This window comes from Lampetra fluviatilis, chromosome 7 (assembly GCF_964198595.1).
Source record: "Lampetra fluviatilis chromosome 7, kcLamFluv1.1, whole genome shotgun sequence".
Lineage (NCBI taxonomy): Eukaryota > Metazoa > Chordata > Hyperoartia > Petromyzontiformes > Petromyzontidae > Lampetra > Lampetra fluviatilis.
The window spans coordinates 14,408,081-14,624,051 of record NC_136281.1 but is presented as its reverse complement, the minus strand read 5'-3'; the positions used below and the strand labels follow the sequence as shown (position 1 = coordinate 14,624,051).

The 215,971-nt window shown below is 45.8% G+C and overlaps 2 protein-coding genes and 3 non-coding genes across 5 annotated transcripts; 3 read left to right on the top strand and 2 right to left on the bottom strand.

Annotated features, from left to right (window-relative positions):
• Positions 1 to 22,789: 22,789 nt before the first annotated feature.
• On the bottom strand, positions 22,790 to 144,378 carry SLC24A3 (solute carrier family 24 member 3). The gene is made up of 17 exons (XM_078858625.1): positions 143,625 to 144,378; positions 137,068 to 137,220; positions 68,307 to 68,383; positions 67,279 to 67,353; positions 65,337 to 65,421; positions 57,900 to 58,003; positions 49,830 to 49,904; positions 44,409 to 44,434; positions 44,091 to 44,144; positions 42,815 to 42,951; positions 39,445 to 39,605; positions 37,784 to 37,988; positions 34,334 to 34,500; positions 30,640 to 30,754; positions 29,643 to 29,755; positions 27,658 to 27,723; positions 22,790 to 23,377 (listed from the first exon to the last, which is right to left on the bottom strand). The coding sequence occupies exons 1-17, from the start codon at positions 143,773 to 143,775 to the stop codon at positions 23,228 to 23,230; spliced, it is 1,914 nt and encodes a 637-aa protein (XP_078714751.1). The 5' UTR covers positions 143,776 to 144,378; the 3' UTR covers positions 22,790 to 23,227.
• A 5,255-nt stretch (positions 144,379 to 149,633) lies between these two features.
• Positions 149,634 to 149,732, bottom strand: TRNAI-UAU (transfer RNA isoleucine (anticodon UAU)). The gene is made up of 2 exons: positions 149,695 to 149,732; positions 149,634 to 149,669 (listed from the first exon to the last, which is right to left on the bottom strand). It is a non-coding gene; the product is annotated as a tRNA-Ile (tRNA).
• Positions 149,733 to 150,124: 392 nt separating this feature from the next.
• TRNAI-UAU (transfer RNA isoleucine (anticodon UAU)) lies at positions 150,125 to 150,223 on the top strand. Its single transcript has 2 exons — positions 150,125 to 150,162; positions 150,188 to 150,223. It is a non-coding gene; the product is annotated as a tRNA-Ile (tRNA).
• Positions 150,224 to 150,922: 699 nt separating this feature from the next.
• TRNAI-UAU (transfer RNA isoleucine (anticodon UAU)) lies at positions 150,923 to 151,021 on the top strand. The gene is made up of 2 exons: positions 150,923 to 150,960; positions 150,986 to 151,021. It is a non-coding gene; the product is annotated as a tRNA-Ile (tRNA).
• A 50,349-nt stretch (positions 151,022 to 201,370) lies between these two features.
• Positions 201,371 to 202,485, top strand: LOC144933306 (S-geranylgeranyl-glutathione receptor P2RY8-like). Its single transcript, XM_078857992.1, has one exon. It carries the CDS (start codon positions 201,373 to 201,375, stop codon positions 202,483 to 202,485), a length of 1,113 nt encoding a protein of 370 aa, XP_078714118.1. The 5' UTR covers positions 201,371 to 201,372.
• The last annotated feature ends 13,486 nt before the right edge of the window (positions 202,486 to 215,971 follow it).

The following is a 215,971-nucleotide window of genomic DNA, read 5'->3' as shown; positions in this document are numbered from 1 at the left end:
TACATTTAAAAAAAAAATCATGGCGATTTAAGGTTTTGTTCTATTAGATGATATAGCAATTCCTGCAAGTAATACGTTATACTCTCAGGGAGATATACAATGTCATAATTTTCTAAACCGTGGCCCTATTACCCACGACTCATATTATCCATGTCAGCTGTAGGGTTAGTGAAGTCTCCTGTTATCCACAGCCCTATTACTATTACATGCGGGGTTATCCCCACATGTTTACCCCGTGGTTAAGAGGAGTAAAATCGTGGATAACCCTGCAGATAATAGGATCCGAGTTATTGGACCCCCCATATCATTGTGGATAAGAGGAGTTCTGTAAATTGTGTGCCACTGGGAACGTAATGCAGGGATTTAAATGTTGTGAAATATATTTTTTTGTCATAGGGAGAGGCTGAAAAACAAACCTTGAATATATTTGTAATAGAGTGTATAAATACTATTAGAATCCACTGTACAAAAGTAAATAAGGTGCTCCACACGAAAAAAAAACTTTTTCAAAATGCCATTTATTAAATTGTTTTTATTGTATTTACAAAAGAAATAAAAATAGACGTACTTTTCAATTTCAAGCTGTTCGTCATTATTATCTTAGGATATTTCGCTTTTTTTCAGCAGAAAGGCTTCCTTGGGAATTTAAAATGTTAAAAACAGGAAATACCTCCAAATTAAAATTGGAAGTTACAAGATGAGTCTGCAAAAAATGTACACAAATTTAGAAAGTAAAAAATGAGACTGCAACCCAGCAACACGTGGTCAAACACGTGGCTTGATTGAAGGTAGTTTCAGCTTCAATGCACATTCATATTCACGAAGCCTACTGGGGCTGAAATCAGCTGAGCCTTGCCCTTCGCCCTGAGCGACTAAACATATTTTTGTATTTCAGGATTATTCTAAATCAGTAAAGGAACTGCTTATCGAGGAATGCGTCGCAGTGCCATCACAGGAGTTACTGTGTATCGCTTCTGTTATGTTACAACCGATGATCAAATGTCCACGAAGCTTCAGAGTTGGCAGGTCCCCCTTGGCTTAATTTGGAGAGAACAATGTCCAATTGCCATCTATTTAGTAGGCACGCAAAAATCTGTCAAAACTTGACCACTGCCCCCTCCCTGTACACACGCGAACTTTTTACACCCCCCCCACCTGCGTACGTACGCCTGACGCACCCCCCCCCCCCCCCGAATCCTATAGAACAGCCGATATTTAATCCACGCAGAAACGATCAAGGATTAATAATAACGTGTTTAAGCAAACAGATCGTCCACCGCCGGACTATCTAACTCATTTGAAGGCCAATGCAGACAAATTATTATCGAGGCTTCACCTTCCCCCCCACCCGTTTCCTATGCGTACATTGTCAGTAGACCCCCCATACGCAAGCGTTCGCATTTGGGTTAACCCCCCCCTCCTCCCCCTCCATGGGTTCGTACTGAATGCATGGCCCCTCGGCGCGGATGTCGATGGAGCTGGCCGACGATTGGCTTCACCCCTCCGCGGAAGCAGGCAAGGCGTCATCCTTCCCGGGAGAGGCACCGCTGAAATGTTCGGAGCAGATGCTGTTGATCTCTTCCATGGCCACCAAACGCAGAGACTGTGGGATGTCCGCTTCAGAGTTGACGGTGCTGTTCGATTTCTGGGCGAGCAATTAGAGGAGGGAAAACGAGCGATTGTGTGTGTGAGAGAGAGAGAGACGGTGAGTTCTAGATTTGAAGCTTTTGTGGCTGCAAGGATTCATATTCTTAGGTTTTTTCGGTAAAGTCACGTAGGTAAAAGATTCAAATTAATAAAAGTAAAATAAAATAAAAATCACGATAGCTATCGTGCTGTGACGGTTCCACCTGAAGACGGAAGCTTGTGTTGCCTCCGAAACGTCGTGATTTTTATTTTATTTTTATAAATTTTTATTTTTTACCTACGTGACTTTACCGAAAAAACCTAAGAATATGAATAAGAGACGGTGAGTGTTAATCGCATTACCTGGAAAGTCCATTCACGGCAAAATTATAATACGACTCAAGATAATCTTTTGCACTGATAAATTCCTCAACTCAAAGCGCCATACATCACATCTCATCTCAAGCATTCGAAGGGCGCCCCCAGTGGCAATTGTCCCTGTGGGGCACAAGGTGACTGACTCCTAACTGGCCCGCAAGTGGGCATTAGTCTGCTAGTAGGTCGATGATTGCTATGTGTAATCCCAATTAAGAAACTTACAGGTACCATTTTGAATTTAAAAACATTTGGACCGTGATGCCGGCACAAAATAACCTACGAATTCCAAATTACGTCTGGGGCTGTTTAACGTCCACTGTGAAGTATTATGTATTAATGTCATCGGCGATTCCCTATCAGTGTGATGCATGCATGCGGGAGTGAGATGAATTACAACTGAACAAGAGAAGAGTCAATTGCATTAATGTAAATAAACTGCATCTAGGCATGATCATAATGCATCCCAAGTAAAGGAAGTAGTACGTCTACATGCGCACAGGCACATGTATTTATGAGAAAAGTAAGTAGGCGTGGGCAGGATATTGTCGCGAGAATGAATAATGGTGAATGGTCAAGGATAATGACAGAGTGGCGGGCAAGGAATGACACGTGTCTGAATATAAAATCCACCGCGGAGATGGAATGATGAAATCGCTGTTGGGCAAGTGACAGGTTGATTATCTGGCAGGATCGCGAGATTGCAGCGGATTGGGGGAGGGATTCAACCAGCAGTGGATTGACCATGGCTGCTGATGGTTGAACTCGATGTGTAGGCGCATAGCTCGAAGCTATGTTATATTATTCTACAATCATTTGAAGATGAAAACATGCGTAAACGGTTTAGCACGTGACTTTAAATAAACAAGACTCATATTTTCTGCATTAACAATCGAAGCATTACAACGCTGCACATCATTGTCGGTGTTTTAAACACCCACATTGTGGAAAAATAATAATTCCGGACAAGGAACATGGCTTATAACAAGGTCCCTAGAAACATAAAATAGAGTCCACTCTGGCAATTTCCCAGAGTAAAACATGGCACGCTGTCATCTTTCACAATCCCAGAGGCAAATCTCTACACACACAGACACGTGCACACGTGCAACTAGGGATCCAGACACCATCTTTGGATGTCCCGATCAAGTTCTGCAGTCTGAAACATGGAAAATGTGTTTTAATGCCTCATTTAAGTCATGGCACGCTGCCACAGTCATGGTGTCATGGTTAGCAGTGCACAATCGAGTGCTCGCCAGTTCGATATTCTGGTGCAGCAGTTGAAATGACAGTGTATATTTCCTAAATAAACTCCCAACCACCACCACTTCTCCCCACCCAGCAGCGTACGTGGGTTCCGCAGTCAGCTTATTCACAGATGGCGTGTTTCTTGGGTAAAGTGTGGGCACTTCCACCTCCTCCGAGATGTCTGTATGTATGTTGAACTTCTCTCGCGCCGTACGTAACCAACCGTGATAATCGGAGGTGTGTGGGAAGGACAACGACAAAAAATATCTGGCAGGCATAGAAAAGTAAAACTAAACCAAAACTATTTTTTTTTACTTAACCAGGTAAGGCCCATTGAGCTATGTAGCTCTTTTTCAAAAGCGACCTGGCCACAAATGATAGCTCAACAAAGTGGCATATCATATGGAAACTTATAGCAGCCAAATACTCTAAACGCGTGTTTCTAAATGTGTAGAGAAAAACCGGAGGATCCGGAGACAACATGCAAACTCCAAATATACTGGTGTCAGGGTGGGGATCGAACCCACAATCTCCTGTGGACCAGGCGAGGCAGTTAACATCTTTCCACCATGGTGCCCATGACCTTGGGAAAACCGGGTCAGGTGTCACACGCTCACCTGCGAGTGGCGGTCGTGGCCCAGGGAGGCCTTGGAGCGCACGGACACACGGTGCTGCCACTGGCCCAGCGAGCCCGAGCGGAAGAGCTTGCTGCAGCGTTCCGTCTCCACGTGCTCCAGCAGGTAGAGCACCCCCTGAATGCTGATCAGGTAGTACTGCCCTGTTTTGGAGAGTGAAGGAAGGTTTGGGGGGCGGACCAAGGCAGGTATGGATTTCGTTTTAGGGGGCGTGGGTGCCCTCTGAATTTGTAAGTTCTCCACCTTTTTAGAACTTTGTAACTTATCCATTGTCTTTGGTTCTTTCGGTAAAGTCACGTAGGTTTTATTTTATACCTACGTGATTTTACCGAAAGAACCGAAGAGTATGGATTCCTGCAGTCACGAAAGCTTCAAATCAACGTATCCATTGTCTACTGGACATCTGTGAAACTACCGGACAATCTGTGAAAAAGAGAATTATAGTGCATCGGATTCTTCCAGTATCAATATATATTCTGATTCATATAAGTTCTTGCAAAATTCAACTTTAACCGGCAACTACTGTGAAGCATCCAATGAGTTTCTGCATGTATTTATTTGTGTACGTGCTCGACTGGGTGTGTGGTGTTTATCGAATACACGCGTACTGTGGGTTAGAGAGATGAAAATGTCGGTACACGAATGATTACGTGTTTGCTATGTGCATGTCAATGATGCCCTTTAGAACCATTATGAACGTGACGTTCCATCTCGAGGAATTATCCAGGTGAAATGGCACTGAATGAAATAAAGTACAAGCATGTACAGTATCACAATGTATGCATATTGAACTTCCTTCACACCGTACGTGCTAATCGGAGGTTGCGGGGGAAAGACAACAAAGTGAACAGGAAAAACAGTTCTAAAGAAATTAATTTTCATTCTAGACGATTTAAAAGTGTACAGCTCCAGTGGCTTCCTAATATCGGGAGGAAGTGCGTTCCAGACGGCCCCAGTGGCACATCTTTGTGGCGACGTTGCTAACCGTTAAAGTTAGAACAACACTGCTCTACAGCACACAGAATGTTCTCAAGCAAATGAAGTGGAGAGTACACACATTGCTTTCATTATTTGCATTTCAATTATTTCAGTGGAAGAAACCCATTAACGCAAAACGGAGGCACATTAGCAGATTCAGTTTAATGGGGGCCCAAGGCTGTTTATAGTTTTGCGAGCCCTTATTTGTATATTCAGTTCCTTCATTTGTTTTACCACCACGATCACCCACGCCCGCTGCCGAATACTCCATTGTTATCTACCATCGTTATTTCAGTTAGTTTTTTTAATGTGAAATACGAATTGCAAAGCTTAATCTAATTACTCTTTGGTTTTCTTGGTTCTTTCGGTAAAGTCACGTAGGTAGAAAAATACAATAAAAAATTATATATTTTATATATTTTATTATATTTATTTTTTACCTACGTGACTTTACCGAAAGAACCAAAGAGTATGGATCCCTTCAGTCACGAAAGCATCAAATCAAGACTAAATCTAATTCATAGTTAAAACGAATAAAACAACTTTAATTTTGGCACATAACTCGTAGTAATACGCACAGTGATGCTATGGCTTTAATTACCAAATTACCCATAGCATTTATCATAGTGAGATGGTATATGCGTACCCACCATTATAATGCGGTATATATACACATACTCTTTTTGTTTGGGCGGGGCTTCTCAAAAATCCAAGGCCTTGGGCTGCAGCCCAAAAATAATTAACCTTTTCAAGGAAGTCACCAAAAGATCTGCATATTGGAATGACTGGAAAGGCGACGTGGAGGCGTTACTGTTGCACTGCAGGGGCACTGTGACGATGTCGCAGATGCAAGACGACGCAGCCTCCCAAGTGGCTTCTTGTTTGATGATCCCACGGCACGTGGAACGTCGTGAAATTTCGTGAGCGCGGAAATTCGATTTCGTTAATCGACAAGTGGCCTTAATTTGCCAATTTAGGTGAACGCGAACATTTCGTAAACGGAATGTTCGTAAATTGAGTGATATCTGTACAGCGCAAAACAGTGAAGCACATAAATTGCGCACTGCTGTAATGCGGAAGGTTCAATTCAAGGCAAATTGTGTATTCTCAGACCTTCTCCGTGTATCATGCATGGCTCCATGAGCTCCGTCATGTAGTCCATATCTTGCTTCAGTGTGGCAATGTCGCATCTCACCAGCACGTACGTCAGCACTGGCATGAATTCATCAGCTCCAAGCTGTCGACCTGCACGATCCAAACAAAATGTGATCAACATTTTCTCCATCTCTGTATAAAAAAATCTACTTAATTGAAATATTACGTCGCATGCCAATATGTCTGAATAAGGCTTTCAATCGGTGCGCATGGCCAGCCTACGCTCTATGGATCAGACACATGGACAATGAGAAAGATAATGGAAAGCTGAACATTGGACAAAGACGTGTGAAGCAGTGCATGCGTGGGATTGTGCCGATGTAGAGAGAGGAACACATGAAGCAGGACACGTTTGCAATTCAGAGCCATCCTATTGCCTTAAACCAGTGAGATTGGCGGAAGGATGGTGATGGTGGATGGTTGAGACTGGCAATGGAATGCAAGCGAAATGGGGAAACTAATCCTTGGGGCGGACCAACACAAAGATGGAGAGCGATCAAGTTGGCTCCTTTGCACGAGATGGATTGGTGCCCTTTGGGATCACGATGACGCCAGCGTGGACTAGGCTTTCGCCCAGCAGTGGATAGACATTGACTGGTGATGCGTGAGCAGCGTCGTACCTGAACCGTCTTCCATTGACTTATATATTACTTTGCAGATTTTCAGGAGGCATTTAATCTTGCGTAGGGGCAAGTAGTCTTGCTGTATGCTGGCAAATGCCTGCCTTATCCCTTCCAAGGTGTCCTCATTTGGGACTTTTGCTGTCACTCCCAGCTCCTCCAGGGTCTTGTTTTGTGTGGCCTCACAGCTGCAGCGTAGCTGCTTAATGGAGCCGTCCCTGAGATGGTAGTCCCCGATGCTCTGATCCAGTTGGCCCTTGAGTGACTTCAATATGCACTTACATATGGCCTTTTCCACAATTACATCTGCGGGTGAATATCAAGTGAGAACCGATGCTCAGAAGCCGTATGGTGCGTACGTGGACGGTTAGCAACTTACAGAAGCCATTCTGTACAGTGTTGTTCTGTAGTTGTAACGTGTAGCTACATAAAAACACTCCACGCGCTGTAACTGGCGTTGGGCCAAACATCCCAGTGCTGAAAAAATGACCGCAAATGACTCAATCGTAGGGATGTATTAAGAGATTGCAGCCGGCAAGATGTGCTCTACTTGAGCATATTGGCACAAGACAGAGGAAAGTGGAAACAAATGACGAAATGGACGCATTGATGGTACACCGGTCCTCATAAAACAAGTCTAAAATCAACATTTTAAACTGACATTCGTCTTCAGACTGTTTCGACATCACGAGAAATGATTTTGTCTTACCTCCCCGCAAGATGTTCTGACCGGGGTTGCGAATATCGGGAAGATAAATAATTGTTCCAAAAAATGCGGTTTTAAAAAAAAATACCGCGCACCGTTGTGCTGTACCGCCGATACGTTCAAATGTGCAGCAGACAGATATTGCCTATCTTGCCCATGGTTCATTTTGATGTTATGTTTGTCGAACTTATTTCGCACCGTAAGTAGCCAAACGTGCTAATCGGAGGTGCACGGTGGGGGGGGGGGATAGGACAACAAGCTAAACACAATAACAAAGCATTTCACACACAGCGGCAGCAGCAACGTCGTTATCCCCACTGAGAACACTGGGCAGGAACCCTCTGCAGAGAGGCTTGAGACTCAGCGAGGTTTGCCTGGGTAAACACGTGTCGTATTAATAATCATAGTTGCGATGTCGATCTATTGTGGCTCGCAATACGGTAACATTGCGCGTCTGAATCGCTGTGGACTGAGGTATATTCTTAGGTTTTTTCGGTAAAGTCACGTAGATAAAAAATAAAATTAATAAAAGTAAAATTAAAATAAAAAAAATAAAAAAAATTCGTACGTGACTTTACCGAAAAAACCCCAAAAATTTGAATCCTTGCAGTCACGAAAGCTTCAAATCTAGACTGAGGTATAGGCAGATATATGAAAAGGTCAGATATATTATTTGGGTCTTTCGGTAAAGCCACGTAGATGGAAAAAAAAATCAAAAAAAATCACGACGTTTCGATCGCAACACAAGCAGTCGTCATCAGGTGTTGTGTTGCGATCGAAACGTCGTGATATTTTTTTTAATAATTGTTTCTATCTACGTGGCTTTACCGAAAGACCCAAAGAATGTGAATTCCTGCAGTAACGAAAGCTTTAAGTCAAGATTTAAGGTCAGATATGTTAATATCCCTAGAAAAGTACTGTTACACCGTGTGCAAATACTTTACTTGCAGTGGGTGGTGGTCGGTTAATTGGCCTTGATTAATATGTAGGGGTCGTTAAATATCGTGTATCAGAATTAATGTCTTTCAATGGATGCAAATGATATGCTCGCACGACAGTGAAGATAACAAAAGCTGGACTAATGAGACAGACAGAATAAGAACTCTGCAAGCTCATGAGTTGCACCAACTCGTCGTCTGGTGGAATTTAGCAAAGTGGCTGAATTGAAAGTCCCCTTGGCCATTATTCTGAGGTTATAAATTATTAAAATAAAATAAAAACAATAAAATACAACACACGCATTCACATCGATTTTTAATTGTCTCTTTTTGGTAACCACTAGATTATCTTGAGGTGTAATTTGCATAAGATGCATCTATAAAGGGCATTTGTGTTGTTCACATGAGCAAATTAATGAATTAGCAAATCATTAACTAAGCATGAAGTACGCATTACTTTGGGTCACAATGGATGATGATCAATCCTCCTCGTGATGCTCTTAGATTACAAGCCACCAACATCTATATAGACCGTAGACCTACACGCATTCACCGCCAGCATCTGTATAGACCTACAATACACCAACGAAAACATGTAGGTGGGAGAATACATTCTGAGGTTGTCAATTTCTGTTTGTTAAGAACCCCACACCACCCATGTGGTCAACGTACCTTTCTCATGAATAGGCATTGATGCAGACAAAATAGGGTCAAGTTCAGATGACTGCAGCACGTAGTTTTTGAGCTGTGTCATGATGGCTCTCACAGTCGCCAGCATGGCGACAGCCGAGTCGTGAGTGTTCAAGTGTTTCTCGATGTGCGACAAGTTGCTCCGCATGAGCACGCCGAAGTAAGAGTCGTTGCCGTGCACGAGGTTCGTGATCTTCTTGATGACTTTGTTGCCCTCGGCCTTGCGCGCGAGGTGCTGGCTGAAGGTGCCGCCGATCTTGTTGACGCCCGCGTTGATGCCTTTCATGAAATTCTGCTTGATCTTCGACTTGGACACGATGTGTCTGATGGACTGCGTGAAGGCGCCGTCGAGCGAGAAGTCGAACTCGGGGAAAATGCTGAAACGGCTTCCCGACGACGCGTGGCTGCTGACGGAGGCCAGGGTGGACACGGAACTGGAGAGGCCCAGCTTCCTCACGAAGGCAGCGCCGTCGAAGTCGCAGGACGCCTGTGAACTTGCGTCGTCCACGTGATCGCAATGTTGGTGCACGTCCTTGTCCGGCGAGCAGCCTCGGCGTGCGTCTGCGTTGCGCAAGTGTGCGGTCGGACTCGTCAAGGGCGCGCTTTGCGTGCGGCCGTGCTTATGTTTGGCGCTCTGTAAGAGCAACCTAGCCGGTTCGGCCAAAGTCACATCTGCACGAACGTCGCCGCGTCCTCCGTCTGGACGAGCGTCGTCCTCGTGGTGGCCGCTGCTGCGTCGCGGGGTGTCCTCGCCGGCGACGAGAAAAGCGGCCGCCACGACGTTTGCTCTTGCCGCGTCGACGGTCACAGTCGGCACGTGCCGCCTCGTCTCCGTGGCGGTCAATTGTGCACCGATGTCCACCGCTGGGTCGCCGGCGACAAGCGGCCCATCCAGTTGAGGAGATTCGCGTCCGTCTGAAGCGGCCGAGTCTCGCGAGGATTGAGCTGGGCCATGGTGGAGTTCATAAAGAGGGTTGATGAAATGGAGGGCTCCATTGGCAACACGGGCTTGAGATGGCATGTTGACAGCGCAAGTCGGGGTGGTGCATGGTTGCACCTTGAGGCGAGATTCTAAAGAGAGAGTGGAAGTGTGAACGTTAACTCGTGTTGGAATGGAGTTGCCGAGGCTTTTCTGTATAGTCCTTGGTTTAACAGTTCTAGAGGGATAGGTTGGCCTCTAAAATGTATCCTGCCTCTGCACAGCCTTCAAATTATGTGGGCTCATTACAGCTTTTGACAGATTTTTGTAGAGAATGCCCTCTTATGTATCAGCCAGCTGTAGCAATTTAAAGTAAAGTTTCTGTGCACGATACGCACTGGGGCTCTCTGTGCTTGTAAAGTTTCCTCATACTATACGTAATTAATGCGTAACGTTTATTCAGGATATAAATAGAACAGTACTGTATCTCGAAACACTCAATGTTGCTGGATAGAGTATACAGGTGAAGAGATGGTGTATACAAATGCCCCACCACTTTTTCACAATATTAATCTCAATTGTTTTTTTTTTTTAAAGCAAGTTTTTCTTGATATTTCAGTGTACATGAACGAATGAAACATTTAAATTTGAGCATACTCACCAATGTTGACATCCTCGCGCAACGATGCGTTATCGTCCATGCGTGATGTGTCCAGTAGGGTTTTTTTGCATGTGTAAAACTGAAATTAAAATAACAGCGTACATTTATATGCTCTTTGATTAAACAATAATTTCACGATCTACCAAGTTGAGGAAGGAATATTTTCACCGTGGAATTTGTAACTGGATCCAGCAATTCAGAGTTTATCTCTATCGTGATGACAGTTGACCATTTTCTTAAATAAGATTCTTATCAAGGTCAACATTGTTTTTACAAACTTTGACCATCAAAGAGAATTGGCGTACAAACTACAGCGTTGTCTAATTATTATCACCGTTTACTGACGCAACATACAACTTCTTATAAACAATATATTTCTATAGCATTTCCACCACTGTATGTTTTTCATGTTCAAAGCACACACGTTGGAACATTTTTAATCTGTTGCAAACTCCTTCACGTGCTTTCATGTTACGTTGAGAAATGTCAAATTCTATAATGCAATTTGCCGTGTCAAGCCCGTGTCTCGAGACTTATTTTTCCAGGAGGCTCTGGAATTGGGATGTTTGGCTAATTCCATTCGTGAGTGGTTTGCTTGTGGGAGAAAAAAACCTGTGGGGTAACTCAAAGCACCGCACCGATAGATTCAAGAATCCACCACTGCACTTGCCACCTTATAGTCCAAGATTGCAGCAAATGGTATTATCATATATGAACCTTATGGTGGGACCCCGGGGTCCCATAAGCCCCCGTCGCTCGCATAAACTGCATTGGGACGTCATTTTTTGTCTGTTGAAGGTGAACGACACGGCAATCTATCCCTCGAGACGAGCTCTACACGATGCGCTAATCAAAGTGTCAAAGTTTTGTTTCTTCTAGTCCTTGCTGCTGCACTTGGACGACGCGACAACAGAACGATCCGCTCCAGGTGGGTCGCGGCGTTCATGTGCGCGGTGGGACGGAGTCGCCGAAAATAAATAAATTAATTACGATTTTGGCTTCCTTTTATTCGGGACCCGGGGTCCCGCCATAAGGTTCATATATCAAAAACAAATCATTATCATGACAGGGTGTATAGGTAAAGGTGCAGCCCTGAAATTACTTGCCCACGCTACTAGTGGCAGAAATGTCTCCACTGGGTGGGGGGGGGGTGCTCTGGAGAGCCCCTTCACATGGCTACTTGGGCCTACTCTTCCACGCTGACCAGAGGTCTTAGAAGAGGTGGGAGTACACACACTTTACCCCACTGCATTCCACCTGCTCATCGACTGTGGTAGACCCATTTATACTGCTGTGTGGACAGAGGCAGGCAAATATATGAAAACAAAAACGTGCCCATTATTTCAATAGCCTTGTGGGAGATTTAACCGATGAGCTCCTAATTTGTATGTCCACTGTACTAATAATTACACCATGGCAACATCTATGGTTGCCACGAGTCTGGGTTTGACCCGGACATTCCTGGAATTGGCATGTTTTTGGGTGGCAGGAATTGAATTGTACTCAGATCTGGTACTGGTATCTTGTTGAACTTTTGTACGATTGACTACAAAGATTTCATTGACCTCGGCTCAGAAATATGTCTGGGTTTGGGCTGTGGGAATTATAGCAGCACCACTCACATATACAATAGATCTTTACATTTAAAGACAACCCACAAAATAGAAAGAGATCGGTACTATACATCCGGGCTAATATGTGGAGTGCTGTACCACACGTGCACTTGCTATGGCCTAGTGAGCAGGCTATGTGAGGGCATCACAGCATGGCTTATTTGTTCTGAAATTGTCTGCAAATGACTCTTGCACTTACTCATGTGCAACTGCTTCTTGGTAACGGGAAGTGTTCAATAATGTTGAGCGTTAAGTCGAGTCATTCGACGTTTTCGTTTACACTTTGGACAACAAAAATCAGTCTGAAGAATAGTTCGATTTTAAAATTTCGATTTAAAGCTTTCGTGACTGTAGGGATTCATATTCTTGGTTCTTTCGGTAAAGTCACGTAGAAGGGAAATAATAAAATAATAAAAATATCAAACAATAAAATTCTCACGACGTTTCGACTGCAACACAAGCAATCATCATCAGGTGTGAAATCCCTGAGGATGATTGCTTGTGTTGCAGTCGAAACGTCGTGAAATGTTATTGTTTTATATTTTTATAATTGTATTATTTCCCTTCTACGTGACTTTATCGAAAGAACCAAGAATAGTTTGATTTTTGTTGTTGCTTCATATTGTCTATTCTACATTATTTCTTAAACATTGAGCAAACAATCACTACCTTGCTGACTTTCCCTTGTTATTACCCCAGACACCGCTATGTTCTGGCGCCTCGAGATCTTCTGCACGCACGTACGTACATTGAACTCCCTTCGCACCGTACGTAGCCAAACGTACTCATCGGAGGTGCGGGGGAAGAACAACACCAGAACATTTATAGCCAGCATAGAAGAGTAAAACTAAACCAAAACTAAACTAGTTTTATTTCTCTTGCCATTGTAGAAAGCAGCGTTAACAATTAATATTCGTCTGAAAAAAATACAACAACAAAAAAATCTCTGAATAAAATATAGGATTGAGGCTTTCGTGACTGCAGGAATTTCTATACTCATTGGTTCTTTCGGTAAAGTCACGTATGTAGAAATTAAATAAATAATTTTAATTTGATTTTATTTCTACATACGTTTTAATTTTAAATTATTATTATTTTATTCCTACATACGTGACTTTACTGAAAGAACCAATGAGTATGGTAATCTCTACCGTACGTAGCCAACCGTGCGAATCAGAGGTGCGGGGGAAGGAAACAAACTAAACACAAAGAACGGTTCGACTGCATGGGAGGCGTGCTATGGGAGAACACAACACGATGAGCCACAATGTCAACCCTCTTTCGAGCCCCCTTAAACAAATATTTTTGTTGAGATCTTCATGCCAACAACGCCTGTTGCTTTCCTGCACAGATGAAACTTTAAAAAGTGCTTTAAAATGACTCGTTCTTTCCAAACCCATAATACTATTTTAACTAAAATCTTGACATAATTTACTCCACAACGGTGTATTTTAGTGGTAAAGCACTTGTTTTTTTTTACTACGTTTACTTTATGAATTAGATATCGTTGGCAACACATGGAGACATCGAGCGTGGCCTTAATACGAAAAAAAGTCTCACCAAAATGTACGGATAAATGTGACAGCTGCCACCAAAGGTCACTCTCACTGGTCGCGTGCCCCTTACCTTTTGATGATGCTTATTTTCTGTCTTCTTTTTGTTTCACAAGTACGTCTCTTGTTCAGCAAGTCAATATGCGAGACACTCTCACACCACTTCAATTGTTGACGTTCACTTAAGGATGGTGTCGACGTAGAGTAGCGCTCTGGAACTTCTCATTTTTTGTTTTGGTTTGGGAGTTAAAACAGCCTCTTCCGCTTTCAGAGGATGTGGCTTCCAACGCCACAGAATGTGTGACATCCCTGCATTCACATCGCCTATCCAATTATGACACTTTACTGGCCTCTGCCGTGGAACATCGCTATTATTTTAAACAAAATCGCGATGTAACAATGCACCTTGAGACATTAGTGGAAGGCGCCTTACAAATAAATGTAAATTCTTATCAATGAATTACCATGGTGACGTTCCTTACTGGTGCGTGAGAACCCTGCCTCCACGTGCGTTGTTGCGTTGTTTGTTCCAGAGTATTTTTTTTCGTGTCAAGCACACATTACTGACGGGTATGCGTGTGACAATTATTTCTAAGGATGAACCATGTTAACTCAAAAACATGGGCATATTGATGTTTTCTTTAAGAAAAGTATTATCATTACATGCAAACCCAGGGGTCAAGTCAGATATTTGCACACGTTGACTCCCGTTAAAATTCCACTCCCGCTTGTCATTGGGAGATTGTACGACTGAGTACGCTTTTGTAGTTGTCTTCTACAGCTCGTACGGGTACGGGTACCCGTTTGCGACCCTGGTGCGGCCGGGTACGGGTACGGGTAGACCGTGAGTCACTGGTGAGTAACTGTTTGTCACTCATTTCCCAACGTCTTGTCTCTTCTCACAATTCAAGTTCTTAGAATCAACCCACCCACGCCTGCAACATGGCTTCATCCCAGAGGTCGCAATCAGGTACCCGATACCCGTACCCGGCCGTACCCGGCCGGGTACGGGTACCCGTTTGCGACCCTGGTGCGGCCGGGGTACGGGTACGGGTAAGGAATCAAAATCCGTTTGCGACCTCTGCAACAGACGTACAAGGGACGATGTGGAGGCTTTCATCCACCAGTGAGATTGATTATGGCGACGGCCTCTGCTGCTGATGATGATGATTGTGATGACTGCTTGCGTGCTGCCACGAACGTGAGAGTCAGCCAAAATTATGTCACGCGTCTTTCGAAGCGCAAATGCAGTGCACCTGCGCTCAGCATGATGTCACGGAGAGATGATGTAAATGTTGTGGGTTTCACGCTTCAACACACGGGTGGGCTAAAGTCTTTTGTCAACGTAACACTTTTTTCCTGATTGGCCGTGGCGGGTGGTGGAGGGTTACGACACATTTATGAATAACGCGATCTAACCCAAATACGTTTATTATGAATAAAATTGGTCGCGAAAGCCTACGTGTTAAAATTATGTTCTGAGTTTAGCTGGGGACTCGTCGCGAACGGGAGGCAGATGTGACAATCTCGTTCTGGCTGATATCTCAACCTCGCCGAGACGATAAACACGGCCACTCTTGTGAAAATAAAAGCAAATAATCATGAAAGCCAATGTGTTAGAAACCATTTACTCTTTATTCATGCGTTCAATTTCAGCTCCGGTATACATCATTTCAAGTTGTCAATGGAACTCGAATATGGAAACATATGCGTTTGTTCCTGTTGTTATACGTTACGCCAATGTCGCTATGCAGTGGTTGGAATTCATACAGTAGTGTTAATATAATAACCCCAAGAGAATACAAACCTCACAGAAGCACTCTAAACACGGCAATAATTCAAAAATAACTTACTTAAAGCACCAAACCACATTGAGCAGCTGGCTTGATTGATACATCTATATAATTTGCAGCAACCCTCCACGACGTCTGTTCATTTCGCAGCGCATACTCTCCACACTGTGGCCAGGCACAGTCCTGATTGGCTACCAATCCTCTCACATGGCTCGAGCTTCATCACAATCTGGCATCAAACTCGAGTCTGCCCAAGTGGACTCTTGCGGCAGGCAAGCACTCTGATTGAGCGCCTATTAACAAGGTCCGAATGCACAAAGACGCACGCACGCGCGCTCATGCATTAACACACAAAATTAATGTCCGAAAGATACACATCCGATTCTGTAGCTGCCCGATGCAATTTGTGGGTTGTGCCGCGTCTTGTTCGGCACGATGTCCGACGTTTCGCGCCACGTCCTGGCTGATCATTGGAACATCGTGCCGAGCAACGCGCGTTACGACTCGAAAACAACGTTGACGAACTTACACAGCACGCCCGCGAAAACCGACGCAGATACAAACCACGAGCAGATCGATTGGCTACTTTAGTCGGGCAAAAATAAATTATTGGTAAATATCTGAATGATGGGAGTTTTGAAGTATGCCACACACTAGATTTGAAGCTTTCGTGACTGCAAGGATTCATATTCTTAGTTCTTTCGGTAAAGTCACGTAGGTAAAAAATGAAATAAAAATTAAGAAAAATAAAATAAAAACCACGACGTTTCGGAGGCAACACAAGTCTCCGTCATCAGGCTTGTGTTGCCTCCGAAACGTCGTGATTTTTATTTTTATAAATTTTAATTTCATTTTTTACCTACGTGACTTTACCGAAAGAACTAAGAGTATGCCACACACTGGTTGTGTGGGAATTCGTCAAAAAATATCCCAATGAAGGACCCTCCTTCAAACAAAAAAAGTGTCTTGAGACTCACACTGAGACTTTCCCGGGGCAAATTATTATTGGCAGATTATTTGGGCTTAAACTTCCTCGAGAAGACATTCACCACACGGATCATTCCCCACAGTTAGAAATACTGCATACACTGCAATATATATTCTTTTTAAATACCAGCTCCGCCCCCCCCCACCCTTTCCCACCATACCGCAGATAACTCGGTCAGACACATTGATTTCGTAAAATGTTCAAGCGTGTAATACTAACAAACGATTGTGCATGGTATTCCGCCTCGCGATACCCATCACTGAACAGACTGTGAGCCTCTTACGGCTCCGAGATTGTGAACACAGCGATCATTGCAACACAGGGAGAGCCGCAAAAACCAAACCAGCCCTCACACACCCACCCCTTCCAGATCATACTGCATTGACAAATTCACGCACGCACACAGCAGTTATTAATGTACAGTACTTACTTAACAACGACACAAACAAGCTGCAGTGGTGAGAACAAACCCTCAAAGCGGAATCTCATAACCCAAAACCACCCGTCACTTGTTTTTTTTTCGAACGTGAAGCTTAGGAAGCGGTGGTGGTGGAGGAGGAGGAGGGGGGGAAACACGCTAGGGCTGAGCAGCGCAAAATCGATCATGCCCAAGCAGACACGGAGCGCCTCCTCGGATAGCAAACAAACCTCCCGGCCACAGACAAACAAACATTGCAACTCGCCACGGGCTTCTGAGTAAATGCAACAACAACAACAACTCGACACGTTTGTGAAGAACACTGCCTTAAAAAAACGTGTGTGACGTTTCAGGCAATGGTCCTTCTTCATAGCACATTCTACTTTCGCTACAAAGAAGGGCCGTCACCCAAAACGTCACCTATTATATATATTTTTTACCCTTTCAGGCCACAGTGTTATTGATGAATGCGTTGAGTGTTGTTTTGGTAATTTCTGCTTTTCCCACCACTGCTAACAACGTAGCAGTATCACCAAATAATTCGTTTCATTTCGAAGTAAATCGACGGGTCACTGGCACATAACACACAGTCGTGTGAGGTGCATGCGAGCACGTTACATGGTGGTGAGTTGTGTTTTTGCGTGCATCGCCAAACCGATGCAAGTGCGATCATCCCGGGTCGGCTGCGTGTTCAGCGAATTTTTCGTCGAGATTTCGATACAAAATCTTCAACACGTGAAGAATGGGAAACTGTATTTTCCGGGAGAAATCCGTTCAGCCGTGGAGCTCTCACTCTTTTTTTTTAAACAGATGGTCCAGTTAGAAAACCATAACGTGGAGAGCCACAGTTGCGTTACAATCGGCCTGCGAAAACTTTCTGCATGTGTTAAACCAACGCTGATTAATTTGAGTGCGTTCTGCAAAAGGAAAGCAGAATGATTATTTTTTTCATCTCTTAAATAACTCGAGGTCATGCAATGGCTTCACCCGTCCTGTGCCAGTCGTTTACGGCGATTTTGGCTTAAAAGCAATTGAATATATTTTCAGAGCAAAATATATTGGATTACAAAAACGCATGTCAACACGTTACTTTTTAAGTTTATTGAATACATTCAATGCCAGTCCACAAACGAAATAAAAAATATAACTTTGTTTTCAACTTTTGGATAAAACATTGCACTCGAAATAAAACTGTAACTTTTGATATAATCTATGCATCCTTTCTGTCAGAGGCAGTGCTTATAGACAATGTGGGGAGATGGTAAATAACAGTGAACCATTCATCGTACCCAGTTGTGCATTTTACCAGCTAAGCTATATTTGAATGACAAATCGCTTTACATTATTTCAACTCATCCACCTCGACACACTCTAATGAAAGATTATGCAATTTAGCATAATTATTAAACATACATTATGGTTAAGTTTGAACCAAAGCGTAATGCTTTATGTGCAAAACGAATGCTCCATCGGGAATGAATTTGATGACAATAGCTGAGTTGAAGAAAACAGGAAAGCATTCTTTATGGAAAAAAAAAGAATAGTACTCGTTTATTCTCTAGTTTATCGTTATTAGTATGAGGGTAAGGATGCACGTGTTACTAAAATCCTCCAGAGGCTAAGGGGAGGCGAGACCAATAGTTTGGGCATGTAATGAGAAAAGGCAAAGAAGATGCACGTACAATGGCTTTGGAGATGAGAGAACCCACAGACTCACACAGAGAACCCACAGACCCGCACAGAGATGCATAGCCTCACATAAGAGACCCATAAATTAGAAGAGCCACAGAAACATCACCAGTGCAGGCCAGAGGGAGTAGAGGGTGAGATGGGAGAATGCGTTGGATCAAGATACGAGCACAGTGCACGCGTCTCGTGCAGAGGTGCAGAATAGACGCACGTGACGAAATAACTCCGAGGCCAACGCAGTTACGAGACTTCAAGCTGAAAAGAGAGGTAACGATACATCGATTCGTCTATTGATATTGATTCTCACGCACACGATACGGGCGTCGAATCGTGTGCTGCGGGAACTGATTGGTTTAGATTTGGTATATGTTGCATGTAGCTAATACATGTGATCTGCACGCAATGTAAGTGCTGTAATGAACCACAATACAAAAAAAAGGAATTAATTATTTGATTGCTATCCCATGGGTTTTTAGAGGTTGCGTGACATACCACAGCCGTGAAAAAGCAGCATTCATTATTGAGTTGAATCGTGAGCCAAATTGCGATGAATTGGATCGGAGTGGGACGCGGTTGAGTTGGTGGAGGGGATTAATTTAATTGCAGGCCTGATATTTAATTACGCATCTTTACTTCGGCATCCCAAAATAAAGTAACACTTGCCCTAATTGGGTGTTTAAAATGCGTTGATTGCAAAATGTTAAATCAAGTCCCAATTTGTCAAGAACTGCACCGTAGCAAACATTAATTCGTCGCCTACAATAAAAAAAACGGTGCCTTTCCCCAAAAACTGTCACCAAAATACAAACCAAATGCTACGGTGTTTAGATAACGGCTTCTAAAGTGCTGGCCAGCCAATTCAAAATTGCAGCTGGTCGTGGCATGTGCAAGGCTGTTTGTTGAGTGAAGTCTGATGTTTGTTCCCCCCACCCCACCATCAACCGATACTGACTGATTCAACAAGAGAATATTGTAACAATTACAGTGCTAGTGCTCAACAGACAAATAATATCCCCCAATTTAATACCGATGCTGTCATCAGCATCATGTCGTGAGACAAAGTATTCATGCAGATCTCTCGAGCAGTGCTACCCTTCGTGGTAGAGAAAAAACCACGGAAGTGGATATTACAGAGCTACCTCTGAGATCACATCAAGGGACCTACTTCACAAAGTATAGGGCAGCACTTTCCCACCCGCTCTGTCCATGAGAGTTACGTTTGTCATGTAACAGCAAAAAACCAATATTTTAATTCTCAAGCACTGGAATTTTGCCAAATTAACTGCAGAACCAAATGTGATGGGTTTATCTGTGCGCAGTCATTGGTCACGAGGCTGAGACGATCGCACTCGTTACACTCGAGAACACAGTTGAATCGCAGGCAGCTTGCCTGTGTTCAAACCAAGGACCTCAGCCGTGCCCCGACTCGGTCCATCTGAGCCCCTGGGCTACTTGGCCACCTCGACCGTGACTGAGTTGTACCGAACACCATTAGCTGCACAAAAGCTGCATGACATACACCATACAATGACAAAGCCTCTCCCCCCCGTATTGCCTTAAGAAGCCGTCCGTTGGGGCAAGTGCTGTTCGCGAGCACCTATGAAGGCCGACACAGCACACGAGGGGGTGGCCAGCACCACGCCCGGCCGCCTTTGTCTCCCGAGTTTACACACTGCACCAGGTACTCATTTGAGGCTGAGTCGACCTAGGGGAGGCCCAGGACCGATTTAGATAATCGTCACTGGTGTTGGCCGTGAGCGGGAATCGAACTCGGTTCGCCGGGTTCGTAGCGCAGCGCGCTAACCGCAAACACCACCGCTCCCCATACCCCATATGTACACACACACACATTGCATGGATATGAACACGACGTATTAACAACACAACGGCGGACTGCACCACCGAGTACCTGCACCTGAAAGACGTTCGGCAACGACACTGGGTTAGGTGCGCATGACAATGTCCTAATTGCACTTACGGGACACTCAAACGGGTCCTTTCGAGGGCAGCGTTCACACGCGAGATGCCGTTGCGCCCGATCACAATGACGCTCCGCGCGGCGTCTCGTGCAAAGTAACATCGTGACCCTTGGTCGTTGTGAGAAGGAGAAAAAAATAGAAATAAAACCTGCAAAAAAAATGGGAACGGATACGAGGGTGTGCGAGATAATGACCAGCGGCGCATGAATGGATGTGTAATTCATCTTCCGTGCAATTAAATAGCCTTGCCTGGGAAGCCTTCTTCACCGTGAAGCTTTGTGCGTTCAGGAATCGAACTTCAGAATTTATGAATAGCGCTCATATTTGAGAGAGAAAAAATAATTACTTGTAAATGTAATTTTATCACAAACACATCGTTACCATATTATAATTACTTGGGGTATTTTTTTTTGTATTCGATCATACGCTGATACGTTTCGACGACTTAAACGTGCCCGCATGCATGCCGAGCTGAAAGGGGAGTGTGGCGATATCTCGCACCGTTACGACTCCAGCAACCGCAGCTTTGATTCCAGTTGATGCACAACACCGTTGGACACGTTGTACCCTGTCCCTGGCAGAGTGTTTGTGATGTGGTCAGCATGAGCCCGTGGGTGGGCCAGGCATGGTGATACACTTGCCCGGTGTGCACTGCGCTGGCATTAACTGGTGCTCACTGAACTGCACTTGACCTCAGATGGCAAAAGGCTTATTATTTTGGACTCACGCAGAATGCTATACAGTACCAATGGCCACCTTTCGAAACCTCGACATCGCGTATCTCTTTGGCCATTACAAAATGGGAGAGAAAACAAAGCAATTGCCAGGAATGTTTAAGTGTTCCAATCATTCAATATGAAACATTAGACGTGTTGCAAATGTCAAATGTTGATACACAACCTTTCAACCGATGGCTACACTAATTCAATACAGAATAATTGTGAGTGGGGGGGTGTCCACACGAACGTATCAATCCAAATCAGAAGAGCAAAAAAACGGATTTACGAATTTCTATATTCTTCCTTAACAGTGTCAGCCATCAGTATGCACACAGCAAGCGAGCCCTCCAGAGGCTATCTGGACCATTGTCGATGTTAGTTTAGACAACAAAAACAACAACACTAACTTCGCGACGACGATGACGACGGTGCAATGGGCGCCCGCCGGTGACTGCGCTCCTGCGTCCCACCTGTCACGCCGACGGTGGCGGAAACGACGGCGACGACGCTTTGACCAAAACACACAAAAAAAAGTCCTCCACGTGCTCTGATAGACCGGCTCATTTAGCACGATAAACTCCATCCCGCGTTCCTCCCTTGCCAAGCTGCACGGACATCAAATCGTGCTCGTAAGCAGTAGACATTATTTTCTTTTTAAATAATGTCCATGAAAATATCCTTGTTTTTAAATGAGAGACACAGCACTGTTTTGCCACTAATCAGCTTTTGGCCTTTCAGTTTTGGTCTCCATTCTAATGCCCTTAGCCAGTGGCAAGAAGGCACAGGCCTCAATCATTGCCGTAGAAACACCCTGAACTATTGCACAACAGAACAACTAATCAAAGTGTTTATGTACAGATGCACATTCCCAGCTGATGCTACAGAACTCGGTGCTTGCCTAGTGATAGTCCTATTTACACGCTAATTCTCACGTTTTGTGTGGTCACTTTACTTGAATATTTGATTTCGGCAATAATACTATTTACATAATTCTTAATATATATACCAGGAATTAATGAAAATAACTTTTTTTATTCCACTTTCAACCCATAGACTATTGTAAAGTGTTTAGATTCTAAATAGAGCAATATAGTTATTCTTTGATTAAATATAGAATTGAATAAAATTCCACAATGTACACAACAACTTGTAACCTAAACATGCCACTCATTGCTGTATTATTATATAATTTACATTCTTCACACAATCAATACATGTTTCCTGTGCAAATAAATACCTTCCGCATTACATCCGGGCTAACACCGCAACAACAACGCAACTCTTCAAAAAAATCTCGTCATTTTTTTTTCATCGGTCCCGTTTATAAATAAACCCTCCACGCGTCCAAATTCGCCGGCGCGTCAGCGAAACGGTTCTTTCTCTTCCGACGTCGCTGTCTCTGAGCAATCTGCAGGGCACAGCGCTCTTCAGCTTCACGCAGACAGCCACAGCAGCAGTCACCCCCGCACCCACCCACCCACCCCGTGGTGCGTCACAATCATCTGCTCCATTCATTTTGATGCGTCACTTCAAAAAGTTATTCGCGCGCGCGCGCGCCCGTGCGCGTCTGCGCTCTTGCGTGTGTTTGTACGTATATATGAGCGTGATTTAATTAGCGCCCAAAAGCAGAAAAAAGAGCTGTAATGGAAAGGGAGGGGGTGGGAAAATACACATTCCGACGATGAACCTGCCATCCCAAAGTGTTGTGGGGTGAAGGGAGGACAGACACTCAGATATGTCACAATTGTAGCAGCAGTCGCAGAGGCTTCCTGATAAATTGTCGTCTGGGGGGGGCGGGGGGGGAGAAAAAAAGAGCCAAAATAAAAAAAAATATGGAACTTGTTTGTCTAGCGGTTGTGAAATATGACAACGTGAGCAGCTCTCGTGCGATGCCTCCTGCCGTTGTTCGTTGAGCAGGAACGTCTCAGTCTTTACGGCACATCGGCAGGTTGACAAAAGTGAAAACGTTGAACTCGATCATGATGGAGAAGCAGAGGAACACGGCGTAGACGAACAGGCATGCGAGACCGAGCTTGCGGTCCAGCTTCCAGTTGTTCAGGTAGATGCCCAGCACCTGCAACACAGAGGGTCAGATCTCGACAGGTCAGTTGTTCTACATTACCCCTGGATGTCAAAACCATACAACTCCATACTATTTAAACTATAAACTTTTTATTTTACCAGGAAAGGGCCACTGAGCTATGTAGCTCTTTTTCAGACGTGACCTGGCCACAAATGAGAGTTCAACGAAGTGGCTTATCGTGTGGAAGTTTCTAGCAGCAGTTTCTAAATGTGGAGGGGAAAAACCGGAGGACCCGGAGAAAAATCCACGTGATCACGGGGAGAGAGACACGCAAACTCAAAATATACAGCAGGCGTCAGGGTCGGGGGTTGGTATCGAACCCACGACCTCCTGTATACCAGGCGAGGTAGTTAACATCTCGCCACCGTGGCGCCCTCTTGCAGCTTCCCCCAACGAACCGTTGGCCAGTGCTTGTGGCGTGCGTGAATGGAACATCAACGAAATATGCCAAATTCCTCTTGATATGCAAATTCTTTTGTCAAGGCGCTCTTCCCCTTCCAACCCAGCTTAAATATACGCTCCAAGCGTGGTGGTGTTTCATTCAGACTCTGTCTCCCCGACAGACCTGGTCTTCACCTGAGGACGGCTGCTTGCGTTGTGGCCGAAACGTCGTGAGAATTATTTTATTATGTTTTAATTTTATTATTTTATTATTTCCCTTCTACGTGACTTTACCGAAAGAACCAAGAAGATCAACGAAATAGTTATCTCAAATGGTTCTCTCAAATACAAATGTCGAGGCTTGGCGGTGGCTGGTTGGCTCGGAGGGATTATGCTCAACTTAACTCGTAGGATCTCGATTTGAAGCTTTCGTGACTGCAGGAATCCATACTCTTTGGTTCTTTCGGTAAAGTCACGTCATTAGAAATAAAATAAAATTAGACAAATCACGACGTTTCGATCGCAACACAGGCGGTCGTCGCCTGATGACGGACGCTTGTGTTGCGATCGAAGCGCCGTGATTTGTTTTATTTTATTTCTAACTACGTGACTTTACCGAAAGAACCAAAGAGTATTAACACGTAGGCTTTCGCGGCCAATATAATTCATAATAAAGGTTTTTTTTGGGTTACATCGCGTAAATATAATATATATCATGAGGGATAATGCATCAGCAACATTAAGCCAGCAGCACTGATATCAAATGTGGCACTCACGCGTGATTCGATCAGTAACTCGTTGAGCGAGCTCCTGGTCTCAGCTCAGTCACCAATGGCTGCACAAAAATCCTCATCGTCTGAAATCTACTTTTCACTTAATCTGGAATATTGCCAGTTGTGAAGAATACAAAGAGCTCACTTTCATTGCCAACTCATGAACATCTCTGCGCCAGGACAAGCCCCGTGCCCCTAGCGTGCAGAAGAGGTAATCGAAGTGATCTCAGACGTAGTTCTTTGATATCGCCTTCCCAGAGGCTGTTCTTTGGTGATGCACTGCGCTCTGTGAGAGTCCTGAATGACGATGTCTTTGTCCCTTGACATGATGGCGATACGCGCAATTGGAATGTGCTTGGAAAGACATTCTTAAGAAAAACCCAAGGCTTAGCAATAATGCGATTGTTTATGGAATGTGACAATCGGTGAGGTTTTTGGACGTTTGCGTGTGTATGAAAGTGCTATGTTATTCGTCTTTGTTAAACACGTAGGCTTTCGCGACCAATATCATCCATAATATAGTTTTTTGGGTTAGATCGCGTAAATATAAATACGTTGTTAAACCCGCCACCACCCGATACAACCAATTAGTAAGGTTTGTCACGTAAGCATAACGTGCCAATTCGTTACATTCGTTACTAGCACAGCACATCGGTGTGTTGGAGAGCAAATCCACAACATTAACAATCGTAATGTTGTGGATTGTAAATGTTGTGGATTCGCTCTTCAACACACCGGTGTGCTGTACCAATGTTGTGATATAAATGATGTCATTCCTGTGTTGCGACAATACCAATTTGGGGTGCCTCTCGTTGGCACCGGCGTGAGCATGGCACACGGCATGACTCGCTAGAGGGCAGGGTCCGGGTGTCACTGAGGTCGGGTCAAGGCGTGATACCCTGGGTGAACCCGAGAGGACACGTGACAGGACGAGGGGGGGGGGGGCCAGGGGGTGCGAGGGTCACGTGAGGAGGGTCACGTGAGGAGGGACCCGGGCCTTCACCGAATGATCTGGGTCCTCGATCTTCGGTCTTCGCACACGTGGACCAGGCAGCGTGTTAGCTGTCCTGGTCCAATTGTAGTCATCCCGTCCAATGTGTACATAGTCAAACGTGGTGGTCACCACCCTAAGTTGTAAGTGTTCACAGTTACTCAGTGGTGTTAATTAATAAACGTGTTGCCTCCGAGATCAAGTGTGCGCCTGATTGAACACACTACACTAGTAACGAATTGCTTTGATCTGTTTACGTGACAAACCTTACTAATTGGCCGTGTCGGGTGGTGGCGGGTTTAACAACGCATTTATATTTACGCGATCTAACTCAAAAAATCATGGATTACTCGTGTTTGTAATTGTCCATCTGCAAACAGGTGGCAGCGTTTGTATTTTCTCGGTACAATGTTTCAATTACTTACACTGTTCCTTTCAGCCACTAGCTGTCACTGTAACCTCACTCAGTTTGTCCGTTCGGAAATATTAAAAAATTAACCCGTAAAAACACAGTTTTTCACTATAAATCCTTTATATGCGTGGCGGCTAGAGTCCTCTCGTCCTCTGGCTTGAGATGGCTGCCACCTATGGGTCAAATGATTGCCTGCCACCATTAAGCAATTGGTAATTAAATATTAAAAAAAATTTCCTAAAAAGTGTAACATTTTGGAAAAATATTTCACGAAAATTAATTGTCACGCACAACGAGTCTGTGTGCAAAATGTCAGCTCAATTGGATCACGGGAAGTGGGTTAAAAAATGACCGAAAGATTTGCACGGTCGTAAGCGCGCAAGCAAGCAAGTGAACTTAATATAAAGGATTTAAAAAGGTGCATCTCTCGCTTATGCGTGTGTGTGTGTCGTGTTTACACGCTATTGTTTTGTTTATGGATCGCCGCTGTGTCGTTGCGCAGTTGCTGGTGCTGTGTTCCGAGGGCGAATTTTGTGACAGAACGAACGTTGTTGGGCCAGAAACACCGGAATCCTGGGTTCATTTTGCAAAGAAGCCGCATGGAATTATCATCTATAAAATATTACAAAATCGCACGGTCTTGAAGGTGTCACGAATGAAAGAGGGGAATGAATGATTCATTAAGAGATTATTTATGCATTGAGATTATTTAAATTATTTCGCCGCTATAAAGGTCCAACTGATGATACACATTGTTGAGCTGTCATTTGTGGCCAGGTTGCTTCTGAAAAATAAGTTAATACCTCAGTGGGCTTTGCCTGGTAGGATGGGGATGGAGATTCGTCTTATTTGTGTGTGTTTGGGTGATTTGTTTACCTTTCTTGTACTTTGCACTACTTTAATATTTTGTACCGTTTGTTGTTGTAACGTCCTTACCTGCCCCGACTGGACATCTGTGAAAAAGAGCTTCATAGCTCAACAGATTCCTCAAGTATAAATACAAGAGTTTGATTCCGATTAAATATTTGCTTGAATCTAAACAAATTGTATGCCATCTATAAAGGTGTCTTGTCCAGAATTAATGGTTGTGAGAAGAAGGAAAAAGTTGTATATTATGTGAATCAATGCTTTCCATGTTACTCTGCACAGAAATCTAATTCATGGATGAGATATGTACAGTCCTGTGAATTCTCATTTACAGCTCTGTGCCGATTCTCTTTCTGCGTGACGGACTCCCGCGTGCAGCGGTGTTCTTGGGGGTGGTTTGACCATACTTAACCACACCGGTCAATGATGTAATGTTTTTAGAAAATTGGTTAAGGCAAAAACAAATCAATTATGAACGTGTAGATTTCTGACTTAAAACTTTCGTGACTGCAGGAATTCATAATGTTTGGTTCTTCTAAAAATAAAAGTAAATAAAATGAAATTCATTGTAATGACTTTTTTTTATCTGTGACTACCGACAGAACGAAAGTATATGTGTAGATTTCTGTACACCACAGCAATTAAAAGACATCACACTTACGTGCACGTATAAACAATGCACATTCTGTAAAAAAAGCTTTCCGTGTGGCAAGGCCTCCCACTAAACAAGATTGGATATTCAATTACATTTTGCTCCTCAGTTATTTCGCACACACCATACTTTTTTGAAGCAACAAAAAGCCAGCGCTCTCTCTCCGTCAAGGTCTTGCTCTGCTGGCAGACTTACCGTGATGCCGACTGAAGCCAAGAGCAGCACCACCGAGTATATGAGACCTCGGCTGTTGATTTCCACCTGAAGTGACAGCAAACATGCGGTTTTTTTTTTACGCCGGTGTATTTGTACGCAAAAGACATCGACCTCCCATTCATCCTCACGGGATGTTGCTGGGACCAAAATTCTGTCAGCGACCGCCTTTTTAGGCTCGCGCTGATCACTACGGGGGCGGTGTGGCGGGCCAGGAAACAACACATGGTCGCCAACGTCTTCCCAGTGTTGAGTGCTCAACACATCATGACAGGTTTCACATTGTAGGCTGAGTTGACCTTGAGGCGGCCCAAGACAGGGCCGTATACCAGGGTTTCCAGGATTGTATCAAGTACAGCGCTCACTAAGGCACTTCTCCCCACACATGCATATCATCGACTAAACTCCAATCGTAAGTTCGCGCACGGTACGTGCATCAAATCGTGCGTGTAGGCGTCAATTACACAATTATTTAAATGTTGCATTAAATCTAGGGGAATATACGAGACTGTGCAAACGAGACACTAATGTATGAGAAACACTCCGAACAGGCCATCGGATAAAAAAAGAGACAAACAAAAACGTGTGTTAACTCGAACCGTGATCCAGAATTGTAACAATTCATTAAAATTCAGAATCATAATATTTATACTGGAGGAATCCGATGAGCTCTACAGCTCTTTTTCACAGATGTCCAGTCGTGGTTTGGGTAGTCGGCGGTGGCCAATTGTTGCATGCCTCGTAAATGTACAGCATTTGCTCAATCCACTGCTGGCTGAAAGTCATCCCCACACACACCACGTCGGCCGTGGAGATTGTTTGTCCACACTTCAGCGCGCTGGTCATCGTGGTCTTGTGAAGAGGCGGTGGGTGGGAGTGGGGACGGAGCGGAGTGGCACGACCGACTCGACCTCGGATATGCCAGGTTTACAGTACAGTGCGCAATCAATCACTGCACCACAACTCCCCCCCATGCTTGTGAAAATTAGACGAGAAATCTCCCTGCCGGTAATAAGCCACCACACGAACTGCGGTCATCCTCGCAGAAGCAGCAGCAGCGGATTTTGGCAAACCATCGAACAAAGACGGCCACCGCATCGCGGGCTTTCGGATGCGCTTCTGCAGCCGTCTGGAACGCTCTTCCTTCCGATATGAGGAAGCCACTGGAGCAATGCACTTTAAAATCTAAATTGGGGAAAACGAATTTTTTACAACTGCTTTTTCACGTTAATTTTGTTGTCCTTCCCCCACACCTCCGATTAGGGGCCATCCATTTAGTATGTACGCATGGAGGCGGGAGGGGGGGTTAACCCAGATGCATACGCTTGCATACAATGTGCGTACGCATAGGAAACGGGGGGGGGGGGTGAAGCTTCGATAATAATTTGTCCACATTGGCCTTCAAATGAGTTAGATAGTCCGGCGGTGGACTATCTGTTTGCTTAAACACGTTAATATTATTAATCCTTGATCGAATCTGCGTGGATTAAATATCGTCCGTTCTATAGGATTCGGGGGGGTGGGGGTGCGTCAGGTGTACGTACGCAGGTGGGAGGGGGGTGTACAAAGCAGAGGTGGGACAAAGTCATTGTTATGCAAGTCCAAGTCGAGTCGCAAGTCATCAAATTCATGACTCGAGTCTGACTCGAGTCCAAGTCACATGACTCGAGTCCACATCTCATAGGTGGGACAAAGTCATTGTTATGCAAGTCCAAGTCGAGTCGCAAGTCATCAAATTCATGACTCGAGTCTGACTCGAGTCCAAGTCACATGACTCGAGTCCACACCTCTGGTACAAAGTACTCGTGGGTACAGGGAGGGGTCAAGTTTCGACAGATTTTTGCATACCTACTAATTGGATGGCCCCTTAGCATACGGTATGAAAGAAGCTCAACAAACATCCATAATGCCATTGTAGTGAGGCTGGGTGCTTGTGCTTGTGTGTGTGTGTGTGTGCGTGCACATACGTGGGATCCGTAATCCACGAGCAGCGTCTGCAGGGCCCAAGGGAGGCCCAGGCCCACGAGAATGTCAAACACGTTGCTGCCGATCGAGTTGGAGACAGCCATGTCGCCCATGCCTAGGGGTTGCCGATGGGAGTGGGAACGTGGCCAGCAACATTGCAGGTGAGAATATTTTCCAGCCGTCTTTCCGCTGCAGCGTACAGTTGTCACGGGAAGCGCGTTGTGAAATGCAAATGGGGTTTGTTTTTAATTACCACTCAAGAACCACTGCGTCTTCTGGCCGCACGAAGGTTTGTGATGTGTTTGTTGCAGAGCAGTGTTCTGGGATTCGTGATAAAGTGGCGTGCGACTCACTGACGTGATGATATTTGGAAGTTGAAGATCAGCGATTTGGTGCGCGGTGTTTAATTTTAAACTCAAAATGGAAATTGAGATGTACAGCCCTGCAATTGCTTGCCCACGTCACTGCTGGCAGAAAGGCCTCCACTAGGCGGAATTATAGAGGGCCCCTCGGGAGGGTATTTGGCCTATTCTTTCACGCTGGCCAGACGTCTTGAGAGAGAAATGGTCGTACCCACACTTTTCCGTACCACATTCGGACCTTCCGATTGACTAACCGTCATATACCCATTTATACTGCCGGGTGGACAGACGCTTTGGTGATTAGTAATGTGCCCATTGCTTCAACTGGCGTGCTGGGAGAATGAACTTGCGATCTCTGGATTGCAAGTCCGGGTGTGCTAACCAAGGCAGCATCACCAAAATAAACGTGGAACACTTAAATGCATGAAACACTTGGCAATGCTGTCACGTCATCAGAAATAAGGCCCCATGGTAAAAAGACTACTAAATGTGGGGTATAATATGATGTTACTCGGGAACTTGTGATGAAGCTGTTCAATCTTTTAAACTTCATATTCTGGAATTTGGCCTCTGAGAGCAATTGAAATCAATGTGCGCCGCATTCCACGGAGAAATCGCCTTCAGCGAGGAGCCTTACCCTGCCGTGCCACGATGAGGCTGGCCATGCAGTCGGGCACACTGGTGCCAGCCGCCAGGAAGGTGATTCCCATGATCACATCGGGAATGCCCAGCGTGTATCCAATCACGGTCACCTACAGATGGCACAGATTGTCAATGCTGCACGCACATACTTCCCCCAAGGTCAAGTATCATCATCGTCGTCATCGTCGTAGTTAACATCATTACGAACGTCATCATCCTCATCATGCCATCCATCATCATGGCACGCATCGTGTTTGTTCCGTGGCTGTCCGATCGACAGAAATCTCCAGCGCAATACGAGGTCATCTATCCACAGACAAGTATTTGGGAAGAGACAATTCAACTCTGTCTTAATAACTGCGGGTGTTTTTATAAATGTGCAACAAACCGTTAATGCAAACCGACGAAGACCAAACTCGGGATGCCTCCGTACCAACGACTTAATTAACCAGAGGGCCCTTCACCTTTTCAATTTTGTTCCGCAAAAATAATTGGCAGCCACAGAGGGAGTAAACAAAAAAAGGGCTACTGGGCAGTCCAGGGTGCCAACTTATGAATAGTAAATGCACATCACTAATGATGACTTGGGATTTGGTTCAATTGTTTTAAGTGCCAACGAAACATAACGGAACGGATGAGGCTCGAGCTAAAATCAATCGCCGGTGTGAGACTGCATAAGTGGAGGTCAAGTGAAGGTGGCGAGTCATTTCTGCCGGACACGCAGCGATGTGGCCTGAATACAGCCACTCGCCTGATTGGATAAACGTGCTGCCTCGGTCTCCCACACCCCCCAACGTTCTCATCAGTAGCATTGTCGCATTTTGTGGAAAAGTGTATTAAACTGGCACCATATTCTTTGGGTCTTTCGGTAAAGTCACGTAGATAGGTTGAAAGAAAATAACAAAAAACTACGACTTTTTTTTCCTCCTGAAGATGACCGCTTGTGTTGTGATCAAAACGTCGTAGTTTTTTGTTCTTTTCTTTCAACCTATCTACGTGACTTTACCGAAAGACCCAAAGAATATGAATTGCTGCAGTCACGAAAGCTTCAAGTCAATATTTTAACTGGCATCAGGCATTGCATAAGTTGTTCACGCGCCTGTACGTATGCACGCAGACCCTTTGTCGATTCTACTGTTGGATGAGAACCTCTACCAAGCCCTGAAGGTCGTGGGGATTATGTGACCATACTTCGTGAGGCTGATCAAAGTGAGTACCACAGTGTGGGGAAGTAATTAGTTCCTATACTATGGGAACCTCATTTGCCAGTAAAAATATGATAATTGGTTCTTTACCCTTCTATCTGGCAACAATGACTGCAGGTATTGCGGTCTATGCAAACATGACTCCTTGTAAAAAGGTGTCAGTTTTGTTGCCAGATAGAAGGGTAAAGAACCAATTATCATAATTAGTTCCTGTTCTGTGGATAGCCAGCATTGCCATCATCACAGTAATGTGGAATTTCCGCCAACGGGCTTAGGGCTGTAAACGGAAGATTAGCATCGCCCCGTGATTATTCGAGCAGAAAGGAAGCACATGTGATAATTTGACGTTTGACCCTTGATGAGATACATTTCGAAATCAATGCCACTGCAAAACAACAGCAGGTTATTGCCCAACAGTTCACAGAGCTAAGGTAACATTGTAGAGGTAAAGGCGCGGCCCTGCAGTTGCTTGCGCATGGGCTTCCACTGGAGGCCCTTAAGAGGCTATGTTTGGCCTACTCTTGCCGATTGACTCAGTGTGGTGTCCCCATTTGTACTTCTGGATGGGCAGGTGGGGGAAGGACGGGAGGAAGGGAGGGAGGGGGGTGAGTGGCGGCGGGGGGCGGAGGTTAAGAAATGTGGCTTTATCGGTCCCACTCGACACGCTCCGTCAATTTGTGTTTGCGCTGCCGCACCGAGAGGGATCGAACCAGCGACGTCTGGGTTGCAAGCTGAGTTTTGCTGACTATTCTGGCCAACCGTGACAGCATCCTGAGCCAAGTGTTTGTCCTCGTGAACTTGAGAACGCGTACACATTACGCAACCTGGTAAACCCGCCTTCGGGTGGTCTGTTGAAAATGCAGCAGTTCTCTTTTTTGATATCGCTGTCAAAGCCACGCTTTAATGAATATGGATAGTTAGCGAAATGTAAATCGTTCCGTAATTACATTATCGCTCCGTTTTAAGGCAAGCATCGTCGGTTTGTACGCAACACGGAAACAGGCTCTATTGCATCAGAGTGTGTTGACGATGGTAATGCCTTTCGTCATGAATACTTTGTATAATTATCTAAAAGCATGAAACAAATTTACACAAATTACTCAAAAAGCAAATGCATGTCCAATTAACAGTAAAACACTCATTAAAAGTACATTATAAATCGTTATTGTGCAGCATTTCTCTCCTCGCTATTCAACAGTCATGATTTATTAAAGCTTTGGTCACATTCACTCGAAGACATCGCTGCGACTTGAAACAATGCCTTGACGTGGTGGACCTCACTCGAAGTAAAATTACAAGACGATTTTTCTTTTAAAAAACAAACTCTTCCTTAACAGGGCAACACGATACATCAGTGGTGAGCTCGTGTAATAATCATCATCATCAGCCACAGTCACTCCACTGCTGTATTACAGCCTCCCCAAGTCGCTGCCATTCGTCACGGTCCCGTGATGCAACAGAATTAGCACGTCGATGAAATGTTAACTACCTTGCCTCGTATGCAGCTCACGGCTTCGATGCCAACCCCGACGCCTGTATATTTGCAGTTTGCGTGTCTTTCTTCCCATGGTTGCATGGATTTTTCTCCGGGTATTCCGGGTTTCCCCTCCACATTTAGAAACATCCGTTTAGAGTATTTGGCTGCTTTAAATATCCACATGACAGGTGGCTTCGTTAAGCGATCGTTTATGGCCAGGTGGCTTCTGAAAAAGAGCTATATAGCGAAGTGGTAAAATAAAAATAGTTTTTGTTTAGTATTAGTAATTACTGTGTACAAATATATCCACGTGTGTGTATTTACTTGGCGTAAACCCATGTACCGATTAATTAGTCCGAAATCAATTGCTATGCTCATGATTACTTGCATAAAATTGCAGGTGTTAAAATTGGTTATTTATGACACGTGGAATGTTACACGGGAGTGTCGCACGTACGCTGATGGTGCAAACCACATTGTAAAGGCGCCGAAACAAACTACTTAGTCAATAAAAAAACGAGGCGGTGGCAACTAGAGGCGAAAAAATTTAACCCGTAAAAACAAAGTTTTTCACTATAAATCCTTTATATGCGTGGCGGCTAGAGTCCTCTCGTCCTCTGGCTTGAGATGGCTGCCACCTATGGGTCAGATGATTGCCTGCCACCATTAAGCAATTGGTAATTAAATATAAAAAACAAATTCCTAAAAAGTGTAAAGTTATGGAAAAAAAAATTCACGAAAATAAATTGTCACGCACAACGAGTCTGTGTGCAAAATGTCCGCTCGATTGGATCACGGGAAGTGGGTTAAAAAACGACCGAAAGATTTGCACGGTCGTAAGCGCGCAAGCGCGCAAGCAAGTGAACTTAATATAAAGGATAAAAAAAAAAAGAGGATCGATTCCTGAAAAAAAAAATCCTGACGATTCGCTCGGCGCATCACGCAGGGTGCCACCACCGCACCACCGCCGCACGGCACCGCCGCTGCCGCCGTGCCCGGGAACCCACCATCCAGACCATGACGTAGGAGAAGACAGCGATCCAGATGGTGGAGATCACGAAGGACGCCATGAACCAGTTCTCCCAGCGCGCTTTGGCGCAATTGGGCACCGTGAAATAGAGAAGGAGCCCCAGGGGCCACGCGAACATCCACTTGAGCTTGTTGCACACCCCATCTGGAATTCGCAAACGTGCAACGTGATCTTAGAATATGAAAAATGAGAATACCGATCAAATTCGCATTAACCACACGTGTACATTGATTGTTTGATCCATTAATGCAATGCATACTGCCTGCTGTGACATAGGGATCAGAAAACGTGGACATTAACAAAGATAGTAGAACATCTGAAAGGTGTGCACAAAGACTCACTCTTGCAATTACACTGAGAGACAGAGAAGGGAGTACGTGGATTAGAGAATATGTGCAGGTTACTGACATCATTCAAACTGTTATAACGAGTTTAATGTATGGATGAATGTTGAACTTCTCTCATAGTCATCGGAGGTGCGGGAATTTAACCATTGCGGCTTATGTTGATGATGACAATGAATATTCCATACATGCACTTGTATTATGATCATATTTGTTAATGGGGGGAGACACTCAATGGAGCTTGTCAATGACATTCACAATTTTTTTTAAACAAGAGCAATCCGTTTAAATTAAAATATTCGCTGTTGATAAGTGTCATTTGTATATATTCTTAAAGGAACGGGATCTAAATGCTGACAATAAAAATGCAAGTTCAGAAATTCCAATTTCTGCAACAGCTGGCTGAACGAACGCCATCGTAGAACCCGAGAAAAAAAGCTACGATACAATCAGTTCCAATTACATGGCGGCGAACTGATTGACTCTGCACATCCCGAAATGACTTTGAAATAGGGCGACGCACCTTCCTTACGTTCTACAGCGATTTTGCCACGGAGAAACGCCTTGTTTGGGAAAACCGTTCCTGCTGATGCAAAACTGGGGGCCATACACAAAGGTGATTATGTAACTCAAGAGCCAGAGAGACATGAGGGAAGGCCAAATATCGTGGAAACTGAGTGCTTTCGGGGACCTTGGTGGAAGAACGGTGCCAACGGTTATGTAAATGCAGCACGATAGAGACATTGCGAAGAGGGAGTTGATGGGATATCGTAGTGATTTAGCGCAATTGAATTGCTATACAACCCGACAAGCTGCGTTTGATTCCTGACCATGGCTAACATCAGTGGTGAGTGCTTTCCAAACGGGTCCTGGGACTCTCCCCCCCCCATCATCAACCCGCACCGATCGGCATGTGGTGAAGTATGGGCAAACGACCACGTGACTGACAAGGAATTTTTTCATTTTTTGTAATGCATATTATAATTATAATTATTAAAGTAATACACCTTGCTGTGAGAGGTTAGATTGTGTGAAAAGGCGAAAGAGTTGATGAATTACCACGATACATATACACTTTCGCATTCTAAGGCCTGCTATGTGTATATATATTTATTTAAGGTAATGCACCCCGATTTTTAAATAAGTGTATGCAGCAAAACATTCATAATTCAAGACACAAATTACAAAGATCCTGCATATAGTATCATACACTATTGAGATAAATGCTGTTAGTGAGCACTTCGCATTATTTACCATAATTGTGTATGTTTTTCTTAACTATCTATCTAATTGCTTTTTAAACTTCTGTATTGCTATTTTTGTTTCACACAATTGTTTATTCATCGACTCACACGATCGACGATCACCGAGTGTGCAGATTTTGCTTGCAATGGGTGAAAACTCGGTGCAAACCACTCCAAGCGCAGTCGACGTTGAGCCCAATAGTTACGCATTATCAACCTTCCACGGTGCAGTGACGGTTCGTCACACTTGACCTTTAACCCAGGGGTGGCCGGTTAAATCTCGCGGCGAGGGGGTTGAAACAACGGTGCAAGTTTTTAAAAACCCCCACCGCATCTACCCACCCAGCAGCATTGCTTTGGTACACCGCAGCCGGTGGGGTATAGCGTGGGTCACTGCCACCTCTTCCAAGGAAATTTTGCCCAGCGTGTACGAGTAGTCCACCCTCTCATCGGGGCTTCTCTGCAGCTCGCTCTCTCTCTCTCTCGTAGAGGCCACTTTTAACCTTTTGGACATGAAATCACGGTATGTTGATTCTTGTCCGTCAGCCGCCGCAGTTTTTCTTTGTGTCCAAACCACCATCCCCCACCCCCCGTCAAGTGCTGCATATTAAGCATCCGCAGTCAATGCGCTTCGGCATTTAAATGAGTGGAAAACTGCACGCGATGGAACCGCATGCACATGGTCAAGCTGCAGTCATTAACAAATGCAATTACGCAGCTGCAAGCGCGGTGCATTTACCCAAAGCGCCTGAAACTCTGGGCAACTGCCATTCAAAAGAACACACACATCGGTCCTTGTGCTCAGCGTCGCTCACTTTACGTCATTCGCGAACCGAAACACGCGCGCGTTACCATGCGCACGTCCTTGCACAAAGCACAAACGCACACGTGCACAATCACGACGGCAGGACACGTCGCGGGGAGGGATGATGGCCAATGATTAAGACTAATTGTGGAGTGGCGGCCGAACGAACAGAGAGGACATCCACTGAAGGAATGGGGCAATGAAATCGGCTCGTGTGCGCAGGTGCTGGGTGAGAAAATGGCGGCGAATTTGGAAGGCGTCTATCCAGCAGTGGATTGACCGTGGCCAATGGCGACGATGTTTTACAACGTCCTGAGACACGGTCACGTTTAGGACGCTGTGTAAATCTGAGCTGCGTGGTGCATTGCATTGCCGGTGCGTTGTGTGAGCCACAATTCCAATTACGATATGCTAATGTGATCTCATATGCCTTAATGAATTCACACTCACCATTAAAGCAGTGTTCATAAGGATGATATTGACAGTATTTTAAATGAGCAAAACACAATATACTTAACAAGCCACATGATACAAAATTAAATGGCACCATTCCGGCACTTTTGAATAACCCCTTGCCCGTCACAAGTACCTGCGCAATCAGCTGCGACTGAGTTACGTTAACGACAAAAACATCCATTCCTCTAGCCCTTCCATATATGACGCACAACAGTTTAAAGAAATAAACCAGGATATAAAGTGCAAAAATGTTTCATAAACAAGTGATTTCACCTGTTCACATTTTTCCAGCAATATAATTCTGCCGCGCCATACTTTTATAAACCCCCGACCGAAACGTTCGAGGCACGCACGACCACACGTACGTACGTACGCTTGAACTTCTTCCGTGCCGTACGTAGCCAACCGTGCTAATCGGTGGTGCGGCATCACGCCGAACACAACATGCAGCACAGCACGAAAACCACGTCGGGGGGAGCGGGCGAGAGAGCCGGAGAGAGAGCGGGCGAGAGAGCCAGAGAGAGCGAGCGAGGGCTTTGCCCGTGTCCCTCTGCCGTGTCTGCTGGGGTGGCGCTAACCGGGAGGGGAGATAGGCGAGAACACCTCCACGTCGTCGTTCCCGTCAGCGTCATCTTCCTTCTCCTCCTGCTGCGCTTCGCCCGGCTCGCCCTTCTCCAGCAGCAGAACGCCACCGCCGTTCTCCAGCCCGTTCTTGCTCGGCACCTTGACCGCCGCGTCCGCCTCCGTGCCGTTCGGCTCGTTGCCCTGCAACACTCGCTGCCTCTGCAACGACAACAACATCAACAACATCAACAACAACAACATCAACAACATCAACAACAACAGAAAAGGACCCCACGACGTCAAACGCGCCGCGAGGGGTTCAGCAACTAGCAGGGGAAAGTTGCTTTACTTTTGCATTTGTATTTTTGTGTGTGTATATATTGGGAATTAACACGAGCCCGGTACAAAGCACCAATCACAATACAGGAGGAGAGCAGGAACTTCGCGAATAAAAAAAAACCGGGATCAGCGCGCCAGAAGTGACCTGGTGACAAATGATAGCCCAATGAAGTGGCTTATCATGTAGACATTTATAGCAGCCAAACACTCTAAACGCATGTTGATACTCAATGCGGAGGGAAAAACCAGAGGACCCAGAGAGAAATCCACGCAACCACGTGGAGAGAGACATGCGAACTCCAAATATATAAGCATCGGGTTCGAACCCACGACCCCCTGTATATCAGGCGAGGGAGTTAACATCTCGCCAGTCAATCTGGTAGACAACATGGGTGGAGGTTAATATATATATCAGAACTGTGCTTATATAGGCTGTGCTTATATTCAGCTTCTACTTATTAAGGAATCTAATCCTAAGTACAAGATGTGTTTATTTTTTTGGAGTATTGTTGAGTAAAAATAGACCTATTTGTACTCATCATACTACAGCATAATTTAATCTGAACCTTTTGAATAAGCCACACATTTGAATGAAGAAAAATTGCATTTTCACTTTGAAGCAACAACTCTCGTATCATGTTCGCCGAACCTAAACCATGTAGGAACATTCTACAGGTGTGCTTCTTTGTTTGCCCCCAACGTAATATATATTTATGAGAAATCTAAAACAACAAATTATGCAAAATTGAAATGTTCGTGGGAAAATAATCAATGCGGCCAGTTTTTTTGTTGAATTTTAATCATAAGTTATACCTCTTGTAGATGATTGCATTATTAATTCAAAACAATGTTCCAGCATATACAGGAATAGCTACACACTGCCGCAAAGAAAGTCTGTGCCAGATTAATTACTCTCCATGTAATTTATATTTCTTCACGTCAGGGTAGATTTATGAATCTATTCCCACAACCTCATCGCTACTGCCCTGTATCCCCACTACCTCATCACTACTGAATAAAAAGAACGTTTCTCGTTGTGAGTCAAACGACCTGAGATACCACCGAAGATTCGTGTGTTGCAGAGAAGCAGTTTGACTTATTTATGAGGAGCATGAAAGGGGATGGAAAGATCAGTCAGTAGAAAACCTCTGATGTGTACCACCCCGATGTCCGAAGTTTCTCTCCACATGCTCGGAGCTTCTGCAGGAACTGAACTGACAAACCGTTTTTTTCACCTTTGTGCTGGAGGCTGAATTGAATCGTCCGAGCGCTGAAACGGACTTGTTCCTGGAGAAGCCACACAGAGTTCTCCTTATGCAACACGCGTTAGCCCCACCTCCAGGATGAGCATGCGGCTGGCCATTCGTAGGCGAGTGCGCGGCCCGAAGTGGCTGGTGATCATCATGCGCAGGCCGGCCTCCGAAAAGCTCAGCTTGTGGGGCTGACTGCAGAGGATTTCGTCCACCATGATGACGGAGGAGCACGGGGCGGAACTGCCTGCCGTCGCACGGCAAACACCGCCAGCCCGTTAACACAGTGCACGGACTCCTGCACCGCCGCTCCTCACAATGCACGCGCATGACACGCGCACATTACAGCGCAAAGTTAAACTACTCTTGTAAACCGCACTCCAGATAAGCTGCATACGGACAATTCATGCTTTCAACAAATATGAATTACAGACGATATTAAAAATGTAGAGCGTGATTAATTGGAATAGAAATGTTTCTGGACAGCTTGAGTTCGGCCTCGCAGTCTTTCAAAGTACCGTTACCGGTTTAAACGTAAGGCACTAGTTAATGCACACCCCATAAGTTAGCATTAAAGATTTACGGTATTTCTCAAAATTATTCATGGTTTTCAAGGTTAAGGTGCAGCCCTGCATTTCCTGCTCACGCCACTGCTAGCAGAAGGGCATCCACTACAGGTAGGCCTAAGAAGGTATCTTGGCCTTCTCTTCCACGATGACCAGATGCATTGGAAGAGGTGGGAGTTACCACATTTGACTGCAATTAACTCTGTGCTGTGCGCGATGACACTGTGGGGTGAACAGACCGGAAGGGGGGGGGGGCATTTTTGGATTGCAAGTCCACCACAATACACCACGACAGCACTAACCAAGAATTCGTGTAATATATTTAAATTGAGTTCATAACAACGTGCATAATCAATCGCATGACACGAGTTCAGAGTAATATTGCGGTTCAAATATAGGGCTCTATTTGATGTACTCGTGACTTCAAGGTGATGTTTCATTTAAACTGCCGGGAAATACCATTTCACTCGCATGTTGTCAAAATCAGGGGGTAAATTACTCGATCAAAAAATCTCATGTGGAGCGGCGCTTGACAATGTTACAATGCAAAATCATTCGTTGAAAAAGGTTGGCCTGTTAATTGTGATTTGATGTGAACAGCGATAATATTCCAATATCGCAACGCGTCAAGGTCATTGTGCCGTAATGGTGTCCATAGAGAAAATTCAGTGTAAGGCTTAGCACAACTAAATCTTGCGTTACAAACAAAGGCCATGGCTTTTGATTGGCAAATCACGTAGACGTTGTTTCATTGTAGCTTAAAGTGCTTTGAGAAACCAATTCGAATCGTGTACACAAGCTACATTAAAACTAAACTTTTTTTTTTTACCAGATAAGCTCCATAGCTCTCTGTCAGAAGCGACCTGGCCACAAATGACAGCTCAACCAAGTGGCTTTATCACGTGGAAATGCATCGCAGCCAAATACTCTAAATGCATGACTCTGAATGTGGAGGAAAAAACCACAGGACCCAGAGAAAATTCCACGCAACCACGGGGAGAACACGCAAACTCTTAAATATACAGGCGTCGCACCCACGACCTCCTGCATACCAGGCGAGGGAGTTAACTTCTCGCCACCGTGGCGCCCCATAATACACGTGTCCTCCATTTGATATGATATAGTGTTGCAATGTCACAAAGCTCATGTGGTTGGTGTGTACACAACCAGGCATGTTACTAAGGTGTGGCCACCAGTGGTCACGTAAATCATTCATAGAATAAAGAACGGGGGACCGTAGGACGCAACATTTATAGAACAACTCAAGGAAACGTGACGCAAACATTGGGCAAATATTCATTTCCATGGAAGCACAAATTGTTTACGTTAGGTCCCCTCCATATTTCTGCACAGTTGAATCACGCGCGGATAAACAATGGAAATCAGCGGAGGCATCGGGCAATCGTCACAACGTTTCCTTCATTTTTTGGCGGCTGCCGAGCATTCGCTTTCCAATTGCCGAACCGCGATTCGAATTGACGAATTGGATGGCTCACGCGACACACGTTTGGAGATGCCGGCTTCGTCCTAATGCACATTCTGCAGGTGCCTCTTTTAGAGTGCGCAAGCACGCGCGAGCGCGCTCGTGACGCACCAGTGCCCCCGCCGGGCCCCAGCGCATACGCCAGTCGAGCACTCTGCGGCGTCTTTGCAATGTTAGCGCCAAACATATATAGAAATAAATAAATATATAGGAAAAGCGTTTGTTACGTGCTGTGAGAGCAGCACTGTTTAATTCACGGCAATAGATGCAGGTGCAATAAAAAGCCAGAACCCCAGTAAGATTATAATTGTAAGAAGTTTCACGACTTGCGCTGTTATAATTTTTCAAAAGCTCACGGTTACAAAAAAAGAAAGCAAAGCATATTATATATGTGCAAGTAACATTCCCTTTCAGTTTGCTCCTTCGAACTTTTAGCTACATTTTCACCCGTTTCACTTGGCATCGTATCGTTAAGAGGAGCCCCAATTTACAGAACAGCTGGTCATGTTTGTGGTTATCCGCCAAAATAATCCCCGTATCACGGCAACGCGATGATCGTAGAGTATCTATCGTACGATCCCGGGAAACATGCCAACTATAGGGCCACTGTAGGATGTGATTGGAAACGTTGGACCTACCTTGGCCCAATGTTCCATTTTAACTGGGATATCATTATATTGTGATTATCAATGCAAATTTTATTTAAATATCTATTTTATTTCCTGACATAGTATTTATTGTTTAATAACAATTACGGTGATTACATTCGCAAAACAAATAGCTATTACCCATTTAATTTGGTGCGTTAGAAAACGTTTTGCGGATTAATTAACAGAGCGGCTGGTTCTATGACATCATTATTTTTGTAGCTTTTTTCATAACTTAATTATTCCTCATGTAGCATTAAACAATGCACTATAGATTGCAAGTAGCAAAGGTTGACTACAGCGCGGGGACCGAGGAAAGACGAAAGAAACGGAGGAAAACAGCGGAAAAGATGATCCAGGAGTTCAAAGGTCACTCCTGGATCGGCATTGTGTTGCCTTATTTAAAAAACAATCCTTCGTGGTTTTGCCGAGTGGCATAAACGTTGCCATAGCGATACTGTGAGGTGCGCTGCAATGGCACGTGCGTCGCAGCACATGAGCATGATGATGCTCCTTGTAAAGCAAAAACATTCATTTTACCAGGTAAGGCCCACTGAGCTCTATAGCGCTTTTTCAGAAGCTCAACGAAGTCGAAAATTCCAAAAACTCCGAAAACTGCGCAAACTACGCAAACTCTGAAAACTCCGAAAACTACGCAAACTACGCAGCAGGCGTCAAGGGTCGGGATCGAACCCACGAGGCAGTTAACATCTCGCCACGGGGAGATTCAGCGATGGGGACGGGAGGGTCGTAGTCTCACCTTTGCTGAGCAGAACCATGGTGGGGTCGTAGCTGTTACTGTCGTCCACATCGACGCCATGCGTGGTACCGTTGGCCATGGCAACGGCGCAGGGCTTCCGCTTGCTGCCCAAGAACGTCTGGATCTTCATATTAAACCTTTGCGGGGGAAGGAAAAAGGGAAGGAAAAAAAAGGAGCGAACGCGCAAAGGTAGAATGCACGATTGGGGGGGGGGGGGGGGGGGGGCGGGGATGGTGACGGGGGGGGGAATTGGACGATGTAGAGATTAACAAAATCACCGTACCCCCAAACTCTCAAACTCTGTACCCTGTGGGCCACCTCCGAGGTACAACCATCTCACAGCCCCTGCTCCCTCCCCACACACACAAGGCCTACCCTTGATCAACTTCCAATCCTTCCTTCTCTCATTTGTGCCTGTCCAGTAACTATTGGACATAAACATCTATGTCGAACTTCTGTGGCTTGCCTAGTTCCACCCACACGCATTGGGCATTTACGATCTCCACCCCCCACCAACCACCCCCCCCTCCCCCCACCCTCGTCATCATGCGTAATGCCATTGATGCTGGCCAGGCATACTCATTCTGAACGTTCAATCACTCTGCCAGCTACATTCATTTCAACGTAAACAATAGCATCTTTGCCTGTATTTGGATGTTGGTTATTCGACAAATATTTTTCCTTTGTAGCAATACGGTACACGAAGATGAATTGTCATCTTCGTGTACCGTATTGTTTTATCGCGATTGAATACGACACTTGAATTAACAAAATGTGCAGTACTTTTGTTTATCACTTACGACTGACGAAAGTCATGGTTATTTTTTTTTTTTAAACGACGACGTTTCGATCGCAACACAAGCGTTTGTCATCAGGGAAGAAAACTTAACAAATAGTTTAGTTTTCTATATTCTTGGTTCTTTCGGTAAAGTCACGTAGAAGGGAAATAATAAAATAATGATAATAAAACATAATAAGATTAAATTCTCACGACGTTTCGGCTACAACGCAAGCAGCTGTCGTGAGACAGCCCTGTTCTTCACCTGAGGACGGCTGCTTGCGTTGTGGCCGAAACGTCGTGAGAATTGTATCATATTATGTTTTATTTTTATTATTTCGTGACTTTACCGAAAGAACCAAGAATATGAATTCCATGCAGTCACGAAAGCTTTAAATCGAAATTTAGTTTTCTATAGTTTACGAAAATATTTGTTGTTGTTTGGCAACAGATAGCAAGACCACCCCCTCCCCACCCCCCCCCCCCCCGTGTACTTACTTCATCACTAATATGTACACAGCGTAGAGCATGACGAGAATCACTGACTCCCACCTATCGTTCACAGTAACAGGGATCAACAGGGTCACAGCAACAGGGGCACAGTTTTAGACAAATGGGGTCCGTAAGCCCGTGATCAGTGCTGCTTATACAACGAGATCACCACCAATGACAGCTCACGACACAGGGTCCGCGAAATTTCGGACAACGCGCCGAACAACACGCTGCACAAGCAGAAAACACACCGTCAGGGCCAAACGGAATACAACCATTCGAAAAAGCGAGTGAATATATCCCCAGAAATGTAATTCAACTTACCATGATACAATTTCATCGCAAATGAACTAAAAAAAAGAACAAACAGAAACGTTTAGCGAGGCATTCGACAACAAACCTATGCTACATGATCTACAATCCACTGAAAATGCTACGCTTACGGAGCAGAGTTTATCCTCTGTGGAGTATTACATTGCTTTTTAAATGGGCCGTGCCGCTATACACCCCCATCAAGTATCATAAATGGGTACACCACGTCACGTTGTGCGTCTCTTTGTTGCACAGAAGCAAGTCATCGTTGCTTTGCGGGAGAGAATGCACTCCGAGCAATTCAAAGCTCAATTTTCTGCACTTCAGAGGAACTGCTGGAAGGCTTTCTAACAAGCGGATGTTTCCTGCTGCCATGGGTTAGTGACGTTGCCTTGTTATCCATATTTTCCTTTTCTTTCCGTTTTATTTTTTACATTGTATCTACACAACAGCACAACAAGATAGAGTGAGTGAAAATGAAAAGGGGAATGACAGCGCGTGAGTGAGCGAGCGAGCGAGCACAAGGAGGATTTATTTCAAACCATTACATGAAATGTTTTCTCCTGAGGTGTGCTGTCAGACCGGTCATCTCTGGCTTCTCTGGTGTTAAGCATCCAACAAAAACTCTCCTTGAGTTTGGCGTGAGAAAATTGTTGGACACTGCTGCAGAGAGATGTATGCAGACACCACGCTAAAGCCCTCTGCGGTGCAACAACAGGTTATTGCAATCTTCATCCAGGAAATTAGGCCGTTGGCTTTGTTGGCTTCACAAAACGTTTCCGTATTTTTTTGCGCAAGTTTTACGACGCGTGCACAAGCAGTACGACTGCGCCTGTTTGTTTTATGAAGTGTAATTTTGTGATATTTTCTTGGGACAATATATTTTTGACAACTGAACAGCGCTCAACGTGGCATACCGTCAGACTTGGATTACTCATTCCGTGAAACGGCCATAAAGTGCTTAAAGAACACCAGAACGATGGTGATTTGCCGGTTCTGACTCTGGCTCGACATCATAATCAGTATATAATATACAAAATGTATGTCAGCTGTCTTATTCGCATATTAATGAAAATTAACTCATTATGTATTGTGATGGAGCATTATATAAATCACAAATAGTGTTGAAGCTAATCAAGAAGATGGGTTTTCCAGACAATATTATCTTCTTATGGGACGAAGACACATGTTTGACACATGTGGAGACATGAAACGTAATTCTGTCTAGTTTGCTTGTTACCAATCATGCTCCACCGTAACACATCACGCTATTGCTTGTTGCGTTGAATCGGGGGGGGGGGGGGGGTCCCATGGTTTATATGCAGTGCCCTCACCAATAACATCTGAAAATCCAGCAGCGTTTTTTTTTTTTGCAAAGCCTCACTGATGATGAGATGCAAGAAAGTCACAACCGGTGGTACCAGAGTTTGCTCCGTAAGAGGTTTTTGTTGGGTTAGATCGTGTAAATATATAAATGTGTCATTAAAACCTGCCACCAACTGGCACAGCCAACTAGTAAGGGTTGTCACGTAAACAGAACGTGGCCAATTCGTCACTAGAAGAGCACGCCGGTGTGTTGGAGAGCCAAGCCACAACATTTACAATCTGAGGACGACGTTTCGCCAGTAATTACAACCAGCTTCATCAGGCGACAGCCAGATTTGTGGAGAAGTCTAACCGTTTCATTCCTTAAATAGAGGCGGAGATCTTGCAAAAAGTGGGGGGAAGGGGGGGGGGATTAATGAGCGATCGTACATTATAACGACACATTTATATATTTATGCGATCTAACCCAAAAAAAACTCTATTATGGATGATATTGGTCGCGCAAGCCTGCGTCGTAAACAGAGTTTGCTCCCTTAAACAAATGCTGTTTGTTAATATTGTTTGTGGGGAGCCAACAGGCCACTGGAATAAACATATATTTTAATTTGTATGTGGAGACAAAGACTGGAGTTCTGATTATATTTTGTCTTCACGAAATAGAGGCCAATTAGTGAGGATGGATAGGCGATGTCACAATGTAATTTTCATCGAAATACCTGAGCGGGTTAAGCCACGTGAGCAGCTTCATGATAACGAGCTGCACGTTTACAATGCCCCTGCTAATGTGTAAACATTTAGCATTGTTGTGCCGCAGTTTACAAAGAAGTCTGCCTTTCCGTAATGGATGGCAAACAAATTTCGGTGCGTAATTTTTCCCTTGCACAAAGCGGATCCTGGAATACATCAACAGGGGCCTTGCTAAAATCATCATGAATTAGAAAGAACGCGATGCGTTCGTAATTTCGCTCATACCGCTATTGAACACGGCAAAGTAACTAATTGAGTGGCACGCGAATATTTAGCTTTCATTGGCAATTTGTCGTCAATGACGAACACTTGACGTGGCTAGGAGAGATTGTGTGGCGTTTTGAGCGTTATCTCCCGTTGGTCACCCTGGTTTCCTCCCACGCAAATTCAGACACTCGTTCAATGTACAATACCAAACGTCCAAATTCGGCATCCTCCTGAGCAACAGCCTTGAGACTCTTGTTGGATAAATTGGTGTACTTTTTCATCTTCTTCACAACACTTTTTTGGACCACCCCCCCCCCCTGATATGTATATATATTTACACACTTTTTTTACGTGAAGAATTGTGCATGCCGCTTTTGCTGGCGCAAATTGTTAATGAGCAAACCCCACAGGGTTATTTCAAATGAGGTTGGAACTATATTGTCAGCTGTCTTTACGCTGCAGGGTTAGAACATTACTTTTAATCCACGCACAGAATTAAAGTTGGGGGGGGGTGGGAAGGAAGACGTATTAAAAATAATTGCAAATGTTACTAATTACAGTTCACTTCACGACTTGCTAATTTGTTTCCCTGCGTTATCAAACAGAAGCCAGCATGAGTCACTTTCCCCCCCGAGGGAAAAAGGGGACCAGTTAAACACGGAGGTGGAATTTCAGAGTTATTCAACTCTCAGCCATCGACTGCATTTCATTTCCAGCGCTTTGTGAATCCCCTGCGGGGTGTTGGCTCCCACACACCGCCACGGTCACATGGGGGGTTGCTGCACCATATTTCACCACTTCGGTGCGAGCCACCGATGTTAGCCGTCGCCAGGAATCGGACTCAAGCTCCTCACGGGTTCACGGCGCAGGGCGCAAACCAACGCGCCACCATTCCCAAGGATACATGTTTTCATTTTCAGGTTTCAAAGTGAGTGAGGTACGTCAGTTGGTTGCAGTTCATTTTGTGGCATGTAAATATGTTTAAGTGATTACAAACTCGTTGTCCTTTTATTGTTGTTTTACGTACAAGTGTCACCAGAGCTCAGATTATTTAATGCTCAATATCTTCACGGGATAATTGCCTCAATGTCTTCAGTGAGTCGAGATTAATGCTTTTGATCGTTTCATTTTTCTAGCACCGAGCGGCCATGTATGAAATATCGTTCCAGTGCACAGATTAATAGGGAACATTTTTAATCCCACGATTTTCAAGGATGCATTAATTGAGCAAATAAGAGTGACACTGGGATGAGAAGCACGTCTGAAAATATCCTCATCAAAGAGAACGTGTGTCAGAGAGCGGAAGTGAGACTGTTTGTTAATCTAGCATTAATCCAGAGAGCTAATTTAAACAGAATGTTCACTAAAAATCTCTGAGAAAATGGTAATGAGTCTCTTCAGCAACAGTGAGTCAAAAGACACCCAGGAAAATGTAACATTTTAAAAACGCTTACGGGCAAATATGTCAGGGGCTGCGATTTAAAGCAACGTCAAGTAAAAATGTCATATCAGTACACTCTATAGAAGTCAGATCAGATGCACCACAGCATGAAGAGAAATGTAAGATAATATTCCGTAGATAAAACAAGGTAAAGGTGTGGACCAGAATATCCTTGCACACAGAACTCCACTCGAGGGAGCTCTGGAGGCCCCCTCTTGAAGTTATTTGGCCTACTCTTCCACACACACTCGTCAGATGCCCCACCACACGCGCGACCTGCCGACCGGCTAACTGTGGCGTCGATATTCATTCCGCAGGGGAGGTGAAATAAACTTGCACCGTTGTTTCAACTGCAGTGCCCAGAGATCTAACTGGCGCCCTGTGCACTTGCAAGTCCACTGTGCCAACCATTGCGGCAGTTTCCAAGATTATATAAGATAGCCAGCGCTTATTTCTTTCACAGTTCAATCTATAAAGCAGCCCAACATTTAAAATTGTATACGTGCGGTATTCATATATGTAGAGAGAGGTTCATTCCATATGTTTCTAGAGGTGGTGATATGGTGATCGCCACACTGCTGAAATTATACTGACTGAAGTTTGACTCCTGAACTTGTACATTAAAAACAAGACCAGCTTCTCTTCTGGTAAAAACAAGGCTGGCCAAGAATGGTTCTGGTACCATCACTGCCTCGTGTCGTTAATGCTCACCCCCCTGATCTACAACAGATGAACATTAACAGCACGAACACAGAGAGTCTGGACAACCCATATTGGATGTGCATTGCATGTCCCTGTATGTACAAAACAATATATACAGATTCCCGAATAGCCTTTTCAGAAAGTTGGAACAGGCACTGTGAGGGCTCCCTCACATCGAGGCTGGTACAGCACACAAGGTGGTCGTGTGTGGTCAGGACCATGCCCAGCTTCCTTTGGCTCGCCAGTGCTGATGTTTGCACAGTGCACCAGGTACTAATTTAATGCTGCGTTGACCTCGGTGAGTCCCTGGACAGGTTCTGATTTTATTCACCGCTGGTGTTAGCTGAGAAAGGGAATTGAACCCGGGTAACCAGTTTTGTAGCAGAGTGCACTGACCACTAAGCCACCACTCACCATGAATATAAAAAGATATATAAATGTGAAGGATGAGTTTCAGATTAAACATTTCCACGATTGTATTTTCAGATATGTGTGTCTAATTTAGGAGTATGTGCGTACTGACGTACATTATATTTAATGTCAGCATTTTTTATGTTTTTAATAATTTAATTCAATTATTTAACATAAAGTCTCATCGATAAAATCATTTTAATGTTTTCTAAATTAATAAATCAGGCAAAAGTGGCGTGATGTACCGTCAGCAGGAAAAGCACGGAATTGTCACCATGACAATGACATCACATTATTGGATCCATCCGAAATTTCATATCTGGGCCAGATTTTTGGATTGTTCAGATTAAATCCTAAATTAGAAACACATCCCTCACATATAATAGCACAGCATACACAGGAAGTGGAAGACTGCCAGACAAGGCACAGGGCCTGACTGATTGACAAATAATTCACTGTACATGCAGCAAGACACGTTGTGTTGTTGTTGAGCATTAGAGTTCCTCCCAGAGCCCGAGTGTCGAATGAGTTATTTGCACAGATGATGCAACAGAAACCCTGGGGGCCTTTGTCTTCCCCACGGTGTTGCTGCCACTCACCAAAATCAATGCAATGATGGAGATGGTGTAGAAGACGGAATCTCGGAAGAGCGACCACCAGGTGAGACGCACGATCTGTAACAAGCCACACAAAAGGGGATCGACTCGATGCCAAACCGCGACTTTTCACTTTGTCCGCTTTGCGTTGTCGCTTTGGAGACCGGGGAGATCGTTGGTCGATGTTCGGTCGCCGCGTCGACGGCGTTCTTCGTGATTTTTCACTGAACAGAGCGGGGCCTGCGCGAAGGCTGCCATCCTCCCCGACGAGACCGTGCGACTTATAACGACACAATGTCCGATCCGCCAATACGAAGCTGGTATCGCAGTGATACACAACTCCGCTGCTCGCAACGTGGTTGTCTAGCTTGCCCACCTGAATGTGAAATTGTAGATTGTTGCATCTACATCAGTCATTCGAAAGAACAATACTTCATCCGCACTGTTGTTTTTTTACACACGAACCTGCTGCTTGGCTCTTCCGAGGGCTCGGTGTGAGCATCGGAAGCCGGGACCGAACGCGACCGAATCGAGAGCAAAACTACTTACAAAATTCCCAGGATTTACCAGATGCGTGTAAAGGACAACATTCCCATGCATGTGTGTACGTAAAACTTCTTTCGCACCGTACGTAGCCAGCCGTGCTAAATGGAGGGGTAGGAACATCGCATACGCACGCACACACGCCGTTTCCACGATTTGACGAACAAAATGGTGGAGGCATTTGTAATAGTGGTCATTTTGCTAAAAGATACAGAGTTGAAGGTTGTCAATAAATGTGTTTGCAAAAATACTGCCTGTCACGATGGCGAGCTTCTATTACACACATCATGCACATGCTCTCAACAGCTCTTGGCTGCGTCATCGTTTGAACTCAATAATTCACAAAAATCCGTAATCATACGGCATGGGGTTTCTGGACATACCACTTGAAATGGGGACAATAGAAAATCTGAAATCGCACAGTGTCCGTGCGTATACTCAGGACATTTTGTCCGAACCCGCACAAACCAGCCCTGCAGGCAATTTGCGGGTAATGTTTCAAATTTAGCAAAATTTGGACCATGACGTCAGCACGCAATGGCCTATTCTTGTGAATGAAGTCACGAGACCTTTAGGGTCAACTGAGTATCAAAAAGGGCTTAAGCACGTTTTACGGTTAATACACCACCGCAATATTAACCAGGGCGGCTGCTGGATCCGAACCGTGAACTTCTGCGACGAACGACAAACATCCTACCGCTTGGCCACGTCACCGCCTCAATGCATCAAGGGCAAAGCGACAAACATCGCTGTATTTTTGCATGCCTGGTGCCTGCACGTGGTGCATGCCCCTAGCATAGCACGTGTATTGATCTGTGGCCTTGTCTACTCCATGTACATGTGGCAAAGAGGCTGGAGCACACTCGTAATATCACGTGCATGGACGTAATGAGCTACCACGTGTTAAACACCCGTGATATACATAGCACATTGCTCATGAATACTGCGACATATATTAACTTGACAAGACATGGTTTAATTTTTTTTTTCACAAGCCCTGCGAGCTCTCTTAGTGTAGAAAATGTTTCAAATCCATCATCAAAGACTGTTTATTTCCCCATACCCTCAAAATCCTGTGGCCAACACATGCCCCTTTTGGGAAATATGACATACACAGTTGCAATTGATGTAACAATCCCATTTCATGCAATGCTTGCATCGTTACAGAAAAGCATAGGCAGTGAGAAGCAGTGTTGATTTAGCATTTGAAAAACTAATTTCGTCAGTCTTGGTCTCATCACGCAATATATGAAAAGGACGTCAAGTGCTAAAATGGCTCGCGTGTCATACAACACCTCAGCAGATTTATTTTACACAACTACCGTGATATATGGGCAGTCAATATTTACCATCGTGATCTGCAGAATTTAATTCTGCACTTAAAAAAATGCTTATGACTGTAAGGATCCAGCTGTGCATCCAATGGAGACACAAAATGGAATTTTGACGTAAAATAATCTCCAAATTACGCACTAATTCATCTCAGTTTGATGTTTCAAAAGTATTATTCCTCTCCAGACTGCAAAGCCTTCGCTTTTTTGTTTTCATTTTTGCAACAACAGTAACGGTAGTAACGAAACAATCGCCGTAAAAAGTTAGTCGATTAAAGAGCGCACTTTGAAGTGCAATCACAAACTCCCACTGGGCCAAGAGTCCATACATTTTCAGATGACAGCAAAACCATGAGAGCCGACGTTACCACAGTGACCAGACAACACGGGGTCCAAGCCACGTAGAAATCGGTTTGAAGCATTTCGCACAATTCCGCCACACGGGGGTTAGAAATTGGGCAACAGTGACCGCGCCCAAAAGCCACGCACGGCACGACGTCGCGTATCACCCGGTCGGCTTGGGCAATTGAGGCGTCGGCGGATATGTGAAGAGGTTCGGATTTGTGAAACTCTTCTAGCAAATTACAGTTCCTCCACGCACGCCGTCTGCGGTGGTTGGAGGGTGCAGGAGAAACAATGAGTGGCGCTCAAGCGATGCGCGCAAAATCCTTTCCTCATGCACACACCGAGCAGAATGCACGATAGAAAAGAGCCCCCTTCCCCCCTCCCAAACCCTCCGCCCCCCTGCCCCCCCCGCCCCCACCTTAAGTTTTGTATGCCCCCCAACCCCACCGCTTTGCACAAGGTCACGTTATGGATATGGGTGTCCCTCAGCCTGAAGTTGAAATTTCACCTCCGTCTGACGTGGACTAGTCACTCCACAGGACAACCGCGATTGATTTCCCGCAAGGTTGTACTTTACTTGATCAAACTTGACAAGGTGAATGGTCTCGGCCTTACCTGACCAGGATTTGAACTTCTGCACACTGTGATTTTGAGTTGGTCACTATTGTACCACAATGCCACTCACATGGATTTACAATCAAGATTAATGTCGGAAATTATGATGATGATGATATTTACAAAAGGTTCGAGGTGCTTTTTGTAATACATTTACATGGGCCAGATCACATTTAATAATAATGTTTTTATTACAATAAATTTTGATTGTAGCAATGTTCAGCCGGTCTCCTGAATTGACAGATCGGATGTGCCAGAGGGTATCCGACTCGATCCGACGGTGCACCCTTCCTGCGGACGATCTTGCTCTTCAAAAATCTCCCGTTGATGTAATCTGCTTCACATCTTTCACCTATCTCCACGTGCACGAGGCTGTGTAAAGCCAGGATCATGTTCTACTCCTGTTCCACTTTCATAGGTTCTCCACTGGTCCCGGGTTTGACCCGAACATTCTGGGAATTGGTATTTGCATTCGAGTAGCAGCAGGAATTGATTTGTGCCGAAATCTAGTCCCGGTGTTATTGTGTCGAACATTATTACGCTCTATAGCAAGTATAAAAGACCTAGGCTGAATCACGTCCGGGTTTGGTCTTGGGAAGAGGTGACAACCCTATACAATCCCCACCCCCACCCCAGCCTCTCAACCCTCTTTCCTCCTTGAACCTGAACCGACTCACATCCATGTACACCCCTAACAATGGACTGCCTACGCAGAATGCACCACTCACGTCCGGGAGGTTCAAGGGTTACGTCAATGCGTCTGTTATTTAGCCTCACGGGAGCGTTGTGAGATTCGTGATGGCTTTTGAAATTGAGACGTGAAGTAGCTGCATCTGGCGTGATCTTGAAGCTCGATGCAGACCCCCTTTGGCGAGAGGAAAGTAAATATTAATCGATGAAACCTTTCATCATGACGTTGCTGTCAGCGCAGATCTGTACAGGTTTTTAAGGATTATGAAGATTGATGATCATTTCTTTCGTCTTTCCTCTCCCCAATATTGTTACAATTGCACTCTTGGCGCCGTGTCGTAAAACAAAACGGAAACATCTTCTTGGTTATTTCGGTAAAGTCTCGTAGAAGGGAAGTAATACAATAATAAAAATAAAACATAAAACATTATGTTTTATTTTATTATTTAAAAAAAAAACATTATGTTTTATTTTTATTATTTTATTAATTCCCTTCTACGTGACTTTACCGAAAGAACCAAGAAGATGAATCCCTGCAGTCACGAAAGCTTTAAATCGAAAAACAAAAACAGCGTATCCCTACTCTGAACTCTCACAGAGGAGGGCATCGCTGTGAGAGGACAGTCCACGGCAGGAAATATCACGGAAGGACTTCTGAGATTCCATCGTGAGACCTCTTAGGGGCCGTCCATAAATGACGTCACGCGATTTTGGAAGATTTTTGACCCCCCCCCCCATCGTCGCACAGCGTCACAAAAAGTCAGACCCCCCCCCCCCGCAAATATGACGTCACAAAGCTCTGCCCCCCCCCCCAAAAAAAAAAACATGCTTCAAATCGCTATAAACTATTGTCATTGTAGTGCGTATTTAACGTGGCGCTGCACTTTGATGTTGTAGGAGAAAATATTTATCAAAAAGTCTATTTAATTAAGTGGAACGTGTTGCCTATCTATATATATAAAATCGCAAATCTGTCTGTCTGTCTGTGTGTCTCTGTGTCGCCGGACCATAAGCAGTTTCATTGGACGGCGGTTGCCCCTGGCAACGGGTAGCGACGCATTCGCTGCGGGGTGGACACCATTTTTAATTCCCGTTAAAAATATGCGCACGCATTCACATGCGACTCTGAGGTAAATTCATCAAAGTTTCACGTCCTCTTCACTCCCCTCCCACCCCAATGTGTGCAATTACTATTATAGGGTCGATAGATAATAAAATTATAGCGATTACACAGTATTATTGTAGCGCGGGGGGGGGGGGGGGAACGACACCCGTACCCAGCCTCAGCCGGGTGGGCAATTTAGGCGAGGCCGGAGGCTCTGCACGGTACTAGGCCTCGACACCCACCACGCGACTCTGAGGTAAATTCATCAAAGTTTCACGTCCTCTTCACTCCCCCCCCCCCACCACAATGTGTGCAATTACTATTATAGGGTCGGTAGATAATAAAATTATAGCGATTACACAGTATTATTGTAGCGCGGGGGGGGGGGGGGGGGTCACGGCCCCGGTACCCAGCCTCAGCCAGGTGGGCAATCTAGGCGAGGCCGGAGGCTCTGCACGGTACTAGGCCTCGACACCCTACACGTGTCAAGCGACGACTTTGTGGTATAAACTCGATATACCCAGCGTTGCCCAGGGGGAAAATACATTTAAAATCTTATGAAAACTTTCAAACATTACATACCAATGAAAAAACAACTGTGTAATTACTTTTAAACCCGACGCGCCAAGAATCGATTCTCTGAATCGCGCAAAGGAATCGAAGGTTGTAGATTCCTTTAGATTCGGACGAATCCCGTTTACTATAAGTTGGTTAAAGTCCATATAAACTGCTATGAACGGGAAATATCCGGCGTTGACCGGGGCAAAAATGTAATTAAAAACTCCTGAAAAAATAAAAAAATAAAATGACAATGAAAATGAAACTCTATAATTCAAAATGTAAACCCCCAACATGCCAGGAATCGATTCTTTGAATCGCACAAAGGACTAATCGATGGTTGTAAATTACTTTAGGATCGCGCTTCCTGTTTAATATAAGTTGGTTATAGAGTTGATATAAACTGCTACGAATGGGAAATATCCGGCGTTGACTGGGGCAAAAATATAATGGTGAGGGCGGTTGTGAGTGGCGATTGTGAGTGGTGATTAGTGAGTGATGAGGGGAGGTTGAGTGGTGAGGGTGAGTGGTGAGGGTGAGTGGTGAGGGTCAGTGTTGAGGGTGAGTGGTGATTGGTGAGGGTGTGATTGGTGAGGATGAGTGGTGAGGGAGAGTGGTGAGGGAGAGTGGTGAGGGTGAATGGTGAGGGTGAGTGGTGAGTGTTGAGGGTGAGTGGTGAGTGGTGATTGGTGAGGGTGTGATTGGTGAGGATGAGTGGTGAGGGAGAGTGGTGAGGGAGAGTGGTGAGGGTGAATGGCAGAGGTGTGGACTCGAGTCATGCGACTTGGACTCGAGTCAGACTCGAGTCATGATTTTGATGACTTCAGACTCGACTTGGACTTGCCTCATCTTTGACTCGACTTGACTCGGGACTCGAGAGCAAAGACTTGAGACTTACTTGTGACTTGCATAACAATGACTTTGTCCCACCTCTGGTGAATGGTGAGGGTGAGTGGTGAGGGTGAGTGTTGAGGGTGAGTGGTGAGTGGTGATTGGTGAGGGTGTGATTGGTGAGGATGAGTGGTGAGGGAGAGTGGTGAGGGAGAGTGGTGAGGGTGTGATTGGTGAGGATGAGTGGTGAGGGAGAGTGGTGAGGGTGAATGGTGAGGGTGAGTGGTGAGTGGTGAGGGTGAGTGTTGAGGGTGAGTGGTGAGTGGTGATTGGTGAGGGTGTGATTGGTGAGGATGAGTGGTGAGGGAGAGTGGTGAGGGAGAGTGGTGAGGGTGAATGGTGAGGGTGAGTGGTGAGTGGTGAGGGTGAGTGTTGAGGGTGAGTGGTGAGTGGTGATTGGTGAGGGTGTGATTGGTGAGGATGAGTGGTGAGGGAGAGTGGTGAGGGAGAGTGGTGAGGGTGAATGGTGAGGGTGAGTGGTGAGGGTGAGTGTTGAGGGTGAGTGGTGAGTGGTGATTGGTGAGGGTGTGATTGGTGAGGATGAGTGGTGAGGGAGAGTGGTGAGGGAGAGTGGTGAGGGTGTGATTGGTGAGGATGAGTGGTGAGGGAGAGTGGTGAGGGTGAATGGTGAGGGTGAGTGGTGAGTGGTGAGGGTGAGTGTTGAGGGTGAGTGGTGATTGGTGAGGGTGTGATTGGTGAGGATGAGTGGTGAGGGAGAGTGGTGAGGGAGAGTGGTGAGGGTGAATGGTGAGGGTGAGTGGTGAGGGTGTGTATATATGTAAGGTTATTAAGAAATATTTTTTTCACCCAGGCAACGCCAGGTACTACTGCTAGTATTTATTTAAAGTTGCGCATTTTGATGTGACATCACGTTTCTCACACCCCCCCCCCCCCCATCGTCACACATCGTCACAAATGTCTGACCCCCCCCCCCCTAGGTGCGTGACGTCATTTATGGACGGCCCCTTAGTCACACGAGGGGCGCTTGCTCTACTTTCTCACGCACCCTGCCACGGAGGTTTCTATCACCCGGCAGTCACTCCGAAATGTTTCATTCTCATCGCTGGAATTGTAGCCAAATGAAGTCGGTCACAAAGCTCGGCGCGGTTAAATTTCGATTTCAAGCTTTCGTGACTGCAGGGATTCATCTTCTTGGTTCTTTCGGTAAAGTCACGTAGAAGGGAAGTGATAAAATAATACAAATAAAACATTATAAAATAATTCTCACGACGTTTCGGCCACAACACAAGCAGCCGTCCTCAGGTGAAGACCCGACAGACCTGGTCTTCACCTGAGGACGGCTGCTTGCGTTGTGGCCGAAACGTCGTGAGAATTATTTTATTATGTTTTATTTTTATAATGTTATTACTTCCCTTCTACGTGACTTTACCGAAAGAACCAAGAAGATGACTCAACGCGGTTTTTCGCGTGCACAGGCATCGGCGACTGGGCTGAGACCGTCAAATCCTCGCGCTTTCGAACCTCGTTTTAATCGACGGTGGCTAAAACCCGAGATTCACACCCAAGATCTCAGCGAAACCAGCTCAGTGCTCGGAGCCACCCGGCCACCTCGCGTTGCCTTTGTTAATGCCCACTGAATAGTTGGTATGAGCAAAGTGAAGACAAAATAGCCCGCAAACTTCAATCACTGACTCCTGCAAACCACGTTGAGGGACCGTGTCTACCAGACTGTTTCATCTCCTCCGCATCACGTTCGCTCACCACGCTGCAAGTCACCACACCTCAGTTTACACTTCTTCCCTCGCACCCCTCCACTTTGACCCCCCCCCCCCCCTCCAATGTCCTTATAACCTGATCATTGCTCAATTGAGAAAGAAAAAAAACCGTATCAACTCCCATCGATTAAGCCATCGACAGCGCTGGTTGTTGCCGCTTGGCGTTATTGAGGACTTTGGGCCCCATGCTCAGTAACCGTGATACAACCGAAGAGGCTGGCTGGCTCCACCTCGACCCTCACCGCGTCTCTCTGCTCACCTGACCGGCGAAGAGGCCGCACACCCCGATGATGCAGAGGATGTTGAAAACCGCCGAGCCAACGATCGTCCCGACGCCCACGTCGCCCTTGGTGACGAACACACCTTCGCACCAGATCGCAAAGACAAAGGTCCCCCGTGTAGCCTTAATAGGCTGTAGGGCCAAGTGCCGTAAGCGAACACCTGTGAAGGCCGGCACGGCACACGAGGGGGTGGGTGGCCAGCACCGCGCACGGCCGTCTTTGTCTCCCCAGTGGCGATGTTCACACACCGCCCGTGGCCGGTGCAGATAATCGTCACCGGTGTTGGCCGTGAGCGGGAATCGCACTCGGGTCGCCGGGTTCGTTGCGCAGCGTAGCGATAACCGCAATGCTACAGCACCAGACACACACACACACTGACACACACCTACACAAGTTCCACGTACAACGAGGCCTCGAAGGTACCGTCAGTCGTGATGGATCTATCGCGAGACAGCGGTTGCAGCTATGTCGATGCATTCGTGCAAACTCAAACACCTTGGCGATAAAGGTTAAATAAGGTACAGCCCTGCAATTGCTTGTTTGAAGGCTCTCCACTCGTGGGAGCTTTAGAGAGCATCTCTCGAGGGTAATTGGCCTAATCCCATGCTGGCCAGATGTCTTGAAAGAGGGAGCGAAGGGGGGGGGGATTACCTACACCTTACCCCATCACATAAGAGCTGCCAATTCACTCACTTTGATGGCACTCTTTTCTACTGCCGGGTGGATAGAGGCAGTGGGCGGATTGAAGAAACTTGTCACCGTTGTTTCAACCGCCGCGCCGCGAGATCGAATTGGCGACCTGTGGATTGCACATCCGGTGTGCCAACCGTCACTCCCCGGCAGCGTCTCAAGCACGTGGTGGAATGAAGGTTTTTTTGTATCGTGCTTGCATCAGTCTCCTTCTAAACGTCCACGTGGCTGCGATGGCGTTGACAACTCACGTCACCGCATCGCACATGCTTCTGCGGCTGTCTGGAACGCTCTTCCTTCCGATATAAGGAAGCTCTTGGCGCTATGCACTTGAACTGAAAACTAATTTCTTTAGAGCTGCTTTCTTGTGCGTAGTTTGTTGTCCCTTCTGCCGCACCTCCGTATAGTGCGGTTGGCTGCGCACGGTGCGAAATAAGTTCATCGTACGTACGTACGATGAACTTATTTGTTTGTACGTACATACGTACGCATCGTATCGAGCTTACGGAGAGCGACAGGCGTTTTTCTCTACCACTCATTTAAAAATAAAAATGTAAATATACATTGAGAAGTTGCATTCCAGCGCTTCAATCGTACGGTTAAACTGCTGTCTAATTACATTTGTGATGGGTACATTACAGGTGTATTTGATCGGTGAGTAATTGCGTGTGACTACTCTCACCCCTTCCGCAGACCTTCTGCCCTGTGTTGAGGAGATGGGCCAATGTCCTCTGGAGAGGGAACTCTCTAGAGGTGACCTCTAATGGAGGCCCTCACGCCAGCAGGGGGCGTGAGGAAGCAAATGCAGGGCTGCACCTTTACCTTTCTCTATCTTTACCCTCAACGAATTGGGCACCCTGCACATTTTGCCCCATGTGTTCCTAACGTATAGAGTTAAATGCAATAAGCAATAAGGTATGCCACCACTACCGTAAATACACGGCAGCGTATTTAGTGAGAATGCGATGATATTCAATGTAATATTTACTCGACAACCACATGCCAGAAGAGGCTGCCAATGACAATAATGGTCCATCCTGTCTGTATCAGTGTCAGCAAATTACCGGTACAGTTCACGTGGCACACGGAATGACAGTCCCAAAGCCTACTTGTCTTCTGAAATGCACACGACCCTGCAAGCTAAGCAGCACTTTAGCCTGGCGGGCACTTGGATGGATAGCTGCTAGAGATTGCCAGGTGTTGTAGTCAAGGAGAGGTGAGGTGGCCAGGAGCTGGCAGTGCCGAGTGCCATCCACCCCGACGCGGGGTTTAGTATTTGTTTGGGGAACTGTCGCATGCTTGGGCAGAAATGTAGCCTTGAATCTATCCGTGCGGAGTTCTGAGTGTTACCACCCTCAAATGCCATTGGGGGGTTTCTCTCTGCGCACTCCACTTTCTCTCTACGTGAAGCTTCACCATGAATTCATGGAAGTGGTTAAATATCCCAATGCATGACTCCAGTGCAGACAAAAAACATTATTAAGACTTGAGTGATGCTTTCCTAAATACAGGACATTATTAATACGACTATTTTACAACCACATCTACAATTCCTGTGTTTTCGCATCCACCAGCCTTCCTTTTGGTCTCCCTCAAATGGTCCGTATTTAGCAGACAAAGCAAGAATAAAAAAAAGCTGTAATGTCAACAGCAAGGAATTACATAACGCCAGCACAAAATATGGTCAGCCCAGGAAGGCTTCAACGTTACACTTGCATTCCGTGAACAGTGAATCCAGACGCTACATTAGTTCCATGGCATGATTTTCCATTCTAATGCATACCACAAAAATGCACACTTTGGATATTACATCTAAGTGCAACTATCCAGTGAGGTTGTCTGAGGCGGTAGAGCAGAAGGTTTCGAGTTCAAATTCTGGCTGGTGGGAGGTGGGGGGGGGTTAACTCAGCCCATCATCCACCTGGGGTTGATCAAATGAGTCGCGCTTTGCGGGGATATCAAGACCGCTCTCGTGCTCTGGCCAGACCCGCCCCCGCCATAGGAATGTGGAAATGCTACCACTGGATCAAGGCCTGTGAAGAAGTAGATGAGCATCACCGCAGTGCTCATTTGAGCGGGTAACCACTTTGCGCGAAACAGTAGAACATGTTCATCGAGGTGAACAAGGATGCCCGTGTATAATTTAGGCGCACGGCTTCGCCATTAAGAGGCAAATATGGTCACATTTGTGAAGTGCGACGAACTGGAATACGAAGAAGTCGAATAAAGTAATTTCCCGCGTCTTCTTGGTTCTTTCGGTAAAGTCACGTAGAAGGAAAATAATAAAATAATAAAAATAAAACATAATAAAATAATTCTCACGACGTTCCGGCCACAACACAAGCAGCCGTCTTCAGGTGGAGAACAGGTCTGCGTTGTGGCCGAAACGTCGTGAGAATTATTTTATTATGTTTTATGTTTATTATTTTATTATTTTCCTTCTACGTGACTTTACCGAAAGAACCAAGAAGATGAGTCCCTGGAAGACTTGCAGGTTCCCGGGACAGCAGGAGCAGCCGCCTCAAAAAGAGAAAGGGAATGTTTTTATTTATCTTTTTTAAACAATGCTTCGGTGCTAGTGAGGTATAGGCAGAAATAACAACAAATGACGAAAAACACGTTAATCAATTCCACTGCCCTGACAGGAAACCCAATAAATAACAGGTGACAATTGTAGATCAGAATTCTATTAAGAAGAGCCATTGCCCGAAACACTGCCGACTTTATATTTATTTATTCCCTTTTATAGGGCCGCGTCATCGTCGAACGTGCTGAACTTGAACAACAACAAAAAGAGGATCCTGGGAAAACCAGGACGGGTGGCAACCCTCTCGGACCGGGAAACGCGACAGGAGAAAAAAAACTGAAATAAAAAAATTAACCCGTAAAAACAAAGTTTTTCACTATAAATCCTTTATATGCGTGGCATCGGTTTTATTTTATTATTCATTTCTGTTTTTCTTGAGTAAGAGTTTCATTTTTATCACATTGGTATTTTAAATTAATTATGAAATTTTTTTTCTCCTAAAAAGTGAAAAATTTGGAAATTTTTTCTCACGAAAATAAATTGTCACGCACAACGAGTCTGTGTGCAAGATGTCAGCTCGATTGGATCACGGGAAGTGGGTTAAAAAACGACCGAAAGATTTGCACGGTCGTAAGCGCGCAAGCAAGCAAGCAAGTGAACTTAAAATAAAGGATTTTAAAAAAAAGAGGATCCTGGGAAAACCAGGACGGGTGGCAACCCTCTCGGACAGGGAAACGCGGCGGGAGAAAAAAAAACTGAAATAAAAACACACAAACCCCGTAGAGTTGCTCTCTCTCGCGCGCGCGCCTCGAGGCAGCAGCGAGGGGGTGTTGGCAGGGTGCTGCTATGGTAACCGTCCATGCAGAGCCCTCGCAATGAAGCACTAAGGGCTGAACGATTTGGGGAAAATATCTAATTGCGATTTTTTTCTGACGAGATATTGCGAAGTCAAGCTTCAGTTCAATATTCACTGTGTAATAGATTTTAAGCATGTGATGGAGCGTTACCACATGATACCATCAAAATATGAACTGCTCTATATATTCTAATACCAGGATTAGAACTTAAAAGATATGAATTGCTTCCAACATATATTTATTAAAATGTTTTAAATGAAATAGAACAGTAGTAGTAGGTTTTCACCCTTTTTAACTGGTACAAAACTGACATCTTTATACAAGGCATCATGTTTGCAATAACCGCAACACAAGCAGTCAAAATGCAAACAAAAAGAAACAACTCTGATAATGGTAATGATATGCACTGTCCTTGAAGTTGATTGGTCTACACCCGAGACAGCTTTCCTTAGAGCCTAGTGTCCATTCGTGTTGGACCAGATGACGCCAAAAGACGTACAACTCAAAAACAGTGCACTATCAGAGTAGTAGAACAATCAAACATAGAACAATGGTTAAGTTAAATAAGTAAAGTTATACTAATAAAAAAGAAAACAATTCCAATAATAAAGTAACATGACTTTTCAAATCGCAAAAAATCGCAGCCTTTGCGATTTGCTAATCGCATTGTTTCAAATTGCGATTTCCATTTGAAATCGATTCATCGTTCAGCCCTACAAAGCACTGACGGCGTAGCCGGCTTGCGCGCAGCGCGGTGGTGCACCACCGGAGTCGAGACGACGGGACAGACCTTGACCTGAGGCGTTATTTATTTATTTATTGAGACAAATTTTACCAAAACGCGTTCTCGCGGTTTCCCTTTCATTCTTTCCCCACGCACCCCCACGCCCGCCCACTGCGCTGCTCAGCAGTAGAATCTTTACCATTTGAACTGAGATTAGCCAGCAGCAGCATGCGCTAACTTACCGGCGTGTTTTGCACTGGATATTTTCTTTTTCAAACGACGCGGTCAGTGCGGTTTGAACAAAGGGCAAAATTACCCGCGTAACAAAGTGTGCACACGTCCCATTGTACACGTTACACGCACAGTATGCACACGCATACCGTGCCACGGAAAAATGCACGCGTGGAGAACCCAAAAATAGCCGTACAATATTATATTACGTTATTGATACAATGTTTAGATATGTAATAGTGTCGCTACATTAACCTATAAAGTGGTAAGCGGAATGGGAGGGATCCATCAGAGCCAAGACAAATCGCAACCATGAGCTGAACTTCCCCAATCTGAAACCAAATCTTGAATTAAATTCAACCCTTCGTTACTTGAGCTTGAAGTACAGCGCTCAATAAATAAAAACGAATTACAATGCGCCATTATTTGTAAGCGTTGCAAATGCGGCCGGGAGTAGGCACCGACCGTGCAGATTTGGCATCGGATTATGGCGATTCGGCGCACGGAATCGGATTCGTAGTAAAAAAAAACTAAATTCCTAAATCCTGGTTGGGATTCTTCCATTTTATTCCATTCTCAAAATAAATATTCCGTGTCCAGAAAATGTCACTCATCCTTCATTTACTCGATACGCACAAAGGGAGTGCATTGCGCACGGTATTGTGAGTTATCTGTCCATGTTAGGTCTCTGTGTTTGGAAATCGGGAATTGTGCCTTCTTTTGATCACATCTTTATAATCCATTAAATTTCCTGGAATCATGGAACAAATCGATGCTTAAAAATTACCCACGGAATGTGCTTTTGTAAAGACACCCTAAATGCGCTTGGATATTGTCAGATGTCAGAAGCGAAGCAGATTTCGAGCCAAGTTAGTGCTTGGATACGTCACCACTGGGGCTTGCCAGGTGTTGTAGGTACGGGCTGCTGGTAGTATTTCAATTATTGTATGTATTGTACGAAAATTCCTTAAAAGGTAAGTCGTTTTTTTTCTACGCTTGGATACATAAAGGATATACCGTAATATTAAAGGACAAAAAAACTGACTTCAATGACCTTCAAAAATGCATTACGTTTGGTTCAACGCAAAGCTATAGCAGATAATAATTATGCAAACACAAAAGTAAATGTCAAAATTAAATTATATTCCTAAACATATAAATTGCGGCTGATGGTATCAATCTGGTGCAATTACATTAAAGTTTACACGGCTTCTCATTAAACATGGGTCATTCTGCTATGGGGACCACACATTTAATTCCGCATTTCACGGGAACCCAGATACATGTATTATAATTTTTTTCCTTTCCTGGGCAGAGCGGCGAGCAATATTTGTTACAAGCGTGCAATTTTCACTGTACTTCGCAAGGGATTTTGTGTCAGTCTGGATTAATTTACATATTTATTTCGAACCGTTCAACTGCAATGGGTCAAAAGTGGATTTAAAAAAAAATTCTACCCTTCTTAACCCCGTCACCTCCCATTTAAACAAACACCGACCCTGCTAACGAAAGGTGGAACATAATGCTCCTTTGGTATTTCAAGGTGGAACTATTCAGCAACTGTTAATATTTGTTACGACTCTTCTTGAATGTTTGGTTAAAAAATTATTTTTGGTGAAAAAAAATACTCCAAGAATATGCGGTGGACTGGGGCAATAGAGGGACACGGTGCTCACCGATTGCGTCCGTCTGCCAGGGGTTCGTGCCTGTTTGCCACGGGTTCACCGGTTGAATCCATCTGCCACGAGTTTACCGATTGAATCCATCTGCCACAGGTTCACCGATTGCGTCCATCAGCCACGGTTTCATCAATTGCATCCGTCTGCCACGGGTTGGCGATTGCGTCCATCTGCCACGGGTTCAGCGATTGGTCGCCATGCGAAAACCCAAACTTGGTTTAAATTCCTTCCGTGTAACGGGCCCTTATCTCTGGGAAAACCGAGCGAAAAATGATTTTCGCATAAAAAGCTTATCATCCTTGTCCGAACTTAAATCATTTTTTGGATCTCAGATTTTCTTTTAAGTGTACGTGCAATTGGTCGCTCTCTTTTGCAGACGTTAATTTATACTTTTGTTTGTAAAATGTGATGCGTTGTGCTGCTGGTACCGTGTTGATGGACGACCTTGCAATTCGGAACGTGACCATGCGTTCAGTCGTTATTGAATTGTTTTGTTCGCGTTTTTTGTTGTTGCTGTCACTGTTACCAGGTTTCTAGAATGTAACCAAGTGTCCGTGTCGAAAATGAGCATATATCGCCCAATGGGTTTTACCCGTGCCAAAATCAAACATTAACCTAAAAACCTAAATCCCATGCCCTCTCTCAGTGTCGCACGTTATATTACGTGAAGAAATGGAACGACCCGAGCGGAGGAGGAGACACTTTACCGATGACGGACGTGAACAGCTCTGGAGCCGAGCTGCCTGCCGCCATGAAGGTGGCTCCAGCCACATCCTCGCTGAGCTGCAGGCGCTGCGATGGACACGCGGGAGGAGACACGCGGGAGAAACACACGCACACACGTGTTGAGGCACGGCAGTATCTCGTGCGGCGTTTCGTTGTGGAAAAACACAGACAAGGTGACAGGCAAATCTTCTCAACTCGTCATTTTGTTTTTACCTACACGTATATACGGGAACAAATGACCACGAAATGCATTACGCAGGTATTCGCGGTTGTGCTGTAACACTCTGCATGATGTCTGACGTTTCGCTCCACCTGCAGGGAGCTTCTTCAGTTCCCGAAGAATGTCCATGAAGGACCTCCCAGCACGGTGGAGGGAAAACATCGGACATCGCACCAAACAACCCGAAAGAAATAATCACAGAGTAAAAAAAAATGTAAACCATGCTGTGAGTTTTCGCATTTTAGCCCGTTTATGTCTGCAATATTTGCCACTGTACACGTGCAGTAAGCCTCGTGAGAGGTGCGTATCTTGGACAATCGCCACTGACCGGCGTGTGTAGAAATATGGTCACACATTTTTTTCCCCCTCAGTTGGTTTTTGGGGAGATCTTCATCCAGCATTTGATAGATCATGGCTGGGAATGAGGATGATGATGTAGTCACTAGATCTTAATCATCGTTTTGAATTACTCCCATGTGCATCAACATGTTGTTCAGGCCTGCGATTTGTAAGAACACGTGTCTTCAACAGACAACAGCTGTGATGACGATTTCCGATGATTGGATTTCTGATTTACGTGATCACATGACGCGCATTGATTTTTGGCTTTGTTATCGGATTATATCGCTGGACATTTATTGCATGCTGTAAATTTGAAGTAAATAGTAATAACCACGTGAACCATATATTACATGTATTTATAATTACTGCAAGAACACAATTACATAGCGAGCACTTATCAAGGCTGATGGGTTGGAATAACCAGCTTCTATCGCCTTTTATGTCTATAAACCTCAACAGCGATTCATCTTAGGCGAAACTAACTTCGAAAAGGCACACGACAGAATCAGAATATGCATTTTCTAGCATTAATACTCATCACAATACAACTCTATAGAATATTGGGGCGAGGGCTGTTAGCAAAGCACCTATGAACCCCGGCAAAGCACACAAGGCGTGGTTTGGTCAGCACCACGCTGAGCCACCTTTGTTTCCCCAGTGCTGATGGTCAAACGCCGCAAAATAGTCACCACTGATGTGAGCCGTGGTCCGGAATCGCACTCAGGTTGTAGGGTTTGTAACGGTGTGCTAACCACTATGCCACCACTCCTCCACCCACCCACCCCTCCCCGACCGGCGCCCCCCCCTCCCCCACTGTCAATCAACTTCTAGATGAGGGGGGTTCCTCGCGCCGTATTGGACATGGGCGTTGCTTGAAGAAGCTTCACCGCCTGATGAAGACCGCTTGTGTTGCGATCAAAACGTCGTGGGTTTTTTTCCTTTTATTATTTTCAATGTATTTAAAAAAAATCATTTTTTATTGTGGTTTTTTGCTTTTATTATTTTCAATTTCTTATTTAGATTTTTCATTATTTTTAAAATTTTTGTTTTATATCTAAGTGACTTTACCGAAAGAACCAAGAATATGAGCTTCACCATGATGTTTTACCGTCGGCTTGTGACGGAAAAGGGTGTCCCCAGATCCAACTTGAGACGTCTCTCGCCGCCGATATCGGCCGTGGCCGCCGAATCAAGCTCAGGCCACGCCTCTAGTCCAGTGCTTTTCACTGATTTCACATTTTGTGTATTGTCGGGGGCCGCACGTCAGGTGCCTCCAGTGGCCTCGCGATGAAGAGCACTGCTCTAACCACTGCACCACCGCTCCGTACGCGACGTAACCAGCATAACGTTCGCGGCAGTACCTCGGAGATTTTTTCCAGCGATGGGACGAAGAAGTCGTCGCACACCAAGGCCAGCGCGTAAAACATGTACATCGTCTGCGGGAAGGAGGCACGGATAGAGAATACACCGGGAAAAGATCACGGTGACGAATATGATTCATTAGAGTTTCAGTATTGAGGTGAGGTCACCGTTACACCGCTGCTGTGCCTGCGTTTCATAAGCTTGATCATGACTTTGAATACACTTGGATTTTTTTTTACAGCGCTCATTTCGATATTGGCGTTGTAAACTTTCAGGCAATAAAACAAAGATAAGCGCTCAAACAACTCATTAGCCGCTTCTGACGAGATTAAATGAATCTTGGGAACGTTTTATGTTCTTCACAGACAAGGATATTACCTAAATGCCTTTTTATCTGAAGTTGACTGGGATGAAATTAAATTGAAGTGAGGTTCATTTCATTTTAACTGCCGTAGTTACCTCAAACTCATTTGAGCGGTATGTCGCACTACCGTATTGCGCGGCATATTGCCACCTTTAATTAACTTGTTTGATTCTTTTATTGCAAAGGGGACAGAGTCAGCGCCTTAAATATTGACAGAGTAAAAATAAAATGAACCCACATATGAGGTGGATGGGTGGCTCAGAGGTCAGAGCAATAATCTGGTACCAGAAATAAATAGGTTCGCATCCAGGCAGCTGCCTAGGAATAAACCTCAGGAAGGTCACCGATGACAGAACACACGAACAAACACGAATGTTACGTGAAATTGTGTTCTGCCCTTAATTTGGAAAACATTTCAGCTCGGAGAATTAAATATCGGTTCGAGTGTCATTCAACGAGCATCGCTGCAATGTGCAGAGTTGGTGAAAAGGTCACGTGAAGGCAGAACTAGCTCCATAATAGCCGCTTCCAATGGGCCATGCTCTTACAAGGGCCGAATGGACACCGCATTTTGTCTCATGACATGACACCGATATCGCAAACTGAATACAATTACAACAATATTTTTTGAACCCCCAAGCAATTATCGCATTGTGTACTCACACAGAAGACGTGAAGAAGCAAGCCTCCATGCTTCCGCTCGTCGTTGGTGAAGATGTCCGTCGGGAATTCATGAATCGCTGCCACAACACAAAGGAACAACAGGAGGGGGGGGGGGTCACACACGTGATTCAATACATTTACATGCTTAGCTTCATTGTCACGTGGTGTCAAACATGAATGAATCTTGGTAATGCTGGCATGAGCATTACTGAAAGAACCAATAATATGAATCCCTGCAGTCACGAAAGCTTTCAATCGAAAGATAACAACATTTTAATATTTTAATGTCAGTGAAGTAAAAGTAACCCTATGTGTCCAGACCTTTGGGTCACCCCTGTACTACAGGTTCAATGGTATTGTTTGATGCCGGCCACTTGGAATTTGGGGCCTTTTGGGCCCTGTGCTCAACAATCGTCATCAAAAGAGAGCGATTACGCAATATTCCTTCATTATTAGAATATTGATGCTGTTCATGAAATCATAATTTACGAATACTGAATGAGGTTATTTGTTTGATGCATGATCATTCATGAACAAATTACTCACACTGTACCAGCGATGTACCTTTTTAAAAGTGTATAATTCCAGAAATTAAGAAAAATAATGGCCCAAGCATCTATTAAAGTCCAATTAATCATTCTGAAAAGCTCACATTTCCTAAAGAAATTGAATTCCTAAAATTTGCAAACATTGCACAAATAACGTTATACCAAAAAAGGTAAAGGCGCTGCCGTGCAATTTCTTGCCCATGCACGCTGCTGGCCGTAGGGCATCTACTCGAGGGATCTCCAGAGAGCCCCCAGATATCTTTGGAGAGGGTGGGAGTAACAACACACTGCCCCACCCCATGGGACCTGCCAATCACTTAACTGTACTTGTTCCATACACGCATAAAGCAAAGATAGCATATGTGTATGCATTGTTGAATCACAGGGAAATCTCTTAACAAAATCTAAACACCATCAAGACGACCTTATTTGAATAAACTGCCCTGGGGAAAGGAGTAGCATAAAAGGCTGCCCTATTGACATTCAACTTTATGACGTGCTTTAAAATTGTCTTTAATTAAATTTTCTTTCGTACTAAAAAGGTTAGTGTGCCTGTTGTTTGGATCTTGATTAGTCACGGCTGACTTTTACGTGTCTTATTGGCCGTACACAGTCTTCCATCTGGTATTATGAACACCTTGCTCAAATTCGTGATAAAAAAAACATGGCTCAGGGATCAGAGCATTTGGCCAGGCGCTGTTGAAAGTCTGGGTTAAAATCCAGGCAGCCGCGTGCACTTAAAATTGAGTTCTCAAGTGTACTCAGTTGATGTTCTCAGCCTGGCCACCAATGACTGCACTTAATTTGGTAAAAAAAAAAAATCCAGCTCGAAGAACTACATATCAGGGTTGACTGTCACGTGACAAACCTCACTTTCATATGCAGAGTGAGTGTGAAGTGTCGCCCTCTACTGTGTGCGCACCAGAGGCAACTCGAAGAAGGGATCTCAGAGGAAGGTATGTGGGCCGTTCTCTGACATGAAGGGTTTGAACCGCTCTGCAAAAGGTCTGAAAGGATACTTCATCTCCCCGCACCTCCGATTGGCATGGTTGGCTACGTACGGTGCGATTGAAGTTCAACATATGTACATAAAACATACATATATCATGATGCCCATTGGGTTAGAGTTGGGGGGACTTTTTATAAAGGGTTCTCAAATCTAGTGGGTTGATGGTCTCAGTCCAGTCACAAAATGAATGAACAATAAACTATTATATATTTTTTTCAATTTGGATAAAAGTTTCAAAAATAAGAATGTATATTTTGTATTGGTTTAACTGTCACGCTATAAATAGTTCTCTGTAGCAGGGCGTGTCACTCTGAAAATATCTCCAGTAGTAGATCTGCAGTATCTCCTTCCATTGGCCGTTCTCTAGAACGGGGTTAGTGCACTAATCTCCGTGAGAGCTCTGAATGGATGCCTCATGCCTTGAGAGCAATTTCACAATTGGAATAAAACCGGAAAAAAGACGAAATATTGGTTTTGTCCATTAACTTTGTTGGGAATTATCCTGTTCATTTAGCTATTGCGCTTCCAACACCCACCAGGATGACTCACTTAGGATAGACAGCGTGAACTGATATTTCCTGAAACATTCCCTGGAGAAGTATTTTTGCAGGCTTAGTTTTTAATAGATATTGACCGGAACTTGAATGTCGCTTGTGAAGGTAGATATTCAGTTTTCAATCCGATGACTTTCAAATAGATTGCAGCTTTATAGATATGTTCATATGTCGAATTTTTTTCTCTAGAAGTTGTTGTTTTGATGTAATTTTTCACTTTGTAATCTTTTTTTATTATACCAGGTAAGTCCCACTGAGCTCTTTTTCAAAAGTGACCTGGACACAAATGATAGCTCAACGATGTGGCATATCATGTGGAAATTTATAGCAGCCAAATACTCGAAACGTATGTTTTTTTTAAATGTGGAGGGGAAAACCGGAGGACCTGGAGAAAAAATCCCCGCGACCACGGGGAGAACACGCAACCTCCAAATATTCAGGCGTCAGAATCGTGATTGAACCCACGACCTCCTGTATACGAGGCGAGGTAGTTAACATCTCGCCACAGTGGCACTCCATGTATGCAAAGAGCTCTCGCTCTCGATAAACATCCACAGCTGCACACACGTCACTCGCAGTCAGATCTAAAATAAGTATCGGTAAAAAAAGAACAGCTATTGAATAATAGTACTTTAATAAACTAGGGTTTTTAAGCGCCTTACATAAAGCTTAAGTTACTTAAAAACAGGTTAGTGTTAAGACGCGAATTAAAGAGTGCAAGATACTCAGAATCCATCACAACGTTTTTTTTTGTGTTAGATCGCATTAACATACATGTGTCATTAACCAACCACCATCCGACAGCCAATTAGTAAGGTCTGTCACGTAAACAAAACTTGCCAATTAGTTACTACTTCAGCACACCAGTGTGTTGGAGAGTGAGCCCACAACATTTACGATATGAGTATGACGTTTCGCTGGTAATTACAACCAGCATCATCAAGCGATTTGCCATAATTTTGGCTCAGAATCCCTAATGGTCGGAGGAAGGGAATTCCACAATCGTGGAGCCTGGCTGGAAAAAGCTGCGTCCGATACAGCAGTGTGGCCTTTGGAATCGTAACATTAATTCTAGATTTGAAGCTTTCGTGACTGCAAGGATTCATACTCCTGATGACGGAGGCTTGTGTTGCCTCCGAAACGTCGTGATTTTGTTTTTATACATACGTGACTTTACCGAAAGAACTAAGAGTATGAATCGTAACATTAGTCGACCAGAATGAGCGATATTTTGATTAAACGACGCGAGGATCAGATTATCTAAAAAAAAATGTAACATCACGTATGCATATTTATAGAGAGCACTGTTGTGCATATTTAAATGTCTCTTTTTATTTACACAATGCCAATAGGATTGTACACTAAATCGGCATTGATTAAATAAAAACACAAACCAACGCAACTCTGTATTTTTATATCCCCCCCCCCTTTCTTCTCAAGAGCATCTCATGTTTAGATAGCATTTCTTATTTTTATCAACACGCACAAAACAAGCAACAGCTGTGCCTCTCTGGAGAAAATGATTCTAAATTAGAATATTTAATTGACTGCCGTGCTAATTAATCCCCCATCTCCGCTTGCCTGTCCCGTCGCTTTAACGTCAGCGGCACGCTAGCGTAGTGCGACTTGTGCCAGGGCTTACATTGTTTTTTGACTGGAGCTGTCCGAGGCGGAGTTCAAGAAAAAAAAGATTCCACGCCAAGTGAAGCCCCTTTTGCTCGTGCCCAATTGCCAACTCTGGCATGCCGGACAGACGCGGGGGAACAAACTCTCGTGCCTTCCTAACGTCAACAAAACCTCCGCCGAGGTTCAAAGTTCAAAGTTCATTTATTAGGTATAGCCCTGTGAGCCATTCCGCTCTTGAATCGGGTGCAACCGCAACAAACAAAAAACAAAAACATGAACAAGAAAACATCTTAAAGTGACTATGTGCAAACAGAAAATCCAAGAAAAGACAGCAAAATATTGCAGAAAAATCACCGTACACCAACCCTGTGCAAATATCCCAGTGGGATGCAAGTCAATCAACAACAACAACCACAAGACAACTCCACTGCCGTCGAGGATTTCTGAATAAAAAGGCGTTACGCGCCAGCGTGGCGACTGAACGCGCTATTGGCTAACGCAGAGCGAAAATAAGCCACAGTATTTACAACGGAACGTTGACTGTTAGGAAAAGTACGTGGGCTCGGGGGATGATGTTGATGGTGATGATGCCGCCGCCCGTTGGTGGGCTACTGAGCAGCGTCCAAGAGGACGTCTGACGTGGAGATGGAGTCATCGAGATCGGCTCGCGTGCAGCCGCTGGGGAGGCCTTCATCCAGCAGTGGCCGTCGACGACGATGACGATGACGATGTGCGTGACGTCAAGATGCGTGCGTTTTTGCAACTTTTTTGGTGGACTTAAAATGTTTTATGGGGATTCTTTTTAAAATAGAGTTGGGTTATGCAACCAGGTTTATTGATAAATGTGCCTACTGTGTTAACGGCTTGAACGTAACGATGTATTGGCGGCGGTAGTCGATGAAAGAGCTGTGCACTGTAGGCGATGAATAGAGGCATTTTTTTCCCTTCGTGAGCATTTATGTGCACCGAAGTACATTTTCAAAAAAGCAATTGATTGGGGAGCATAATAAAATTACGATTTTTTTTTTTCCAGGAAATTTCACCGAGGTTCAAGTCTAATTTATGGACGCGGTTTAATTTTCCTATTGGTTTTCTTCATGCAAGATATCACGCGTAAGTTTGGCTGCCGTTTTTCCGTGTGAAACTAGTGGAACTAGTGGAAAATACGTAACAATGTGGACATGGTACTGGTAGGTACATAAATTATAACATTATAATCAACAGCCCTTTGTGAAACCACTGCTGGATACAAGGCTGCTCCTCGTGGCGGATGAATGTATGCATGATGGACTTGTTTCACACCGTACGTAGCCAAGCGTGCGAATCGGAGGTGCGGCGTTGTTTGAACATACTTCACCATACCGGTCAGGGCGAGTTGATAAGACAGTGGTTACCCAGAACCCAGTGTTCGATGTCACGCGTCTATTTTGTCAACCACTGCTGGGCATCAAACTCACAAGTCAGCTCACCAGATCTGTGGATGCAGTACGTTAACCACTTCCCCCCCCCCCCATTCTATTTTTAATTCCTAAATAAATAATGTATTCCTGCCCCCTCCCCCACTGAGAAGTAAAAATAGTAAACAGCGTCACATTTAGCTGCTGCAGTCATTAAGTTTAATTTGGTTACACGAGCCTGTGGGAGCATCCTGTTAATGGTGGCTGTAAACAAGAGAGCGTCGATAGAGGTGACGCGCAGAGTAGCGCAGGCAAACTACACCGGCGATCGCTTTAATGACCCTTTGACGAAACGTTCTGAAGGCAAAGGGGCAATAAGACCATGAACCAGGTGCGTTGTTGTTGTTTTTTGAGGTTTTTGTTGTTGATTTTTGTTGTGCCACGGTGGCTAGGAGATGTTCACTGCCCCGCCCGGTATACAGGAGGTCGTGGGTTTGATCCCGACCCTGACGACTGCCGGATATTAGGAGTGTGCATGTTCTCCCCGCGGACACGTGGATTTTTCTCCGGCCCCTCTAGTTTTTCCCTCCACATTAAGAAACGTGCGTTTAAAGTATTTGGCTGCTATACATTTCCACACGAGAAGTCACTTTGTTGAGATATAATTTGTGGATAGGTCAATTCTGAAAAAGAGCCATATGGCTCAGTGGCGATTACCTGGTAAAATAAAAAAAATAGTTTAGCTTGAAAATAAAAATCTTCGTTTTCGTTTGGCTTTCAATAATTTCCGCACCAAAGTGTTAAACAAATGTTGAGTGTAGTTCAATGGGTGGAAAATAAAATCAATTCCATGATCAGTATAGTTTCCTACCTGTTCAATAATTGCTTCCGAAAATCATTAACTGGTAAAATAAAAAGATTAGACTTCCTATTATCCTCCAAACTTCAGTAATTGTTACCGCTTCCCCCTCTCTAAACAACAAAAATTGAGTCACATGCTATAATCACAGGTCCCCGAGGTCATGTTATAGTCAGCACGTAAAAAATACACCGTGACCTTGTACATCTATGCTCCCACGTCTATCCTCCCCACCTTCGCCAACCCTCACTGACCAAAGTGTTGGAGTATGCTCAAATAACCGCGACGACTCACGTATGTGTGTATGCGTGTGTGTTGAACTTCTTTCGCACCGTACGTAGCCAACCGTGCTAATCGGAGGTGCGGGGGAAGGACAACAAACTCAAGCACAAAAAGCTATTCTAACGAAATAAGTTTTCAATCTAGATGATGATTTAAAAGTGCACAGCTCCAGTGGATTCCTAATATCGTAAAGAGGCGCATCGGAAAGCGCCACGGTGACCGTCTTTGTTCGATGGCCAGCCAGAAGCCGCCGTTGCTGCTGCGAGGGTGACCGGTATTATCGTGATGGTTGACGCTCCTGGAATTGCAGCAACGCCTCATAAGTTAATTCCGCAATGGACAGACAATTGATGATGAAAGGTGCAATAAAAATACTTGAAAATACCCAATAAATATCTCAGAATTCCACGCAGCCTCAATATCTTTGTAAATAACCTTGTTTTGTTGAAGATGCAGCATATAAGTGTCCTTGCCTGCCGAGAGATGTGTTGGGGCACTCGTTGTCTTCAAACCTTGCTATGCCACAACCGGCTCTTCACAGCTAAACCCAGGTGCAACAACAGAAGCCTTCATCATCATGCCCCGGAAGTTTTGCACCGTCGTACCGGTGTAACACTCATATATATTCCGCGCACTTTAAACGTGCACTACAAGGCTTCACTCGGGTTACTGCGATATGGTCACAGTGCTGTATATTGTACGACACGCTGTATATTGCGCGCTATCACAACGGGTCATTTTGTTTTCTTTGAGATTATATTTCCTGGAAAAAAGGACAGTGTTTAAAAGTGTGCAATTAAATAGCTTTCACCCATTAAATCATCGCTTGGCTAAATATTTGGGGAGAGGCTCAACTCCTGATTGAAGCCCTGAACCATTGAAGGAAATCCCACGTTCCTAAGGCATGGGTGAGTACATCCATAAGACAACCCTTATTGAATCTCCTGAAAAAAAGTATTATTTTCATGAGTAATCGCTCAGCTATATATTTCAATGGATCTCCAACTCGAATTTGAAGTCGTGACCTTCCATTTGTGAGCTCTGCGCTCTAACCCCTCTGCCAACAAGCCAAATAATTAACAATAGGATCAATAAAATAAACCCCAAGGTCGAAAAAACCCACATATGTTACCGTACATTTTTTTACCGTGAAAGCAGGGGGAAAATGCGTGCAACAAATGTCTTCTCAGAGTGGACATTCACTGAAAACTACCGACAATGTCAGGCAAGTTTAACACCCTCTGAAAGCTTTACATCGGTTTTTACAAAACGGTAAATTTTTCTCTTTTTACAGATTTTTTTTCTTCTCAAAAATACCTAATGGGGGGTGGGGGGTAAAAAAAATCCCACTCTTTTCACAAAATGTTCTATTACGGTCTAATAAAATCATAAAGCATTTTTTAGATCGCACGGCCTGAGAGGAGACAAGGGAGCCCGCCGTGTCACGAGCAAGCCAATCAAACGCAATTTTCTCCCTGGAGTGTGGAATTAGACGCGCCGTGTCCCTCTGCACTGCACACTTGAGCTCCGTTTCATGACACGTGGGAGACATCCTTGGCAGATAACGTGTGCAGCCGGCTCTGCCACGCTGAAGGCCATCCGTCATATCCACCGATTCTGTCATATTTATTTAATAGCATTTCTTCCTGTAATTCAAAGGCTGACATTTAAGAATTGCTTTCCAAATGCACATTCCCTATTAAATTGTGCATTGGGGTTTTTGTTGTTGTTGAAGGGTACATTTTTTTGGGAGGGGGAAGTGGGGAGTTGGGGAGTTAGGCGGCCTGCGTGGAAAATAAAACGAAATATTTCTGATAGCTCGGACATCCAGAATATTTACCGGCGCCAAGTAAAAAAAAAACGAGTTTAAATGAAAACTGCTGTGAATAATGGTTTAGTATCACGAAGCAACTTGCATTGTTGTAACTTAACCAGATAGGTCTTGTAAACCCGTGTATGTGGTTCCCATGACAATGCTAATGTAATACGTTTCTTATTCTTAAAAAGCTGCCCATGAGACCCAAAATATCCAACCTGGTCGAAGTGTTTACGCACTTAAGTTTACGTGGAGAGATGACCCGAGTTCTCATTCCTGGCCATGGTTAACATCAGTGGCGAGTGAAATACATCTCTTGACCCCTACCGTTCCTCCCAGCCCACGCCCCACCAACTCTCTCCACCAACTTGCAATGACCATCAGAGCGAAGTATGATAAAAAAAAAAGCCAGTTTGAGCCGACACGGTTTGCGAAATAATTCTTCCCAACGGCGGATAGACAAAAAAAGGGCCCGTACATATTTTCAATAATAATAATGATGCATCAAGAGTGATAGCGATCAGTCCCAGAAATCAAATGACAAATGGTGTGCAGTGGGCCGACATGATCGGATGCCCGCGACAACAGATCTCGATTGGTCACGAAATGAACAGATTTAAAAATTACAAATATAAATAAACGCGTTACAGTGGAAAGCTTGAACGGGCAGGTTGAATTGTCCCGAGATGCAGCAAATATAAACGTGTCTGCTCTACCTGGCTCCGCCGAGGGAGCCGGCTCTCCGGCAGTGAGTGACGCACTCCACACAAATCACACCTTCTTCATGCTCTAAAAATAACGAGCCTCGCTGCAACTGCAGTCACAACGTCGCGGGCCTGACCATCGCGTTATTTGCGTGCGGCGTAACTGTCATCGTTTTCTGTAAAGTTTCGCGTATCCAACGTTTTCCCCCAGCCGCCTAGAGCTCAAGGCGACCCGTGAGTATGATATGCGACGTGCTGCTGTGTTGTAAATAATTGAAAAAGGCAAAAAAATGTCGTAGGTGGCGGCATTGAGTAATTGTCATCGCCAGCTCACAGCCTTAAAGTCGTGATGGAAATTGCACATTCCTATCGTGGGGATGGGTTTATACCATAATAGCACAACACATGTCAAATTTACACAATGTGGTACCACCTTTATCCACCCCCAAAAAGATGTTAGGCTAAGCCGACCCCCAGTAGGGGTTTGATCTCCCCTTTTTCCACTGGCAGTCGAACAATCTAAACCCCAGCGCCACTGCACGGCTTGTTAATTACCAAGCCGACTACAGTGGTAATTCATCGGAATAATATCCTCCAGCCATTATCTACTCTCGCCTCCACCCACCCGAGGGAGTCATGGAGCTCTTCACACAGAGGAGCTCGATTGTTAGAAGCAGCGACGCGACCGGAGTATGACGTCGGTGGCACTGGGGGCAGTTATAATCACGAGGGCACACCGAGGCTGCGGTGTGAACCACCGGTGGCAAATGCGAGTGTGCTTCGTATTTGTTGCGCAACTGGAAGCGTGGACAAACGCAAAGCGACTCGCCATCTATGTCGGTGTTGCGGATGCATTCATCCGGCAAGAGGACTGGGAAAGTGGCGCGTTACAGGTACGATCACGTGACTGATTGTGGCAATGAGCGTGCCATGCCCGATGCGTTTTCACCTTTCTAAGGCAGCACCAATGACGAACGTGGCGCGTGTGATTGCGAGCGTGCAGCCCCTCCACGTATCGCTTAATTCCGATGATATTACCGTTCACGTCGAAAAAACGCCGCGTACGTATTTGTCAAACGAGTCGATTCATTGACGATTCGTGATATGCATGCAAAGAGAACCGGGGGTCACAAGGTAATTTGTCAGGCAGTCGACAAACCCACTTCCCTGCGGAGAAGCCCTCACCTGAGCCACCCCCACATGTGAAATGATGAACAACAACTGCCAAGCGTTTGTGTTCGAGCCCCCCTGGACAGTGCCCACTAAATGTCGTCACGAGCGCCCTGTGCAAGAGAAAACGAGTGGCCGTGCGTTATCAGAATCTCGGCATGCAACGGGAGGGCGGGTCTGGGAGGCGGTGTTCTATCGTAGCCACTGGCAAGCGGGCGGGCAAAATAAGCGTGAACGCATCTCAACAGCCGCTCTTTGCAGCAAGCTCGTGCTAATTAAGAAATTATTTTGATCAAATCCACAGTAATCGGGTTTCCACTATTACAAAGTAAGAGTGAAAAAAAACTGGTCAATTTATTGTCATTAAAACCGTCGTGTTAAAAAAAAGTTTCTAACTTAAATTGCAGGCATGAATGCATTCACTGCCGCGTGTCTCTCTGTCGTTACCGGGAGCTCAATATAACGTTCCCAATTATGTGCAAACATAAATTAGAGTTGAGTTGACAATTACGTTGCGAAAGTATTAGAGGCTCGCCGTACATATAACCATGCATGTCTGTCAGAGGGTTTCCAAAACTTGACCATAAAAAGCCAGCGATAGTTTTTAAGTCTTTTCAGCCAAAGCGATGACACCACATGCCATGCAACGGCCTCGCCACGTCTCCCAATGATGTAATTGCGTGTGTGACATCATCTCATTATGTTTCTTAGAAGAAAATATTATATTTGCCAATTAAATACTTCAGAGGACAAGCCACGTGTTTGAAAATATGACAGAATCCATGCGTAGGTATGCTTTTTTTTTTACTTACACAGTATTTGAAGAACTTTCATAACTCAACTCTTTTTTTCTCAAATGCCATTGTTTCTCTTTAACTGCTGGTGGTAGTGTGCTGTCAATAACGTGTTGTTTGTACAGTAGCTTCGTGATTATAAATGAATGGATGGAATCCGTTACTTGTTGCTAATTTAACCTTCACATGAATGCACTGCACAGGAAATGCATTTTTTAAAATATATTTGCAAGATATAAAGGCTCTTTTTTCCTGTTTGTTACGAGCATGCAGTATCTAATTTTCATGAGGGCCAATACATCTGCATTGGTCCTCTTGACTTTCCAACCAATTATATTTGAATAAGTAGCACTTATTAGAATACATTTATTTATTTTAAACCTGGTAAATGGCACTGTCATCCAACAGAACATAATACATGTTAATTGAGGGGCAACATCACGGTTAACACAGTGATGTTTCTGCATGAGTCTATCTTATAATTATTCATAATGTAGAGAGTATTTGCGGCATACACTGTGATTTGGACAACAATGAGGTTTTCAGTCTCAATGTGGGCGAGAGAACAACTAGGCATATCATCTCTTTGGGGGTCAATAAAATGAGTACTGCTTTGTGACGAGTAAATTTGGGTTCCTCTTATTAACATACTTGACTCTGGCATAGGAATATGGAATTTTCATCACTGGCTCAGGACTACGAATTGATATGAGCTCCACTTCACACTCGTTGAAGCGTGAGAAAAAAAAAACTTCAACATTGTCCACTCACTTTCACGGTATCTGGAACGTATTAAGATGAAATCCATTGCAATTCAACTTTCTCGCAGTAGCATTTGCTAGGATTTCCGAATCTCCCATTATTGCCGGACTGAAGGTCCACACCAAATATCTCGCGATTTAATATTTTTATATATTTTTTTTAAAGAATCCATACTTGTTTTTCAGCGACACTTCAGACAGAATCAAACTTCCACAGTGCCCCGAGCGTGCGATGCCATCGTTCCGACTCGTCAAAACTCAATCAAAGCAAAGAGCCCGCCCGTTCCCTCCTCGACTCACAGCACTTCACTCTCAAACATTTAACCGTGCACCCGGCAGGTGAAAATCGCTATCAACAAACGTGAGAGAAACCTGAATGCCGATGCCTTGTTTCCAAGTCGTCGTTAATCCGACATCGGAGCCAGCGCAAGCCAGGGCCCCTGGAGTAGGTGACAACAGCTGCTTCGCCGCGTCCCGGTGTGCTGCAAATTAAATATTCCTTCCTCTTGCTCGACTCAAGCACGTCGGCTCATGACATTGAACATTTCCCTCTCGTTATCTGTCCTTCTGCCTACTCTCACATTGCACCTATCGCAATCATGCTGTGTGCAGTGGGGCATCTGTAAAAGGGTGTTTTCAAATTGCATGACCTTATAAAGTGCGCTGCCTGCGTCAATTATGACCTTCAATTTTTTTTTCATTCCTTGTGCTCCTTCTTTCATTGAGCTGCGTCACCGCGCAGGCGAATAAATGTGAGATGGGACGACACTCCGCACCTCCGTGAGATTGTGGACAGAAGCAGCCTCCGTCGCCGTGGTTTACACGGGGGGGGGGGGGGGGGGGTTATTGAAGTGGAGAAATGTGGCCTTGCAAGCTTAGAGAGCACAACGGATAGCCACTCAACGCGTGAGTGCCACTGCCGTGAATTCGCGTCCTCCGATCCCTCTCTCGCTCGTGCAAATAATGTAGTGAGTCTGCGGAGCGATGCATAAGGGGGGCGTGTTAAAACGTGGTGCCTACATTGAATTAAACAAAAAATGTGTATTTTTATTTACCAGGTAAGGCCGACTGAGCTATATAGCTCTTTTTCAGAAGCGACCTGGCCACAAATGATAGCTCAACGAAGTGGCTTATCGAGTGGACATTTATAGCGGCCAAATACTCCAGCTGCGTGATGATGAGGGGAAAACCGTGGGGAGAACACGCAAACTCCAAATATACAGTCGTCAGGGTCGGACTCGAACCCACGATCTCCTGTATGCCAGGCGAGGTAGTTAACATCTCGCCACATTTCATGTCCCATACCCTGTGTTCTCGTACAAATGCTTCACCAGAAAAAATCATCAATCAAAAGCTGAAGATGTCACTAAGTTGAAGGCAGGTTCAAAGCTTCAGGTAATTGGTGACAATAATTGTGGATAATGAGAAAACATTAGGTTACTGTTTTTCTCCACATAGAAATGTATTAATAGGAACCTATAGAATGCAACGAAAAGGACAATAATTACGGAGGTGAAGAGATGAGATCTTTACACGCGAAGGTATGAGATGGTTAGTGACGGCGTGGAGAGGAAAAAAATCCTAAGAGTAGGGTTTAATCTAGCAGTGGATAGATAATGGCTGACAACTATAAGCATTCGTTAAATAAATACCAGACTCGATGGCCTTCACTGCCTAAAACATTTGCCGCGCTAATTCGATACAGTCCTAGTATGTACCTGGTTCTCCAAATACAGAGGGCATTAGTGGTGAATCGTCAGTGTTTTATAAACCCATTGTGAAATGAAGGACATATCCCCCGATTTAATTAACAATACTCCAACATAGCAATGAATTCATACAATATGCACATTTCCACGAATATGCTTAGGAATTCCTTTGTATAAATAATATTTATAATTTTCGCAAGTAAAACTAGATTATGTTTTCTCTTCCTCTGGGATACAACAACAATGCATCGCCACATGTTAAGACCACACATCCACGACTCTGGTCTCGTGATGTTTTTAAAACGATGTGATATTAACAGCGGGGTTATTCATCCAAATAAATTAAGCAAGCGTTCATCTTTGTCTCCATCTTCGAAATAAATACATATACACGCACACGCATATCTACAACACACAAATGCGCAGCACAATGGACGGTCATATATTTTCCCATTATCTTGCCCAATTGCATTGCAAAATGCGATTTTTTTTTCTCCTTCTTCAGCAGGCTATAAATAAGCCGAGGACATCGGCGGAAACCTGCCACGCTGCTCGCGACGCGTTAACGTTACCAGCGTTGGGTAATTAGCTGACGTGTTCCGCGAACCCCCCCCCTCCTTCTGTCAGAGGGGAAGGTGCTCCTTCAGGGCCCCCCCCTCCCCGCTGAGACACGACCCCTGCACAATCAATGCAATGGACGGATCTGCGACAATTCTCTTTTGCCAGTCCGAGGCATAGCGAGCGAGGCGTTACGCAGCCTTCAGCCAGCATCTCCGCCCACAATCGTCGTCTTTGTCAGAATAATTATACGGCGGCGTCGTCGTCGTCTTTGATTATTTACGCAGCGACTCCTTCCCTGCGCCACGTCGCGACGTGGCAGAACCCCGGGGGCGTCTGAGATAATAATAATAACAACAACATATTAACTCGGTAAGGAATGTGATTGCAGAACAAACAAAAAACTACGTGTATAAAAAATGTATGCGGTGGAGACAATGTCGACAAAACAAACATCAACAACATTGCTCGAGACGACTCTTCTTGAGTCTTTTTTTTTGTCCACTTCATTTGAGTGAGTCGAACTCGATCCGAGCCGGTGCCACTGGGTTGCCACCCGTCCTGCTTTTCCCTGGGATTGTCCCCTTTTTTTTGGGTGGGGGGGGGCGAATTTGGTCGTCTTCCCAAGGACGTGATACATCCCAGATTCTCGCAGTCGAGTAATAAAACACCCCCCAAGACAATGCATTTAAATGTCGTTCTCCCTCCAGCTTGTTCTGCGAGACGTTATTTCTTCCCACGCTATGCCTATGCTCTTTGTTGAATTCTCTGGATGTTCTGGCCATACCGAACTGTTCACCAGTTCACCACCGGCTCCCGGACGGCCACCTGCATTCATGTCTGGGCAGTAAGTCACAGAGAGGAGGCTTTCGAGTCCCGCACGTCTGCAGTCGTTATCAACAATCTGGCAATCACATTAACGCGCAAGTTAAATGCTCTGCTAAGTAAGAGACATTTGGACGCGGTTGGTTCGGGGTGAGAGAGGCAGGCAAGTAATGCATGCGCCCAATGATTGGTCAGGAGATCTGTTGAGGGCAGGGGATTTCCATTTGGTCTCAGTTTGGGGAAGATGAAAGACAGCGGGAGGCCTTGAAGTCCCTGGGATTAAACGGAAACTGCTATTAGCTACGCCACTACCCGGTTCAAATTAATTAAGCATGTCAGCAATTACTCGGGGATATTATGAGATTACATTTAGACCGTTCAGTTCGGCGCAAAGGCCATGAAGTTAATTACCATTATTTGGAGTGGTTCGACTGTGTGGGTTTTCATGGGCCTGCTGCAAGACTCTGCGATGTGTTTCGTGGGAGAAAGTGAGCCGCTCCGTTCTGTTCCCGAAGAAGGTACCAGCACGTGAAGCGAAACGTCGGACATCATCGTCTAGAACAGCGGTTCTCAACCTTGTTTGGCTACTGTACTCATTGTTGAATTTTGTTTCAACCGAGTCGGTACCCTTGCCTGACCCAACATGGTTCTGGGAAATAAATGTACGAATAATGAACATTAACATTTTTTATCCAATTGCCAATTTGTTGAGGTATCATCCTCACGAGCCAGTAACCTGCAAGCGAACAAAAACAAATCAATGTGACAATCTGCACGCGTGACGTAATTTGTTGGAGGTCTTTCATCTCGTTCCAGGTGTACCAAGTGGATTTACATTTTACCGCAGTTATTTTACGTTGCCAGATTCACGCATGATTATTCACCGATCACTCTCATGTACCGTATAGTTGCACACATTTATAAATCACCTCCGTGGTCTCGAACACGAGAGAGCGATGCAAGTGGTCTGTTGACGGCAAGTGTCTTGTGGACAGATAAGGCTGCCTGTGGACCTCGGTGGGAGTTGGAAAATCACGCAGGGGCAGGGCAAAACAAACGTCCTGATCATGAGACACTTTCGGGTTCAAGAGTTTCTAGTGAGCAGGCAGTACAGCAAGTGGGATTTTGACTTTGACCTTTGCGCATGCAGAGTTCTATCTTGCCGCGCGTGCATGCAACGTGCTAGCTTCCGATGCGGTCACGGTCTTCGACGTAAGGGGCCGTCCATAAATGGCGTCACGCGATTTTTGACGATTTTTGACCCCCCCCCCCCCCTCGTCACACGGCGTCACAAAAAGTCAAATTCCCCCTCAAATATGACGTCACAAAGCTCTGCCCCCCCCCCCAACCATATTTCCATTTTGAAAATAAAACATGCTTCAAATCGCTTTAAACTATTGTCATTGTAGTGCGTATTTAATGTGGCGCTGCACTCTGATGTTGTAGGAGTGTTGTTATAACAATTAGTGTTGTTATATCAATTCTATATTTATTTAAAGTTGCATATTTTGATGTGACGTCTCATTTCTCAACCCCCCCCCCCCTCGTCACATATCGTCACAAATGTCTGACCACCCCCCACCCCTAGGTGCGTGACGTCATTTATGGACGGCCCCTAAGACAAAAACTTTCAGGTATCGAAGTTCGCATCTGAAGGTGAATTTTTTTCATGAATGTATTGCAGAGAACCTGGAGGAATTCGCAAGGTCTTTTTTGGGGGGTTAGATCGCGTAAGTACCAATGTGTCGTTAAACCCGCCACCACCCGACACAGCCAATTAGCAAGGTTTGGCACGTAAACAGAACGTGCCGATTAGTTACTGCTTCAGCCCACCGGTTGTGTTGGATAATCAATCCGCAGCGTTTACAAGTTCAAGTTCATTTATTAGGTATAGCCCTGTGAGCCATTCGGCTCTTGAATCGGGTGCAACCGCAACAAACAAAAAACAAAAACATGAACAAAAAACATCTTAAAGTGAATATGTGACTAAGTGCAAACAGAAAATCCAAGAAAAGACAGCAAAATATTGCAGAAAAGCACCGTACACCAACGCTGTGTGCAAAAATCCCAGTGGGATGCAAGTCAAACAACAACCACAAGACAACTTAGATTAAGGCCATCAGTCTAACTCTGTACTACAACAATTGCGACGTTTTGCTACCGAGACGATGTTGGTCGCGAAAGCCCCCCCCCCCAACGACGTGTCAAACCTGGATGGAACCAATGACAGAACAAGGGTAGAACGTACAAGCTCCAACAGGGAAAGGCCTGTAGGAGGGCTTGAGTTCGCAGGCTACGAGAGAATGACGTAATGACGCGGTGCGTCATCATTCGCTCCATGGTTACACGCCGAGCGCGATGACGTACTCCCCCCCCCCGCCCCCCCAGTCAGTGTGCATCAGGTGAATTGTCTGATGCATTAAGCTGACCACTAGCGTTTCATCGGAGCTGCAAATACGGAGCATGCAACAATTAATTGTCCGCCCCTCCCCCTCTCTCCTCTCTCTTTCCTCGCCCTGGGCGATGACGTAATTCAAAAATCGTATTATTTTGTGTTTTTTTTTTAAGTGTAGTGAATGCAGCGCCTCTAGTGGCTACAAAGGTCACGTTAACCGGCTGCTTACAACTTAGAAATCGAACATTCTTCAATATAACTCGAACAAATTGCTGAGTGGCTGGTTTAAATCAGGATTTTAGCTTCCCGTGATTTAAATCGGGTTGTGAAAGTAAGTGAGTTGAAGGGTCTGTACAAAAAAGAACCCATCATATTAAATTCGATTTTTTTCCCACTTAATTTGGCGATTCACAGCTCTGAAAATCAACAGCTGCGAGAATTTAATATTCAACGAACGACCTTTGCGGCGCTTTAAGAGGTGTGCCCCTAAATTTGGATAAAGATGCCTACGGAAGGGACCACTTTGAAAGTAGTTGTGGAAGATCATCTTCTGGGACCGTTCTTGCCAAGATGCCGAGAGTACAATTGTAACAAAAATTATGAAAAATATATTTTGAAAGAGCTGGCGACGGCGTTTATCTGGTTGCCCAGCAGAAGAAGAGCAAGCATTGCTAACACCCCCCCCCCCACAAAAAGAGGTAATCCACTTTATCAACCGCAAAAAGTATGATGGGCTATAAACAGACCCCCAAATTGGTTTTGGACTCGTAACGTTGTGATTGCGAGTCAATTCTGAACGTAAAAAAGTAAATCGACCGCAAGCTAATGAAATGTGGAATTGTAAATTTAAAACACAGCACGGTTTGTACAAACGCCATCATTATCTCCTGTGGTAGACTGCGCTAGTAATCCCTGGAAGGCAGTATATCCAAGGATATCTCCTGTCTCGGCACAGTAAACGTACGGAATGGAATTAAAGGAACAAAATAAATGCCATTGCTGAATAATGCATTGCTCAAGGGTCGTTTTTCAACTTCATCAAAGATTTATTGGAGGTTCCATAAACTGCAGACAGAAAATAACAGTCAGAGCCCTTTAAATATTACATGCTCTATGATGCACGGTGGATACAATATTTAAACTGGGGAAAAAATGGGGAGAGGAAAAATATTGTTCTTGATAAGAGGAAGATTGATCATCGTGGTGATGGAGCATAACAAGAAATCAAAGTGGCTTCATCACTAAATTGCGAGGAATCGAAAGGTTAAAGGAATAATGACAGACTATCATAGCAATTTGCATGCATTTTATATAAAGTACTTCATTTTTATATATGTACATAGGGATGCGTAATGGTTCACATAAAGGTTGCCAGTTCAAAACCATCTTCCGGCGGTGCGCCAGTTAAAACACAATGGTAACGAGTTTATCAAATCCCCCCCCCCTGGTCTCTGTTCCGCCCAGCAGCATAAATGGGTTTTATTCGCCACAGTTAGTTGATTGACAGGTCGGGTGTGGTGGAGTAAAAGTCTGCGTCTGCCCACCTCTTCCAACTTGTCTGGTCAACATGTTAAGAGGAGATCGAATATCCTGTAGATGTTGGCTGTCGTAGAGGCTTCTCCGCCATCTGTGGCGTGGCTTATTTAAATATTTTTACTATATTTTTTATTTTTACCAGGTTGGGCCCACTGAGCTATATAGCCATATTCCAGAAGCGACCAGGCCACAAATGACGCCCCAATGAAATGAGTTATACATGTTGAAATGTAAAAAGGGCCAAATACTCTAAAACGCATGTTTCTACAACCCGGAGAACTCTGGAGAAAATTCCACGTGGCCACAGGAAGAACATGCAAACTCCAAAAAAATTAACGCGTCATCATGGTCGGGATCGAACCCACGACCTCCTGAATACCAGGCGAGGTAGTTAACATCTCACCAACATGGCACGAGCAAGCATTTGCGGTGCCCCACCTTTACTTCTTACGTGTGTGTGGATATATATTACTACTATAATGAGCCAAGAATGTCTGTTTGTGTGTAACGCGTGTGACGTCACTCCACATTCCGCAGCCCCCGTCATGAATATTCATGAGCGGGTGGATTTTTATATTCACGTAGAAGGTCGATCGGAAATCATTTTTTTCGCAAATTCGCTTTAAGTTTGGCGTTTTTTTTTTATTGAAAGTGAATCTAATAAATAATTATACGCAGCAACAAAGTGGATTTGGTGTCTGTATTTATTTCTTCAGCACTTGAGACAAAAGGTAAGTCTAATTTATGCTTTTACATTTTATGGTCAAATAGACATTTCTCGGTGATTTTCCAGATATTGTATCGAATTCCAATTTATTTCAACTCCAGCAACCGAAAGCAGAAGAGAATAAAGTATCAGAGCAATGAATTTGAACAAATTCAAGGTCAGTTATATACAGTGCTACGGTGAACTGCAGTGAAGTGTTTGATGACATACTTTCGTGCAAGATTCACTACCATTAAATTTACACAAGATACAATTATACTCCGCTCAATTTTTTTCATAAATATTACAGCTTCCGTCCTAGGACGGGCAAACAAGCTCGTATAAATATAAGTAGTGGTCGAGGTTTTCACGGAGCGGTATTGAAAGAACACGGAGCCCATCTTATTACTTAGTTTTCCAATAAAGCCACCTCTTAACATCGGAGCAACCACTCCACGATTTCATTAGTTCATAGAGACAGGGCTTCAAATTACCATAAACATTAGATTGCTGTGACTTTTTCAGTATCACGCTCTCATTTTCCTTCCCGTCACCTCATGTGATATTTATACACAGTGTCTATATATAAAAATACAGACCTATGACCAAATCACCCTGGCCAGCCGAATTTCATTGGATTTTTGCAAAGTAATCAGGGTCGAGCCTGGATATTCAGAATCAGAATCTTTATCCTGGAGAAATCCGATGAGCTATGAAGCTTGACAGTTGTTTGTGAGCGTGAGAGCTGTTAGGTATGGCCAGAAGACACCGATGCTGAGCACCCTCGTACGCGTGGAGAAATTGGCCAAATATTAAAACTATTTAACTCTTTTATTTTTATTTTATCAGGTAAGGCCCACTAAGCTCTATTGCTTTTTTTCCATCACAAATGATAGCTCAACGAAGGGACTTTAAACGTGGAAATGTATAGCAACCAAATACTCTGAACGCATGTCTCTAAATGTAGCGGGGAAAGCTATGGGATCCGGAGAAAATTCCACGTGGCCATAGGGAGAGAGACATTCAATCTCCAAATATACTGCCGCTAAAGTCGGGCTCGGGATAAAACCCAGGACCTCCTGCATACCAGGCGAGGTAGTTAACACCAACGTAGCAGGACCCATCTAAAGAAGAGACGCAGTGAGGCTTTCCTGGGTAAATACGTGGCATTCTTAATGCATAATGTCCACGATTACATTCACTGTATCTGTGTGTAGCTCGTTCATTGTCAGGGCTTCATTGTCTAAAACCTGGGCCGCACACATTGCGAGCGACTTGGGAGCGGATTTTTTCTAAATGCCGCGAGAGACAATTGTCCACATGGTGGATGCCTTTGAGAAGCCTTTGAGAAGTTTGGCAAGTGACGGATTATGAATCGCCAGCGCGGCAATCATGTTCCGTTTAACCTTAACTTTGACTTCAGCAAATCAATCTCTCAATCCACCAGTCAAAAAACAATAAATGGGTTAGTTTCCAGGAATAATAAAGTCACAGTGAGTGCAGGTTGGCATTTTTGGAGGACGTATTGATGCTCTGTAAGTCCTCTCAAAATTGCCGCATCACCTGGCGTTTACCTAATTCTGGCAGATGCCTGCGAAGGAAAAAAATGTATCCCGCTTTGTCAATGCGAACAGATAACTCTATTTGTCCATTCCCAGAGTGGTTAGGGAAACAAACAAAAAGTTGCACGAGGGCATAATACTCAAAGCTGTGCATCTAAAGCCAATCAACCTACTTGCTGCACTGCCTTGTGTGCACCACGTAACCCTTCACCTGGGTATTTTACCCGCTCGTCGATTCCGTCTGCATGTACGCTGCAAACAACATCGTGCCAAAAAGGTTTGTGGATTATAGTCCTAGTGTACATATAGGCCATCAAACTACTTGCTGCACTGCATTGTGGGTACCGTGCTGATCTCCGACTGGGTCTTTTACCCACTCGTCGATTCCGTCTGCACGTATACTGCAAACAATGTCATGCCAAAAAAGGTTTGTGGATTATAGGCTTGGAACTCACCGGCCCTGAATAAATAAAAAAAAAACCTTGGATCCTTGGAACATGGTCACTACAGTAATGTTTTGGAAAAGTTCAAATATTATGAATTGCGAAAAAGATAAATGCATCTAGAAAATTGAGGCTGAAAAGGCAATTGAACCACAATACTCGTAAACGACTTCATTCTGCTGCGTAGAAGACGACTCAATATTGTCAAGGTTAACCGAATAAAGAGCATCAGCGCTATAAAAAAAATCTATTGCTATTTTTGTTGTTACAGATATAGACAGTGGAAGTGACCCATTACATGCTCTGTGTTCTAAAGAGATTGCAAAGAGAGACACGGAAGCTTCTCTAACAATGCCACAGTGTAAGGAACACTTGACGTGACTAACAAGCTAGCCTGAAACTAATTAAAGCTGACAGTAATGCTTTTAGAGAGGCCTATGTGGCCTATTTTTAGGATGTATCAATCAATGGACGTCGACAATTTTTTTTCTTAAAAGAAAATGATATCTAAAATATAAAAGCATGCGAAATAGTTTTCCCTGACACACGAAAAAAAACGAGTTTTTTTTTTGCGATACACTACTTCACTTTCTCTTTTTTTTAAAGCGCAAAACGTACCCCTTAGGAACGCAGAGTACGAAAAGAATAAGACACGCCCCAAATGTAAGTGAAGAGGCAAGAGCGACTGTTATAATCCCTATCTTCCTGGCAGGAAGTTAGCCTCTACAATTTAAGAAGGCTGGGTAGTAATAAAGTTGAACAAAAAAATATATTTCTTGACAGATCTGACAAAATCTCCACATTTAGATTACACATAAAAGGTGCGGAAACTGTGAAATACTTAGCAATTTTACATGAAGTTCTACTCTTCCGTTTTAGTTTTTTCGAGGTTTTTTTCCTGCAAATGGAGCGTCCATTCCTTGGCCGCAACAGAAGAATCCGATGGTTTTCTTGTGTTGAGCACGCCAAAGCATTATTCATGCTCGGACCAGTTGTAAAACAAAGTGATTGTGTCGATTATGTAATTGCAATGCAATGTAGTTTTGCACTTCAACCACGCGACCCTCGCCAGGACAAGCGGAGTGAGAAACGAATGAACGAACATTACATTTTTCTCAGTTCTTTCGGTAAAGTTTTAGAACAATATTGTTTTATATTTTTATTATTTTGTTTCCCTTCTACGTGACTTTACCGAAAGAACCAAGAATATGAATCCCTGCAGTCACGAAAGCTTTCAATAAAAATTGAACATTACATTTTAAATTTTTCTCATTATTGAAAACGAATTTCTTTAGAACTCCTTTTTGTGTGTTTATGTATTGTCCTTCCTCCGCACCTCCGATCAGCCCGGCTAGCTACGTACGGCGCAAAAGAAGTTCAACGTACATAATTAACCCACTGAGATCAAAATGCACTGGAACCCTTCTGAGAGAACTTCCGTAGAGGAGATGGAGCAATGAAGTCAGCGTGTGTGCAGGTGCTACAGATGTTGGCCACTTGCAATCAAATAGTGACTCAGTAATAACCGAGTCGTTTATTTCAGTCCACTGTTTAATCAACATCATCGGTCTTGGGGGTTGTTTGACCATACTTCACCGCACTGGTCATTGTGCGTTGGCGAAAGTGTTGGGGGGGGGGGGCGGGGTGATAAAGGAGGTTCCAGGACCAGTTCAGGTGTCTCTCGTCACGGATGTTAGCCGGGGAAGAGAATCGAACTCAGGTCGCCAAAGGCACAGTGTCGTGTGCTCGTCACTGCACCACTACTCCACCGTCTTCACGCAAGTTGTAACAAATGGCATTGTTGAAACGCCGTTCCAAGCATGGTGCGATATGCTTATGGCAAGGGCACTCTGCGTAACATTTCTGAAGATCAAACCTCACGGTCACGCATTCATCGAGAGAGCATAGGAATTCATTATGCAAGAGCACATGCTGAACATATTGCCAACATTATTTCGCGCCTCCGATTGGCACGGTTGGCTATGTACGGTGCGAAAGAAGTTCAACATACATACGTACATTTCGTCGCATTTTGTTTGAGCCTGTTAAAAGGCATATTAATAATAAAACGAAGTTATATTCTTGGTTCTTTCGGTAAAGTCGACTGCAACACAAGCAATCATCATCAGGTGATGATGATTGCTTGTGTTGCAGTCGAAACGTCGAGAGAATTTTTATTGTTTTATATTTGTATTATTTTATTATTTCCCTTCTACGTGACTTTACCGAAAGAACCAAGAATATGAATCCCTGCAGTCACGAAAGCTTTAAATTAAAAATAGATTTTTTATTGTTTTATATTTGTATTATTTTATTATTTCCCTTCTACGTGACTTTACCGAAAGAACCAAGAATATGAATCGCTGCAGTCACGAAAGCTTTCAATCAAAATTTAAAACGAAATTGTTTAAAAAATTGCGTTCTATTCTTTTAGCACCTCCCTACCACAACTTGTTCTTGACGATATTCGGGGTATAGTATATCGGAACGCCACGCACACTTTTCAACTGATCGATGTCATTCGGCTGAAGGTGTTGATTCATTATTCATGAAACTTCTCAAAACTCAAGAGACGCTTCCGTGTATCGCTCTCCCGCGAAGCACCACCTATCATTTCCGAACAATGCCGTGAATGGGCGATAGCGTCACCGACCAGCACACGCATTGTGTCACCCACCAGCACGCATATTGTGTACTATCAGGAGGTCTGTCTATCGCTGTGTACAGACGCGCATGCACTCACACACAACAGGCAAAGCAAACGCGCGGTTGATATTTGGGATGTGCTTTTGGCGCAGCAGACTGTCGATGGCAGAGAAACAAGATCCTGATAAATATGCTCTTCATCTCAGAGTTGTCCACATTTATTTTTACCTATCTATTTGATCTCCCTTCACCTTCACGTTGTTGCGCCTGCTATTGTATCGCTATCATGTGCATGATCAGCGCTGCACGTGCAACATTCAGCCCGCTAAATATATTACGTGAAATGTTTCACTGCAAGGTTTTATGTAATACAAACTGTTTAGTTCATTCTCAATAAAACAAATATACCAAAAGATTCATGCAGTTTATAGAACCGTATTCTCAGAATTATAAGGCCCCTGTGGAAAGTAAGACGTACTCTAAACCTGTGCCCAGTGTAAATAAAGTTCTGGAGATCTGGACACGCATACGTATGGATGGATCTACATGATTATAAGACGCATCTCCACCTCTTAACTTCAAAATAGAGGGTCGGGGGGGGGGGGACGTCTCATAATCCTTAGAATGCAGGCTAACGACTTCAGTCAAATGCACTTCATTTCCAGCTGGTTAACGCTCAGAATGATAAATGTTTGTATTGTGAGCGGCAGAAGTAGCTAAAACTAAACTAAATTAAAAACTAAACTATTTTATTAGTACAAGTTAAGGCCCACTAAGCTATGCAGCTCTTTTTCAGGTGCGACCTGACCACAAATGGTAGTTCAACGAAGTTGCTTATCACGTGGAAATTTATAGCAGCAAAATACTCTAAACGCGCGTTGATTTTAAATGCGGAAGGAAAAACCGAAGCACCCAGAGAAAAATCCACGGGGAGAGGGACCCACGACCTCCTGTATACCAGGCGAGGTAGTTAACATCTCCTAGCCACTGTGATGATGATGAGAGAGACACGCAAACTCCAAATATACAGCAGGCGTCAGGGTCAAGAAATCGAACCCACGACCTCCTGTATAGCAGGCGAGGCAGTTAACATCTCCTAGCCACCGTGGCGCCCGAAGCCGAGAAAGAACAAAGCGCACAGCTCTCCTACGCGATGTCGACTTGTACCACGTGTTTCTCGGCAGTCATGTCCGACGTTTCGCTCTACGCTACGTGCCGAACAACACGCGGGATAACCCCACAATCGTGAGCGCAATACGCGTGGGTTGAGTGCTATCATCCGCCGTGGTGGATGCGACAACAGCCTCTCCTCGTCGTGCAAACACGCGGCAGAGCCGTGATGGACGGCCTGACATTTTGTCCAATTTCCAGTTAGAAACCCAAATTGTCAAAGACGGCCCCAAGAACACTCAACATCTGCGCAAGGAGATTTATTGACAAGAGCAAACGCTCGAACTCAGATTGGAGTTCCGTATTCACAACAGTCGTTACTCAAGACTCCAGAGTCATCGCGTCTCCCACGACGTCGTGCCCTTTCTCTCATTTCTCACAATTGCCAATCAGCGCCGGTGTACAATGCACGTTATCTAAATCGCATCACGAATGTATTTTAATTGTATAGTTGTTGTAGTTGTTGCCGTGCAATGTAAATGTAGTACATGCGCAGTGATGCATGTAGGGTAGTAACATGCCTGCGCTCTGTAAAAACGTTTTTTTTGCAATGCATCATTTTTAAAAAACTGCGATATTTGAATGCATGTTTACAAATGATCTGCTAGGGGGTGAAACGTGGATTTAACGACGACTGCATTACAGGCCATGGTGGTGATGATGATGATTTTGAAATCTCCATAAGTAATCATCGATTATGATGATGGCATTGATTGTTCAAGACTGTGGAAAGATTTTCTCTGACGATGGATAGATGTGATGTATCGATTGATATGATAAGTCAGTCAGTTAGTGTATTTCAGGCGATGCCCATTGAGCTAAGAATCTATTTTTCAATGGTTACCCGGCCACAACGGCTGATGCGATGGTACCCAGCACGTTACGTGGGAAGGGAGGGTTTACAGGGGTTGGCTAGAACAAAAGCAGGTAATATTCTAAATGCCTATTAACATGAATGCATAATGAATACTAAACAAGCGGAACGATGTGCAATGGAAATCTAGTGATCAAATCCAAAACAACATTACGCGTGACACTCACGGGAGGAAATCACGATGGCATTTTCAAATGACGGCTACAATTAGAATTGCTTTTCCTGCAACAGTCTGCGTGCGCGCTGACAGGTTTTTTTGGATTCGCGGACGGATGGACGCACGTGGTGATGGCGATGTGTAAGCTAAGGGACGAGTCTGGAGAGAGAGAGAGGCGTCTTCCTCGAGCCGAGTGAGCGTCCTCAGAAAAGTTTCGGTTACTCGGCAACACTGCAACTGCCCCCCCCTACCCTGCGCTCGTATATGCAGGCATGATTCATGCACCGCCACGTGTCAACCATCGTGTCACCTGTTGTTTTAGTGGAAACCTGTAAATGCTGCAATATTAATTGGACCGCGCTGGTCGTGTTACCTGCATGAGTCACGTAACAGCGTGTACTGTTTTATTGTTCATAATTTATACCGGCCCTTTAAAACAAAAGTCTGCGCCGCCGCGTTTGCAATTGTACGCTGTGTGTACGTGTTACAGGCGTCTGCGATGTATAATCACGACAAGTGCTTTTATTGTGTGGGTTTGCCACGTGAACCTGAGAGCATTTTGGGCATTGAACGGACACTAAACGAGGATACAGACGATGGAACGTCAAACACGACCAGACACTTTGCACATTGCTAATGTTCGCCATGCACATACACGGTACCTGATTCTCCAAGTTACGAGACACACTTCGTTTCCCCAGTATGTAAAATAAAAATGTAGAGGTGTGTAATATAACCCAGTGTGTGTGTGTGGAGGCCAGATTTCTCAGTCAAAACAAGCCCATGAGTCTGTACCGTGACCTGCTGCCGGGCGTTCGACACTTCACGTGGCCTTACAGTGAGTGCACATAGCCTGGCGCAAGCGCCGTGGTGACGTCCCTGCCACTTAGTGGTTGTTTTGTTTAGCAGATTTCTATAATTGTATTAATACTGAGCACAACTTTGGGGAACATCTTTCGTTCTGGAGCAATCTTATAATCCGGGACCACACAGCACCGATAACCCCCTTACACGAACTCTCACGGCTATGGCATTAATTCACAAATGGGTGAACGTCCTTGGGCAGACAAAGCCAAGGCGACACGCGCACCGCCACATTCGGAGTTGGAAGCACTGATGTGAGAGCTTTTACCCTATTCTAGTGATGTCACGCCAAGCAGAGCCGGTCAGTGTGGGCTGGTGAGGTGGAACAGATTTGGTTTCACTCCTCAACTGGCATGGGCATCACCTACCCACTCGAGCAGGCTGCTCGAGGCCTTCATGCAGCAACGGAATCTTTTTTGGGGCGGGTCGCTGCGGCTGCAGACAATACTGATGATATTTCGATTTAAAGCTTTCGTGACTGCAGGCAATTCATCTTCTTGGTTCTTTCGGTAAAGTCACGTAGAATGGAAATAATAAAATAATAAAAATATAAACCATAATAAAATAATTCTCACGACGTCATTCAGACTCTGTCTACTCGACAGACCTGCTCTCCACCTGAGGACGGCTGCTTGCGTTGTGGCCGAAACGTCGTGAGAATTATTTTATTATGTTTTATTTTTATTATTTTATTATTTCCATTCTACGTGACTTTACCGAAAGAACCAAGAAAATACTGATGATAATGAGCGATCGCGGAAAAGGTTGATGGCATTAATTAATGGTGATTATTTACGATGCAATTATGCTGCGAGGTGAATTATGTATGACTGCAAGAGATTAATGATATAAACCGAAGCATGAAATATGTAAGTTCTGTAATTACATGACATTCATGTTCCCAATCGACCATGTGCTATGTATTAAGTACGGATCGTCGTGAAATGTAACGACGCTCGATGCCTCATGCACGGCAGTGTGCACGTGCCATCGGCCCCCTTTTCACTGCAAACTCCAGACATTTAACTCTAATTCAAACAAATAAAGCCAATATTTCAACGGAACGATGGCTGGAATTCAACAGCATCGTAACACAAAGCAGTCACGATGCGTGCATGCGAAATTGGCAAGTAGCGCAAATGCTTTTCTTTCCCGCAAAAGTTTTATTTATTGAACATGTATTAAAGTTAATACATATAAAACATGTATTAACTTTTTTATTCCACACACACACATGGTGATGCCGATTATTGATGTTGAGAAGGACATGACACCGTTGGTGAAATATAAAGTCGGCCAGGTCTTTATGCATCCATTTTAGGAGAAAAAAATATTTGTTTGGTTGTCCTGTCTAACGGCTCATGACGATGAAAAACAGATCAAATATCTTTTATTTGGGCGGCATCCAAAGCTTATTCCCAAAGCATTTTGTGTTAAATCCCTGCACCATCTGCTGGTGTTTTAAAAGTCAAACTGCACCCATCGGAGATGTGGCTACCATTAGGATGACGAAATTAAACACTCCAAATGAGTGGCACCAGAGTACACGGAGCATAAATATGTGGGCGGAGGTGTTAACACAGCTCAAAGAGGTACATTTAAAAGGAAATCTGTTGGAAATGAGCACTATAGTACAATTTCAGGAAATTACGGATTTGCTTTAGGATAATGTGTTGCATTTGGGGTTTAGCTTCCACTTTTGGCATTCACAGACTTAAACCCATCAGCAGAAACAATGTTGACATTTTTGCGATAGAAATTATTGTTAAAACCGTTAACAACTCAACCCGTGTGGTCAGGTTGCGAAGAATTTCACGTCGGTTTCTACGTAAATAGCCAGATAAAATTACCACATTTATCTCCTGAGACTTTATTTCTTACTAAAGGCTTGATATGGCAAATCAGATATCTTTTTTTTTAAGTGGCCTTCAGCTAGACACGTTGCTGAGTAAGAGATGACAACCAGTGGATGAAGCCAATCGATAAACGAACGACAGCCACAGTGATGAGTGATGAAATCAGGAACTTGTGAGAATTCAGATAGACCGCGGTTTAATAAGGACAGCTGAAAAAAACGAACCCAAAATGACAGTTTTTGGCACAGCAAAAGTTTTCTACAGGCAGTCGATATGAAGTAGCTAATTTTCTCAAGTCGAGGGAAAAATAACTACCTTTCAAAGAATTAATGAACTCCTGAACAATTGCTGTATTTTTTCTTTTCTTCTTTTGGCCACACAAACTTTGCGGTTTTGCCCTTGGGGAAAATGGAAAGGCCGCGTGTTTCCCATGCACGCATTCACGAATGCCAATTTCTTCAACCCTGCCAACGAAATGCAAAGCTCCACACAGCCACGAATGCCAACTGTTTTATGTTAATGGACCAATAGATTAAAAAACTAAAACCCTCCCTGCCTCGGTGCCCAATGCCATGGCCACTCGGGGCCGAGAGCCAGTAAAACCTTAATTCCTCGATGAACTTATAACCAAAATTGCAATAATTCAGAAAATTACAAACATCCTTCCTTGTGAAAACGTTGTTTTAAAAAAAAATCTTTTATATTAAGTTCACTTGCGTGCTTGCGTGCTTGCGTGCTTGCTTACGACCGTGCAAATCTTTCGGTCGTTTTTTAACCCACATCCCGTGATCCAATCGAGCTGACATTTTGCACACAGACTCTTAATTAATTTTCGTGAAAATTTTTTTCCAAAATTTTACACTGTTTAGGGAAATGTTTTTAAATATTTAATTACCAATTGCTTAATGGTGGCAGACAATCATCTGACCCATAGGTGGCAGCCATCTCAAGCCAGAGGACGAGAGGACTCTAGCCGCCACACATATAAAGGATTTATAGTGAAAAACTTTGTTTTTACGGGTTAATTTTTATTATATTGATTTGAACAAGATTACCTACACGGTAGTCTGTAATGTTTCGTTAGCAGTGGCATTTTTGAAATTTAGGTTTTTCATATTGACTTTTTTTGTTTAAACAGTTGATGGAACTTGTAGTAATTTTCCACCAAACATGTTCACTCACCATTGTCAATCAGAGAGCCAGGGAAGGAAACACGTCCAACAGTACCGTCCAGCGGGCAGATGGAACAATGGAATCAATTCGTGTGCAAGTGCTGGGTGGATTATTGGATCGTGGGATCCATGAGAGGTTTGTGGTGTTGGCCTGGTTGGAGGCTTTCATCCAGCAGTGGATTGATGACGAGCCATAGGTTCTCATATATATGTATTTTCACTCACATTTGATCTCGTCAACTCATATCGCTGAGTGAGACCTGCACCACCCTTACTGCCCACAGCATAGACCCACTGCCCATTACGCCCGTTAGACGTGTTCCCCACCCGTCACACACAGCACTATCCACAGGCTCAACCCAGCTCATGTTCCAACACCTGACGAGATGAGGCGCGTTCTGTGTGATTGGGTCATTGAGCAGTGTGTGCCTGTGTGTATGTACCCGTGCATATACACGGGAGGAGCGGAAGTGGAGCGGTTAGTGCGCTGCGCTACGAACCCAGCGCAGCCGAGTTCGATGCCCGCCCACAGCTAACATCATTGTCGAGTGATATCTGAAACATCACAATCAGATGATGGCCTCGCTACCCACACCACCCACTTCATCTGGAAGCCCTATTTGCGAATGTGTGTGTGAGCGGAGCGGTAGTGTCGTGGTTAGCGCACTGCGCATCGAACCCCGGCCAACCGAGTTCGATCCCCGCTCACGGCCAACACCGGTGACGATTATCTGAACCGGTCCTGGGCCTCCCCTAGGTCACCCCAGCCTCAAATGAGTACCTGGTGCGGTGTGTAAACATCGCCACTCAGGAGACAAAGGCGGCCGGGCGTCGTGCTGGCCACCCACTCACTCCCTTGCGTGCCGTGCCGGCCTTCATAGGTGCCCGCGAACAGCACTTTCCCCAAAACTCTTTTGAGGGATCGTCGTCTTTGTCTTCGTGCAAATGAATGGCCGAACAGAGCATAGGACCTCCAAAAAAAAATAGCAACTGTACCACTGTATAGGTTTTCGCAGTTGCTCTCCGATGTGTTTTCAAGATGCGCCGCGTGCTGTCTGTCACGATGTCCGACGTTTCTGCTCCACGTGCTGGCAGCTTATTCAGGAATCGCACCGAGCTGCTCGCTTCCTCTCGCGGTTCTTAGATCGAGTCGCCAGCTGCCGAATGTCTTGCCGGTTCTTGACTCAAAATTGGGCTCGGCAATAATTGAGAGAAACTGTCGCTGCCCTTTGTCTCGCCAGCGCTGACGTTTACAAATCTATTCACACAAACGTGCACTTACAACGGGCACACGCACTTCCAGAGTGAACATTGGGGCTACAATTCTGGATAGAATGCTCCGAGTGGATTTTTTTTTACTTGCAAGTAGACACTAAAGAAGTAATATTAAAAAAAACTTTTTTTTAAACACGCTTTAATTAAATGTACCGTGCTAGTAAGGGAAGAACTCCACGACTCCAGGAAGTGGCCCCCAAGCTTGGCATAACGTAAGGGGCCGTGGTGATTTTCAGCCAACGTCAGTTGAGCGTGGACAATTAGAGCCAAGCCCAAACATAGCATGAAGAAGAATGTTTTAAAATATGATTTTTATTTTTTATGATAAAATATAGTATTGTCATCAGTATGACATAAGTATACCAAGTTTGCAGTCGATACCACATTGGGAAGTGGGTAAACATTTTGTTACAAGATTTGAGGATACGACAACAACAACAACAGAGTCAGTTAAATAAAAGCGTGTAAAATTAAATAAAAATCAACGTTTCCCCAATACAAACGGTTTAACAAACCTGACTGCTGATGATGTCCAACATGTCAAAAGCAGTTTAGAGTTCGCTTGCTTTAATGAATGCTGCTGCAAGCTCTTAACGCGAGTTAATATACAGCATATATAGATCCCGGATGATAACAAAATGAATTCGATTGATTGACAAACAATTCTAATCGACTACTTTCTGGGTCACGTGACTAATGTATGTATGTCGACCTTTTTTCGCGCCGTACGTAGCCAACCATGCTGATTTATGATGCCAATGACATCACGAGCCCCACCCACCCTGTCCCATCCATTGGCACACGTGGGTACAGTATGAGACTAATTTTAACTACTTAAATTATATCTGATTATTTCAAGTAATCGAACACAACAATGTATGCCTGAATACTTGGATATCTCTGCCATAACACAGTATTAGTATTATTTTGTTGTGTCAGAAGATGGACAGAGGTCTGTTTATTTATCTCATGACTCACAATGCCTTGTATTGCAAAGCGTTTGTATATGAGAGGCACCGCGTGGGCAGTAAGCACTGGCATAGCTGCACGACGGATGGCAATGCCGCTAAGGTACATTGCCCATTACTCGCCCAACGCAACCGCGTGTTGACAGATATGAAGTGGATATGCAAATTGCTGTTCCTTTTCTCCAAGTCCAAGGCGGGTGGAAAAAAAAAGTCACTCGTTTATTTTATTAATAATTGAGAGCACGAAGGCCCAACGTGCGTGCGTATCGATACGCACAACAGTACGAACTCCCCCCTAACAAACGATGTGTCTGACCCCGGCAGCTCTTGGGAGCTAAGCAGGCACGAGCCTGGTCGGTATTCTAATGGGTGACCACTCGGGATTGCCAGGCGGTCGTAGTCAAGGAAAGGGGCGGCGAGGTGGCCATTCGATGGCAGTGCTGAGTGACCGTTATCCTCCCTTACGTGTGGACTCTCTCTGCGCACTCCAATCGCTTCTCACGCGCCAAACATTCATCAGCGGTAATGGGCCTATACAAGACTCTCTCCTCAATGAGACACACACGATCCAGCGGCAGAATGAGAGAGTGACAGCCTCACCGAGCCATGAGACTCAGCGAGGCTTTCCTGCATAGTAATATTTTTCTGAGATTACAATGCCTAGAGATTCTCTACGACAGCTGATGGTTCTGGGTAAAGTCATTTTGCATGTTTTTCCATCCACAAATACTTTATAAATAATTTAACAGATTCCTTCATTGCGTTTGTGTCACTGTCATGTATACTTGTGTTCAAAACCGACATTAAATGAGCACATTCGGTATTCCTGTCATTCGCAAAGCGCACAGGTTATCGCGAGGGTTCCATGTTCACAGATGCCTGTGGTCTGCCAGCAGATGACGTTATTGTGGTTTTGCCAAATTAAGTAATTTGCAGGTAACTTCTCAGATGTGGCCAACTTGGACTGTGACGCTGGCACGCAAGGCAGAATCTAACGTCCCGGAATTTTCACCGGCAGTATTAACCGGGGTTTCCGCTCGGCAATACCTCTGTAGCAAGCGGCAAAGCGCACGACCGCCGGGCAACGTCACCCCCTGTGTCGTGACGAAGTGGAGCCTTTGACGTGGTTTACGTGCGGTATGTGCGTTCAGGTGCTTCCCGTCTAATTCCACTCGCCTCCGATGAGCGCGAATTGGCAACGTACGGTGGCGAAATAAGTTCCACGTGCGAAGTTCAAGTTCAACTTGTTTTAAATGCGTAATTTTACTTTTGATGCATTAATCGCTCAAAGCCAACACAGTAGACGACTGCCATAATCTCATCTTTGTGTTCCATTTGTGGAGGGCAGCAGCTGCCGTTTCGAGATACATCCGTTGTCATCGGGATACAGCATCATCGGGAATAGGGCATTACGAAACAAGTTTGCACACACAAAATGTGCATTCCACTAGAATATTCACGCTGAACTAAAAAAAATATATGCATCTGACTCGTACATGGCCAGGGAACTTAGGAGCAGGGGAGATGTGACGATGCACCGATTAATGGATTAATGTCGATTCGTGTAGCTCACGATACACACATCGAATACCGCATAAGAATAAATGTTTTTTTTGTAATTCATGAATGTATCCTGTATGCAATGGGTTCTCACGTGACTCATCCAGCCGCTAGCTGCGGCCACGTTGACCGCAGTGTCAAATAAATCAAATGACAACCCTGAGCCTTGACAATTGAACCGTTAGTGAGGCGGCGAATCACTACAGCCCAGAAACATGACAGGTGAGGGAGCGGCCCTGCAATTGCTGCTCATGCTACTGCTCACTGAAACGCTTCCACTTGGGAGATCTCTAGATCAGAGCCCCCCCACAACAGAGGGCATTTGGCCTACTCTTCTACGGTGGCCAGATATATCTAGGAAGAAACGAGAGTATCCACATTTAACTCGCCACGCATGACCCGCCGATCAAGGGTGGTGTGCCCATTTATACTGCCGGGTGAACAGAGATTGATTATTACACCATTGCATCATCCTTTGAGGATATGGATGATCTCTTGTAAAGCTTTGCTATCCTAGAGTTGACCAGTGCTGAACAATGCACTTTACGAGGGCCATATTTAACGAACTATTTTTTTTATTTTACTAGGTGTGGCCCAATGAACTACAGAGCTCTTTTTCAGAAGCGACCTCGCCACAGATGATGGCTCAATGAAGAGGCTTATCACGTGGAAATTTACAACAGCCAAATCATCTGAATAATCTAAACGCGTGTTTCTAAATGTGGAGGGAAAAACCGAAGGAACCGGAGAAAAATCCACGTGGCCACAGGGACAGAGAGACACCGCAACTCCGAATTTACAGACGGCAGGGTCGGGATCGACCCCACGACCTCCTGTACATCAGTCGAGATAGTTAACATCCCACCACCGCAGCACCCTGTATAGGCAGCAGTCTTCCCCTTTGGACTGAGCTTCGACAATTGTTCAGTTTTGCCTGATGAGGTTTTGTCTTTCAGAATACTCTTTGTGTTTAGTGCCACAATTTCGTAAAATTGAGTACAAATACAAACATGACATTTTTTTGCGTGGAGTAATTTATGACCAGGCTAATGCCATATGTACTCACTACAGCTGAGAATATGGTTTAATCATAGACGGCTGATTTCAGGATTCAAACCCAGTATTTAATCGGTACCAGCTTAGTGCTCTGACCTCTGAGTCAGAGAACATTTTTACATAATGTCACGTCTCGTATCTACCCTACAGACAATAATGATCTTGTGGCTACGTTTACTGAATTCGAAGGTTGTCAAGCAAAGAATTTTGGCTTTTTTCCCAATGTCATTCACTCAATCGATATAGAATGTTTATTCTGGGGAAATTTTGTTGCTTTCAAATATTATGCTTAGGCAGCTGGGGCACAAAACATATACGCAGACTTGGCATGAGTTCTGAAATTGTACCCAATGTGGCAGAATGGGACAGAGGTTTTCCATTTAAAACCCATTACGCTGTGGAAAGTCAGTATAAATTGTAAAAAATTGGACACATCACACGTAAAAACAAAATCATCATCATCAGCCTTGCTCAATCCACTGTTAGATTATGGGCTCTGCCAGCCGATGCCATTTCTCATGATCCAGCGATGTGATACTTTACCAAGCACTTGCACACAAGTTCACAGCGCTCCATCTCCTTAGTGGATGCCATTCCAGTAGCAGTCTCCACCATCGGCCATCATTTTCTTCTCGCGACGTGCGCTGCCCAAGCCCGCTTGCTCTACCTGAGATCAATTGATGTCTTTAACCCGCACATATAAATTCGATTATGCTATGATTGCATTATCACCAAAAAAACTGTTTAATGTTGTAAATAAAAATTACAAAACACTCAAATTGCTATTTCCCATTTAAAGCTTTCATGACTGCAGGGATTCATCTTCTTGGTTCTTTCGGTAAAGTCACGTAGACAGACCTGGTCTTCACCTGAGGACGGCTGCTTGCGTTGTGGCCGAAACGTCGTGAGAATTATTTTATTATGTTTTATTTTTATTATTTTATTATTTTCCTTCTACGTGACTTTACCGAAAGAACCAATAAGATGCTATTTCCCACTCAAATGGGCTCGGATCATCACTTACTTCCTAATAACAGCCCTGAGCCAGTGGTGAAATTCCACGTGTCTATGGCAGGGGCGAGTTAGGGGTGATCTGGGGGTGCGAGTGTCTCCACAGGGCAACCACTGCGGTATTCGAGTTTATCGACCCCAGAGGATTGAGGGCCTGAGCCCCAATCGTGGGTTTGAACTCGCGACCTTAATGACGAGCAGCGGCCACTGCAGAACCCACCGCTGCGACGCCCGGCCAGACGGATTGTGAAACTCGCGCGGCAAATACTCGTCACGTTCGTGGCGACCGCTCTGGGCGCCACGCACCGCCTCTACTTTAATCGATGAGGTGGCTTGAACACTCTATTGGCGCGCCGAAGGAGATGCTGGCGATGGGAAAACATCGCCGGCAGACGCTCTAATCGTGGAAGATATGTGCGCTGCCGGTCTTCACCCCGGATGCGCCTGATCTCGCTCAGCAGCACGCGGTGACCCCAATTGTTCCCCCACACGCACCGAGACATCGACACGCGGCACCCCACCATCTTGTGGCTTCCAGCCCCATCTAATCACATAACCACCTACTCACGTACGAACGTTGAACTTCTTTCGCACACCGTACGTAGACAACCGTGATCATCGGAGGTGCAGCGAATCAAATGCTTCCACATTCCACTCACTCAATTACTTACTCACCCACCCACCCACTTACCCACTCAGTCACTCACTCACTCACTTATCTCCTCAATCATCCATTCACTCCTCACAGACTTAATCACTCACTCATCTGTTCCACTCATTCAGTCACTCACTACCCACCCACCCATTCACTTACATACTGACTCACTCGCTCGAACACTTGCGGTGTCGAGTCCGTCTGGGTGCAAACTCGTTTCCGGCCCCTGTCTGGCAACAGTCGCTCTCAGTCAGTTCCGCAGCAGACTCTGGACGGAAATATTCCGTGAAGCTTCTCAAGCCTTTGTGCTGTTAGAATGGCACACAAAGGCTCGCACTAAAGCAAGCTATTAATGTGAATGTAAATCCGCGTCCCAAGAAATTATCTCCAATGCCCGTTTATTCTGTGAATGTCTCAATTATCGCGCGCACATCTGAAGTTAAAAGTGAGCAGGTGAGCAGAGTGACCCAAAGAATTAAGGGGCCGTCCATAAATGACGTCACGCGATTTTGGACGATTTTGACCCCCCCCCCTCCCCTTGTCACACGGCGTCACAAAAAGTCAGACCCCCCCTCAAATATGACGTCACAAAGCTCTGCCCCCCCCCCCCCCCCAAATAAAACATGCTTCAAATCGCCTTAAACTATTCTCATTGTAGTGCGTATTTAATGTGGCGCTGCACTCTGATGTTGTAGGAGAAAACATTTATTTTAAAGTCTATTTCATTAAGTAGAAAGTGTTGTCTATATTTATTTAAAGTTGCGCATTTTGATGCGACGTCACATTTCTCAACCCCCCCCCCCCTCGTCACACATCGTCACAAATGTCTGACCCCCTCCCCCCCCTATAGGTGCGTGACGTCATTTATGGACAGCCCTAAAGCAGTTACCTCGCCAACGGTGCACAAAGCACCAACTCGCCACGTGCGTCAATCAGTAAGCACTGCCTTCAGACAGACAAACACTCCACAGTGCTGCGTGTAGGACTGGCGTTTTGGGCAAAGCACATTTCTTCTGCTCTGGAGTGCCCGTTTTGTCAGCTCTGACTAGAGAGAGGGCCAATGCCCAAAGCGTAATAATTATTAATCATGCAAATAGTCATTATAATTATTATATTATTATGTTGTCACCTGGCTCGGCGAGACGAGCGTGCGATTATAGTCACTCTAATTGTATTATTACAATTCGAATTGTACAACTAGCGGAATTGTTATGTTAAAATAAGGGATCTCGCTCTGAGTGGTGACACCGAAGCGGGTGAATGGCAGCGGCGGTTTGAACGGCGCCTCCTGCGCGTTCTCTCGCCCCTCCCCTTCTCCACGCTCTCGTGCCTCGCCGCACGGTCACAGTTCCTATCACCTGCACTGTTTCATTGCTTTTATGGCTTTATTTTGGTGATTTTTGAAAAGTTTTTCGGTTTGGCCATGTTTGTTTGTTGTAGTGCAGAGTTAGACTGATGGCCTTAATCTAAGTTGTCTTGTGGTTGTTGTTTGACTTGCATCCCACTGGGATTTTTGCACACAGGGTTGGTGTACGGTGCTTTTCTGCAATATTTTGCTGTCTTTTCTTGGATTTTCTGTTTGCACATAGTCACTTTAAGATGTTTTCTTGTTCATGTTTTTGTTGTTTTGCTTGTTGCGGTTGCAACCGATTCAAGAGCCGAATGGCTCACAGGGCTATACCTAATAAATGCAACTTGAAAATGAAACTTGAAACGAAGGGATCGCGTGAAAGAATCTCTCGCGGCCGCGACGGGGGGTGGGCGAGGATCACGCTCAACATCCCCGTGTGCAAGAGCGTGCCAGCCGGCCTGCGTGCGTCCGCCGGAATTGTGGTTCAAAATACAAATATGCGCAATATCCTCCAAAACACTCAAAGCCGGGCGAGCTTTGCAAACAACCGTTAATCAGCTTAGCGAAGCCGTGCCACTCTACGCGAAGGTTCCCCCCGGTAAGTAAATCGAAAGGCAAGGGCACTCTATACCATCTCTGTGACTTCGAACGCTAATCTGCTTTATGGGTATTTATTTTCAGCCACGCACAAATAAACCGAAAATCAAGTGGCCCCCGGAGACACTAGAAGAGTTTCCGGGAGGAGGAAGGAGATTATTGTGTAAATCCCACGTGGCGCACCAGAGTGCTGGGTGGTCACCGGTTAAAAGTAAAAGTCCGGACAGAAACACGAGACGGTGAACAGCTCAGTGGTCTTCATTGCAAGGCCCGTAGGGGGTCACTGGCCGCCCCTCGTGGCCCCTGACGTGTGGCCCCCGACAATACACGAATGGTGAAAACACCCCCCAACATCATCATCATCATCATTGTACTGCTGTCAAACCCCCAATGGTTTCAAATTTGTGGGGGCCCTCGCACTGATGATGTCTTATCGGCAAAAGTGCCCCCCCCCCGCCCCCCCCCCCCTCTGAAAATCAGTGAAGAACTTTTGTCTTAGAGCGTGACTTTGAAAGCTGTGACAAATTCCCCACCCACTCTGAGCTGGAAATGGTCGACAGTCACCTGCACCAATTCACCCCCCCCCCCTTCCCGAGCATGCACTCCCTCACCTCGCCCCCAGCCCCAGCCCCGCTCCCTGCTACTGGCACGAGTTGATGAATAGTCACCATGTGGCATTGCAAGTCGTCCTTCTCGTATGCATTGCCGTGCAACGTACCGTGAAACAATCACAAAGAACGTACTGTCAAAATAATTCACGGCTGTTTGTCAATCCACTGCTGGATGAAGGACTCCATGTGCCATGTTGATCATGGGGGTTGTTTGACCATACTTCACCATTCTGGCTAGTGCGGGGGGTGGTGAGGATGTTGGTGTAGGGGGTGGGAGGGAGTTCAGGACTGATGAGTTCGATGTTACTCGCCTCTTCATATTGGCCGTAACTGGGAATAAAACTCAGATCATCGAGTTCAGAGCGCAGTGAGCTAACCACTGCACCACCGCTCCACTGCGCTGAACTAATCTCTTCTTGCGCACACAATTTGGGAGAATCAATGCATTGTTACAGTGCCGGTCAATAACCACCATTATTACAATTGATGGTTTGTTATCCGCAGCCACTGAACTAAGGCGCAAACCCTGGATTGCAAATGACGTGAATATAAACATAATGTGTGTGTCTGACTGCAGCACTCGTTTATCTTCATGACTATTGAGGTGACAGCGCAATGAACACGATGCCGAACAAGTAGACAAAGGTGTCTGTCGGATGGCAACGTTTACACCAAGGTTGTTCTGGTTTCTGTCTCACGAGCAGATGCCCCACGCACACACACACACACCGATGAGTGGAAGCATCATGAAGGAGAGCTTTGCAGCGCCATGGAAACTGCTAAAAATACAAAGAGAGGAAATAATAACACAGCCTGGGCACCACGTGAGCTATGCAGCATACAGTTGGTCTGCAAAACCAGTAGACCATTGCTGCTGTAAGCAGGTGACCTTATCCACCCAGCAAGACCAGGAAAAACCCTGGACCAGCAGAAAATTCAAGTTAATCCATCCGTCACGTGTGAATCTGTCATTTGAAATATTAGCGAAAATTGTCCAAGCTTTTTCGTAAATTTTACTTCGGCTTGTTACTCATGTATGGCATACATAAACTGAAGATTGCATTGGAAAGAAGTGTCTCCAATTGTGAGCTTATTTTAAATAAATAAAAACCTCGATTTTTTTTTCCCTTCTGAAAACAAACCCACACACTTTGTCGGGCAATGTGACTGCCAGCAAGAAAATAGATTGTCACTCTACATTAGACAGAAACAATGACGGTCAAAGTCAGAAAATACTCTTGCAAAGTTATCGAAAGTAATGCGTTTCATTTGTATGTGCTGATACATCCAGAAATACATTACATTCGTTAGCTAAAACGTTTGGTATTGCTGACCCCCAATCTTTTTGGGGGAGATTTTTTTTGCAACTTCATTTCAATTTAGTGCACTATTTATAGGGCCTAAATGTGGTAGAGCGCGTTTGCAAAAACTGCAAGCAAGCCGCCTAACCGCCAATCCAGCCCCCACAACACAACAGTTTCATCTCCCGACGGAATTTAAAAGCGACACGTTGCAACGCCGTGGCCTCCTGTTCAAACATGGGCTTCTGTTGCTCCGTCGCAATCTCAGGCGATGTCAAATATATCGTGTCTGCAGAGTTTGTGACTGCAAGTCGGTCGTCTAATTATATTTTCCCGGTAACAAGCGCATCGGTGGAAAAAGGTGAAAAAAAGGAAAAGAAAAATCCATAATAGAGGTTTTTTGGGTTAGATCGCGTAAATATATAAATGTGTCGTTAAAACCCGCCACCACCCGACACAGCCAACTTGTAAGGGTTGTCACGTAAACAGAACTTGCCAATTCGTCACTAGTACAGCACACCGGTGTGTTGGAGAGCCAAGCCACAACATTTACAATCTGAGTACGACGTTTCGCCAGTAATTACAACCAGCTTCATCAGGCGACAGCCAGATTTGTGGAGAAATCCACCTGTTTCGTTCCTTACATAGAGGCGTAGATGTGGTGACCACGCAGCTGCACTCATGCGCCACGTGGGGGGGGGGGGGGGGGGGTTACTGAGGCAGCGCTAGAGGAGCCTCCTCAAAAAAATTGTACTTGGCCTACTCTTCCACACTGGCCATACGTCTTAGAAGAGGTGGGATTTGCCCACACCTTTACCCCCAACCGCACGCAACCCGCCAATCGACTGCGGTGAACCCATTTGTACCGTTGGGTAGACGGTGGCAGGGGAGTGATTTAATACATTTGCAACGTTTGTTTCAACTGCCGCGCCGGGCGATTGATGCAGCGACCAATGGATTGCAAGTCCAGCGTGCGCACCGTTACAGCATGGCTGCATCCCTTCCATGCAGGATTTAACACGCAAAACTACAGAAATTGCGTCGCATCGTAAGCAGAATATTGGTCGACTTATAGAAGCTAGCCTTGCGTAAGGCGCAAGGAATTCATGTTGGACTTCTAGATACTTTACTTGAGTAAAAACACGATTAGTAGTGACCGTACGAAGTAGCAACTTGCATTAAAAATTGAAATTATTTAAAATTACGGTTCACACACTTTTTGTGCAAGATTGCAATTTGTTTAAAAAAAAATCAATGGACTCTCTAGAGGAAGAGGCATTAATCTCGTGAACGGCTCTGCACATTCACGCAAACAAAATTGGGAGCAACAGCCTTAAACTTCAGAGAACAAGACACTGTACCCCCAAAAAAGTCGACGATTTGCAAGACCTGCACTATTGTGACGTTTCATTACGATGTGCCAATCACGTTGCGGAAAGAGGGCATTTATTTTAATGGGTGCAAACAGATCTACCCAATGACCAAATCACCCGAAATGCCCCCGGGACCTTGCCAGATCTCGAAAGTTAAGCAGGATGAGCCCGGACAGTGCTTGTGCGTGTGGCCAGTAAGCACGTCGGGATGTTATAGGCGTGTGTGGGAGCTACGTGGAGGACAGCAGAAATCAGCGCAGTGGAATCCTATGTTTTCTTGGTTCTTTCGGTAAATTCACGTAGAAGGGAAGTAATTAAATAATACAAATAAAACATAATAAAATAATTCTCACGACGTTTCGGCCACAACGCAAGCAGCCGTCCTCAGGTGAAGAGCAGGTCTGTCTACGTGACTTTACTGAAAGAACCAAGAAGATGAATCCCTGCAGTCACGAAAGCTTTAAATCGAAATTGAATCCTATGTTGTACTGTACTTCTGTGATCCCACGTCTACGCTTCCAACTACCCCAATGTGGTGGTCATGTATGGTCAAACAACCCAATGACCTCTGTTTTATGCCTGGTGGTCACCCATCTAAATACCACCCAGCCTCAATCATATCCGGCTTCCAAGTTGTAATGAGATCTGGCACATTCTGGATGATCTGGTCATAGGCCCTATGTAACCAATGCATGATTTGAACTTTGGTTTGTTCCGCTACAGTGCAAATAAAATTACAAGCACTGCACATCCAATAGCAATGATGCAATCACTGTAGCAAAAAAAAATAAGTTAATTAGAATTGAAGGGACAATGCAATCTCAATTGACTCCAACCCTGGCCTTTATAGCAAACAGTTAGGAGAGCAGATAATTTAATCGTCTGCGCTGCAGCGGAGTTTATTAGAAAACCAAACTCCCAGTTGTGATATCAACTGGAGCGGAAGGTTACTCCTTCTTCTGAGCTGTCCTGCGGTCTAGAATTGCATCCCTCCAGCCATCCGTGCTGTCAACTCCCTTCCCCTGTTCACAATCAACTTCAAGACATTTTAACACGTAGGGTTTCGCGGCCAATATTATCCATAATAGAGATTTTTTTTTGTTAAATCGCGTAAATATAAATGCGTCATTAAACACGCCACCACCCGACACAGCCAAATATCGAGGTTTGTCACGTAAACAGAACGTGCCAATTCGTTACTAGCACAGCACACGAGTGTGTTGAAGAGTAAACCCACAACATTTACAATTCAAGTACGACGTTTTGCCAGTAATTGCAACTAGCATCATCAGGCGACAGCCAGAGTTGTGGAGAAATCCTCCTGTTTCGGTCTTAAATAGAGGGATACATGTGATGTTGGCACTTGTGAACCAATCAGGCGCAAAGGCCAAAGTGGGGGAATTAATTAAAACAAAAAATGACAATGGATATCCATTACCGGTTGGGTTATTCATAGACATTTCTCTGCCATTTCAAGACATTTCTCTGCCTATGATTGCCTTCTGTAGATACAATACAACATAGTACGGTACACACTCTACATACCCCCGTGATGCACTGTTCTGAGATGGATAGCATCTAGACCCTCTCGAAACCCATATTGTGTTCCTTTTGTATTTTCATACGAGTACGGTTCATTCATATGGAAATCCAAGGTCGATGACGGTCATTATGAGTAACCACCTGGTATTGCTGTGCCACATGGTGGGACGCCAACAGTTGTGCAATGGATAAGAAGCTAACCCATGCTATGTGGATGTGTCACATCTACTGCTATTTTAGACCTTCCAACTGATTAGATGTTGCGAGTGCTATTGCTTACGTGCAACGTGCTGAACGCTTCAGCTTCTCCGCATGTCTGTGATCTTTTAAACTATTAAACGAAACCATTTTTAAGCTAAACTATTTTTTTCTTTTACCAGGTAAAGGTCACTGAGCTAAAAAGCTACTTTTTTCAGGAGCGACCCGGCCACAAATGATAGCTCCACAAAGTGGCTTATCACGTGTAAATTTATAGCGGCCATATACTCTAAACGTGTCATGTCGGTTCTAAAAGTGGAAGGAAAGACCTGAGGACCTGAAGTAAAATCCACACGACCACGGAGAGAGAACGCTCTGGCGGTGCACATCATCAATGACGTCACGGAGACACGTCTCAAAGACTTTGGAACTCGCTGGCTGTGCACAGCAAAGAGTCTACGAGTGTTGCGATCCTAGAGACTGTTGTTGGGTTTTGTTTCAAATCCGAAACGGCTTATACAGCACGATTTTTCTTTGATTGAGTGAAGGATTTTGTGGAACGTTTCATTGTTGTATCGCAGACAATGTCCCGTGGTATTGCTCATAAACAATTCTCAACTGTGAGTCCAATGATGAACTAGTGGCAATGCGTTTTCCTCTTCACGTGGCTGATATTGATGGGAGTGGAGCGACAACAGTAGTTTCACATTGGTGGTTGAGCCAGATAATTGTGTCAGGAGATTGGTGAATCGCTGTGATGATGCCTCCTTCGTATTCGTGAATCTGGCATTGAGCCTACGTTGTATGTCCCACGGTCCGTTCTGGGCGATGATCACAGTCAAGCACTTGCCGGAGAGAAGCAATCCTTTGCTCAATACAACCGGTATCGATGGAGCAACCACACATTCTTCCAAAATATATATTTAAAAGTAAAAAATTCCAGCTGACATTGAAACAACACATACTTCCTTTATACAGTATGCTCCCCTGTTTTATTCGAGTATGTCTCCACTGCCAAACTTGCGTATATTAGCGCCGTGTATATGCAGTGTATTGCCTTTTGCCACTCGCAGGGCACCCGTGAAGAATTCCTTATATAGCGTTGCGGGAAATATTTTTGAAACTCCTCCAAAATTCCCAAGTCATGCGTGTGCGCACTCAAGTCTCGCACAGCCGTGGGGTTGGTTTTGATTTGAAGTGAGCAAATGTGTTTATTAGCTTGCCTTGAGAGCACGAGGAACACGCACAATGCCTTCCTGCAGAGGTTCTCCTGAGACTTGGGTCAATCACCCCCCCCCACCAGCGCCCACCTCCGACAAAAAAACATTGTTTCCATATTACGCCAGGTGCCAAATTGTCCCCCTTTCTGTTGCCTACTGGGCACCCAGAGCAGAGTCGCACAAGCCCAAACTCGCGATTGATCGGCCCTGATGGGTCTTTGATCGCGTCCTCCTAACGAGGAAGAGGTCGAATGCCGCGGACAAGAGGCTGCCTGTCGGTTCATTTTTTTTGGTTGCTGATAAATTATTTGCGTTGCCACGGCGATGAATTTTGGTGGAGGTGGGGGGGGGGGCCGTGTGGTTTTTAAATTGAGCTGAGATCACCAATTTTGGGTGTAAGGAGGACTATCGGGGCTGTGTGTGCCACCACTCGTTCCCTGGCACCTGCCGTTAGGCCTCGGGGGAAATGAAGGACGGGCAAATGGCAAATGTCACGTTTCTTGGTTTCCGATGGGAGGAGAAAAAAATAAAAAAATAAAACTTACAAAGTTAAACAGACCTCACTATAGGGGCCAATGCATGGGGTTTGTTTGCATTTCTTTCCAAAAGCAATTTCCTTGAATTAGCTCCAGTACAGAGTAGACCATAGGGGTGGAAAGTTGCGTCGATACATCAATTAATCATCATCATCATCAGCCGTGATCTATTAACTGCTGGATGAAGTCCTTCCCAACCCACCGCCATCTCACGCGGTCCTGCAAACCCTGCGACGAATGTGTAGCACCTGCACACGGCTGTCCTACCGGGTTAATGTCGAGTATTCGTATCGCGGTGCGCGTATTGAGTCGTGCGGAAAAGCGAATTGAAAATTACCGATCCTCGTACACGTGACGCGTAACGTGTATGAGGATCAATGATTTCAATTAGCACACGTTGAGCGTAGAGGGTCCACGTGACCAATACAGCCACTAGAGTCACTAACATTCACCAGAATGCTTCAAATAAATTTTAATTGGATGGGTTAGTCATTCCACCTACATACATTTACGTAAGAGTACGCTTATTCAACAGAGCACCGCTTAGCCGGTGCGAAGGGTCTTGAGAGCCACGTAGACCCGAGTCACTGGGCCGGACAGGGGGGCACCCACACAGGCCAGGCACTCAGCGAGAGACGAGGCCAAATGCGTTTTCTTCACTAACCCACACTGACCAGCGTGGTGAAGTATGGTCAATCCCCCCCCCGCCGACGCAGCTAAACCACAGCCCTCCACCCCCAATGCTCAGCAGCTCGGGATCCGCAAGCCATTGCGTCATCGGCTGTGGTGGGCACGCGGCACGGAGGGAGAACGGTCCAGCTTGTACTCAACGAGCAGCTTCAGTCTTATAGCCATTTTAATGGGTACCTTTTAATTCGGCTTATTGCCATGACGACCGGTTGGCTCGGTTAATGGCTCTCCACTCCGGGGCAGGCAACACGCGGCATCCTGTCAGTTCTAAGCTTTTTAAGCTTCTTTAATTGCACACTGTCAAAGCTTATTAAACTGCTGGGGTGGGTGGGGGGGGAAACTTCCCACAGGCCGCCTCGATGTTTTGACCGACACAGCCCGCGAACCAGGGCCATCTCCCCACAGCGCACTTTAGCAGCTTTAATTTTGTAAAAAAAAAAGACGCAGGAAATAAGACAAATCGGTAAAATGTGACTTTTCGTCAACTGTCTAAAAAAATAAAGAAATAATTATACTTGGCTTGCCCGACCAAATGTACAGGGCCTCGACTTCATTCGATGTTGAAACGAAACTATGAAAAGGCAATGTAGCAACTCAAAGCATTTTTAAGGCATTTGGAAAACACACACACACGCAAAGCGTCGTGTTTTGGAAAGAAAAAAAAACAAGTTGGTTGCTAAACAGAATTTGTATTTGAACAAACTTCAAGAAAAAAAAGTTTGTCTAAACGCTTGCAAATATTCGCCGGTGACGGCCACGACTGCAAGTTGGATATCAAATGAACAATGTTTACATCCAAATCTAATGCCAAAGACGAAAAAGGCCCCAGTATATTTTATTGCATCCCCCCCACCCACCCTGACCACCACAGAAAACTTCACCAAAGCCAAAGTAAATTCACAAAGGTTTTGCGTTCAATTATGGAGCAATTTCAAAAATTAGGCTGACAAAAAAAGATACATATTCTACCACGGGGCAAAGTCTGCCAAAAGATCTGTTTTGATTTAATTTTTGTGAGAGAACAGGAATTTAAATATTTAAACGGTTACCAGTTACATGGGATTCCATTTGTTCTGCAGGAATTTAACCATCGCTTGGATTACACATTTATCGTGTTGGCAAAGAGCTCCTTTTAAGACGGATTCAAAGACAGTTCCTACAACATAATCTCATTTCATTACACTCCTTTACGAGTCGGTCGCTGCTTCTACGGAAACACATTCCTGCGGAGGGAGCTGGTAGGAACGTTGGATTGCTCGGTCAATGGTCAGGGTTAACGGCGGCGTGGTGTATTCCGCAAATATGGCCGACTGTGAGGGCGGGCACAAGCCGGCATGAGTAGGTTAAACGTTGAGTTTTATATAAGGGCAACACGGGGTGACCAGCCCCTCCCCACCCAGCCCCACCCCTCCCACCCCCCACCCAGCCCCTCCTTCCCCACCCAGCCCCTCCCTCCCCACCCAGCCCCTCCCCACCCTCCCCTCTCCACCCAGCCCCACTCCTCCCATTTTTGGATGCACGACGGACGGACGGACACAATAATCCCCTGTGGGCTGGTGGAACCAGGTGGTTCCTACCAGTATAAGGGCTGTGCTCGCCATACTCCCAAGACAAGTCTCAAGCTGCAGTAAAGCCGTGTGGTTGACCTTGGACAGCCCGATGCCTGCTCGCTGTACCTGCAAACTTGCAAGCGAGCGCTCTGAACTAACAGCAGCCAGTTGTGCCAAACGGGCGCAAAAAATAATTCCCATCGCCCATCGCTCTGCTATTGATTGTGTGTGTTCTTGTTGTTGTTTATTGAACCACTTGTATATCCGGACGGCTACAGGTTGGGGAGTTCGCTTGGCAGGCAGGTGGACGGTCCGTGGGTTGTGTTCTCTGGGCTGGTGGTAGCTCTCCCTCTGGGGAGTGTTTGCGTATGGGAGGCGGGAGGGAATGTTCTGGTTAAGTAAGGACAGGGAAGTCGGGGGGGGAGGGGGGATTAGAAGACTACGGTCTTAATAACTTTCCCCTCGTCCGCTCCCTTTGATTGTAGGCGGTCTATACCATCGATTTATTGAATGACGGTTGTCTGTCGCTTTGCCTTCAAGTCGAAAATCTAAAGCGGTACAAGGATGGGCACTGCAGCAAAAAAAAATCTGAAGACAAAAATATTATTTTTATTTCCTCTTTCAAACCAAAAGGGTCACATCGAACTATCGATGCACAGCTAAGGATCAAAGTTACACAAATGACATTTGCAAAGTTACAAATCGCATTTGCAAAGTTACAAATCACATTTGCAAAGTTCACCACGAGTACTGTGTGGTCAAAGCAGTGATTGACACCTTGGCGTTCGAACTTGGTAACAGCTCCCGTTTCAATGCCAGCAGGGGGTAACACATATTCTTAGAATGCAAACCTCGATGGAAGTGGTTTTACTTCACCGTCGTTTGTCCGAGGTTGTTCCTGCGGACAAACAATGCAATGGCCAACAGCCACCGATGACTCAAGCTTCAACTGGTGCACTTACACTCGGTAAGCTACCGCCAGCCAGCTCTTCATTTCAGCCGGAAGAGCATGGAACGCCGTTCCGGAAATTATTTTGGCACGCTACATCCATCTCGCATTTTTTGTTGTTTTACGGGTGAATTGTTGCACGGCTTTGGGTACTTAAAAATATAAAGACAAAGATCCCCCATATAGCCTTAACCGACTGTTGGGGCAAGTGCTGTTAGCGAGCACCTATGAAGGCCAGAACGGAACACGAGGTGGTGGGTGGCCAGCACCACGCCGGGCCGCCTTTGTATCCCCAGTGGCGATGTTTATACATCGCACCTGGTTATTCATTTGAGGTTCAGTCGACCTAGGGGAGGCCCAGGAACCGTTCCGATAATCGTCACCGGTGTTGGCTGCGAGCGGGTCGCCAGGTTCGTAATGCAGCGTGCTAACTGCTCTCGCATACACGAGCATGCATGTACGATAAATACATGCACGGGCTGCACACTTGCGTGCAGTCATATTCGTTGTCTTTAAACTTCCCGCCGAAGCCCAATCTACTGACACGTCAACACTGGAGTGGGCTGTGTTGAGATCCAATAATAACTGTATTTCTCATTTTACCGTCAATAATTTTTTCAATATACATATATAAGCAGGTAAATAACTTCGAAACGTCGTGATCTATTCATTTTCCGTCTACGTGACTTTACCGAAAGAACCAAAGAGTATGGGTGAACAACTTTTGAAAACAACTGAAACAAAAATAATGTCGCAACGTGTTTACTTTATAATTGCACGTGACAGATTGAACTCATTTCTGAAGAGTAATGAAGAACCAGTCTGCGATTGCTTCTCAATCCATATGGGGGGTTTTTTTGTCTTACTCAATTTGTCAATCGTAGCTGTGTGAGAAACAGATAACCCGAATGGCTCTCACCAAATCACTATCCCGTGTGCAGTGACGCTACACCGCACACACGCGCACACACTTGGGACATTGGGGGGCGATTGGAAATTAACAAAAGATTTGCCTTTTGTGTCAACGACACTCTCTCGACTTAGTTAACCACTTTATTGCAAAACAGATCCACGGACTTACAATCTCAGGAGTTGTCTTCCGTCACTTAAAACGACGCGGAATGAAATTATAAATCGATGCCCCACCCCCCCCATCTAAACTGTGTCGACGAGCGTTGGCTATTCTCCAATTCCGTCAGTGACACTTTTCTCTTCCCGTCTGCTGACCGTCGGGGACAAGGACCCAACTTGCCGGGTGCCTCAACAACAACAACAACAACAAAAACTCGTCTGCGGCGAGAACCCGGCCTTGCAGAAAGTGCTCATTTCTCACCGGTGGCACGAGGTCCGCTCGCGTCTACCCACGTAAGCGAGTTTGAAGGCGCCCAACGCGCCTCAAACATACAATGGAGGTTTTTTTGGGGGGGGTTAGATCGCTTAAATATAAATGTGTCGTTAAACCCGCCACCAACCCGACACAGCCAATTAGTGAGGTTTTTCACGTAAACAAAACATGCCAATTAGTTACTAGTTGAGTACTAACCGGTGTGTTGGAGAGTAAACCCACAACATTTACAATTTGAGTAGGTCGTTTCGCCGGTATTTACAACCAGTCTCATCAGGCGAATTGAAAATGTTGTGGATTTACTCTCCAACACACCGGTGTGCTGAACTAGTAACGAAGTGCCATGTTTTGTTTGCGTTACAAACCTTACCAAATGGCCCTGTCAGATGGTGGCGGGTTTGGTGACACATTTATATTGGCTTGATCTAACCCCCAAAAAAACCTCTATAATGGTTAACATTGGTTGCGAAAGCCTACGTGTTAAACGCACCCAGACAATCCGCGCGAACGCATCTCGCCTGCCAGCAGTGATCACAAATGCCTTCCCAGCACCTTCCTCCTGCCGCTGCAAGCCACGGTAATGGTGTCGGCGCTTCAATGATGCAGCAACACCATCAGCAGTTTCAATGCGGCTGCATTAGGAAGCGTGATAAAGACGTTCACGAACCCCGTGATGGGGAACAGTTACAATTTCAGCTCTCTTAAGCGGGAGCGGCACGAGGAGTGAGTGAGACCGAACAGCGAGAAACCAGGCGCGCAAAAACAACCCTCACGTACAAGGTTTACGACTACATGTACAACATACACACTGATCATCATCATCAGCCATGATCAATCCACTGCTTGATGATGACCTCCCCAAGCCGTCAACATCTCTCACGGTCCTGCAATGCAACAACACCATCTTGCTTCCGCTTAGGTGGATGATTGCAATCAGGTTACAATCATTAATGGAAACAACAACAACAACAAAAACGACGTGTGCGCAACCGGGAACACTTTGTCCCACCATTTCATCGCTCCGTTTCCACGTCGTCTGGAACGCGTTGCATTCTTGCCTTTGTACTTTTGTTCACCGTGCAAGACTACCCAGCTTTCATGATTAAAAGCAATACTTTACATCACCGACCGATTTGGACGTCCGACTGTTTTGCGCGTAAAAAACAAATCGATTACAGCTGCACCCGTACGACTGTCTCGGACACCGTGGTATCCGTTCAATTATTTTGAGTTTAGAAATCGATAAAAGGCAAACAACAACAACAACTAAATCATCTTGAACAAAAGCAAAAGTGAGAATGTGTTGGTTGTTTAGTTCAATCGGTGGATTTCAGAAAAACCACCTCATTGAGAAGTCGACATGGAGATACAATATTTTTACACGTTCCAACTAAGGTTGCAAGCGGTTAATAAAAGGGCTTTATCCACCAGCCAGTGTGGCTGTAATGGGTTGGGAGCTCGATTACTCTTGTACAGATGATACGAAATCGCTCAACGTTTCGTGTGAAATTGTGTTGCTTTTAGGGACTGGCCATAGAGGAAAACGGTCCACGTTGATAAAAAAAAGAAGTTGTAATTTTTAAAAACCCAACGAACGCTGGATAGCTAAGGCTTTTCCGCCAAGGCGGTGACATCACGCGTGATGCAAGTGCCGGATTAAGCTAGTGCGGGGCCTGTAGCATCATTGGCGGAGCCAGTGGGGGGGGGTGGCACGTGCCCCCCCCCCCAATTATCCAATCGAAATTAGGGATTTCGATCGGATCATTGGCGTTTATTAGTAATAAATCGGCATTTTGCGACCCCCACTGCCACTGTGTAGCATATTATTATGTGCCAGGGACTCTTTGAGATGATAGGACAATAGTAACGGCAAAGCAGTTATAAGTGACTCACAGAATTGTGCGCAGTTGCGTATACAGTTCACGACTTCCCTGAAGGCATTCACCTACAGCGAGCGCGATGCCGATCACACAACACGGTTAGAATTGGACCCTCGATCGATGGCTGCACCGTCGCCGCACACGCGTCAAATAAAAAGCAAGGGACAAGTCCTTACTTACTAACAACTCCTATCATTTTACATTGCTGGAGGGGTTGTCCCCCCTACCTAAAAATCCTGGCTCCGCCATTGCGTAGCATGTGTTATAAAGGAGCCCTAAATTAAAATAAAAAAACACATAAATATTACAATACAAATGTTTGACTTGCATAGTAAAGTAATTGTATTTTTTCATTTGCTATACAGCCAGATAATACGACAAATCACTAACCTTAAAGACCCAGTCGTTCATAAAAGTAGAAGGCGGTATAGTACTATAGTAATAGAACAAGTGCAGAATCACTGAACCGGAATTGATAGCTTGAAAGCATTCTAGATTTGAAGCTTTCGTGACTGCAAGGAAATGCTTGAAAGCATTTAGCGCGGGGCCCTTGAAAGTGTGGGGCCCGTAGCATTTGTAGCTACTTTTGTTCCGAGGATAATTATTCGGCAGTGACGTGATGCGCTTGCCAACTTTTCCCCGTAACCTCACGACGCGCAAGGTCGTCTCGCGAAGTCACGCGGACATTCGCCGCGTGAGGCTCCATTATCATCGCTCATTCAATACTTTCGGAGAAAAAAAAACTCATGTTTGAAGGTGCTATCGAAATCAATAGATTTTATTTATACATTTTAATGATTTTTCCTGCTTTATTATTCTTTTGTGACCTTAATGCGACCCCAAAAGTGTGCCCAATTTCAACTTTAACCCAAAAAAACTGGAGATTACAATCATTCGGGGGAAAAAAAGGATATGTGCAAGACCCAGAAATATGTTCTCCCATTATACGCGTGCGAGTATTGTGTGAAATGTGGAATTGAGGCACTTAACTTTGGGCAGCATGTCACTACAATTATACTGATTGCAAAGTCCAGGTGCATGGGCAGTGTCGCAAATGCACTCAGCCCATTCCACGAATGAAATAATAAAAAAGATTTTGTTTTTTTGTTAAACACCTTTGTCTATCCACTGCTGGATGACGGTTCCTCCATGCTGTGTTGGTCATAGGGGTTGATTGGCCATACTTCACCATGCCGGTCAATGCGGGTTGATGAAGGGGAGCCAGAACCAATTCAGGTCCTGGTCTATCCCCTCGCACACTGATGTTCGCCTATGGCTGGATATCAAACACAGGACTTCATATTAATATTGCAGTGCGCTAAGTTAACTCTTTAAAGGCTCAGCATGAAAATCCCAAGATTAAAAATATCGACTTCAACTTTTACATGGGAGAGCGTTTAGGACTGTATATAAAGATGCCGAAATTAAAAAGGTCAACATTAGTGACAGATACATACGTAACAAAGAGGCACGTCTAAAAAAAGACTCACAAAATACATAAAAAGTTCACGAATCTAAGCCGATTGTAATTTTTTGGGTTGAGAAAAAGGCGTAAAATGACAGCAGGCAATTAAAAACACACGCTGGAGTTTAAGTAAATCGTTTTCAGTCACTCCTGACTCAGATTCTCTTTCGAGTGTTCATTTTGTCGATAAACGTGCCCCTCCCCGCCACCTCTCCCATGTGTTTTAGTTTTTCGGGGTGATGTCCGACGTTCCACTGGGAGCTTCCTCTGGAACTCAAGGAGCTCCCAGGACGCGGAGCGAAACGTCGGACACTGTGTTGAACCGCACGCGGCACAGCTCGAAGAGACATCGCAGATCTGCAGACAACCGTGAATAACCTACAATGCGGTGTTCAAAGATTTGGAACTGTCACGCACACATTGTTGCTTTCAGTGGAAAGGGAAACGTAAGTGCAGTAAACGATGTATTCCACCGTCTGAAATGAAGCAGTGCCTAGCAAGCTATAAAAAAAACACTAAAACACAAAAATAGTATAGGTTTCAAAGCTCAGTGAGCAATTACCGCGGTAGAAAAAAACACACACACATGAAATCGACATCAACAACTGAAAATATCGTAACCGCATCAGGCACATGAAGGGATCAAAAAAAGGCAACGGCAGTTTTTTCCACAGCAAAAGGGGGTAAACAAACGGTACGAATGCAATGTTTTCTAACCATGAGGGCAACTCGTTTGACTGCCAAAGCGGAGTGCTTTAAACACACTGTGTGTGTGTGCGCGCGATGAGGCTTTGTTTGCCCACACTGTGGGCTCTGTCTAACGAGCAAACTCTGTGCACAGTTTCATTCCGGGCATTATGCACTTGTTCAGAAATTAATCTAATATCGTATAAAGTGTGTGTTTTCTTTCTTCGCGTGCCCGGTGAAATGGCCTGATTGCTAATCAACAAAATTTGGAGACATCTTTCAACAACAAAGTAATGAAGAGTGAATGTTACTCTACTGAATAAGCATTTCCATTCAGACAGCAGTGAGAAATTGTACATCGATCCCAGAATATGATTTGATAATTTCACAACCAACTTCCCCTCTTCGTAGCACAAGATGTGAGCACTCTGAAAATATGAAAATTGTGTGTAGGAGCCTTTTAAGTGTTCGCCTTACACGTTAGATAAAATAAAATAGGGTTTCTGTCACCAAAAGAGAGGCAACATGACGCTGGCCCTCCGTATGTTTCTGAACTTTAGAGAAACACGAGGAAGTGTCGCTGGATTTGAAGGTGGACTTTTTTACACGCTTGTGGAATAAACGTCTTACGTGTCAGCCAATCTCTCACTTGCCGTGCAAAACCAAAGAGTAACGGATACGAAAATTAGGAAATGCATACGATTGATTTGGTCAAAATGTACACGCTTTTCACTGCAAAAAATATACAATTGGCAAATTGCACACTCACAGCCATTGAAGACCTGTCGCCTTACAAATCTCATCAGCTGACTTAATGTGTTTAGACATAATCTCTTTTGGGGAAAAAAAATCTAAGCAGAAAAAGTTATGTTGGACTCCTCGCACAAGCACAAATTTCTTCCCGCCTATTACTCTATTGCAGTTTGCCCTTTGCCGCATTTGCATCGCTCCCTTATCTATTCAATCCGTCACTAAATTACCCACAGTCATTTGGGTACTGCATCTCCCTTATTTGCGGAAAATCATGAACAATGTCCCAACCCTCGCTCGTATTAAATGTCTGCCCGCGCTTGCACGAGCAGACGTTGCCTGCGACAGGAACAAAATGTAGAAGGCAGCTGCGGCTCGAGATAACGCTCTTTGCTTGTCATCATTGCCTCCTGCCGCTGTAAATAAGACATTTGCAGGCCGCGGGGTTAATGAATATCGCTGCCGCACGATGGCTACGACACTGCAACAAAATTACAGAACTACTTCAAAGGGGAAGGCAGCAGCAGCATCACCCCCCCCCCCATTGCATTGTGGGAATGGTAATGGTGGTGGTGAGCAGGGGGAAGGATTTTTAAGTAAATTAATTTTGACATCATCGTTGTGAGCGGGGGGGAAGGATTTTTAAGTAAATAAATTTTGACATTATCGTTGACACAGATCACAAATGTCAGTAGCGCATTACAGAGAACCATTCATGGTCAAATTAGCGCGGTCGAGTGCGACGTTAAAAATGTTTTGTTTAAAACCACCAAACCCTCCTCCCCACCTTTGCCCTCCCCACAATGCAATCAGAAGAAAGCTCGTGGTGTCCGAGCCCGCTGGGTTTGTTTGTTTTTCACGTGAAATGTGGGTCAGACGCTATATGCTGAAGGGAGCGTGTGGGCCGTGGGGTGTGTTGGGGGAATCATTTGGCAGGGCGTTAACATAGCGGGCTCGCAAATGGCCACGCCGCAATTACCCGGCGATCTACCTCGACTCATCATTATTATTCTTCATAGGGGCCGTCCATAAATGACGTCACGCGATTTTGGACGATTTTTGACCCCCCCCCCCCTTCGTCACACGGCGTCACAAAAAGTCAGCCCCCCCCCAAAATATGACGTCACAAAGCTCTGCCCCCCCCCAAATAAAACATGCTTCAAATCGCTTTAAACTATTGTCATTGTAGTGCGTATTTAATGTGGCGCTGCACTCTGATGTTGTAGGAGAAAACATTTATTAAAAAGTCTATTCCATTAAGTAGAACGTGTTGTTTATATTTATATAAAGTTGCGCATTTTGATGTGACGTCACATTTCTCACCCCCACCCCCCCTTGTCACACATTGTCACAAATGTATGACCCCCCCCCCCTAGGTGCGTGACGCCATTTAGGGACAGCCCCATATCGCAGTTACGTTCGCCTATATTATCATATATTGCTCCGCTATTAGGCGGACACGTTTTTCTTGCTGTGTTTGTTTTTGTTAAACTGTGTTCAATGCAAGTAAGGTGATGCGAATGAGGGAATCACGAGGTGTCACCGCGGATATAATTCCGAGGCATGTGGATGGTGGGGTACAAAATCCCACTATCGAGTTGGAGCAGCAGATTGGCACGACAGCGTCTTCAAATGGGTGCAGCGATCTCAGTGATATGAAGTGGTATCGGCACGAGCCGGCTAGTTCTTAAACACGTAAGCTTTCACCATTCGTAACAATGTTATTACCCGTGGTGTTTGCGCCATTCGCATGGCTGTAGTGCAATGCTATCACGAAGGCGCTGTGCTTTTCACACGGTTGTGTGTGTGTGTATATATTGCACGTAATGTCTGCCGCCAGTTGTGGGGGCATGATGCGATGTGGTTTTCACACAATTACTGTCAGCGGACACGCAGGTACAATTTTGAACATTGGCAAATGTAGGCTGTAATGTCGGGACGCGTGGCCTACTCCTTTTAGAATAATGTCACGGGATCTCTAGGTCCACTGAGAGAGACGCAGACGGTGTTCTAGTCGTTCGGGTGACACGCCTACAGTGTGGCGAGATGTTAACTACCTCGCCTGGTATACATGGTGGCCGTGGGTTCGAATCCGACCCTGACGCCTGCTGCTGTATATTTGGAGTTTGCTCGTTTCTCTCTCCCAGTGTGGTCGCGTGGATTTTTCTCTCGGTCCTCCGCTGTTCCCCTTCACATTTAGAAACACGCGTTTAGAGTATTTGGCTGCGATACATTTCCACGTGATGAGCCACTTTGTTGAGCTATCATTCGTGGCAAAAATTAATTATCTAAAAAAGAGCGAAATAGCTCAGTGGACCTTACCTGGTCAAATAAAACAAAAATATATTTTTTATACTCTTTGGTTCTTTCGTTGAAGTCACGTAGGTAGAAATATAAAACAAAATAAAAATAATATATATCAGTAAAGTCACGTAGAACCAAAGCGTATGGATTCCTGCAGTTACGAAAACTTCAAATCAAGATTATATTTTTTTAGTTAGCAGCACTCGGCTCCGGCCACATTTGCAATGAGCGGCGAGCCCCCCCATGGCACTGTCCCCTGACATTCATGATTCCGCTTGTTTATTCAGAAAAGCCTCACTTTGAATCTCAAGACTTCTTCAGGAGGTTCCTGTCAAGTCTTTCACCGTCAGGGCCGAATGTTGCTGCCGTGTCTAATCCCCCGATTGAGCAATCTGCAGGTAATTTTTCATAATTGAGATGATTTATGGCTGATACCTGTTACGATGTGGTGCATGGATGCTATGGGTTTATTTTATAGACCGTATACCAAATTTCCTTCCAACCACTCAAACGAGAGTAATTGTCACCATTCGATACGGAAAAAAAAGTTGTAACATCACGGTGAGTTATAGCACCACTAGTGGCTGCAGTAGTGACTCGAATCCATGACAAACAACACATGTGAATCAAAACAACGTAAATTTCTCCACAGGGGAATTTATGCATGTATCGTGAGCTTAAGATTGATATTTGTTCATTCACTGATGCTTGGTTCCACTCTCGATGAATATCACCAGACGAGTTGAACTTATTTCTACATATAGGAGCTATATATTTCACCTATAGTGATATCTGTAATCAGCCACCATACAAAAAATTAGTGCCAATCACTTTTTCGTAGGCTGCAATTTAGCTATGCGTATTAACTGGTTAAACTATGGAGTTATTAGGTTTAATATACCAGCTTCCGAGCTGCAATCAGAATTTCAAAAGAATCAACACGTCCGTCATGTGCTATGAAGCAGGGCTGTTGCCTGAATCGTTGCCTATTATTTGAGATTATGTTGCTGCTATAAATGTCCAAATGATTGGCCACTTTGTTGAGCTATCATATGCGACCAGGTCGCTTCTGAAAAATAAGTAAATACAATCTTAATTTGGAGCTTTCGTGACTGCAGGAAATTATTATTTGGTTCTTTCAGTAAAGTCACGTATAAAGATAAAATAATAAATTAAATAATAGCATACTACGACGTTTCGATTGCGACGCAAGCAATCATCATCAGGTATAAAAGAAATAGCAACAAAAATCTAACCAGAAAAACTATAGACAGACATATAAGCAGACAGATATCACAAAGATACAGAGAGAGAGAGAACACGTATCGGCACAAATACCTCAGTGGGCTTTACCTGGTAGGATGGAGGTAGCTTCGTTGTATTGGTATGTATTTGAGTGATTTGTTTCCCTTTATTGTACGTTGCACTGGCCATCTGTGAAAAAGAGCTGTAAAGCTCACCGGCTTCCTCCAGTTTCAATACATATTTGGATTCTGATGTTTTTCTTTTAAGGCCATAACGTTATTCGTGAACCTGTTGATTCTTTTGCTTGTTAATTGTGCTTGTGCGCTAATGCCAACGCAGCATCGCCAACTCATTTGTTTACATCAGAATAGGTTGGGTGAAAATGTTTTATTGCTTGCGATTAACCCTCACAAGTCCACCGCGTCCACGTAATGACGGGTAACCCTGTAGCACAGCGGTCCATTTGAAACGGGCAACGGCTGGCATAATTGTGTCATCACAGTCACATCGTCGCAGAGGTCGGCAAAATGAGTTGCCGCAAATAAGTATTCAAATCGAGAGAAAGGGTCCCGAAAGCATACAACGTGGTGATCGATATCCCGTGGTAAATGTGGCTTTTATAGCGATCGAAATGCAAACGACGGCGTAAGACGGCTCCATCTCTCGACCACGCCAATCGTGGACTAAACTCGCCCGAAGGCTTAGAGTCCCCAAAGACAAAAAGGGCTTACGGCACGGATGTTTCTGGTTCCCATTTCGCATTAAATATTCAAAACTCATAGCCACCAAAGACTGCGGAATTACAGCCATGGCCAATTGCTACGTCAGGCGTTGGTATTGTCAGTAGATTAGATGTCACAGTAAGTTCCGTGAGTAAGACCTAAATACATATCCCTGAAATTAAGTTGTTGAGCTGCAGGAGATTAAAACAAGCCTCGACACATCGAGGAATGAAGCCACACCATTGACACAAAATGTGCTGTGTTTTGAAATGTGTGTCGTACAGCAACCACGTTGTGTCGACATAGGACCTATATCTTTAAGAAGGGGGTCCTTGCCTGTAACATCTGGCATCTCGCCAGCATTGATTCAAGCGAGCCTGGCTCTGCTGATGAGGCACCGTGTGTCAAAACCGGTCCAAAGTTTTGCTTGCGCCGAATCAACGCCGCTGAAATGACGGTAACCTCCTGTCCACAGTAGGGGGCAGCACTTTCTCACCGACCCTCCGTTCGTCGTGTGTCGGTGAATTTGACGGGTTTTTTTCATTCTCGCAGCTGGAATTGAGGGAAATGAAGTGCAAAAATTAAAATATAACGTTTTGTTTTGCGTGCGATCATTGGTAGCAGGGCTGGCTGCTCAGATTTGAATGCAGGATTTTAAAACGGTGCCAACTCAGCTCTGACCCACCTCTCAAAACAACAGCATTTTAAACACAGGTAGAAAAAAAAACTCCACTTATTTTGGTTTACAACGGCTTTGTACGTAAAATAATATATTTTAAGTAAAGTAATATATTTTACGTACAACGTATAATGAGCTCAATTATTTTAACAGCACGAGTATGACAGATTATATTAAAATAAAGTAAAATAATTGTACAGACCATTATAAAACTACACGCATATTGCGTTCAGCCATTCAGAGTTGAGCAACAATAAATAATTTCAAAGGGTTTCAATTTATCACGTGATTTATTACCTCTTAAATGAAAGAAACAGAGTTGTGGTTGTGATTGTTTTAACTCTTCAGCTATATGCATGAAAACATAACTTCAATACACTACATGTGAATCAATCTTCAGTTGGTGTTATTTACAAATTAGTATTTTCTGTGAATAAAAAAAATTCATCTTCACATATTCCTGCATTTTTACTTACCGACCTCACTCACAACACTTCGCTTAATATTTCTCATAAGCTATTCTGCAACAACCTTTTCATTCTTCGCGTTATAACATAACCCACGACACACGGAAAATGAATCGAGAGGGAAAATAACAGCGGGCAATAACATTGTCTTGTTCCCATCGTGCTTTTGTTCCCACCTCGTTGTTATGCCACCGACGTCCGTGATCTCAATTTCGAGCTTCAACTGCCGAAATCAAGAACTTCATCCCTTCTCTATCACGAGGGAACAGCTCGGCAAATGGCTGGAAAATCCATCGCTGGTGTTTCCCAGACAGAGCTTGGAAAAAATCCATTAAAACCGAGGTGGGGGGGGGGGGGACGGCTTGCGATCGTAAGATACACAGTACTTCTCGTGGCAGAGACCACCTCCAATCAAACTTGTTCGAGCAGTGGAAACTATTCGGGGTCTCCTCGGGGGCATTTTCCAGGCTGTTTCAAGATCGCTGGGGGTGATTTTTTTTTTTTTCACCAATGGCTTAACGGTGGGCAAGTGCGTCGGGCGTGAGACGAGCCCGATAACATCGCGCCCACAGCCAGTCGCGTTGATCGACATCGTTAGGGGAACCCATTACGTGCGTGTGTAGTGCGTGGGACTTCTTTCGCGCCGTACGTAGCCAACCGTGCTAATCGGAGGTGCCAGCCTGAAGTCTGGGTGTGAGTTGAGAGGTCGGGAAGGGGTTCTTTTTGGATTTCGTGTTTTAAGCCCATCCCCACCACGTGCCCCGCGAACATGACCGTGTGATGGTGATAAACGCGAGTGAAAGTTCCACCAACGTTTTCAGGCTATTCGTTCTTTCGTTCATTCATCGTAAACGGCCTGGAAAAATACACATCATCAAAGGGATTGTTGTTCTTTTACTGTTGCAGGAAACCCTCCATTTCATTTTGAAAAACAATTAATAGGGCCACTGACAAATAATAGTGACAATAAAATAGAGCGTTGTATAGACATTTTTTTTATTTTCAGCCATGGCTATTCTTATAATAATAATAATTTACCTTCATAGTAAATTGAGGCTACACTGATTCATGATATCGGTCAAAGACCCCAATGCAAGACCATCCTGATAAATAGTTTCAAGTCTCCGTGTGTCTTTTCTCGATGAACAAGGGACATTATTATATAAGAGCATATAAACATTTTCGAAAAAATTGTGCTTTTTAACGTATTACAACTTGGGTCAAAAAAGCGCATGCACTAGCTCTTGCTGTCCGTCTGTCAAACACTCTTGCAAAGACGATCCAATATAAATACAACTCGAGTATAATGTTGCGTTGCTTGTAGGGACTTGCCAAATGGGCGAAAATGTATCCAATGGCTTCCCAAAATACCGAAGACAAAGCAGATCAGAAAGGAAAGGAAATGTTATTTTAATTAAATATGTAAACGTATCTAGCCAGGACAGCGCTTCGTGCTGCTAAATTACTACTCCTGGTGACAAGCGATATCTTGGGAAGTGTGACCTAATCGATGCAAATATATGGGCGTCATTTTTACAACTTGTTCAAATATATATACCACTGTAGCGCTGAATGATAAGTGACACACACTTTCAAATGCTTCGTCCATCATACCTCTCGGCTTGATAAAATGAATACAGATTTTTTTTTTTGGGGAAACGACAGGAAATGTCCCGGTCATGAAAATCTTAAATTTCCAGCATTAGCTCGGGGTCCACCAAAGTAGATGACAAATGGCCCCAATGATTGTTTGACGGGATGGTGGCTTCGCCAAGACTTCCTTGCATTCTCATAACTCCTGCAAAGACCCGTGGATTGATTTCACGGCTGGAAAACTGATGCTGGAGCTTGCAATTTACCTACACTGAAGCCAAGAGCTACCACTGCTAACCCCTCACTGATCACATGCTACCACGTGCTTGCTTCAAAAAGCATCGATTCAAAACAAACAGGAGTTATTGAAAAACGCAAAGATCCACTGCGTACGCATTCTCGCGACTCTGCCGTGTGGCAGTTCCGAGTATTAAGGTATATCTTTTTTTCCCCTGCAATCCAAGTTATTTAATGATCATCAGCAGCAGCTATGATCAATCCATTGCTGAAGGAAGGCCCCTCCAATCTGTAAATTCTTGTGATCTTCGTGCACATATGTGTTGTCTGCTACTTTTCTTTATCAAGTTGATAAGTTAATTAATTACTCGAAATGATGAAATAAAAAAAATACCAAAAGGAATTTTTGTACGGCACGGGCCACCACACACCTCTTCTGTCATTCGACTTACAGAGCCAGCGCGCGCACACAATCCGACTGACAGCATCTCTAGTTACAGATGTCAGCAGCACAGTTACCCCATCAACTGCTAAATAATGTAGAGAAATAACTGCAGGGCGCGCGGTAAAGGGAGGGGAGAAAAAAAAACACCATCCTCTTTCAAGAGCTCTTTACTTCTAAAAATAACTCAAAAAATGAGAGGCATTGCTGAAAGCTCCGGCTTTTCCAAAATCTTGCCCTTTTGTCAGAATTGTTGCTACGGTTGCCGTAAAACTTTAGCGCAAGTGGCTAACAGTCGCTAAATGGACATTCCTCCAGGACCCCGTTGCTCGTTCTGTGCAATATCGACCCTTTTGTCTTTATCTCTACCGCTGCTGTGCTCAGGCAACCACGTGTCTCCCTTTGTCAAAGGGCCAGGGATGCTGGCTAAACGGGATCATCCGTGTGACAAATCATAGTCAAACTGCACGGTCAGTTCTCCATATTTGGCCATGGGCTAACGCAGCACCCAGGACCTGGTCAATAGCTCCAAACCCCATGGCGTCAGGTGGGGAGGATGAAAATGACCACGGCACTCTTCTCCTCCTCCTCCTTCTTTCGTATGGCTGATGTGGATGCAGAGCAACATCTACAAATTCACATTCAGGTGGCCAAGCCAGATAAGCGCACCAGGAGCAGCGGAGTATAACGTGGCAATGATAGTGACCATCGTGGTATTCACAGCGATGAGAGTGATGATGATGACCGTGCCGTGCCCACCCACCCGCCCCCAACCCATGAGTTGTTTTGCACGCCTTCCTTTTAAACAAAGGTCACGCTCTGCCCGCGGGCTTGAATGGCGCCGCCGGTATTTGTGAGCCTCCAACGCAGAAGTCACTGGACACTGGGCAACCGCTGATGCTGCTCCCGGCAGGGCTTAACAAATGGGGAACGCGTCAGGCAAAGCGGCGTCAGCTCAGCAGAAACTCACGCGCGTGCCACTGCAAATACATTGCCTCTCGCACACGCCGTACCCACAACCGCGTGCATTTAGTTTGACCCCCCGCCCAGCCATCCCTCCATCCAGTCTGACGCAATGGAAACAACACGAGCAGCTTCCCCACTTCCGATCATTAAACAAGTGGGCAGAGCTTTTAGTGGCAGATGGCCGCAGTTTTTGAAAGAATGAAAGACATTTGCACAAGTGATGCGCGCGGCATCACCGTGGTGGCCGAGGTGGGACGTGAGAGAGTGGGATTGAGGGGCCATCCATTCAGTACGCACGCATGGAAGGGGGAGGAGGGAGGGGTTAACCCAAATGTGTAGCTTGCGTATGGGGGGGGGGGGGGTCTACTGACAATGTACGCATAGGAAACGGGGAGGGGTGTGACGCATCGATAATAATTTGTCGACATTGGCCTTCAAATGAGTCAGATAGTCCGGCGGTGGACTATCTGTTTGCTTAAACACGTTAATATTATGAATCCTTGATCGCTTCTGCGTGGATTAAATATCGGCCGTTTTATCGGATTCGTGGGGGGGGGGGGTCAGGCGTACGCACGCAGGTGGGTGGGGGGGTAAAAAGTACGCGTGCGTACAGGGAGGGGGGGAGGGGTCAATTTTTTGACAGATTTTTGCGTGCCTACTCAATGGATGGCCCCTGAGTGGGTGGTGGAGGGTGAACGCAACGGTCACCGACAACGACAACCCCGCCCCCCCCCATCGCCTCCGCGTGTGATAATCCATCCCTCTTGCTCGTCGAATTGTGGTGAAGGCCGCGATCGACGGAAACGAACACCTCGCCTAGGCATTGTCCGGCCACCAGAGGTGGATCTAGAAACTTCCCAGGGGGTGGGTTGAGGGGGTGGGTTGAGGGGGTGGGTTGAGGGGAGCGAACAGGGGGGGGGGGGGCTAGTCCCGAAATTTCCAGCCGTTTTAAAAATAGGCCTCTTCATTATTTTGTTGCATCAACCCATAGAGAACCCATTGCTGTGAAAAATACAAATAAAACACGGCTGTCATTGTCATGCTCTTCTCGCAATCCTCCTGTACTCGGAGCACTCAGAGTTAATCTGATTCTTTTTCCGTAATAAAATGCCAAGGTGATGTGTAGTGTTGGGGGGTATTTTTTTACGTGTTCTCTAGCACGTAAATGATATTCTGGTGAAATAAGTAAGTGCATTAAGAGGAGCACAAATTTAAAAGTTGGAGCAATTTTAAACTAACGGTGTCGGTCTTCGCGTTTCATTATTCCCACCGCCTCAGCGCTGCCATCTAGACTACATAACGTCTTACGAACTTCTTCTGCTGTTTCAATTTAAAACATGCATTGATTATTTGTTACACAAAACATTTGATTCAATCTTTATTTGTTGCCTTGGAAGAGGAGCCCAGCGGGCAGGCGGCCAAGACACTCGAGGCTTAGATTTTTTTTACAGAGTAGTATGATAGATTTGTGTCAGGTAAATATAAATATATCTACGAAATTTCTGGCGTCTCAAGATGCAGGGGCAATTAAAACTAAACGATAGACTATGCTTTTTATTTTACCAGGTAAGGCCGTTTTCAGAAGCGACCTGGCCACAAATGATAGCTCAATGAAGTGGCTTATCGCGTGGAAATTTATAGCAGCCAAATACTGTAAACGAATGTTGCTTCTAAATGTGGAGGGAAAAACCAGAGGACCCGGAGAAAAATCTGCGTGACCACGGGGAGAGAGAACATGCAAACTCCAAAATACGGCAGGCGTCAGGGTCGGGATCGAACCCACGACCTCCTGTATACCAGGCGAGGTAGTTAACATCTCCTAGCTACCGTGATGATGATGAGAGAGACACGAAAACTCCGAATATACGGCAGGCATCAGGGTCGGGATCTAACCCACGACCTCCTGTGTACTAGGCGAGGTAGTTAACATCTCCTAGCCACCGTGGTGCCCAATTGCATCCATTGCCCCCACCCACTCCCCCGCCCCCCTTGGATCCACCACTCCTGACCACCAGGAACCACGCTTGGCCACAAAACTGCTATAATAATGTATTTTGTGTACAGTTAATTCTTTAGTTTGTGACTAAGTTTTTGTTCATTGTTACCGTATTACAATTTTTGCATTAATTGTTTTAAATACTGTACTCACAATTAAATCATTTTTAAAAATTACGTGCAATTTTTTTAAACTAATTTGATTATATAACCATCACGGTGAGGTGTGCGGCAGGCAAAGGCTGGCGTCAAAGGTTTTCTTACGCACGTACGCGTACGACGCACGCACGCGTCTGGATTGTTCTCGTGTCAAGAATACCAGACAGAAGTTTCTCTCTCTCCCAAGGTCACGTTGGATAGAGATGCAGCAGCAGAAAGGAAGTGTCCGTGAAAAGGATCTTATTTAGATAGGATTCAGAAAAATGTGGTTTTGTTTAAAAGTAGCTTTCAGATAACAGTCTCGAATCAGGACGTCCAATGAAAGTTGCGTGCGATCTCCACAGCGCCTAAACATGTTCACATACAGTAGACGGAGCTCTAGAGAGTCCCTCTAGTGGGTATTTGGCCTACTTTTCCACACTTTGCAGACGCCTTGGAAGAGGAGGAGCCTGTATTTAACCCCACAAAATACGTCACCTGAGAATCGTTGAACTTTGAGGTACCCACTATTCTACTCACCCCGTTGTTTCAGCTGCTTTGCGGGGAGGTCGAACTGTCGGCATCTGGTTTGGAAGTCCAGTGTCCCAACTATTACACCCACGGCAGCATCGATTAAGGGGCCGTCCATAAATGACGTCACGCGATTTTGGACGATTTTTGATCTCCCCCCCCCCTTCGTTACACGGCGTCACAAAAACTGAGATATGACGTCACAAACCTCTTTCCCCCCCTCCCCCCCAAAAATAAAACATTCTTCAAATCGCTTTAAACTATTGTCATTGTAGTGCGTATTTAATGTGGCGCTGCACTCTGATGTTGTAGGAGAAAACATTTATTAAAAAGTCTATTTAATTAATTAGAACGTGTGTCAATATTTATTTAAAGTTGCGCATTTTGATGTGACGTCACCATTTCTCAAACTCCACCCCCCCCTCGTCACACATCGTCACAAATGTCTGACCCCCCCCCCTAGGTGCGTGACGTCATTTATGGACGGCCCCTAAGTACATCCAAGCACCCCAGTCCAAGTCTACATGACATCCAAACGCATGCCTTCTTTAACACGTCGTAGGCTTATGCGACCAATATCATCCAAAATGCAGGTTTTTTGGGGGGTTTGACGAAACATTTACATATGTATGCGATCTAAACCCCCCAAAAAAACCTACATTACGCATGCCTTCTGATGCACGACTTCTTCGTGGCATCGCTGCGTTTAGTATTCGACAAAATTGGCCGGCGGCGGCATTCGATGTTCAAATCAGCGATGCGCCATTTCGTCGATCATCCGTAATGGCGCTAGGGCCGTGAGAGCCGACGCTTGGACGATGGTTTTGGTCGAACAGAAGGCAGCGACGCGGGGTGTTGGCTACGTACGGCGCGGAAGAAGTTCAACCTACGTACTTCCCCGCGAGCCTTCGAGGAAGCGGCGCCTAAGTGGACGAACGCCGCACGCTGAACTTGGCAGCATGAAACTTGGCAGGATGAAACACAAATCGCGACGTCACCCTAATTAGCTTGGCGGCTCTTTTCGTCTGCGCCGCTTTCAATTGAAAACGCATTTCTTCAGGACTGCTTTTTTGCTGCTTCCATGTTGTTGCCCTTCGCCCCGTACGGTTGGCGACGCACGGTGCGAGAGAGGTTCAGCGTGCACGGTACGATACAAACAAACACAAAAATCCGCCACCGTCTTGCATCCCATGCTCACGGGTAGATCGGAAATGCTTTCACAACAAGCGCTTGCCATCCTGGCCGTTTGGGACGTAGAAGGGGGAGGGTGGAGTGGAGGGGATGGTTGATTTTGAGATTGTTGTGAGGAGAGACACAGAAACTTAGAGAAGTGTTTGTGGTCTCTACCCCCACCCTCCACCACCCCCCAACTCTGCCACACGCCAGCCCCGTAGCCGTCAGTGGGTGGTTGGGGGGGGCTGTTGGCAGGGCCGTCCATAGGGGGGGGCCAGAGCAAGCCCCGTTGTGTGGGCAGCCTCACCTCCCTGCCTTCAAACTAAACCGCAAGTGCAACATCTGACACCGTGACGCCGAAGCGTGCCCGCCTCCCTCCCCCCAAAGCGCGGGGCCCGGGGCAGTCGCCTCGATTCGCCGTTACCCGAGGCACGGCCCCGGCTGCTGGAAGGGGTTGAGCCTTCAGTGGAGGGGGAGAGAGAGGGGGGGTCAACCCCTCCATCCCCCAAATAGCGGCGATCGAATGTCCAGCGCATAAACTGCCCCCCCCCACTCACCTCCAGTCGAGTCATACAAAATATTGGTGCAGTAGTTTAACACCAGTGCCAATTAAGCAATGGGCCACAGCCTTATAATATACACATCATGTGTATATATACACACAGAGGCTGGGCAGCTCCTGCAGGGTGCACGACAGACAAATCAGGTTGTATTATGTTCATGATTTCACATTGCTTTAAGTGAGGTGTTCTATGCCCCCCCCTCCTCCTCTGCAAAACAAGCTCATGCTACAGCGTTGCGACACACACACACACATGGGGGTATGATGATGATGTGATGTATCGAGGCTTGTGTTCTTGATTGCAAAGTCCACGGGCCGCTGGTGACCCATGGCAATACTGATAACACCCCATGCAGGTGCTGTGGCAGCCCTCATATCGATGACGAGCTTGACTACCCGGCTTCGCCTGAGACTTGGAATCTTGTCTTGGATTAATAGACGGCCTACGCGGAGGGTGGGGGAGGTGGGGTGCGTGACGTCAGCAGGCACACTGCGTGACGTTGCCGCATGCGGGTGACATCACAGATGTGACGTCACCGCTCACTTGCCGTGCAAAATATATCCATTATTGCGCACCCCCCCCCCTCCCCCAAATACAAAAGTCTATTTTTATACTTTTTGCGTTGTGTACAGTCTGGAAGCTACCCACATGCCAAATTTCAAGTGTGTTGCATGTTGGGAAGTATGCTAAACATTTCGAACAGACACACATATTCACTAATTTCCCTTTTTTATATATATAGATGACTCATCTGCGAAAGTGGCCCCCCTGTGAAACTTAGTGAAGAATGCTGCTCTAGGCATTGAAGGAAGAGGAGGTCTTGGCATTTAACTAAACCGCTGAGCTATGAAGCTCTTTCTCGGACGCGACCTGACTACGAATGGTCGCTCAACGAAGCAGCCAAACACTCGGAACGCATTTTCCTAAATCTGGAGGGAAAAACACCAGAGGAACCCGGAAAAAAAATCCACGCGACAACGCGGAGAGCGAACATGCAAATTCCAAATATAGAGCAGCAGGTGTCGGGGTCTGAATTGAACGTACAGCCTCCTGTATACCAGGCGAGGTAGTTCACATCTCGCCACCGCATTGCCCCCATTGAAGGAGGAGGAGGAGGGAGGAAGCAAGGAGGCTTCATCGAACCTGGCTCTGTGCAGTTCTTGTCCTCCGTGTCGTTGGCTCGAGGTGGCTCGTCGTGCCGGTGGTGGTGCGACGTGGCCCCGAGCAGCCTGCGGCTCCATCGCTTCACTCCAGGATCGGCGCTCGGGACGCGCGTGGCAGCCCTCGTCGCCTCGCCTGCAATTCACGAGCGGCCCGTGTGACAAGTCCGCTCAGCGAGCCACGGTTCCAACAACAACAGCAGCAGCAACAACAACAACAGCAGCAGCATCAAGAAGTGACGGTGACATCACCACGGCGCTTTGTGCCAGGCTAGGTGTGCGCTTGAGACTCTCCAGAGTCCACGCACTCACTCGTGACACTGCGATGATGTTGGGTTTGATAATTGGTATTTACATTTTTATCTGGCAACAAAACTGACACCTTTTTTACAAGGAGTCATGTTTGCATAGACCACAATACCTGCAGTCATAATGCAAACAAAAACATAACTCTGATAATGTATGCACTGTCCTTGACGTTGATTGGTCCACACCTGATAAAAGGGTAAAACAAATCTATTATCATAATTTTTTAATGGCAAATGAGGTTCCAATGGTGTTGATGTTGGGGCTTTTTTTTCTTCTTCGCAGCACCTTTGTTAATCCGTGTTTACTCTTATCTGGTCGCTTAATTCTTTGGGTCTTTGGGTCATGTGCTCAATAATTGTGTGGAGAAAGCCTCCTGCCCCCCCCCTGCCCGGATGCCCCCCCTCCCCCATCACCAACGACACGGGGAGGTCAACATCCACAAATTCATGGGGATGATCCATGGTGGTGAAGTTGAGACGGGAAGAAGCGATGGGGGTTCTCACGTTAAAGTTGAGGTGGCAGTTATGGAATGATGAATTCAGTGCATGTGCAGGTGCTAGGTGGATCATAACATCGCAGAGAATCATGAGAAATGGCAGCAGATTTCTGATTGCCTTTATCCAGCATTGGTATGATCTTGCCTGCTGTTGCTGATGATGATGATACTGTACAGAATTTAATCTTTAAAACTCTTCTAGTCCATGAGCCGGAGGGGCTGTTTGGTATAATTTTGGTGGGGAGAATCCCCTCATATTATCTGAAAACTAAGAATCTGTACTGCATGGAAATGTTGACTGCACTCGTAAAAGATGTTGTTAATTTGCTACTTCACCATCAATTACACAGTACCCTAATTGTATTCCGATTGCACATTGCACGTACGTTTCATATGTAATTGAGGGGTTTTTTTGCTAGATCGCGTAAATATGTAAATGTGTCGTAGAACCCACCACCACCCGACACAGCCAACTAGTAAGGGTTGTCACGTCAACAGAGTACAGCACGCCGGTGTGTTGGAGAGCCAAGCCACAACATTTACAATCTGAGTACATATGTATTCACAGTTTCACCCTAATTCATGGAGGGAACGGATACGGCCAAATCACACAGAATGCTACGGGAGTGACGACCATGCCCAAAACACAGGTGCTATAGGCGTTGTGGGCAGTGCAGTAAAATTCATTGTTGTTCTGCACCCCACCCCTACCTTTTCCCACCTTCACTAACCTGCCCTAATCACCGTGGTGAAGTATGGCCAACATAACCTCCACTCAAAAGAAACTCGCCCTATACACGTACACAGGCATATCGCATAAATATTACATTTTCCATGAAGCAATTGTTGCTTGGCGACTGCTTGGCCCACAGGAATTCCTCCCGCCTCAATAATACACGACCTGGGCATTTAAAGCCCCGGCATGCATTTTAACAAGGGACAAGGTAGTTAGGGTAAGTGATGTTCCAAATTTGGCTGGGCGCCGTCACACCGTAGCCTGGAGAATACGCCGAGCGTATTGTCAGTGGACTTTCTCCGCGTGTGCAAGTAAGCCCAGAGGGCCAGCAGCGCGCGCGTGCGCGTGTATGTGTGTGTGCGCGCGCGCGCGCGTGCGTGCGTTAAGCTCGCCCCTAATGCACTGTATGTACACACGTGCGTTATGTAACCTGCATCCACCCGGCACAAACGCAAGGCTTTTTTTAAGCGCGCGCTTGGATGGATGTATTTATTTAAATAGATTTTTTAAAAATAAAATGACGGCTCTCAAATTTTCACAACAACCCCAAAAAAATATCCCAATTCCACGCACGTTTTCGCGCTGTATTCTTGCGCGTAAAAAAAAAATATAGTGGAGAAAGACGTGCCTGCATCGTGAATGTCTGCTAATTCCAGTTAAGCTCAACACGCATCCGAGGAAAGGGATTCTCCATCGAGGGGCACTTGCCAGAGCTGTAGGTTTTCATTAGGCTTAGTGTCGCTAAATACACGTAAAGGGTCTTCCACTTTGCTAACCATAAAAAAACGATCGTCTTCCCAGAGGAGTTCCTAGGGTCACGGCGAATCGGGGCGACTGCCCCGGGCCCCGCGCTTTGGGGAGGGAGGGGGCCGCGCTTCGTGTTATATGTAATGCTTCTGGTTTGGTTTGAAGGCGTCGGGGAGGGGGGGGGGGGCACACGGTGTGAGTTGCACCGGGCCCTGCACCCCACCCCCCGCCCCTACAGGACATCTGTGGAAAAGAGCTTTATAGCTCATCGGATTCCTCCAGGATTAATAAATATTATGATTCTGGACGGCCTCTGAACCTTCCTTCCTCTCCACCACCCACTCTCCTCCACCACCAGCAACCACGACTACGAGTCTCTCAAGACCCTCCATGAAATGTCAACACGACAATCTTAATCGTCATCAGCATCAGCCAAGAAGTCCTTCCCAACGGTGCCGCAAATGCCGTACGGCATTCTGGCTCGTGCGCCACGAGCAGCTTGCTCGCTCTCTCATCCCGTGCCCCTCTCCGTGATGGTCGTGCTCTAGGGGCACCGTTTCCCCCCTTTGCCATTGGCTGTCATTCACCGGCCTCGTCCATCAACGATCGATTGATCGTTCATTCGTTCTGGCGTCGTGTCCGGCCCAAGCCCACGTGCGTTTTTTGGTTTTTTTTTGGTCGTGGGGGGGGGGGGGGGGTCACGATAGCCTTTCGAATAGCACCTGACGTGTTGCACAAGCAGAGCCTGCGTGTCGGCTCAGATGATAACTCAGCAGCAAAACGATGTGTGGCTCGTGGGAAGTTTTTTTACTTTTTCTCGCTCGCCGCAGTTGGCCTCGGCGAGGTCACTCGGAGTGCGGTCATGAGTAGCATCGAGCCTGGGATGTGCTTCAATGGGCAACGTTTTTTTTATTCAAGTGTTGTCATCACGCCTACGCCTCTATTTAAGGAACGGAACAGGTGGAGGTCTCCACAAATCTGACTGTCGCCTGATGAAGCTAGTTGTAATTACTGGCGAAACGTCGTACTCAGATTGTAAATGTTGTGGCTTGGCTCTCCAACACAACGGCGTGCTCTTCTAGTGACGAATTGGCCACGTTCTGTTTACGTGACAAACCTTACTAATTGGCTGTGTCGAGTGGTGACTGGTTTAACGACACGTTTATATTTACGCGATCTAACCCAACCACCCCCCCCCCCTGTATTATGGTTTAAATGATTTGTTTACCTTTCCTATACTTTGTACTCGTGTCGTGTTTTTGTTTTGTGTTTTTTGTCGTAACGTTCTGATCCGACCCTGCTGTACATCTGTAAGATAGGGCTTTACAAGCTCACCGGAGTCCCTCCTGCGGTATAAACACTGATTCCGATTATACGAATGTACGGTGTTGTGGACCGCATGGATGCGCAGAGAAGCAAAAGCTCCATCGTTGTACTGTGCTCCTATACTCCCGCGTCTACGACCAGCGCGGCGATGAATGCCTTTCTGGGTCACGTAACCGGTACGCCGTGGTGGGGAAGGCCATCATCCGGCAGTGGATTGACAAAAAAGAGTTCCTGTACAACTGCACGACGTTGAATAGAAAAAAAAAATTACCGAGCGTTTAAACAAAAACACAAAAAAACGGTAACGCCTAAAACACAAAACAAGGGGGTGGCTTTTTTTTAGTTTTGCCGGACTTCATTTCGCTTGTATGAAGGGGAAGGATGTTGGCCCGAAAAAAGAGAAACAATGCAGATACCGAAATCAGGTGCAGTCAATGCCGTGCAATGGCAACAGCAAATTCATTGGGGCAGGAGCGGTGGGTGGGAAGCTTCACCACCACGTGTAATTAGGCTTACGCGGGCAAGCCAAGGTGCCTTGGGTTTTAAACTCTGGAGTAATAATATGCAGGCTGCAATTTGCTCACCGGGATACGAATCGCATTAGCGCCTTGCCTGGCTCGGTAGTGCAGTGCTTCGATGCGAGCGCGCGCTGGCGACGCGGCTGGTTCAGAGTTCGATTCTCGGTCGCGGATGAACGTTCTTCAGTGGCGAACGGCATCTTTAACCACGTGGTTTGTACTTTATTTTGCTCAGTCGGCGTTGGCTGCCGATGTCTTAACGGTGTGTTTTGTTGTTGTTGTTGTATTAATTCCTGTTGCTCAACGCCCCCTCTACCGTTCCCGTTCTGTTCTAATGTGCACCGATGACTGCTTTATTGAGGAAGATATTGGCACGTGAATTAAAGATTGACTGATTTATTGAACCGGTTCTTGGCACGGCACCCCCCTCCACTCCCCCCCGCCCTGTCACCTTCACCAATTTAGCATTGACCAGCGTAGTGAAGTATGGGCACGCAGCTCCCATAACGGACACCTATTCGTGTACGTATGTTGAACTTCTTTCGCACCGTACGTGGCCGACCGTGCTAATCGGAGGTGCGATACGGCGCGTTTGAGGTCTTCATCCAGCAGCGGGATGGTCGAAAGGCGCCACTAGATTGTTTTATTCACGCTTAGATCGCGACAAAAACAAATATAAAACTGGACGCAAATTACAGCCCCCGGGTGAGAGAGATTACGAAAGCCAAACACTCATTTCTACAGTGAATGGAATGGAAGTGGCCAAACATCGCCCCACCCCCCAAATGAACCAGCAGGACTGACAGACTCGATGTGACTTTGCCGGGCAAAGTAACGGGTCATTATCCCCGTGATAGCCAAAAGTACGTGCTGCAATTCTTAACACACGCAAACGGAACGAACAAAAAACAAAAAACAAAAGGCGGTGTGGTAGACATCGGCCGCTATAAACAATGTCCGTTGCCCTGGACTACGACAATGATTTGGATGGCCGTTGATAATAAAACAAAATGCTGTTAAATAATCACGTTGGCTTTCGGCATCTCTACAATAAACACACTTTCGTACGTAACGCGTCAGCATGTTGGTCTCGCTGGGCTTATTATTGAACAGCATCCGTTCAGTTTAAACAGCGAGCAAACGCAGAGCCGCCTCCGACCTTATTTTGTGTCTCATCGGCAGAGCCAGCGGCCTGGCTAAAGACAATCAGCGCTGACGTACAGCGATGTTATTGGCGAGAGCGCTCACTCCGAACGACAGGGCCCTGTCAGCGAAAACCAACTCGTGCTGTTCCATTCCGTGCGTGTGTGCGTACGCACTCGTGATGCGCTATCGTGTTAGGAGGCTGCTGCTGCTACTGGGCAGTTGGAGACCGTCGCCCTCCAGCAACAACGGAGGGCAGATGAGCGACGCTCACAACAACGAGCGGAGCGCCGGGCGGATAAAATTCAGCAAGTTGGCACAGTAGGGGGTACAACTGGGGCATCGACACAATCATCTCAGTCAGCCAACCCATGGCACCCGGGTCTGTCCCGAGAGAGCCTTCGACACTTCACCTGGCCTCAAAGTGCACCTGGCCTGGCACAGACGCTGTGGTGACGTCACCGTCGCTTCGTAGCGAATGGCGACTATTGGTTTTGGATGCGCTATTGTGGAGGGAGAACCTCCGCTCGTGGTTCAAGTGGTCGTTCTCGGCTCGACACGGCGTTGTCTCCGTCTGCCATTTAGTCCTGGAGACCGGACACAGACGGCTTCTAACAGCCGGAGTATCCAGACTCTGGACTCCACCCGTAGACCCCCCACACACACAACCAGCCACGTAATATCAAGGTGGGAGAGGGGGGGGTAATCCCCCCTCCCCATCCCTCGGAAGGCTCAGCCAACGCAATTAAATTGAACACCAGTAGCGGGTTTTAGTCCGCATCTTCTGATATACACCGGCGGTGACCGCTGCAGCACTTTGCGACCTCCAAGTGAAAGAGATAAAGATGCTGTCAAAGTGCTACTCGTTAGAGCAGAAAATGTTGAATAGACAACATCAGCTCGTATCACGCTAGCTCATTCCGCGCTTATGATTTGCTCAAAGTTTTTCTATTCGAATTTACTGTGTCGTCCCACCCACTGATGTTCTTCTCTGTATGCGCCACCCCACGTTGAAACAGAGGCCACGCTCTGCAGAGCTGGCAGCATTGGGGGGGGGGGGGGGTTGGTGAGAATGCATGATCGACAACATCAGATCGTCTCACGACTAGCCAGTCTGTTCGGCGTTGCTTTAAGTTTGTTGAACGTTGGCTGTGCGTACCCCCTACTCCCCCGCTCCTTCTCCCCACCCCGCCCGCCGCCCTTCTTAACAAAAAGAAACAATGCCACCGGGAGGGTTGCGATCGTGCCACCAGGAGCTCGCTCACCTGCGCTCGAGAAGATGTTGGAGGCGTATGACGCCACCATGAGCATCACGCTCATGAAGGCGAGGCGAGGCAGCAGGAACGTCTTCCTCCTGCGGACCCTGGAGAAGCCATGCTCCCAAGGCCTGCTTCTCGGTGCCAAAGCAGAGTACATCGCAAACTAGAGGCGACCTTCACGAAATTAATGAAATAAATAAATACTGTATATGAAGCTGACGGAGAGAGCCGCTGGGACGCGTGGGCTTCCTTTTGCGGAGCGCTTTGCCCTCCTCTGACTTGATGTCGCGATCCTTGCCGGCGTCACGGGCAGTGAACAAAGCCCCCCCCCCTTCCCCCACCTCCACCTAAAAACTGGCAATTAGCTAATGACGAGGAGGAAAGCGACGATGCGAATTAGCCACGCGGCTTGCTGGGGAAGCGTTTCCATGGACTTCATCTCGTGCCGACTTGAACTTCTGCTCCGTTCCTTTCGCTTCTGCTTCAAGCACTTCCTCGCCGAGGGTGATGCTGCTGCTGCTGCAGCAGACTCCGTGCTGTTATTGCTGCTGCTTCTGCTGCTGCTGCTGCAGATGATGATGATGGAGCTGCTGCTCCCGCAGCTGCTGCTGGTGCCGAAGGTTGAAAACTCTGTGTCCCGCACCCGGCGAATTGAGCGGACGAGCGAGCGAGCGAGCCGGTTGGGCAGCGTGCGCGCAACTGCCTGGCTCGCGTGTTCCCCGCTCGCGTTTCTCGCCCTTTGCGGGGGGCGGGGTGGCGGTGGTGGCGGGGGCGGCGAAAGCGTCGGCTTGGGGAGGTGCTGTGGAGAGTAGGGTGGGTGGGTGAGTGGGGCTGGAAGCCGCGGGGGGGGGAGGGCACGGGTGACGCTCTCACGTTCTCCTCGCACTCTCTAGGCGGCTCATCGACTCATCGGAGCGGCCGGTACACGTGACAAGGAGCACGCCGGCCGTGTCGCTTTTTTATTTTTTTTATTTTAAATAACGGGATAGAGGCGGCACGCGTGCGCCGGCCGCTCCACTCGAGCGCTCGCCCTTTTTTTCGCATGACGGACACAAGGGCGCGCGGACGTCACGCGGCGCACGGGGAGGCGTGAACGCGCTTTGCTGCCGACTTTGACGGCGACGACGACGATGATGACGACGACGACGACGGTGGAATTAGCGTGGCCAGGCTTGTCTCTGGTCGTCAGCTGACGCGTGCGCGAACGAGGTTGGCTCGACATCGATCGGCGCGAGGGAAGCCAGACATGCGGACAGAGGTATTTTACTCCTACTACTCCTCCTACTAACCCCGCAATCAGGGCTTACATGCGGACAGAGGTATTTTACTCCTACTACGACTCCTACTAACCCCGCAATCAGGGCTTACGTTCGACCCGGCGCTGTTCGGGGATACGCACCGGAAAATATCAGCCCGCCCTCGTTCCAGATGTCTGGATAGGTGGAGGACGGTAGACGGCGGTTTTAGGGGTGGTCCAAGATTATTTCTAATTGTTATTTCATGATAAATTAAGCCCTGCTCAAAACCCTCACTCAGCCTCCGCATAGTCGATGGGAAGTCACTACTTATCTGCTGCTGCCCGCTGTGCCAGTCCCCCCCCCCCTCTTCTCCCCACTGCCCCCCCAAGCCATCCGTGCTGCCGGCTTCCTGTCCCCCGTGTTCCAAGTCCACGCTCACGACCTTCCCCCTTCTCCTCTGCCGATCGAGAGCGCGCCGATCCACCGGGTGTCTTCAAGCGCGCATCTCTCCGACGCGAGTTCGGGGTTGTCCCGCGCGCCCTGACGCACTGGAGGGGTCGCGGCGGAACGCGCCGCAAGGGTGGTTAAGTCCTCGATTGCTCTTCACCTGCGATTACCACGGTCGGCTACGTACGGTGCGTAAGAAGTTCAGCGTACATACATAGGGGCCGTGCATAGATGACGTCACGCGATTTTGGACGATTTTTGACCCCCCCCCCCCTCGTCACACGGCGTCACAAAAAGTCAGAACTCCCCCTCAAATATGACGTCACAAAGCTCAGCCCCCCCCCCCAAAAAAAACATGCTTCAAATCGCTTTAAACTATCGTCATTGTAGTGCGTATTTAATGTGGCGCTGCACTCTGATGTTGTAGGAGAAAACATTTATCAAAAAGTATGTTTAATTAAGTAGAACTTATTGTCTATATTTATTTAAAGTTGCGCATGTCGATGTGACGTCACATTTCTCAACCCCCCCCCCCTCCTCGTCACACATCGTCACAAATGTCTGACCCCCCCTCCCAGGTGCGTGACGTCATTTATGGACGGCCCCATACGCGATCTTCGCCACTTGTTCCCCGTGGTGCGCACGCACCGCTACTTTGTGCAGGGATGCGAATGCATTTGGCCATTTATATGAATCCCAGGTGTGTGATGAGATGCGCTCCTGAGGCCGTCTGGAACACTCTCCATTCCGATATTAGGAAGCCACTGGAGCAATGCAACTTTTAAATCATGAAATTGAAAACTCATTCCTTTCGAACTGCTTTTTGTCTTTGGGTTGTTGTCACCCCCCCGCCCTCTCCGCACGTCCGATTAGCACGTTTGGCTACGTACGGTGCGAACGAAGTTCAACATACATGTACATACAACATACTGCTGTTTGAGAAGTCGATATGACGGCGGGTGGCATTAACACAAATATCAGAGCGGTCGAGGTGGATGCGTAAACAAAGACGCGCACGGTGATGATGATGATGTCGTTGATGATGGATTGTGGGTAACGCTTGAGTACAATGTATTTACTCTAATAAAACAACGCGTTTTTAAATGTATAGTTATTTATTTTCATCAGGCAGGGATAACCCTCTCTTGTGTCAAAATAAAAGCAACTTCTGAATAAAGCCACAACGACATTAACAAAGAAAACGACTGCTAGCCGTTTTTTTTGCAACGCGATACTGCCATCTAGTGGGACTTTTATTTTGAAATTGCATCTCGCAAATTAAAACGTTGGGGGGACCTGGGGGGCACACCAACGACCTAACGCGCTCTCGTTCATTGGCTCCCGAAAGCAGTAATCCGCCGTGGGTCACCTACCTCGCGATTGGCTCCCGGTAATTGATTAAGGACACGACCAGCGAAGTCTGCTCCCCCCACACTTCATCACGGACATAAGAAGCGTTCTACTGTCACTATAATTCTATGAAATCTACACAACTACCGCGTGGCCACCGACTCGTTCCCGATGCGGATGCCCGTGCGCCGCCGTGTATTTAAATGTTCCGTCGTCAGCACAATCGTCAGCGTTGATGTCACCTCTGTTGAAGTGAGAGAAAAAAAAATCGCGGCCTCAAAAAATACCTCGATTTATTTTTCCTTTCCCAAATGTGTTGCGGGTGTCTCTCGGCCACATCCCCAAAATAAAATCCACGACACTCACAGTGCTCGAGAGAGAGACGCTTCATATCAACTCCGCTGCGTCTGGATGCTGTTGTCGGGAACGTTTGATGTACGTCCGCGTGTGGCTTCCTATTTGTGAATGGAAACCGCCAGGCAGTGTGATCCAATTACGCGATGTATTTGCCCGCTCATTCGGTAACAACGGCGCTCGCTGAACATGGAACACTCCGCCTCGAACGCGTCTAACGCGCAGTCTCTGTCTCGCAAGGACACCTTGGCTATCTGCACGACCTGGGGCATTTTATTGAGGAGTCGTGTCCACTGATAATCAGAAGGAATGTAAGATGAAGTCATCCGTCAATTCGCTGATGACTGAAGGTGTCCCCACGCCGTGTCGGGCATTGCTATTGTGTGAGAATATTTCACTACGCTGGTCAGCGCTGGTTGGTGAAGGGTCAGGACCCTGGACCGGTTCAGATGCCACTCGTCACTGATGTCAACCAACAGCCGTGGCTCGGAGTCATAGCGCAGTGCACTAACCACTGCGCCATTGCTTCTTCCGCTTAGAATGAATATGTATTGTTTAAAACATAATGGCACGTGGTAAGAGAGTTCAGAAGAAATTCATTTTGAGACAGGTCTCGAAGTTCAGTCCTATCGAGCTGACGGTAACGGCGTTATTCATTCCGGGGGTTCTCAGTCAAGCAAAAGTTCAGTTTTCATAATAATCTATCCTCTGGTCTCCACATGCAGATAAAATGTTGTTTAATTCATCGGCCTACTGGCTCTGCAGACGGGCAGGTCTCCTTCATTTTGACGGAGTGCCTTGACCCATAGCACCTAGTTGTCTCAACAATGCGAATTATTTATCCAGAAACACTTCACTAATTCTCAAGACTCGTTCGCGAGCAGGAGTATAGTGCATTGCGGCGCTTGGCCATTAACTACATCGTGACTTTACGAATGGGAGGATAAACCCGCCACACGTTGTGACGGGCTGGCCCTCAGCATTGACATCTCCTGCTCGCAATTGCAGCGCCCACACCATCAATGCTGGGTACACGGGGGAAGATTCCTGCTTAGCTTGCGGGCAATAATGCGATCGGGCACGTTGTGTGTGATTTGGTAAGAAGACTTGGGTTTATGGGGAACGTCATTGTACGGAGATTATAAAAAAAAGTATATTCCTGATAATCAAAGATGCTTTTGGATGTTAAATTGTTTGGTGATCCTGCGTTGGCAGTGGTGCACAAGCACAAATAACAAAGAGACCTCAACACATTCGTTAATAACACTCACTTACGTGCGTACGTTGCAATTCTTTCGCACCGTACGTAGCCAACCGTGCTAATCGAAAGACGTGAGAGGTGATTTCTCGGGTAATGGCCCCTCCTGCATGATGCATACAGTGAGGGGTGTGTGTGTGTGTGCTCTACAAAGGTAAAGTTCGGGATAATTTTTTTGTGCGCCCACAAGGCCCTAGGACCCCGATTGACAAGAACCAGTGAGCGATATTGCCCAAGACGACATCTAGAACGCCACCATAATTTGTAAAAATAAAATAAAACAAAGAACTCTCCAAAAATATTTTGCCCACGATAATTTTCATCGATTATACACATCTACGGGCGCAAGATGAACATTTTTTAAGTGTTTCAGGTGAGGCTCGAACTCGCAACCTCGACACGTCTCGGGGGACAGCAGATCACTGCTCGAAAAGTAGCAACTTCATCCTGGGTGACGAACAAACACGGAAGAAAAAGACCCACCACGAATGCAAGGTAACGTAGACACGTGTGTGACACTCCGTTCTGCCATCTTGCTGGGCAAGCAGCCTCACGCCTCCCAACATCTGGCGAGACCCGGATGGTCGGGCACCCATCCATGCAAGCAAGCACCGGACCCCAGCACCTGACCCAAGCACGTGACCAAAGCACCTAACACAAGCACGTGACCCAAGCACCTGACCCAAGCTCAACTGCATCCTGGGTGACGAACAAACACAGGGGGAAAACCCACCACGAATGCAAGGTTACGTAGACATGTGTGTGACACTCAGCTCTGCCACATTCCTGTGCACGCAGCCTCACACCGACCAACATCTGGCGAGACCCGGGATGGTCGGTCACCCATCCATCCATCCAAGCAAGCAAGCACCTGAACCCAAGCTGAAACTAGATTTGAAGCTTTCGTGACTGCAAGGATTCATACTCTTAGTTCTTTCGGTAAAGTCACGTAGGTAAGAAATGAAATTAAAATTAATAAAAATAAAATAATAAAATCACGACGTTTCGGAGGCAACACAAGTCTCCGTCACTTTACCGAAAGAACTAAAAGTACCAAGCTGAAACCCCCGCTTGGCTAACGGCATCTGACGACACAGGGCTGTGTGAAGGTCGTCGACCGACTGTTAGACAATTTACTTGCTTAAGTTGTCCTAAAACAGGGGGTCGGCAAACTGCGGCTCCCTTCGTGACGTTATTTACTAAGGAACCACCCTCTCGTATTCACCACACAGTGCATTGCGGCTCTTGAGATATTGGGTTGTTGTTTTTTACCGAATTCGGAATAAAATAATTATCTTCTTGGCAATGTGTTGCCGACCTCTGCTCTAAAATAAAAATATCGAAGTGACGATTATTCAAAAAAAGGATTGCTCCAGGTGAGGTTCGAACTCACAACCTCGGCATGTCTCGGGGCAGCAGGGCACTGCTTTATAAGTACCGCGCGCTAGCCGATTGCGCCACTGGAGCTCTCGATAGCTGAGTTCGACTCCAGCCCTCGTGTGCAGCAACTACAGCACGGATGATGGAACAGACACGTGGATGGGATGGATGTGTGCGCGTCGTCTCACGAGTACGCGAATTGCTGGAGACGTGCAACGGTGGGTTAAGAGCGTGGGGGGAGAAGTGATATTGAGGATGAGGATATGCATTGAGTCCGACGCTGCTAGATTACAAGATGTTATTGGCAAGAGCACTCCGTCACCTACCTCCCCAAAATTCATAGCACGTCTTTGTGCAACGTCTCATTTCGCCTACTCGTGAGACGACGCACACATCCCATCCCTTCCATAAGTTTGTTCGTCACCCAGGATGCTGCTGCCGATGCACACGAGAGCTGGAGTCGTGCTCAGACACCGAGAGCTCCAGTGGCGCAATCGGCTAGCGCGCGGTACTTATAAAGCAGTGCCCTGCTGCCCCGAGACATGCCGAGGTTGTGAGTTCGAGCCTCATCTGGAGCAATCCTTTTGTAATAATTCGTAAATTCGATGGGGGGGGGGAGGTCTTAGAGCAGAGGTCGGCAACCAAATGAACAAGCAGAGACATTTTTTTGCGAATTCAGTAACAAATACAAGTCAATGTCTAACAAAGCATTCCAATCATACAGTACCCTCCTAAAAACAAGTGTTGTGACTCATTAAAGTTTTTTTTCTGAATAAATAATTAGCATTTCCCTTTCAACGCGTACATGTACGGCTCCTTTGTCAATCCGCTGATGGATGAAGGCTTCCCCAAGCTGTGCGAGTCTTGGTGTTTATTTGACCATACTTCACCACGCTGGTCAGTGGCAGGTTTTTGAAGTCTTCCTTTCAACATACGCGCGACGACTACGCACTTCCAACCCGTGCGTCTTCACGCATGCAACCTTCGGTGGACGGCATTAACTTGCTAACCCCATCTGTCTGTAACACGGGTGGGGCAAAGACAAGCCAGCCATGTGTTACCGCTAGGGACTTATGCTCGAGATAAAACCGGGCAAAATTCACGAATGGGTCGCGATAAAAACCAGCGCTAAAATAATTCGTCGTCGTCGGCCGTGGACGATGACGTCAAAACGCGAACGTTCGCAACGCGGCTATGCGTCGTGAAACGCTTCCGAGGACACACAACGCGTGCTGGAGCCAAGGAAATCTGCCCGCGGTCACCGCAGCGAGCACGCAGTTCCAGTGGCGCAATCGGCTAGCGCGCGGTACTTATAGAGCAGTGCCTTGCTGCCCCGAGGCATGCCGAGGTTGTGAGTTCGATCCTCACCTGGAACACGAGTGTTTTTTTTTTCGTGCGTACGTCTTGCTCCTCTCGCGTCTAAATAAAGTAACTCGTAGATGCGCGTCGCCGATTAAATATCGGTGGTTAAAATCGTTTTGAGAATTAGAACGTGACTGAGGGTGCGGTGGCATTTTTGAGGTTTCCGTGATGGCGAGATGTTAACTACCTCGCCCGGTATGCAGGAGGTCGTGGGTTCGATACCGGTCCCGACCCTGACCCTTGTATATTGCATGCTCTCCCGGTGGTCGCGTGGATTTTTCTCCGGGTCCTCCGGTTTTTTTCTCTCCTCCACATTCAGATTCAACGCGCGTTTCGAGAGATGCAGCTGCTGTAAATTACCCACGCGATGATAAGCCCACTCCATTGAGCTATCATTTGTGGGGTATAGCTCAGTGGACCTTACAACCTGGTCAAGTAAAAACAAATTGTAATCGACCTCGTTTCTTACATGGACATCCCCCTTTGCCGGAGTGACACTTTTCATTGTTTTTATTTAAACCACCAACTCGTCTGGACAGACAGGGTCATGTTTCCGTCTACACTCGAGAGCGCAAGCTCTCTCGTTGCAGAGTTGGTTATCGCACTGCAACTGTGAACCTTGTCCAACCCGAGTTCCATTCCCGAACATTAATTGAAACATCAGAATCAGATGCTGGCCTCCCTCCCCACCACCACCCACTACATCCCAACAATTTCGCCATCCTGCACTGAATATAGCGTGGTGAAGTATCACATCATAGACACAGAATTACAGTATACTATTTTTCAGAAAAGGTTTGCTGGCTGGCTGGCTGCCTACCTGTCGAAGTGCGCGGTGACGTCACCACAGCGCACCAACCGTGTGTCGACGTCACCGTGCAAATTTGCGTGCTGACGTCACCCGCATCCCACAGCAGATGCTTGGGCAGTGCTGGTGGAAAAGATTAAAAAAAGCGGTGACTGCCGTACAGTCGCAGTGTAGAGCAAACCATTTGGTGATAGCACGTTGGCAGTGGCGCACAAATTAACAGATGACGTCGTGTGGAGAGACATCGATCCGTTTGTGAATGGAAACTGACCGGAGTTGATTTGAAATATTGTTATTTTATTTTTAAAGGAGATAGCCACGTGAGAGAGAGAGATATCCATTCATCCAGCAGTGGAAAGAAAATCGATGATTATGGAAGCGTGTCTTATTTTGCACCTGGTCCCCAACATGCATCCCGATTTGTTCGCCCATAATCTCAGTATGTCACGACGCGTTATGTTAAACCACAAAGATCCACCGTGTAGCCTTAACAGACTGTTGAGGCAAGTGCTGTTAGCGAGCACCTATAAAGGCCGGCACGGCACACGACGGGGTGGGTGGCCAGCGCCGCGCCCGGCCGCCTTTGTCTCCCTAGAGGCGATATTTTTACGCACCGCACCAGGCACTCACTTAAGGCTGAGTCGACCTAGGGGAGGCTCAGGAGCGGTTCAGAAAATCGTCAATGATGTTGGCCGTGAGCGGCAATCGAACTCGGATCGCCAGGTTCGTAGCGCGGCGCGCTAACCGCTACACTACCACTCCCCAATCGTTTGATATCCACACACACGGTGATCCGTATACAGATACCCCACTGATTTCCAATGACCCTCTTTATGAAGGTGATTGAATAATGCATTGCGAAGACGACGGCTATTTTGAGCAAAAAAAGCGTTAAGAGATTCAAGCTAAAATTGTCAGAGCCGTCAAAGGTTGTTCGCTATATACGGTAAAGTGCTGGAGTTATAATTGCTTTCCTCTTAATATTATTTCAGGTGTATCTGGAAATATGGATCAGCCTCTTTACAACATTTTCATTCAAATCTTTCCCGTGTCTCCCACCTCAATCCACACATTGTATCTTTAACCAACTCTGCACGATGCACTTTGTGCCTAACGTAATATATATTGGTCACGTTGTGGATAAAAAATCGTGTAATATTACATCTCGGTGGTCAATCTATGGATTGATCACCCCGTATCAATACACGCTATTGTGTTTCCACTCAGACGCACGGAGGAAGTTCAACTTTCAAAGACAAAGATCCCCCGTATAGCCTGAACAGTCTGTAGAAGCAAGTGCTGTCAGCGAGCACCTATGAAGGCACGGCACACGAGGAGGGGCGGGCGGGTTGGCCACACCGCATCAGGTACTCATTTTCAGCTGAGTCGACCTAGGGGAGGCCCAGATTTCCGTCACTGATGTTGCCCATGAGCGGGAATACGCTACCGCTCCCCACATACATTCACACACACGCGCACGTGTTCAACCACTACCCCTCCCCTCCCGCAACCCGCCCCTCGCATCTCGATTAGCATCGTGGCTCGGACAAATCGTGGTGTCAAGAAGGTCGCAGATAAATTACTCATTTTATTTTGTGCTCCCCTTCCCCCCAACCTCGGCGCTATTTTTAGACCCCCCCCCGCTCGCTCCCTCTCCTCCCCGTGTGTACTCACAGCGCGCTACCACCAGCAGCCTTAATCGGCCGTCAGCAGGTGCGGGCTTTGTTTCTGCCGTGGCCGCTGTTATCAGAGCTGCTTCAGTGAGGCCGAAAAGCATCACCCACCACCCCGTGAAGCAGGGAGGCAAGGGCACACGACGGGGGGTGGCCAACGCCACGCCCGGCCGCCTTTGTCTCCCCGGTGGTGGTGTCGCCTCCGATTAGCGCGGTTGGTTGGCTGCGCACACGGCGCGAAAGAAGTTCACGATACATACTGCGCATAGAGGTGTTGACACCGCGGCAGGTACTCATTTGAGGCTGAGTCGACCTAGGGAGAGGCCCAGGGCCGGTTCAGACAATCGTCACAACTTGTGACCGGCGTCAAATAAGTTATACGAACATGGCCACGGTCACGCACCAACCGGACGACAAGAGGCACCCCAAACTTTTGTTTTCAAATGCAGAAGGGAAAAATGGGTCGCGTTACGGAGGATGCGGTATGTGCGTATGTGTATGCATGGTGAGTGGTTGCGCAGTGGATAGCACACTGATATACGAAAACAAAGCGAGTTGAACTCGATCTGTGTGATCTCAAGCATGACAAAACATCTTGGGAGTCTCATGCTAAGCCTTTCGAGAGGGAACCTTTAGTCGGAACAGTGGTTGATGTCCTGTACAATGAATCTGGCGAACTGAGTTCAATTCCTGACCACAACTAACATCGGTAAATTATATCAAAACTGGACCCAGGTCTCGATACAATGTTTATCTGAAATACCATGGAACCGCACGAGGCATTACATCTCCACACTTCCAGTGTAGGTCTGTGCGCAAACAGGAGTTACCAGGGGTAGGCCGCAAAGCCTCAGCCAGGTGAGGGCAGGTGACGTCACCCAAAGAGATGGCCGCAGTGGTTGAGACTCACGACAGATCCCAAGCCAAAGGAGAGAGCATGCCCACGAGGATGTCCATTGCAGAGATATAGTGATTAAATCAGTTCACGTGCAGTGTGCTCGGTCCATTGTTAAAAATATGCAATGCCAGGACCCTCCTGATAAAAGTGTGGCTTTGCGTGGTAGACAAGTAATTATACTCGTTCCAGTGCAGGAATGAGAGACGACAATGGCTTTTTGGGAGGACTTAGTCCAGCAGTGGATCGATCGTGGCTGATGATGATGATCCTCTCGGCACGTTGCAATGCCCGAACATTTTACCGTAGCCAATGTCTGATTGCGAGGCATTTTCACAAAGCCGAGCGTGGCGATAAGGGGCATAATCTAGCCCATCATCTCGTCTACGTATTAAAATGCACGTGTCACAATGATTCGTATTGACATTTAAACTAAAACTTGTTTTTTTTTAAACCCCCATCACAGTGTGTCTCCGAGGATTATCGCCGCCGCACGCCAATGCACCTCCACGCAGGATCGACAGCATCAGCTCGGTGCAAAGAGAGCGATGCGGTGCTCCATACTGATGACTTCACCGCGCCACGTGTAGATTAATGGATTCCTGGTGAGACCAAAAAAAAAAGAAACACTGATAAAGACATCGCTATCCCCTACGCTTAGATCAATATCTTGTCACTGACCGCGAGCTATCTAGCCAAGAGGATTATCAAGCCTCTACGCTTGCACACTTCCACGGTCCGAATTTTCATCGTCAACAAATTGACGAATCTAGCATATTGCTAATGTCGCGGCCCCACAGCTACGGGCACATGATGATGACGATGACGTGATCCACGCCGCAGCTGTGGCAAGGTCCACTCCACGAGATGAAACACCAACAACGCATTTGCTCCACGCACGTGACAGTAGCCCCTTTTTCCGCGTGTTATTAACCCATTGGCCCGCCGACTCCTGCTCCAAGGTGATTTATTTACTCGCATCCAGCATCGCCGATCTCCCTCCGCGCACCGGCGGTGTGCGCTGTGATGTCCCTTTGGGTGTGGGCGTCGAACCGTGATCACCACATTTTTGCAGTTGTGCGTCCGTCGGTGATTTTGTGTTGTTGTTGTTGTTATAAGCGCTTCCGTTGTGCACGATAGGAAGCTTTTCGCCTGGTTTCGGGTGACTTTACAGCTGGTCTTGAGGTGTGCGGTTAAAGGGGCAGACCTGCAATTTGCTTTGCTCACGGCGTTGCTGGCCGAAGGGCTTTCCGCTGGAGAGAGAGTCCGAGAGAGCCCCTACTGAGCGTGTTTGGGCCGAATATTCTACGTTGGCCGGACGTCTTCAAATAGAGGGTGCTCCAAAAACTTTGTTTCAACATACTCTTAGTTCTTTCGGTAAAGTCACGTAGGTAAAAAATGAAATTAAAATTAATAAAAAATAAAACAATAAAATCACGACGTTTCGGAGGCAACACAAGTCTCCGTCATCAGGTGGGACCGTCACAGCCAGATTTGCTGCATCACTTCGTCGTGATTCTATTGTTTTATTTTTATTAATTTTAATTTCATTTTTTACCTACGTGACTTTACCGAAAGAACTAAGAGTATGAATCCTTGCAGTCACGAAAGCTTCAAATCTAGAATTTGTTTCAACACTTGTGAGAATTTGCAACAATACCACGAGCAATGTGGAGACCACCTGGAGAAAATTCCAGGCACGCGTTGACAACGATGGCGAACAAGTGGAGACTCTTTGACTTTTAGACGCTAAACGATAGCCCCATGTAAGCGTTAACATTTTAAACATTTTTTTAAGCACCCTGTATTGTACGGGCACCCACACTTTACACTCCACGCACGCGACTTGCCGATCGACTCACTGCGGTGCATCCACGCGTACTGTTGGGTGGACAAAGTCGCCGGCGATGTGAGAAAACTTGCAACTGCCAGGCCGGGAGATCGAAAGGTGACCTCTGGATTGCAAGTCCGGTGTGCTAACCGTTACACCAGGGCAACGTCTTGTGGTAATATATTTATAGTTATAGATTATATTAACGTTGCAATGTTACCTAAATTGCATTTTAAACGCGAACAACGATTACCGTGTTTGGTTTGAGTCGATAGCAATTACAGACGCAGACGTTGCAGAAACAGCACGAGCGGCAAGAAGGACACACACTCGGACACTTTCTGCACAATGATGATGGACTCATTTGTTCTGCGGCTGTTGTTGCTGCTGCTGCTGCATAAAATAGTATCGCCACTAAAATAATATCGTCACCAACTCACAGCAATGTTTCAACTTCTGTGAGTTGGTGACACCTCTGCCTCCGAACGCAGAGAAACTGCGCGCATTACACACGCAGCATTGTGATCTCACGTGACATAAACAGCGCCTTTTCGCTAATGCTCTGGCATGAAAGGCTGCTTTGCTGATCTGACGGCAAGCACCAGACCAACGCCAGGCCAATCAACGGCATTGGTGTTGGTGGCCAAAGCACCCTGGGTGTGTACTTCAGTTTCGGAAAGTCGTCTGTCCGAGGGAAGCCAGCCAAGTCAACGTGTGAGCAATGCCCTTGGATTGAAATGCCTCTCAATTCCCAGTGCCATGAGTGTGTGGATGACGATTATGCCAGCGATCTGATGTGATAAGTGGAGCACGTGTCGAGGGACCACATTGAGTTCCTCTCAAAATTGTTCGAGCACAGGTACATGTTGCTTTGATGTATTTCTTGTAAGTGTCCGATTCCCAAGATATCTTCCAGGGCACCCGCCACATTTGCAAAGAACTGAACCATATAGCAGGAGGAGCCCAGGGTTAATTTGGCTCCAACTACTTCGGCTGAAATCAGTTGGCCCAAATACATGTTTTAGTGAAAATACTACGTCGGAGGGTTTGTGTTCAATCCACCGTCGGATGAAGAAATCCCCATAGCATCTTGGTCACATGGGTTTCTTGACCATACTTCACCACGCTGGTCAATGTGGGTGAGTGGTGGAGGGGAGGTTCGTGCCCGGTTTGCATATCACCCACTGCTGTTGATTCATAGCGATCAATGCGCGTGTAGTGTAGTGGTTAGCTCACTGCGCTACGAACCTGGTGACTCGAGTTCGATTCCCGCTCACGGCCATAATCAGTAGCGATTATCTGAACCAGTCCTGGGCCTCCCTATGTCGACTGGGCCTCAAATGAGTATCTGATGCGGTGTGTAAACATCGCCACTGGGGAGACAAAGGCGGCCGGGCGTGGTGCTGGCCAACCCATCCCCTCGTGTGCCGTTCTGGCCTTCATAGGTGCTCGCTAGCAACACTTGCTCCAACAGTCGGTTCAGGCTATACGGGGGAATATTTGTCTTGAGCCTCGGCCATGATCATTCCACGCCATCGCCCACAATCCTGTGATGTCGCGATCCACCGAGCACCCTGCACACGAGCTCACTTCATCGCTGCTATTTGGTGGGACGTCTTCTCAGACGAGTTCCGATCCTCGGCTGCCACTTCTTGTAGTTATTCTTGCCTGTGGGCCATCATCCTGTGCTTGCGTATGTTCTCTAATACACGCGTTCTTATTTGTCTCTCAAAGGCACCTCTCTCCACACTTAATTTTGCTTTAAAATGTTTTTTTTCAATACGTTTCGTTATTGCTACGGTAATTTTTTTTATTAAAGTTCAGCTTTTCAACAGCATTAAAACCTGCCTCTTTATTTAACAACAACACGCAAAGTGCTATTCCGGTCTGCCTTCAGTAGCTGTGCGGGGTTACCCACAGTCCGCTTCGCTGTCCACGAGTGCTCGCTCGTTTCGTTCGGAGGGATGCTGCCACGGTGCCACGGTGAGCCCCCTGGCCTTGCAATCCACACGTCGCCGGTCCATTCATCCCGGTGCAGCACTTGACGCAGCCGTGCAAATTGCTTCATCTCACCACCGCCTTTGTCCACCCAGCAGTGTACATGGCTACACCACAGTTGGTCCATCGCCGTGACGTCTCAACGTGGAAGAGTAGGCCGAACGCCCCTCTGAAGGGGCTCTCTAAGGCTCCCTCTAGTGGAGGCCCGTCGTCAAACGGTGGCACGAGCCAGCAATTGCGGTGCTGCGCCTTTATTTGTGTTACTTGCTGCGTGGCTGCATTTGTATGATGATGATGATGATGGTGGTGATGACAAAAAAACAGCACTCTCTACATTCTAGGTGGGGGGGGAGGTCGATTTTCCAAACGGATTCTCGGAGACTAATCGTCTCGCGGGCAAGTGGCTCCTAGTGGACTGTGACACCCTGGAAACTACTCATCGGCGATGTAGTTCGCTCGAGAAACGCGACTCCACGCGTGCGGGCGACTGCAACAATTGATCTTACGCCACCGCACACCAGGTGCTCCACTTTCCTCATGCGCGCAAACAGCAATTTGGGCCGAGCTGGAAACGGTCATTTGCGTTTCGTATTTTAATCTCCTTTACCTGGGTCACACCCCAGGGCGGCTAATGTGGAAAACTCGCGTCAGAACGTTCGGAGCCGTTTGCTGACCTGCCGGCAATTAAGGGGGGGGACTCTGCACAATGTGTGTTTTGAATATTTTGCTCCCTCCATTTCATTTTGACGTGAGCCGAGGGGCACAATTCGATTCGAGAAGTCTTCGCTTTGTCGTCTACGTCTCGTTTTAACGTCTCATTTTGTATTTTCTATTTTTTGTTTACTGTTTGTACAGTTTTTTTCTTCGCTCGATTATCTTAGATGTAACATTAGCGTATAATTTGCATGCACTCTGCACGAATCGCTGTAGATTGTCGAGCAATGAGTGTTGTTGTCGCGTGTTGCAGAGGCTCGGCCTCATGTTAGCGGCGTCCATTCAGAGCCCTCACGGCGAGCAGTGCATCACCCTGTGTGAGAAAGCGGCCTGCGGAAGATGATATCACAGAACTCCTTCGGAGATTCTTTTAAGTGACCTTTAATTTTGTTATTCACACACACACTATGGCCCCGGTGCTTTGGTTTACTTTCGTCTGCCATGTCACAGAGGTGTTCATCGCGTGCCTGTCAAACTGAAAATGGGAATTCTACGTTTCACCTTTGACAAAACCCAATGTAATAGAAATGGGACTTTTTTTGTGTGCAGAGACAATCAACCCGTTACATATGAGATCTCAGTTCAATTACAGGAAGCCAGCTGCCTGAATTCAAACAAAGGATCAAACAGAACCATCTTGAAGACGAGTTATTTCAATGCTTTGTTTTCATGTTTTTATTCAACAAAAGGGCGGATTAAAACAAAGAATGATGCCACCCAGTGTGAATTGAAGACTTGTTCGAGGACTTCCCATTCGTGTTGTGATGTCATCTTCAAGAGGCTGTTCTCCGACAATAAGATGACGCGATAGTTCCAAATGGGAGTTCGTTTAGCTCGTGACACGACACGGTAGACAGAAAATTGTATACGTGTTGGGGGTGGGGGGACAAAAAAGTTAAATGAAAAAAACCACACAACAACTCTTCAGTCATATAATCGTTCATACACCCACACGCTATACAGTAGACAGCATTGCATCGCGTATCCCTGCTCCCAATCCTCTCCTTCAGCACGGAGACGTTTAATGTCTGTGCTGCATTATTCATTTACAATGGAAATGCATTAACATCGCGGGGCAATTTAATATGTTACCGATATCGTGCATCTGTGACGCACGCGTGATATATTCCACTCCGGTAAGACAATCAGCATCCGGGCAACTTTTTTTTTTTACGCTTTGGCGAACGTCTCCGCGCACGGCGCCACGTAAAGCCCGGAGTGGGCCCCAAACTGCCCGTGGTGGAACGGAGCGGGTGTGCTGAACGCGCTTCGAGCCCCCCCGCGAATCGCTTCGACTGAAAAGGGGGTTCGCGAAAGAGCCCTCGGCAGTCCACGAGGGTTTAACGTCGATTCACAGCAGACGACGATTACACGAAGCAACAACAGCAACACGGATCTGGTGCAGACCGCAGGCTTAGGAGGCAGCAGCTTGTGTTTTTTTTTTTAAGCCGGCTCATGTGCCACAAACTAAATTATTTGCCAGCGTATTAAAGGCGCGAGTGTGCGTGCGTCTAATTTTCACAAATGCATCCGCGGACAGACATCACCTTTTCTCAGGTGTGTACCTACCTGCCCACCAAATCAGTTTTTTATAAAGTACACGAGCTTAATGCAGTCTCCACTCTGGGTTGGCAGTTTATCTGGTTTGGGAGGAAACGAAGACCATTTCATAATAATTCCATTAATTCTAGATTTGAAGCTTTCGTGACTGCAAGGAATCATCTTCTTAGGTTTTTTCGGTAAAGTCACGTAGAAAGTAAAATAAAAAAAATAAAAAAAAACTTGTGTTGCCTCCGAAACGTCGTGATTTTTGTTTTTTATTTTATTTTACTTTCTACGTGACTTTACCGAAAAAACCTAAGAAGATAATTCCATTAATGTTTCCCTTTCTCTATCCCTTCTTCCTTTTCCACGTTTAAAACAATTGCAACAAAAAAACACGCATGAACACAACAACACATTGTGTGGCCTATGTTCTTCATGTTTGTTTCATGGAGTGTTCATAAATGCGCTGTCCTCTCCGCGTTTTTTTGGATTACATACATCTGCGAAGATACATAATGCAATTTACACCATATATACCTTGGATGGACAGTCTACTTAAATAATTGTATTTAATATAGAGTTGCCTTTGAACGTCGGGCAGTTAACCATCATTGCTAAAAGTAGGCCTGACTGCTGATGATACACTGCACGTCGGAACGAATCCATGGTTTGCTTGTGTTGAACAAATTCTACTGGAATTATTGCACTCCCAGGTGGGCCACGCAGGCTGATGGAGTTTAAAAAATACTTTAAAAAAAAATTAAAGTTCAGGGACCTATATGGGAAGGGGGTGCATTGTCTGGATATTTATTTTGTTATTTATATTCTCTACAACGGTCGAAGCGATTCATGAATTGATGCACAATTTGTGTTATAATGCCAAACGGTCAAAACTCAGCAGTGCTCTTGTGCGTTCAATGTCGACCCGCACGGTGGGCGTGAGGTCAAACACGCCCAGGGGGTTTTCTCTCTCTCTCTCAATTACACAACTGTACCGCATGTGCATAATGCGTTCCAGCTATGCGCGATGTCATTGCACACGTGGGAAATGCTGCCGCTGCTTCTGAGATTAAATGTTAATTGAGTGAATCTTACCGTCGAGAAGGCCCGTTTGGCCGTGTTAAACCGCATGTCTGTGGTTAGAGCAGCTTTGTTTAGCCCTCTCGTGTACACGCAACGCCACTGTGGAATTGTCAAGAGAAACCATAGCAATTTAGGACACGTTTGAGAGAAAAGCCCACCAGGCAAGGGATTTACATATCTCTGGCTATGCCATAGGTGGAGCGAAATTTCAGATGTGATGTAAACTATGGATAGAGACGCTTTAATATCGATTTTTGTTTTAAAGATTCAAAGGCGACTTCAGGACAGATGCTGTGCAGATTCATACATCAGCACAAACTGTGATCAGGCGTTGTAATTGTGTTATTACAGTTATCGTTGTAACCGAGTTCGAGTCATTATCACTGCTGGATGAATGCTGCCTCCAATGCACCGCGAGCTCGCGATCACGTGACATAATAATCCACCCAGTACCGGGACACACCAGCCGATTTCATCACTCCATCTCCTCCGTGGATGCCTTATTCGGACGCGTTCCATTCATTGCTGGCAACCACAACCATTTTTTCTTGACAATCAGACACCCATCGTGCTTTCTAGCCAGGACGCAGTCACACCCAAGCACGCGTACTTCCCTCAACAGTTTGAATGATGTAACGGAGTGAAAATTATAACCAAATACAATTCCGTAGCAAATCAAGATAGTGCACTTTAAACAATTGTTAGTTTACATTTGCACACAATCGCGCGATATGTGCGCACAGAAAACACACCTGCTTTCCAGATTGTGCAATGCCGAAATGTTGCCGACGCGTAACAGGTACAGCTGCGATGACATAAGGTAGTCAGTCAATCTATTGAATTAACGAGCAGACTACTTTCACGAGACTGATCATTCGGGTCGCATTAAAAAAACAATTGGGCCACCCCGATAACCTTGCTTCTCGAAGGCGGGAAACCCCCTTGCAAGCCACGCCCAGCAAAACAATTATATCGTTAAGTTCTGCCCATTACCTCCCGTCCAGTGGCACACGCGGAAACCAAGACGAGGATTGTGTTTTTCTCGACTATTTTCGTGTTTTTCCAATTTGTCGAGTGATCAAAACGATCATCTAATTTTAGACGATGTAGTTCCCAGGGCAGGGGGGACGCATTCTAATCAAAATCTTTTTTTTTATCCTGGAGAAATCCGATGAGCTATGAAGCTCATTTTCAACAAATGCCCAGTAATATCGCCGATGCGAGCCGACGAATTCGGATCGATCCACACACACACACACCAAGCAAAACCCCCACCCCACCCCCTACACACACACACACACACCGACAGCCCGTGTTGACATTGTGCCATATTTTCGCGGAGGAATTTCTCGACTTGTGAAAGGCAGCGCCAGAATAACCTATGCGAGACCGCTACGGGACGCGTCTTCTATTCCCCGTGTCGCCGTCGAGCGCCACTCGGGGGCTCACGTTCTAATTCGCGCCGCCTCCAAAGAGCGACGGCGACCACGGGAACTCCAGCACGCGTGCAGCGACGACGTCATTATTCGGGTAACGTTGAGCACGGGCCGAGTGAAGCGAGCTCTCCTGAAGTGTGCTTCTTGCCCCACGCCTGGGTGGGTGGGTGGGTGCGTGGCCTGGGTAGGCCCGTCGACCCCGAATGGCTTAACCCACCCAGGGTAGTCCCAACCCGGCAGCCCTCACGACCCACCCACGCGCCGTCGTTTCGCCTTTAACAATCTTTACGCTCCGTTCAATTCAACTCGTTCCAACGCTGCACGCGCCCGATAATTTGTCAAACACGCCCCCCACGTGCTGCGCTAATCAATCAACGCTGTTTGCGCTCGGACAGCCGATTCGAATTAAGATTTAAATCTCAGCGTGCGCGCGCGCGGCGTTGAGCGTGGCACGTGGGGCGTGTTTGACAATCATCGGGCGCGTGCAGCGTGGAACGGGATAATTTATTCGTGAACGGGGAGTAAATTGGTTAAAGCGAAAAAACGTAGCGTGATGAGTCGCGAAGACTGGAGATTGGGAAACCCTGGGCTATCCGATTTGTTGGAAATAAAGTAAGCGGCGGCTACCGCCTTCATGATACAGGGTGCTTCAAAAAAAATGTTAACACTTACATGGGACTATCGTTTTTAATGGAAGAATATTGGCTAACACACTGTAACATGATATATACATATATATTCATAGCTTCTAAAAGTCAACGAGTCTCCACTTGTTCGCCATCGTTGTCAACTCGTGCCTGGAATCTTCTCCAGGTGGTCTCCAGAGCCCGGAGGGACATTTCTTGTGGCGTTGTAGAAAAATTCTCACAAGTGTTTTAGCTGATACCTTGTCGCAGGTGGCAGAACGTCTCTAGCCTGAGTCCGTCTGCGGGGAGGACCCATGGGCAGGGACGACCAAATCGCAGCGCATGCTGCGCAGTGACGTGCCAGGTCAGCGAAGATGAAGACGACGATCTGACTGGATGCTATACAGTGGACTATTTAAAAAAAATAATTTTACCAGGTGAGGCCCCACTGAGCTATATAGCTATTTTCTCCGAAGCGACCTGACCACGAATGATAGCTCAACGAAGTGGCTTATCGTCTTGTGGAAATTTATAGCAGCCAAATCCTTTGAACGCGTATTTTTGAATGTGGAGTGAAAAACCGGAGGACCCGGAGAAAAATCCACACCACCACGGGGAGAGAGACACCGCAAACTCCAAATATAGAGCAGGCGTCAGGGTCAGGATCGAACCCACGACCTCCTGTGTATCGGACGAGGTAGTTAACATCTCGTTTGAAAGTCGCATCGACGTACACAGAGCGGCGGTGGAAGGGGCACTGCGAGGAGATGGAATTTTTTTCTCCGGGTCCTCTTGGATTTTCCCCTCCACATTTTTGTTTCAATTAACGTCACGTGTTTTCAGTATATATATTCGGCCTGCAACAAATTTTCACACGATGATTAATACGCCACTTCGTCGAGCTATCATTTGCGGCCTGATCGCTTCTGAAAACAACAAGAGCTTTATAGCAGCTCAGTGGGGCCTTACCGGGTAAAATAAAACTAAAAATACCGACCACCCTCTCCCAAGGGCCTAAGATCAGAAAGAAAGAGGTGACGAAATAAGTCTCCACTCGCCCTCCCTCCCTGCCGCGCCAGTTGTTGGCCGACCGACACGTGAATGTGGCCACGCCGCTCGCCCCTGTCTCTCCGGAGCGATGTTTGACTTCAATCACAGCTCCCACGGCCACCTTGAAACGCGCTGTTTTGAAGTGACCTCCCTCCCTCCCACCACCCACTCTGTTCGTTTTCATGTCCCCCACCTCCCTTTCAAGTTGGCACTTGAGCTCGCCGCCCCCGCTGCCCCCCTCCTCTCCTGCCTCCACCCCCCACTCCTCTCCCCTCTCTCTCTGTGCTGAAATGATTGTGAGAGCCATTTTAAAGTTAACGTGATTGTGTGTGTGTCCCCCCCCCCCCCATTGCACCATCGCGCGTGTGTTACCTCGACGAAAGGAAAATGCGATATCCAGGACAATCCCTTAGTGTCAATCCGCTGCTGCAGTCAATGCTCAACCTTGCCCTGTCAGCGTATTGTCGCGTCGTTGTTGTTGTTGTTGTTGTTGTTTTGTGTTTACCACACGTCACAATGCCGGTCGGTTCCCCAGTTGGGGAAGGGAGGGAGGTTTACCACGTCGGAGGCTTTCGCGTCCCACATCATCCCTCATCCAGATTTTTTTGGGCGAAATCGCGTAAATATATAAATGCGTCGTTAAAACCCGCCACCACCCGACACAGCCAATTCGTAAACAGAACGTGCCAATTCGTCACGAGCACAGCACACCGAATGTCTATATGATTTGCACGCACCTTCGATTAACACGGGTGACTACGTACGGCGCGAAAGAAGTTCAACACGCATGAAATGTTTGTTTGAGCTGTTCCAATGTAAAACTGTTTAATCGCTGCACCACAGGGACGCAATCAGCGACGGTAGATCCACTGCTCGGTGAAGGCCTCCCCAATCTCGCACGTTCTGGATGGCACCTGGCAACGAGAAAATCTCTTTTCGATTTAAAGCTTTCGTGGCTGCAGGGATTCATATTCTTGGTTCTTTCGGTAAAGTCACGTAGAAGGGAAATAATAATGTAAATATAAAACAATAAAAAAAATATAAATTCTCACGACGTTTCGACTGCAACACAATCAATCATCATCAGGTGTGAAATCCACAGCAATACATTTTTTTTCAAATTTTCTTGCTGTGGATTTCACACCTGATGATGATTGCCTGTGTTGCAGTCGAAACGTCGTGATAATTTTTATTTTTTTTATTGTTTTATATTCATATTATTTTATTATTTCCCTTCTACGTGACTTTACCTAAAGAACCAAGAATATGAGAAAATCTCTGTTGGATATAAAATCTACGGCTCACAAAGCACGCCTGCAGCCAAGTTGCAAACGACGTCGTATCGGATTTAAAACGCTTCTTATTTTACAATAATGTTTCTGGAGAAATTCATACGATTCGGTTATTATTATTTTTTTCATTTCAAATGCACGAGAGGAAGAAACGAAAAAATAACAGAGCGGACTTGCAAAGCCCGGCAGGGGCCGGGTTGGGTACACACTGTTTACTGTGTGTGTATTCGCTTGCTTAAGGCGTAATTATGCAGAAAGTCATTATTTTATCATTAAGATGAGCAGATTGAGTGTAAATGACTCTAACACCCTTAAGGCTTGTGGTGGTGGTGGTGGTGGGGGGGAGAAACATGTGTTGCTGCTGTCATTATCACGTTCATCGGCCAAGCACTCCGTGCTGCTCTATGCAGCTGACAGGCGAGCATCCGAGCCGAGACAAAGTCGGATTTCACGCGCATAGACCGCTCACGTCAACTCGCACAGATAGCCTCCTGCAGCAACAACAGCAACAACAACAACAACAAAACACACCTTGAGAGCGTTGCCTCTCTGCGGAGTTTCACGACTCGAGTTAAAAGTACACGGTGCGGTTTGGTGTGGGTGGTGTGGTGGTCTGGCAGAGTCAGCTATAGCGGCGTGTTCCATGGCGTTCCAGTTTTTGCCGCAAGAAACGGAGCGCCCCGTTCATTTTCGGCGCTTTTTTTGCAAGCGGCAAGAAGTTTGGCTGGACAAGAGGGCCCTGCCATTGGTTGTCCGCTCGAGCGCTAAATGTCAGCCCCTTGGACCGTCTCGGCATTAGCACTTAGCTTCTGTGGGTCCCCAAACAAGGCAAGGGTCAACGCCGCCCTCCTCCGCACATCTAGTTGAAAAGGTTGAGCTGGGGGGGGGGGCGGGGGTTAAAGACGGGAGGAATTACTCGCGGAGAGCATCCCTCGAGGTCACTGTTTGACAGTCCATTGATGCTCGTGATGATTATGCACTCGTATGTTCTTAATTGACCTGGTATGCGGAGTCGACAACAATGGTTTTTAAATGTATAACGAATGTTGTATTATTTTAGGTACATTTTTGTGCATTTCTATCAAATGTTATACTTTCATATGAAATATCATGGCGGAAATGTTAAAGGATTTGCATAACCAAAATCTGCTGGAAAAATTATCATTACGTAATAATTTTTACTTTTTAAACGTTTTAACATTTCCAATGGAATTAGTATGCTATTCAATTGCAGCATTCGATGTTAACTTTATGAAAGGGTTACAGCCATTAAGGTGATATGAGTGCAGCGCTTAGGGACTGGAATTGACATTAATTGCTCTTAGGGACAATTGTAGCCATCAATCCTTAGTGAGTCTTCGGGAAAAAAAGGAAAGTACCTCTAGGCCAGCGGTTCTTAACCTTTACTGCAACCTTGCATCATTTTGGTTCTAAATCGTTAATCAAAAAATTATGTTAATGCTTACATGGGTTTGATGAAACAAAGTTGTTGTACTCTTTGATGCAGGCTGCTTTTAAAGGTTAGAGATGGGCGTAGCCCCAGTCATAAACGAAGTGGGGGGGCGGGGCAAGTAATGTTAAAGTGAGAATATTGCATGTAAATGTACTGTGTAAATGTGATTAGCATGTCAATGTAAGCTTGCAGCGTGCCTCCTCTTTCTTACGCCTGATGACGATTGCTTGCGTTGCGATCGAAACGTCGTGATCTATTAATTTTTTCTACCTACGTGACTTTACCGAAAGAACCAAAGAGTATGGATTCCTGCAGTCACGAAAGCTTCAAATCAAGAAAGTAGTTGTAATTACGTTCCCGTGCTTTATTTGTGTTTCGATGATTTACCTTCTAACTGAAATCTGTCCGTGTCTCACAACCCCCAGAAAGGGCATCTCGCACCAACTGCTCTACCGCAAACTTAATTTGGAGCTTTCGTGACTGCAGGAATTACTCTTTGGTTCTTTCGGTAAAGTCACGTATAAAGAGAAAATAATAAATTAAATACTAGCATACGACGTTTCAATTGCAACACAAGCAATCATCATCAGGTATAAATGAAATAGAAACACAAATCTAGTATACTTAGAAATGTAATTTCTGTTGTATTACATTACATTTCTAAGTATACTAGATTTGTGTTTCTATTTCATTTATACCTGATGACGATTGCTTGTGTTGCATTTGAAACGTCGTATGCTCTACAGCAAGCTCTAAATCCAACTGTTGGGCCACCACTCCAGGTAACCCAGCCCGGTTTTTACAACTGCCAGCAGGAATGTTTAATTAATGAACGCCGCTGTGTACGTTACATGTGATTGGAGAAGGCTAAAGTGATGTGGAAAAATGGAATAGGCTTTGCTCACCCAGGTCTGGAATCGAAACCCACTAAGATACACGTCACAGGGGGGAGAAACAGAAAACTCGAATAAATAAATAGTTGGAAGAGCTTCCTTCACTAGAATTTAACATCTGTCATTTGTCAGAAAAAAAATGCACAGTTAAGCACAGATACATTTTGTTAATTGCTGACTGTGATATTCAATTTTTAAAAAAACTAATTCGGCCAAATATATTCTGTTTGCATCGATGGTGGAGAACTCTTGTGGAAATAATATGACGATTATGTAGTTTTGAGAGCAGCTGAAGATTAATAACGCAGTATTTAATAGAATAGCAAAATACATTTTTATGCAGACACGTCAAGCCTGTGACTCAAGAAAGCCTCACCAACTCTTAGAATGGCTTTATTATTTTTTTGTCGTACAGGGAGCTACATGAACCATTGCACGTTGTTTTAAAAATATTACATGTCTGTACAAAAAAAATATACAAATTGTACACGCTTGTATTTGTAAATAATTTATATTTTTTCTAATAATTTAAACATCACAATCATACTCTTTAAAGGCTAAAGTGACGTGTCAAAATGTAATAGGCTTTGCTCACCCAGGTCTGGAATCGAAACCCACTAAGATACACGTCACGTGACTTTACCGAAAGAACCAAAGAGTATGGATTCCTGCAGTCACGAAAGTTTACCGTCTATGTACAAACAAGGACCACAACATATGACTGCAATATCAGAATTTGTATTGATACTGGAGGAATCTGATTAGCTATAAAGCTCTTTTGTACACATGTTCAGCCGGGGCGGGTAAGAACGTTACAACAACAAACAATACAGTGCAATCTTCTTGGTTCTTTCGGTAAGGTCACGTAGAAGGGAAATAATAAAATAATAATAAATAAAACATTATTAAATAATTTTCACGACGTTTCGGCCACAACGCAAGCAGCCGTCCTCAGGTGGAGACCAGGTCTGTCTCCCCGACATTTTATTATTTTATTATGTTTTATTTTTATTATTTGATAATATATTATTTTATTATGTTTTATTTTTTTTATTTTTTTATTTCCCTTCTACGTGACTTTACCGAAAGAACCAAGGAGATGAAATGTAAACAAATCACCCAAACACATACAAATACATCTAAACCATCACCATCAAGTACAACTGGCCCACTGGATACCCACCAGCCAACACAAGCGTGCCACACTGATAGAGTGGACGTTACAACGGCGTTTTGTGGCCACACATTGTTGATCGCTGGAATGAAACGTTTGCTCATAAAATATATCAAATCATTAACTTTTAAAGTAAGTAAATGAGAATATGTAAAGGTGCAGCCCTGCAATGTCTTGCTAATACCACTGCTAGAGAAAGGGTCTCCACTCGAGAGAGCTCCAGAGGGCTTCCTCTAGACCAGGGGTCGGCAACCTGCGGCTCCGGAGCCGCATGCGGCTCTTTTGAACCTTGACCGCGGCTCCGGGGCGGATGCTAGCGAGGGGAGGAGGCGCACTGTGACACCTGCTCTGGCGTTGCCGCTGCTGACAGGTCGCCGCTCAGCTCCACACTGCCCGCCCGGTGACAGGCAATAACGTTGCCGTTGCTTTGTCACATGTTTGGAAGAAGTAAAAACCTTCCTGGGCAGCAAAGAGCTCACCTTTGCTGAGCTGGAACAGCCAGAGTGGCTGGAAAAATTACATTTTATGGTAGACATGACAGCACATCTAAACACGCTAAATACAACCCTTCAGGGGAAAGAAGGCACAGCCCTGCACATGCTGGAGGAGGTTTTGGCATTCGAGCGCAAGTTGACAGTGTTTGTCAAAGATTTACAGAGAGGTACACTGTCTCACTTTCCCTCTTTGAGAGAGTTCAAACAAAGTCATGATACGATAAATTTGGAATATTTCAAGTCTACAATCACCACAATGCAAAGTTCGTTTGGGAAACGATTCTGTGAGTTCAGAGAGGAAAAAACGACATTATCCTTCCCTGTCACTCCCCTGGCGATCGATCCATCCCTATTGAATATGACTGCATTTGCAGGTGTAAGTCAACCTGATCTTGAGATGGAACTGGCCGATATAGCCGACAAAGATATATGGGTGTCCAAGTTCAAATGCTTGACCGCTACTCTTGAGGATGTTGCCCGTCAGAAGGCCATTCTGGCTCAGAATCATAAATGGAGTGATATTGAAAACCTTCCCAAACAGGACAAACTTGTATTCGAAACATGGAATGCCATCCCCAACACTTATATAAACATGAAAAAGTATGCATTTGGAGTCCTGTCGATCTTCGGCTCCACATATGTATGTGAGCAGGTCTTCTCCAACATGAACTATATTAAAAACAAACATCGATCACGCCTCACAGATGACAGCTTGCAAGCCTGTGTGAAAATGAAGGTGACGTCTTACAGCCCTGATGTGCAGACACTGTGCACTGAGGTTCAGGAGCAAAAATCCCATTAACCAGGTAATTTAGCTATTAATTTGCAAAAATATATTTTACATTGTTAAGTGAAAAAGTCATTTTTTTATTCAGATTGACAGCTGACTGCACGATCCTGTATATAGCAATAAGGTAAGAAACAATATATGCAGTGTTATATTTGTTTTAATAGTTGCAATGGTTTTGCGGCTCCCAGTTTATTTTTTCCTTCGGAAACGGGTCCAAGTGGCTCTTTATGTCTTAAAGGTTGCAGACCCCTGCTCTAGACGATGCTTGGCCTACTCTTCCACACTTTACTCAGACCCCACACACGACCTGCCGCTTGGTGGACAGGGGTGGGTTTAATAAAACTCGCCCTCCGTTGCAACTACCGCTCCGGGAGATGGAAAACAACGACCTCTGTCTCACTTCCGCGGTGTGTTAACCAGGAACGCCGCGACAGGATTCAACCGTTCAGGCAATTTGAATGAAAATATTGTCGGAGGCAATTTTAGTTTTAGATATATGAGTATTGTAACATTCGTATTATAAGGCATTGCAAGCAATAGCGTTTCTCCGTCCATTAGTAAGGCGTTTCTATCGAGCACAACCACGGATGAAAGCACGTGCTCATCCCGCGTGCGCGCGGCGCTGAAACCTGTACGAATTGAGCCCCTTGGTGGCCAATTTACTCCTCGGTTGCGCAGAGAGGCAGAGTGGAGGCTGTCGGGCAACACAATTCAAAGATCCAGGGCTCAAAGCCGGCGGCTGGGCTCACGCAGACCCCAAATGCGCGCACGTGTGTGCGTGTGCGCGCGTGTGTGCGCGTGTGCGCGTGTGTGGGAACAATTTAATCCTACCGTTCTGCCTGATCAATTCACTAAAAAGATAACTTGGATATCTACTTTAATGTGTGTGTTCTGCGCGCGCAGAAGATGCTATAATGGGAACGCATTAAGGTTTTGTCAGTAGGTGCTAGATGATGGTATCACACAATTTTTTATTATTATTTTGCGTTTAACCATTCAACTTGCCGTTCCAAAACAAAAGAGGAGGATTTGGCAACCGGTGCTTGGAAGTTGGCAGACCATCTGCGATGGTATTTCTGTTGCCGCCGGTGACTTGTGATGTAAATAACCTTGCGCGCGTTGCTGTTATAAATTCACTCAATGAAGTGAGATGCTGTCGACGTTTAAAGTGAATCTCTCACAATACAAGCCTCGCGTCCTAGCCACAACACGGGGACACGTGACCCAGAAGTCACCGAATCGACCTCCCGGCACGACAGATGAGACAATGGGGCGAGTTTACTAAATCCTCAATCTCTGTCCAGCCACCAATATAAATTGGGTGCCACGGTGGCGATGTTAACTCCCTCGCCTGGTATACAGGAGGTCGTGGTTTCGATCCCAACACTGACTCCTGTATATTTGTAGTTTGCGTGTTCTCCCCGTAGTCGCGTGGATTCTTTCTCCAGGTCCTCCTGTTTTTCCCTCCACATTTAGAAACACGCGTTTAGAGCATTTGGCTGCTCTAAATGTCCACATGATAAGCCACTTCGTTGAAGCTATCATTCGTGGCCAGATCGCTTCTGAAAAAGAACTGTATAGCTCAGTGGGCCTCGCCTGGTAAAATTAAGCAAAAATCGTTTTCGTTGTTTTTTTGTTTATAAATAGTTGGCACCAAAGTTGTTTGATTGGCAGGTGGTGTGCGGCGAGGTGAAGTGTGGGTCCTCCCACCTCGTCCAAAACACGTGGCCAGCGTGGAAGAGGAGGCCAAATATCCACTCGAGAAACTCTTTAGAACTCGCTCGAGGGGAACCCCTTCTGCCGGCGGTGGCGTGAGAAAGCAATTGCAGAGCTGCGCCTTTAGCGACTACGTGCCTTTTAAAGGCCTCTTCAGAGACACTCGTGTTTGCACAGCATTTTGTTGTTCCTTCCTTAGCACAACATTTTTTTCTTCCAGCAAGCTGACTTACAAAAATTGTCTCGACAACTTGAGTGGCTCCGTGTGAGTTTGACTCTCATGCTTGCAGCGTGCACAACAAGAGCCATAGCGGTTGATCTTAGCGTGGTACACCCCAGGAAGATTCTCGCACGAGAATAATTGCCTCTGCTCGTGCTATTTGAAGAGGAAGCGCTCTCAATCAATTGTAAACATTACAAGGTCGCACTCGTGACACACAAAGTGCTTGCCACAGATTAACCACCAACACCTTGGCTGATCTCGTCAAGGGGCATGAACCATCACGCCAACTCCGGCCATCCTCGCGGCAGATATAATCGTCGCGGGTGTTGATCGCCGGTGTTGACCACGAGCGGGAATCGAACCCGTTGGCGCTAACCGCTGCGCCACCGCTCAGTAGAATGCGTGAGTCACAAACACAGAGCCGTCTCCCCAGGGGTGCACAGCGAATCTGGGCGACTGCACCAGGCCCCGCGCTTTGGGTGGGGGGGGGGGGTCCCGCGCTTCGACGTCATGGTGTCCGATGTGATCATTCTACACCTCCGGCCGTGACGACAAGTTTCGAACTCATCGGACAGATGAACGGCAGACACTGGCGCACGTAATCCGTGTTGCGTAACGTGGCACCGTGTGTGTCTGGCAGACATATGGGTGTGGGGGAGGGGGGATATTAAATATATATATCAAAATCTGGAAGTTTTAGTTGAAAATAAACCCCGCTACTGAAACTTATTATACTTTTATCTCTCGGCATAGAGCTGAGCAGGATTTTATCGGGTATTTATTTTTACAACGGGGAACGTTGAGATAAAAAAAATCACTTGGAAACGTAATGAGAAAATGGAAAACATGAATTTCAAACACATGAGACATTTAAAAAGTGTGCATGTGATTTGTATATCCTTTGTAAATCGTAGCAAGATTGTATTAGTTAACTTTTATGCGTGATTTAAACGTTCCAATGTTCAGTATGTAAAATGTTTTGATTTGTAAAACAGTATATATATCGTGACCGTTGACTCCAGTATCGAACCATTTGTTTACACGATCAAAGTGTACAGAGTTTGAATCGGCCGTCTGCAATATTCGATTCTTCTGCTCGTGTTGAGGACCACAGCCAGTTGACTCCGCGCCGTGTTCAACCACCACATTGCAAAAAAGCAGACCTCGTCTCGTTGTGCTTCTACCCCCCCCCCTCCCATTTTCATATTTCCCAGGTTCTTGTAAACGTGTTCAAACTTACGAATAGTGCTGTTGGTTGCTGGCCGCTCGCTTGACGTTTTGGACCGTGACCTCAGCAGCTGTTCATGCTTTATTGTGGGTTTATTTTTGTCCCGCGTAATATTACTCCCAAGAGATTTTCCATGTCAATTAACGAAATAATTTGTTTAACTCTTAACCCCCCCCCCCCCTCCCAATTTGGATAAAGACACACATCATCAAGGACCCCCCACCAAGTAAAGCGAGAGTCATTCAAAAGGGCCGTGGTGCGAGGATTTCTGGTTGCTCTACAACCAGTGGGGAGGCTGCTGCCGTGGTGTGGAGTGATTAGCAGCAGAGGTCGCCGGTTCGAATGGATTTCCCGACGCGGCAGCTGACACAAGTTGGTCAATTTCCGTAAATCCACTGGCCGCTGTCCATCCAGCAGTCTCAAAAGGTGCACCGCGGTTATTTGATTTGGAGTTCGTGCACCAGCGAGGTCAAGTGTGGTTACTCACTTCTATCCCAAGACGTCTTGCCAGCGTGGAGGAGTAGGCCAACATGCCCACACTACCCTCTCTCTAGAGCCCACTCTGTCCGAGGCCCTTCTGCCCAGCAGCGGCGTGAGCAAGCAAGCAATTGCAGGGCTGCACCTTTATCTGCAACACCACCAGCAGGGGCTGTAAACCGAAACTTCGTGGATTTGAGCTCGCACAAGTGAGAAAATCTCAAACTTTTACGAAGCTGACCCATTCCGCCGCATCACGGAAACGCATCCTGCGTGCGAGCGAGGCCCTCCCTCCCGCCTGCTGCTGGAACGCGATAAGGCATTTTAAGACGAAATAATCATTACTTTTGAGACGAGACTCGGATTAATAGGAGTATTTTGAATCCCGGACGATGGATAATCTCACCTCACACACGCGTGTCCCCACAGATGACCGTGGACTTTTAATCTGTGCCCTTTTTGCATTATCTGTGCCGAATCATTAGCGTTCTTTGCACCGGGGTTTTAACCGCCGGTCAGTGCGAGTTAATTTGATGTAAAGTGACACTCGGAAGAATGACACTGCCATACATTTCTTATTGCCATTTTAAATGCCCTGCTGAGGAATGTGATATTAGTAACGTCTTGAAATAGCACGATAAAAAACATGTCTGCATCGTTGTCATTGGATAATACATTTACTCTCCAACTGTGAAACGCTCCGTATTAAATGACGAAAGGGTTGATATTTTAGCATACAAATGCAATTCAAAACCAATACTTTCATGCGACAGTGTGGCAGATATTTTATTAGCGTCGGCGTGTAAATAAATGCGCGAGACAGGCAAGGCTCCAGGGTTTGTTTCCTCTCGGCACTCTGCAGGTCTCTCAGCTCGGCCACACATTGCCTCGTCGTGTATTTTGAGCACGCCTGTCAATCACCCACAATCAACCGAATTTACTATTTTGATTCTAGATTTGAAGCTTTCGTGACTGCAAGGATTCATACTCTTAGTTCTTTCGGTAAAGTCACGTAGGTAAAAAATGAAATTAAAATTAATAAAAATAAAACAATAAAAATCACGACATTTCGGAGGCAACACAAGCTTCCGTCTTCAGGTGAAACCGTCACAGCAAAATATATGTATCCTCTTCTGGGCCAGATATCATTATTATTAATGATATTAATGATACCTTGTCTGCCCAAAACATGCTTAAAATGTACCGGTACAGCCTGGCATTTAAATACGAAGATTAAAACAGCGTGATAAAATGTGCGATTTAATATTAACGTAAACTTGTTTTCCCACTTCGAATTGCATGGTTTAAAAGTTGTACCGTTAAAAATTTCCCTCCGAAGGTTTTCCGCATGTGCGCGTCACCTCGGTCCATCCGTCTCTCAAGAACCACGTGGAGCCTCCGGAGGGACCCGTCGATATAGTGGGGAGCAACTGCCGACTGCCTCACGACCTCATCACCAGGCATCTCTCCCGGCACGGCCCTGGACGCGTGCGGGCAATGGATAAAGATGAGTGGCGTGCTAGAAATCACAACGTATCATATTCTTAGGTTTTGTCGGTAAAGTCACGTAGGTAAAATAAAATTTAAATTAATGAAAGTAAAATAAAAATTAAATTAAATAAAAATCACGACGTTTCGGAGACAACACAAGCTTCCGTCTTCAGGTGAAACCGTCACAGCACGCTTGCTGTATCAAGTAACTTGAGTAACTTGATACTTGAGTAACTTGATTACAGCAAGCGTGCTGTGACGGTTCCACCTGAAGACGGAAGCTTGTGTTGCCTCCGAAACGTCGTGATTTTTATTTTATTTTATTTTACTTTTATTAATTTTTTTTTACCTACGCGACTTTACCGAAAAAACCTAAGAATATGAATACTTGCAGTCACGAAAGCTTCAAATCTAGAAATAACGACGTATCGTCACAGAAATGCATTTACAACCCGCTCGCCTGCAAACGCACAACAAATGGGTTGCATCGACGAAACTGACAGCTGTTCACGCTAGAGCGAACGCGTTTCTGTCTGCGGCAAGGTCGGATTTGTGAACATCTCGAGAAAATGAAAGCTACTCTGCGAGCGGACACCGCACTGGGCGTGGGCCATCAAATTGGTCGGACGGGATAACTGACGGGACGGATGCACGACCTTGCAACCGTATCTACTTCAAGTTGGAATCTTACAATTTTACGTGGAGTTTTGAAACTCAGTTGGACATGTGGCAGGACTTTCGCGACCAATATTATCGTTACAGGTTGGGTTAGTTCGCGTAAATATAAATGCTTCAAATCAAGATTGAAATATAAATGCGTCGTTAAACCCGCCGCCGCCACCTGTCACAGCCAATTCGTAAGGCTTGTCACGTAAACAAGAACGTGCCAATTCGTTACTCGTACATCACACCGGTGTGTTGGAAAGCAAATCCGCCACATGTACAATCTCAGTACGACGTTTCGCCAGCAACTCGACTGTGCAGTCGGTCTGGGGCCTGCTGTGGTATGGGAGAGCCTGCGTGCCTCCAAAAAAAGCTTTTGGAAAACACTGTGTGCTTTTGTCAGCAAAGGTTAAGCCCCCAGCAATCCGTATTAGGAACCTTTTCCTGGCTGCTAACGGCTGACGCGATTATGCCGCCACCACCACCGCCGCTGCCGTGCTTACACGTGGGTTCTCCGAGGCCTGTGGGACACCCACTGCACTTGATTAGCCCTCGCTGCGAACGGCAAGCGTGCACAGCCTCACGGCAATCCCTGCCCAATCATCTGTCTCCGGAAAAAAACCTAACGACGTGAGCTGCGTTGAGACCCGAATTTACCTCTTAGCACGATTTACGCTCCTTAACTCGGGCACAGGATCGGGATGTCGCTTGGCTTCTATAACGCTTCGGTTATTCTTGTTGAGGTCTTGTTCAACGCACGGTTAAGTACCATCGTACTGCGGTGGAAATGTTCGCGGTTGCGATGTTCGGCGCTCCGACATGTTTGTTGTGGATTTATTTTTTTGTTACCGGTTGTAGAATAAAAACCGACCAACCGGGTGGCTTACTTTTTTATTATTAATTGCTGGTTTCCGAAGTCAGGATCCCGTCATCGTTTTCAGTGGAATGTGAGTCCCGCTTGCGCCGATTGACACTGTGCACGAACGCACAAACGGCACGGCGGCCTGAGTCACCGCGTGGCCCAATTGCCGTCTACTCTCGCGCCCGGTTTAGATATCGCTCGCCACTGATGAACTCGAGTCGCCAGGTTTCGTAGTGTGCATCGATTACCATGTCACGCTGCTGCTGCTGATTTCTAAAGTAAACAATAAAAACGATTTTTTTTGTTATTTTAACCAGGTACGGCCTGCAATATTTTGCTGTTTTTTCTTGGATTTTCTGTTTGCACTTAGTCACATATTCACTTTAAGATGTTTTTTGTTCATGTTTTTTTTGTTTGTTGCGGTTGCACCCGATTCAAGAGCCGAATGGCTTACAGGGCTATACCTAATAAATGAACTTGAACTGAGCTATATAGATCGTTTTCAGAAGCGACCTGGCATTCACAAATGATCGCTCAACGAAGATGGCTTAACATCACGTGGAAATGTATGGCAGCCGAATATTCTAAACGCGTGACGTTGATTCTAAATCCGGAGGGGAAAACCGGAGAGCCCGGAGAAAAATCCACGCGACCACGGGGCGAACGTACACGACACAAGCGTCAGGGTCGGGATCCGGGATCGAACCTTACGACCTTCTGCATACCAGGCGAGGTAGTTAACATCTCGCCACCGCGGCGCCCCTAATTACGACGAGTGCAGTGCTCATGGTGATAGTTGTCACGGCGCCAGAGCCCTCCCCGCGTTAATGTAATGAGTAGATATATGTGCAGGGCCAGCCGGTGGTGCTGGAATCCCTGCGCACACACACACCTCTTCCCCCAGCTCGCAAATCAACGTGCTTGAGGCCTCGTGTCACCCCTCGCTAGCTGCGGAGAGGTGACACGAGGACTCGAGCTCCCTCGGTGCCAGTGGATCGGCGTGTGCTTTCGCTGGGCGAGCTTCTTGTAAAGCCACTGTTGAACGGCGGTATAAAATACGACAGTCAATTGGGATTGATGATGTTATGCAAACCCCGCTGTGTGCTTGTTTTTTTTATCAGCGTTATTAGCACCAGGTGTACACCAATAATGCCCTCTCGGTTTGTTGTGTATTCACGAATGCAAACTAATTATAAATTGTCCGTATTTGTACGGTGTTATATTCCATACGGGGATTGAGTGGTGGCGCGCTCAGTTGTTGGCATGTCGCGCTATGAGCCCGGCAACCTGGGATGCGTTCATGGGCACGGCTGACATCAGTGGCAAGAGATGTCTGAAACGGTCCAGACAACTACCGAACACCCCCCCAAGTCTCACCAATTCGCACTGACCAGAGTGGTGAAGTATGATCAAACAACTCCCACGAATGGCAGGGCATGGGTAGTAGACCTTGAACACAACACACGGATGATAAACATTGTGAGATAATAAAAAATCTATTCATACGTATGTTTCATATCCTTGTGGATTGACAGGGATTTTTAAAAAAACGTACCATTTTTATGATTTTGACCGAGTGGCCAATTAAATTCGAATTAGGTTCTAAAATTATGAGAAAGGGAAAATTTGACACAAGTACAAGCAAGTATATGTTTATGACTAGAAATATCCAAAATCCAAAAAATAGATTTTTTTTTGCTCCAAAAAATATGACAATGAAAAATATATATTTTTTATCTCCAACCAGGGCCTAATAAAAAGTGTGTATCGATATGTTGTGAAGAGTCCTGCATCCACATGCTTTAATAAATCACATTTTCAATGGCGACATTTTTTGTGTGGTATTTTTTGTTGTTGAAGAGTGTCACAATGCACGCCAATAAAAGGATGGCCTTGCCAGTACCACACCCAGCTGCTCTGGTCTCTCCCGCAATGTTTATGTTCACACACCACACCAGCTACACATCACCTTACTCATTTAAGGCTGAGTTGACCTACGGGAGGACCAGGACTAGGTCAGATATTCCTTTTGCAACTGATGTTGGTTGTGGCTAGGGATGTAACTCGGGTTTCCGAATTTATTGCGTCGTGCATGGACCGATACAACACTCACGAACACATACAGTGAAAATAAAAAATATCCCCCCGTATAGCCTTAACAGACTATTGTGGCAAGTGCTGTTAGCAAGTGTCTATGAAGGCCGACGGCATACGAGGGGGTGGGCGGCCAGCACCACGGCCAAAAGCGGTTGTCTCCCTAATGGTGATGTTTACACATCGCAACAGGTGCTCATTAAAAGCCTGAGTCGACCTAGGGGAGGATCGGTTCAGATCATCGTCACTGGTAGTGACCGTGAATGGGAATTGAACTCGGCTGTGGCCGGCTTCCGATACTCACTCCTCTTCACAAACACACACATATATATTCAAAGGCACACACAATGCATACAATGACACAATCGCCTTGCGTAAGCACATCAGCATAGCTTGTGTGAGTCACCCCGTGTGCCTCTTGATGGAGACGATTTCTGTAGCGGTAGCCGGTCACTGACATTGTAATTCTCTCTCTCTCTTTCTCTCGCTCGGAATAGAGTTTTTAGATAGAATGTCGTCCTTGAGTGGGCAATTTCAATCGGCGCTTACGAAACGGGGAGGATGCATTTATTGACGGCCAACGTCACGGGAATGCACGATTACAGAACGGCAACTCGCTTCATGTGAGAGCAGCCGCCATAAAGAAAACATGGGAAACAAAAGCGGCAAAAAAACCACACAAAGTGTAAATCTAATATGTTATTTTGTCGACGCAATCCGTCTTGTGTCTCACTGGTAACCAGATAGCTTATCGGCTTCTCTTCTCAGATGTTCCCGGGATTAAGTTTGGCTTGATAAGTGAAGCAAGTATATAATTAATGAAGCCCGATTCTGTCGTGCAGTTTGCATTCCCATCAATTATATCAGTGTTGAATTACGCAATCACGGGTAGCGTATTAGTAATCAACTGCAAGTTATTGGTTTCTGAGTGCTCTGATGTCGACTTGTGTGCTCTGACTTCACAGGTTACAAGCGAGGACTTGGGAATGACAATTATACTCTTTGGTGCTTTCGGTAAAGTCAGGGAGGTGAAAATAAAAATAATAAAAGAAAAAAAAAGAAAAAATAATAGAAATACATTTTTAAAAAATAACTTTAAAAAAATGTTTTACCTATGTATCAGAGTTCACGACTCTTGGACGCCGGAGTTGGAGGCACACGGGTTTTATTCACACAGCACGGTTCTGGCATACAACACTAGAGGGGGTGTCGGCCCCCTCACCCGGCTAGCTGGGGATACACGCGCTAGCTACTTCCTAGCCTGCCTCCTAGTCCTCCTCTAACGGGCTAGGGGAGGCTATCTGGCCCGACACTTGTAAGTCGGGCCCGGTACCCTGAGTCCCAGACCAGCGCTGACAAGAGCACCGGCTCTGGATCTCGGGACCACGCCGCTGGCCCGGTCCTGTTCGGCCCTGATAAGGACGGCGAACCAGGGGAGTCCAGGGCTCTAGCTAAGACGTCTTCAGTCTTCACTGGTTAGCTTCACAAGAACCCCGAGCCCTCCGATACATCCCCTTTTATACCCAGCCCCCCGCTGAGGGGTGGGGCCCCCCCGGGGTGCCTGGCGCGGACGTCGTAGAGAGCACCTCCCCGTGCACTCACGTAGCCCCGCCCACTGTGTTTGTTTGCCATAAGCTGCCATGCATAACGGGCTCTCTCTCTAACACCCCTACACCTACGTGACTTTACCGAAAAAACCAAAGAGTATGGATCATTGCAGCAATCACGAAAACTTCTAAATCTAGAAATGACAATTATACAGCACCTGGGAGAGAAGCGGTGGTGCAGTCGTTAGCACATCCACGTTAAGGCGTTAGGCACGCTGCCACAATTGTGCGTTGGTCATCATGTATGATGCCAATGTAAAACCTTTTTGAAGCACCCATGTTTAAATGTGTACAGTCGTACATCTTGAATCGATGAACATGTTTAAGTTACGCCATACGCTCATAGAATTCACGATAACTTCTGAGGCTGTGCAAAGTGCGTTTATGAAATCCACTCCGTGTGTTATTTGTGCTAAACGGAGCAGTTGTGGAAGCACTATGTTGATACATCAGAATTAATTTAGGAAATGAACAAACATGTAACTATTTAATGACTTAATTTATAAACAGCACGATATTGCAGATTTTTCTGTGAATTAATTCACCCCGAGAGAAGCAATAACGAAACAGTTTCAGTTTTCACGAAAATGGAAATTTAACTCAACATATATTTAACATGATAGTAGGTTTTTACCCTTTTAACTGGTACAAAACTGACACCTTTATTCAAGGCATCATGTTTGCAATGACCACAACACAAGTAGTCAAAAAAAGCAAACAAAAAGAAGCAACTCTGATAAGGATGATAATATGCACTGTCCTTGAAGTTGATTGGCCCACACCCGAGACGGCTTTCTTTAGAGCCTAGTCCCCATTGGTGTAGGGCCAGATGACACCAGAAGGCGTACAACTCAAACACAGTGCAATATCAGAGTATTGAGAGCTCGGGGTAAGCATTTACACTATGAGATCTCTTTTACCAGTGGCAAAATATGATAGTAGGTTTTTACCCTTTTAACTGGTACAAAACTGACACCTTTATTCAAGGCATCATGTTTGCAATGACCACAACACAAGTAGTCAAAAAAAGCAAACAAAAAGAAGCAACTCTGATAAGGATGATAATATGCACTGTCCTTGAAGTTGATTGGCCCACACCCGAGACGGCTTTCTTTAGAGCCTAGTCCCCATTGGTGTAGGGCCAGATGACACCAGAAGGCGTACAACTCAAACACAGTGCAATATCAGAGTATTGAGAGCTCGGGGTAAGCATTTACACTATGAGATCTCTTTTACCAGTGGCAAAATATGATAGTAGGTTTTTACCCTTTTAACTGGTACAAAACTGACACCTTTATTCAAGGCATCATGTTTGCAATGACCACAACACAAGTAGTCAAAAAAAGCAAACAAAAAGAAGCAACTCTGATAAGGATGATAATATGCACTGTCCTTGAAGTTGATTGGCCCACACCCGAGACGGCTTTCTTTAGAGCCTAGTCCCCATTGGTGTAGGGCCAGATGACACCAGAAGGCGTACAACTCAAACACAGTGCAATATCAGAGTATTGAGAGCTCGGGGTAAGCATTTACACTATGAGATCTCTTTTACCAGTGGCAAAATATGATAGTAGGTTTTTACCCTTTTAACTGGTACAAAACTGACACCTTTATTCAAGGCATCATGTTTGCAATGACCACAACACAAGTAGTCAAAAAAAGCAAACAAAAAGAAGCAACTCTGATAAGGATGATAATATGCACTGTCCTTGAAGTTGATTGGCCCACACCCGAGACGGCTTTCTTTAGAGCCTAGTCCCCATTGGTGTAGGGCCAGATGACACCAGAAGGCGTACAACTCAAACACAGTGCAATATCAGAGTATTGAGAGCTCGGGGTAAGCATTTACACTATGAGATCTCTTTTACCAGTGGCAAAATATGATAGTAGGTTTTTACCCTTTTAACTGGTACAAAACTGACACCTTTATTCAAGGCATCATGTTTGCAATGACCACAACACAAGTAGTCAAAAAAAGCAAACAAAAAGAAGCAACTCTGATAAGGATGATAATATGCACTGTCCTTGAAGTTGATTGGCCCACACCCGAGACGGCTTTCTTTAGAGCCTAGTCCCCATTGGTGTAGGGCCAGATGACACCAGAAGGCGTACAACTCAAACACAGTGCAATATCAGAGTATTGAGAGCTCGGGGTAAGCATTTACACTATGAGATCTCTTTTACCAGTGGCAAAATATGATAGTAGGTTTTTACCCTTTTAACTGGTACAAAACTGACACCTTTATTCAAGGCATCATGTTTGCAATGACCACAACACAAGTAGTCAAAAAAAGCAAACAAAAAGAAGCAACTCTGATAAGGATGATAATATGCACTGTCCTTGAAGTTGATTGGCCCACACCCGAGACTACTTGTGTTGTGGTCATTGCAAACATGATGCCTTGAATAAAGGTGTCAGTTTTGTACCAGTTAAAAGGGTAAAAACCTACTATCATATTTTGCCACTGGTAAAAGAGATCTCATAGTGTAAATGCTTACCCCGAGCTCTCAATACTCTGATATTGCACTGTGTTTGAGTTGTACGCCTTCTGGTGTCATCTGGCCCTACACCAATGGGGACTAGGCTCTAAAGAAAGCCGTCTCGGGTGTGGGCCAATCAACTTCAAGGACAGTGCATATTATCATCCTTATCAGAGTTGCTTCTTTTTGTTTGCTTTTTTTGACTACTTGTGTTGTGGTCATTGCAAACATGATGCCTTGAATAAAGGTGTCAGTTTTGTACCAGTTAAAAGGGTAAAAACCTACTATCATATTTTGCCACTGGTAAAAGAGATCTCATAGTGTAAATGCTTACCCCGAGCTCTCAATACTCTGATATTGCACTGTGTTTGAGTTGTACGCCTTCTGGTGTCATCTGGCCCTACACCAATGGGGACTAGGCTCTAAAGAAAGCCGTCTCGGGTGTGGGCCAATCAACTTCAAGGACAGTGCATATTATCATCCTTATCAGAGTTGCTTCTTTTTGTTTGCTTTTTTTGACTACTTGTGTTGTGGTCATTGCAAACATGATGCCTTGAATAAAGGTGTCAGTTTTGTACCAGTTAAAAGGGTAAAAACCTACTATCATATTTTGCCACTGGTAAAAGAGATCTCATAGTGTAAATGCTTACCCCGAGCTCTCAATACTCTGATATTGCACTGTGTTTGAGTTGTACGCCTTCTGGTGTCATCTGGCCCTACACCAATGGGGACTAGGCTCTAAAGAAAGCCGTCTCGGGTGTGGGCCAATCAACTTCAAGGACAGTGCATATTATCATCCTTATCAGAGTTGCTTCTTTTTGTTTGCTTTTTTTGACTACTTGTGTTGTGGTCATTGCAAACATGATGCCTTGAATAAAGGTGTCAGTTTTGTACCAGTTAAAAGGGTAAAAACCTACTATCATATTTTGCCACTGGTAAAAGAGATCTCATAGTGTAAATGCTTACCCCGAGCTCTCAATACTCTGATATTGCACTGTGTTTGAGTTGTACGCCTTCTGGTGTCATCTGGCCCTACACCAATGGGGACTAGGCTCTAAAGAAAGCCGTCTCGGGTGTGGGCCAATCAACTTCAAGGACAGTGCATATTATCATCCTTATCAGAGTTGCTTCTTTTTGTTTGCTTTTTTTTGACTACTTGTGTTGTGGTCATTGCAAACATGATGCCTTGAATAAAGGTGTCAGTTTTGTACCAGTTAAAAGGGTAAAAACCTACTATCATATTTTGCCACTGGTAAAAGAGATCTCATAGAATATATTTAACAACTAAAAGTAGGCTCATAACACTTTAATTTATCTGACATTAATGATATATTCATAATAAGACTTTTATATATATAAAACGACAGCCCTTTATAAACGTTACTACTGGATGAATGCATTTCACACTATTCTGTGTATTAGTTGTCTGTGTGTGTGTCTGTGTGTCTGTGTGTGTCTGTGTATCTGTGTGTGTGTCTGTGTGTCTGTGTGTGTGTCTGTGTGTCTGTGTGTATGTCTTTAGTTTATTGTCTTTTTCCCCCGCACCTCCGATTCGCACGGTTGGCTACGCACGCTGCGAAATAAGTTCAAAATTACCACAGGCATTAGTTATGGGTGCTGTTTGACCCATACCTCTCCACGCTTGTCAGCATGCATTGCTAAAGGATGGGAGGTGGGTTACCAGGCTCAGCTCAGATGTCACTCATCACCAATGTTTGCCATGACTATAGGAATCACACTCATCTTGCTGGGGGTTCGTAGCGTAGTTCACTAGCCCGCTGCATCACCGGATCCACCCAATTATATAACACTATAGATGATATTCTTGGTTCTTTCGGTAAAGTCACGTAGAAGGGAAAAATAATAATAATAATAAATGAAAAAGTGGCGGGTTTTTTTCTTAACGTTAAGAAAAAAACACCACTTTTTTAAAATGTTCTTGCCGTGGTTTTCACACCTGATGATGATTGCTTTTGTTGCAATCGAAACGTCGTGATAATTTTATTGTTTTATAATTATATTTTTTATTATTTTATTGTTTCCCGTCTACGTGACTTTACCGAAAGAACCAAGAATATGAATCCCTGCAGTCACGAAAGCTTTAAATAAAAACTATATATGATGACAAATTAAATGACATCTCTACTCACACGTACATTTATTCACGATCCTCGAAACCGATTCGAGCGCGGGAGAGCAGAGAAACGTTTTCAATTTGATATCGGCAGCACAAATCCATCCCTTCGCTAGTGAACCAAAAATGCCGCGTTATATAATGCGGCCGCGAGCGAAAACTATTCCGCGAATTCCAACGGCGATCCTGTGGAGGAGGCGAGGGGATTCCTCCCCACGTGTAAATGATGCCCACGGGTGCACAGGGAGTGGCGTCCGTGATGAATTGCTGGGTTTGATGAGGCCCCGGGAGAGATTGATTACAACAGGAGAGACTCCAAACGGGGGAGCGCTGCCGTTGGAGATGAGAGACAAGAAGAAAAAAGAAGCCAATTTAAAGAAGCGGAAATCTACAACAGCACAGTCCGTCCGTAACCCTTCCCGCATTTATAAAATAAATTCTGCTCGCTATTAGAAGCGGTGATTTTTGTTGTCTTTGTGTTTAACGGTCGTGCTGCTACAGCTCACCGATGTTATTATTTGGGTCGTTACCGTGATTAGGAAGCCACTGGAGCTATGCACATTTACATCGAGATTGAAAAGTCATTTCTTTAGAGCAGCTTTTTGTGTTTACTTTGTTGTTCTTCCTCCACACCTCCGATGAGCACGGTTGGCTAGATACGGTGCGAAAGAAGTTGAACATACGTACATGTGATGGTCGGTATCGTGTCCGACGTTTCGCCCCACAAACCCACGGGGAGCCGTGCAGGGGGGCTTCTTCTGGAACAGACTTCCATTTCCGGCTGAATCTCCGAGCACGTGAATTCGGTCCCTTGAGGAAGCTCCCCCAAGCACGCGGAGCGAAACGTCAGACCTCGTGACGAACAACGCGCGGCGCGACCCGAAGAACACGTCAGCTCGAAGAGCAACTGTTGTGTGTGTGTGTGTTCTAAATGTGTGTCCCAAGTAAGAAGCGGTTAAACACAAAAAAGTAAGGATCTCAGAGAAAATGTAATGAACTCCGGATGTTGTGAGGGTTCAATGGGACGGTGTAGGATTGCTGTGTTGAACCCTCGCTGTCAGGATTCGCTTGTAAATTATGAGAGTCCTCTTACGTGGAACGACTGCCCGCACGGCCAATCGGTAGTTATGATGCCTCTGTTTCGCCAGCTGCCATTTAGCGATTATGCAAAGCGAACCACCGATGGCACCCTACACAAGTGTTTAAAGAGAGGCCTTAGCAGGACTTCAATTCAAATGATTTGGTTTAGCTAGATAATGTTGTTACGATATATATTATTGGTTCTTTCGGTAAAGTCACGGAGATAGAAGATAAAAAGATACGTAATAAAATAAAAATTACAATTAAAATCAAAATAAAAGCAAAAACCCCACGACGTTTCGATCGCAACACAAGCGGTCTTCATCAGGCGGAGATGAAGACCGCTTGTGTTGCGATCGGAACGTCGTGGATTTTTTGTTTTTATTATTTTCTAATAATATTCTCTTTTAATTAGAATTTTCTCTCTATGTGACTTTACCGAAAGAACCAAGAACATGAATTCCTGCAGTCACGAAATTTTTAAGTCAAAATGAAATGTTGTTACTCCTACGTTATATATTTTTTGCAGTGTGCCGAACAACACTCGGTACGACCCGGACACATATCAGAGGGCTAAACATCTCGAAAGTGTTCTGTATCATTTTTTGACATAATATAAGTAAAGCGGAATATTTAGATGCAGTATGGGCAAAATATACAACAGTACTAAGAACATTTACCAACGTTCCACTCTCTCCCACGCTTTTTCTTTCACTTCGCTCGTATTGTAATCGCTGCGCCGTTGTAGGTAAAGGCGCAGGCCTGCAATTGCTCGCTCACGGCACTGCAGCTAGAAGAGGCCAATGCTAGAGGGAGCTCTAGAGGGCCCCCTCTAGAGGACATCTTGGCCGACTCTTTCTCGCCAAACGCACGTTGCCTGCCGAGCGACTGTCGTCTACTGCCGGATGGACAAGAGGCCGGGCGATTCGAGAAACTGACCCATTGCTTTAACTGCCTGCGCTGCGAGATCGAACGAGCGACCTTCTGACCTTAAATAAAGTCCAGTGTGCTAATCTTTACACGCACGAGGGCAGCATCCCTGCGCCGTTCCAGACAGAATACATTTATACATAAACGCCACTCCAAGTTAACAATCACCAGTCAGCGGGGTTATACATCAATCCTTTAAAAAGAACAATCTACAATAAGCTGCATAGAACAAACACGGCTACAGTTTAAATATTAGACCTCTAGGCAATCAAACCTTCCCGTGGCTCTGCTCTCCGGGCACGATAATGATATTGGCCTCGACTGACTCGGTCACCCTTGGAAGGATTTTTTTCCCCCCTTCTCTCGTCTGACTCAGACTCGGGACAATGGGCAATTTTCAGAAATAATTAAGAGTCAACTCGGATTTCTGCCCGTGAAGATGAGCAGGGAACACGATCACCGGAATGCGTCTGCGTCACGTGCGGATCGAGAGCGATGTGCTCATGTTTATATTAAAGTTGTTCCAGCCACCGGACATATATAATGTCTGCCGTGAAGGAGAATGTGCGTGTGTTTTATACAACAATAATAATAACGATGATGATGATGATGATAACAATACACCGATTGAAATAAAGGCATTGCTGAATAGGGTTGGGAGGAGCGGTGGAAATGGTGGTTAGCGGACCGCACTACGACTCCGGCAACGTGGGTTTAAGCCCAGCCCACGGCTGACATCGATGTTGAGTGATATCTGAACCAGTGTTGAGACCCACCCCCCACCCCCTTTACCAACTTACACTGACTGGTGTGGTGAAGTATGGTTAAACAACACCCCGTGACCAACGTGGCGCGTGGGAAGGCCTTCGTGCAGCATTGGATTGACAAAATTGCCAGACATATTATTATTATTGTCATCATGCCTGTCTTACAACTCTTGCATGGGGCTCCATAACTTCTTGCTCGCTCTCTCTCTCTCAAATTTGATTAATGCGTCAATAGCAAACATTGGGGACGGCTATGTTCATAATGTGAGATAGATGGAGACAGTTGATACCAGCTATATTTGGCGAATCAGGGTGGACATTTGTTTGGCATGATTATCGCTCATCAGCTGAAGCAAGGCACACGATGATGATGAATTTTAAGATTTTCAAGTCACAAGTTTATTTGTTTCACCAGGTGACAACACAAGAGACCAGAATGAGTCGCATTTGCAATACTGCAGTGACCTGGAGCATTGGTCCGTATGTGTGTACGTTGAACGTCTTTCGCACCGCACGTAGCCAACAGATTCTTTCGGCGAATAATCCCAATTGAGTGATGTGCGGGAAATTTTCGAATTCGGCAACAATTGAACGCTGACGCCGGGCACCACGACGGCACACTCTTGCGAATGACATCAAGGGATCTTTAACGTCCACTGTGAAACAGGAGGCGCGTCGTTAAGGTTACTCCACCCGGAGTAATAACTAGGGGGACCGATAGATCCGAACCGCGAACCTCGACAACAAGTGACACAACCTGCTACCCCGAGGCCATACTGTGATGTTTATAGCCCATTTTCAACTCCCTGCTGGATGGAGACCCCCGTTAGTTGACCATACTTATCCACACTGGTCAGTGCAGGTTGGGTGAAAGGGCGCCCCAAGATCCGGTTGAGGCGTCACTCGGTTACCGATGTTCGCCACCGCTTACCGATATGCATAACACGTGTTCTGATATGCAGAACACGTGTTCTGCATATTGTTAAGTGTCTCACACAGAACACGTGCTTATCTCAATTTTATAAATACCGTATATATATCCTTGTACGTGTGAGAAAAGTTTAAGAGGGAAGTGATTATCTGGCCTGTTGTTCGGTCGTTCAATGTAATCATTCATCACGTTCGCCGGTTTAAAAAAATAAAATTGTGAACGCCTCCGCCGCTGCGATTCTCCCTTGAGAGGGTCTCTTTGCTTCGAGTTGAAGAGATGCTCCGTTAAACATGCCGCGTGTTCCACACCTCTCTGGCAAAAGACATGCGTCATACGGAACATCAGTGCCGTTGTATTCCGATAGCATTGCACGTCGAAAGCGTCGACGCAGCGGCATCTCATACGCTGTACAAATGCGAATTATATTTATTGTAGTTATAGGCTGCCATGAATGTATTAAGAAAAGGCTGAAAGATCGTGGGTTTGAATATGGGCATCAGCCACCTGTAGTTAATTCGGATTTCACAAATGAGTTAATATATATATGTTAGCATAGTATTCCTGAGACGATTTTAAACGATATTCGGAGTGTTGCATGTCAGGATAGCCGGGGATTGACCGTGGCTGATAACAATGGTAATTGGGAATGTTTCTAATTTCTCTGTGGGTTCACGTGTTATTGCTCGTGTAATGTTCGTACGCACTGACACCTCCACATTATTTGGAAGCCGCTGGGAGATGTGCACTTTTAAAATCAAAATAACCCGTTTGACAAAGCCACGGCCACTGAGAGTGAACCATTTGATTTTTAAAAAAACAACAGCAGCAAGTTTCACCAACAAATTTCCCCATCGTCACATTTTCCTCTTCACCCCTCGGCCCTAGGCCCCCACCACCACCACTCGTGAAACCCTCAACATCTGTGTCCCCTACAGATGGCAGATAGGAAGGGTTCAGTAATTGCGGGCTGATCCCGTGACAGCGCAGTGATTGGATCTTTATACACGCTCAACAAATAGTCTACGGGTGTATATTAAACAAAACGCTTTACAGATTCACATCTCAACACTTTCGTTTACGGGGTAATACGTTTACGTTTTTTTTTAGGAATCTGGTAATAACATTTCGGGGCAAACGATGCACTTAAAGAGCAACCACAACAACAACCGCCATTCGCCACAGTAAGTAGTGATGTCACCACGGCGCTTGTGCCAGGCTAGGTGTACAGGCTAGTGTGGAAGGCTCGCAGCAGGTCCCGGGGGTTTCTTGTCAGTCGACCTCCTATGACTGGCGACATCTGTGCCCAACAACACCTGTTGCGTGTTACACAACAGCCCTGTTAATGAAGCCACGGCTGGGCTTAGGGCCTCTTCGTGCCGTAGGGAATCGTGGGTGGGATGATTTGGCTTCAACTGCGATGCTCAGTTGTGGGTTGCAGGGTGCGGGGAGCATAGGCGTGAGAGAGTACTGTACAACGAGAGCTACAGTACCATCACCACGTGGCGCTGCACTGCAGCCCATCGCGTTAAGTTCGAAAATTTGCCACGAATGTTTGAACTGGGATTATACACAGCAACCATCACCCCTCACCACCCCCTACTGGCTACTGGCAGACGAATGTCCCGGGGTTACTTGCGTATGAGACTAATCGTGGCCTCTTGATTTCTGAAACTTTAAAAAAAAATCAGAGCATTATCCCGACCAAATCACCCTGCAGTGTGTGGGGTTGTTTGGTCGTAAGCCAAGCGCATACATCCATGGCACGTGGTACAATCCATATATAAGGGGCCGTCCATAATGACGTCACGCACCTAGGGGGGGGGTCAGACTTTTGTGACGCCGTGTGACGAGGGGGTGGGATCAAAAATCGTCCAAAATCGCGTGACGTTATTTATGGACGGCCCCTAAATACTTTGACATGTTGTAACAAATATTTATCTATGCACACAAATCGGAATACAAATTGCAAATAAACCAAAACTTCCAGAATGATTGTCGGCATTTCCCGGCATGCTCCATTCCCCAGCGACCAAAAAGACCAAATACATCCGCCAACATGGTGGCATTAACCCAGCGTCCTTCGTTGTAAGGCATTTAATGTGGCCCCTGGCGTGCGGGCCTCGAAAATACACAAATGATGACCCCTCCCCCTCACCCTTCATCATCATCGTGCTGTCAAAACCCAGTGCTTTCAAATGTGTGGCGGCCATCACACTGATGATGATGATGGGCCACCTCTGAAAATGAGTGAAGAACAATGCATTGACCTCCACACGGATGAGAGATCTGAACGCAGGTCAATGGCATCATTCTAACCGTTCAGAAAATTAGGCTTGGGCAGGACGCGTCGCTGGATAGGACAAATGGGCGATGGCCAAGAATAAGAACGGAGCGGCGGCTGAGGAAAGGGACACAGCGGAGAGGACGTTAACCCGGGGAGACGGAGCAATGAAATAAGCTCGTGCAGGATTGTTACATCGCAGGCGACGAAGTGGGCAGGCCTTCATCCAGCAGTGGAATGATCTGGCTTAATGATGCCGATGATGAATGGGATCCTGACACGAGAACATGCAGACACGCGCGCGCCTTGTCAGCGAGGGCTTTACGAGTCACCCACTTGAAGAAGAAGAAGACACACAAAAAACCGACACCAGTATGAGGTCATCTTTCTAAAAGAACCTCCTCCCTCAACGCCCGTCGTCAATACTGCTCCCCCCCCCCCCCCATTTTCCACCTCCGCAAACCAATTTTCTGACGGTCTCCCGCAGGTTCCTCCGGGTGAATTAATTTCAAGAGTGACAAGGCAGGAAGGCAGTGAAGTCTTTAGAGAGCACAGAGCGCCTCCTGGTGGTAACATTGAGGCATCGCACCGCCGATTCGCTCAAACGAAACTATTTCTGTCTTGATTTGAAGCTTTCGTGACTGCAGTAATCCATACTCTTTGGTTCTTTCGGTAAAGTCACGTAGGTAGAAAAATAATAGATCACGACGTTTCGATCGCAACACAAGCAAAGAGTATGAAACAATTTATGTTTACATTTTGATTTAAAGCTTTCGTGACTGCAGGGATTCATATTCTTGGTTCTTTCGGTAAAGTCACGTAGAAGGGAAATAAAAAATAATAATAATATAAAACAAAAACAATTCTCACGACGTTTCGACTGCACCTGCTGTTGCTTGTGTTGCAGTCGAAACTTCGTGAGAATTTGTATTATTTAATATTTTTATTATTTTATTATTTTCCTTCTACGTGACTTTACCGAAAGAACCAAGAATATAATTTATGTTGAGTTTAACAGGTTAAGGGCACCACTGAGCGATGTAGATCTTTTTCAGAAGCGACTTGGCTACAAATGATGGCTCAACGAAAAGTGGCCTTTATCGTGTGGAAACGTATAGCAGCCAAACACTCAAAACGCCCGATGTTGAGTCTAAATGTAGAGGGGGGGGGGGACACGGAGGACCCGGATAAAAATCTATGCGACCACGGGGAGAGAGACATGCAACTTCAAAATATACAGCAGGCATCGTCAGGATCGGGATAAAAAATCCACGAGCTCCTGTATACCAGGCGAGGTAGTTAACATCTCGCCACCGTGCCACACTAACCCGGTCTTTGCATGAGGTCCCCCCCCCCCCACGTTCGAACAGTATGTGCCAACAGGATCACCCAATTATAATTGGAGTGCGAAAGCAATGGGCAAGGCGCCGCGAGTACAATAATTCCTTAATAGCTCGTCCGACTCGGCACCGCACGCGTGAAGCTATGCACCCCGGGAGTCTTCTGACGGTGAAGTCAAGGACCATGACGTGAGCCCCTTTAACTCTTAAAGATTGCGAGCAAAGGGAGTTCATCCTGTCGCAATTTAATCGATGCCCCAGTCTCGAAGCTTCTCTTCGTGGAATGTCCGGTGAGATCATTGACCATTAACACATTCGTCAATAACACTGCCCAAGAGATGGAACAAAAATACACCGTACATAATAGTTGACGCTTTAGGTATGAAGTAGGACCATTGCTTCAAACGTCGCACGTGTACTTTTCCTCTTTGGGGCCGTGTGGTTGACGAATGTGCAGAGTCTTTTTTTATTTGTGTGTGTGCACCGCTACAAACGCAGTACCACACACACACACAAAAACCCCCATTGAGGTCATTTAGCTTGAAATGGCAATACCAAGAATTTCCCCACATTCGTGCACTGCAGTTCATGTGGATTACCTTCACCGGGAACTGACACGCACTTTAAAAATTCATCTAACCCCTTGACTGCTGGCAGGGCCGGCAACAGCAGCTGGTGGAAACACACGGATCGGGGTGGATGCTGTGTTGCTGCTGCTGCACGTGACCGCCTGTCATCCAGCACTGTGGAGGCAGCGAGGGCTGGTGGATCACCGCACAGATTGTTGTGGAACCTCTTTTCCCTTGGGGGGGGGGGGGGGGTCGAGGAGGTGCCATTTCCCTGGCTCGCCGGGAGAAGGCAGCATGAGAAGTGGAGGCATCGCGATATGCTTCCATTTGTATGAAATGCGCTTTATAAAATGATTATTATGATAGCTGAACACGCATCCATCTAGGCCAGGGGTCGGCAACCAAAATAACAAGAAGAGCCATTTCTTTCCAATTCGGTACAAAATTCAGTATTTCAAGAGCCGCAATGCATCTGAGTACATACTGTACATACGTACATATTGTCAAGAAGCAGCCCGTAAAGAGCCGCATGCGGCTCCGGAGCCGTAGGTTGCCGACCCCTGATCTAGGCGAAGTGACAATGTAGACTTGGAGCTGCATGCGAGAACAGCAGATTAATTGTGGTGCATATGAAAGCATTGTGTAATGTTTTTTGAAATGGAGTAGAATAGCAGATATTTAGAGAGAGAGAGAGAAAATGCCAAGAGTGCCAATCAAACCGTGCAATGTTTTCCGTGGGATCGGTGGCGGAGTGGTTAGCAAAGTTAGCTGTGACCCATTGACCAAAGTTTGCATTCCACTTTCAGCGATCACCAGCAAACACATTAATCTAAACCGGTTCTGCCTCCCCCCACCACTCTGCACCAGGAACAAAGCATGATCCGATAACTAACGTCGTTTGGCTGATGTGGATGTCGAGAAACGATTTAATTTCAACGGAGGTGGTTGCGACAGATGATTGTTCCAGGAGTAGCGGGAGTCGTACATCGCTGCGACGATGATGCCTCCTCCTCCTCCGAGTCGTGATCCCTTACACGGTCTCTGGTCTGGGTTGACCACAGGTCGCAACACTGCTGGAGAATGTGTTTTTACACGCTTTCATTTAACTCACTCTGTCTGTTGTTGTTGTCGTTGTTGTATCCTCAAATCGTGTAACTCAATTTTAACCCACTTACCAATGTGGTATCGACTGCAAACTTGGTATACTTATGTCATACTGATGACAATACTATATTCTATCATAAAAAATATTTTTTTAAACATTATTTTGTATATGTTATGTTTTGGCTTGAGTCTAATTGTCCACGATCAACTGACGTTGGCTGTAATTGGCCACGGTCCCTTACGTTATGGCAAGCTTCGGGGCCACTACCTGGAGTCGTGGAGTTCTGCCATTACTAGTACATTTCATAAAAGCGTGTTTTTAAAAAAGTGTTTTTACTTTATATTACTTATTTTCGATTCGTTCAGCGAGTATCCGCACTTCCGATCAGCGCGGTTGGCTACGTACGGTGCCGCAAAGGAAGTTCAACGTGCAGTGGATGCGGGTTTTAGGGGTTGTGGTGCGCCGGCTTCGAACGGAAGATCGAAGTTCGGGGAAATTCTGCGTCGGATCTTTCGCGAGGTGTTTGTGAAATTCTTGTGCAGTCCCCGTTCGGCTTTCCAAACATTGTGCAAGGTCGAGGTTTGCCTTGTGCAAAGTTCATCTCGCGGGTTCAATCACCCCACGTGAACCGCACGTTGTGCGGAGGTTTTCATCCTAGAAGTGGATTTACTAATTCGTACCGTTTTTTTTTCATAATGCTACCGTGCAGAAATGGTGCAGCGCACACTGGACTTGCGATTCCCGTCACTGGCACGTCTACCACCGAGATCAAAGCCGTCGAATCCGGTTCGCAGAGTTCATTGTCACACGCTTGTACCTGGAAACAAATTTCCAAACGCACCCGAGTAATCGAAAACAAATTTGTCGCGCAGCGCGCCCACGATACGAGGAAGATGCCGTGGGCCCAACTCGATTCACCCACGCTCCGGTCTTTGCCTCACGCGGTGTAGTGTCGGCAGTGTTTTCCCGTTCCTCACCGCCTCGCTCCCCCTCCTCTTCCTCCCCTCTCTCTCTCTCTCATCGCCAGGACGCTCCTCCTCCGTCTCCACCTCGTCTGCCTTAGCCCTGTCCCTCGTCTCTCCCAGCGTGCCCGCGTCCTGATCCCTCCCCCCCCTCTCTCTCTTTCTTTGTTCACAACCCTCATGCCACTTTTGTTTCTTATATAAACTAGTAAACCCGCACGTGCTTCGCACGTGACTGTACGTCCCTCGCTCCAGGCAGAACAAAAAACGTAAACATAAATTTGTAAATAGAAAACAAAACATCAAAACTTAAAATAAAATAAAAATAATAAACTAATAATAATAAATAGAGAATAATAAAAGCAAAAAACCCACGACGTTTCGATCGCAACACAAGCGGCCTTCCGCCTGATGAAGACCGTCGTGGTTTATTTAATTTCATTATTCTCAATTTCTTAGTTTTATTTTCTTATTTTTTTCTTATTATATTACTCTTTTTTATTTACGTGACTTTACCGAAAGAACCAAGAATATGAATTCCTGCAGTCACGAAAGTTTTAAGTCTAAAATAAATGTAATATAGTATTGTTGGTGATAACTGCATTGGATGAGGTGCACACGCACGAATAACAACAACAATAACAACAACTCAACACATTTGTCAATAACACTTCCTCACAAAGAAACAGTGCATAATAGGGGGCAACTTTTTGGCCAATGACTTTTCTGCACGGCACATCGGCCAGAGAGGTCGTGCTTAGGGAGAGGTTAAAGGGCGATTGGCCCAAAGGTAATTGTCCTGATCACCTTTTTTGGCCTCTCTATATGCAATGAAGGGTCATTGCCCGAAACGTTGGATGTTATGTATTTTTTACTTATTCACTCAAGAGAGTTTTACAGAGTCCCTCGAGAGGGCGTTTGGCCAACTCTTTGAAGCTATCCAGAGGTCTTGGCAGAGGTGGCAGGACCCACACTTTACCCCACCACACACGACCTGCCGCTCGACAAAGTGTGATGTGCACATGCACCTCACACTGCTGGGCGGACAGATGCGGAGGGGGGTGGTGGGGTGGTGGGATGGTGGGGGTTAGTCGGATTTAAGAGACTTGTACCATTGTTTTAACGTCCCCGCCGGGAGATCGAACGGGCAAACCACCGCTTTGCAAGTCCACTGTGCGTGAGGAAGAGACATTGAGACCCTTTGCTCAAATATTTCGGGGCGAAAAAAACAAGGCAGGCTGTAACATGCATATCCCTCCCTCCCTCCCCGTGGGCTGACGAAAGCTTTAATATCCGAGCCATAGACAGCCCCTTTGATCATCGGCAACCGGCGCTAGTAATCCGTGTGATCACTGATGCAGCCAGCCTCACAGGTGAAAGAAGGCGCGAAGAAGAGACTCCACCGCTGCTAGTACGCCTGGAAGTTGACTTTCCGTGGCATCGACCAGAAGGTGACACCTGCACGTTGGGAGCGCAGGTATTGTACCTACTTTCAAGCGCGGTGCTACGTCGTATATCTCTGACCGTCACTCATCCCATCGTAGCCGGTCGACCGCCCACACCCGGCGCAATGTTGGTGCATGGTGCTGTAACTGTCAATTGCTGTGGATGTTCACATATCGGTCTGATACCTCAGTCAGCAGCGAGTACTGTAATACTTAATGCGACGTACTGTAATGCTTAGGGATGTTGCCATCGTGTGATGGTCGGCACACCGGACGTGGATTCCAGTGGTTGCCAGTTGGGTCCCAGTGTGACCAGTATGGAAGAGTAGGCCAAGTACCCCGCTAAAGAGGCCCTCTATAGGGCTACCTGTAGTGGAGGCCCTCCCACCACCAGTGACGTGAGCGAGCAATTGCAGGGCTGCACCCTCACATTTTACTGTAACGCCAATGTTGGAATGTTTTAGGGCTTCGAGAGATGAAAAAAACAGCAACTACGGTACTGTACAGGCAAGCACAGGCATTGGGTTGGGCAGTTTCAGGTTTCTACCTTCAACTGTTAATACCTGTGGCTTCTGCTCTCACTGGAAGGTGCCGTGTTTTTTTTTTAAGTGCCTGGTCGTTCCGCCGCTTGCCGTGGGGAGGCGGTTGGAATTACAATTTTTGGGTCAGCTTCTCCCACTCGTGAATATGAATAGGTGTGCTCGTCACTGCCCGCCTGTGACCTCGAAAACCATGAGCAGTTAGTTGATTTCTCCGCGTGATGTGTATGTACGAGAAGCAAAGCGTGTGCCATTAATTCATATGCGTAGCTGAAAGGCTATCCCTGGGACACACAGCTTTGGCATGATGTGGTCAGATGGGGTGATGGTGGCTTCTTTCTAATGTAAGAACCGCGTCGACACTAAGCGAGGCCGCGTGCTGACGGGGAGAAGAGACGCTCTTAGAGACAGACACACACACACAGCACAGGAGAGATACATTGAGGTGACACGGAGAGAGACACACAGAGATGTGAACAGAGAGGACACGGATATCCACGTAATTGTGGAGGTCGTTGCCCAGAGAGGTGCCAAGCCCGTGGTTGTTCGTTTCGGTTGTTCATCGAGCAGAGCAACTCACGCGTATGTATGCATGTTGCACTTCTTTCGCACCGTACGTAGCCAACCGTGCTAATCATAGCCGTACATGAGCGATACACACGGATGGCTTTCTGCATGGTTACTTTAGAGAAGACAAGGCTAGACCAGTGAGTCAGTGGATACATTTTTTGTTATCCTGAAAGTGAATTTCCAATAACGGGCGATGCTTTGTTGCCGTCGGGATGCGGTTTGCAATGTGAAGAGTCGAGGATGGTGACGATTGAAGTGAGTAATATGACTCATTTGAGTGCATAAAATAGACATGCTCAAACAAGTGTAGGAGAGCACTTTGAATGGTGGGAGACAATGATGTTGTGTATGATATGAAGCACAATCCCTCTATCAATCCATTGTTGTTTGAAGGCCTCGCCGTGCTGTGTGGGTTACGATGGTTATTTGACCATACTTCTCCACGCTGGGCAATGCAGATTGGTGAAGAGGGGCCCAGGGCCCGGTTCAGATATCACTCGTGGCCGGAAATCAAACTCGCCAGTGCAGTGCGCCAAGCACTGTGCCACCGCTCCACCCTCACCGCGTAGAGCTTGACGGAATTTTAACGGAAAAAAATATTATTCATAGTCGGTGCTGTAGAGAAATGCCAATCTCACAGTCGAAATGTTGTAAATGAAAATCATTAAGGATGGTCTACTGAACTGATCGCCCTTTCTGGGGTAATAAAATGAGCAGCGATTGTGCGGAATTTCTAAAGCCCGTCTCAGCACCAATCATCACCGCTCAGAGTCGCGATAAAGTCACGGGACACGCAACAGTTTTTCTTTAGAACTTCTCAAGCCACTGTCATCGATCATTTGCGCAGCTTTAAATCAAATAGAATGTTTCCGCAAAAAATAACGCTTTTAGAAAAGTGACTTTTCACTGTTATTACACATGTTAGTTGATGGGTACACATACGGAGGGAGGTGGAATGCACCAAATTCAAAACGGCTGCACGGACGAATCCATCAGACCGAACAAACAAAACAAAAACGACGTCTAATTCAGACGAGAGAAACCCATCGCCAGTTTCAGACATAGTTTCATATTGTTTCTGGTCACACGCTGGAAACTGCCCATTTCGATAACCACACACGTGAGATTACACTGCGTGGGTTGTAGCGCTGCACATCCAACACTAATTACGGAGAGGATGGTGGGGAGGTGGAAACACATGCTGTTGACTTGTTCAGGTCTCCAGCGCCCAATGAAGGATGTGAAGGAGTCTGGTTGAGAGATTACACCACTTGCATGGACAACATTTCCACTGGTCGTACAAAAAAAAATTCCTCCCTCTGGCGATCCAGCAATGACCTTCCTGGCTCTTTCCTGCCGAAAGGGTGTGGCGTCACGGTGACACATGGCACGTGACGCATCGTGGAACGTTAACGAGGTGCACAATCATTGAGTCTGGGTCACTAATACAGGGTGGCTTCAAAAAAATGTTAACACTTACATGGGTTATCGTTTTTAATGGAATAAGAAGGGATAATACTACACTGTGCCATGATAACAAATGTGATGTTAAGAGCTTCAAAAAGTCAACGAGTCTCCAACTTGTTCGCCATCATTGTCAACGCGTGCCTGGGATCTTCTCCAGGTGGTCTCCAGAGCACGGAGGCACATTTCTTGCGGTATTGTCGCAAATTGTCGGAAGTGTTAACATATTTTTGAAGCGCCCTGTATATAAAGAATAAATTCGTTGTTGCTATGGCACTATTTGCTCCAACGTCCATGCTCCTCCCGCCTTGACCAGCGTGGTGAAGTATGGTCACAAGAGTCACGTGACACGGCGCGGCATTGGGGGGGGGGGGCGGCCCTCATCCAGCTTGTGTTGCCTCCGAAACGTCGTGATTTAATTGAGTTGTTTTTTCATTTATTTTAATCAATTGATTGTTTTACCTACGTGACTTTACCGAAAAAAACAAAGAGTATGCATCCTTGCAGTCACGAAAGCTTCAAATCTAGAACTCACGCGTTTGTTGAATACATATTACGATCGCACCGCTTGTTGTAACGACTTAACGGTGACGGCTGCAGAGTTGGACTGAACGTAAACAAGAGAAGCGCAAGGGCCATGCACCACAAAGGGGTGACTGAAGAATTTTTGTTTATAATTGTTGACGGGGACACAGCCGCAAAGTTAAGATGCTCGTGCAGTTATTGAAGGCCGGGTCGAGGATCACGGCGATGAAGCAAAGAGGCACAAGGCGAGCGAGAGAGCAACGTGTTAGGAAAATGAAAACCGTCGGACAGATGTTCGTAGAGAAGATAGGGGCCTCCTATACTTACGGACATTCGACTTACGAACTTTTAGAGATACGAACAAAGCTGCCCATACGTCCAGTTGCCCGTTCCGGCCGAGACTCGTAAATTCAACCCCCACGCAATAGATGGCGGTTGTGGCATCTACATTTGCAGAACATGAATAACGGGTGGCATCTACATCTACAGGAGATTATACAAATTTTAAAGCCATTCCCCGTGTTGAGTGAACACGGCGTACAACACGTTTGGAATCGACGACAGGAGTAAAGTTGGACTTACGCACACATCGACCTATGAACAGACCTCAGGAGCCTAACTCGCTCGTAAGTGGAGGAGTCCCCACATTGTGCACGAGCGCAGCTGCGGGGTCACCATAAATCTGGCTGTCGTCTGATGAAGCTGGTTGTAATTACTGGCGAAACGTTGTACTCAGATTGTAAATGTTGTGGCTTGGCTCTCCAACACACCGGTGTGCTGTACTAGTGACGAATTGGCCAAGTTCTGTTTACGTGACAACCCTTACTAGTTGGCTGTGTCGGGTGGTGGCGGGTTTTAACGACACATTTATATATTTACGCGATATAACCCCAAAAAAACCCTCTACATTGGTCGCGAAAGCCTACGTGTTAAAGATTAGATGTGTTTTGTGTTAAGGAAATTAATTAACAGCAGTGGTTTTATGCGGAAGCAGGAAGCCACGAGTGTGTAGGTGTTACAAACGCAGACCAGTTGTTCGTCATCTGGCTGCATCTTGTGTGTATGCGTGTGTGTATATAACCTCCGTCGCCCGGCCACTCGTCCCTGCCGCAGACGGATCGCCGCGATGACGGACAACTCGAGCTCCAACAGCACCGTCACCCTGGACGACTTCACCGCCAGCGTGCTCACGGGCCGCCTCACCACGATGGCCCTGCCCGCCATCTACATCGTCATCCTGCTCGTGGGCCTACCGACCAACGTCTCCGCGTTCTGGATGCTCTGCGGCAGGATCCGGGCGAGCAGGTCGCCGTCGTCCACCAACATTTACATGATGAACCTCGCCGCGGTCGACCTCCTCTTCCTCGCCTTCCTGCCCCTGCAGATCGCGTACCACCTCCGGGGCAACGACTGGCCCTTCGGGCGCCCCCTCTGCCACCTCGTCACCACCTTGCTCTACCTCAACACCCACTGCTCCATCTTCTTCCTTACGTGCATCAGCGTGGACCGCTACCTGGCCGTGGTGCACCCGCACCGGGCGCAGCGGCTGCGCGGCGCTCGCACCGCCGTGGCCGCCAGCACCTGCACGTGGGTCATCATCCTGCTGTTCGCCTCGCCGCTGAACTTCATCAAGCTCACCATGGACGTGCCGCAGCTCGGCATCACCACCTGCTACGACGTCTTCCCCAAGATGGGCTCGGTGGTGTCGTTCTTCCAGACGTACTGCGTCGTCTTCTTCGCGTGCGTCTTCCTCGTCCCCTTCTCCGTCACCGTCTTCTGCTACCTGGCCATCATCCGCTCGCTGCTGCTTGGCGGCGGCGGCGGCGGTGGTGCCGCGGCGAGCAAGGGGGCCGCCCACGTGCGCCGCCACGCAGCCCAGCTCTCCGTGGTGGTGCTGGCGACGTTCGTCACCTGCTTCGCGCCCTGCAACTGCGTGCTGCTGGCGCACTCGCTGATGCACCGCGTGGCCGGCGGCAGCAACCTCTACGGCGTCTACAAGCTGTGCCTGGCCTTCAGCAGCCTCAACACCTGCTTCGACCCGCTCGTCTATTACTGCGCCTCGGCCGAGTTCCGTCGGCGCCTCCGCTCCGCGCTGCGCTGCCGCCGCACCGGCGACGAGGTGAGCCGCTCCTTCTCGGAAGTGGGCAAGCCCAGCCTGGCCCGCGCCGGAGGAGCGGCGCGCAGGTCCGATGAGTCTTCGTCCATCAAGAAGTCGTCGGTGTCCGTGAGCAGCCTGTGAGATTATCGGCGGCCGTCGGGGAAGGTTTCTTTCGTAGTGACAGAAAACGGGGCGCGTCAAGCGCGGGGTTAGTGGTTAAAGGGTAAGCGGGAATGATAGCTGTGTTCGAATTGCCAATATTTGGTTTGGAAAAAAAAAACAGGATTACGTTTATGAACGGGGATTTTTATGGATTTGGAAAAGTAGCAGCATTTAGCCCATGTAAACAAAGCAGTCACTACCTGCATCGGACGTGCAAAACATAATTGTGCGTGTGATTTCATATCTCAATTACAGCTTTGCTCACAGACTGTTAGCAAAAAAAAAATCGTGGGCTTCATTTGTGTGTTTGCGAATGTGCCTTCCCATCCACCGTCCCATTGAGATGTTAATCTGGCCCGAGATCTTCATGGGGACAAAGAAAAATAAGTGAAGAGAAACTGAATTTAAGTGCAGTAAAACCATGGAATTAACTTAAATTGTTTCAATCTCTCTCAAATGTCATTTTTATTTTATTTTAAAGCATGGTTTTACGTGAAAGGGTGCTCATAACCTTTCATTGCTATCTTAAATCACGAGCCCTTACCACTACAGTCTTTGCAGGCAGCTGCTTGTTCTGTTAGTCATAAAACCGCAAGCAATATGCAGCCGTGTACAATGTGGAAGTCAGATTAAAAAAACATTTCCTGCAGTTTTTATGAAACGAATGTAGCAAAATGTCAGCATTCAAAGAACAGAAACATCAAGGACTTTTTTGTTGTTGTTCTTAATTCAAGTTAGGTGTGCCCAGGGATGCTGGACCATGGTTCACGTGCAGAGTACCACGTGCCCACTGTCCAATACTGACAACGAGTAAAATGTTCTTATACTCATTACACTGGTCAACACACTTTTTCTGGCATAAGGTATTGCAACGGTTTTAAGGTCATTTTGGGGTGCTGATTACAAATCAGTTTTTGTCTATCACATCAGGTTTTCGAGATATCAAATATTGCATTTTCAATAAAAACTGCAGAAGAAAAATATGAAATAAATGTGGATATCTACATAAAATGCTATTATAAACACACTATCCTAAAAATACAGCACCATATTTTAACGCTAAAGCAGTCACTGACTCGCAACAACTTGCAATCATAAGTGACAGAGTTAATTTCGGGTAAAATCAATGAAAATGGGGTATGCCGATAGCATAAAAATGATGTGATAGAGCAAATCTGAGATCAGATTTGGAATCAGCACCCTGAAATTAGTCTAAAACAGCTGCAAAAATCCAGGCCATAAAAAAATGTTTTTTTTTTGATTGACCAGTGAATTATCAATACCCTCTCGTGGAGGTCCATCCACCAGCGGCAGCAAGAGCTAGACAATGCAGGGCTGAGCCTTTACCTTGACATCTTTAATCCTACGGAACTCATGGATTCCTGCTATTACGGGAGGAATTTTTGAACACCTCATTGGCTATTTCACACAAACAGACATGCGACGATGCACCGATTGAGAACAATTGATGCTTACGACGCACGCACCGACTTGTGTGTGTGCGCGTTAAACTGAAGGAATAGTTGAATTGACCACACAGACTGAATCCTGGCAATTCAGCAGACCGCTCAACGAGATGAATTGGCCGCATGGCTAGTACCAGACTGTCAAGTGTTTTTTTTCTTTCACGTGGAAAACCGGGGGCATGCCACATTATCCCAGCTGAGAGTCAATTAAACCCATCATCCCTCCGTGGGTGATAAAACGAGTATCGTTTTAATGGAAAATCAACTAAGGTTGTTTGGTGGAGAGACGGCCCCCTCCATCATGGGAGTGTGGAATTTCCCACACGGCCTCAGGACCGCCACCTGAAATGATCACGTGGGGACCTTTTGACCCCAGACCGGCACGAGTCGGCTGCGTTGATCTGGATGTTGAAGGGTGAAGGGTGAGGATAGGGAGGGTTAGAGAGTACGGGTGCAGGCGTATGTATGTTGAACTTATTTCGCACGGTACGTAGCCAACCGTGCTAATCGGAGGCGTGAGTTTATATGGGAAAGTGACACGTAACGGGAGTCCTTTCGTCCTGCCATGGCTGCCACAATGGGTGTGGGGATTTATTTAAGCGCTACTTACGCTGCCGACAATTGTTGAGTTAAACGCTTTCTTGGAAATTTGAATAGCAAAGAGAACCAAAAAAAGTGTTTTAATAAAAAACACAAAAAAATGCTTTACGGTTATACGACCGATGTCTTCATGTGCCACAGCGCAGATTATTACCCCACGATGCACTTTTAATGGCGTTTCTAATCAAAAGTTTGGAATGCAAAACATAGCAATTGAGTTGTTTCTCAATCGCCGCACAAGTCACACAGTGTCTGGCTGTGGGAAGAGAAATGTAAATACACAATGGGAGATGATGTATTTAGAATAGCTCTTGTCGCGACTGCTTTTTGCCCAATTAAATGTACTTTATGAAACGTGTCACCACTGTTCACGAAGCTCTTGCGAAAGCCAGTTGAGGGTGGCGGTGGCTGCTGCTGCTGCTGGAACTCTGAACAAACCGGTGCAGTCCTCTCCACGGCTACGAGCAGCTACGAAGAACGGCGTGTCTTCTTCATGGGTGCTAATCCGGTGTCATTTTGAGCGTTGTCCAGGGCTGACCTTGGAAACATATCTCCCTGCTCCAATTGGGGGGCAGGGGGCAATTGCACCCCCCCCCCACCCATTCACCCCCTTCTCCCATCCAGTACAGCCACTGCCATATTTAATGTAGCGCACAGTTAAGGGGTGAATATCATTTAAGCACTTATTCCACTTCAACTGATTTTTTTTTTACAAACGTATTTGTATTGTTGTTACACATATGTTGCATATGTTTTATGCTATGTCACGTTCTCTGATGTGTTGCCAAATACAATGTTGACTTCGATTATGCATTTTGATATGAGAATATGTATGTATGTCGTCCCTTTGGAATTGATGCAATGAGTATCACTTTGAGAGACGGTCAATAATGCTTCCCCTGCGGATCGCCATGCTCCTGCCACAGGAACGTGGCATTTTCACCACCGGTTCAAGGCTATCAAACAGGATGTGTATATCTTGTCCTAACTCATATGAGCAATTCCGACTTTTTATAACTTTTTTTAACACACCGTATTTAACATTGAGATTAAAATGCCAACCGATGCGGTTACATCACATACTGTATTTATGCACTGAACTGTATTTTGTTCACGTACCATTTTTGCTCAATAAGTATCAAGCAACTGTTTTTATATTTCTTACGATGTTGTTTTTATAGATATAGGTCGTAATCGTTGTTTCCAAATAAAAGTCAATGAAATGTCACGATTATTTCGTCAATTTTCTTAAATGTTTAATTTTAAGATCAAGGAAGTGAAGAATGAACAATAGAATGGGTTTCGGCTTGAAAGAAAGGCGTGAATCAAATTTTAATGCAACATATGAGATCAGTCAAAAAGTTATCAAACTGAAAATCAAACACATGTTGGAGTCAATGGCGTTTCACAATAAAGGTTTGTTTCTCGATTCTTACACGCTCCATGTCATGGGTTCACATGACTCCCATTCACCACCCCCCACGGTTTGATATTTTTTGTCTTTTTTTCCCCACAATGTTAAAACAATTCTTGTAATGTCAGTGTCGCCGTCCAGAGATAAATAATCCATTCAGATCCCTCGGAGCAGTGCGTCTCTCTCCGGTAGAGAGCAGCCCGTGGCAGTGGATATCAAAGAACAACTGCTGCCATCCCTTTAAGTGACCACAGGTCAACGCAGGAGTGTGGCAGCAGCACCTTCTATACCCTTCTGCCACAGAGGAGAATTTATTCGTCGCTTGACAGTCAAACCGGTTTAGACTGTTGTCAAACCAAGTGCATTTCCAAGAAAATGTAAGGTTTTTTTTGTGTGTAATCATTGGTGAATGGAGGCCATAATCTCATGACACTTAAGAACCCGGTTTTAATATCCGACTCACCTGTCTGCATTTGAATCAAGGGTCTCAGCAATGCAAGGGCAGCACACTGATCATTGAACCGTCTGGCCTACTGTACCATTCACCTGAATGTAATAAAAAAAAATTAGATTAATTGTTGATCCAAATTTAAGTCCTGAATCGTTCCGGGATGGGGTCGTGGAAGGGGGGTTGGATCACTTCACCCCGAGTTACACATCTACTCAATATGTATTGCATATCACTTATAGATGGAACCCACATTCTAATCTCAATATTTATTTATACTGGAAAAATCCGATGAGCAATAAAGCTCTTTTCAGATATTTACAGTAGAGAGTGGGTCAGAACGTTACAGCTACAAACAGTACAAAAACACGATATGAGTGAAAAGTATAGGAAAGAGAAACAAATAACTTTAACAAAATATACAAATAAAACTAAAATTTATGTTTTTATCTTACAGGTGAACCCCACTGAGCGAGCTGTTAGCGTCTGTTAGAGACGCGACCTGGTCACAAATGCAACGACTCTGTTGAGAATAGAGTCAATGCTGGCAAGATATTGCAACCTGAACCCCGTGGTGTGGAATTGGAGGGGAGCCATCAGAATGCGCATGCTACGTCTTGCAGCCCCAGGCATCTCGGCCCAATTTTTATACAAGTCCTTTGAAAGCCTGTCATTACGATATTTGGGCCACCGACTTCTTTCATGTAGAGGTACAGTTAGCAAATTACCGACAGTTTCATGCCATAATTACAAAACCACAATTGGTCGATTTCCTTTTTTAACTGTATGCTTGGAAGGAAGTGTACGCCAGTTCTACGAGGTGATCCATTTATATATAGCCCTGTAGATTCTAGTAAAGCATCTTGCTTGTTTCTATCTCAAATTCGAATTAAATATTGTGAAAGCGATGGCTCCATACACATATCTCTATTAAATTTCGATTTTAAGCTTTCGTGACTGCAGGGATTCATCTTCTTGGTTCTTTCGGTAAAGTCACGTAGAAGGAAAGTAATAAAATAATAAAAATAAAACATAATAAAATAATTCTCACGACGTTTCGGCTACAACGCAAGCAGCCGTCTTCAGGTGAAGAATGAGACACTGCCAAGCTTGGAGCTTATATATAAGCTGGGTTGGAGGTGGAAGAAGAGCGCCTTAACAATTCCTCTTGATATGCACATTCTTTTGTTAAGGCGCTCTTCTTCCACCTCCAACCCAGCTTATATATAAGCTCCAAGCTTGGCAGTGTCTCATTCTTCACCTGAAGACGGCTGCTTGCGTTGTAGCCGAAACGTCGTGAGATTTATTTTATTATGTTTTATTTTTATTATTTTATTACTTCCCTTCTACGTGACTTTACCGAAAGAACCAAGAAGATGTCTCTATTAATTTAGTCGGGTATCTGATAATGGATCACCATGACATTCACCCCCAAAAGCAATGTGAAGCCTATTCCTTTATTGTTGTTTTAAGAACACGTGAAAGTATCATGAACCATGTATTCATAATAAAGGCTTTTGGGTTAGATCGCGTAAGTATAAATGTGTCGCAACCCTCCACCACCTGACACGGCCAATCAGTAAAAAAATGTGTCACGTTAACAAAACGCCAATTAGTTACTTCTTCAGCCCACCGGTGTGTTTGAAGAGTGAATCCACAACATTTAGAATTTGAGTCGTACGACGTTTCGCTGGTAATTACATCCAGCATCTCCGGGCGATTTGCCAGAATAATGAAGCCATCCACCGGCTTCCGGTCTTAAATAGTGCAGCGGAGGTGGGGGGGGGGTATTGTAATTATATAATAGATTAGTAATCAGTGAATTAGCATGCGATTCCTCTATAAGGAATTGTAATATGTATTGTGTGTTATTTAATAATACGCTTCCAGGCTGCGCTAAGTCTGTAGCTATCAGGGCGGTTAAAATTATTGACATTTCTCTCAATTTCGATGGATTCTCTCACGTTCTCAAAATCAATTGAGTGTCCTTTTTGGCAAGCATGTTCTGCCACTGCCGACAGTTGTGTTTGAGAGAATTTAATGTTCCTTTGGTGTTCTTTTAGTCGTACGCTGTGACGTCCCACATAAGCAATTGATCCGATATGCACCTTCTGTTGATAACTTAGGTAATTCATCTTTAGTACAAGACACTAGTTTTTGAATTTTGTGTACTGTACCAAATCTTACTTTAATGTTTTGCTTATGCAAAACACGGGTTAATTTGTCAGTTACTCCTGAGATATATGGTATTTTTCAGATTCGCATCATCACCAAGCACAGAAATCCTCTCTCATCAAGACGCTCATACATCGGGCAAAAACAGTGTCAGATGGTGAAAGTCTAAGGAGAGATTAAACATGTTAAAGAAGCACTACGAATGAATGGCTATAACCATGCTCAAATTAACAGAGCATTGAATGCCAAACCAAGACCGAACAACAAAACTGCTGAAAGTGATGAGATTATCAAAACAATTAAAATACCATATATCTCAGGAGTAACTGACAAATTAGCCCGTGTTTTGCAAAAGCAAAACATAAAAGTAAGATTTGGTACGGTACATATTAAATAATGCCACGACCTGCACGGCGTGGGATTATCCGGCAGTGGATTAATTAAGATTATTTCTACACGTACATATTTAAAATAGGAACTGGAGGTATAGGTAGAGGAGCTTTTACATTATTTAGTTTTTTATTAAAACTTCTTGATCACATACTGAATGTTGGCACGTAACCAACTAGGCTGCTATGTCATGCATAATACAATCATTTATCAATCCACCGCTGGATGAAGGCCTCCGCACATCCGACCATACTTCACCACGCTGGTCAGTACAAATTGTTGAAGGGGGGAGAAGGGCGGAGGAGGAGAGAGGGCAGTGGGGTGGTCCTGGACCAGTTAAAACACATTCCTGCGGAGGGAGCTGGTAGGAACGTTGAGTTGCTCGGTCAATGGCCAGGGTCAACGGCGGCGTGGTGTATTCCGCAAATATGCCCGACTGTGAGGGCGGGCACAAGCCGGCGTGAGTAGGTTAAACGTTGAGTTGTATAAGGGCACCACGGGGTGACCAGCCCCTCCCCACCCAGCCCCACCCCTCCCACCCCCCACCCAGCCCCAACCTCCCCACTCAGCCCCTGCCCACCCAGCCCCTCCCCTCCCTCTCCACCCAGCCCCTCTCCACCCTCCCCACCCAGCCCCACCCTCCCCACCCAGCCCCTCCCCACCCTCCCCTCCCCACCCAGCCCCTCCCTCCCCACCCAGCCCATCCTTGCACGACGGACGGACGGGCACAATAATCCACTGTGGGCTGGTGTAACCAGGAGGTTCTTACCGGTATCACTTGCCACTGATGTAAGTCTCGATTAGCACGTTTGGCTACGTGCGGTACGAAATAAGTGAAACACAGTACAGGTTTAAAGGGCAGTGGGTTAACCACTGCGTCATCGCTCCTCCCAGGCTGTTATACACAGTACAAATCAGCAGGCGGCACCAGAGTTACATGAAAGCTCTGATACGTGCGGCATTGGCTGTGTTACTGTTCGCCTGTTGGCGTTCTCTGGTCTGACACCGGTGAGACTCGGCCATAAAGAAGGATGTGTCTGGTGTAGACAAATAAGTTTCAAAGACAATGTCATTGATTATCAGGGCATATTCGTTTGCATGTTCACCACAACAATGTGTTGTTAATGCGGGCATCTGTTTGGTGTATGAACATCTTCACAGCCGTTTTATTGGCAGAAAGGGTAAAACCTATTCTTATTTTTTCATACTTCGAAACTGGCACAAAGTTCACACGATAGAGTTACATCTCCTTTGAGGTGGCAGAGTCCACATTACAAAAATGGCCAACCGGCACAAGGCAGAAATTGTAATTTGATGTTGCGGATTATTTTGGTACAATTCTCCGAAGCGAATTACCTTGACAGAGACTATCATTGCATGACAAAAATAAGCAGACGCTTGCTTTATTTTTATATAAGATCATAAAAGTAAAATTAGACAATTAAAAAAGTAGTCAACCGAAATAGGTCTCCCATCAGCCACGTGTGTAACTCTGGGCACCACCAAGGAGAGACCCACGCAACGTTTCACGACTCAACGGCAGATTCGTAAATACGAAAGGGGCAGGCATCACCACAGCGACACACTCACCTACGCGTGACGCAGTTACCTGGCTCATCAACCACTTCAATGTAAAATGACATCCGTTGCTCATACATTTACATCGGCCATACGAGGAAGTTTACACGCATCTTCACACTCAACAGGAATGGCCACTCCTGTAGGTCGCTTTCAAACTACGTTGCGCTGCCGTGCTTTAACGGCGCGCACACTGGACTAGCAATTTGATCTCCTGGTGCGGCAGTTAAAACAATGGTGCAAGTTTCGATTTAAAGCTTTCGTGACTGCAGGGATTCATCTTCTTGGTTCTTATTATGTTTTATTTTTATTATTTTATTATTTCCATTCTACGTGACTTTACCGAAAGAACCAAGAAAATGGTGCAAGTGTCTAGAAATCTAACCACCCTCTGTCCAAACCAGCAGTTTCAATGGGTAACACCAGAGAGGGTCGATTGTCAGGTCGCTTGTGGTGGAGTTCAGTGTGGGTACTTCCACCTCTTCCAAGACGGCTTGTCAGCGTGGAAGTGGGCCAAAGTTCTTCCTTAAGAGGGACGCCAGAATGGTTCCCTCTTCCGCCAGCAGTGACATGATACCATTAATTCTAGATTTGAAGCTTTCGTGACTGCAAGGATTCATATTCTAAGGTTTTCGGTAGGTCAAAAATGTATAATTAAAATTAATAAAAGTAAAATAAAAATAAAATTAATTTTATTTTACTTTACCGAAAACCTTACACGTGTAACACAGTAACATGTAATCACGTGTATTAAACAGATACACGTTCGTCCATTGTGTATGCGCATGGTTCTACCGGAGACACACACACATACACGCATTTAAACTGCGCATTATAACCGAAATAACTTCGGTTAAATGGAGACCGGATCTTGTCGAGACAAGATACACTATTTGTCAAAACTTAGCGGCAATATACGTAACCGTAATACATCTCATTGCGATGTGCAACAGCCACGAGCGAGATATAGATATGACTTCTTAGTCACACGTAGCGTTGGACAAAAGTTGTCTGTTTACGCAATTTGTACGCAACAGAATGTGAGCCTAATACTTATATTTGTTAGTATTGTTCAAAAACAAAATTGCGCATGCAAATCATGTCGCCAACTAAGCGGTAGGCTGACGATGTTTTAACCATTTTTGCCGCATATACAATTCTTGAAATCTAATTGTATGTCTGCATATAAATACCAAAAAGTATAACAATATATATTTACTCACATTTTTTAAATAAAGTATGGAAACACGTCATCCCTGCCGAGTAAAGCTCGTGACAATAAAAAAATATAAATATACATTTTCGAAGGCCCCTTGTGTTAATGCCAACAATGTTGCGGTTTAGTGTGGAGGTCACGGGCATCCTTTCATTATCTAATTTCTCATGAGATACTAGAATTCATCAATGACGTCGGTGGAACTAGCTATTTGCGAGATGACCAGTTGCATTCCTTTTCAGTCGAGTTTGGCTTTCAACATATTCCAGATCGAGTGCTATAGAAATGTATTTTATGCCTGGAACACAACGCCAGCGATAAATTCCCTCGTGCGGTGTCCAAAAAGTTGGCAAGTATGGTAGGTAGGTGGCAGCATGCTCTCGAGATGTGCTCCCGATTTTCATATTTATAAAAAAAATATTTGGCCGACATACGAATTTTTTTGGACGATCCCAAATTTTATTTGGTTTTCAGATTGAATCGCGATTTCCCCCCCCCCCACCCACAAAATATTCCACGGCAGCATCTAGTGATGCCACTGAGTTCAAAGACGCGTAAATGTATAAACAGTAACGTCGTGCAACTGTTCTGAAAATGCATGGAACCAACACGTTCAACCTTTTACTGGTAGGAACCTGGTCACCCCGTGGTGCCCTTATAAAACTCAACGTTTAACCTACTCACGCCGGCTTGTGCCCGCCCTCACAGTCGGGCATATTTGCGGAATACACCACGCCGCCGTTGACCCTGGCAATTGACCGAGCAACCCAACGTTCCTACCAGCTCCTCCCGCAGGAATGTTTTTCTAACCCATTATGATTTCTGTACAATCGGGGTTTGATTTCTGATGGAATATTTTTCAGGGCCACCCAGGACTCCAACCCCCCAGACGTCGCCACCCCCCCGCACCCCCCACGCGGACAACCCCGTAGGGGAAGGGCTGATAACTCTTTTCAGGAGCTTGGCCCCAAACAGCTTTGGCTGAAACTCAGCCTGATAACAAGACACAGTACATGCATTTTCATTCCATGTAAGGTTCTATTTGAAGTTAACTGTTAATTAGCCAGCCACAGATCTCTCGGTGTTCAACGCAGTGAAACACATTGAGTGTGCGTGTGTGTTAGCATGTGTATATTTGTCTTTGTGTATACAGTACTATAGTATAGGGCTATAGGCCATAGGAGGTAGCGGTGGTGCAGTGGTTGTCGTGCTGCGCTATGAACCAGGCCACCCAAGTTCGATTCCCGCTCACGGCCAACCGATCCTAGGCCTCCCCGAAGTCGACTCAGCCTCAAATGAGTACATGGTGCGATGTGTAAACATCAGCACTGGGGATACAAAGGCGGATGGGCGTGGTACTGGCCACCCACCCTCGCGTGTGCCGTGCCGGCCTTCATAACACTTTCCCCAACAGTCTGTTCAGGCTGTAGGGGGGTGGATTTTTTGTATCTTTACACCGTAGTGTACATAAACGTATATACAATCATGTAGTTGTGTAGTGAGTTCAACCGAGTCGCAGACGTACTCTTGGCGGCAACACATTAATTTAACACCAACACACGGAGTAACTGCCCCTTAACAGACTAGCAACCTCTGGTGGTGACCACCAGGCTAACCACGCTAATCACGCCGTTACTAGCTACAGCGGACCGGACCACAGCTTGGGTCCCGGTCCACGTGTTGGAGACTCTGTAGAACGTAGACGAAGGTTTCTTCAGGATGAACAACAACGCCGGTCCCTCTGGGGGACCCGGCTCATATCCTCTGCGGCGTGGCCGGCTCCGCCCTTGGCCACGCCCACCTTCCAGAATCCTCGAGCAGGATCTCGACCCTGACACGTGACCACCCCTAGCACCCACTTGGTGCCCCTGTGTAGACTTAACCGGTCACGTGTCCTCTGGGGTCAACCAGAGTGCCACGGCTTTTAGTAACCCCATTCCCATGGCCGGCACTCCCACACCCCATCCTGTAGGGGCCGGCACTGCACGCTAAGCCTGGTGTCATCCAGCGCTATCGATCAATGCTCACCGAGCCCCTCGGGCCGGTACTGCACCCACATCCTCGTGGTGTCCGCGATGTCAATACATCTCTCTAGGGCCGGCATTACAGTGACATCCCGCCATGTCACTACAGTTGTATAAACTTGTGTTTTTTTGTACATCTATTTCCATACAGCCTACAAACTCTTGTAAATGAATAGTTTTGCGGCAGTTTAAACCATTTATACTCCAGTTATCATTTGTGATGCAGCTCACAACTCTACCCGCACAACTTAATAACACCAGCGTTGTGTATTGAGGCTTCTAACAATTCCCCCACACTTGGGCAGTACAACACCTTGGATCTTCGCTCCCATTTCAAATCAGTGGCCACTTCAAGTTGTCCAAGATCCGCCTCGTGGATTGACTGGGTTTATTTTTTTTTGCAAGTCATCAACGAACAACGTGAGCGCATTTATTTTTAAGTTTCTGGAAACTTGTACGCTGTCCAGATAATGTGTTGGAAACTGGACTCTTGTCTGTTGCGGTGACGCTAATAACATTGAGTACTTGCTCGGGGGGGGGGGCAGCCTTTCCAAGGATGTATTCTGAGGGGAAAAAATCCATCGTAATAAAATAAAATAATGCAGGCTTCTAGAACAAAAGGTGAAAAAAAACCTTTCAAATGAGCCGCCAAAATTTTTATAAAATGCACCCAGCCTGTGTACATTTTTCAAAGAACCGTCATTTTGTGAACAAGTGCATTGTTATTCCTCTTTGTCTTCACCAACTGTGACCGGTTAACAGCAGCAGTAATAGACAACGAAGACTCAGAAACACAGTATAATCTTGTTCAAAACCTACGGTTTTTCCAGTCTGAACTATTGTGTTACGTGTGTTTTATCATCAGTTACAGAGTTCATTTCTGTTGCCTTTAGCCAAGATAATGGACCCCATTGTGTAGATCTTGATTTGAAGATTTCGTGACTGCAGGAATCCATACTCTTTGGTTCTTTCGGTAAAGTCACGTAGGTAGAAATAAAATAAAACACTGATTTGTTTTATAATAAAACAAAATCAGTGATTTTTTTTATTTTATTATTTCATTTTTACTGATTTATTTTATTTCTACCTACGTGACTTTACCGAAAGAACCAAAGAGCATTGCGTAGATGTTGGAGACACCACATACATGGTTCCCAGAGACAGATGTTGTCCCACTGAGTATTGGTAACTATACTATGCTGATGAGTTCTAATTATGGTCAAACCAGTCAACAGTTGTATATTGCTGCTGCTGCTGTCAGTAGGTCGCATTTCTCAAATTTAGTTGAATGTTGATCTAAGACAAGACGAACACAATACACTTCTTCAGGAAATACTGATGGTTCTTTTCATAATGCGCGAAGGCCCGGGGTGCCATTTGCTTATTGTTTGCGAGACTCAAGGCAGGGTTTGCTGCGCAACTCCGATTAACACGGTAGGCTACGTACGGTGCGAACAAAGTGCAACATACATTCAAAGCAGTCACGGGAATTGGCTGTTGTGTCACGAGCCCTTGGTTGTTGTTGAACGTATAGATGGTACTGAGCAAAGTTGAAAAGTTCACACTATAAGATAGTGGAATGCGTGCCAAGAACATGTGAAGGCTATTTTGGGTTCACGGTGTGGTTTGAATGCAGTGCCATTGGCGAGTGTGTGCTTGGAACGGGAGAAGCATAGCGTGTGACATGAATTCATATACGTAGCTGAAAATATATCCCTGGGACACACAACTTTGGCATCCCGAGTGAAGTGATGTGGTCAGATTTGGTGATGCTTGATCCTTCCTAAGATAAGAGCCGCGTCAACACTAAGCGAGGCCACGTGCTGACGGGGAGAAGAGACGCTCTTAGAGACAGACACACACACAGCACAGCACAGGAGGGATACATTGAGGTGACACGGAGAGAGACACACAGAGACGTGAACAGAGAGGACACGGAGATACACGTAATCGTGGAGGTCGTTGCCCAGTGAACGTATAGATACGTTTCAGGTGCGTGATTGTTCGTTTTGTTGTTTATTCAACAGAGCAACACACGCGTATGTATGTTTAACTTCTTTCGCACCGTACGTAGCCAACCGTACTAATCGGAGGTGCGGGGAAGGACAACAAAGGGTCGCCTGGCAAAAGCCCTGATTCCCTGTCCCACTCTTT

What these genes read in the sequence shown, in the direction of transcription:
- SLC24A3 (XM_078858625.1), bottom strand. Translation starts at nt 143,775, where the DNA reads ATGTACTCTGCTTTGGCACCGAGAAGCAGGCCTTGGGAGCATGGCTTC. An exon ending in CAACATCTTCTCGAGCGCAG is followed by an intron (nt 137,221 to 143,624) that starts GTGAGCGAGCTC and finishes CGTGAATTGCAG; the next exon opens with GCGAGGCGACGAGGGCTGCC. An exon ending in GCTGTTCACGTCCGTCATCG is followed by an intron (nt 58,004 to 65,336) that starts GTAAAGTGTCTC and finishes TCTGGTGCGAAG; the next exon opens with GTGTGTTCGTCACCAAGGGC.
- LOC144933306 (XM_078857992.1), top strand. Translation starts at nt 201,373, where the DNA reads ATGACGGACAACTCGAGCTCCAACAGCACCGTCACCCTGGACGACTTC.